Source organism: Lissotriton helveticus, chromosome 3_1 (genome assembly GCF_964261635.1).
Source record: "Lissotriton helveticus chromosome 3_1, aLisHel1.1, whole genome shotgun sequence".
In the NCBI taxonomy this organism is placed as follows: Eukaryota; Metazoa; Chordata; class Amphibia; order Caudata; family Salamandridae; genus Lissotriton; species Lissotriton helveticus.
The window spans coordinates 984,642,847-984,931,204 of NC_136061.1; the positions used below are offsets into that span (position 1 = coordinate 984,642,847).

At 45.8% G+C, this 288,358-nt stretch overlaps 1 protein-coding gene across 1 annotated transcript; it reads left to right on the plus strand.

Moving 5' to 3' along the window:
• Positions 1 to 37,861: 37,861 nt before the first annotated feature.
• SPATC1L (spermatogenesis and centriole associated 1 like) lies at positions 37,862 to 188,062 on the plus strand. Its single transcript, XM_078683351.1, has 5 exons — positions 37,862 to 38,048; positions 56,608 to 56,892; positions 135,203 to 135,568; positions 161,345 to 161,493; positions 187,739 to 188,062. Exons 1-5 carry the CDS (start codon positions 37,862 to 37,864, stop codon positions 188,060 to 188,062), a joined length of 1,311 nt encoding a protein of 436 aa, XP_078539477.1.
• The last annotated feature ends 100,296 nt before the right edge of the window (positions 188,063 to 288,358 follow it).

Consider the following 288,358-nt stretch of genomic DNA (forward strand, 5'->3'; position numbering starts at 1 on the left):
GATAGCTAGGATTAAGCCTGGAAGGAAGGAAATCTGACTTAAATTAAGTGGACTGACATTGAAGAAGAACGTCTCTCATGCAGGAGTATGCACACCTACAACCTTTTGTGAACATCACACTAAAGATGACGCAACAGAGGACAAAACTAAAATGACAATAATTCCAAGCAAAAATGTTTTTTTATGTTCATTTTGACATAAAAAAGTATTGCCCAATGATGATTTGTGTGGGAAATAATTGGTGTTACCTGCATTGAGATGCAGTATGCTGAGATGGTAACAGGATGATTGGCGCATGGGAAATGTGCTATGCGGCTCAGAGTGAGGGGCGGAGAGGTTGAGAGTTGGGGTAGATTGAAGCTCAACTCTCAGGCACCAGGATCCCTGTGCGGCAGCTGTTTTCCTTTCTTCTGTCTTCTTTCTCTGTCTTTGTTTTCTTTATGTATATTCTGCTGTGAAATGGATAATAGTGCTGCTGAAGAAAGCGTCTGGTTTCTTCTCTGCAAATGGTATCAACGGAGGGTTTGTGGTGCTACAATCGCCGTTTTCCCAGCTTTCAGGAAGAGGCAGACTTTTGTCAGAAAACCAACATTTTCTAAACAGTTTTGGCATTTTACTGGGACGTAGCCTATTTTTCCTATTTTTGGTGCTTTCAACCTTTTTCTAGTTAGTGGTAGAAATGGGTGTGAAACCAATAATGGATCTCAAAAACCTATACATTTGTAGACAAAACTCTGAATTCAGCAATGGGTCATTTGTGTAGATCCTTCAAGGTTTACATAAGGAAAGTAACAGTTGAAATAAAATAATATTGAATTAGTTGAAAAACACAGCCATTGTGCCTACATTTTCACCTGTAACATCTTCTAACTATGGTAGATTTTTGAAAGCTTTATACTGTTACGCCCGCAGGACCCTGGAGAAGTGTGGCTCAGGGGTTAGAGGCGGCAGACCCGGAAGCTGAGATCGGCTCTGGACCAGGGTTCAATTCCCCGCCTCGACGGGGGTTGGGCTCAATTAGTCCACGGACTCGATAATTCTCGCTCCGGTGCCTACTCGACTCACGGGTTCACACTCTGCGACTCTGGGCAATAGCTTGCTTAATCTCCACAACGGCCCCTCGCGGCGGGATGCCTGGCTTTCACCTTGTGGATACCCTGCCGGGGCTATCTCACAGGGGAATACCAGGACGGGTTCCCTAAGCAAGCGCATAGATGCCTGCGATGTGGGCGATTTGCGCTATATAAATACATGTACATTTACATTTACATTTACATTTACCCTTCTGGTTGCGAGGTTATATGAGGCTTGTAGGGTTATCTTGGAGGTTGCGTATTGCTTCTCTCTCTTTAGTTGTGAGGTTGTTAAAGGCTTTGAGTATGTTGAGTTCCTCAATTTGATTGAATACCGCTTGCTCGAAGGTTCTGATCTCAACTGGGATACTTGAGGGCGTCGTCGTTACATTGACAACATCCTGATTTTATGGATGGGATCCAATGAGCTCCTGACCACCTTCCTGACCTGGTTGAATGAACGGGACCCCTACATACACTTCACGAGCTCCGCAAGTGCCTCCAAAATTGCATTTCTGGACCTCAACATAGACGCAGTCGAAGGGAAGTTACAGACAACCACGTACAATAAACCTACATCTAGAAACTCCCTTTTGCAATTAGGAAGCTTTCACGACAGACATCTATGGGAAAACCTCACATACGGAAATTCTTACAAATACGCCGCAATTGCAGCCTCATACAGGACTACAAGAGAAAGTCCTCTGAACTAGCTATCAAACTGAAAGAGCGAGGATATCCCGAAAAGATAATTCAAACCACCAAAAAACGGGCACACAACCAACCGAGAGAAGCCCTCCTGGAAGATACAAGACGGGAAAACACTGTTACCCTATTGATATGCGTCACTACATATAATGTGGTCAAAATACTCAAACATAACTGGCGCATACTGAACATAGGTACCTTCAACTGGGAACAGAGGGGTTGGCCTAACGGCTAAGGCGCTCGACCTCGGACCTGGGGAGCTGGGTTCGAGTCTCGGTAACGATGCCAAAAACCCCCTGTGATTCTGGGCAAATCACTTAATCTCCCCGTGCCTAAAATGAAAGTGTGTCCTCATGTAACGTAACTGGTGCTATGTAAAGCGCTCTGATAACTGATTCGGTTCGGTTCTAGTTCGCGCTATATAAAACTCTGCAAAAAAAAAAAACACTTTTTGCCTACAAAAAAAAAAATACGGGCAGCCTACGAGACCGCCTGGTCTCCACCAGGCCCAAGAAACCCAAGACACCAGTCACCAACTCAGTACTCAACGCATGGGGCGTACCAGAAGTAGTGGGTCACTACCTCTGCAGGGACTGCATCGTCTGCCACCTCACTCAAGCCACCAAGTCTTTAGACCTGGAAACAGGCAAAATATGGCGACAGGTGAATCACACTAACTGCAACTCGACTAATGTGATTTACCTAATTGTATGTATGTGTGGACTATGCTATGTAGGCATGACCAGCCGTAAAATAAGAACACATATTGTAGAACACAGCAGCACAATACGTTGTAAAAAGAACCTGAGTAAACTAACTGAACACCTTATACAGGCTGGCCACACACCCAATGATCTGAGATGGACATAAATAGAACAAATTGACTGTCACAACACGACCAATGACAGGCTACTATTACAGAAAGAGCAGCAATGAATATACTGCCTCTCCACTCATAAGACAGGACTGAATGATAATATTCCATGGAATAGCCTGCACCACTGAGTACTCGCATCAGAATCTCCCAGTTCACCAATGTGATAAGTCCCTACAGACCTCTATACACACCTTACTACATAAGCCATACCATGCGATGACCCTACATGCCTATCAACAAAAACCTCCCATGTGAGACATACATAAACGATGTTGAACAACAGCATTCACATGACATTTAAACCTTTATGTCTCAACTCTCTATGGGTACTAAGGACAATCCCTGTTCCCTCCATCCCCCGTGGGGACACCAGGGATCTCCTTTCTCTGCGTGACATTTACAAATCAGCCCACCTCAGCCACCAGGTGTACTTGCTACACTTTATAAACATATTTATACCTTTGAACAGTGTTGAAATGGAGAACCTTTGCTCCCACTGTTACGAAGGGAAGCTAGCAGCCCCACTTTCCTTAGCAAGCTTAGTGTAACAGCGCTAGCTCCTTTTTACACATTCGATAAATAACATAGATTCCATGCCAATTGACTCATTGTGGAAATGGAGAACTTTTTTCTCCGTCCACCAAGGAAAAGTTAATAGTCTCTTTTCCTTCTCCCTCGTGTCTTTTGTCATGAGCCCAGTCATCAGTTTTGCTGACACGTTCCATAAACACTTTATAAATACATTACATCTCTGCAACATTTCTTTAACTTCAACAAAACTTTACGAAACAGCCAGTGTTGGATATCATACTGTGTGTGCTTTCCTCTGTTTATTCTCCAGACGCTACTCACAGAACAAGATCGCCTGCACCTGAACCGCTCTCACAAGTATTTAAGCCTCCCCGCATGACAGACAAACAACGACGGAGTTCCGATGAGGCCGAAGTAGGTAAGGAGGCGGGTCCCTGACTTTGATGCAGTAAGTGGGTTATGGGGGGGTCTGCTTACCCACACGCTGATTACAGAATCCTTCTGCCACAAAACCACTGAACCAACAAAAATCAAAATAAGGGAGTGAAGAGGTGGTGCTGATCAGCACCAAGGTGGACGCACCCTCCTCCAGTAAATGGTTCAGATAATCATAAAGGTCCAACCTCAAGTAGTTAACTGTGAGTCCAGATATTGTTGGCATACACAGTGTTTGTTAAAATACCCCTCACACACCAAAAGGGCCCTTGGTGTCATGCTTCATCATCGGGGTCTTCCCGTTCTGCTGCGGGACGGGGCGTGCTACGACTAGTGACTACGCTGGAGCACCTTAAATAATTGTGAGTGCTATGTGAGTTGGAGTGAGTGTAGGTAGGGTCAGGGGTGTTTGGAAAAGTGAATCTAAAATGATACCTGGCTTTGTGAAAGCAAAAAACGATTTATTAGTCACAAGCTGGTATCGTTAAAAAAGGTGTAGCGGACACTGATAAGCTTGACAATGAACTTAATCTCCTAGTGGCGTCAACATGTTTCGAGGCAGAACGCCTCTTCGTCAGGACGGGGTCTGATCCCTCTGTCACTCACTAATGTTGATTCACAGTATGTACAATATGTATATACAAGTGAAGATAATCTATACCTATGTGGTATGTATTAATTCCTATAGTGTACAGTCCTATCAGTATTGCTGAATAGTGGGCTGTCACAAGCAGGGGTTAATGCCCCATGAGCAGATAGGGATGAGGGGTAAATGGAACTTCCATTAGGCCACAAATAGTTCTCGCATCCTCCCTCGTCCTCGGCTTCCTTGTTGACAAACACTGTGTATGCCAACAATATCTGGACTCACAGTTAACTACAAAACCACTGAGCCCTGATTGATTCCCGTCATTGTTTCTTTTTTTCCATCTTTTCCAATCACACCGAGTGTGCCTACAGGTTGGGCCCACCACACCGATCTCATGGGGCCTTTCTCAGAAATTCTCTGAGTAAGATATACTTTAAAAAAAAATGATATACCTTGAACATTGTGCATAACACAGACCGGCTATTTGTTATCACTTGGTAGCGCATAAATGAGGCGTATGTTTGAATAATAAATCAGTATACGCCACACGCTCCGTTCTCGCAACTTTTTTTACCTGCATAGAGCATGGACACCACGCTCCTAAGTCACTGGACATTATGTGCTATTTATGCATTCTAAATGTTTTTCTGTTTGTATGTTTTTCTGTCGACTTTCCTGCCACAGGAATGCGCAGTTAGAGGGAACCATCCTCTACCACATAACGCACCTTAGCGAGTGCACCACATAAATGGTCTCTAATATACTAATTCTCAGACCACCACTTTAAATCCCACACATACTAGGTCCTGATGAAAGCCAGCCCAATAATAGAACCTGGCTGAAACATGTTGACCAATAAGGATATCGGAGTTACTAAAGACCTCCACTGATATCCGTATCTTGTTTTTTAATCACTGCCAAGGGCCCAAACATTAAAATAATTGTTCTAACTACTTGGGACCCATTGGACAGTTTTTTAACCTTCACTCTTTCACTCCTCACTGCACACTCACTGCACAAAACCTGCTCCACTGTATTCAGGCGTCGAAGCACACCCAAGGTACACTACACCCGGTACCTTGGGTGCGACCCAATAATGAAGCATGTCACCATCTGGGTTGGTGAGTGAGGGTCTTCTAAAAAACACAAATGTGTTTCCCATGTACAAACATACCTTAGGAGCACTTCCTATATAGCCAGTTCTCCTTGATTTATACAAGCTTTGGGAGAGAACAGGTAGACTGTATTGAAAGTAGGGAACTCTGGGAGAAAGGCAGACTAGGCAAAAGCAAAGAGATTGAGAAGAAAGTGGAAAGGTACAGGAGAGAACAGGCAGACTGGGAAAGGAGGCGAACTAAGGAAAAACGAGCAAACTGGGGGAAAGTGGACAGACTGAGGGGCAAGCAAGCAGGGTTGAGAGAGTTCCCTGAATAGAAGAGAGGAATATTTTATGAAAAGACAAATGACCCACTGTTAACCTATCCACACGACTGGAGTTTCCCCTCACAATACTGTAAACCTATATTATATTATCTTCATAAAGAATATTTATATATTCAAAAAAGTCAAAATACTACAGGAGCCACTTCAGTAACCCTGCTTATAAAGTGATGTCATCATAAATCCACAACATACTTTACTGGAAAAATCATCACAAAACCAGTCACCTACATGGGACATCTTGAGAGATCTGACCTTCAGTGTCTAGCAGGTGTATAAGAAAGAGATTCTAAATATTTCCTTGACCTCCAGCCATTTCAAGAGACCTGCTCCAGCATCTGAAACTAAAGAAAAGAACGCCTTAACTCTGAAAAGTATTTTGCCCATTAAGAATGGTCAGCTAGAATACACTACATCAGTCCTTCCCAAACTTCCTAGAGCCTTAACCCACTTTTTAGCATGACAACATATCAAGACACATCAAGCTTTAATGGACATGAAGCGGGCACATTTTTTTACGCTAACAAAAGCATTGTGTGCACAGAACATTTTCCATTGAAATGGCCACTACATTTGCACAGACATTCAGTTTTAATGATAAAACTATATTGAACATAAATGATCATGTGAGGACACCGGGTTTCAGCGAATATTTATCATTTGTGCATCTTCCAAGAGAAGATGTCTTGATTTGTTTTGATCCTATTAAAATCTTTACTTCTATCATATTTCAGATTACAAAAAGTTTGCTTCGTTTTTGTTTGCTGAAGTGCTGAATGTGTAAAGTTAATTCACAGATATTTCCATTGTTGTCTGTTACAAATAATGATAACCTGGAGACTTTCCTGTCACAGTCTCTGTACCCCAGCAAGATTGTCACTTAATTCACCTTACTTTTCTTTCTCTGACTACAAAGTGAGAGGAGTTTGTATACACCAATCCGCAAGTAAAAATAAAAAAAGGAACGAGCAGCAATTGGACAGAAGACATATCCTGGCTTAAACCTCTGACTTTGAAGCGCAGCAAACGTGAAATGAAATGAAATGAAAAATTATATTTATATAGCGCCATTCACCCGGGGGCCTCGCAGCGCTTGTATTGATAGCTAGGCGGGCCAGCAGGAAAGTTAACAGATTTAAGTGTATAAGTGTGTTTTCAGCGCTTTCCTGAAGGCCATCCTGTTTGGTTTCTCTCTCAGGGCGAGGGGGAGGGAATTCCAAAGCCTGGCAGCCGTGTAGGAAAAAGAGCGACCACCCCACCTCACTTTATTAATTTTTGATGTGGTCGCTAAATGCAGTGATCCAGAACGGAGGGCTCTGGGGGGGGCATAGGGCACTACTAAGGGAAACAGGATGGCAGGGCCGGTTTGATGGAAGGATTTGTGCACAATGCACATCACCTTAAACTGAGTTCTAGCAGCAACTGGAAGCCAATGCAGATCTTTTAAGGCATGCTTAGCCGACTGCCACCGTGGAATGTTATACAGTAGGCGAGCGGCACAGTTTTGTGTGACCTGAAGCCTCCGGATCACTGCTACCGGGGTGCCCAAATACAGCGCATTTCCGTAATCCAGGCGAGAGAGAATCAGGGCCTGAACCATGACTCTCCTCGCCTGGAGAGGAAGCAGAGGGAGCACCTTGCGGAGCATCCTCATAAGCCCTGCGCAAGTGGCAGCTGTTTTAGTTGCCTGAACCGAAAAGTCAAGCGCTTTATCGAGAAAAATACCCAGGCTCTTTATCTGGGGCTTAGGAGTGGGGGGGACGCCAAGACAAGTGGGCCAGATGGAAGCCAGAGGAGTCAGCGGAGGGTTACCCAACAACATAATCTCCGTCTTCTCTCCGTTGAGTCTGAGGCAGGAGAGTTGCATCCACTTAGCCACAGCCTCCAGACAGGGACCTAAGGTGTTGGACGCGCCTTCCCTGTGGTCAAGAGTGACCACCAGTTGGGTGTCGTCCGCGTAGGTGACAATACGCACACCGAAGGGTTGGACTATCCCTGCCAGGGGCTGCATATAAACGTTAAAGAGCGTGGGGCTCAGGGAGGAGCCCTGAGGCACCCCGCATCTTAGAGGATGTTTAGGGGAGACAACCTCATCCTCAAACACCTGGAAGAAGCGCTCGGACAGGAAGGAGGTCAGCCATTCCAACGCCGCGCCCGACACACCCAGACCACGTAAACGATGTAATAGGGTGGTATGGTTAACTGTGTCGAACGCGGCGCTGAGATCGAGTAAAATAATGGCTGCCTTTCCTCCCCGATCCAACACAGCACGGGTCTCCTCCGTCACTGCAATAAGGGCAGTTTCAGTCCCGTGTTGAGGGCGAAACCCTGTCTGAGAGGCATCCAGCAGATTCGCTGATTCCAGGTAATCTACTAGAATGGTGTTAATGTGCCTCTCAAGCAGTTTGCTCAACCAGGGGAGTAAGGAGATTGGGCGGAAGTTGGCGAGGTTGTTCTGATCCAGCGAGGGCTTTTTTAATAAAGCCCTGACCATCGCGCACTTCCAGGGAACAGGGACAGAGTTGGTGGTGATAGAGGCATTGAGAGCCTCCAGGATAACCGGACAGATGGTATCAAGGGCTTTAGTAAGAATCCGGGGTGGTGCTGGGTCGCTAGGGGAACCTGAGGTAACTTTGGATATGATTTTATCAAGTGTTGTGCAGTCTAGCAAAGGAAATTTGTCCAGCGTGCAGAGGCCGGTAGGGATGATAGGTGCCCCAACATCGATGCAGTTGGTAAATGAAGAATAGATAGTCTGGACTTTCTGAGCGAAGTAATTAGCCAGACTGTCGCAGCGAGATTGGGCGCCTGCCGATGACAAACGCTCAGGGGCGGGAGAAATTAGAGACTTTGCTATTTTAAAAATTTCTCTGGGGGAATTTGAGGCTGAACTGATTTTGGAGTAATAAAACAGGGCTTGGGTGAAAAAATGAATACAGAATTTAAAGGCATCTTTATTACTTGGACTTTCACACCCCTTTACAATCAACCCAATCACTCAGATGTGAGCACTAGTGTGAATAAAGAGGGTACACATACGTGCATATCGTCCTCCAAAACATGCCATGGAGGGGCAATTTAATCAGACTTTGCTCCTCACGATGAGAAACCATTGGCAGGCCTGTTCAAATGCACAAGAAATACTTGTTAGAGATGCTCGTGTACCAGTGGATCTGTGCTCTAAATTAGCTCCAGAAAAGAATGACCTATCAATTTGAAATATTTTCTTTTTGAAAATGTTTTTATAATTTTTTATCCAGCAAGCATACAATGAACAACATTAAAAATCAGAGCTGCAAGTAAGAGACATACTGAAGCAGACATAACTGCATATATCCATTCGAAGAGCATCAATTTTACAATGACCATTGAAATAAAAACGTGTATCTTCACACCCGCAGGTAAGAGGCACAAGGTACAAAGGATACACGGTAATCGCAGATGAAATGTCCTATGGTTGTGCGGGTGGTGGCGCCGATTTGTTATGAAAAAAGTCAGTTACCTCGACTGATCAAAATACACAACAATGGTTTCTCTACATAAATATCACTGCACATCAGCAAGTAAATCTACCATGGGAAGAGTAGTGCTCAAGAGTCACCAGTACGCTTAAGAGTGAGGAGCCACATCCTGTGTATTGTATTGTATTGTAATTGCATTTGTATAGCGCTTAGTACCCCTGACGAGGCGTCAAAGCACTTTTTTCGGCGAGAAGCACGCTACTCCGGGACCCATAGCGGATTAGTGTTGAATTACTATAGTGAAACATGAAAGTACATTTTAAGTGGTGGGTAGTAAAGTCAGTTATTTGGATTTAGAAGGATAGCAGGAGGATAGAAGAGGAAAAAAGGTTTGTATTTATATAGCGCTTGTAACCCCTGATGGGGTGTTGAAGCACACTACTTCGGAAACCCATGAAGGATTAGTGGTGAATTAGTATGCAAAATATGAAAGTAATTTAAGTGGTGGATATTAGTCAATTATTTGGAGTGAGAAGGATAGCGGAGGGATAGAAGGGGAAGAAAGGTGTGCATTCATATAGCACCTGTTACCCCTGATGGGTGTTGAAGCGCTTTTCTTGAGGTACTGGGTTTTTCAGAACCGGTACCGAACCGGTAACCCAGCGGTGTCTGGGCACACCTAAAGACCTCAAGTACTTTCCTGATTCAGACCACAGAAACTCAGTCTTCTAGGTGAAGTCAAGGATCGATTTTATTGGCTGCAACCAAGGTAACAGGCGTCCTGGAAGTACAACAGCACGGGATGTATATTCTCAGGAGACTGCTCAATCTTACAAAGTCAGGCTTCTCTTTTTATACGAAATATTGTGCTTCAGGCAAGCATTCTTGGATTTACAGTATACTATTCAAATATTTTCACTACAAAGGAAAAGCAGAGTCATGATGACAGCCCACATTTCTGTTTGTCCAGCCCACAACAAATTACCCGGCAAGGCCCAGCATTTCCATCAGATACCGGTGGACCCCCAATAAAAACGCAAGATTCGTCAGGGTGTGTGTGCGATGAAAAGGGTTTATGGCCTGTTGTGCCTTGATGCTATCTTGTTCGGCCACTAGGAGAAGAACTGACCAAACAGGTTCGGCCTGGGGCAATGGTTCCAACTTGCCCAGGTCACAGGAAAGTCAATTAAGGTGTACGTGTCCTTTGATATCGAATTTAGCTGTATTATAAGCCTATGTCAGGGCAACCCACAAAATGGCTGCCATACACAAAATGGAAGCCAAGGGTTCAAGATGAAAACGACGATTTCGAGGTAAAATCGTCACTCGAATATGACGAAAATGATTGTACATAGTGTACTAGCCATTCTCGGTATTTTGATATAAAAATCGTCATGCTATGATGAAGTTTAATTCTCGAGTCCAGAATTTTCAGAACTACAAACCCTCCTTTTGCCCTTACATAGGCAATTTAACCTAATCTCATGCTAATCTGAGTCCAGGTCTATATTCCTAAAGTCATTGAGATGTTGCTGTAACATCATTCTAGTACTTAGCTCGTCTCTTGATACAGGTTTCCTTACACATGATGTAACACAGAGGCCACATATTGCAGGAGCACACTGCACGCACAGACAGAACAGGAAAAGAATGGCTAAGACCATCCCAATGACCATCAGAATTTTCCATCCCCAGCCGGATATCAGTTCCCAGAACCATTCCATCAAAGACCAATCTCCTTTATCCACATGAATAGATTCTGAAATCTTATGCAGTTTAGAGATGGCCTGGTACACTGTTGGAGCGTTATCTGGAATGAAAACACAGCAACTCGATTGGATCAATCTACATACCCCACCTCGGTCTGCAAGTATGACATCTAATGCGACCCTGTTCTGAAGGGTCATAAGTCGATCCGACTGGAGCTCAGCAGTCAAGTTACTAAGGGCACCAGCAGTTTCAATTACGGTGGACTCAACCACCCTTGTCAATTGCCTTATGTTCCTGCTGTTAGCCATCGGTCCCCAGAACGGCAGAAAACCCTTTACGAAGTCCCCAAATGCTTGTCCTGCAGTGTCTTCTTTACTCAAGACACCTCTAACTATCCTTGTCTTGTGGTAATCTGCCGCTGCTGTGTAGGTGGGAGGCAACAGGAATGAAACAAAACATGTGCCCGAAAAGTCAGGGGGCAACCATGTATAGGCTCCATCATGGCAGATCAAATAGGTACCCTTAGCTGCTAAAAACGCAGGGGAAGTCTGAGACCCAAAAACATACGTTTCAGTACAGACACTCTTCCCTAACTGAGCTCTGGGATTCTTGCCAGTACCTTGCAGACATAGGTGACCTTGATGGGGTACAATCCAAATCGGGGAGGATCTCTTAGCTTGCTGTTTCTCACTCAGAGTAGTTCCATATCCGGTCACGTTCCATCCTATATATGCAAGTGTCTCATCTTCAGGGGTAGTTTCATAAGAAATATCTTCCTTAATCATGTCGACTATACCCTTAATTAGAGCACTATTTTTAGGATTGTCTTTTACAGAACGTAGGGGGTGGACTTCACGAGCATATATGAACATTGTTCTGTATGCCCACACAGAACCATTGTGACTAAATGGCAGGACCAGATAAGGGATACCTTTATCCGTTGCGTGAGGCATAAGACCACACACCCAGCAGTTAGTCGTGTTCATTACTAGTTGGTGTTGATGCAAGAGCTGAACAAAGGAGTTATTAATAAACTCTAATCTCCTAGCTGATTCGTGTTCAGGAAGGGGTTGAAAAGAGTGTGGGGAAACAGTAGAAGGAGGAGGTATGGGCGATGTAGTGGGTGCAAATGTTACTCGAAAAGAGAATAAAACATAACTTATCAAAAATATCATCACACTGAATAACATGAAAATGCACAATATCAAAAAGCTTTTCTTTGTCATTATTTTACATATCTTGGTTTTAAAGTTCATGGTTTTGGCAGATCTCTCCATCTCGAAAAACTCCATCCTCTCTAAAATGCTGCCCGCGATGGGAGGTTGTTTCTGCTAAGGAATGCTTCTGTCAGTCCAGGGCAACTCCCTTAGACCAACCAGAACTGTCGACCTAACGTCACCAGCTGCACCCCAAAGACTTTGGGCAATCGCGGCCCTAGCAGCGGAACCCGGATGGCGGTTCGAAAAACAAAAATAAGCACGTTTCTCAGATGGGAGAGCTGCACTTTCAAAAATAGTACTTGGAGGGGAAAAAAAGATTTTTATTTGTCCATAGGTCTTGGCCTCAAATTATAGCGCTTTTTCCCAAGTACTGTCTGATCCTGAAACAGGAGTTCAGGCTCTGTAGTGTTCAATCACTTTGATGGTGATACTGCTGGTTGTAAAATTTCATCACTCTCTTGTTCAGTCAGTGTTCCTTTTACACGTGCATCACTGAAAGGCAGGAAACGAGGCACGGTTTCAGTCTCTGAGTCAGCGACACCCTTCTGGACCCACTGGTCGTACGGCAGAGGTAAAGTGATCTGCTTGCAGTGGATCCCGTGGATCCAGTTTTTCTTCCCTTCCACTCGAACAGCTGATCTTGTGGAAAGAAGGACGAGGTGTGGGTCGGTCCACCTGGGCTGGTCGTTCTTTGTTCGCTGAAAGTTCTTGACCAGCACCCAGGATCCAGGGTCGATCTGATGTCCTGGAGCTTCAGAGACTTGAGGCAGTGTATCATGCACCTGTTGGTGTAAAACACGCAATTTAGCCGTCAATTCGTACAAATAATCAAGCAAAACAGGGTGTTCTAATTCGCTGAACTTTGTGGGCCTTGGCACTCCCCATATGTTGGCCGGGCGGCCAAAGACTATTTCATAGGGACTTAGTTTCACTCGCGAATGTATAGTCATTCTGGTGGATAGGAATGCTAAAGGGAGAGCGTCAGGCCATTTAAGACCTGTGCTCGCTTGAATTTTGGCCAGTTTAAGTTTTAAAGTGCCGTTGTAGCATTCTACTAATCCAGCTGATTGGGGGTGATTTGCAGCGTGGAACTTTTGCTGAATGCCTAGCCCTTCACATACTCTCTTCATCGCACGACCCACAAATTCACTCCCATTGTCACTCCAGACCATTCTAGGCATTCCGAATCTGGGGAAGCACTCTTTCACAAGGGCTTTAGCTGTGGATAAGGCAGTGTTGTCTTTTAGGGGGTAGGCTTCCACCCATCTTGAAAAGGCACAAACAACAACGAGTACGTATTTTAAATTGTTGCACCTCTCCATGCGGATGAAATCTAGCTGCAAAACCTCGAACGGATACGTAGGAGGTGCAAAATGACCAGCTGGAGTTGGGGTTCCCCTACCAGGATTGTGTTTCAGACACACCATGCAATTCTTGACCACATTCTCTGCAGACTTAGGAATTCCTGCATTTTGCCATACTGGAGCCAACAACTTACAAATCCCTTTCACACTGATGTGAGCCATTCCATGGGCCATTGTAACCACTGCAAGCACATATGCATCGGGTAACAACCATTTCTGAGGCTCTGACAATTCAACCCAACAACCATTTGCATCCATTCTACCCGTACTTTCTCTCCACATGTTCAACTCTTTCTCTGTAGCCTCAGCTTGAATAGACTTCACACTCTCTATCGTGTCTTCACACATTCCAACATCACCAACCCATCTTGCAGGGCCTGCAACATACATTCCAACATCACATTCCTTGCAGTCTCTTTCGCGATTTCATCAGCAAATGCATTTCCACGACCAACATCATCAGTCACCTTCTTGTGAGCACTACATTTCACAATCGCCACTTGCAGAGGCAAGGTCAGTGATTCAAGACGCTCATTCACCAACTGACCATGCTGAATCTTAGCTCCATGCGAAGTCAGGAACCCACGTTCTTTCCACAGTAGTCCAAAACTATGAGCCACACCAAATGCATACTGACTGTCGGTGTAGACAGTCACTTTCATTCCTTTTGACAACACACATGCTCTCGTAAGTGCAATCAATTCTGCTGCTTGAGCTGAATTATGTGGAATACGTGCAGCTTAAACAATTGTATGCAAAGTCGTGACAGCATATGCTGCAGTCGTATCACCATTCGGGAGCTTGAAGCATGAACCATCCACCCACAATGTACCATCACATTCAGCAAGAGGAGTGTCCTGGAGATCTATTTTCCCTTTCGTTTCTTCTTCTGTTCTAAGAAAACAATCATGCTGTTCTGAAGAATCTAATTCCTCTACAATTGGCAACAACGTAGCTGGGTTTAACGTGCTACATCTTTTTATGTGCACATGACTTGCTAACAAGGGTAATTCGTAACCTGACAATCGAGCACTAGTTAAGTGCTGTGTCTTGGTTCTGTTTAACAACGTGTCCACTGCATGTGGAACCATCACGACTAACATATTATTCATCACTAGACCCGCAGACTGTCGAATAGAAACAGCTGCTGCCGCTGTTGCTCTTAAACAACTCGGCAATGCTTTAGCTACCGGATCCAAAGTCGACGAAAAATATGCACATGGACGCTGCTTGTCTCCAAACAACTGAGTCAATACTGATAATGCACAACCCTCTTTCTCATGGACATACGATGTAAAGGGATTACTGTAGTTGGGGGTACCTAACACAGGAGCCGAACATAATGCATTGCGCAATTCAAAAAAACTTTTCTGACACTCTTCAGACCAAGGAACAGGATCGGGTGTATCTTTACACGTTAATGCCACCAAAGGTTTGGCTAATAACAAAAAAATTGGTATCCATTGCCTGCAATATGATGTAATGCCCAAGAAAGCACGCACTTCTCTCTGTGTTTTTGGCACACTCAATTTCGCTATTGCCTGAATTCTTTCTGGGGTCAGTTTCCTTTCCTCCTTCTAAGAGATGACCTAGGTAGGTCACTTCTTGTCGACAATATTGCAATTTTGAGAAAGACACTTTGTGGTGCAAATCACACAAATGACGCAACAATGACAACGTGGCTCTTTTACAGATTTCCTCAGTATCTGCAGCAACAAGCAAATCATCAACGTACTGTACGAGAGTAGCACCTTCTGGTAAAACAATTGTATCAAGCTGTGTTTTTAAAGCTTGACTATATATTGATGGACTTTCACAGTAGCCCTGGGGAGCGCGTTTAAAACGGAAGCTGCGTCCTCCTAAACTGAAGCCAAAAATATCCCTGCTCTCCTCAGCAATCGGGATGCTGAAGAAAGCATTCTTCAAGTCAATCACCGAAAAACCATGTTGCTGAAGCTGGAATCATAGTCAATAGGGCAGTAATGTCAGGAACAACTGGAAATTGTGGTACGACTATTTTATTGACCTCTCTAAGATCAATCACAAATCTGTAAACAGGTGGCTGGGAAGGATCAGTTCGTTTTAAAACAGGCAGAACAGGGCTATTGCAAACGTTGCCTCTTGTCTCTTCAATTACATCTTTTTCAATTAGATCGTAAACGATTGCTAGCAAAGCTTTTTCACCTTCACTAGAGATTTTATATTGGGGAATTCGTGGCATTTTAACATTGGCTTTCAATGTTACAACATATGGTGCTATTTCTAAAAGACCCACATCATTAGGACTAGTAGCCCAAAGAATATCAGGAAGAAACAACAATTCTGTTGGAAGTTTATCCCTTGACAAGTACATTGGAGAAACCACTTTCTTACCTAAAGTAACTTGTACTCCCGAAGGAGAACAGAACAAAGTCGCATACAATCTTTTTAACAGATCCAATCCCAACAAGTTTTCACCACAACCTGTTGTCAGAATAAGGGGTGCTTCTAATTCACAAGGACCAACAGAGAGAGACAAAGGGTCAGAAATCGGATTTCTAACCGGGGCGCCAGAAAAACCCACTGATACATTCATTTCGCCAGACAAAGGTGCGCCAGGGAGTTTCGAGTGCATAATAGAACTCTTTGTAGCACCAGTATCCAACAGAAAAGGCTCTGATCACCTCAACGTATGGTCCACTCTGATCTACTGGAACTGAAACAACTCCCTCTCTTTGTCTATGGCTGTCCTAGCAATCATTACCTTCCCAATGCTCATCTTCTGTATAGTAATCATCAGCATAGTACTGAGCTGTCCTACCAGATGCGTTATTCTGCTGATCGAACCTATTCATAGAATTTTGAGGTGGAAGGGGACGTGCGTTCTGGGGACGTTTCCACGTCCTCTACCTCTAGGCGCTTGCTGAACACCTCTACCTCTTGTGTTTGAAACACCATTCGCGCGCTGTAACAGAATAGGGCAGCTATACTTAAAATGACCCTCTTCCTTGCAATACGAACACTGGTTGGGGCCTACAGGAACACGTGGCTGAGTATACTCGACTCTTTGCGAGTTCCTCTGTTACTGTTGAGGCTGCTGATAATTATTCTGATAGTTATTCTGAGCTCCACTATTCTGACCACCACCACCACGTGGCGGGTATGCTTGCTGTAACAAAACCTTCGTTTTCAGCTCCTTAGTTTTCTTTTCTGCTCTATCTTTCTCGTCTTTGTCTCGATTTTCGTAATATTGTGCAGTAGCCAATATCTGTGCTGATGAGGAAACTGCCCATGAACTCTCTGAATCTTTTAACTTCTTACACAACTCTGGAAGCAGATTGTGCACAAATTTATCGACGAACAAACGCTGACCACCTTCTGTGCTCATATCTTGACCACTGTGGTCGACAAACGTTTCTTCAAACCTGGTGAAGAAATCAGACACAGTTTCATCTTTCTTCTGCTTACATGCAGACAACTTATCCCAGTTTACACGCATCACAGGCATTATCGTTTTCATGTAATCAATTATTTTACCAGGAAGTTCAGCTACTAAAGGCTCAGGCTTAGCACCACCAACTTGTCGGCCATCTGCAGCAGTAATATTAGCCCATGAGTCACCTAACTCCTGATCATGATCTGCATGACGAATCTTTCCCCATAGAGGCTGTGGAACAACGTTCCCAAACAACATGTCTATGTCTGCTAAATTCATGATACATGACCCAGCAGTCTGTGACAACTCTTTGTAATACCCTGCGGGATTTTTATGGGGATCAGGCAATGTCTGTTTAAGGGCCAAAACTTCAGCTCGCTTCCAAGGAACATGTACCCACACACGCTGAAAATGTGCTGGCACAAGTGGTGGAACATTACCAGGACCAGCTGCTACTTCTTCCTTCCATACTGGAGGGACTTCTCTCGTGGGGTACTGTCGCGCCTTTTTCCTACCGGATGCGTCATGCTCAAATAGTGATCGAGAAGTGCCCCCCTTACTCCGATATGACAACAATGTCTCAACCGCTCTCTCGACATCGGGACCTACGATCATGCCCTCTGTGAACTCGAACCGCGCACGACACAACTCGGGCGGGTTGTATTCCAGATCATTGTCTTCCAAATCTTCACAGAGAAAAACACACATTTGTTCAAAAACATATCTCTGCTTCGGTGCTTCCCATTGACGGAAGACTTCCATGACAGACTCTACATCATACCTTACAGCGTCAATAACCCATTTATGCGCTAAACGATTCAGTAAATCTCTCTCTCGATAGTCAGGCAGTTGACTCCGCAACTGTCTTCGTTCCGTGTTAGGGGTCGTATTAGGCGACCCGAAGAAAGGTGAGAAAAGATTAGTAACAGTGTTTGCCATTCTCTGTTGAACGGAAGGAGAAACTGACGGAAGAACGGGCGGAAAAACAGGGTGAGATAAGGCAGGGGCAGAGGCAATAGCAGAGGGATCATTAGGAGAAATAGAAGGTGCACTAGGCAAAGTCGTAGAAAGCACAGGTGAAGCAGATGTGATCGGTGGGCCTTGAGGAGGCTGCACCAGAGGGGCAGAAACCAGCTGAAGAGTAGCTGGTGGGTGCTGTGGAGGAGCAGGAGGCAATGCAATCACAGGTTGCGCAACTAAAGGTTGCGGAGGTGCAGTAGCATTTTGCACATAGGGGGGTGGCGAACTTAACAAATGCGACATTAACGGATCTTTTTCAAGATCTTTTGCTGCATCTTGCTGAAGAGGCGGCAAAACTGGATAGCATTTATCTATCACCATTTTACGTTGCCTGTGCAACTGCTCACTCATCTGTTCTTCTTCATTGTCTTTACACTGCATAGCAGCTTGCATTATCGAAATTCCCCTTTCTCTCTTATTTTTCTTCGCTAATTTAATTTCCTTCTGTTTGGCTTCCTTACGCCATAGGCGGAAAGAGTCAAACATCGCCGGCCGGGCTTTCTTCTTGAAAAGTTTAACTTTGAGATTGTCTAAGATTTCCGTGTCAAAGCTACCATATTGGGGCCATTTTAAAACACCATCTTTTCTGGTGTATCTGATCCATACTTCATTATATGTGATGGGACCTACGCCATGTTTTACATATAATTCATAAGTTGGAGTTCCAATTGGAGGAACCGGACACGAGTCCTCCAATCGGAATCCCTATTACTACAACCAAGACAAAACAAATTTCCAAGTCTGCTAAGACCAGGCATCTTCGCTCTCTAGTCTAGCTCCAAACTTCAAAGGATTATCGATTACGATATTCTCGTGAATACACGAGTCCTTCGGCTTTGGCACCTGCAAGTTCCAAAAATGATCCCAAAGGATACCTAAAACTAAGACCAACTAAGGACTGGGAGACGCTCCACTTATATTTAACTGAGATATCGATGACGTCACCAGAAGACTCGTCTTACCGTTTCGCTCTACCAAACTTCAAGGGTCCAAATCAGGGCGATAGCCAGGGCAGCAGTCCTTTGTAGCCGTTGGGAAGCGGGGAACCTCGCAGCAAAGACTTTCGGACCACGTCGACATGCAGGGGTCGATGAAGTGGATGGCCTTCCTCCAGAATTTTCACACGAAGCTCCTCACGAACCTCTGGCTGGACCAGTACCGCTGGTATCGCCCCACATTGGGCGCCAACTGAGGTACTGGATTTTTCAGAACCGGTACCGAACCGGTAACCCAGCGGTGTCAGGGTACACCCAAAGACCTCGAGTACTTTCCTGATACAGACCACAGAAACTCAGAGTCTTCTAGGTGAAGTCAAGGATCGATTTTATTGGCTGCAACCAAGGTAACAGGCGTCCTGGAAGTACAACAGCACGGGATGTATATTCTCAGGAGACTGCTCAATCTTACAAAGTCAGGCTTCTCTTTTTATACGAAATATTGTGCTTCAGGCAAACATTCTTGGATTTACAGTATACTATTCAAATATTTTCACTACAAAGGAAAAGCAGAGTCATGATGACAGCCCACATTTCTGTTTGTCCAGCCCACAACAAATTACCCGGCAAGGCCCAGCATTTCCATCAGATACCGGTGGACCCCCAATAAAAACGGGCACCTCCCCATCATAAAGCAAGTGAGAGAGAAAAGAGCAGGGACAGGTGTAAGCAAGATTCGGCAGGGTATGTGTGCGATGAAAAGGGTTTATGGCCTGTTGTGCCTTGATGCTATCTTTTTCGGCCACTGGGAGAAGTACTGACCAAACAGGTTCGGCCTGGGGCAATGGTTCCAACTTGCCCAGGTCACAGGAAAGTCAATTAAGGTGTACGTGTCCTTTGATATCGAATTTAGCTGTATTATAAGCCTATGTCAGGGCAACCCACAAAATGGCTGCCGTACACAAAATGGAAGCCAAGGGTTCAAGACGAAAACGACGATTTCGAGGTAAAATCGTCACTCGAATATGACGAAAATACTTGTACATAGTGTACTAGCCATTCTCGGTATTTTGATATAAAAATCGCCATGCTATGATGAAGTTTAATTCTCGAGTCCAGAATTTTCAGAACTACATTCTGGCAAGTAGCACGCTACTCCGGAACCCATAAAGGATTAGTGTTGAAAATCAGTATAGTGAAGTATGAAGTAATTTGAGTGGTGGATATGTAATTCAGTTATTTGGATAGAGAAGGGTAGGTGGCGGGATAGACGAGGGAAAGAGGTGTGTATTTATTTAGCGCTTGCCACCCCTGATGGGGTTTTGACATTTTTTTTGGCGAGTAGCACGCTACTCTGTAACTCATAAGGATTAGTGTTAAATTAGTATGGTGAAACATAAACTTAATTTGAGTGGCCAATATGTTAGATTTTTGGATTGAGAAGGGTTGGGGAGGGGTAGAAAAGGGAAAAAGGTTTGCATTTATATAGCACTTGTAACCCTGATGGCGTGTTGAAATGCTTTATTGGCGACTACCACGCTACTCTCGAACCCATAAAGGATTAGTGGTGAGTTAGTATAGTGGAATATGGAATTTGAGAAGTGAACATGTTAGTCTGTTATTTTGATTGACAATGATGGTGGAGGGATAGAAGAGTGAAGGATTTTATATTTATTTCTTTTTTTGGGTCATAGCAGTAGGAGGAGGCTTTTGGGTGAGTAAAAAGGTTTTTTTTGAGGAGAAGAGTCAGAAGGAAGAGTTTAGAGGAGTTTGTTTTGGGGATTGGTATAGTAAAAGAGATGTCAGATGATGCTAGGAGGGGTAGAGTGTGAGAGAGTCTAGAAAGGGTTATTTTGGGGATCATAGTAGTGCTATGGGGTTTGGGATAAATGAGAGAGTGGATGTAGAGGATATGTTGATAGATGTATAAGGCGGGAGACTAAGGGCCATATGTATCAAGCCGTTTTTGCATGTTTTGGTATGTATGTAATATTTGCAAAATAAGGAATAGCAAATATTTGCGATTCCTTATTTTGCCATAGCATTTAAGGAATCGCAATTTTGCGATTCCTTAAATGCTATGTATGTACCATTATTGGGTTGCAAATTATGGTTAAGAATTTGCAAATTACCACCAACTTGTAGTTGATGGTAACTTGCGAATTCTTCAAAAAATGCACAATGTGGCATTTTTGAATGTGGCATGTGATGCACACACATGCCCATAGAGCATGTATGTGCGCCATATGCACACACATGTACATTTCAAGGGTGCAGCAGGGTGTCTTTGAGACACCCCTGCACCCTTGAAATAATTCTCAAATTGCGATTAGCCGATTGCGAATTCGCAATTTGAGAAGTATTTCGCAATCATTCCTATGGGCCTCCTGGTCCATAGGAATGCATTGGAAATTGTTCCTTAATTGCGAATTCGCAAAATGCAAATTCGCAAATAAGGAAGATTAAGGAATCGCTAAAATATAGCGATTTTCTTCATACATACCATTTTGCAATTCCTAAATAGCGATTCCTTAAAAATCGCTATTTAGGAATCGCAAAATAGTTTGTTGATACATATGGCCCTAAGTCTACTGAAATTGCACAATTATGGAGAATAAACCCTTTCATGACCCTTTTCCACTTTCTACTACTCTTTCCAATGCACTACCCTATGTATTGGAAAGAGTAGTAGAAAGTTGTTTGAGATGAGTCAGAAAGTTGGGCTAGAAGATATATTGAGAGAAGTATAGGCTGAGAAATAGGGTAGTGCAGTGGAAATGCCAAATAAGAAGAAAGTGATAAATATATAGATCCATAAGTACATTGAAAGTATAAAGATGCATACAGGAGGTAAGTATATGTAGATTAAAGATATTGATAGAGGTACAGGATGAGAATTAGGGTAGTGCATTGGATATCCATTTTTCAGGAGAAAACAGATCCAAGTAGATGGAGGTACACAGATGCACAAAGGAAGCAGGAGACACACAGATGCAAGTATATGGAGGTACACAGATGCACAAAGGAAGCAAATACATGTAGACCAAAGATGTTTTTTTTAACAACATAATTATTTTACTTGTTTATACAAAGCAATACACAAAGATAGGTACATATCTATAGTGTTTCAAACAAAAGGAGAGAGAGGGAAAAGTAATCTGGACACTCTCAGTCCCCCAGAAAATCTGTATCAAACAAAAGAGTGTCACATGTAGGGAAGATGTTAGCACAGATTCAGAGAATAAGTGAACATTAGGAAATCTCATCGGATTTTGTAAGGAAGCCCTCACTCACCACCCTGGGTGGTGACATGCTTCATCATTGGGCCCACCAGGAGAAGCCGAATGCCTCCCTGGTGTGCTACAACGCCAGGATACTGCGGAGCTGGATTTTTTGTGACTGTGATGTGAAAAGGTGTGGGTTTTAAAAATGTCAAGGCAGAGTACCACACAAAAACTTATTCAGTTGTCAGCCTGACAAGGTTAAAAGTATGTGTGGGAAATTTACCAAATAATGTTTTGGGTATTTCCACTCAAAGTGGGGTCGACATGTTTCTGCCCGTTATGTGTGATTTACTGGGCTTTCTTCAGGACCATGGGGAGTGTACCTCAGCGGTATGGGCACGCTAAGGCCCACCCTACCAGAGGACGTGAAAGTTAAAATAAGGTGTAAAAATAAGTGCAAAAAAACAAACCAACAAGTAGTGGGATTTACCTCAAAATTGAGAGGAACCTGTGCAGTCTGAAAGACATACATACAAATACAGAGACAAACACATAGTTAATAGCATCTGTCTAGTAGGTTTTCTGCAAGAACGATCTCTGAGTGGTGCTTGGGGCTAATCAAAATGCGTGACCACAGTGTCATAGAAGGTACTTTAGTGTAGGAAAACAACTGGTCTGGATACCAGACAGACATATGGACATGCACTATGACCAAAAGGAATCGCCGCTTGGTTTCATGAAGGTTTTATACATATCACACGTGGTTAGCGATCAATGTGGCAAATGCAGGGCCAGTGGTAGCGTATATACATTAAAAATAGGCCCGCGGATAATATAACAAGTGGTGGAAAAATCTCACTTGTTAGGTAAAAGATCCACACCCCATAGGTCTCGGGAGGGGGGTGGAGGCGACAATGGCACACCCTGTGGAGGGGACAGTAAATCACAGGTGCGATATAAGTAGTCTGGAGAAATGCACATGGCATCGAGATATACTTAACTGAGTTATGGTAGGAGGAAAAGGTCTTACGCCCGCAACGCCTGGCACCCGCTTAGCACCTAGGAAAACCCTCGACCGGACCTCGTGGATGGTGATCGTTCAATGGAGATCGGTAGAAAAGGGAGCCCAGCGGGGGGAGGTTCCGTGCTGTAATGCGTGAGCCAATGGGAAAGCGGTGATGGGAATGAGGCTTGGAGTGCAAGCTTATCGGTTGCCGAACGGTTGACCAATCACCCGGTGGGGTGAAACAGAGGCTTGGAACTCAAGCTTAGTGAGGCTCGAGTATGATCTTAGTAAAGCTTTATCAGTATAGGAAGGGATACAGAATCAGAAGGACTCGTTGGTGAAAATAATACTCGTTGGTGAAAATAATTAGCAGGACTACAGGAGAATGTGAAGGGACTTAGAAGACAAGGTATTTACCGGGGACGGCAAATAGGGTTAAGGCAGAGATCAATGAGGATGGGTATTTTGGGGCATTGTACCGTCTCAGTATAGTTTTAGCGTTTTAGTACTGAAGACCAGGGAATTAGATCATTTAAACCATTTAGATGGGTACCCAATCTATACACCCATCGTTGTTCTTTCTCGAAGAGGACACTGGTGGTGTTCCTCTCAGTGGCGATATGTTCGATGATAGTCCAGTGGAGATCGTTGGGAGTATGGTTTTGTTGTAGGAAATGCTCGCTCATTTTGGTTGTCACTTTGCGGCACCTGATGTTGCTGCGTTGTTCGCAAATGCGCTGTTTGATTTTGCGAGTGGTCATTCCCACATATCTTTTTTGGCAGGGGCACGTGATAAGGTAGACCACGTTGATGGAATTACAGTTTGTATGTGTTCTCTGTATCCATGATCTACTTGGTTCCAGGGCAAGTTGTTTGGTGTGTGCAGTCAGATGGCACACACTACAATTAGAGCACGGATAGTGTCCAGTTATGGGGGTAAACCCCAAGCACTAGTAAACGATCTCTCATTTTGAGAACTGGACGGTTCTGTTTTAGGTCGTGTGTGTACTAACTAGTCTTTCAAACTCCTTCCCTTTTTGAAGGAAAAGAGTGGTTTCTCCCAGGTTTTTTTGTTACTGGTGATGATCTTCCAATGTTTATTAACTGATTTTTTCATTGCATCTGATAAACAGCTATATGTGGTAACACATGTGAGTGGTATGTCTTTTGGTTCTCTGATGTTGTCCTCTAACAGCACTTCTCGTGGTTGGTTCCTGGCACGTTTGTTTCCTTTGTGTAGAATTTTCGCAGGATATCCTCTTGATCTTAGTCTTCGGTTGAGGTCAGTTGCCTGGGTCTTGTAGTCCCTTATGTCGTTGCAGTTTCTCCGTATCCTAAGATACTGACCATAAGGAAGGTTCTCCCTGAGTGGTCTGCGGTGGAAACTTGAGAATTCTAATAAATTATTTTTCGCTGTTGGTTTGTAATGGGTTCTGGTCGATAGCATCGTACCATTTATTGTGATAACCTAATCCAAGAATACCACTGATTGCTTGCTGATGCAGTGAGTAAAATTCAAGTAGGGATCCAAAGTGTTTAGCCAGGTCAGGAAATGTTTTAGAGTTGTCTCGTCACCCTTCCAGATGAGGAAAATGTCATCAATATACCTCCTCCATAATCCTATGGAGGAGGAAAAACGGTTGCTTGTTGGCAGGATGTACTTGGATTCAAAATCATGGACGTACAATCCAGCTACGTTTGGAGCGAAAGTACTGCCCCTAGAGGTCCCAGTGCTCTGGAGGTAAAGCTTTCCTTTGTATTCGAAGTAGTTCTCTTTTAGGGCCACGGTTGCACATTGTAATATGAAGTCTTTAGGTGTCGTGTACTCCCAGATGATAGAGTGCAAAGCTGTTCCTAGGACCCTGAGATTGTCATCTTGAGGAATACTTGTATATAGACTCTCAATGTCTAGTGTAACAAGGGTAATGGTGCCTTCTTCAAAATTAAATGTTTCCAGTAGTTGTAGCATATTTTTTGTATCTGTGAGATATGATGAAGTGTTCTGTATTAGAGGTTTGAGGTAATGGTCACAAAATACAGAGAGGGGTTCGAGAAGAGAACCTATCCCTGAAACGATAGGTCTGCCCGGTGGTGGGGTTACATTCTTATGGGTTTTTGGCAGGGTATAGAAATACGGTATTGTGTTCACCCCTGCCAAAAGAAATACCGCCTCATGCCTAGAGATGTGTTCATTCTCCTCTGCTGTCTTGAACAAGTCAAGGATACGCGACCTCAATTCTGGGGTTGGGTCAATTGTCAGCGGGGTATAATTGGTCCTATTGTTCAGAAGGTTCATACACATTTTGTCATAATCAGAAGTGTTCTGAATCACTATACCACCCCACTTGTCTGCTGGCTTTATGGTTATTTCTTTGTTGTTCTTTAAGTCCTCAAGGGCTTTGTATTCCAGAGCAGAAAAGTTCTTAAAAGTTGTTGGTATTTGTAGGGATTCCATGTTGTTGAACACGGCCTGTTCGAATGCTGTTATTTCAGCTGAAATGGAGTATGGGGGGTACAAAGGTGGATTTAACTCGTAAGTTGGTGTAGCGGTTTCTTGGTCGAGGGGGCGTGTGTTCCACCCACCTACGTTGTCTCATTGCATGTGCATTCAAAGTAGCGAGAGTGTTCCTGGCCGAAAGCACTACAACTACTAGCATGCTAAGGGGCTGAGATACGGTGGCTCAAGGCGGTTCTTACAAAAGCACCTCCCTCCCAAGAGGAAGGTGCTTGTCAATCATCCCGGATTGTTTGGAGAGGGCGGATGGTGATCCCCGCCGGATTTCAGCTGGAAGATCGGAGCCTGCCGAATCTGGAAACCTGTGAAGGACATTCTTCCTGGAACCTTTGGAAGATCGCGTAATTGCGATAAGTACTGAGCTGATTGGAGTGCGGGCCCGCCTCCGTTTGTTTGGCATCACGAGTGCTCGAGGGGTTTTGTGAGAGAGAACGCGTCTGCTGTTAAAGACGCGCTCTCCGACATTTCCCTTCGCTTTTAGCAGGAGACTTGTTTGGAGAGTTGCTTTCCTCCTAAAGCCCTCTTGGGAGGGAGGTGCTTTTGTAAGAACCGCCTTGAGCCACCGTATCTCAGCCCCTTAGCATGCTGGTAGTTGTAGTGCTTTCGGCCAGGAACACTCTCGCTACTTTGAATGCACATGCAATGAGACAACGTAGGTGGGTGGAACACACGCCCCCTCGACCAAGAAACCGCTACAGTTGGTGACAAAAATCGGAGGAGCCATTGTCAGGTTTTCTTTTGACTCAAAAAAAGATTTTCATTTCAATTTTCTGAAGAAATCCGAAAGCTCACAGTGGAGTTTGAATTTATCTGGTCTGGCTGTAGGGCCAAAACCGAGTCCTTTTTCTAGGACTTTGACTTCTACTGGGTTCAATGTTTTACTTGATAAGTTAGTTACTAGACTCCCTGGGCACTCGTGCCCGGTGTCGATGTTTTGCTGCGGGTGTGATTCCCCACTGGGTCGTCCGTTTCCCAGGTGACTTGGTTGTTGCCTCTTCTCCTTCCTCTTCCCCTCCCGCCTCTCTCTAAAAAAGGCATCTGATGTTGATTCTGGGGAAAAGGGGGCTGCATGTATGGGCTCCAACCCATTAACGGAAAAGGTGGTTGTGGTTGGAAGAAATGGGGGTGTGAGCCATTACCTGGTGTTCCAAAGGGTGGCCACCTAGGCTGTTGATTGTGGTAGTTGGCTCTGCCTCTACCCCCTCGTCTTCGTTTCTGTTTCCGGTTGTAACTGCTGGACGTGCTGCTGTTAGATGAATTACTGTCAGAGTCATCCGATTTGTTGGAGTCTCTGCGTAGAGGTGTATACTCAGGATCTGAGTAAGGATATACCTTATTGAATTCAAATTTCTTTAGATCTTTTTGAAATTTGGTGACCTTAGATTAAGGGTGGGCGTAGTTCGTGAAGTAGCGCTACGCGAAGCTACGCGAAGTGCACTTCGCACTACGCGAACTTCACGTAGCACTACGCGAGCTGCGTAGTAGCATGTTCGCACTGTGCAAGATGCATTTTCAATGATTGCACAGTGCGAACAAGCATCCGGCACTGTGCAATCATTAAAAACGGCATCTTGCACAGTGCGAGCTGTAGTTTTCTGCCGCTCGAGTAGATTTTTACTCGAGCGGCAGCTTTCTCAACGCGAACTGGTAGTTTCTCATCATGAGCGGTCGCGAGCATGCACGACCACTCGCAATGAGAAACCTGACCTCCCCGAGTTGAGAGTCTTGCCGGGATGTCATTTTGCTTGCTCGCGGTCGTGAACATGACGTTGAGGACCGCAAGCAAGCAAAAAATGACCGCTGCACTACGCTACGCCTCGCTACGCGTGTTCGCACTGTGCTACATGCAGCTCGCGTAGTGCGAAGTTGCGCAAACTTCACGAACTACGCGAGCGTAGCGTAGTGCTTCGCCCAGGATTACCTTAGATTGAATTAGGGAATGCTTATATTCTGCCAATTCTTTGTTAATTTCGTCTAGCTTTTTTTTGTAGCCAGTTATGGTTGTTTTGAAATGTGTCTCGGTGAGTTGGATTTCCACCATTAATGCCTCAGATGAGCTGGAGCTGTGGAAGTCAGAGTCAGATCCACAATCCACGTTTTGCAAGACGCCAGACGCCGTGTGAGCCGAGGAGAGGAGGTTACGGGTGCGGTCGGGCGTGAGCGCTGATTGAAGCGCTGTAAGAACAACGCAGCCGACCCCCCCCCCACAGGCGGGAGTGTGCCCGTGCCGGATAGGAACCAGCGCCGATAGTGCAGATCGCCAACCAATGGTCAGTACCAACTGGCAGTGTTTGCTTTGCCTTCATAAGGAAGCTGAGTCCTGGAAAGGGGTAGCACAGCACTGAAAGCTGGCAGCGCTGCAGCGCTGCCGGAAACGGTAATCACTCCCCGACTACAGAGCTGCAGCGAGGACCGCTGAGCCAGTATTGTTGGAATCCAACCCACGTTTTGCGTCAAGCCAGACGCCGTGCGAGCAGAGCAGAGGAGAGGACGTTACGGGTGCGGTTGAGCGTGAGCGCTGAGTAAAGCGCTGTGAGAACAACTCCGCCCCCCACTCCGCCGCCGCCGCCGCCCCGCCAGACAAGCCGGAGCACAGAGAGCAGCTGCCAGGACAGCAGGCAAACAGGGTACCGCCCCGACTTCGGTGAGTCGTTTGGGGTGACTACTGTGAGTGTTATTAAATGGTGTAAATTAAATGGTGTAACTTAACTCACATAACAAGACCCCGAGGACCTGGGAAGAGTTGTGTCAATTCCCCTCAGTAGCCGGTGCAGCAGCAATAATCACTTATTCCTCTGGTAACTGGAGCCGAAGACACTTCCCCCTAGCCCCTCTAGACTCGGCCCCAGACGGGGGTCAGTGCGCGGTTTTCGAATTCGCCACCGAATCGCCCAGGAACCGGGTCAGGCGAAGCTAGGTGGTGTATTCCTGCGAAGAGAGAATGCAGGTCGTGATAGCTGCCGTAAGTGGCACTGAAGCCCAAGATCCCCCTTGTACGTGCCAGCTCTCCTCTCCCAGTGTGAGTTTCGCTGGTCTCAGCGGGAGCTGTGAGGAGCACCGAACTGTTCTACAAAATTGTATAAATATACAAGAAACGGACTTAGGGAACCGGAATCGGGCGCCAGCGCCGGTGTTGCATGAGCGGCGCACCGGGCATGGCCCCCGAAACCAAAACCTCCCGTTTACACCAACTGGAAACAGTCCGGAGCTGTTCCTCTTTCGCGAGTCAAAAGAAGGGAACAGAAGGGGATAACCTATAAAGCTTTCGCCCTGTTAAGATCCCTAAGTAACAACTTGCCAACTCCAAAAGACCTACTACAACGTAATGGCTTACAAGAAACTCAGATCTAGAACCATCTTCATGAAAAGAATGGGAACAGACGAGGCAATTAGGAAAAGCACCAACAAGGTCGTAAGAATTGGAAAGACAACAGTAACCCCTGGAATTAGAAAGTATTTTTCTAAACTAATTTCAGGCGAACAGGAGCAAAAAGTAAAAGATCAGACAAATATAGAAATAGTAGATATTACTGAGGATGGAAAAGGCGCAATATACCTAACTCACGGTCAAACCCATACTAGTTCTGAAGCAGAGCAAAAAAGTATTCTAATTAATCAAGAGGATTCACTTTTGGATCTAATGACAACTGGACTACAAACATCAGATCTATTCAAGATACAACAGTCCCCCGAGTGCTATTCCATTTGCCTAGATACTAACAATAAGGACGGAGTACGTCAAATGGGATTACAAACGGAGACCGATAACATACAGAAGAGCACTCCACAAAAATTTCCGGATATAGGGTCTCCTTGAAAATTCACCAGATCTCTCTATCTTAAGTACTACTGGTTTGATCACCACCCAAACTCCAGTATCCAAGTCATTGTTTACCCTGCAAAATATTCTGGAATCAGTTCTTAACCATTTAGGCAACATATTGGAGAACTCTGACCAAACACTTGACGTACAAATAGGAATTTTAAAATTTCTAGTTGAGGAAAAAAAGAAGAAAGAGCAATTCAGGTCATCAAAAATAACAGGAATCTGTGGCAAATGTAAAGGGGAAATTGGTGATATTGGTGATAACTTAACAATCAAAACCAACAACGAGCCATTTCCCCTGAAGAAAGAAACTGTAACACAAACCGGAAGGAAATCATCCGGGGAAACTGTAGGTAAGCAGGGAGATACCATCACATATTCCCTTAGAAACTTATTCAAAGAGGGAAATTATCCCGAACCACTGTGGCTTATTACCCAATTTTTACAAAAAACAAAACTAAATCTAATACGATCAGTCCTGCAATTGACCCTGAAATAAACGTCAATACCGATCTAAACAACGAGGATGCACAGAACCTGGAAAACACAAAAAAGAAACAACGGCAAAGAAAGATAAAAAAGAGAAAGGCGATAAGAAGATTTAAAAGGATGAAGGCTAATAAAGTCCAGAACACGACTCCTTTACCTGCCGTATCAGAACATGAAGGAACGCCAGAATTGTCACCTACACCGAGGATAAAACACCAGAAGTCACCGGAGAAAACCGGAAACAAAAACCTCTATCAACAGTCTACATTAAATCCAAACTAAATTTTCATATGGTCCAGTAAGTTCAACATTAAGAGGGACCTCTAAAGGACTTTCAGAATCGCAGAGAAAAGGATTACAACTAGAGGAGATAAGATCCAACTATCTACAAATCACTGAGCTATTCCCTACTGATAAAGCTCCACTCAATCGTGGGCGAATCATTAATCTTTTACAACAGATTCAGCCGCTACAATCCTTAACGCGTAATGAAATTAACCTTGTTATGTTCCCAGATAAAGCCAAAACAAAAACTGCAATTGTAGAATTCTGGTCTCCAGTCTTACCAGGTATCATATTAAAGGAGAGTGAGACTCTCCACAAACGTGGTTACGATTTGATCCCAGTACAAAAAAATGAAGCCTACAAAATGATGCATCCGCTTGAAGGGTCTCAAAAAATGTACCCACCTATAAACAAAAAGACCCATTCCTTAGGCCACTCTGCAGAAAATATATTTATCTCCATAAAGAATGGTGAAAGGGAAATCTGGAGTAAAAACACCCTTAACAAGGAAGTAACTACAAGGGACCAATCATGGAATTGGATCGCAGAGACCGTGAATAATAATAAACAAACTAAGGACACCAAATCCCCTGTTTAGCACAGGTCTAGTGATATCCTCCTGGAATATAGCGGGAAAAACTAAAGAAAAAATGGAAGAATTAGTAAAAAATTCACCCGCTATTGTGGCCCTACAAGAAACATGGACTACACAAAACTTTTATCAAGAAAGATATATTACATATGATATCCCTGCTCTGCGGGTTGAACGAGGTCATGCGAAGGGCGGGATTGCGATCCTACTAAGCGAAGAGTATAACTGGGCCCAAGAAATAGTCCCAACGAAATCACGTCATTATCAATGTATCAAGATCAAGTGCGGGATAAACCCTTTAGATCTCTTAAAAAACCTATTAATATTTAATTTATATATTCCTCCTGGAACAAAAATGGATGGTCTGCTAATAGAAACTTTGGAAGACATCGAACAAATCATCGAAAGTCAAGATTATCCATCATTTCTTATTATGGGTGACCTTAATGGAAAACTATCCAATGAGGAAATAATAAAATGGGCCAATTGGTACAAAGAAGAGGCGTTGGAAATTTCCGTACCGGTATTTCCTATAGGGTCCAAGGTGGATAAAAGAGGAAAAATTTTACTAGCAACACTTCCAACGTTAAATGGAATCTTGCTAAATGGGAATGTGGAAGGTGACATTCCCGCCTCAAACACGAGAAAGGGAAATAACAGCTCCTCACTTCTGGATTATATGATATGTAGCCTTGACTTGTTTGGGCTTGCCTCACAACTTCAAATTAATTTCGTCCATGGAAGCGATCTAGCCATTCTGTTGTTAAGCACAGAATGGAAAATATATCTATGTCCAACTAGCCACATCATGTACAAGTACAGTACAGTTATGGTAAACCATAAGCAAAGGCGGATTCATTGGAACTCAACGACACTTAATAAGATAACTACCTTGATAGACACTAACCAGCTTCTTCAAACAACCCACTCTACCAATCCAATAACCAATTTTGAAATGATCATTAATAAATTAACGCAAAAATTACAGGAAAAGTTGAAGCAATCGAGACCTTCAAAGATCCAAAACAAAAATTCAAAGCTAACCGCCAGTACAAAGCTTTTAAATAAACTGATAAGAGCACAGTTCCTAGAAGGATCATCGTCTAGACAGGTAGAAATTAATAAACTAAAGAACCAACTCAGGAGGGAAAAACAAAAACATAAGAGAATAGCCCAAGACAAAAACTGGGTGGATCTGCAGATAGTAGCAAAGCACTACAATCAACGTGTCTATTGGTCTATAATCTCCAAAGAAACAGGCACAAAAAAAGCACTACAAGCTATCCCGGGTCCCCCAAAAGAATGGAAAACTGATCTCGCCAATCTATATAAATTAAATACCATCTCAGAAATGGCTCATACGTTCTCAAGCGACCCAAATACTAAATCTCTAAATAGTAGAACATCTACCCCCTTTGCTATCGAGACGCACATTAGAAAAGCGAGATCAACAGGAGCGACAGGCCCTGACCAAATTCCAATCAAGGTCCTCCAGTCCGACCCCAAAGGATGGAGCAAGATGCTTTCCCCCCTTTTTAACTACATCTTTAGCACTGGGGAAATCCCGAAGTCCTGGAAGGGGAGCATCATCATTCCTATTCACAAAAAGGGATCAAGACTCCAACCTGGTAACTATAGACAAATAGCTCTTCTGGATGCCACAGTAAAAATCTTCACGGCAGAGGTCTTGGACCAACTTAAAAACTGGGCCTTTTCATCTAGACTGATTCCTCCATACCAGGCAGGCTTTAGGCCAAAGCATTCAGTCACGGACAATATCGCGGTGCTGCAAACCATCCTAGACAAATATGTGACAATCAAATCTCAGATCGTCTATGCAGCTTTTATCGATTTTTCGACCACGTTTGACAGAGTGGACAGAGGAACACTTTGGAAAAAACTTAGTAAAATGGGTATCCCAGATCAAGTATTACGAATATTAATCTCTCGGCACACAGACACCTGGTGCCAGGTCCAAATGGGGAGGGAAAAGGGCCTAACTAGTCCTATCCCAACCCCTAATGGCCTCAAGCAAGGATGTCTCCTCGCCCCCTATTATTTTCACTCTATCTTAGTGATATGCCTCAATACTTCCAGCAAGTACATAATTTTCCCCAAAGATAGCCTCCCACAATATACATACACTGTTATATGCGGATGATATTATCATACTAGACCTAACCCCATTCGGTCTACAAAACAATCTTCAGGAACTGCATAAATATACAGAGGAAAACTAGTTAATTCCTAACATCACTAAAACAAAAATAGTCTCGTTTTCGGGGAGGAAAAAGAGCCCGAAATATTGCTGGACCCTTGGGGGAGAAAAGGTGAAAGAGGTGAAGGAATATACCTATTTAGGCAGAATTCTCTCCAAAACTCTACAAAATCGGCCACAGATTGTGAACCTGACCAGGAAATCTGATGTACATGCGGGAGCTCTTTTAAGATTATACGCAGCCTCGGGACACAGGCACTTCTCTTCCCTGCTTAAGGTGTACAGTGTTAAGATACCACCAGTTCTATCATATGCCCTGGAATATATTCCTATAAATCAATGGAGCTTCCTAGACCTAAAAGAAGGGAAAATACTATGGAGATTAATGAAGGTCTCTCAGGCTGTCCCAGTACAAGCTCTTCTCCTCGAGTTTTCACTAGCCAGCTCTTATTCTCGAGGAATCGCTAATATTATCAGGTGGGCGTACAATCTCCTACATGCGGAGGAAGGAACTCTTAGATCCCGGCTCAAAACTGAGATCTTTGTCCAAGACTCGTCTAAACATGTATTTTCTAAGAACATGTCAATAGCTTTTAAGCCAGCAGAGATTAACATCGATTTGCTGCTAGCTTGGACACCAGCCCAGTTGAAGCTCTTTTTAAAATATTACACTTCAAGATTTAGCTTTGAACTAGACTCCTTGCATTGCTCTAAACTAAATGTATATAAGAATGTTATTGAATTAATAACATTCCAGAAACTTCAGCAATATATCGCTTTTAATCTTAATCATGGCGTTAGAAGAGCGATCGTTCTGCTCCGGTTTGGCATATTACCAGTCAAAACCGTAACATCTAAATGGCACTTAAAGGAAAGCTCGATATGTAACTTGTGTAATGGCGGAGAGCAGGATCTAGAGCATTTAATGTTTGTATGCCCAAATCCAAAAGTGGTAATGGCAAGGAAAAAGTTTTTGCAATCTGTATACGTCAAATGTAAAATTAACTTAGCAAAGGAACTGATCGTTTTATGCAAATTTCCCCCAAATGAATTTGTCTGTCATAAATTTTACAAATGTTTAAAATCATTTTTAACTTTGTACTAACATGAGAAATTTTAAATGGTGTAAAAATCGAATTTTATGCTTAAAATATTTGTGGTCCTCAGTTGAGTACCAAAGCAAATAAAAATAAATAAACTGTGACCTTACAAGCCTCAGATAGGCGTAGTGCTGTTTTGATGATTAAAACCAACCAATCGTGAGTACAATGCCAGGCTATCATTGCCCATTATTTTCGGAATGAGGCGTCGTTCAGGAATATGCGTGGAGCGTTGGTTACAAGGAGTCTCCTTGGGGCAGTATTAGTTGTTAAGTATTGTTTCAATATAGTCCCGTGTAGTATTGTCCTGATCCGGTCGCGTTTCTGTTCAGTTAGTTTTTCCCATTCAGAGGTGTGTGAAATAGCTTGTGATATTGCTGGAACATCAAAGAGGTTTGGGTCTGCTAGTAAAGCATCCACCTCCACTTCAGAGTAAGTGAGTCCAAAGTTTGCCATTGTTAAAAGAAAGGAATTGGTGTTGGTTTAGGGATTGTACCAACTGGTTTTCAAACTCTCACAGCTGCACGCAGCTAAATATGTTTCAAACAAAAGGAGAGAGAGGGAAAAGTAATCGGGACACTCTCAGTCCCCCAGAAAATCTCTATCAAACAACAAAAGAGTGGCACATGTAGGGAAGATGTGAGCACAGATTCAGAGAATAAGTGAATCTTAGGAAATCTCATCGGATTTTGTAGGGTAGCCCTCACTCACCACCCTGGGTGGTGACACCCTTCATCATTGGGCCCACCAGGAGAAGTGAACATAAATGCTTATATACAGAGGGATATGCTGTAAATTTCTGTTTCTGTATGGTGCTTATGTGGAGATGAGCCAATTCTTGAGTAGTTTTCTGAAGATAAGGTGGTTGTCGTGGACCTTAAGTTGGGGGGAAAGAGTTCCATAGTTTGGCTGCTACACCAGAGAAGGATGTGCCACCCATGTTTTTTTTCTAGGTGATATATAAGTGGTAACATTTCCAAGGGATTGGGGCAGGGTGTGGAGAAGCAGGTGAAGTGAACCACATTTGGGTTGAGGGTGTTATAGCCTCAGTGGTCTGGAGTCTTAAGACATGTCATTTTTGGTCAGCAGGTAATTGCACATGGGCTGTCATAAGTCTTTCAGCCTAGAAGTGAGGGGCTGTAGGGAGGCTCACAGTTCACTGGTGGTGTCGCAGTACACCAAGCTGTTGAGCCAGGCCTTTTCCATGGGGGAATGTCCATTACCCCAGTGAAGGGCGATTTCAAGCTTGGCCAGGATTAGGGCCATGGCTGTGAAGCGACAGGCAACTTGAAATACTTTCAACAAATAAAACAGGGATTGGATCACGTACATCAAATTGTCTCAGCGGCTGTGGACTAAAATTATGCTTGGAGCAAAACTTGATAGAACCGTTGTGTTACATTTTAAGCTTGAGTTCCTGGAACCATAGCATTGATTTGCAGTCTTGGTCACAATTTGGAAAATGGAGTCTCTGGCATATGTGGTGGCGAGCCAAACACACAACTTTCTAGTCTTCTGAATTAGACGGGCATATGGAATTAGAAAGAAAAAACATTTCCAGGCTGAAACTGTGTGAGAGAAATTGTTGAAATTGCTGTTACTGAGGAGTCCTCAGGAACCATCAGAAGGAGAAACACCGCTTTGGGAAACCTTAACACTTGGCCAGATCCAGCTCCAAGATTGCAGGACTCTTTTGTGGAAGAGGTGTGGCGCCGCGGCCAGGGCGACTGACGCTGGAATCTGGGGACCACGGTTCGATCCCCGGCTCCGGCGGCAGGTCAGCCCAGCACCATGTGACTCTGGGCAATAGCTCGCTTAATCTTCCCGACGGCCCTCCAGCGCCTAGAGACCCTTACGGGTGATTGTGCGCTTTACAAATGTGGACTTTACTTTACTTTACTTTTTTGAAATTAAATAAAATCTGAGTCGGAAGGAACTCAATCACAAACACAAATATGCTTTTTTGCTCAGTTCCGTAAACTCAATGGCATGAGACATTAACATTTAACCAGATACTGAAAATCAACTTGACCATAGACCAGCTTAAACTTGGATGAAGCACAGATGAGCTTTCCTAAATAACTCTCCTTAAAAAAACAGGCAAAGCAGTAGTATACCCATTACATGCCTCAGTTATGAATCTCCTGGTGTTTTGTTTAAAGTTCAGTTGCAAATATTTCCATTACCAATGGATTTAGGAACGGGTACTATGAAGTCTAAGTCGACTGAAATTTCCTGTGTAATCCATGCATAAGGGACGGGCTTCTGTAATACCTCACCTAAACCTAATGTTTTTACTATAGAAATTGATTACATTACTAATGCAAAAAATTTACCTTATTGTAATTTTGCATATGTTGAGGTGTCAAGTAATATAACGATATGTATGTATTAAATATGCTGCAAAGAGCATACTTTTCAGGGTTGGCAGAGCTATGATAATTACTTTAGAGTACTCTGATACTTTTTAGTGTTACTTAATATTTTAGCCTACTCTAAATTAATAGCCAGTGTTGAATCTGTTCACTATTTAGAACATTGGAATGTTGGGAGCTTATGGAGTGCTCCATGCTTCTATGGGCTGGTGAAGGCCCGCAGAGCAACATTCCAATGTTTTACAAAGGCCTCTTGGACCTTGAGGGGATTTAAATCCCCTCGAGCTTCGATAGGCCTTTTTTTATTTGTTAGAACATTCTGCCCTCTAGTGGCAGAATGTTCTAATAGCCTTATAGCCCTGCCGACTATTAAAGTCCCGGGGCTAGATGTAGGTAATTCTATTTTACCACTTCTTAAATACCGAATTTTACCGATTCGGTATTTAAGAAGTGGTAAAATAGAGGGGGGGGGGTGTAGGTATTTCAGAATCGGTAAATACCGAATCGTTAAGATTCGGTATTTACCGATTCTGTAAATACTGATTCGGTAATGCCCATTGATTCCTATGGGCATTGAAGCCCATAGGAATCAATTCGGTAAATACCGATCCCAGCAAGGGTGCAGGGGGTGTCACTTTGACACCCTATAGCACCCCAAATACAGGCATGTGCGCCATGTGGCACACAGACATGCCCTAAGGGCATGCCTGTCTGTCACATGGCATAGGTGTGCATGCACAGATGTGCATGCACACCTGAATTCGGTATTTTACCACACAATAGGATTGTGTGGTAAAATACCGAATTCTGAAGGCCTGTAGCACTGTAAACAGTGCTACCTAAATCTTGGATTTACCGAATCGGTAAAATTACCGATTCGGTATTTTACAGATTCGGTAAATTTACCGATTCGGTAAATTTACCGAATCTGTAAAATGATGCCCCTACATCCCAAAAACCCATTTACCGGTCGGTAAATGGCCACCTACATCTGGCCCCCGGTCTCTTGTTAAAGTCCCTCACCTTCGGCTCAGGCCTTTAACGCGGGAGTGGGCATTTAATGGCCGGTAAAGCCCGCTACGGCAGGCTATAAAGCTATAGTAATGTATAGTGGTCGTAGTTCTTTAAGGATTAGAAAAAAATTGTTTTCTTCTGTCATTTCAGTTTATATGTCAAAGACAATTCTTTTGTATGCTCCTATATAACATGGAGAAGTTAAGATATTGCGCCATAGGTGCCAATCTAAATGCTTTATTTTTGTATTGAACACCTGCCTTTTTTCCAATTGTCTGCATTGTGTGCTTCCTCTCTGTGCTGGTTAGTGAGTCTGGAGGCTCTTCCTGAAGTCAGTGATGTCACAATGCACTGGGAGCTGCAGAGCTGTGTCATGGAACCCTGAGGAAGGCCAGGCCAGTGCCATCTCCTGCCTTATGTAACCAGGCCTTGTCCAGGAATGGATGGTCCCACTGAATGGCTCACCCACCTGTTATCCGAGAACGTCGAGCTAAAACGGCAGGTCCGGCTGATGAGGGAGAACCTGGAGCTCCGAAGGTTTTTAGAAGAAGGTTCCAACGAGATCCATGCAAGAGATTGTCCCCACATTAAAGGTCATGTCTATCCTGAGCCCTGCTCTCCAGTAGGTGAGAAAAGAAAACACAATCTCTGGTAGGATCTGAGTTTGACACTAAAATTCTAAATGGCCAGTTATAAACAATTTCTACTATACCCAGCAACTGGCATATCGTTTTTTTGACATTTACAGCACTGCCATGGAAATAGGTTGCATTGTGGAAGTGATTATTGGTTTTGACTGATTTCAATTAATGTATGTTTTTTTTTAACTACTCTAGAGTTGTCTAACATAAGTCGTAGTTAGCTCGATAGACTAGTTCCTAGTTTTTCTTAGTGGATATATGTAGCCTAGTGTCTTCTTCGAGTGATTCCACTGTAAACTACTTGATTATGGTCAATTGACATCAGGGGCGCAACTAGGTCTTAATTTTGGGGGGGGCTAAGGCAAATGAAGGGGCGTGGCTAATGTTAATCAATGGGGCGGGGCTAAAATGTCAGATAATCAGGATCGATTAATGCTCAGGTCAAGCGGAGAAAACATGCAACCCTAAAATTACCCCCTCACACCCCAAAACCCATTACCACCCTGAACCCTGAAATCATCCCCCTAGAACCCCAAACCCGCACTGATCCCTAAAATTACACCCTTACCCCCCAAAACACATACCCACCCTGAACCCTAAAATTACCTCTGGCACCCCAAAACCCATACCCGCACTGATCCCTAAAATTACACCCTTGCCCCCTCAAATCCATTACCACCCTAAACTCCAAAATTACCCCCCTGGCACCCCAAAACCCATACCCACCCTGAACCCTAAAATTACCCCCTGGCACCCCAAAACCCATTACCACTCTGGACCCTAAAATCACCCCCCTGGGGCCCCAAAACTCATACCCGTGCTGATCCCTAAAATTACATCCTTGCCCCCCAAAACCCATACCCACACTGAACTTTAAAATTACCCCTTGCACCCCAAAACCCATACCCACCCTGAACCCTAAAACTGCCCCCCTGCTCCCCTGACACTCAAGAACCCACACCCACCCTGAAACCTAAAATGTCCCCCTCACACCCTAAAACCCATACCCGCACTGAACCCTAAAATGAACCCCATGGCACCCCAAAACTCATACCCACCCTGAATCCTAAAATTGCCCCCCTGACACCCAAAAACACACACCCTGAACCCTAAAAATTCCCCCCTCACATTCCTAAAACCCATACCCACCCTGAACCCTAAAATTAACTCCATAGCACACCAAAACCCTTAACCACCCTAAACCCTAAAATTACCCCCTGGTACCCCAAAACCCATACCCACCGTGAACCCTAAAATTGCCCCCCGACACCCGAAAACCACACCCACCCTAAACTCTAAAATTTCCACCCCCTCACACCCTAAAACCCATACCTGTCCTGAACCCCAACAACCCCATGGCCCCCTAAAACCCATTACCACCCTAAACCATAAAATTACCCCCTGGCACCCCAATTCCCATACCCACCCTGAACCCTAAAATTACCCCTGGAAACTCAAAACCCATGCCCTCCCTGAACCCTAAAATTACACCTGGCACCCCAAAACCCATTACCACTCTGACCCCCAAAATTAACCCCGGAACCCTAAAATTACACCCTTGCCCCACAAAACACATACCCAGCCTGAACCCTAAAATTACCCCTGGCACCCCAAAACCCATACCCACCCTGAACCCTAAAATTAACTCCATAGCACCCCAAAACCCTTAACCACCCTAAACCCTAAAATTACGCCCTGGCACCCCAAAACCCATACCCACCGTGAACCCTAAAATTGCCCCCTGACACCCGAAAACCACACCCACCCTAAACTCTAAAATTTCCACCCCCTCACACCCTTACCTGCCCTGAACCCTAACAACCCCTTGGCCCCCTAAAACCCATTACCACCCTAAACCGTAAAATTACCCCCTGGCACCCCAAAACCCACACCCACCCTGAACCCCTAAATTACCCTCCTAGCCCCCATACCCGTCCTGAACCCTAAAATTGCCCCCTGGCACACCAAAACCCATTACTACCCCGAACCCTAAAATTATCCCTGGCACCCTAAAACCCATACCCACTCATAACCCTACAATTACCCCCTGGCACCCCAATCCGTAACCCACCCTGAACCCTAAAATTACCCACTAGCACCCCGAAAAATGAACACTACAAACTTATACTACATTTGCATATTCGGAGGGGACTCTCCTCTTTAGAGAAAGATCCATGGCCCTGTTCACCATTTATCTGGTGAGCTGCGCTGTGGATGTGAATTCCCTACAAGTGCACGGACAGCAGGGGGAAAGGGATGTCCAGTGCAGGTGAAGCTTTTCCTTTGTAAATTAATTCCTGCTGGCTTCATAGCCCAGGGTTTGATGTCTGTGCACTTGTATGGAATACACATCCATGCAAGTGCACAGACAGCAAACCCTGGGCTATGACACCAGCAGAAATTCCTTTACAAAGGAAAAGTATCACCTGCACTGGCCGTCCCTTTCCCCCTGCTGTGTGCATCTTCCCACTCCCACCCCATGCTGAACACATCAAGTGCTTAGGTGAAATCCCTGCCTGCCTTCAGGCAAGGATATCACCTCGGCGCCAGTAAAGGAAAACTAGAGGTGGGGGCTGGGGGTTTACTTTATACTGTTCAGAGGCTGGCTGGCTCGGGCTGCTGGGCCTCTCAGAATGCATCAATAACAAGCATTTGCAATGCAATAGGTCTCGCAGTTGTGAGAGTTTGAGCTATTGGCATTTTAAATGCCAGTGCCTTTTATTTATGTATTGGTTTTTAAAACATAAATAAAAGGCATTGTCATTTACAATGCCAATATCTTAAACTCTCGCAAATGCGAGACCTATTGCATTGCAAATGCTTGTTATTTTAATATTGCATTTATATAATTTTGTTAATTATCAACAAACCAGACTCTCTAGGGTTTTATGAATCTGTCATGCTATTGCAAATGGATTAAAAAAAATATGTCATATGTTGGAAAGTGAAATATGTACATCGGAGATACCATAGTAAAAACTATCCATAAGAAATGTGATCTTCATAAATATTTAATATTTTAAGATGATCATAACCTTGGAACGGAAAGGGATGTCTCATCCATTAGAGCAGAGGTGCCTCACCCCTCCAATAAAATGCCACCAGAAAAGAAAATGGAAAATAAAGTAAATTTATTACCATTTTATTTTTCATCAACCCGTCCCGAACAAGTGCCAGAACAGGGTCTGCGGTGTGGCAGGGTCATGGAGTGGTGGTGGGCTGCCTGTGCACTTAAGTTTAAAATGTGCATGTCCCTTTGGCCGGCTGTCTTGTGACGGCCAGACATGCACACTTTTAACCTCTCTAACCCTGCTGTCTTAAGACAGTTGGGTTGAGAGCAAGCATAGGCATCCAGTGCCCTTGGGAGTGCTGAGCGAGGCCGCTCCCTCTAATCTTGGTGCTTCTCTCATGCTGGTTAACAGCATGAGAGCAGCGCCAGGATAGGTTAAGGGAGTTTGCTGGGGCCTGTGCTGAACACCGGACTGGAGCAAAGAGGACGTGTCGTGCAGCACGTAAGGTACGTGAATTTTTATATTAATTAATTTTATTTGCACCTTACATGTAGCGTGTGATGTTGCATGCATCCAACCACCACCCATTTGCCTACCCCACTACTCGCCGTAGATGCCAGCTGCTACCCAGAAGAAATTCCAAGACTTTGAGGTGTGGCAGCCTTATTAGATATTTTTCGGACATAGTTTATTTTGGTCCCGGGAGAAAACGAGTTTGAGACATTACCATTGTAAATGACAATGCCTTTTATTTATGTTTTGTGTTCTAAAACAAACAAAAGGCATTGTTATTTACAATACCTAAACTTTTGCAAATGCAAGACTTATTGCATTGCAATAAAGGGCCTTCTAGACAGCTTGTTAGATTGTAAATATCAGAGGAAGAGTCCGGCCTGCGACATCTTCAAATTAGTGATAAATTGTGCAGTGAATAAGATGTGTAAGTGTTGTAAATTACACGGACACAAAGTGTGAAGTGAGAGTTACATATAATCTAGAGGTGGTGGTACTTGTGGTAATGGTAGTACTGGTGGTGGTGGTGTTATTGGTGGTGGTGATACTGGTAGTACTGGTGGTGGTGGTACTGGTGGTGGTGGTGGTACTGGTGGTGGTGGTACTGGTGGTGGTTATACTGGTGGTGGTTGTACTGGTGGTGGTGGTACTGGTGATAGTACTGGTGGTGGTTGTACTGGTGGTGGTACTGGTGGTGGTGGTAGTACTGGTAGTGGTAGTATATGTGGTGGTGGTACTGATAGTGGTGGTACTGGTAGTGGTTGTACTGGTGGTGGTGGTACTGGTAGTGGTAGAATTGGTGGTGTTGGTACTGGTAGTGGTGGTAGTGGTAGTATTGGGGTGGTGGTACTGGTAGTGGTGGTACTGGTGGTGGTGTTACTGGTAGTGGTAGTATTGGTGGTGGTACTTGTAGCAGTAGTATTGGTGGTGGTGGTGGTAGTACTGGTGTTGGTGGTGGTACTTGTAGTTTTACTGGTGGTTTTAGTGGTGGTACTGGTGGTGGTAGTACTGGTGGTACTGGTGGTGGTAGTACTGGTGGTGGTGGTATTGGTACTGTGGTGGACCTGGTACTGGTGGTACTGTCAGTACTTGTGCTACTGGTATTGGTAGTATTGGTGGTGGTGGTAGTACTGGTAGTGGTAGTATACGTGGTGGTGGTACTGGTAGTGGTAGAATTGGTGGTGGTGGTACTGGCAGTGGTAGTATATGTGGTGGTGGTACTGGTAGTGGTTGTACTTGTGATGGTGGTACTGGTAGTGGTAGTATTGGTGGTGGTGGTACTGGAAGCAGTAGTATTGGTGGTGGTGATAGTACTGGTGTTGGTACTTGTAGTTGTACTGGTGGTTTTAGTGGTGGTACTGGTGGTGGTATTAGTACTGGTGGTGGTGGTACTGGTGGTGGACCTGGTACTGGTGGTACTGTTGGTACTTGTGCTACTGGTAGTGTTAGTATTGGTGGTGGTGGTACTGGTGGTGGTGGTAGTGGTAGTACTGGTGGCTGTAGTATTGGTAGTACTGGTGGTGGTGGTGGTACTGGTAGTGGTAGTACTGGTGGTGGTCCTGGTAGTACTGGTAGTGGTAGTACTGGTAGTGGTAGTACTGGTGGTGGTGGTACTGGTAGTACTGGTGGTGGTGGTAGTACTGGTGGCTGTAGTAGTGGTAGTACTGGTGGCTGTAGTAGTGGTAGTACTGGTGGTGGTAGTACTGGTAGTACTGGTGGTGGTAGTACTGGTAGTACTGGTGGTGGTAGTACTGGTAGTACTGGTGGTGGTGGTGGTGGTGGTAGTACTGGTAGTGGTAGTACTGGTGGTGGTGGTACTGGTAGTGGTAGTACTGGTGGTGGTGGTACTGGTAGTACTGGTGGTGGTGGTACTGGTAGTGGTAGTAGTGGTAGTACTGGAGGTGGTGGTACTGGTGGTGGTAGTACTGGTGGTGGTAGTACTGGTGGTGGTAGTACTGGTAGTGGTGGTACTGGTGGTTGTGGTACTGGTAGTGGTAGTACTGGTGGTGGTAAAGGTAGTGGTAGTACTGGTGGTGGTGGTGGTACTGGTAGTACTGGTGGTGGTGGTGGTGGTACTGGTAGTACTGGTAGTGGTATTACTGGTAGTACTGGTGGTGGTGGTAGTACTGGTGGTGGTGGTAGTGGTAGTACTGGTGGTGGTGGTAGTGGTAGTACTGGTGGTGGTGGTACTGGTAGTGGTAGTACTGGTGGTGGTGGTACTGGTAGTACTGGTGGTGGTGGTACTGGTAGTGGTAGTAGTGGTAGTACTGGAGGTGGTGGTACTGGTGGTGGTAGTACTGGTGGTGGTAGTACTGGTGGTGGTAGTACTGGGAGTGGTGGTACTGGTGGTTGTGGTACTGGTAGTGGTAGTACTGGTGGTACTGGTAGTGGTAGTACTGGTGGTGGTACCGATAGTGGTAGTACTGGTGGTGGTGGTACTGGTAGTGGTAGTACTGGTGGTACTGGTAGTACTGGTGGTGGTGGTGGTGGTGGTACTGGTAGTACTGGTAGGGGTAGTACTGGTAGTGGTAGTACTGGTGGTGGTGGTAATGGTAGTACTGGTGGTGGTGGTAGTACTGGTGGTGGTGGTAGTGGTAGTACTGGTGGCTGTAGTAGTGGTAGTACTGGTGGCTGTAGTAGTGGTAGTACTGGTGATGGTAGTACTGGTAGTACTGGTGGTGGTAGTACTGGTAGTACTGGTGGTGGTGGTACTGGTAGTGGTAGTACTGGTGGTGGTGGTGGTAGTACTGGTGTTGGTGGTAGTGGTAGTGCTGGTGGCTGTAGTAGTGGTAGTACTGGTGGCTGTAGTAGTGGTAGTACTGGTGGTGGTAGTACTGGTAGTACTGGTGGTGGTAGTACTGGTAGTACTGGTGGTGGTGGTACTGGTAGTGGTAGTACTGGTGGTGGTGGTACTGGTAGTGGTAGTACTGGTGGTGGTGGTACTGGTAGTACTGGTGGTGGTGGTACTGGTAGTGGTAGTAGTGGTAGTACTGGAGGTGGTGGTACTGGTGGTGGTAGTACTGGTGGTGGTAGTACTGGTGGTGGTAGTACTGGTGGTGGTCGTGGTACTGGTGGTCGTGGTACTGGTAGTGGTAGTACTGGTGGTGGTGGTACTGGTAGTGGTAGTGGTGGTGGTATTGGTAGTACTGGTGGCTGTAGTAGTGGTAGTACTGGTGGCTGTAGTAGTGGTAGTACTGGTGGTGGTAGTACTGGTAGTACTGGTGGTGGTAGTACTGGTAGTACTGGTGGTGGTGGTACTGGTAGTGGTAGTACTGGTGGTGGTGGTACTGGTAGTGGTAGTACTGGTGGTGGTGTTACTGGTAGTACTGGTAGTGGTAGTACTGGAGGTGGTGGTACTGGTGGTGGTAGTACTGGTGGTGGTAGTACTGGTGGTGGTAGTACTGGTAGTAGTGGTACTGGTGGTTGTGGTACTGGTAGTGGTAGTACTGGTGGTACTGGTAGTGGTAGTACTGGTGGTGGTACCGGTAGTGGTAGTACTAGTGGTGGTGGTACTGGTAGTACTGGTGGTGGTGGTGGTGGTACTGGTAGTGGTAGTATTGGTGGTGGTGGTACTGGTAGTATTGGTGGTGGTGGTAGTGGTAGTACTGGTGGTGGTGGTACTGGTGGTACTGGTAGTGGTAGTATTGGTGGTGGTGGTACTGGTAGTGGTAGTACTGGTGTTGGTGGTACTGGTAGTGGTAGTATGGGTGGTGGTGGTAGTATTGGTGGTGGTGGTAGTATTGGTGGTGGTGGTACTGGTGGTGGTAGTACTGGTGGTGGTGGTGGTATTGGTAGTATTGGTGGTGGTATTGGTAGTGTTGTTGGTGGTGGTGGTACTGGTAGTACTGGTGGTGGTGGTACTGGTAGTATTGGTGGTGGTGGTACTGGTAATATTGGTGGTGGTGGTACTGGTAGTGGTAGTATTGGTGGTGGTGGTGGTGCTACTGGTAGTGGTAGTACTGGTGGTGGTGGTACTGATAGTGGTAGTATTGGTGGTGGTGGTGGTACTGGTAGTGGTAGTATTAGTGGTAGTGGTGGTACTGGTGGTGGTGGTACTGGTGGTGGTAGTATTGGTGGTGGTGGTACTGGTAGTGGTAGTAATGGTGGTGGTGGTGGTACTGGTAGTGGTAGTACTGGTGGTACTGATAGTGGTAGTATTGGTGGTGGTACTGGTAGTGGTAGTATTAGTGGTAGTGGTGGTACTGGTGGTGGTGGTACTGGTGGTGGTGGTACTGGTAGTGGTAGTATTGGTGGTGGTGGTAGTATTGGTGGTGGTGGTGGTACTGGTGGTGGTAGTACTGGTGGTGGTGGTGGTATTGGTAGTATTGGTGGTGGTATTGGTAGTGTTTGTGGTGGTGGTGGTACTGGTAGTACTGGTGGTGGTGGTACTGGTAGTATTGGTGGTGGTGGTACTGGTAGTGGTAGTATTGGTGGTGGTGGTACTGGTAGTGGTAGTATTGGTGGTGGTGGTGGTACTGGTAGTGGTAGTACTGGTGGTGGTGGTACTGATAGTGGTAGTATTGGTGGTGGTGGTGTTACTGGTAGTGGTAGTATTAGTGGTAGTGGTGGTACAGGTGGTGGTGGTACTGGTGGTGGTGGTACTGGTGGTGGTGCTACTGGTGGTGGTGGTGGTAATACTGGTAGTGGTAGTATTGGTAGTGGTAGTACTGGTGGTGGTAGTACTGGTGGTGGTAGTACTGGTGGTGGTGGTACTGGTGTTACTGGTAGTGGTAGTACTGGTGGTGGTGGTGGTACTGTGGTGGTAGTACTGGTGGTGGTGGTGGTGGCACTGGTTGTAGTAGTAGTGGTGGTGTGGTGGTAGTACTGGTAGTGGTGGTGGTGGTACTGGTGGTGGTAGTACTGATAGTCGTGGTACTAGTGGTAGTAGTACTGGTAGTGGTGGTATTGATGGTGGTAGTAGTGGTGGTATTGGTGGAGGTGGTACTGGTGGTGGTAGTACTGGTGGTGGTGGTAGTACTGGTAGTGGTGGTGGTGGTACTGGTGGTGGTAGTACTGATAGTGTTGGTACTGGTGGTAGTAGTACTGGTAGTGGTGGTATTGATGGGGGTAGTAGTGGTGGTATTGGTGGTGGTGGTACTGGTGGTGGTAGTACTGGTGGTGGTGGTGTTAGTGGAAGTACTGGTGGTGTTGGTGTGTGTGTTACTGGTGGTGGTAGTACTGGTACTGGTGGTATTGGTGGGGGTGGTACTGGTGATGGTGGTACTGATAGTGGTAGTACTGGTGGTGGTAGTACTGGTGGTGGTGGTGGTACTGGTTGTAGTAGTACTGGTGGTGGTGGTGTTAGTGGTGGTGGTGGTACAAGGTAGGAGCTCGAGGCATATATACAGGGTGAGGAGCTTCAGGAAGCTACAGCTGGTTTATACAATAAGGATCAGTTTGAGGAATATATATACACAGGGTGAGCTGGAACTCGAGGCATGTACACAGGGTGATGAAGCGCTTGAGGTATATGCCGAGAGGTGAGGAGCTTGAGCTATGCCAGGTTATACAAAGAGAGGATGAGGAGGGATGCGGAATATATACATAGGGTTAGGAGCCTCAGTCATATAGACCGGTGAGTTAGAAGCTTGAGGTGTGTACAGAAAGGGTGAGGCGCTTGAGGCACAGACGGATAGGGTGAGGCGCCTCAGGTATACTGAAAAAGAGAAGCGAGCACAAGGCATGTTTAGATGTGTGAGGAGTTATAAGCATATACACCGGGTGAAGTACGTGACCCACTTTTAGAGACACTGGACTGTTAAAACGTGGATGATGACTTTTGGCACAAAGACAGGCAGTGCGGGGACCCCGCAGCGTAGACAGTTTATATCACCTTCAAGTGCTATAAATAAATTGTTCACATGGACTAAACAAGGCAGCGCTGGGAGAAATGTGAGTCACGGCCGTGCAGTGCTCATGAAACTGAAAGCACCGGCCGTGAAAGCCTTTGATGCCGCAGGGGGTGGAGCGGCAAACTGAAAGCACGGCCGGCCGGCCGTGAAAGCCTTTGATGCCGCAGGGGGTGGAGCGGCACCAAGCTGGGCAACAGATGGCTGACGATTTGATGCTGTGCACGCGCATTTTAGGTCAATGCGCTTGCGCATTGACCTAAAAGCGCACGGGCACAGCATCAAATCGCCAGTTAGTTAAAGACTGTTTAAGCCCCTTTAGTCTTGCTCCGCTCAATGCGCATGCGCATTGACAGGTCGCGAGACCTAAAAATGACATTCTCAGCTCCGATGCGCAGTCATTTCAGTGCGTGTCAAATTAGCCCGGGCTGAAGAAGACGACAGGGGGGGTAAGGGGGGGGGCTCTTGAAGCCCGGTGAGCCCAATGGGTGTTGCGCGCCTGATTTACATTACCAACAGAATCTATCAAGTTGCACAATGTTTCTTTTCTTTGCTATACAAAAGGAGAGACAGAGGATCACACTTATGTACATTTATTAAAGAGGCACGTTTCTGTCTCAAGTCAAATTTTACACCTCACTCAATAGGAACTCACATTTTTGCCCCAGTAACATCTTTGGTCCCTAGTGACCAGTTTGAACCAAACCAGGTGAAACAGCCTTAAAAATTCAGCCGTCTATCATTCCAAATTTGGCGTCATTTTCAAAGTAGTTAAATGTTCCAAGGGAAAATTCCAAATCCATTGACTTTTTTCGCATAACAGAGAAATTAACATAGGTAACTTTCTATAAGGAAACTCAAAAAATGCTTCCTGGAAATGTGCTGCTCAACCATCAAAGGAACCGTAAATATTGACTGAATAGAGCCTTAAACAAGCATTTGCAATGCAATAGGTCTGGCATTTGCTAGCGTTAGAGCTATTGGTATTGCAAATGACTATGGGCCAGATGTAGGAAACCAAATAGCGATCGCAAACATCGAAATTTGCACAATTTCTGCCTTTGCGATCGCAATTTGTTTTTAGCAATGTAGGTAAGATTAAGCCTACTTGCAAAATAAGGAATCACAAAAATTGCGATTCCCTATTTTGCAATTGCATTTAAGGAATCGCAAATTGCGATTCCTTAAATGCAATGTGATTAGCACAATAGAAAGTGCACCTTAGCCTTAAGGACTCGCAGATAACCACCAACTACAAGTTGGTGGTAATTAGCGATTTCCTTTAAAAAAACACTTTTTTGCTTTTTTAAAAGTGCCATGTGGCACACATTCATGCCTTTAGGGCATGTATGTGCGCCACATGTACACACATGCACATTCCAGGGGTGCAACAGGGTGTCCTTTTGGAACCATTGCACCCTTGAAATTGCGCCCGCAATTTGCGGGCGCAAATCCTATTCATTCCTATGGGCCTCTTGGCCCATAGGAACGAATGGGATGGTTTTCCTTGATTGCGAATCTCAATTTGCTTTCGCAGTCAAAGAATATTAAGGAATCGCAAATATTTTTGCGTTTCCTACCTACATTCAATTTTGCGAGTCCTAATAGCGATTCGGTAAAAATCGCTATTAAGGACTTGCAAAATTGAATTTACCTACATCTGCCAAATGTCTTTTGTCTATGTGTTTTGGTTTAGAGTGGATGTATGTTGTTTGGAGTGGAATTATGTTCTTTGAATTGGAATTGTTAGTTGTAAAATTGTGTGGTGTGTAATGTATTTTTGTAGTGGAATTATGTGACGTGAAAAAAAACGGTTAAGAGCTGCACAGAATAGATAGAAAGGAAGACAGTGAGGGATAAATGAATAAACTCTAGATAGAGGAGCAGAAAGAGTGTGTGAGAAAGAGAGAAAGACGGGGAGAGTAGGCCATAGATGAATAGAGTGTACGCAGAAGAGACATCACTTCTGCAAATACGCTATGAAAGTCAAAGTGCATTTATTTGCAAAAACGAACTAACAAATCAATAGAACGTGATTACCTCTAGTTCTGGCAGAGTTCTAGTTTTAACCTTCAGAATGGTGAAAGGTTACGCTAGAAAACATCTTCGTCATTAGGCTATGTATATAGAAAGCCTTCAGAACTGTTCAATCTGCGCTTGGGTTTTCATAACTTACAGCAGGTCGGTTGCTAATTGTTCACAGTGATTGTAATAGCACACTTGTAATGCAGCTTCAATCACTTAACCTTCCTTCACAACTCTAAAATCATGGGGCCTCATTTATGAGGCTGTGCGTCACTTTTACACTGCCGGTGCATCACTTTTTGTGACGCACCAGTGGCATAAAAAAATGTGCCTTGTTGCGCCATATTTACAAAGTGACGCATCTAGGTAGATGCGTCACTTTGTAAACCCCTGCGCCACATTATACCTGCGCCAGGTATAATGTATGCCAGGGGGCGTATTGACGCAAGAAAGGGTCTTGGAAGTGACGCAGTGAAATCTCACTGCGCCACTTCTAGGACTCAAATGTGTCAAAATCTTACGCCTGCCTCACAGCAGGCGTAAAACTGACACAGGCCCTTTCACATGGGGCTTTCCCCATGTGAAAGGACACATTGCTGGAGTTGCGTCACTTTTGTGACACACTCCAGCAATGCGTCACTTTTGCGCCTACAGATACGTCAGAAATACTGACGTATCTGTAACTCCTTGCGACATGATGCGTCATACTGTAAATATGACGCATCATTGGTGTCGCAAGGAGGGCGCAATGAAAAGTGACGCATCGCTGTTTTCACGCAGCGATGCGTCACTTTTCATAAATGAGGCCCATGATACTCTTTTCACGTGAAGCTGTTGAATCGCAAATAACTATTGATCAATAAAGCTCCATGTTCTGTGGGTTTTCCTAGTAGGTACACAGAAATGGAAGATGTAGGCTGCGCTAAATAGGTATACAAATAAGTAAACACTCATTAAAACAGAGACAATAAATGTTTGTTTACTGAGAATTTGTATTTCAGCTTTTACTGCCCAGATCTGAGAGGGTGCGGAGCGATAAGCTAATACAAAATTCAAAGTCACCGGTATTTAACCACCAAGATTTCTGAGTGAGCTAAGCACTCTTTGCTGATATCTGGGGTAATCTGCAAGTCAAAAGAGAAACTGCTGACAAAGCCAACTCAGCTTTTCACACGTTTCCAATGTCAATAAACTGAGAACCATTAAATTGTGAAAAAGAAAATCTCGTTTTCAATGCTGTAAACTGGCCATATTTCCCTTTAAAAGTAGGGTGCTGATCTTGGTCCATCCCGTACTTTAACCTCCATCCCGTTCCCTACCTTCTCCCTCTCGCCCCCTCGCCTAGGAGCAGGATAGATGATCCAGGTGAAGGGGGAGCAGGGGATGTTACCTGTGAATAAATAAAAAATCCTCACACCCCTTTAATAAAAGCGCTATCTTACCAAAGGCCATGAATGAATGAATGAATGAATAAAAGGGCATTTGCAGAGCGCGTAGCTACCCGGAGGCCTCCCAGCGCTAAGGCTGAACCAACTAGTCTGGAGCAGGGCAAAGGAGGACAGAGTTAGGGAAATAGGAAAGTTTTGAACTGTTTCCTAAATGCGAGGTGATTGGGTTCTGTCCGGAGGTAGAGCATTCCAGAGTTTGCCCGCATTGAGGGAGAAGAGTCTGCCGCCACTACGAGCACGTTTTATTCTGGGGGTTGCCATGAGGTGAAGATCATCTGAACGCAGCTGTCTCCTAGATTTGTAGGGTTGAACCATTGCGGAAATCAGAGGAGGGCCAAGACCTTGTAGGGATCTGTGAACAATACAGAGGGATTTGAAGCTGATTCGCTCTCTTACTGGGAGCCAGTGAAGGAGGCGGAGGGCCGGTTTTGGGGAGGACAGTTTGGGCGTCCCCGTCAAAAGTCTTGCTGCATAGTTCTGGATGACCTGTAATTTGTTTATGACAGTGGTGGGGGAACCTAGGTAGAGCGCATTACCATAGTCCAGTCTGGAGAGCAGCATGGACTGGACCATGGTTTTCTTGGCTTGGGGGGGAGCAAAGGGAGCACTTTCCTGGCCATTCTGACTAGGCCAAATCTGGTTGCCACAGTCTTGTTGGCTTGTGCGTGGAACGTCAGATTGCGATCCAGCCAGAAGCCCAGGCTCTTCATTTCGGGTTTGGGGGAGGGGGCTGGACCCATGCAGGCAGGCCTGATGGTTCTAAGGGCAGAATTATCAAAATTACCCAGGGTCATGATTTCCGTTTTCCCACCGTTCAACTTCAGGTGGGAGGATCCCATCCAGTTCACCACTTCCGTAAGACAGTCGCTCAGGGTCGAGGAGTAGGGAAAGGCTTGATTTAGGGCTACTACTAATTGGGTGTCGTCGGCGTAGGTGACCATATGAATCCCAAAGGGGGCTACAATGGAGGCAAGGGGGACCATATATACGTTAAAAAGTGTCAGGGTCAGCGATGAGCCCTGGGGGACGCTGCATTGGTGGGGTCTGGGTTTGGAGCTTATATTGTCTTCGAAGACCTGAAACGTGCGGCCTGTCAAGAAGGAGGGCAGCCAACTCAGGGCGGTACCAGCTACTCCCACCTTGTCGAGGCGGTGGATCAGGACCTGGTGATTCACCGCGTCGAAAGCTGCACTCAGATCCAGTAGGATAATGGCTGCTGCACCTCCTGCATCTAGCAACATCCTGCTTTCCTTGACGACTGCCATAATCAGGGCTACTAAAATTATGCAATACTGGGGCTGCATCCTTTTCAGCATAGTTATGTTTTTGCCACATTTGCCACACAATTCATCATCTGCTGCGTAATCTGCACATATCAACAGAAAAATAGTTTCTAGCTCAAACAGATCAAAAGTTACTCTGCGCTCTGTGACATATATTTCCGAGCAGTGAAAAACACTTTGCAAGGGTTGACTGTGGGCCATATCTGTATTTGGGTGGGGAAGTGGTACCAATGAGGTGACACCTAAGCCTAGGTAGGGTTAACACGTGCAAAAATTCCAAAATAACAAGATAATACTAACACTAATTGTGCCGCATTATGCTGCATGAGTTGTCTTCTCTTGCCGCATAATTTAGTAAACCATGCCATATAATTTGGGAGTCTCCTGCCACATAATTCCAGTGTCCCTGGCTATAATGTAGTTATCCTGCACTCAGAGCCAGAGGAAGCTTTGAGGGTGGGAGGCACAGAAACAATGGGCCATATTATCAAGAACGGCGATAACATTATCGCCGAGGGTGACCAACCATCCGTAAATGTCACGGGCAGTCCGTAAATTGGACCTCACGTCCATTGTACGCGAGGATCCTTTTTTACGGACGCCTTTTGTCCGTAATTTTGGGCCTTTCAGGGAACAGAGCTGTTCCCTGCAAAAGGCCTCAGCTCCCTGATGGGGCCGCCTCGCATTCCTGGGCTGGTAACACATGTGGTGGCCTCCTCCAGCCTCAGTCCAGGGCAGGGCATTGGGTCACATGGATGTGAAAAAACTCCCATGCTGCTGCTAGGCGAGAATCCAGTTAAGCAAAGGAAGGCGGTGAAAGAAGTTCAAAGGAAAGGAATATAGTTATAGTATAGCAGCCATGGTTGCTGCTTTTTTATTTTATGCAACTAACAATCATTGACAAAGCTTATAGTCCTGGCTTGTTGTAGGTGTAACGTTACTTGTTCTATGTGTAACGTTACTTGTTGTATTATATATCTGGATGCAATGACAGAAGCAACAAAAATACCAGTCTGAGGGCACATTATATTAAGCACATATTTTTAGCCTATGTGTTTTAAGCCGCACTTTTTATGACATTAAACACCCTTTTGGAGAGACCCCCTAGTTTTTACATCCCACTTAAAGCCCTGGAAACAACACCATGTCACAGTCGCCCCACGTCCAGTGTGGTACTGAAATTCTGGACCTGTGTCATAAACATCGTCGTATCATGACGATTTTGGTATCAGCAGACCGAGAATGACGAGTATACTATATACAAGCATTTTCATCATATTCGAGTGGCGAGACCTTCCTGAAATCAGGGATTCCATCCTGAACCCTCGGGTTCCATTTTGTGCCTGGCAGCCATCTTGTGGTTGCCCTCACATAGGCCGAGGACTAAGGCTGAATGAATCTTTTGGGACACGTACACCTTTTGCTGACTTCTGTGTGACCTGGGCAAGCTGACTCCACTGCCCGAAGCCAAACCTGTTCGGCCTGTTTTAGTCCCAGTGGCCGATCGAGATAGGGATCAAGGCACATCATACCATAAACCCTTCATTCGCACACAACTATGTCTAATCTTACTCACACCTGTCTCTGTTCCTTTCTTTATGGCCTGCTTTACGATGAGGAGGTGCCCGATTTTATTAGGGGTCCGTCCGATATCTGATGAAAAGTGTTGGGCCTTGCCGGGTAATTGAATATGGGCTGGACAAACTGAAAATGGGCTTGTCATCATGAATCTGCTTTTCTTTGTCGTAGAAATATGTGAATGGTCAACTGTAAAATAAGGAATGTTTGCCTAAAGCATAATATTTTGTATAAAAAGGGATGTCTGGCTTTGTATGTAGAGCAGTCTCCTGGGAATATACACTGTGTTGTACTTCTAGGATACCTGTTACTGGCTGCAGCCAATAAATTTGATCTTTGAAGTCACCAAGAAGTCTCTGCGTTTCTGTAGTCTAGGACAGGAGAACTCGAAGTCTTTGGGTGTGTTCCCTGGCACCGCTGGGTTCTTAAAAACACAGTACTTCAGTTGGCGCCCAACGTGGGGCGATTTCAGCGGTACCGGTCCAAGTCAGAGGTTCGTGAGGAGCTTTGTGTGAAATTCTGGAGGAAGGCCAACCACTTCATCGACCCCTGTATGTTGTCGTGGTCCGAAAGTCTTTGCTGCGAGGTTCCCCGCTTCCCAACGGCTACGAAGGACTGCTGCCCTGACTATTGCCCTGTCTTGGACCCTTTTGATGATTTGTAGAGCAAGACAATAGACGAGGCTTCTGGTGACATCATCGATACCTCAGTTAAGTATGAGTGGAGCGTCTCCCAGTCCTTAGTTTTGTTTTTGGATATCCCCTTGGGATCTTTGATTTGGAACTTGCAAGTACCAAAGCCGAGGGACTCGTGTATTCACGAGACTATCGTATTCGATAATCCTTTGAAGTTTGAAGATAGACTAGAGAGCGAAGATGCCTGGTCTTAGCAGACTTGGAAATTTGTTTTGTCTTGGTTGTAATAGGGATTCCCGATTGGAGGACTCGTGTCCGGTTCCGCCGATTGGAACTCCAACCTATGAACTTTATGTGAAGCATGGCGTAGGCCCCATCACATATAATGAAGTATGGATCCGATACACCAGGAAGGATGGTGTTCTAAAGTGGCCCCAATATGGTAGTTTTGACACAGAAATCTTAGACAATCTAGAAGTTAGACTTTTTAAGAAGAAAGCCCCGCCGGCAATGCTTGACTCTTTCCGCCTATGGCGAAAGGAAGCCAAACAGAAAGAAATTAAATTAGCAAAAAGGAATAAAAGAGAAAAAGGTATCTCGATAATGCAAGCTGTTATGCAGTATAAAGATGATGAAGAAGAGCAAGCAAGTGAGCAGTTGCACAGGCAACGTAAAATGGCGATTGATAAATGCTATCCAGTTTTGTCACCTCTCCAGCAAGATGTAACAAAAGAACTTGAGAAAGACCCTTTAATGTCACATTTATTGAGTTCACCACCCCCCTATGTGCAGAGTGCTACTGCACCTCCGCAACCTTTAGTTGTGCAACCTCCGGTTGTTGTGCCTCAGGTTCTTCCACAGCCGCCAGCTGCTCTTCAGTTGGCTCCTACTGCTACGGCACAGCTCCCTCAAGGGCCGCCGACTTTGCTACCTGCTCCGCCTTTACTCCCTACAACTTTGCCTACTGCATCAACTACCTTTTCTGATGTTCCTCCTGATACTGCCTCTGCGTCTGCATCTGTGTCTGCCCTGCCTCACTCTGTTTTTCCTCCTGTTCTTTCATCGACTTCTCCTTCTGTTCGTCAGAGAATGACTGATACTGTTGCTAGTCTCCTATCTCCCCTCTTTGGGGCAGCAAGTATGACCCCTGTTTCAACGCGCAAACAGTTGCGTAGTCAACTTCCCGACTCTAGAGAGCGGGAAACATTGGATTATTTGGCACATAAATGGGTTACTGACCCCACAAGGTATGAGCTAGAGTCTGTTATGGATGTCTTCCATCAGTGGGAAGCACCAAAGCAGAGATATGTTTTCGAGAAAATGTGTGTCTTTCTTTGTGAGGATTTGGAGGATGATGGTTCGGAACCCAATCCACCTGAGTTATGTTGTGTACGGTTTGAATTCGCGAAAGGCACGATTGTGGGTTCCGATGTTGAGAGAGCAGTTGCGACATTGTTGTCATTTAGGAAGGAGGCTATCTCTCGGTCGTTGTTTGAACGGCTCTTCTCATTGAGTCACTACAGCTGGATATTTTGTTTCTGACTGAAACCTGGACTAGAGCGGAGAGTAGTGTGGAGCTCGGTTGGGCCTGCCCATCGGGCTACGCTATTAGACACATCCCGCGAGCTACGGGGAGAGGTGGTGGAGTGGGCTTTATTTTTAAGGACTCACTCACGCTCTCATGTCTTGAAGTTAAATCGGTCCTGGGCTTTGAGCTCATGGGTTTCTCTCTGAAGGATCAGAGTGGAACACTGGCTGCGGGGTTACTTTGTTCTCTTCCTCCTGCCAGTGTAACTTCATCTCTCCAAGAGCTGATTGATTTGATTTACGACTTGTCTAACTCCCATGCTAGGCTCTTAATCTTGGGCGATTTTAATCTATGGCCCGGGGGTGCTCACGAACCTGCATACCGGGAACTTTGTCAAGGGTGTAGCAATCTTCATCTTATGCAGCTTGTATCTGCTCCTACTCATGCACAGGGTCATACTCTGGACATGATCTTTGCGACTGAGTCGCTAGTCTCGATTAAGGAGGTAGCGGCTCAATGCTGGACAGACCATGCACTGATCCGCTTTTCAATCTTGCTGCCAGCCGGTTCGCTGAATAATAGCGTCCCAGGCGCGCCTAAGTTCAGTAGGCAATGGACTCGGCTGCTGAAGAGCTCTAACCTACCCACACTTCTGCCTGGGGTTTTCTCCTTAGGTCAGAATGTGGAGGAAAGCTATTCCACCCTTTGCCAGCATATCCTTGAGTCACTTGACAAGATGATTCCACTGCGTAGGGTGAAAGACAACCCGTTAAAAGCCAACCCCTGGTTTTCCAGTGACCTGTTCCAACAACGTCTTCGCTGTAAACAGGCAGAGCGGGTCTGGCGAAGGCACTATTTGGAAGCAGATAAACTGCTATATAAAAAATCCCTTCAGGACTATAAAGCACAGATCAGGGTGGCCAAAGTTAAATTCCTGGAAGACACCTTGGCTACAGCAGGTAATAAGTCTCAAACCCTATTTAAATTAGTTAAGAATCTTTCTAGTCCCGCAAGTGCCTCATCTACTATCCCGGCTTCCCAGGAGCTATGTGACTCCTTAGCCTTGGCGTTTGAGGATAAAATAAAGACTATCCTGAATGGCCTCTCAGCCTCTAATCTGACCAGTCCCTCCGCCCTTGGCCCTGTGGAACCAGTTAGTACAGTGGTCCAGGAGGCCTTTGAGGAGGAGACAGTACAGCCCCGGCTGACCTGCTTTCCTACTCCCTCCTTGGAGGACTTCTGTATACTGGCTAACAGCGTTTCATCTGGCTCCCCTCTTGACCCATTGCCACACAAGTTCTGGAAGTTGTTTCAAGGGGAGCTTTTTCCACCGCTCCACTCCATCTGCTGTCAGTCCCTTGACACGGCCACGGTCCCCGATGGCTGGAAACTAGCAGTGGTCACTCCTCTGCTCAAGAAGGCCACCTTGGATCCGCTATGTCCGGCTAATTACAGGCCTATTTCACTCTTACCTTTCTCGATAAAAATCTTAGAGAAATTGGTTACTAGGGTCCTGTCCAGCTTTCTTGAAACCAACAATCTTCTGGACGTGGCCCAGTTTGGATTCAGGCCGGCCCACGGTACGGAGTCTGCCTTGGTGACCGTTTTGGACAACCTGCGATCGTGCGTCGACATGGGAAGAGCAGCATTTTTGGTGCTGCTCGACATGTCGGCCGCGTTCGATACGGTTGACCATGCGGTGTTACTGGGCAGGCTCCGGGAATCCGGGGTGACCGGCCTGGCGTTGGACTGGCTGGCCTCATACCTCCATAACAGGCAGCAATCTGTGGCCCTTCCGCCGTTTCGTTCAGCCATAAAAGATGTAAATCAGGGTGTGCCGCAGGGCTCTGCCATCAGCCCAATTCTCTTTAATTTATATCTTCGCCCTCTTATAAGTTTGATTAAGTCATTTGACATTTCTGTTATCAATTATGCCGATGACACCCAACTTATTTTTTCTTTTGAGGGCAGGGAAGGGGTTTCTATGGAATCCTTTCATCGCTGCATGACTGCTACGGCGGACTGGCTGCAGCAGAACTCACTCCAATTTAATGGAGCGAAGACCGAAGTTCTCCACTGTTCATTGGACCGACTGCCCCGTCCTCTACCGGATGGGTTCTGGCCTTCTACTATTCTAGGCTCGGTAGTGGCGGCAGACTCTGCCCGTAACTTAGGCGTCCTGTTTGGGCCTAGCCTTCAGCTTGACGCCTATGCCAATAAAACCACGGCGACTTGCATGTTTTTACTTCGCATGTTACGGAAAATTCTCCCGCTATTTCCCCCGGTGGTTAGGACGGAAGCAGTGCGTAGTATCATCCTCAGTAGACTAGACTACTGTAACGCACTGCTTCTGGGGGCCCCCAAGACCCTGGTCTCGAAGCTGCAATGGGTGCAGAACATGGCAGCCAAGCTGGCCCTCTCACGACCACGGTCTGCCTCTTCCTCCCTTGCGCTTTCCGACCTTCATTGGCTCCCTGTTCAAGAACGGGTTTGCTATAAATCCTCCTGTCTGGTTTTTAGAGCCCTGCATGGGTTGGGGCCAGTGAGGCTGCAGGATATGTTTTCCTGGTATTCCACCGCCAGGCCTTTGAGATCTTCTTCGGCGTTCCTGGTGACAATTCCCAGGATAAAGAGGGTGAGGATGGGCGGCCGCTCTTTTAGCTTTGCGGCCGCCAAACTATGGAATTCCTTACCGTTGTCCCTAAGGTGCAATCAGGACCTCTTGTCTTTTAAAAAGGAGCTTAAAAGTCACCTCTTCCCGAGAGCAGTGTAGCGCTAGTCATCTGTAGGTCATTGTTTCGGTCAAAGTGCCAGGATGCCCTTTGGGTGACAGCCGGCTCTAAAAGTGTGTCTACATACATACATACAACCTGATCCCTCTGTTAGGAGAAAAGCGCGACAATATCCGATGAGAGAAGTTCCCCCAGTTTGGAAAGAAGGGGATCTAGCAGCTAATCCACCTGTTAAGCCTCACTTTCAGCGTGTTTGGGTACATGTTCCTTGGAAGCGAGCTGAAGTCTTGGCTCTTAAGCAGACTTTGCCTGACCCCCGTAAAAATCCTGCAGGGTATTATAAGGAGCTATCACAGACTGCAGACTCATGTGTCATGAATCTAGCTGATATAGACATGTTGTTTGGAAATGTTGTTCCACAGCCTTTATGGGGTTTAATTCGTCATACAGATCATGCGCAAGAGTTAGGTGACACCTGGGTTAATATCGCCGCTGCAGATGGCCGTCAAGTTGGTGGTGCTAAACCTGAGCCTTTAGTAGCAGAACTCCCTGGTAAGATCGTTACTTACATTTTTTTTTTGAAAATATATTTTTATTGCAGAATCAGAAATAAAACCATTCAATAGGCCAACCTGCACACTTAAGGCTCCCAACATTCAGTATGATATAAATGCAATACACAGCCATTTGGCCCACATCCCGGAGGCTGGGCGGCGCTTCAATGTACCATTCTTCGGGAGATACCTCAGTGCATGCCCTGTCCGGGCCGCAGGTCCGTCATGTCGTATAGTATCCGCTTTTACCCCACAACAACCAACCCCCCCCCACACCGCCAAGCCCCAGACTGCACCCACTGTCGCTCCCTACAATCTACTCTATGTCCTCACTGGGCCATCCGGGTCCGGTAAACTGCCTCGCGGTGTCAGACCACCCACTCCACTACACTAATTCCCCCCCCCCCCCCCCCTCCCCACAACTGCTGCTAATGCGGGCTCCAAGAAACTTTCCCTGCTCTGAGGCATGTCATCCACCAGGATATTCAGACAAACATGTAATCCACATGGAATCCCTTCCTATCACTGATCTTCCTCCGCGCCGTCTGTCATATAGTCCCGTAATGCCTGTACTACCAGCTCCCAGGACCGCGCCAGTTCCATACATTTCTCGTTGCCAGTTCTAGTTGCCTGACGCATCCTAAGCACACTCTCACATCCCGACCACTTCAACAGCTCATTCCTCCATCTCCTCACTGACGGGCCTTCCTTAGATTTCCAATGCCAAGTAATTTCACGCTGTGCCAGTATGATTCCCAAGTCAATGAATTTGCTCGTTATTTTAGTCTTCCTGGTATGCGGGAACCAGAGGAGCAAACATGCAGCCATATCAAAGTCTATCTCCCTGTCCGTGATAGCGTTCAGGAGTTCACCCACTTCCGGCCAGTATTCCCCTAACTTCGGGCATCCCCACAGCATGTGGTCTAGATCTACCTCTGGCTCCAAACATCTCGGGCACATGGCGTCAAGCACCTGGAAGTGCCGTCGTAATCTCTCCGGGGTTAAGTATGCCCTATGGACAATGAAAAAATGCACCTGCTGAAACCGCGCATTCCTCGTACCCTTCCAGGTCCTATGCAGCACTTGGCCCCAGGTGGTGTCTGGTATCTGCTTACCTATGCTGACCTCCCATCGCGACTTCAGCGCCACCAAGGGCGCCAGTCCCTCATTTAGCATTCTGGTGTGGAGGCAGGTCACAGCCTTGACGGTGCCCGCGGCCATTACCACATACTGGCATGCCATGGTCACCTCCGGCTCCACCAGCCCTCCTCCCCAATGCCGCTGCATCGCCGTTACCACCTCCGCATGTAGCAAGAAGGTTCCATCTGGCAAGCCAAATTGTTCCTGTAGAATCCGGTACGGAACTAGCGTCCCGTCCATATAGAGGTCTCCCACCATCTGCAAGCCTAGTTCTTCCCACGTTAACAATCGGGACCAATCGCCCCCGTGCGGTAGTGCGGTTAGCATTCCCAGCGGTATCTCTGGTGCATACGGCCGGTGTTTCTTTGCTCTTTTCAAGCTCCTATTCCAACACAATCTAAGCGTCTTTTCCTCTATCGTAAGATCTCTCACATCCAGTTTCTGTTGCATTACGATAGATGACAAGACATGTCTCTGGATGCCGATCCCTCGGTCGCTATCTGGCCCCCTGAATTCTCTAGCTACGTTCTGCGTCAAAACCTGGAGTTGCGCTGCTAAAGAATATAACTCGAAGTCGGGGACGGCCATCCCCCCCTCGCTCTTGGGCCGGGTCAAGGTAGTCAGTGCCACCCTTCGCCGTCCATGGCCCCAGAGGAAGCCAGTCACCAACGTCTTCAACTCCCTAAAGATCCTCTGCGGGATCCACACCGGCAGCGTCCGGAAATAATAGAGTAGCCGCGGGAGTGCCACCATCTTCAACAGTGCTACCCGACCCAATACGGACAGTGGGAGAGAGGCCCAGAAATCCATGCAGCCCTTCAGCGCACGAACACAGCGCTCCACGTTCCCCTCTAGGAGGTCCGCCGCGTCGTGGTAGATGCACACCCCCAGATAAACAAAACAGGAGGGTTCCCACACCACACGTCTTGTGAGCTGTGGGCAGAGTGTAGTCTTCTGCAAAGGAAATACACAGGTCTTGGTCCAATTCACCCTGAGGCCTGATAGCCTCCCGAACCTGCCCAGCATGTCCACCGCGCCTTCTAGAGCCCTCCCAGGATCAGCCAGGTACAGTAACAGATCATCAGCGTATAGCGATATATAGTGCGATTCCGGTCCCTGCGCTATCCCGTCATATACGGTGCCTGATCTTGCCTGCGCTGCCAACGGCTCCATTGCCAAGGCAAATAGCAGAGGAGACAGCGAACAGCCCTGCCGTGTGCCCCTACAAACCGGGTAAGCCGGAGAGACCATGGGTCCCAGCCGCACCCGCGCCTTAGCCGAGGAATAAAGCACTCTCGTCCAACTCCGAAACCCTTCCCCAACTCCAAACTTCAGCAGCACTCCATCTAGATAATCCCACTCTAAACTATCGAACGCCTTTTCGATATCAACTGCCAATACCACAGGGTCCTGCACCGTCGTGGCGGCATCATCAATGACCCTGACCAATCGACGGATGTTCATCGAGGTGCTCCTGGTCGGGATGAATCCCGCTTGATCCCTATGTACCAAGGTGGTCATCTGCGGTAGGAGCCTGGTAGCCAGGATACGACTTAAGATCTTATAATCTACCGTCAACATCGACAACGGGCGGTAAGAGGATACGTCCAACGCGTCCCTGCCCGGCTTCAACAGCGGCACCACCAGCGCCTCCCGCATAGAGTCAGGTAACCACCCCACCTGTTTCGCCTCCGCATACACTATCAGCAGTCTGGGCGCCAAGATATCCATGAATTTAGCGTAGAACTCAATCGGCAACCCATCTACCCCTGGCGTTTTGTTTCGTGCCATATGTTTAATTGCCCCTCTTATTTCTGCTAGGGTGATGGGACCCCCCAGGTCCTTCGCCTCCTCGTTATTCATTGACGGTAAGGGGATCCGATCTAGGTAGTCACCTATCTCCGAAGCCTCTGCCTCGAGGTGGCTTGCGTACAGTCCCATATAGTAGGACATGAAGCGCCCCAGGACCGCCGATTGAGAGTAGATCACTTCCCCATCCTCGCTTCTAATACTCATGATCGGGCACCCTCTAGGGTCTGGATCAGCCAGCTTGGCAAGGAGCGTGCCCACTTTATCACGTTCCTCATGCACCTTAATAGCATACAACTTATAGTCATAACACCGCAGTCTTTCCGTCTCAGTCACCACCACCTCTTTCGCTTGCAGCAGTCGTTCCTGCAACTCTGGCCTCTCGGGTCTTCGTTGTTCCAGCCCTCTCAACGCTTCCTCTGCTTTCGTAAGGTCATTCAACACCGTCCCTCTCACAGTCAGAAACCTTCCCATGCACACCCCTCTCACCACCACTTTCATTGCATCCCATTCGATCGATCTAGTCGCTGCTGAGCCCGCATTGTCTGTAAAATAGCTGTCTATGCCCTGGCGGACCGTGTCGCTGAACGCCGGATCTTCCAGCGTATCCGGACGCAGTCGCCATGATGGAACTGCCGATCTCGTCAGCTGCCACTGCATGGAAAGCAACAGGGGATTATGGTCCGAAATGGTCCTGGACAGATACTCAGAATGAGTCACTACGGTCGCCAATGAGCTGCTACACAGCACTGAATCTAGTCTAACGTGTAGGTCGTGCAGCGCGAAGAAATAAGAGTAATCCCTGACCTCAGGATGTTGTGCCCTCCACACATCCACCAAACCCCACCTGTCCTGCCATTCCCGCCTGTGAGTCGCTAGGCGGCGCACCGGGGAGTCTACTAGAGGTGGGTGTGATCTATCCAACAGCACATCAGAGATGGAGTTAAAATCCCCCGCCAGTAAGATAGGACCCGCTAAATAATACGCCAGTGAGCGCGATAAAACCTCAAAGAAATGAGCTTGATCAGAGTTGGGGGTATAAATGTTACACAGCACCACCTCCCTACCATACAGCCGTCCCTCAACCGCTACATATCGACCCTCTGGATCTATTCTCTGACTCGTGACTTGAAATGGTGTGCCCGCCCGTACCCATATCAACACCCCTCTGGCGAATGCAGAGTATGTCGTGCCAAATACCTGACCTCGCCACCTCTTCTGTAAAGCCCCGCACTCCTTCTGTGTCAGGTGAGTCTCCTGAAGCATTGCAATCTGAACGCCCCGTCTCACCAAGTAGGCATGTACCTTGTGGCATTTCGCCATCGTTCGAATACCCCGGACATTCCATGTGACACATTTCAATTTAGGTAACGTCCCCATAAAGCATCGTTCCACTCAGTGGTGCAAGCCAGTAAATGACTCCCGCATTGCAGCAATTGTACAGCCCCTGCAAAACATTTCCCAAAACTCCCTCTAACCCCCTCCCCAGGACAGGACCTAATAACCCAGCTTCAGCCCCGTTCCAAACCTTAAACACCCCACACATCACACTAACCTGTGGTCGTCACCACAGAAGACCTTAAGGGTCTGAAGAGGGCAGTGGAGCCCCGAACCAGGTCGGCAGAGCTACCACCCCGCGCCCGTAGTCCCACACTGCTTACGCAACCCCATACCTGGCAGTCCAGGATAAGTTTGGAAAGTCCATACCGCCAGGCATCCCGGAATTGTTCAGTAGCCTCGAACCTCACTCGTTAAACATGCCATCCGATGTCTGTGGGGTGACCTCCGGCCCCTGGGCGCCCCCCACATCCGAGTCGTCTTCTCCAGTCTTCTCCCCTTCCTCTTCCGATGCCGAGCCCCTAGATGTGGTCTCCTGCTGCGATCCCGTGATGGATGCCGTAGCCGCCAACGCACTCTTCCTGTCGGCCAGCATTTGTGCCTCTCGCTCAGCCCGTTGGCGCTTATTCCGGGAGCGGATGCGCTGGGATTTCCTGATCTTGACTGGTTGTTGCCGATCCCCGTTGGCTCTGTGTGTACGATCCGTCCCCGCACGATACAGTTCCAGCCAGGACCATGCCTCGTCGGGCGTTTGGAAAAAGTGGGTCCTATCATCAATGATCACCCGCAGCTTGGCGGGAAAAAGCAAAGAGTATTGGATCCCCTCCTCTCTCAGTTCCTTCTTCACTGACAAGAAGGAGGCTCTGCTCCGCTGCACTTCCTGCGTGTAGTCTGGGAAAATCGTGACCCTACTATTGTCCACCTGGAAGGGACCTTGGGATCTTGCCCTTTGTATCAGCAGATCCCGGTCTTTAAAGTGCAACAATTTGACCACCATCGGTCGAGGCGGTCGGCCCTCTAGGGGCGGCTTAGCAGGCACCCTGTGTGCTCGTTCCAGAGAGAAGAAGGGGGACAGGCCCTCCGGCGCCACCACCGTTCGGAACCAGTCCTCCATATAGGACACCGCATCACCTTTCTCAATTTTCTCTGGAAGCCCCACCACCCTCACGTTGTTCCTCCGATTACGTCCTTCCGCATCCTCCGCTCGACGCTCCAGGAGCGCCAGTCGGCCAATAATGTCAGTCAGTTTATGTTCCACGGTGACCACCGCCGGTTTCAGCTCCTGAAGCAGTTGGTCGTTCGATTTCACTCTATCAGAGAGCTTAGCGTGGTCCGCTCTCAGCAGGCCCAGTCCCGTCGCCACCTGCGCAATGTCCTGGTGCAACTCTTCTTTCGTAGCAGTAATCGCGTCCAAAATAGCGTCGAGGCGTAGGTTCAGCCGCTGTTCCTGTGGCGAGGCCTCCACTGGGGCCGGGGCACCGCCATCTTTGGCCATGGCATTCCCGTCCCCCTGCACAGGAGGTGCGGCGAGGCCAGCTCCCAGCGCGGCCATCTTGATTGTGGGAAACACGCCACTCGAGCAGCCTCCACCGAATACAGCTTGCCGTGGCAATTCCTCCAGCCGTTTCTGTCCCCGGCCCCACCCGATACCGCCCAATGGCAGATTACGATATTGGCAGCTCTCCTTGCCCCAGATCCAGCTTATCCACGCAGTACCATTAGGCCCCCTTCCACGTGTAGCTGCCTACCGCCTTTTCACAGGTGCGCCCTGCGCAGCTCCTCCACCACGTCCACGGCGCCTCCAGATTCTGCAACGGTCGGGGGAGCAAGCCCAGTGCGCCTCCCTTACAAAGACCGGCAGATGTAGTTCTGTGAGTCTGTATGTCCGGGCAAACTGAGCTCCCCGCTCACAGTAGTATCACATCACTTGGGCCCCAGCACTCGCCAGCCTCCATTTACTGTTCCATCAGTCCAGTGCACCACTGTCCCCCACCGGGCCAGACCGCCTCCGGTGTTAGATCTGCCGTCCACTGCCCGGTCCGTCCGCACCTCGGGGCACTCAAGAACCATGGGCGGCTGAACCCCCAACACGCTGCCAGCCCGCTACACACCTCCACTCAGCAGCGGTCCTCAGCCAGGCACTCGGGCCTCCAAACAGTGCCAACCCTGGCAGCCCAGCTCCAGCAGCAGCAGTCCCAACGATGGGCTGGCTTCACAGGCCAACAGCGCCGTCACTCGCCTAGTTCAAGGCCCGGCCCTCCAGCCAGGGACCGGGGAGCAGGGGGGGAGGGGCACCGCTCCTACCGATTCTCCGCCGCCGATCACCCCCGCCGCTCCGGATCAGCTCCAACGATCCTCGCCCCGGTGCACTGCCCTGCTAGCGCCTCCCAGGAGCCTCCAGCGCGTTCGTGGCTCCTCGGTGTTCGGCCTCTAGCGCTCCCGTTCCGACGGCGCCGCCATCTTGATTCTGCTCGCCAGTCGGGCCGGCCAGGCCACCAGGTCCGGCCGTGCGCATCACCCAGGGTCCCGACGGGATTCAGACTCTCCCCTCTGGGTCAGCGACCCCTCCGGAGCTCGATTTATGCTGCCAGGGGTTTCGGGGCCAAGTCTAGCAGGATAAGAAACGGGACTCGGCGCGGAGCAACTCGCTCACGCAGCCATCCCGGTCGGCGCCGAAACCACGCCCCATTAGGATCGTTACTTACATGAAGACGTTAATGCCTGCGATGCGTGTAAATTGGGATAAATTGTCTGCATGTAAGCAGAAGAAGGAGGAAACCGTGTCTGATTTCTTCACTAGGTTTGAGGAAACGTTTATCGACCACAGTGGTCAAGACATGAGTACAGAAAGTGGTCAACGGTTGTTCGTTGACAGGTTTGTGCACAATTTGCTTCCTGAGTTGTGTAAGAAATTGAAAGATTCAGAGAGTTCTTGGGCCGTTTCCTCTTCAGCACAGATATTGGCTACTGCACAGTATTATGAAAATAGAGACAAGGACGAGAAGGATAGAGCAGACAAGAAAACTAAAGAATTGAAGACGAAGGTCCTTTTACAACAAGCGTATCCGCCTCGTAATGGTCAGCGTGATTTTCAACAAACTCAGCAGTTTCAGAGAAACTCGCAAAGGTTCGAGTTTTCTCAACCACGTTTTCCTGTAGGCCCTAATCAGTGTGCATATTGTAAAGAAGAGGGTCATTTTAAAAGTAGCTGTCCTGTTTTGTTACAGCGTATGAATGGTGTTCCTAGCGCAAGTGGTCGAGGTGTTCCACAAGCATCTAGAGGTAGAGGACGTGGAGGTTTCCCCCAGAATGCACATCCCTTTCCTCCTCAAAATTCAATGAATAGTTTTGATCAACAGAATAACGCATCTGGTAGGACGACTCAGTACTATGCTGACGACTACTATACAGAAGGTGAGAATATGGAAGGTGATGATTGCTAGGACAGCCATAGACAAAGAGAGGGAGTTGTTTCAGTTCCAGTAGATCAGAGTGGACCTTATGTTGAGGTGATTACATCAGGTGTGTCAGAACTTTTTCTGTTGGATACTGGTGCTACAAAGAGTTCTATTATGCACTCTAAACTCCCTGGCGCACCTTTGTCTGGCGAAATGAATGTTTCAGTAGGTTTTTCTGGCGCCCCGGTTAGGAACCCGATTTTTAGTCCTATGTCTCTGTCTGTTGGACCTTGTGAATTTGATGCACCCCTTATTCTGACGACAGGTTGTGGTGAGAATTTGCTAGGATTGGATCTGTTAAAAAGATTGTACGCGACATTGTATTGTTCACCTTCAGGAGTACAACTCACATTGGGTAAGAAAGTGGTCTCCCCGATGTATTTATCGAAAGATAAACTTCCGGCAGAATTGTTCTCTCTTCCTGATACTATTTGGGCTACTGGTCCTAATGATGTGGGTCTTTTGGAGATACCGCCATATGTTGTGACATTGAAAGCGAATGTTAAAATGCCACGTATTCCCCAATACAAGATCTCTGGTGAAGGTGAAAAGGCGTTGCTAGCGATCATTCATGACTTGATTGAAAAAGATGTAATTGAAGAAACAAGAGGTAACGTTTGCAATAGCCCTGTTCTGCCTGTTCTGAAACGAACTGACTCTTCCCAGCCACCTGTTTACAGGTTTGTGATTGATCTTAGGGAGGTGAATAAAATAGTTGTGCCACAGTTTCCAGTTGTTCCTGATATCACTGCCTTATTAACAATGATTCCAGCTTCCGCCACTTGGTTCTTGGTGATTGACCTGAAAAATGCCTTTTTCAGCATCCCGATTGCCGAAAAGAGTAGAGATATTTTCGGCTTCTGTTTAGGAGGACGAAGCTTCCGGTTCAAGCGCGCTCCCCAAGGCTATTGTTAGAGTCCATCAATATATAGTCAGGCGTTGAAGACACAGCTTGATACGATTGTTTTACCTGGTGGTGCTGCTCTTATCCAGGACGTCGACGATTTATTAGTCGCTGCAGATACTGAGGAAATTAGTAAAGAAGCAACGTTGTCGTTGTTGCGCCGTTTGTCTGATTTGCATCATAAAGTGTCTCTTTCTAAATTACAGTATTGTCGACAAGAAGTGACCTACTTAGGTCATCTATTATCGAAGGAGGGAAGACGATTGACCCCAGAAAGAATTCAGGCAATTTCAAAAATGAGTGTGCCAATTACACAGAGAGAAGTGCGTGCTTTCCTGGGTATCAGGTCATATTGCAGACAATGGATACCGAATTTTTCCTTGCTGGCCAAACCTTTAGTGGCATTAACCTGTAAAGATAAGCCTAATCCCCTTCCGTGGTCTGAAGATTGTCAGAAAAGTTTTTCCGAATTACGTAATGCGTTGTGTTCAGCTCCTGTGTTGGGTACCCCCGACTACAGTAAGCCCTTTACACTGTATGTCCATGAGAAAGAAGGTTGCGCGTTGTCAGTGTTGACACAGTCTCATATTTTTCGTCGACTTTGGATCCGGTAGCTAGAGCGCTGCTAAGTTGCTTGAGAGCCACAGCGGCAGCAGCTGTTTCTATTCGACAATCCGCTGGTTTAGTGATGAATAATATGTTGATTGTAATGGTTCCACATGCAGTGGACACTCTGTTAAACAGGACCAAGACACAGCACTTAACTAGTGCTCGATTGTCAGGTTACGAGTTGACACTTCTAGCGAGTCATGTGCACATAAAGAGATGCAACACGTTGAATCCAGCTACGTTGTTGCCGATTTTAGCAGAAACAGATGTCTCTGAACAGCATGATTGCCTTTTTAGGACAGATGAAGAAACGAAAGGGAGAGTAGACCATAGGGACACTCCTCTTGTGGAGTGCGATGGTACCTTATGGGTGGATGGTTCATGCTTCAAGCTTCCGAATGGTGATACAACTGCGGCATATGCTGTCACGACTTTACATACGATTGTTGAAGCTACAGGCATCCCACATAATTCAGCTCAAGCAGCAGAGTTGATTGCACTTACAAGGGCGTGTGTGTTATCAAAAGGAATGAAAGTGACCATATATACTGACAGCCAGTATGCATTTGGTGTGGCTCATAGTTTTGGACGATTGTGGAAAGAACGTGGGTTTTTGACTTCGCATGGAGCCAAGATACAGCATGGTCAGTTGGTGAATGAGCTTCTTGAGTCACTTACTTTGCCGTTGCAAGTTGCGATTGTGAAATGCAGTGCACATAAGAAGGTTACTGATGATGTTGGTCGTGGCAATGCATTTGCTGATGAGGTCGCGAAAGAAACAGCAAGGGATGTGATGAGTCGAATGTATGTTGCAGGCCCTGCGAGATGGGTTGGTGACATTGGAATGTGTGAAGATACGATAGAGAGTGTGAAGTCTATTCAAGCTGAAGCTACAGAGAAAGAGTTGAGTGTGTGGAGAGAGAGTTCGGGTAAATTGGATGCGAATGGTTGTTGGGTTGAATTGTCAGAACATCAGCGATGGTTGTTACCCGATGCATATGTGCTGGCAGTGGTTACAATGGCCCATGGGATGGCTCATATCAGTGTGAAAGGCATTTGTAGGTTGTTGGCCCCAGTGTGGCAAAATGCTAGAATTCCCAAGTGTGCAGAGAATGTGGTCAAGAATTGCATGGTGTGCTTGAAATACAATCCTGGTAGGGGAACTCCAACTCCAGCTGGTCATTTTGCGCCTCCAACGTACCCGTTCGAGGTTTTGCAGCTAGATTTTATCCACATGAAGAGGTGCAACAATTTAAAATACGTACTCGTTGTTGTTTGTGCCTTCTCGAGATGGGTAGAAGCATACCCCCTGAAAGACAATACTGCCCTATCCACAGCTAAAGCCCTTGTCAAAGAGTTTTTCCCTAGGTTCGGCTTACCGAGAATGGTCTGGAGTGATAATGGGAGTGAATTTGTGGGTCGAGTGATGAAGAGAGTATGTGAAGGGCTAGGTATACGCCAAAAGTTTCACGCTGCAAACCACCCCCAATCAGCTGGACTAGTAGAGTGCTATAATGGCACGTTAAAACTGAAATTGGCCAAGATACAAGCGAGCTCTGGTCTTAAATGGCCTGATGCTTTACCCCACTTCTATTGACAAGAATGACTGTGCATTCACGAGTGGGACTTAGTCCATACGAAATTGTGTTCGGTCGCCCGGCCAACATATGGGGAGTACCGAGACCAACGAAGTTCAGCGAGATTGAACACCCTGTACTGCTTGATTACTTGTATGATTTGATGGCTAAATTGCGGGTTTTACACCAACAGGTTCACGATACTCTGCCTCAGGACTCTGAAGATCCAGGACACGCTATTGATCCTGGTTCGTGGGTGCTGGTCAAAAACTTCCAGCGGACAAAGAATGATCAGCCCCGTTGGACCGGCCCCCACCTAGTCCTTTTGTCAACGAGATCAGCCGTGCGAGAGGAAGGGAAGAAGAACTGGATCCACGGCGTACACTGTAAGAGGGTCCCTTTGCCTCTGCCGTACGACCGGTGGGTCCAGGAGGGTATTGCTGACTCTGAGACTGAGACTGTGCCTCATTTTCTGCCTTTTAGCGATGCACGTGTAAAAGGAACAAATTCTGAACGTGAAAGCGACAATCTTTTGCAGGAAGCCGTGCCATCTTCAGTTCGATTGGACACTACTGAGCCTGACCTATTGTTTCGTGATGAGACATTACCAGGAAAAAGCTGTTATAATTTGAGGCAGAGAACTATGGACAAATAAAAAAAAATTCCTTTTCTTTGCTATTTTTGAAAGTGCAGCTCTCTCATCTGGGAAACTTTTTTTGATTTTTGTTTTTCGAACCACCATCCGGGTTCAGCTGTAGGGTCGCGGGCGACAAGTCTTTGGAGTGCAAGCCGAAGACACAAGGTCGACGGTTCTGGTTGGTTCTTTGGCGTTTCCCTTGGACTGACAGGCGCATTCCTTAGCACGGAACACCCTACCTCCGCGAGCAGCAAGGTTAGAGGATGGAGTTTTTCAAGATGGAGAGACCTGCCAAAGAGATGAACTTTAAAGCCAAAATATGTATAATGATGACCAGAAAACGCTTCTTGATATTATGCATTTTCATGTTGTTTAGTGTAATGATGTTTTTAGTAGGATATGTTTCATTCTCTTTTCGAGTGACATTTGCACCCACTGCACAGCCCATGCCTCTTTCTACTGTTTCCTCACATTCTTTTCACCCTTTTCCTGAACATGAATCCGTTAGGAGATTAGAGTTTATCAATAACTCCTTCGTTCAGCTTTTGCACCAACACCAATTAGTAGTGAACACGACTAACTGTTGGGTGTGTGGTCTTATGCCTCATACTACTGATAAAGGTATCCCTTATCTGGTCCTGCCTTTCAGCCATAATGGTTCTGTATGGGCATACAGAACGATGTTCATCTACGCTCATGAAGTCCACCCCCTAAGTTCTGTAAAAGATAATCCAAAGAATAGTGCTCTGGTTAAGGGTATAGTAGATATGATTAGAGAAGCTACTTCCTATGAGACTATCCCAAGAGATGAGACACTAGCGTATATTGGATGGAACATGACCGGATATGGAGTTACCCTGAGTGAAAGCCAGCGAGCAAAAAGATCCTCCCCGATTTGGGTTGTACCCCATCAGGGTCACCTATGTCTGCAAGGTAATGGCAAGAATCCCAGAGCTCAGTTAGGGAAGAGTATCTGCAAAGAGACATATGTCTTGCGTCCCAGACTTCCCCTTTGTTCCTAGCAGCTAGGGGTACTTATTTCATCTGTCATGATAGAGCCTATACATGGTTGCCCCCTGACTTCTCGGGCACATGTTTTGTTTCGTTCCTGTTCCCTCCCACCTACACAGCCGCGGCAGATTACCACAAGACAAGGGTGGTTAGAGGTGTCTTCAGTGAGGAAGATACTGCAGGACAAGAATTTGGAGATTTCGCGAAGGGTTTTCTGCCGTTTTGGGGACCCATGGTTAACAGCAGGAACATAAGGCAATTAACGAGGGTGGTTGAATCCACTGTAGTTGAAACTGTCGGTGCCCTTAGTAACTTGACTGCTGAGCTCCAATCGGATCGTCTTATGACTCTTCAGAACAGAGTTGCATTAGATGTCGTACTTGCAGACCGAGGTGGGGTATGTAAAGTGATCCAATCAAGTTGCTGCGTTTTCATTCCAGATAATGCTCCAACAGTGTACCAGGCCATTTCCAAACTACATAAGATCTCTGAATCTATCCATGTGGATAACGGAGATTGGTCGTTGATGGGGTGGTTCTGGGAACTGTTATCCGCCTGGGGATGGAAGATTCTGATGGTCATTGGGATAATCTTAACCATTCTTTTCCTGTTCTGTCTATGCGTACAGTGTGCCCCTGCTATATGTGGCCTCTGTGCTGCATTATGTGTAAGGAGACCTGTATCGAGAGATGAGCTAAGTAATAGGATGATGCTACAGCAACGTCTCAATGATTTTATGAATATAGACCTGGACTCAGATTAGCGTGAGTGTAGGTTAATTGCCTATGTAAGGGCAAAAGGAGGGTCTGTGGTACTGAAATTCTGGACCCGTGTCATAAACATCGTCGTATCATGACGATTTTGGTATCAGCAGACCGAGAATGACGAGTATACTATATACAAGCATTTTCGTCATATTCGAGTGGCGAGATCACCCTGAAATCAGGGATTACGTCCTGAACCCTTGGGTTCCATTTTGTGCATGGCAGCAATCTTGTGGTTGCCCTCAGATAGGCCGATGACTAAGGCGAATGAATCTTTTGGGACACGTACACCTTTTGCTGACTTCTGTGTGACCTGGGCAAGCTGACTCCACTGCCCGAAGCCAAACCTGTTCGGCCTGTTTTAGTCCCAGTGGCCGATCGAGATAGGGATCAAGGCACATCATACCATAAACCCTTCATTCGCACACAACTATATCTAATCTTATTCACACCTGTCTCTGTTCCTTTCTTTATGGCCTGCTTTACGATGAGGAGGTGCCCGATTTTATTAGGGGTCCGTCCGATATCTGATGAAAAGTGTTGGGCCTTGCCGGGTAATTGATTATGGGCTGGACAAACTGAAAATGGGCTTGTCATCATGAATCTGCTTTTCTTTGTCGTAGAAATATGTGAATGGTCAACTGTAAAATAAGGAATGTTTGCCTAAAGCATAATATTTTGTATAAAAAGGGATGGCTGGCTTTGTATGTAGAGCAGTCTCCTGAGAATATACACCGTGTTGTACTTCTAGGATACCTGTTACTGGCTGCAGCCAATAAATTTGATCTTTGAAGTCACCAAGAAGTCTCTGCGTTTCTGTAGTCTAGGACAGGAGAACTCGAAGTCTTTGGGTGTGTTCCCTGGCACCGCTGGGTTCTTAAAAACCCAGTACTTCACCAGGCACTGTGCATCATGCATGACTCATGCCTTCCAATTTTTCAGATTGCCTATGTGCAGGGGCATAGTGAACCCTGCCCCACCCCACCCCTTCCTTTAGGAACTACAGCGAGGGTGGAGTTCTTGATGGGTCTCATAATTAATGTGAAAAGGTGAGTGAGTAAGTAAGTGAAGGGATGGGTGGATGGATGGCTGGATAGATGAGTGAAATGATGGATGGATGGATGAGTGAAAGGTTGGATGACGGCCGAGTGAATGGGTGGATGGATGAGTGAAAAGATGAATGGATTGATGAATTGATAAGTAAAAGGGTGGATTGATGAGTTGATAAGCGAAAGGGTGAATGGATGGACGGATGAGTGAAAGGGTGGATGTAAGGCTGGATGAGTCAGTGGATGAGTGAGTGAAAGGGCGGGTAGATGGACAAAAGGATGGATAGATGAGTGAAGGAGTGAAAGGGTGGATGAATGAGAGAAAGGATGGATGGACTAGTGAAAGGATGGATGAATGATAAGTTCAATGGATGGATTCATGAGTAGATGGATGGATGGGTGGAAGGAAGGATGGATGGCTAAGTGAAAGGGGAATTGAAAGAGAAAGGTGGGTGGGTAAATGAATGACTGAACGGGTGAATGGGTGGAAGGATGAGTGACTGGATGGATGAATGAGTAGGTGAAAAGATGACTGGATAGGTAAATGGCTGGATTGATTGGTGGAAGAGTGGATGGATGAGTGTACAGATGGATAGGGTGAAATGGTGGATGGATGGATGATGGATGAGTAAAAGGGTGGACTGAGGGATGGATGAGTGAAATGACGGATGGAAGGATATGTGATGGATAGGTTTGTAAATGGATGAATATGGACATGGATGGGCACACAGATGGAAGGACAGAATGAATGGTGAAAGATTGAATGATGGATGAAAGTATGATTACACATTGTAAGCCCCATTATCTTAAGCAACATTTCCTATACATTGACTTTCACATTTATATGAGTGATTGTCTCTATATAATATGTGTGTGTTGTAACGCACTCCAACACTCTGCCACACATACTTGGGATGAGTAGCACTATAGAAGAAATTAAATACACATCAGAGAGGGTCTATGTGAAGATGAGGGGCACCATTGGAGGGTGATATCAAGGCCAGACTGGCGGGACCGGGCATCAGGCGTTTTCTCTGGGAGCTGGAAAGGTGGGGGCAGTTTTGTTACAACAAAAAGACCTGCACATTTGCTCAAAGCTGTGCACATACTGACAAATCATGAAGTGCTCAATTGTCTTAACCTAATATAAACGTATTTTCACTTGTACTTTAGTAGTTGTCTATTTACTTACTTATATACTATTGCGCAACCTTCTCTGATGTGTCTGTTAAACTTACCTTTTGTCCTGAATTTTGACCTCCTGTCCTGAATTTTTGTCCTGAATTTTGACCCTTTGTCCTGAATTTTTACATTCACTGTCCTGAATTTGCACCCATGCCAGTTGGTCACCCTATTATCGCCGATTTAGCGGCAGGAAACTGCCGCTAAAGCAGCGATAAGGGGCTTGATAATATGCCCTTGTGAATTCCCATAGAAACCTAGGTTTGATATCCCGCACACCAGAACCTGGGCTTCTATGGGAACTCACACGGGCATATTATCAAGCTCCTTATCGCCGCTTTAGCGGCAGTTTCCTGTCGCTAAAGCAGCGATAATGTTATCGCCGTTCTTGATAATATGGCCCAATGTGTTTGAAATTAGTTAAGTCAGAAGCTAAAGCTCTAACACAAGCAGTATATGTTGAAGACGTTTTTAGCTTTCTCGGGTTTCTGCGTCCGTTTCAGACACCTCCATGGTTCTGTAACAACATGGCCCAAAATCCTGTTGCGACAATTTGGTGGGCAGATGTGCCTTATGATTGTATACAATCTACAATCTGTTATCAACTGAAGGTATTTTTCCCTCAATTATTTTTGGCAATATCACCAGGTGCGTCTGCTCGGGGCCTGATGGGCAGGACATTCAGTGCAGAAGATTTTATCAGGAGAATAAATGGCAGAGTTCATGTTTGCCATCTAGGCCCATAAGGTAACTGAGCTTTGTCCTGCAGAAGGGAAATGTGTGTAACCTACTGGTTGAAGGATTGACTCGATTCTTCATTGTTTGTGACTAGTTTAATCGAGTAGTGTTCAGATATCAATGCTGCTTATTCAGGAAGAAATTCAGTTTGCCGTGGGACTTGCCGTTTTTGCTGACGAGGTGCCCGGGTGAGGAGCTGCTACCTGCTCGACCTTCTTGCCCCTTGACCTGCTGGGCTCACTGTCTGTCTGCCTCCCGCTGCCCGCCCCCACTGTCAATCTGGGAAGCGCCGGCCGCCGTGTGGAGGGCAGGCCAGGAGACTACAACTCCCAGCAGCCCAGGGATCCTCATGACATCTTTGGAGCGCCAGGAGGCACATAAAAGTAGCGTCAGCCCTCCCTCGCGGGACGCCGGGCGAAGCCCAGGCCAAGGGCGGGCCCGTCTGAGCCCGTCCGAGACTGCACGATGCTGGGCTGGGTCATGGACACTGGTTCGTTTACTCCTGCTATACCCTGGACACGTAAGCGTTAAATATTGTGTTTACTCTACCAGTTGGCAAATTAGTTATATTGAAATGGCCAAACTACGATCTGCAAAAACCCCTCTACTGTCTGGGCCCATAGATAACTACATGGTAAAGGTTGTTAGCAAAATCAACTCTGAACGCCGCCAGTCACTCAACCAGATTAGCCCCCCTGTTTCACCTACAAGTAGGCCTGCCGGACCACAGATCCTTGACTTAGCCTTAGAGGGAGGGCAAGGTGCTCAAATAGTAGATGAGATAGAAACAACCGCGATTCCTGCAACTTCTTCACCTAATGTGGTAATACTGGATAACTCCTTGCCCTCTACATCACAACCCTCTTTGACATCTACCCCGGTACCCTCCCCTACACGAATAACACTGAGGGCGTGTAAAAAGTCGTTGAGTAAACGTGGAGGAAACAGGAGAACCAAGAAAGTAGGCACTTCACCAAAAAATACAGGGAACATCGACGATACTCCAAATGGGTCTGACAGGAACATATTGAACACCGAACAAACTGAGTCTCTAGTCAATATGCTTGTCACAAATATGGAGCTTATGATTAAACCCCTTGCGGACAAAGTTGACCAGGTTATAAAAGAGGTATCTAGACTGGGTAACCTCCTATCTTCCCACTTAATAACAGAAACAGTAAGAAATCCTATAAACTCTAACATGAGCACAAATGTAACAAAGGGTGCTGCTGTTGCCAGTAAAGGGGATGGGGATAAATTGGATCAGGTTTCCAAGGAGGTATCTAGATTGGGGGGTCTTTTAACTTCCCACTTGTCTTTGTCCTCGCCTAAAACACCTAGGAGTGTTAACACGGGTGTTACCGTAAATGAGGGGGCTACAAGCTCCCGCAGTGGGGGGCAGAAAGCGACACATACGGCGCCACCAGTAATACCTGCCCAGCCGCTAACCAAACATGCTATTCCCTCATCTACAATGAGGGCCAACATACAAACTAGTACGGTAGGTGACAGTAATTTGGGGTGGCGTGAAGGAAAGAAAAGACCCATAGTTAATCTACCCCCAGAATGTGCCCCGTATATAGTAGTCCTTACAAATGTCCCAGGGGTGGACCCGCAGTCAAATGAGGCACGGGGGGAAATGTCAGTTTCCCTGAACAACAAAGTAGTCGCCTGGCTGAATAAACACTGCGGGTTTCCTATCGCCTTCTGCAATGACATAATATCAGCCCGTAGAGTTGATTGGATCGGTAACTCCAGAAAAACATGCAGGGGTGATTGCATCATTGTAAACTTTAAGCACCCACAGCATGTTGCTACCGTCCTGTTAAGGGCGGCCTCCTTACCATCCACAGATGATATCATATGTGCGCGCCCTCTTGGCTTTTTTCATAATCATCTCAGTAATATCCCTAATCCACAAGTTGGCCAATTAATTTCATTAACTCCTCTATCTAGGCAGGGTTTCGTGCCCCGTGTTCAAACTGTTTACCAACACCCCACGAATATGGACCCTTACTGTTATAGTCTGTGCAGGCCAAATATGCAAGCCGAACAAGTTATGCCTATGTTTAATCGGTTTACCCCATTAGCCTCATTGGAGGAAAATGATTGACTGCTAAAAACCTCCCGGCCTAATGTACAATCCTGCAGAATCATGACCTGGAATATCGCCGGAATCAGGGCTAAAGTTGGAAATGAAACATGGATAGACTCACTGAAAACCTACGATATTTTGGCATTTCAAGAGACTTGGGACCTATCAAACAGCTTTTCCCTATATGGGTATAGGCATTTCTGTATTCCTGCCACAAGCAGTGGGGCAGGCAGACCGAAGGGAGGTTTATTAACCTTGTTTAAAACTGACCTAAAAGGTGTGTTAACCCAGCATAATTCATGATGTCAAAACTGTTTAATTGTTGAATTGAATTCCCCTGTCTCATCTAAGATTCTGTTTTTTAACTTTTATAATTCTAATCCAAATGAATGCACCAGTTATAATCTGGACCAAGTTGATACATTTTTGTCAGTCTACAGAACCAAAGTAAACACCTTTGAAACAATACTTTTGGGTGACTTTAATATTCATCCCTGTAATCAGTCATGCGCCAATATAGTAGACGATGGGCCACCATATTCTTTAGTTACGCATTTTGAGCATTCAAAAAGAGGGGAGGCCCTCAAAAACTTTTTGGCAGCATGGAATTTGCGGGGAGGGTGAAAATAAGACCCCTACCTTTAAGGGAATTGCCGATGGTACAGTTATTGATAAAAATGTTATGTCTTCTTATATATTAGGTTAAGTGTTAAGGTATAGTACTGTGGTTTCGGTATTCAGTGATCATAACCCAGTTCTAGTAGAGGTATCGTCCAAAGTCTTTTTAACTACGATGGAAATAACTCAAAAGGGAGGTCAAGACGTGACTGTTAAAGATCAGGGACGTAGACTTAAATGGTCAAATGTAATACCCGAAGATGTCCTACAGGATGTTTTGGATAGGGCTGAGGATGATGTAGCCATTTGTTTAGAAACAGGGGTTTCAAATATACAAGTAGTCATTGCCTTTGACAATATATGCAAACAGATTAACAAGAGCCTAACCGTTAACAAGAAACCTTTTATGCTTCCTGAAAAGAGATGGTTCGATCACATATGTTCAAGGGCGCATGTTGACTTAAGGCGCTGAAGGCTAGTCCAAAAGATCGTGCCCAAATATCCAAGCTAAGATTTATCTACAAGAAAGCCATTCAAACTAGGAAAAATGAGTTGAAAGATAAAGCATGGTTACAGCTACTTGAACCTGAGATATTAAAAAATAGCGGTCAGTTCTGGAAGGTAGTAAACCAGCCACTTTTCTCTAGTGAGGAAAATCTTCCCCTTGAATCTAATATCCCAGATGACGCCTGGATCAATCATTTTGAAAAGATATATAAACAGTACCTCTTATAGCTCGGAGGATTCTTGTGTTTTTTTGAGGCTCTAGAAGTCGAAAGGGCGATAGACTAGACCCTGAAAAATAAGGCTCCTGGCCCTGACGGGGTCCCTGCTGACTTTTTTAAATGCGCCCCAAAATTATGGTCGAAGATCTTGTGCAAGGTCTTTAATGCATTGAACCATAATAACATCCCTGCATCTTGGAAAGAATCCATCATAATCCCAGTTTTCAAGAAGGGCGATAGGGTTGATCCAGCTTGTTATCGACCGATCTCCCTAATAGTCTCTTCGGTCAAAATCCTGGGACAGGTCATCCTGCACAAATTACAAGTCTGGCTCGATGACAGAGGGGTTCTGTCTAATGTCCAATATGGATTCAGATTTAAAAGGAGCACCTTGGATCAGTGCCTTAATTTACAACTGCTGGTGGATAAATACACTAAGGCCAAGGATGGATCGATGTACCTGGGGTTCATGGATCTTTCCTCGGCTTTTGACCTTGTGAATCGCACTAAACTTTGGCAGATTTTACTTGATCTGGGTCTTGACTGCGCCCTGGTTAATCTTTTGGCGGACCTTCATTCTGGTCTTTTGGCCTCAATCAGGGTGAATACAGAGGGGCGTTGCTCCAGTCATTTTAAATCTGAAAGAGGGGTTAGGCAGGGGTGCACCCTGGCCCCCCTTTTATTTACAGTTTACATAAATGCCCTTGATCCTGTACTTAGGGAAGCCACGCCTGACATGCCACGTATAGGGGAACTTGGAATACCGGTTCTCCTAATACGCGGATGACGCTGTCCTTCTATCACGGACGGGGGTCGGGCTACAACGACTTTTAGATGCCTTCGGACTTTTCATGAAATCCTTGGACCTTAAAATAAATGTTAAGAAATCCCAAATAATGATAATGGGAAGGGGCTCACGAAAGAAGAAGGTGAAAACTTTTCTTTGCTGCGAAGAGGAACTCAGTAGGGTGTCCACATTCCCATATTTGGGGATCACCTTCGAAGAGAAGGGGAATTGGGGACCACAGATTAAAAATAGAAATAGTGCCTTCGCTAGAACCTCCTCAGCTATCATGGGCTTTAGTAGAAAATTGGGGGCCAAGCCCATTACGGCACTAATGAACATTTACAAAGCTAAATGCCTGGCTGTAGCCACATATGGCTGCTCGCTATGGGGTTATGGTGCCATAGACTGTTTACAAGTCACTGAAAATAAATTTTTAAGATCAGTTTTATCAGTGCCTCAGTCTACTCCCTCATATTCGATCCATTCTGAGCTGGGGGTTGGTTTTGTCAAGGACATGATAAGAGTGGCTCCTTTAATTACCTGGCTGAAGACCTGGTTGAATGCTGAACTCTCTTTGAACCATTTAATTCTTAAAGATTGCCTTTCACTAGACAATGCAAATAAGATCCAGTGGCTGTCGTATGTCAGACAGGGTTTTAATAAATTAGGATGACCAGAGCTCTTTTCCTCACCAGAAATAATAACTCGAAAGGACATTGCTCAAATCAAGGAGGCCATGACTCTGATGTTATCCTTAGAGAGAGAGGAAATAGAGCTCAGGAAACCCACTGTAAGGGCTAATCTTATCGTTGCTAATTCCCCTGGACCTGAACTTTATCTTATTTTAGTTAATCGCTCTTATCACAGGTTTCTTTTAACACGCTTCCGCCTAAATATGATCTATCTGAACTTAGGCCACTTCCCAGTATAGAGCACTCCAGAACAGGCACCGCCTTGTACCTGTGACAATTTCTCTGTGCAGGATACAATGCATTTTTTGATGTTTTGTGGACACTATACAGAAGTGAGGAGAAAGTTTCTTGTTCCTATCCTTAAGGAGGCAGGGTTTTTGCAAGTTAAGCCCGCCCTCCTATACCTGCAGTTGTTTTTCATGTTGCCAGCTACTTGGTGGGTGCCGTCTGGCAAAGGAACAGGAAAATTATAAATTGTGATTTAACTGTAACTAACTGAAGCTGGAAGTCTGCAACATAAACATTATTTTATATTGGGCGAAGTGATAACGGTGGCTATTTATTTATATTGTGGTTTTTATTACTATGAAATCTGTGAGGATTTTTTTTACTTCTTTTTAAAATATTTAGTGTGATAACTTTGTATAATGTATGTATAATGTTTATTTTATGTACCAGCGCCTTTTTATGATATTGAGTTATCGAAATAAAGTATTTTGACTGACTGACTGAAATTCAGTTTGTGGAATGTGTTTCACACAGGACTAAAACGGGTTTCATTTATTTTCAGTTAACATTCTTCTATAGTGCACTGGCTTCATGTAGGTGCTTTACGCCTAACATAACATAAATGGATATAACCGGATGGGACAGATTTACAATCAGATTACTGTATCAGACACATAATTTAGCAAGGGAACAGGAGTAGGCATGGGTTGCATGAGAAGAGGAAGAGAGTGGGCCTCGATTGGAGGGTTTGATGCTTCAGGAAGCTAGTAACTGTGCAAGAGGCTTCCGGCTCACTGGGTGACCCTAAATCAGAGCTCAGCTCAAGTGGGCTTCATGGCAGAGCTCTACTATGGGTACATTTATTCCAGGGCGAGACTTTCGTTTCGTTTTCAAAGCTGCCAAGTTTTCAGTTTGCACATGTGCGACATTCCACTGATGTAAGTGTGGCACTTTGAGTGACAATGAATCTTGAGCAGAACAAAGCACTTATGTCCGTGTAACGAGATTCTCCTTAGAAATAATTTCCTTCCTCTGTAATGGAATGTCATGGAGAGTACATTACTGCAGCTGCAGCACTCCTGCACAGGATCAAATTACCAATGTTCAGAAGCAGCATAGCATCACTCCAGTCAACACAGTATAGTTACGAGTATTTGTACAGCACACTATCACCCTATATGGAGGGTGAGTCGGTGGATATCTGAAGTAGAGCGCTTAGTGACCTGACTACAGGTCGGGCCACAGGCATGGGATGCATCCACAGACACAGGGAGCACATTGTCAGGGCTGCAGCTGGTGCGGAGTTCATCCTTGCCTGTCACAGCTTAACTTTCCATTGTACTTATAAGGCACTTGCTATCAACAGAGTGGCCCCAGAGTGCTCTTAACTGTCTGGCAAAGTCTGTAGGTACCTGTGTATGTAGATGGGTGGGTATTGGTTGGTATTATAAACCAAGCATTGGCATAGCCAATAGGTCTCGCCTTTGGGGCCTTATAGGTGTTTAGGCAGAGCTATTGACTTTGCCAATGTGTTTAAGCTGTGCTGTAGAGAAGTGTGGCTGTTGTGCAGCATGCTAAAAAGTTGTAATAAAAAAGCGCCAGAAGCATATTTGTTAGCCTATATATGACCAAGAAGGCGTTATGTCCAACAGAATGACCATATTAAAAAATGTATGTACAATAAAAACTTTCCTCATTTTTCTTTTGTTCTTGCAATGCTGGCAACTTGTTTTTCCCTATTCCAATGGTTGTTTGTTAAAGTTTTTTTTTAGGGGGCATAAACAATTGGAGGTTGAAGGTTGTGAACTAGTACCTGTATTATAACACTAGCAGCGGCCAGACGCTAGGGGAGAATCAACAGATGGCAGATACCAAAAGCAGGCTGAGGTGGTGTTGAGTGATGTTGAGATGGTAGTTATGGTGGTGACTGGTGCTGAGACAATGCTGAGGTGATGCTGAATGATACTTAGGTCTTGCTGAGTGATGATGATGTGGTGGTGTACTATTGCAAAGGCGATGCTGAGTGATACTGATGTGGTGTTGAGTGATGTTGTGGTGGTGCTGAGTGATGTTGTGGTGGTACTGAGTGATATTGTTGTGGCCCTGAGTGATGCTGTGGTGGTGTGGAGTGATGCTGTGGTGGTGCTGAGTGATGCTGTGTTGGTGTTGAGTGATGTTGTGTTGGCCTTGAGTGATGCTTTGGTGTTGCTGAGTGATGCTGTTGTGTTGCTGAGTGATGCTGTGGTGGCGCTGAGTGATGCTGTGGCGACATTGAGTGATGCTGTGCTGGCCCTGAGTGATGCTGTGATGGTGCTGAGTGATGCTGTGGTGGTGCTGAGTGATGCTCTGGTGGTGCTGAGTGATGCTGTGGTGGCCTTGAGGGATGCTGTGGTCGTGCTCAGTGATGCTGTAGTGGCCCTGAGTGATGCTGTGGTGGTGCTTAGTAATGCTGTGGTGGCATTGAGTGAAGCTGTGCTGACTCTGAGTCATGCTGTGCTGGCCCTGAGTGATGCTATGCTGGCCCTGGGTGATGCTGTGCTGGCCCTGAGTCATGCTGTGGTGGTTCTGAGTGATGCTGTGGTGGTGCTGAGTGATGCTGTTATGGCCCTGAGGGATGCTGTGGTGGTGCTGTGTGATGCTGACTGATGCTGTGGTAGTGCTGAGTGATGCTGTGATGGGCTTGAGTGATGCTGTGGTGGTGCTGACTGATGCTGTGATGGCGCTGTGTGATATTGTTGTTCCCCTGAATGATGCTGTGGTGGTGCTGAGTGATGCTGTGGTGGCCCTGAGTGATGCTGTGATGGTGCTGAGTGATGCTGTGGTGGTGCTGAGTGATGCTCTGGTGGTGCTGAGTGATGCTGTGGTGGTGCTGAGTGATGCTGTGGTGGCCTTGAGGGATGCTGTGGTGGTGCTCAGTGATGCTGTAGTGGCCCTGAGTGATGCTGTGGTGGCGCTTAGTAATGCTGTGGTGGCATTGAGTGAAGCTGTGCTGACCCTGAGTCATGCTGTGCTGGCCCTGAGTGATGCTGTGCTGGCCCTGGGTGATGCTGTGCTGGCCCTGAGTCATGCTGTGGTGGTTCTGAGTGATGCTGTGGTGGTGCTGAGTGATGCTGTTATGGCCCTGAGGGATGCTGTGGTGGTGCTGTGTGATGGTGACTGATGCTGTGGTAGTGCTGAGTGATGCTGTGATGGGCTTGAGTGATGCTGTGGTGGTGCTGACTGATGCTGTGATGGCGCTGTGTGATATTGTTGTTCCCCTGAATGATGCTGTGGTGGTGCTGAGTGATGCTGTGGTGGTGCTGAGTGATGCTGTGGTGTCGCTGAGTGATGCTGTGGTGGCCATGAATGATGCTGTGGTGTCGCTGAGTGATGCTTTGGTGGCGCTGAGTGTTGCTGTGGTGGTGCAGAGTGTTGCCGTGGTGGTGCAGAGTGTTGCTGTGGTGGCGCTGAGTGATGCTGCTGTTGCGCTGAGTGATGCTTTGGTGGTGCAGAGTGATGCTGTGTTGGTGCTGACTGATGCTGCTGTGACACAATGTCTTTGTTAGTTACAGTGGGTAGAAGAGGGGTAGAAGAGAAATAGAGGGGTAGAAGAGAGGTAAAGGGGTAGAAAAGAGGTAGAGTAGAGGTAGAGGGGTAGAAGAGGGGTAGAGGGGTAGTAGACGCCGTCTTCACATCCAGCACAGACATCGACTTCAGCCACGCCACAGAGCTTCAATGGACGGACCACAGCTGCGTCCACTTCACCTTCAAGAGAACGACGACCCACCACCACCAGCAACAGGCCGCCCGCAGAAGCTGGAACAAGATCACAGCAGACCAGCTCGTCACCTCCCTGAGCCAACACCCTCCTGCCAGCTCAGCAAACCCCAGCCAGGCCGCCGATAACATCACTAAGTGGATCAGCAACTGCGCGGACGAACTCGCCCCGCTGAGGACCCCGCCCAGCAGACCCGGCAGCAAGAAGGCCCCATGGTTCACCGACGAACTCAAGAGCTCCAAGAAGGACTGCCGAGCCCTCGAGAAAGCCTGGAAAAGGGACCCGACACCGGACAACAGGACCTCCTACAAACTGGCCACCCGGAAACACCACCAGCTGATCCGAGCCGCCAAGAAAACAGCATTCAAGGACCGGTTGGACAACAACGCACACAACAGCAAGGAACTCTTCAACATCGTGAAAGAGCTCTCCAACCCCAGCGCAGGAAACAACGACATCACCCCATCGCAAGACCTCTGCAACTCCCTCGCCTCATACTTCCACAACAAGATCACGGACATACACAGCAGTTTCAACAACCAACCAACGCACACCACGACCGACCAGCCACCCCCCCCCCACCACCACCCTCCACGCCTGGACCCCGATCAGCACAGAAGACACCATCCGCACGATGAACTCCATCCACTCCGGATCACCAACCGACCCCTGCCCTCACCACGTCTTCAACAAGGCCGACGCTGTCATCGCACCCCACCTGCGAGACATCATCAACACATCCTTCGACACCGCCATCTTCCCCGAAAGCTGGAAACACGCCGAACTCAGCGCTCTACTCAAGAAACCAACAGCAGACCCCGCCGACCTCAAGAACTACCGCCCCATCTCGCTTCTCCCGTTTCCAGCCAAAGTCATCGAGAAGACCGTCAACAAGCAGATGGCCGCCTTCCTCGAGACGAACGGATCCCTCGACCCCTCACAGTCCGGCTTCAGAGCCAAACACAGCACCGAGACCGCCCTCATCGCCGCCACCGATGACATCCGAGCCCTGATGGACAATGGAGAAACAGCGGCCCTCATCCTCCTAGACCTCTCCGCGGCATTCGACACGGTCTGCCACCGCACCCTAATACGGCGCCTCAGCAACATCGGAATTCAGGACAAGGCGCTGGAATGGATCATCTCCTTCCTCGACGGAAGAACACAGCGAGTCCGCCTACCACCGTACAAATCAGAGGCCTCCGAAGTCATCTGCGGCGTCCCCCAAGGATCATCACTGAGCCCCACCCTCTTCAACGTCTACATGAGCCCCCTCGCGGCCATCGTACGCAAACACCACCTCAGCATCATCTCCTACGCCGACGACACCCAGCTGATCCTCTCCCTGACCAACAACCCCGCCGCCGCCAGAGCCAACCTGCACGAAGGGATGAAAGAGGTAGCCGAGTGGATGACGACCAGCCGCCTGAAACTGAACTCGGACAAGACGGAGGTCCTCATCCTGGGCTCTTCACCCTCCGCCTGGGACGACTCCTGGTGGCCTCCCGCCCTGGGCACCGCACCCAAACCGACAGACCATGCACGAAACCTGGGCTTCGTCCTGGACTCCTCCCTCTCCATGACCAGGCAAGTCAACAGCGTCTCCTCGGCGTGCTTCAACATCCTACGCATGCTACGGAAGATCTTCTGGTGGATCCCCACAGAGACCAGGAAGACCGTCACCCAGGCCCTCGTCACCAGCCGACTGGACTACGGCAACGCCCTCTACGCCGGGACCACCGCCACGCTCCAGAAGAGACTCCAGCGGATCCAAAACGCCTCGGCCAGACTCGTCCTCGACATCCCACGATCCAGCCACATCTCCGGTCATCTGAGAGACCTTCACTGGCTCCCCATCAACAAGAGAATCACCTTCCGCCTCCTCACCCACGCACACAAAGCCCTACACGACCAAGGCCCGAGCTACCTCAACAGCCGAGTCAACTTCTACGCTCCCAAACGCCACCTCCGATCAGCCAACCACGCCCTCGCCGCCGTCCCCCGCATCCGAAGAGCGACTACAGGAGGAAGGTCCTTCTCCTACCTGGCCGCCAAGACCTGGAACTCCCTCCCGTTCGACCTGCGCCTGACCCAAGACCACCTCTCCTTCAGGAAGAAGCTGAAGACCTGGCTGTTCGAGCAGTAGCGGCACCCCCCCTCCCCAGCGCCTTGAGACCCTACGGGTATGTAGCGCGCTTTATAAGTGTCACTGATTGATTGATTGATTGAGGGGTAGAGGGGTAGAAGAGGGGTAGTAGATGGGTAGAGGGGTAGAAGAGGGGTAGAGGGGTAGAAAAGGATAGAAGAGGGGTAGAGGGTAGAAGAGTAGAGAGAGGGGTAGTAGAGCGGTAGAAGAGGGATAGAGGGTAGAAGGGTAGAAGAGGGGTAGTAGAAGGGTGAAAAACTGGGATTTCAAGTACCCAGCGGCACCAAGGACACGCCCAAAGTCCTCTGGGTTCCCTTGCCTTGGTATACAGAGACACTGAATACTTCTAGGTGGCGTCAGAGATCAAATTTATTAGCTGCAGCCAGTAGCAGAAATCCCAGTAATACAACACGGTGTACAACTCAAGAAACTGCTCAATTTTACTAAGGCGAGACATCCCTATTTATACACAAAAAGGTACATTTAAAATGCACGCCCCTGCACCAAAATTCAACCAATAGAAAATACATGACATCACACAGCATCATATAGTAAAGCTCATTTTACAGTGTCCCAACCCACAAGTTAATATTTAGGCATATCTAAATAATAATCTGGAAGGCCCGAACAAACCCTTAATTGAAAGCGTAACCCATGAAATGAAGAAACAGTAATGAAAAGTAGTTTCAGATAATGTGCAAGATAACAGAAACGTAAAGAAACTTAAAAGTTAACAAATGTCTTGAATGGTGATTGGGAAAATGGATAACGATCTTGCAGGGAAATTGGCTTGGCAGGGTCAATTCCAGGTGAAAGGCCAGCTTCTGAAATTAACTCCAGCCACGAAGGAAACCTTAGTTAATGTACACATGACCCACAAAAGGTCAGACTGCTTTGCTCGCAGACTAACTTCTGAGGCCTACGTAAAAGGCAACACCAGATGGCAGTCACGACGCATGGCAAAAACCCATGTTTAGAAAAGAAAGTTGTGCACTTTAAAAGCACGCAAAATCACAGAACCTCGGACCTCCTTTTGCCATTACGTAGGCAATAGCCTAAACTCATGTCAATCTGAATCTAGGTCTATATCTATTCTCATCAAGTCATCAAGGTGTTGCTGTAACATCATCTTATTATCCATCACTTCTCTCTGGACTGGTCTTCTCACACAGATGGTAGCACAAAGACTACAAATGGCGGGACCACACTGGATGCATAAACAACACGAGAAAAGGATAGCTAACGCCATACCAAGGAACATCAGAATCTTCCATCCCCATTTGGACAACAACTCCCATAACCATCCCATCAACGACCAGTCTCCTTCGTCCACATGATTAGACTCAGAGATCTTATGTAGTCTAGAGATGGCTTGGTACACTGTCGGGGCATTATCTGGTATGAAAACGCAGCAACTAGATCTAATCAGTTTTCATACCCCACCTCTATCTGCAAGTATAATATCTAAAACAAAACGGTTCTGTAATGTCATAAGGCGATCCGCTTGAAGCTCAGCTGTAATATTGCTAAGGGCACCTGCAGTCTCATTTATAGTGGCCTCAACCACACTCGTAAGCTGACGAATATTCCTACTATTAGCCATAGGACCCCAAAAGGGTAGGAAACCCTTAAAGAAGTCTCCAGCTTCTTGTGCGACAGTATCTTTCGCATCGATTACACCTCTACCATATCTTGTCTTATGGTAATCGGAAACAGCAGTGTATGTAGGGGGAAGCAAAAATGCCATGTAACATGTGCCGGAAAAATCAGATGGCAACCATGTGTATGCTCTATCATAACAGACAAAATACGTGCCTTTAGCTTGCACGAACGGAGGAGATTTCTGGGACGTATAAACGTATGTGTGAGCACACACACTCTTACCAAGCTGAGCTCTCGGATTCTGACCATTACCTTGCAAACAAAGATGACCTCGGTGGGGTACAATCCAAATAGGAGGAGACCTTCGCTGCCTTTCTTTCTCCGTCAAGCTAACACTATATGTCGTCTTATTCCAACCGACATATGCTCGTACCTCATCTTTAGGGATAGCGTTATACGCGTCAATATCTCTAATCATATCGACTATTCCCCGTATCAAAGCATTCTTGCTCACGTTATCGTTAACAGAACGCACTGGAGAGGCTTCGTTCGCATAGACAAACATCGATTGGAGTGCCCAAACTGACCCATTAAGTGAAAAAGGCAAAACCAAATATGGCATTCCCTTGTCTGTAGTATGTGGCATAAGACCACACACCCAACAATTCATGGTATTTATGACTAGCTGATGCTGATGCAACATCTGTATAAACAAATTATTCACAAATTCTGATCTTCGTGTCTGTTCATGTTCAGGTATCGTATGAAACTCATGTGGAGAAACAGTAGAAAAAGAAAGAGTAGGTTGGGAGGTAGATGTTAGTGGCAATTGTGTGACATAGAAAATCCAACCCACACAAGCTAACGTAATATTCACAAGCATAAGGAAACACATTATTAAAAAACATTTGCTATGAACCAATATACATATTCGGTTTTTAGAATCCACTTTCCTAACACATTTTTCAGACTCAAGAAACTCCATCCTCTAACGTGCTGCTCACGGAAATTTTCCTTCTTCACTTAAGTGTGCGCCAAGATCGCACTAACAACCCTGAACCACAGACCTTGTGTCAATACGTGGCTCACCCCTTAAGAACTTCCTACCGTGACCCTGCAGCTGAGTCCAGATGGTGACTCGAAAAAGGAAAAAGAAAAAAAAGTTTCTTGATCTGCCAATGTGTAAATTCACTATCTAAATTTTTTTTTTTTCCAGTTTCACGTTTATTTGTCCATATGTACAGTCTTTCGCGGTCTTAGATTGTAGCGTTCTTTATTAGGTACAGTTGGGTCCTTAAATAAAAGTTCCAGATTGGTGGTGTCAATCTTTAGATGAGGAGGCACAGCAGCTTGCAGAATATCATCATCCTCGCGTTCTGACCGAGTCCATGTCAAATGAGCATCACTAAATGGAACAAATCTAAGAGTTTTTTCACATTCAGAATCGGCTATACCTCCCCTCACCCACTTGTCATATGGTAAGGGCAATGGAACTTTTTTACAATGGGTGGCATGCACCCAGTTCTTTTTGCCAGCTACTCTAACAGCGGTTCTAGTAACCAAAAGGACTAAGTAAGGACCAGTCCATCTAGGTTCCAAGTTCTTGGTACGCTGAAAGTTCTTGATGAGGACGTATTGACCAGGTTGGATTGAATGTCCTGGATCTGTAGTAGCTGTCGGCAAACTGTCATAGACCTGTTGGTGGAGAACACGTAATTTAGCAGTCAAGTCATGTAAGTAATCCACCAACATAGGGTACTCAATACTGCTGTATTCTTTAGGACGAGGCACACCCCAAACATTCGCAGGACGACCAAACACGATTTCATACGGACTAAGTCCCACTCGAGAATGCACAGTCGTCCTTGTTGACAAAAGGGCCAACGGCAAGACATCCGGCCATGTAAGACCAGTGCTCGCTTGTACCTTAGCTAATTTCAGCTTCAAGGTACCATTGTAACATTCAACAAGTCCAGCAGACTGGGGGTGATTCGCTGCATGGAACTTTTGATTTATTCCCAATCCAGCACACACTTTCTTCATGATTTGACCCACAAATTCACTCCCATTGTCCGACCATACAATTCTCGGCAAACCATACCTAGGGAAATACTCTCTCAGCAAAACCTTGGCTGTAGACAAGGCAGTATTATCTTTTAGGGGGTAGGCCTCTATCCACCTGGAAAAGGCACAAACAACCACAAGGACATACTTCAAATTATTGCATCTCTCCATGTGAATGTAGTCTAACTGTATCACTTCAAACGGATACGTTGGAGGAGCAAAATGACCAGCTGGAGTTGGAGTTCCCTTACCAGGATTATACTTCAGACAAATCATACAATGTTTCACCACATTCTCTGCACATTTCGGAATTCCAGCATTCTGCCAAACTGGAGCCAACAACTTGCATATTCCCTTCGAACTTATGTGAGCCATTCCATGAGCCATTGTAACCACTGGGAGCACATACGCATCAGGCAACAACCATCGCTGGTGTTCTGACAACTCAACCCAACAACCTGTCGAATCCAACATACCCGTAGTTTCTCTCCAAACACTCACTTCTTTCTCAGTCGCTTCAGCCTGAATCGTTTTCACACTTTCTATTGTGTCTTCACACATTCCACCAGCCATAACCCAATTAGCTGGGCCTGCAACATACATACGGTTCATCATGTCTTTCGCCGTTTCCTTCGCAACTTCATCTGCAAACGCATTCCCTCGACCAACATCATCCACAACTTTCTTATGCGCACTACACTTCACAATTGCAATCTGCTTTGGGAGAGTGAGAGATTCCAAAAGTTCATTCACCAACTGCCCATGCTGTATTTTTGTCCCATGCGAAGTAAGGAACCCACCCTCTCTCCACAAACGCCCAAAACTATGGGCAACACCAAACGCATACTGGCTATCGGTGTAAACATTCACTCGCTTTCCTTCTGACAACATGCACGCTCTAGTCAGTGCAATCAACTCTGCTGCTTGGGCAGAATTCTGTGGTATGCGTGTTGTCTCAACAACTGTATGTAAAGTTGTAATAGCATACGCTGCAGCCGTTTCACCATTCGGAAGCTTAAAACACGAACCATCTACCCATAGGGTACCATCAACATCCGTAAGGGGAGTATCCCTTAAATCGACTCTAGCTTTTGTTTCTTCCTCTGTACGAAGAAAACAATCATGCTGTTCCTGAGGATCCGTCTCTGTAGAGATCGGTAACAAAATAGCTGGATTTAGCACATTACATCGTTTAATGTGAACATGACTAGCCAACAATGTCAACTCGTAACCTGACAGACATGCACTAGTAAGGTGCTGTGTCTTAGTCCTGTTTAATAAGGTATCCACTGCATGTGGGACCATCACAATCAATGTATTGTCCAATACCAAACCAGCAGACTGTCGAATACAAACAGCCGCTGCAGCTGTAGCTCTCAGACAACTCGGCAACGCCTTAGCAACTGGGTCTAACGTTGCTGAAAAATACGCGCATGGACGTTGTTTGTCGCCGAACTGTTGAACCAACACTGACAACGCACAACCTTCTCTCTCGTGTACATACAACGTGAAAGGCTTACTATAGTCTGGAGTACCCAACACAGGAGCCGAACACAATGCATCGCGTAGTTCAGGAAAACTTTTCTGACATTCATCAGACCAAGGAAGAGGATGCCGAGTATCTTTCAGAGTCAATGCCAACAGAGGTTTCGCTAGCAAGGAAAAATTTGGGATCCACTGTCTACAATATGATGTAATACCTAAAAAGGCACGCACTTCTCTCTGTGTGGATGGTACATTCATTTGCGCAATCGCTTGAATTCGTTCTGGGGTCAATCTCCTTCCCTCCTTCGACAAGAGATGACCTAAGTAGGTCACTTCTTGGCGACAATATTGCAACTTTGAAGGTGACACTTTATGATGAAGGTCAGACAAATACCGCAACAAAGAAAGAGTAGCCTCTTTACAAATCTTTTCATCATCAGCAGTAACCAACAAATCATCGACGTACTGAATAAGAGTAGCACCAACAGGTAACACAAAAACGTCAAGCTGAGTTTTCAACGCTTGACTATAGATGGAGGGACTTTCACAATAACCTTGGGGAGCTCTCTTAAACCGGAAGCTTCGGCCTCCTAATGAGAAGCCAAAAATATCCCTACTCTCCTCAGCAATAGGAATACTGAAGAAAGCATTCTTCAAATCGATGACAGAAAACCAAGCTGCCGAAGCAGGAATCAAAGTCAACAAAGCAGTGATATCAGGTACCACAGGAAACTGTGGCACTACTATCTTATTGACCTCTCGAAGGTCGATCACAAACCTGTACACAGGTGGCTGAGAAGCATCAGTACGTTTAAGAACAGGCAAAACAGGACTGTTACACACATTACCTCTCGTTTCCTCAACTACACCCTTCTCAACCAGATCATAGACAATCGCTAAAAGAGCTCTCTCACCATCGCTCGAAATCTTGTATTGGGTAATACGAGGTAACCTAGCATTTGACTTAAGGGTGACAACATAAGGTGGAATCTGCAAAAGACCAACATCATTTGGACCTGTAGCCCAAAGCGTATCAGGAAGCGAACGCAATTCCAGTGGCAAACAATCCTTAAACAAATACATTGGAGAAATCACTTTCTTACCAAGGGTAAGTTGTACTCCCGAAGGAGAACAATGCAATGTCGCATACAATCTTTTCAGCAAGTCCAAACCCAACAGATTCTCACCACAACCAGTCGTTAAAATAAGTGGAGCTTCCAATTCACAAGGGCCAATGGTAAGGGACAAAGGACTAGAAACCGGATTACGAACTGGGGCGCCTGAAAATCCTACTGAAACATTGGTCAAGCCAGACAAAGGTGCGCCAGGAAGTTTAGAGTGCATAATAGAACTCTTCATCGCACCAGTATCCAAAAGAAAAGGTTCTACCACACCAGATGTAATCACTTCAACATAAGGTCCACTCTGGTCTACTGGAACTGACACTACTCCCTCTCTTTGTCCTTGGCTGTCCTAGTTATCATTATAACCAGAACTCTCACCTTCGACATAGTAATCCTCAACATAATACTGGGCAGACTGACCACTCGGAACATTCTGTCTGTCAAAATAATTTGCAGAATTCTGTAGGGAAGAGGAACGCTCATTCTGAGGGATCACACCATGTCCCCTACCCCTAGGAGCTTGCTGAAAACTACCACGACCTCTCTGACCAGATACACCATTCGCACGCTGTAACAAAGCCGGGCAACTATTCGTGTAATGACCTTCCTCTCTGCATTAAGCACACTGATTAGGGCCAGGAAAGAATCGCTGAACATAAGGCTCAGGCTTCTGTAACAATCTCTGAAATTGTGGAGGTTGCTGAAACTGAGGCTGATTCTGACGAAGCGGATAAGCTTGCTGCAAAAGAACTTTCGTCTTTAACTCTTTAGTTTTCTTCTCCACTTTATCCTTCTCATCTTTATCCCTATTCCCGTAATATTGTGCAGTAGCCAATATCTGGGCCGACGAAGAGACAGCCCATGAACTCTCAGAGTCCTTTAACTTATTAGAAAGTTCGGGAAGCAAATTAAAGACAAATTTATCCACAAACAACCTTTGACCACCCTCCGTACTCATATCCTGACCACTATGATCAATAAACGTCTCTTCAAACCTAGTGAAGAAATCAGATACACTCTCGTCTCTCTTCTGCTTACATGCTGCTAACTTATCCCAATTTACTCGTAAAGCAGGCATCATCGTTTTCATCATATTAATAATTCTACCTGGTAATTCTGAAACTAGAGGTTCAGGTTTAGCACCTCCCTCCTGTCTACCATCTGCGGCAACAATATTCGCCCAGGTATCACCTAATTCAGCAGCATGATCTCATGACGAATCTTCGCCCACAAAGGTTGGGGGACTACATTACCCATCAACATATCGATGTCAGCTAAATTTATAATACACGCTTCAACTGTCTGGGACAACTCCTTGTAATAACCAGCAGGATTCTTACGAGGGTCAGGTAAGGTCTGCTTAAGAGCCAAGACCTCTGCTCTCTTCCAAGGGACATGTACCCATATTCGCTGAAAATGCGGCAGAATAACTGGATTAGCGTTTGGGTCCCCTTCCTTCCAAATTGGGGGAACTTCTCTTATTGGATACTGTCTCGCTTTTCTTCTAACAGAAGAATCAGGTTCGTACAATGTCGGAGGCGGAAGGCTAGATCTAAAAGCCAGTATCGTCTCTACGGCATCTGTAATATCAGATTCTACTATCATCCCTTTAGCAAAATCCGACTAAACATCAAGTAATTCCTGCGGGATCAAACCCAAATCATTATCTTCCTATTCCTGACGCAAAAACATAGACATCACATTAAAAACATACCTTTGCTTAGGCGGTTCCCACTGAAAGAAAACATCCATAACCGCTGGCAAACTATACCTTGAGGCATTTATAATCCATTTACGGGCCAACAAATCCAACACAGCCCGTTCCTCAGAAGCAGGAAGCTGACTACGACTCTGCTTACGCTCCGAAACAGGGGTCATATTCAGTGACCCAAACAATGGTGACAACAAATTAGAAACGGTATCTGTCATTCGTTTTCGAACAGAAGGAGAAGAAGCAGACATAAGAACAGGAGAATAAGTATTTTGAGGCAAAGAAGGTGTAGGGACAAGAACAGTAGAAATCGAAGATGCAGAAGCAGAAGGCAGAGGAGTTTGAGGCAAAGCTGGTAGCAAGGCTGGCGACCCTAGAATGGGTTGCACAGGAGGAGGCAAAACCATCTGTGGAGCACCGGGTGGCTGAACAACAGCAGGAGGTTGAACAACAAAGGGTGGAACAACCGGGGGTAATAGAGGTGCAGTAGCACCCTGCACATAGGGAGGTGGCAATCTCAGTAAATGAGAGATCAAAGGATCTTTTTCAAGGTCTTCAATCACTTTTGGAGGAGAAGACGGCAAGGCCGGATAACATTTATCTATGGCCATACAACGCTGTCTATCTAAAACTTCACTTGCACGCTCTTCTCCATCTTCCTTAAACTGTCTAGCAGCTTGTAATACTGACATATTCTTATCTTTCCTATCTCTCTTTGCTTGTTTAATTTCTCTCTGTTTGGCTTCCTTACGCCAAAGGCGGAAAGAGTCAAACATTGCCGGCCGGGCTTTCTTCTTAAATAGCTTAACTTCTAGATTGTCTAAAATCTCTGTTTCAAAACTACCATGTGGGGGCCATTGCAAAACACCATCCTTTTTAGTGTAGTGGACCCATACTTCATTATAAGTAATGGGACCCACTCCGTGTTTAGAATAGAGCTCATAAGTCGGAGTTCCAACCGGAGGTATCGGACATGAATCCTCCAATCGGGAATCCCTGTTACTACCACAAACAAACCAATTACCAAATTTACCAAGACCAGGCATCTTGCTCACTAGTCTGGTTTCAAACTTCAAAGGGAATCAAAAAATGATACACTCGTAAATATACAAGCCCTTCGGCTTTGGGTACTGCAGCAACCAAATCAAAACCAAGGAACCAAACAAAGTTGTGGGAGCGACCCACTTATACTTAACCAAATATCTGTCACGCCACCAGAAGACCGTCTATTGTCTCGCTTTACGAACATCAATCGGAGGGTCCAAGGCAAGGCGACAGTCAGGGCAGCAGTCCTTCGTAGCCGTTGGAAAGCGGGAAGCCTCGCAGAAAAGACCTTCGGTCCACGTCGACATGCAGGGGTCGATGAAGTGGGGGCCCTCCTCCAGAGTTTCCTCACGTGGCTCCTTGCAATCTTCGGGCTTGGACCGGTACCACTGAAGTCGTCCCACGTTGGCCGCGCCAACTGAAGAACTGGGATTTCAAGTACCCAGCGGTGCCAGGGACACGCCCAAAGTCCTCTGGGTTCCCTTGCCTTGGTATACAGAGACACTGAATACTTCTAGGTGGCGTCAGAGATCAAATTTATTAGCTGCAGCCAGTAGCAGAAATCCCAGTAATACAACACGGTGTACAACTCAAGAAACTGCTCAATTTTACTAAGGCGAGACATCCCTATTTATACACAAAAAGGTACATTTAAAATGCACGCCCCTGCACCAAAATTCAACCAATAGAAAATACATGACATCACACAGCATCATATAGTAAAGCTCATTTTACAGTGTCCCAACCCACAAGTTAATATTTAGGCATATCTAAATAATAATCTGGAAGGCCCGGACAAACCCTTAATTGAAAGCGTAACCCATGAAATGAAGAAACAGTAAAGAAAAGTAGTTTCAGATAATGTGCAAGATAACAGAAACGTAAAGAAACTTGAAAAGTTAACAAATGTCTTGAATGGTGATTGGGAAAATGGATAACGATCTTGCAGGGAAATTGGTTTGGCAGGGTCAATTCCAGGTGAAAGGCCAGCTTCTGAAATTAACTCCAGCGCACGAAGGAAACCTTAGTTAATGTACACATGACCCACAAAAGGTCAGACTGCTTTGCTCCCAGACTAACTTCTGAGGCCTATGTAAAAGGCAACACCAGATGGCAGTCATGACGCATGGCAAACAACCCATGTTTAGAAAAGAAAGTTGTGCACTTTAAAAGCACGCAAAATCACAGAACCTCAAGGGTAGAGGGATAGTAGAGAGGTAGAGGGGTGATAGAGGGATAGTAGAGGGGTAGTAGAGGGGTAGAAAAGGGGTAGAAGGGTAGAAGAGTGGTAAAGGGGTAGAAAAGGTGTAGAGGGGTAGAGGGGGCAAGAGAGGGGTAGAGGGGTAATAGAGATGTAGTGGGGTAGTGGAGGGGTAGTAGGGTAGAGGGGTAGTAGAGGGGAAGAAGAGGGTAGAGGGGTAGTAGAGGGGTAGATGGGTAGAGGAGAGGGGTAGTAGAGGGGCTGAGGGGTAGAAGAGGAGGGGTAGAAGAGGGGTAGAGTGGTAGAAGAGGGGTAGCGGGGTAGAAGAGGGGTAGAGGTGTAGATGGGTAGAGGGGAAGTAGTGGGGTAGAGGAGTATAAGAGGGGTAGAGGGGTAGAGGAGGGTTAGAGGGGTAGAAGAGAGGTAGTAGAGGGGTAGAAGAGGGGTAGAGGGGTAGAGGGGTAGAAGAGGGGTAGAGGGGTAGAAGAGAGGTAGAGGGGTAGAAGAGAGGTAGAGTAGAGGTAGGGGGTAGAAGAAGGTAGAGGGGTAGAAGAGAGGTAGAGGGATAGAAGAGTGGTATAGAGGTAGAGTAGAGGTAGAGGGGTAGATGAGAGGTAGACGGGTACCAGAGAGGTACAGGGGTAGAAGAGAGGTAGAGGAGTAGAAGAGAGGTAGAGGGGTAGAAGAGGGGTAGAGGGGTAGAAGAGGGGTAGATGGGTAGTAGATGGGTAGAGAGGTAGAAGGGGTGGAAGAGGGGTAGAGGGGTAGAAGGGTAGTAGAGGGGTAGAGGGATAGAAGGGTAGAAAAGGGGTAGAAGAGTAGAGGGGTAGAAGAGGGGTAAAGGGGTAGAAGGTTAGAAGAGGGATAGAAGAGATGTAGAAGGGGTAGAGGGTGGTAGAAGGTTAGAGGGCTAGAAGAAGGGTAGAGGGGTTGAAGGGGGAAGAAGAGGGATAGATGGGTAGAAAAGGGCTAGAGGGGTAGTAGAAAGGTATAGGGGATGTCAAGGGGTAATAGAGGGGTAATAGAGGGGTAGAAGAGGGGTAGAGGTGTAGAGGGTAGAAGAGGGGAAGAGGGGTAGTAGTGTGGTAGAGGGGTAGAAGAGGGGTAAAGGGGTAGTAGAGGGGTAGAAGGGGTAGAGGGGTATAGGAGGGGTAGAGGGGTATAAAAGGGGTAGAGGGGTAGTGGAGGGGTAGAGGGGTAGAAGAGTAGAAGAGGGGTAGAGGGGTAGAAGAGGGGTAGAGGGGTAGTACAGAGGTAGATGGGATGTAGAGGAGTAATAGAGGGGTAGTAGGGCGGAGGGGTAGTAGAGGGGTAGAAGGGTAGAAGAGGGGTAAAGGGGTAGTAGAGGGGTAGAAGAGGGGTAGAGGGATAGAAGAGGGGTAGAGAGGGGTAGATGTGTAGAAGAGGGCTAGAGGGGTAGAGGGGCAGAAAATGGGTAGAAGGGGGTAGAGGGGTAGAAGAGTAGAAGAGAGGTAGCAGGGTAGAAGAGAGGTAGAGGGATAGAAGAGAGGTACAGGGATAGAAGAGAGGTACAGGGGTAGAAGAGAGGTAGAGTAGAGGTAGAGGGGTAGAAGAGAGGTAAAGGGGTAGAAGAGAGATAGAGGGGAGGTAGAGGGGTAATAGAGGGGTAGTAGAGGGGTAGAGGGGTAGTGGTATAAAGGTGTAGAGCGGTAGAGGGGTAGAAGAGAGGTAGGGGGTAGAAGAGGGGTAGAGGGGCAGTAGAGAGGTCTTAGAGGGGTAGAGGTGTATAAGAGGGGTAGAGGCAGAAGAGGGGTCTTAGAGGGGTAGAGGAGTAGAAGAGTAGAAGATAGGTAGAGGGGTAGAAGAGTAGAAGAGAGATAGAGGGTAGAAGAGTAGAAGAGAGGTAGAGGGGTAAAAGAGATGTAGAGGGATAGAAGAGAGGTAGAGTAGCGGTATAGGGGTAAAAGAGAGTTAGAGCGGTAGAAGAGAGGTAGGGATATATAGGCAAATAAAAAGGAAGTTATCGACTTCAGGAATGTGAAAGAAAGCTCTTCTATCTTGAAAGCTGATTACAAGCATCTCCTGAGAAACGCGGCGAAACTAGAAAGCTCTCGTATCTTGAAAGCTGATGACCCATGACGAGAGAGGAAAGCCATATGGCGCCTCTACTTGTAAGCGCGCGCCCAAGCGCATAACCGCAAGCTCTAGGCCACAGTGGTAGCATTTTCTGAAGCCCTTACTCGCCAGCGTAGCACATGCGCTGGCTCGGGCGAGACATAACAAGGACGAGCACAGAGGCAGCTCTTTGCTTGACTGGCTGGCACTTGGCATCACTGACAGATCACATCTTCAGTGCATCAGTATCTGGGATATTCTTTGGCGTGCCCGAGAAGGTATGCGTAGCACAGAAGTAGCTATAATATATATATACATTCATGCTGCCCTCTGACCTGCATGTCCTAGCTTAGCTGGTGGGTATCATAGGGCGCCAAAGCTACCCACGTTTATGTGCCTACCTCATCTGAACAGTTTTTTCTTTAAATTTTGTCTCATGTCGGCAAAGTTAAACCATAGGTGTGAGGTGATCAGGAATATTATTGGAAAAAATAAGTTGCTAATGATAGCGTAGGGGACAGGGAAACAGAGATACAGAATTAGTAAAAGTAGAAGGAAAAGAAGCAGAATCATAATGAGATCCACCGGGAAATGACCAGAAGACAACAGACAAAGGCATGGACAGATGGAGAAGCTGAGGAGACTAAGACAGAGTCATGGGTAGACAGAACCGGTGGGTGAAGAGTAGGAGTTAGGGGCAAATGGCTCACATAATGATAGAACAGAATGGGAATGTACTGTTGCTGGCAGCTGCTGGGATCCCCTCCCTTCCTCTACCCCACAAATGCCCCTCCTCCTAGTCACGGTATGGTTCCAGGCAATACCATGTCACCAAGGGCGAAATACTCTAGTGTTTGGATTGCCTTTTGTAAACCATTGCAACAAACTCAGTCCAATCTGTTTTGTTGATGGTTATTAAGACTGCAATTACCAGATTGCCTCTCGTTCTTAAATTAAATCCAGGTTGGATAATTGCCTTGTTAGTTACATGGAATAGTCTCTTCAGATTACGTCAGTGTGCAAACCCATAAATAAATAAAAAGGTCACTATGCAGGTGCAAACCCAACATGGACCTTACTTGAATAACTGTACAGCTTGAGGTCCCTGGGAAAGGGCAGCAGCAGGATTCTCTTTGGGTACAGCAGACATTGCCTTGCCTTTTGTCATTGAAAAACACTTTAAGACTGGGAACAAGAATAGTTTATGAGTAACACCTGGGCCTCTGGCTTTAGGCACTAGAGCTGCCGATATGTGCAGGAGCAGAGATCAGTAATTATTAAAGGAGATATACCGATAGAGATGCTGTTTGAGTTCATGAGTCAGCCTGAAGACTGGATAAACATGCCCAAACAGGCACGCTGCAGGTTAGTGGCATGGAGGTTAGGTGCTGACAGACAAGCCCCTAGAACTCACTGCTGCTCACTGCCAGTGTGCCTTTCAACACCAGTGACACAGCAGCGTGTGACGCAGCACGTTGCCAACAAGTCACTGCTGATAGGACTGCAGCCTAGCTTCCAGGTTTCCGGCTGGAATCCAGAAGGAGGGACTAAGTGATAAACCGGGGACTATGGGGAATATCTCAGATTACAAGAGCACACTATGAACTGAATTCAGATGAAATGCGTGACTAATTTAAGGGCCTGCGTTGATGCGGGGTATTCAGTCAGAAAGCGTCACTCTAACATCCGATGCGTGGTAGTTAAGCAGTGCTGCGTTTTCATGGTGATTTCATAGCCCAACTTTTTATGAGCTGCGGGACTGGCATGCTTGCAGTGTTCTTGAAATAACCATTATTCTGGCCTCCTGATATACCTCTGTACAAAAATTGTCCAGAGATTTTCATTTTTGATTTGTGTTTTTGTATCATTAGATATGTAATTTAGTGTGGTATCCTGCTGCTCAGCCAGAATGACTGCGTGAGAGAAATGTTGGTAATTGGAATGTTGGAGTGCTTAAGTCAATTGGTGGATGGGTTGGGCAGCAGGGAGGCTGCTCCTGGTGGGGCTCTCTCCTATGTAATTTGCTACTCAATAAACCTACATGGAAAACTACTTGGATTCGACTTCCTTCATTTTACTACATTTTGATACCAGAAGAGTCTAACTACGGTCTGGAAAAGAACTACTGATATTTCAAACATCAAGCCATTTGTTGTAACCTCGTCAGGGAGGAATCGGACACTTTCATGAGGTAAGGGAAGTAGATTTATTCAAGGTCACAGCCTAGCAGACACAACACCAGCTGACTGAACCACCAACTGACTCCACAAGAACATTACCGTAGATTATAGAATACACGCAGGTATTCTGAAAGGGTGGGGAAGTGGGAAGACAAAGAAAGGCATAACAAGAACAGGTAGCCATGTTGTGAGAAGTAACAATGTACAGCACACCCTCCTTTATAGAGAAAAGTAAATAACTACTATATGCAACAATAATCATTCAAATAGGCAGGTGGTCTGCGACATCTTGAATTTCTGATGCCCACGGACAAAGGAGTGTTTTGGAGGTCAAGGGTGTTAGGAGGAACATTGCCTGAATCACAAGCATCACCACCACCTACACTCCTTCTACCAACAGGCACAGAAAACGAAGTAGTGTCTTCCATAGCAGACACCATGTACCCACTGTTACACAGAGAGACATAAATGTCTAGACCAACAAAATTAGAAAAAGTTGGTGAAGAATTTTTTTATACTGAGCTACTCGGCACAGGTTCCATTTCTCGCCATTGGTCAAGACAACATAATGAGGAAAAACATCTTTGACAGTATTTATTTATTTATTTGCTGGTTTGTATAGCGCTATGAATAGACTCCCAAAGGAGTATCTCCGCGCTTATGACAGCCAATCTGGAGAGCTGTAGCATTAGCAAAGAAATTTAAAATATGATTATACAGGACCAAATGGAGAGAAAGGGAAATTGGCTAAATTCGGCTAAACAGAAACGTTTTCAAATTCTTTCTAAAGCAAAGATGGTTAGAACATTGTCTCAATGGCAGAGGGAGCATGTTCCAGTAGGTGGGACCCACTACTGACAAGGCCCTCCCGCCAAGCCTGGTCTTACAAATTTTAGGTACATTTAATAGCAGCTGTTCACTGGATCTAAGGGTACGAATAGGAATGTACGGAACAAATTCTTTTGACAAGTATTCAGGTCCTAAATCATGAAGACTTTTATGAATGGTGCAACAAGTCTTGAATTCTACTCGTAAGCGTATAGGCAGCCAGTGAAGCTTACGTAGTAGAGGTTTAGATGGAGATCTAGGGGGAGCGTTAAGCACCAGCCTGGCCGCAGTGTTCTGTATTACCTGCAGACGATCTAAAACCTCTTCATTAGCTCCTGCTAAGAGACCATTGCAATAATCTAGACGGCTGATCAACAAAGCCTGAACTAGAGTTCTTCTATAAGAGTAAGAAAGACAAGGAAATATCCTGCGGAGGAGACCAATCATGTGGAAGCAAGATCCCACTGTGACCTTAACATGCAGTAAAAGGGCCTTTGAATTTGGATAGACTCCTAGATATCATACCTGGGTTTACCTTGACTAAATCACCTTTGGAAATGTGAGAAGATGTGCATTTGGAACTAACAATAGGTGTAGGTTTAAAATGTCCACCTTTAGCAACCCATTATTTAATCCAGGAAGGAGTGAGTTTGGTACCAGGAAGTCTGCCATGCATGAGCTCAAAAGGTGACTTATCACTATGACTGTGTGTAGTAGTACAATAAGCCCAGACCATTTCTCGAACAATATCGTGGGCAAAACTACTACTGGAGCAAGCGATCTGAATTATACCTTTGACAAACCGGTTGGTCCGCTCACACAAACCATTCCCTTGCGGGTTATACAAAGATGTGCAATGGTGTGCCACCCCGCATCCGGACAAGCAAGAACACATGTTGTGAGAGACAAGCTGGGTGCGGTTGTCTGTGATGAGAAGAGAGGGATAGCCTTCCTCTTGAATGAGATTTTTTAAGAAGGCAATAGTGGTGTCAGTGGTGATATCTTTAACAAATCTTACTGTAAGCCACTTAGAGAAAACATAAATGACTGCAATGGCAAAACATTGGCCAATTGGTAGTGCATCCATGAGTCCTATAAAATCAAGACATATACTGTGCCACTGCCCATTAGGAACTGTTAAATGACCCACAGTTGAACCAGCTGCAACTTTAAGCCTTTTCTTACCCTTTCTGCAAGCAGAACACCTCTCAATCCAGGATGACACTTGTAGATCCATGCCCGGCCACCAAAAATTAGCTTTGAGCCTACGCTGAGTCAAAGTTTGTCCCAAATGTCCTTCATGGGCTAGATTGAGCAGTTTGGGCCTTAAGCTAGAAGGAGGGATGAACTTATCGCCTCGCAGTAGAATACTATCACCAAAAACGTATAATTCGTCCAGTACTTTGAGGAAAGGACGGGAAGAGACATGCACACATCTCTCTCGTCTGGAACCCAATTTAACTAAATCCATACCTTCTTTAACCCGTGCGGTGCGGGCGTTCCCTTGCGTGGGCGAGGCCGCGTCGGCCTTTGAACGTACGCAGCACTACGAAGGCCGACGGCAGCAGGGAAGGGGTTAAGAATATGGTCACTTGCCATGGATTTACGCCATTCATCATGAGTAAAAGTGCCCTCACCAACAGCAAGCACATCTTGAATGGAGGCAACAGCTCCTTCTTCATTTGCAAAATTAAGAGACATGTCAATGAGATCTTCCCACCTGATGGAGAGTCTAGACAGACAATCTGCCTGGAAATTACTCCAACCCTGAATATGAGAGATGTCATATTGGTATTCTTGAAGCTTGGTAGCTAGTCTAGCCAACCTGGGAGAACCTGTGCCGCACCATCAGGAGACAAAATGCGAACTAAGGGTTTGTGGTTTGTATTGAGTAGGAATTTAGTGCCCCAAAGGTCAGTGTGAAAGTACTGAACACCCCATGCAGGGGTGAGTGCCTCTTTTTCGATTACAGAATAGTTCAGTTCTGAAGGGGTGAGAGTACGAGAGGCAAAGGTGATGGCTCTCTCACCTTCAGGATGTTTCTATAGTAGAACAACGTCTAAGCCAGTGGCATTCGCATCAACCATGACAAGAGAAGTATGCTTTATGTCAAATGGTGCTAAAACATTGGCCTCACATATTTCCTTTTTGATAAGATTGAAACAAGTATTTTGGTCATTGCCCCATACAAATTTTACACCTTTCTTGAGTAAGAGTCTTAATGACAAGGTCTTGTCGGAAAAGTTCTTCACAAATTTAGAATAATATTCTATTAGCCCCATGAAGGATTGCAGCTGGTCCTTGTCAGAGGGACATGGAGCTAATCAAATTGCCTCCAAGAGGTTCCTTTTTGGCTTTACTCCCAGAGCTGAAATTTCATACCCAAGATACCCTATTTGTTGCACAAGAAAGGAAAATGTTTCCTTGCAAAGGGTAAGTCCAGCTTTGGCAATTCTGTGCAAGACGTCTTTGAGTACAAGGTTGTGATCAGTAATGGAGTCCCCAAATACAAGGATGTCGTCTTGGAAGAACACAGCTTTCTGAATCCCCTTGAAAATCTCAGTGACCATGCACTGAAAAAAGCTGCCCGCTGAAATTAGCCCGAAGGGAAGTCGTATAAACTGAAATGTCCCCTCTTTTGTTATGGACTCTGTAAGATGTTTGGAGTTATAATGTAGCCTTATCTGATGGTATGCGCTCTTGAGATCCAATTACGAGAAGAACTTTGCTCCCTTCAAAGTAGACACCAATTCTCCAATGTTAGGTAGGGGAAAGGTGTCTGCAACTACACATTCATTCACTGACCTCAAGTGCACACAGAATCTCAATTTTCCATCTGCTTTTTTAGTAATTACAACGGGAGACACCCATGTGGACGCCTCCACAGGTTCAATTACACCACTTTGCAACATTTCATTTATTAAGGTTTTAACTTCATCCCTGACTATTAAGGGAACTCTTCTTGGTTTGTGCTGGACAGGTGAGGCATGTTTCTTCAATTGAATCAAGTGAGAATAACCTTTCAATTTGCCCAGTTCATTCCTGATTACAGCACTAGATCCCTGAAGTATGTCATCCAAAGCATAAACATCCACTAAATTGACCTGAGAGGGTGCCCTGGGATTGATAATGATATGAAGGTCGTATTGATGAACCCAACCTAGGATTGGAGGTCCGTCAACAGCGACATAGATTTTGCCCTTAGTAGACCTGTTGGCAAAAGAAATATCAGATTCAAAATAGCCTAAAATGTCTATAGTGTCACCTTGGTAACCTGCAGGAGAAATGTCACTGTGTTGCAAAGATACACTCTCTAGCATTGATTTAGGAATGATAGTATATCTAGATCCTGTGTCTACCATTAGAGACACTTCAAGGCCATCAATAAGAAATAGGGCTTTGGGTCTATTCTCTCTCTTATCATTATCAATGGTCACATTAGTATCTTCAACTACTAACAACCTCTCTCTCTCCCTTCTTGTTTCTGTGGGGAAATCTTGGATGACTGCTACTTTTGGACGACTTTTAGTTTTGCACATTTTTTTAAAAATGGCCAAGCCAACCACATTTCAAACATACTTTGTTTGACGCAAAACAAAATCTAGATTCGGATGTGTACCCATTGCTGCCACATCTCGAACAAAACTTGGTGGATGTCTTTACAAACATATTCTTTTTGTTAACAGTTCTGTGTCTGTTTCTAACTAAAGCCACCGGTTCATCATCACCAAAATCACTTTCTTCTCCATCATTCTTTTCTGACACTTCAGACACTTCTTGATGAGTGTTGTTTTTTTTGTAATTCCTTCATACATATATTTCGACTGTTGAATTACTTTAGCCAGATCGATAGCGACTTTTAAGGTGGGATTTTTTGCTGCCCACAATCTTTCTTGAATTTTACGATCGTTGCATCGTACAATCAACTGGTCTCGTATAAGTTCATCAGTCATAGCTCCAAACTTGCATTTTAAGGACAGTTCTCGCAGTCGGGCAACAAACTCATCAATAGATTCTTCCCTCCGTTGTCGAACATAAAACTTATAACAGTTCATTACCAGATTCTCCTCTTTTGCAAATCTTACCTCTAACCTTCATACAGCGTCTTTATATTGTAAATGTAAATGTACAGGAATTTATATAGCGCAAATCACCAAGCGGTTTCTAAGCGCTTGCTTAGGGAACCCGTCCTGGTATTCCCCTGTGAGATAACCCCGGCAGGGTATCTGCAAGGTGAAAGCCAGGCATCCCGCCGCGAGGGGCCGTTGTGGAGATTAAGCAAGCTATTGCCCAGAGTCGCAGAGTGTGAACCCGTGAATCGAGTAGGCCCCGGAGCGAGAATTGTCGAGTCCATGGACATTTTAGGACTCAAGACCCCGCCGAACCGGGAATTGAACCCTGGTTCCGGGCTGACCTCTGTTTCCAGGTCTGCCTCCTTTAACCAGTGAGCCACACTTCTCCACTCAGGCATGTGTAGTCCATTTGCCTGTAACGCTTTGGGAATGAAGCTAAAATTGTGTTGACTTTCTTTGCCCAATGCGCTGAGTAGCAATGCCTTTTTGCGCTTTTCTGAAAATTCCTGACCATCTAAAGCATCAAGATAATTGTCAAATATTACAATCCAGTCCTCCCATGGTATGGAGGGATACCAGGTTCATTTAAGAATTGAGGTGATAAGGTGACTGCAATCTGTTGTGCCATTACTAATGACACTGGTGATCAATACAAAGAGTATAAAAAATGTAATTATATACTTTGAGTATGTCAATAAACAATATAATTAATATAATTCAAACTGAGAGCATGCGCATCACCGTGTGACAAGCACTGGAAAACTGTGAACAGTACCTGGGAAATGAATACTGCTATAATGGTTTGCTCAGAAGCAGGCAAAGCACGTTCACACTTTTGGTGTGCGTGTCACCGAATATCATATCACAGGTGTGAGCATCACCATAGGCGTGGTAGTTGAGATCCGCAAATTTGCGATGAATAAATTAGCGGTAGAGGCTAAATTGAAATGATCTCGATCATTGATGAGAAACAGAGTAATGTGGCGATGTGCATAAAAAAAAACAACACCCAAGATGGCCGCTTTATGTTGGACGGCGTGCGTCATAACGCTGTGCTTTGTGTGGAGATGCGCGAAGAAAGATTGAAAAAAAAACCCAAGATGGTCGGTGTACGTTGGACGGCATTACTCGTGACGCTGTGTGTTGCGTGGAGACATGCGATGAAGGAGTGAAGTGCAGGGACAGGAGCTTTTTGGTAACACCGCTTAGTAGCACTGCTTCTTAGCAACCAGGAGAGTGTGCAAGAATGGAGCGTACAGGAAGGGACACACGCACCCAATAGCTGACTCGACTCACGGTTGATGAGGATGACGTCAGGGGTGCTTTTTGGTGATTTCTTCCTGTTTATTCGTTTCTGCCCTAATCAGTAACAAGACCGCAGGGAGGCAGTAGCTGAGCAGAGCCTCATCCTCGGCTCCAACCTGTCAGCCTGGGACGACTCCTGGTGGCCAACGGCACTGGGGGCAGCCCCAACCCCCACCGACCACGCACGCTACCTGGGAATCATCCTCGACTCAACGCTCTCAATGATCAAGCAAGTCAACACCATCTCCTCTTCCTGCTTCAACACCCTCCACATGCTCTGCCCCGACCTAGCTCCTTAATACACTACAACGCATCCAAAACGCCTCGGCACGACTGATCCTCGATGTACCACGACACGGCCACATCACCCCCCCCACCTGAGAAACCTACACTGGCTCCCCGTCAACAAGAGGATATCCTTCAAGCTCCTCATCCACGCACACAAGGCATTCCACAAGACCGACCCAGCCTACCTCAACAGATGGCTCTCCATCTACATCCCCAACCGCCAGCTACGCTCCGCCGACCTCTCACTCGCCACCATCCTGCGCATCCGAAGAACAACCACCGGCGGGAGATCCTTCCCCCACCTCGCCGCCAAGACATGGAACACCCTCCCACTGAGCCTACGTCAGACCCAAGACCTGCTGACCTTCAGGAGGATACTAAAGACCTGGCTGTTCGATCAGTAGCGGCTCCCACCTCCCCCCTCCCCCCAGCGCCTTGAGACCCTCACAGGTATGTAGTGCGCTTAACAAATGACTGATTGATTGATTGGTTATCTCGGCGAAGTGTCGCTTGAGGCTGTGTGGAGGACGAGCTGTGATGCAGACAACTCGCGGTTTCCTTTGTGGCTCGGTCAGCACTGCTTCTCCAAATCGTCACCAAATTGTTGTAACCTCGTCAGGGAGGAGCTGGACATATTCATGAGGTAAGTGAAGTAGATTTATTCAAGAGCACTGCCTAGCAGACCCAAGGCCAGCTGACTGAACCACCAACTGACTCCACAAGAACATTACAGTAGAAAATAGAATACACGCAGGTATTCTGGAAGGGTGGGGAAGTGGGCACACAAAGAAAGGCATAACAAGAACAGGTAGCAATGTTGTGAGAGGTAACAATGTACAACTCCATTCCTAAACTTAAAGAGGCTGACGAAACTGGCAACCCACGATCAAGCTAAAGGACTTTCTTTGAAACTAATGCTGAGCACTTCAAGTTAACTGGCACATCCGAGCCCCACCAGTGACCTTCCATCGGTCACCCACAACCCAAATGTGCCAGTTACAACTTAAGTCTGCCAGCTCCTCCTACCTGCTGTTTTGCTGCCTGCCTGGCTGTTTGCCTCACCTGTAATCTTTCTGTTCTTGTCCTGCTGCCTTCAGACTAACATCCCTTTCTTGCTGCCTGTGCTACTACCTCTTGTAAGAGGTCTTCATCGTGTACTGCACTTGGAAGGAGATGTGCAGAGGAGGGCCACGATCTCTAAAGAATGAAGTAAACTGAGCTGAGGTGATACCGCCTACATACTGGTGACTGAGTTTACCAAGGAACCATTGTGAAGGAGAATACCCGCTGTTCCTGTTTGTGCACTGAGGGGTTCAATTGTCATGTTTTGAAGAGGAGTGATCAGTGGGAGGTATTTACTGCTTGTTTTTGTTTTCACGTTTTTCTCTTTGACTAGACCCTTTATCGCTGCACCATTCATTTAGAATAAACCATCACCTATTCACACGTTCATTGGTGCTAGCGTGAGCTGTGCCCTCACCTCGCGGAGCGCCCTGCTCCTTTCACAATGTACTGCTTTGGTGTGCCTGCAGCCACCTGGCATTACGTTCTCCTACATGCCGCCAGTTTGTGTTTGGAGGCACCATCGATGGGGAAACGCCCGCTACAACGCGGCAGTTTCCACGAAAACCTTAACCACGCATGCATTACAACGCATGTGTGGTTACAACGAAAGCCTTTACCACGCATATGTTTACTACGAGGTACGTAGTAAAGGCATGTGTGGTAAAGGGTACAATTTAAAAAATGGGGGTGGGGCCTCCCCCCCCCAAAAAAAAACCTAACCTGAAGTCGAGATGTGCAGGCAATGGCGTCGTATAAGAGGAAAGGGAAAGAAACGTCCGCTTCCTCTTTATGACGTATGACGTCACCACAGAAGAATTTGTGGAGAAGGATAAGCGTGGAAATATTATTCCGTTGTAACGCATGCGTGGTAAAGGCATGCGTTACAATGGAGTGCGTTGTAAGAACATACAACCCCATTGATGCAGTATGCAATGCTCTGTTCTGCGTTAATTGCTTGTTAGCACGTCTTCTGCCAACCACGTTTATCTTAATAAAGCTTTTCGAAGAGTTCTGAGGTCCGGTTGCTTTCCAGCTATCAACTTGAGGAAAATTGTGAGGCGTTTTCTGATGAGCGTTTACTTATCATCAGTTTTCTATGCCGTCATTCATCTGCAGTGTTTTACTTCAGCTATGAGTTGTCTGTGATTACGCATGATTTGCTTCAAAAAACATCTTATCGCCGTTGTGGATCATCATTGCTTCTCTGCAGGTACTGCTGTTTTTTGTAAACCTGCTGCCCCTCCTACATTGGTCTTTGGGTCTTGCACTAATGGAACTTAACATAACTCCTGCAATTTGTTCAACTGTATTACATTTGGCGCAGTCAAAGTACTAGAATTTTATTTCTCCACTGTGCCACCTAGTACATTAACTTTGCCTGCTGCATTACTTGGAGTTAACTCAGCGTCATCCTGCAATCTACATAAACTTTTGTGGGCAACCTATTTACTTTGTTTTCAAGAATTAATTCCTGGTTTGACTTGCTTTCCTATTCTCCTTGATGTGTTTTAGACCATTACGTTACCCCTGCAAGGGCTGTTATTCTGGAAATTTATATTCACATGTCTACATGCTGTTGCTCTTATTTGCTCTCATTTGTTTGCTAAGGAACCTTTCTTTACCTGTTTTGTGGAAGTACAAAACACGTATGCTCTGTTCTGGTACTTTCTGCCGGGTGGCTAGTTGCCACACCTTCCACCCCAACTTTTGTTTGGGGCATTAATAATGTGTGGTATTTTACGCCACACCTACTTCTGAAGTTCCTGCGTTTTGCACTGTACTGTGTGGCATTTCCTACCACACCTATTTTGGTATTCCTACATATTACACTGTACTGTGTGGTATTTTACGCCACACCTTGCGTTGTACTGTGTGGTATTTTCCGCCACACCTCGTTTTACATTTCTTGTATTGCATTGTACTGTGTGGTATTTTCCACCACACCTATTTCTGCTTTTCACACATATTGCAATGTACTGTGTGATATTCTCCGCTATAACTTGTTCTTTATTGCATTGTGACATGTGGTACTTTCCGCGGCACCTAGTTCTGTATTCCTGTATATTGTAATGTATTTTGTGGCACTTTTTGCCACACCTAGAATTTGCTGTCTTTCTGGGGACTTTTCCCCATGCTCTTGCTTGAGTTAAAGGCAACTATCCTCTTGCTTGTTCTATCTGCGGCTGTCTTCCACCCTTTCACTGTTCTCTTGCTTCTGTGTTTTGTTCTCTCCTTCACCTTGTTGCTTATGCCCTTGTATTTTCTCGTTTGCCTGGCCAGCTTGCATGATCTTTGTGCCTGGCTTTTGTTGTTTGTGTGAGGGAGTGTCTGGGCTGTCTTTGTTTGAGAAAGGTAGTTAGTGCTTGAGTTGTTTGTATTTTCTTTTCCTACGTTTCCACCTTTTATTTCCATGCCTTGTTTCAGTGTATTTTCTTCTAATTTTTCTTGCTTCCTTTCTGATGCCTTTTGATAGTTCCTTCCTTTCCATTGTAAAGGAGGGAGATGTGTGGTATCCTGCTGCTCAGCCAGAATGAATGCGTGAGAGAATATTGGTATGTGGAATGTTGGAGTGCTTAAGTCAGTTGGTGCATGGGCTGAGCAGCAGGTAGGCTGCTCCTGTTGGGGCTCTCTCCTATGTAACTTGCCACTCAATAAACCTACATGGAAAACTACTTGGATTCGACTACCTTCATTTTACAACATTTGGCTTGGGTAGACATTGCTGATCCTGGGAAAATTTTTCTGGACAACATTTTTTTTAAATGACGGATGTGTTGCAATGATGATATTATATTTTAGGACCCATGAGACCTATATACTTCATTTTGGTGTCAAAACATAGTTTCAGGGGGTCAAGTGGTCCTAGAGAGATAGAAAATAACTCCTCAGAGTAACCTTTCTACCATTCTCAAAAATGGTGGCTATAATAGAGGAAGAACAGCCATATATAGAAATAAAACAAATAATAATGGTTTTGAATCCTTTGTTTAGGATCTGAATATGAAAAAAAAAAATGTTTATAACTCCTGTTAAACACATTTCCATTGTTCACTTTATTTATATGTTTCAACAATCGCTCGTGGTACATTTGCAGAATGTTGAACATTTTAGAAGAGCATATCGACAGGGACATCTTTATTTAGCACTGGTTTCGCAAGTACATGTATGTGTAAATTCTGTGGGTAGAGGCTTAAGAAATGTTGTAGGCTTTAGCACCCCATCAACATCTTCCCAACCAAATTCACATGGCATACATATGGATGATCCAAAACATTTACACATAATCTGATCAAACAGTACACTTTTAATGTGTCAATGCACAGAGTATGACCGGTGGAAGGTCAGTTAGCTGGACTGATCTTTTGAACTCGCTGTACCGAAGATCATCAAATGTATGACAGTCAGAACTTGTTTTCCACACATGCACAAGGTATTTTTCTACATCTTTAAAGTCACATACTTCTTCTGTCTCAGTGAATCACTTTAGGAACTTTACAGGTACAGCAGTTAAAGCTCCAAGTTTTGTTCCAATTTTGCTCATAGTGTCATCACCTGTAAGAATAAGTGCCTTGACTAGACCACTGGGCATCTCCGGGTCAAGTTTCTTGTACAGAATATGAAGCGGGATTAAGTGTCTTTTTTGCCTCTTCCATAACATATCCATAACACTGACAATCCTTGACTTATGAACATTTCAACAAATCTAAGTAGCACAATAATACACATCTGTGTCAGTTGACAGAACAATGACTCAATTGGAACCATTTCAAACAACCCCCTCAACATGTGGCACAACACAAAGGTCAGCTCCCTTCACTTTTCTGTTAAGTTCTTAAACAATATGGCCCGTACCTTTTGAATATATCTCTGCATGCACCAACTGTTCATTTACAATCATTCCACTTGCAATAACGGACATTCAGTGTTCACTGAAGCATCAACAATGTTTTGGCGAGTTAATATCTCCAGATGAATCTTGTTAAATGTTGACTAGAATTTATCAAGTTGCACAGGTATAGTTGTCGATGTTTGATGCAGGCAAGGTCAATTGTTCCACTTGTAGACATTCATCTGAATCTCTTACATTCTTTGACAGATAGTTCAAGATAACTGTCAAAGACAATGTGCAGTTCTTGCAAGGTGCACACTGACTTTGATATCTTAGTTTTGAGTGGAGACATCTTGACCATTTGCAATTGTGACATATAGTCCACAACAACAGCAGTTTTCCTTGAGGATACCTTTTCAAATTGAATATCTTCATGTTAAAGTTTTTTTTTAGCTTTTGTGCGAGTTTGTGCTTCACTGGTTTGGTTGCAGCATCTCCATCAAATAATGCGCCTGTTGGAAGAAGATCCTGCGACTGAATCTCCTTGATAAATACACCACTTTTTTTGCTACATCCATCTCTTTATGTGCTTGCGGAGGTTGGTTTTTTGTAACCTGTTTTGTAGTGGCTGGTCGGATGAAACTCTTATTTTGGCAATTAGAGCATGGACGTTTAGCTTTAGTGATATGTCAAACAGCTGTTTCTCTTTCTATACAAATCTCTTCTGCTTCAGTTCTGCATATAGTTTCGATCCATGTTCCAGGGCATCTAGTAGACGTGTATTTATATCGTCAACATATTGTTTGGTTACGAAGTTACACAGGCTCAGTTCTTTCAAAGGGGTTTCCTTGCTGCTGCATGAAATGAAAAAGGCGGCTGTCAACATGTTTATTAAAAGGTTGCCCTCTCTTTTCCTCAAATTCGGAGTGAGGATCTGTTTCCGATGGTCTGTTAATTTCGAATTTGTCATCTCACTGAAAACATTGCCAATAGAAAGGACTTCATGTTAAACTAGCTTCCATTGAGCAACATATTCACTTTTACGTGTCTGACCAATTATTCCCTTGGAGCTTCTCTGTGATCACTGGATTGTCTGTTCCAGTTTCATATCTGGAGCCACAGCATTGAACCTTCCCTCTTTGTCTTTCACCATGAAATGTCTTTGGATGAATTTTCTGTAGAGGTATGATTTTTTTCCCCTCTAGCTTCTTCACTCTTTCCAAATAACAGGATCCATATTGTAAGTAGTTTAAGCAATCAAATTCGTGAAACACAGTAATCAGTGAATCCACAGTCTTCATGTGCCTCTCCCAATCACTTTCCCGATCAGCATTTACCAAGTTTTTCACTAGAGTTATCATTTGTAAAACATTTCCCCAGTACTTGCAAAGTTCAGATTTTTCTTCACATTCTTTAACAAACTCTATGAACTTGGTTTTCAGATTTTCTGATTTTGAACATTGCCTGGCAGTGCATTATGTCTTTTGAATGAAGTGAACCCTGTACCTTATTCAATTCTGAGATAAGATATGCAAAACTTAATTTGTCACTCTTGTTCCAGAAAGCATTCAAAGGCGATTTTTCTATAGCCTCAGGTATAATGAGCATACCTTCTAACGAACAAACATAATGAGTTTTGCTTAATACTGACTGGAAACCTTTGCTTCTAAAGATTTCTGCCTCAATAAGTGCATCGTCTATGCCACATCCATAGAAATAAAGTCCTGCACACCGCACCGCAACTTTTGTCATGAGGAAAACATCCATCATTGGATAAAGATCATCAAATTCTACTGGATTGCTTATAAAAATGTCAGCTACAATACTTTCGAACACTTTCATCCCAGAAAATTGGAAGGATATGATGGTCTTCAAGCTGAGCATGCACATTTTGGATATTTTTCAGAACTGTGTATACTGTTGCGTAGTTTGTGACTGAAAATGGCATTACTGGTAAAAAACCTAACCATCTTCAGTGGGACGGTATTTTGGGCGATCAGAGCATGAAGACAATTTAACATTACGAAGTGCAGCGTGTCATTTGTTCCTTTCAGAGTGGTGATTTTGTTGTTGAGTCGGTGAGTCTTTTTTTCGGCTTTAAATAAATGTATTTAGTCTGCCCCCTCTGTTCATATAATGTTTATGTTCACAGGCCTTCTGCTGGCGTCCCGTTATTCTTTACAGTGGGCATTTGGAACATTACCACACATCTCTTTGAAGTGGCTTATGTCCACTACAATAAACAATGAATTTAACACAGATCTCTTGATCGGGGGTGAATGTTTGATTTGCTCTTCATTCCGTCCATCATCTTTGTGCCTTTTGCTGTCTCAGGGTAAATTATTAGCCAATAGCTCACTTCTGCAGGGCCACTCTTATTGTTTCTTAACCCGCCGAGTGCACTTAGCACAACATGGGCTTGCTTCCTTTTGTGCTGATTGTTTCTTTCATCAGTAATCTGTTTTATGGTTGGGTTACTTCCTCCTTACCACTGTATAAGAGCTTTATTTAGCTCAATTTGTTTCTATCTCCACACGGCCCTCCTACTATCACTAGGACGGCCACTAGTGTTCGCTCCCTTTCATCCTCGGTGATCCCATTTTTTTTTTTTTACTCTTTGAGGCACTTAAGGTATTAGGGCACATGGCACAACTTGGATGTTTGCATGTCTCTCTTTGTTCTAACTATGCCGGCCTTGGATTCTTGTCTGTTTTTTTGGTGCTCCATTGAAGCCGCTGATCAATTAGGGGCTACACAGTGCCGTGATGCAAGTCTACTCTACAGAGTATGCGCGAACGCAGCAGAACTGAGAGAGAGCAGCAAGCAGAGGTGTGTGCCCGATAAGGGAGAAAGGAGATAGTGCGAGAGTGTGGGTACTTTTCCAAATATTAGGCGAGGATATAACACGACCGCCTAAAGAACACCATTAAATTTGAAATACCAAACTGGATTTGAGCAGTAGGAGCTCAGATTTAGATGCAGAATAGTTTGTGCACGCTTGCCTCCCAATACCGCAAAGACAAGGAAAGAAGAGTTTACCATATTGGCAGATGAGTCCAATGTGGGAAATTAAGATGCCCTGATGAGAGCCCACAGATACACCAGTGAGGCTTGAAACGCGTCAGCAATTAGCTATTAATCTAGCTGGATGTGTTCAAGGATCAAGCTAAAGAAATACAATTGATGCTTTATAAATACATAGAAGAAAGTTGTATTGAAGGGTCAAAAATGGTTTCATCATATGTGAACAAAAAATTGAGTATTTGTTCCACATTAGTTTGTTTTTGATGTGGTCTTACTGTGAAAAGTATCGTAAAAGTCTTACAATACGCGCCTGTCCTTCTACTCCCCCACCCGCCCTCTTCGTTCGTCTAATCAAGCCCTTGCCGCAATTCCATGCATCCAAAGATCCACCATGGGAGGAAGATCCTTCTCCTACTTAGCGGCCAAGACTTGGAACTCCCTCCCCACCCACCTCCGCCTCACACAGAACCACCTCTCCTTCAGAAAACAACTAAAAACTTGGTTATTTGAAGTAAACTCCCTTCCTCCCTCAAGCGCCTTGAGACCCTCTGGGTGAGTAGTGCGCTATACAAATTTAAAGTTGACTTGACTTGACATATTGGTCAAAATTTGTTTTTGTTGTACATATAAGTGTAAATTGTGTATATGTAAATGTATGTAGTATATGTTAAAAACTTGTTGTATTTCTACGTGAAGGCCAAAGTCCTTTTGAAAAAAATGAGAATTTGAAAAAACAGGGTGAATAAATAACCCAATCACGGAAAGAATATAGCGTGGTCTGTTTCAAAATAATGAGTGTAAATGACAAGGATACCAAGTAATTCATTGTTTAAAGTGATGCAAGTCTTAGCGTCGCTCTGCCAGTCGCCGATCAGGAGTTGAGGTGTACTGATATCAAGGTTCTGTGTTGGATTCGGTGTAGCCGCCAAGGAGTAGCCACGCGGTGCAGTGATGCATGGCTCTGCGTCAATCTGCTGGGGAACTGGTGAAACCCTCAGGTCAGCCGGGAGAGTGCACTCTGACTCCAAGCAAGGATCCAGGACCTCAAGTACAGCCCCTGGGGTTAGGACTCACTCCCACAGAGGCAGCAGGATGACCAGCAAGCTAGTGCTATTGTGCTTGGATTAAACTATGCTCCAAAATGTTACCACACAGGAGAATATAGCAAACAAACACTCTCAGACACTTTAAACATGCCTATTTTAAATTGAAATACTCTGCAAAAACAGTTTTCATTGATTTAAGGTTGAAAAGGAACGATTATGAGTAAAATAAAGTGCCGCAAAAATCCAGCAGAATTTCCATTATTGTGCTGCAAAATTTTAATTTTTGTGCCGCAAAATTTGCTAATCTATCCCGCAATATCCTGGGGGTCTGTATAAACAGCCGCCCACACTCTTACGTAACAGCTTTCTTCAAAAGCTTTCACAAAATGAAGTTGCTCCATCTATCATGCTTTGGGCTGTTTTCATAGATTGTCTGCCTGCCTAAATGACTCCCAGGACCCTCCAGAACTGAATGAAGACTCTGCCATTAACAGTAAGAAAGTCTGACTCACATCCTAAAGATAAGCTCTGTGTTACCAAATGAGTGCAAGTTGTTGCCGCAGAATATTTTCAACCAACGTGGCATTAGATGGATCCTGCTGTCATGCATTACTCTTCTGTCTGAAGGGCTATGCCCCCAAGTGATTGCATCCTTTTTAAAATTCATGTTAAAAGCAAACAGGCTGCTGACAGCTGATGGTCACCCAATATCCAGCATAACCCTGAAATGAGCCGCCAGCATGGGCAACCCACAACTCCTAATCTATACTCCTTAGAGGGTGATCGGCATACATTTCTACATTCTAGCCTGGAAAAGGGAGTGAGACGGTATGCCCCGCCAGCACCAGAGTATTATAACTGTATCCTTGCACTTTACAGCACGGAAGCGATAACATAAGATGTTGGAGGTGTGCGTCCAACAGGACTCCCAAGCAGCAAGAATATAAGGGAATTGCAGGGCCAGTAGCGCTAGACCTCCATGACCATTTACCCCTGCACTTTTGAGCACAGTCTGCACCAACACCTCTGCACTTTTGCATAAACAACGGGGAGTGAGAACATCAGGCATTGGAAGTGCATGTCCAAAAGGATCCTCCATACCTGCCTCTATGCAAAATTGTTGTCCATAAAAGCCCTTAGACTACGTAGCCCTTATTTCAACTGTTTTTGATCTGTAAATGTTTATGGTTTCAATTAACTGAAATAAACATACTTTGATGCTACTTTCCATTGTGATTTCAGGTTTCCTTTTATACACTATAGCAACAATCTAAAAACAATCTTCCTTTTACAACCTGTTACCTCAGATCCTGCATAGTCACTCATAACACATACGCGCCTTCAAATGGACACTCACACTCCACATCCTTTATCTTGCCAACATTCAGGCTATTTTTTTTTCTTCAACTACCGCCCATCTGTATTTTACAACTGAGCTGTCTACACACCCTCTCACCTCTTCTTTCAGCCGAAGCCTTCCTTTGAAGTGCTGCTTCCACTTCAGCCCCAAACTAGGGGTAACTTCAGCCACCATTCAACTCTAGTTACAATTGTTGTTGGCGCCACAAGGTCTTTAGTGAAAACGGTTGATTCTTCCAATCAGTATTAACAACATTCACAAAAATGAGCCCTCGCATTCAAACACTTTCATACAGTACAACAAAATTTAGCAACACATGTATTTTTTAGACTCAAATTACATGATTGTGTTGAAAGCCAATGCTTCTTTCTCCTTTTTATTTATTCGTTCACAAAAAATCATGCTTCACGGTCTGACATGGCTGCACTCTCAGAGTCATATTTACGAGGAAATGGCACAGCGCAGCGCTGCGGCAAATTTTGCAGCACCGCGTCATTTAAAAAAACACAGGAATGCACCATATTTACAAGAATACGGCGCACCCTATGTTTTCCCTTGTGATAGCGGTAAAAACAGCTGCCTAGCATCAACGAAGGCATCCTTGCGTCATAGTGCACGGGTGCCTGCATTACAGGCACAGGGATGATGGTGATTTGCTACTTGAATGTGTGCTGCATTCTGCAGCACACATACAAGTAGCAAATCGCCATTATCTAATGATATGTTTTGTGCAGAAAAGGCACACATTCCTTCTCAGAAACAATCATTAATGGCGTTTTGCGAATGCATCACACATAGAAAAAGAAAAGCAAAGAGAAATAAAAGCATTTCTCCTTGTTGCTTCACTGCCTGCTTTTTATTGGCATTCGTTTTTGGCAGAACCTCAGATTTACAGATCCTTGTAAATCTGGGGCAGCGTCTAAAAGCAATTGGTGGAACACCCACAGCAACACCCACTGCATGCCCCTTTCACACAGAAAATGGTGTGAAAGGGTACCATTTTTACTAAGTGGTGTATCCTGTATGTTTTATCATACTTTAAAACTCGTGTCTTCAATCCATATTCTTGAAATGCAGCAGTACTGAAGGAAGTGACCCAGATAAGGTCACCCGTCATGAACCTTTTGAGCACGCCTACAAGGGGAAGTTACAAGTTTGGGATGCGTCTTCTAGGGAGGCAGGGAGGCGGGGGGGCGTACATCACCAGCTCGAGACGGGCACACACTATCTCCTTCTCAAGCTCGTCCAGCTGCTTCCCCACTTCTCCCCCTGTAGGAGAGGTGCCGTGAACAGTACGTTGCTTACAGACACAGAATGAGCCTATTCATTAGCGAAACAGCACCTCTTGCTCAGAACAGAAACGAAACTGGGTGTATTCTTATTAGGTGAACAACAAGTGTCATGGCACAACTATTTGGGCCTACCTCGTTCGCAGTTTAGAGCTCACTGCATGCTTATTCTTTACCAAAATCTAAAATGGCAGGCAGTATACAAAATGGATGCCACCCGTTCAAGACTAATCTATACTGTAAAACATCATCCTTGTTATTATAGCTCAGTGGGTTGTAAATATCATTGCTTACCACTGTTATAATTACCTACATAAGGTTAATCTAATAGCGTAAGATATGAGGGCATATCCCCACAATTATTTTGAAACCTACAGACCCTCCTTTTAGCGTTATAAGCGAAATATAAATGTACGGAGGCTACCAAACGTACTCAATATTCTTCAGCATGAGGGAAAACCAAACAGGGGTATGCTATTATGCAGAACTAGGGCAAGCTTTAGCAGAGTCCTGATCTTCAGTCCTCAAAAATACCTTCGTCGATATCCATCAGTTCTTGAAGTTCTTTCAACATTATAATCAAATCCCTGGTTTTAGGCTCACTTATTGGAACAGAGGGGTTGATTCTAGCCATGCAACAAGTGCAACAGGATGGAAGACAATTCACCCACAGGCAACGCATGAAAATGATTCCTGCTACAACTACCAAACCCATAAGAATCTTCCATCCCCATGCCGACATCAGGTCCCAAAACCACTGTGTCAGAGACCCAGTACCATTATCTTCATGTATATCAGAGGCTAACTTATGGAGTTTCTGAATAGCTGAATATACCGTAGGGGCGTGGTCTGGAATGTAAACGCAGCAGCTGCTGCCGATCACATGACAAGCTCCACCCCTATCTACAAGGATGATGTTAAGCACCATCTGATTCTGAAGAGCAACGAGCCTGGCCGCTTGAAGCTCAGCTGTAATATTTGTGAGTATACAGGCAGTAGTGTTAATAACAGCTTCCACTACTCTAGTCAGATGACAAATTCGCCCACTATTGAACATAGGTCCCCATAGAGGAATCAAGCCCTCCAAAGCATCAATGAATTGCTGTGATGTAGTATCTGTCTGATCAACATCTTCAAAATCAATAATTCTCTTTACTCTAGCCAATGAGGTACCCTTTTTATGTAATTGATGATCTTTATGATTGATAATTGGATGGGGCTAACTAAACAGGGGGCAGGAGGAAAGAGATATAGCAGAGTCCTGCCCATCCTCTTGGGAGCCATACATAAGCATGTGTCCCAAAGACAAAATATACGCTTGGGGGTGTAAGAAAAGGAGGACTACTCTTCATGGTCAATGTGAATGTATAATTACAATGACTCCCAAACTTCCTACACAAAATTGGGCTGGTGTATCACTTATCGGTATGGGTATAGCCTGGCTATCTGGAATATTTTTTTCATGAAAGGATCTAAAATACTCTGTAACATTGAGCCCTTGGAACTCTGTCATTTCATTCTTTTCCCAAGAACTGTTTGCACTTCGCTCATAAACATTCATACAGGCATCTGGATGCAAAGTACCTTCCTCCTCTCCTTTTCCGGGAATGTATCCCTGATGCAACACTATATATTCCAACACTGCTTCATAATCGTCTTGAGTTAATTTAGCAGTCTATTCATACGAATGGGTATACACCACAGTAAGGAGCTTTAACCATGCTTAACTTCCTGGATATGACAGAGGCAAGGATATAAGGAGATCATTCTTATGCGTCATAGACCGGAGTAACCCACAAATCCAACACTTTGTTGCATTAGTCGTTTGGTGTACTTCATGGAGCATTTGAAGAAAAGCATTTCCAAAATATGTCTGCCTATGCCTTTCTTTATGCAGAGCTAGAGAAACAAATGAATGCTCAGGCGGGACAGGAGTGGTCCCTATCAGAACACACATTAGGTGCTTATCTTCTAAATAAAATATTAGACCAAACAGTATAATGAGCACAACAAAAATACAAAATAATATCACAATTTTCATTTTTGTGGTCCAACTAGGCTATCCTGGATCATTTTGACCTATGGGCAGGGCCGCCACAGGCTGCTCCTCTTGAGCGACTAATCGCCCGAACGGATACATATCTAACACCTACTTTATACTGAAATATTGGAGTCACTTGCGACCTTTCTTCATTCAAAGAGTAACTACGCCAAAGTCCGTTCTAAGCCTCTTTCGTAGGCTTCTATTGTCCATTAAACTGCATCCGACGTCTTCGTCTGTGTAGGGTCTCCCAGTCTAGGCCTTTCCCATGAAATGAGTCCTTCTCAATTTCTGTTGTAGTGCCCTCCTGGCAAACACTCTCAGCTCACTCGAAAGTCTAAGTGTTCATAGCAGTGCACCAGTGTCTCTCTTTTGCGGCAGGCACTATAGATATTGTGCTCTCACCATAAACTCAAATTCACAACTCTCTATTTCCCTCTGGTGCTCTTCGTTGGTCGTGGGCGCAGATCATATTGTGCAGCCCCAGGAACTGTTTGATCAGAAAAGAACAATGAAGTTTCAGGTTCAGCCACACTCTCAGGCTCCAACACTTGTTGTTCAGTGTCAGAGGACACTCGGGCTGCTCTTATTTCAGGAGGGACAGCTTTGTCATCCTTAGCCTTTTCTGTCTCCGGCCAAGTCAAACGGGCATCCGACAAAGGGGTGAACTGTGGCACGTGCTCACACTCCTCGTCTCTATAACCCTCCCTGAACCAGCAGTCGTGAGGGAGTGGCAAGGGAACGCGCTTCATATGGTGGCTGTGAATCCAATGTTTTCTCCCATCCACCTTCACCGCGGTTCTCATCGCCAGCAACACCTGCTTTGGCTCAAACCAGCGAGGCTCCAAAGCCTTGGTCCTCGCGAAATTGCAAACGAGAACCCAATCACCAGGCTGCAGCGTATGCCCAGGACCCTCAGAAAGAGGTCGCAATGACTCCTCAATCTGTTGATGAACAGAACGAAGATTTTAAGTTAACTCATACAGATACTCTATCATCATTGGATACTCAATCTCCCTAAATCTCTTGGGTCTAGAGACACCCCAGATATTGGTGGGGTGCCCAAAAACAACCTCGTAAGGAGATAGACCTGTCCTCGTGTGTGCAGTCATTGTTGTAGATAAAAGAGCTAATGGTAACGCATCCGTCCACTTCAGACCTGTACTCTCCTGGATTTTAGCTAGCTTCAATTTAATCGTACCATTATATTTTTCCACAAGACCCGCAGATTGGGGGTGATTTGAGGCATAAAATGTCTGATTTATGTGCAGCCCTTCACACACCAACTGCATAAGTCCTGCATTAAAATGACTGCCGTTGTCACTCCAGATCACCTGAGGCAATCCGTAGTGAGGGAAGTACTCTTTAATGAGTGATTTTGCTATGGCACTTGCAGTAATCTCCTTCACAGGGTAAGCCTCCACCCACTTACTGAAAGCACACACTACCACATTAATTATACTTCAAATTGTTCACTCGCTCTAGCTCAATGAAGTCCACTTGGAGAACCTCAAAGGGGAACGAGGGTGATGCAAAATTTGTGAGAGGCCCAGGAGTACCTTTTCCAGGATTATACTTCAAACAACTGTGCGGCCACCTTGGGAATGAGATCATTTCGCCACACTGGATCTAACAATTTACAAATTCCTTTTGTGCTAATGTGAGCGGGACCATGTGCCATAGTTACAACTGGAAGAACAAATGCATTGGGCAACAGCCATTTTCGGCTGTCAGATAAATCAGTCCAGCACCCGTCCTCATATATTGTGCCTGTCCGTTCCTGCCATATTGCCACTTCCTCTGCTGTTGCCTCACTCTGTATATCCTTAACAGTATCTACAGTGTTCTCTTACATTATATTGTCGGGTACCCGCTTAGCAGGACCTGCTACTAAAATCTTAGTTGTCTTCGATCTAGCAGTGTCTCTAGCTGTTTGGTCCACAAATACATTTCCCCTACCTACGTCATCTGTGACTACCTTATGGACGCTGCATTTTATTATTACTAGCTTTTTAGGTAACATCATAGCTGCCAGTAATCTATGGACCAATGGGCCATGCTGTAGCTTCAACCCATGGGATGTTAGGAACCCCTCTCCACCCAGAGGCACCCAAAATTATGAGCGAACACGTACTGACTGTCAGTATAAATGTTTACAGTCATTCCTAACTTAACTCACAAGCTCTCAACAAGGCTACCAGCCCAGCAGCCTGGGCAGATTGATATGGGATGCGGGAAGTCTCTATGACTGTGCGCAATGTGGTGATCGCATATGTAGCAGAGGTAGTGCCATCTGGTAGCTTAAGGCAGGAGCCATCGACATATAGTTCCCCTTGGGGTTCAGATAAGGGAACATCAATCAGGTCTACCCATCCCTTCGTTTCTTCCTCTGTTCTGTACATACAGTCATGTGCATCTACATCATGACTTGTCGAAGGGAGGGGCAGTAATGTGGCTGGATTCAGAGTGACACATCGTTTAATGGTGACATGTGGAGCGAACAAAGTTAACTCATATCCAGTCAGACGTGCACTAGTAAGGTGCTGTGTCTGCATTCTGTTCAATGGAATGTCTACAGAATGGGGTACCATGACTGTTAGGTCAGTATCAAGGACAAGCCCTGCTGATTGTCTGATTGAGATTGCCACCGCAGCAGCGGCTCTCAGACAGCTCGGGAGCACTCTGGCCACGTTGTCAAGGACTGCAAAAAAATAAGCACAGGGCCGGTACATACCACCGAAAGTCTGTGTCAACACACTCAATGCGCAGCCATCCACTTCATGAACTTACAATACAAAATGCTTCATATAGTCAGGAGTACCAAGGACAGGAGCAGAACACAACGCATGCTTCAGCTGTTTGAAGGCATGCTGACACTCAAGCATCCACGGAAAGGGCTCACTCACTTCCTTCGTAGTTAAGAAAAGAAGATGTTTCACAATCAAAAAATAGTTCAGAATCCAATGCCTACAATATGAATTAATTCCAATAAAAGCTCACACTTTTCTCTGGGTCTTGGGCACACCGATTTTATTGATTGCAGAAATACGTTCAGGTGTCAATCTTCTACCCTCCTTCGATAGGAGTTGACCTAAACAGGTAACCTCCTGTCGACAATAATGAAACTTAGAAAACAACGCTTTATGTTTATTCTGTGCCAAATGCATCAACAATTTAACTGTGGCTTCCTTACATCCTTCTTCAGTATCAGAGGCCACAAGGATATCATCAACATATTGCAACAGTACATTACCAGCCGGGAGTACTAACAAATCCAATTGCGCTTTCAAAGCTTGACTATAGATACTAGGACTTTCAGTATACCCCTGAGGAACTCAATAGAAAACAAAGCTTCTCCCAGATAAATTAAAACCGAAAAGATACCATGAATCTGGATGAATCGGAATGCTAAAGAAAGCATTCTTCAAATCTATCACAGGGAAATACCGAGCTGTAGGAGGGATCATGGTCAAGATCGAAGTAATATCAGGAACAACAGGAAATTGTGGTACAACTATTTTATTAATTTCCCGAAGGTCAATAATAAAATGGTACACATCCAGATGGGCATCAGGGGAATCAGTTGTGACCTTCTTAAGAATCAGAAGAATAGGGCTGTTGCATACATTAGAAACTGTTTCCTCGACTACTCCAGAGGCAATCAAACATTTATTATTTTTTAACAAAGCTGTCTCACCTGCTTGCGATATTTTATACTGGGGAATATGGGGCAGAGAAACATTGTCCTTAACCTGAATGGAAACTGGCGGTATCTGTAACAGTCTTACGCCCATAGCATCTGTCGCCCACAACACACTTGGCACGTCCTTGAATTCATCAAGGAGAGGGGCGCCTTTGGCCAAATGCTATTTCGCCCACATCACTTCGGGTCCAATCGTCATGTAAACACCATCTGGGGAACAATAAATAGTTGCATGCAATTTTTTTACCAAATCAAGTCCTAATAAATTTTCCCCACAATTTGAAGTCAAAAGAAACAAAGATTTCACTAAAAACTGACCAATTGTCAAAGCAAGGGTTTTAGAGATGGGACTAACAACTGGTTTGCCTGAAAATCCCACCAAAACATTATTCTTATCAATGGGATATCTCACCTGCGCTCCAATGTGTATATGAATAAGAGTTAACTGATAATCAACTGCAATCATTACAAAGAATACAGAACAGATAATATATCAAAGTAATAAATGCAATAGTGTAACCATAAATCACTGGTCACAAGTACACAAAATCCATTTCTCAAGTCCGACAATATTGATAACCAAGTCAAAAATAAGTGTCCACAAGTTGGTAGATCCAGTAGAATTCCTCTTTATTCTCTTGAAAGTTGTATCACAGTTCACAACTTCGGTACATATTCAGAAAACAGCCAACACGTGTTTCGTCTGGCTATTCACATATGCCAATGACTTCATCAGGGCTGTATTATAAACATCAAAATAAAATAAAATTATGTCAGGACTGAATAATTCAGAATAGATTGTTAGTGAAAAAGAAGAATCTAGAAGATAAGAAAAGGTAGATTGTAAGATCCAATGATTAATAGTTACGAGAGAAATGGAAAAGAAAGAAGAATTAAAGATAAAATCAAAAACGTCACCGAGGTCCTAGGGTCTCCACTGTGCACACCTTATAATCCAAAGTCTATTAAAACTAAGGCAATATTCACCGTCTCTAATTTATTTCATATCTTCCTTTTAATAAAAAAAATATCAATCCTTCATGTAATCTAAATGACAAAAGTTCATATATTAGTAAGCATTCTAACTATGCCTCATACTCCATCTCATAGTCTTCATTATGTAATATCCATGCCATGTGACACATGGTCAATAGACTGTGGTACTAAGAACATCGATTATCTCCAGTAAGCATTATACTGCACTGTTCCACCATCAATAAGTTCTTGTAAAACTCTTACTAAACTCACCATTTAAATATATCATCTTCGTCTCCAGTAATAGGTATAGATAGCAAACATCCAGGTCACACGCGAGAAGATCAAATAATATTTGTATCTGTGGTAAATGGGTTATAACATCAGATACATAGCGGTGTCATTACGGTCATTTAAAATATCAAAACTAGTATATCTTACCCAATAAATACAACAGTTCCTCGTTTCAGTGTATCACTCTTATAACTACTGGGGTATTGTATCTAGAATATCCCCATATTCACCAATGTCTGTAAAAATAAACATGGAAATAGGATATCCACTGAAAAGGGATTAACCCCAATGAACTAATCACAATTAATTTATCATGACGCTTACCTCATTTAATATCCTCAATTCATCAGAACCTATGAAAGTTTTAAAAAATACAAACAATCATTAATCTCACACGGCGTTAAGTCCAAAATGTCGTAACCTGCAATACCAGAATACAGCTTACCTCGCTATTTATCTTCATCCACGCATCCTATTGAGTGGAGAAGCGTGGCTCAGTGGTTAGAGGCGGCAGACCCGGAAGCTGAGATCGGCCGTGGACCAGGGTTCGATTCCCCGCCTCGGCGGGTCTCGGGCTCAAAAAGTCCACGGACTCGATAATTCTCGTTCCGGTGCCTACTCGACTCACGGGGTCACACTCTGCGGCTCTGGGCAATAGCTTGCTTAATCTCCACTACGGCCCCTCGCGGCGGGATGCCTGGCTTTCACCTTGTGGACACCCTGCCGGGGTATCTCACAGGGGAATACCAGGACGGGTTCCCTAAGCAAGCGCTTAGATACCGTGTCGGTGATTTGTGCTATATAAATACATGTACATCCTGTCAAAAAGACAATGAGGGGGAATAGAGAAAAAGGGCGAATGTCAATATGCGCTAAATATCGCTTAATCCTAATTTCTAACTACATAACATCCCCCTCTCACTGTTATAAAAAGAAGTTACTCGTTAAGCAATATCTTCCTCTCACCGTGTTAGTGGGTCTTCATAGTCATCAGTCTCGGCGTGCAAGTTCATCGCCATATTGGTAAGCCCTTTTATATTATTCAGTGAGCTAGCGCCATCTTGTAGTGTGCAAAATCCTTATAGATTCCCAAATTCACTCATTATACCTGATAAAATGCAGTATTTCTACTTTAAATCCCATTCATTTCTAAGGTAAGATCCTACATTGGCTATAAAATACATTTCTTCCGTTCTGACCTCAGCTTAGAGTAACGTATTTCCCTATTCGTAATCAAAATGCCGTCATGGACGCAATATAAGTGCAAAGGGAAAAAGGCGACGAAGAACACCTGAAAGGGTCCGAATATCACCCCCTAAATCATCAGGGGTCTTTACCTATTACTGGAGACGAAGATGATATATTTAAATGGTGAGTTTAGTAAGAGTTTTACAAGAACTTATTGATGGTGGAACAGTGCAGTATAATGCTTACTAGAGATAATCGATGTTCTTAGTACCACAGTCTATTGACCATGTGTCACAAGGCATGGATATTACATAATGAAGACTATGAGATGGAGTATGAGGCATAGTTAGAATGCTTACTAATATATGAACTTTTGTCATTTAGATTACATGAAGGATTGATATTTTTTTCTTAAAAGGAAGATATGAAACAAATTAGAGATGGTGAATATCGCCTTACTATTAATAGAATTTGGGTTATAAGGTGTGCACTGTGGAGACCCTAGGACCTCGGTGACGTTTTTGATTTTATCTTTAATTCTTCTTTCTTTTCCATTTCTCTCATAACTATTAATCATTGGATCTTACAATCTACCTTTTCTTATCTTCTAGATTCTTCTTTTTCACTAACAATCTATTCTGAATTATTCAGTCCTGACATCATTTTATTTTATTTTGATGTTTATACTACAGCCCTGATGAAGTCATTGGCATATGTGATTAGCCAGACGAAACACGTGTTGGCTGTTTTCTGAATATGTACCGAAGTTGTGAACTGTGATACAACTTTCAAGAGAATAAAGAAGAATTCTACTGGATCTAACAACTTGTGGACACTTATTTTTGACTCGGTTATCAATATTGTCGGACTTGAGAAATGCATTTTGTGTACTTGTGACCAGTGATTTATGGTTACACTATTGCATTTATTACTTTGATATATTATCTGTTCTGTATTCTTTGTAATGATTGCAGTTGATTATCAGTTAACTCTTATTCATATACACATTGGAGCGCAGGTGAGATATCCCATTGATTAGTATTTACGGCCACACCCAGGTATGGCTTTTTAGGGTAGTCTGGTAACCACCCTATTCTCACCTAGCTGCACCACTTGCTACAATTATTCTCTTGTTACATCCCTGAAGATTGTTGAGCGCCCTTACCTGCGTGGTTACCAGCCATTAACCTTTCATTTTCGAAACATTATTCTTGCCAGACAGAGCTGCTCCAGGAACCAGCGAACGGGAAACAGAGCTGTTCATAGCACCCGTGTCAACTAAAAACTTTTGGAAGTTACCAAGCAAACCTGCAGCAACATAAGGTCCGCTTTGATCTACATTTACCGAAACTTGTCCCACGCCCTGTCCATCGCTGTCCTAGCTGTTAATGGACCTCCCTGTTTTGCATCTACATTGCAATCCTCACAACAATGCTGTCGTCCTCTCGGATCTACAAAGTAGTTCTGATCCTTTTCAACATTTTCATATCGTACTGGTCTCCTTTCACCCTGTCTTCCCGATCCTCTACCTTGTCCTCGAAGATTTCCTGTTCCTTGCAGTACGCACATTGATTAGGTCCCACAGTTACATATGGAGCTCTCGTTCCACCACCTCGTGGTACGGACCATCGAAGTTGTGTTTGCGGTTGACCCCTTCCTGTTCCTCTACTCCCCTGCGCCTGCTGCAACATCACCTTAGTTATTAATTCCTTCCCTTTCTTCCTCTGCACACTGTTTCTGCTCATTCTCTCGATGTTCATAATATTGCGCCATGCTCAATATTCCCGAGGGAGTCGATGTGGACCAGGTACTTTCCACCGCTTCCATCCTGGCTGCAATCTCAGGAAGCACATTATTAACAAATCTATCGACAAACAGCTGAACTCCACTATTCACTGACAAATCCTGTCCACTGAAATCCCAAAACACTCCCTCATATCTTATAAAAAAAATCTGACACACTCTCATCTTTCTTTTGACAGCATGCCATAATCTTATCCCAATCCACTTTCTTTGGAGCAATAAATGAATGCATGTATGAAATGATGCGGCCAGGCAAAGCTAATATTTCTGCTCTTGGCTTCTCACCCGGCTTACGTTCTTGATCCCATAACTTTATTTGATCCCATGTCGTCCCTAACTCTAACACATGATCTACCAAGTGTACCTGTCTCCATATGTCAGTCGGCACATGAAGTCCAAGGAACAACATAATGTCAGCTAACTTCATAACTGTTGAGTCGGCAGGCTCAGTCAATTCCTTAAAATAAGCAGTTCTGGCACTTGATTTTTAAGAGCAAGTACTTCACTTCTTTTCCAAGGGGTATACACCCACTGCTCTTGAAAGCGTGCCCCCACCTGGGGCCACATAACATCACCTGTAGCATTCCATACTGCTGGTATCTCGGGGTGATATATGGGGTGAACGTCTCTCATAGGGAACTGTGCTAATGCTGCAGAATTTTCTTTAAGCATCCTACTTTGATATTTCAACAAAACAGAAACCTTATTCAACACAGCAGCAGGAGCCATGTCATAACCATACACACCATCTCGTATCTCACTAATCTCCCTTGGGACTTCAGCATTAAAATGTTGCTCCCACAAACTCTTCAACCCACACACATACGCTGACGCGAGCTGCTGCATAAGTGGTTCATACTGCCTCATCACGTCCCACACTGTCTCAACCGTATAGATCAGATGTCGAATCCACTGTGCAGACTGATTCGCCACCACTTCTTTCTCCCAGTCACTTACTGCAGAATGCACCAACACTCTACTCACCGGGTCATACGCATTCACTCGACTTCCTGGGGACAATCCACTCACATGCGTTCAGTCAAATTGCATCATGGGAGATGAAACATCTCCCGTTGAAAGAGCAGATGAAGAGACAGGTATAATTGAAGAGCGATCTTGACTAGAGGGGGTAAAAAGAGTCAAATCAGAAGGCGCAGAAGCAAGAGCCACAGATGAAGGAATATCCTCAAATCTGGGCATCGGTAAAGGACTATAATGTCCAGAAGGCGTCAACTGTAAACTCGGAATGTTAGCAGGGGAAGAATCACTGGGGCTAAGAACTGAAGCAGGAGCCCCTGAGGCCGGGGCCGGGGAAGCTGAAACAGTTGGATATTTCGGCGCAGGAACATAAGGCGGTGGGGACAGAGTGTCTAACAGATCTTCAACAAAAGCATCACTCTCATGTTTAACTACATAACTTTTCTCAGCTTTCAGCCAAAACGCTCTATCTGCACACTCATTCCCTTTTTCTTTTGTCGCTCCATCATAAGCGGCAGCTTTCTGCGCCATCTACATCGCCTGTCTTTTCTTTACATTTTTCTTCTCTCTAATGCGCTGCTGATTTGCCTCCTTCTGCCAAGCCATTAACATATCAGACATTGACTGCCTACTCTTCTTAGCAGTACAAAAGGGGTGGTGATGGACGGAGCATCTGAACCAATCAAACACTCACACCCAGTCAAAAGATCTGGGTTTGATCCATCACCGTTCTTTGTCAGAAACCGGTCCTCGGAAGCTTGTTTCCGGTCCTGGGAAGGCATGGCTTGGCAGTTCGGGCTGGACTGTTCCATTGAGGCACAGGGTCAGACTGATTTGCATATAGCCATGTCTGAACTGGGGTGGCGGAGTGGGCTAAAGAACGGTGATGGATCAAACCCAGATCTTTTGACTGGGTGTGAGTGTTTGATTGGTTCAGATGCTCCGTCCATCACCACCCCCTTTTGTACCGCTTTGGCTGCCATAAGTGTGGCAGGGTATGCTCAGACGTGAGTCCCTTGCTCACTTTGCCACTGGATTCAAGCAAGCCGGGCTGAAGACGGCTGCAATGCCAGAAACCGGTCCTCGGAAGCTTGTTTCCGGTCCAGGGAAGGCATGGCTTGGCAGTTCGGGCTGGACTGTTCCATTGAGGCACAGGGTCAGACTGATTTGCATATAGCCATGTCTGAACTGGGGTGGCGGAGTGGGCTAAAGAACGGTGATGGATCAAACCCAGATCTTTTTACTGGGTGTGAGTGTTTTATTGGTTCAGATGCTCCGTCCATCACCACCCCCTTTTGTACCGCTTTGGCCGCCATAAGTGTGGCAGGGTATGCTCAGACGTGAGTCCCTTGCTCACTTTGCCACTGGATTCAAGCAAGCCGGGCTGAAGACGGCTGTAATGCCAGAAACCGGTCCTCGGAAGCTTGTTTCCGGTCCAGGGAAGGCATGGCTTGGCAGTTCGGGCTGGACTGTTCCATTGAGGCACAGGGTCAGACTGATTTGCATATAGCCATGTCTGAACTGGGGTGGCGGAGTGGGCTAAAGAACGGTGATGGATCAAACCCAGATCTTTTGACTGGGTGTGAGTGTTTGATTGGTTCAGATGCTCCATCCATCACCACCCCGTTTTGTACCGCTTTGGCCGCCATAAGTGTGGCAGGGTATGCTCAGACGTGAGTCCCTTGCTCACTTTGCCACTGGATTCAAGTAAGCCGGGCTGAAGACGGCTGTAATGCCAGAAACCGGTCCTCAGAAGGTTGTTTCCGGTCCAGGGAAGGTATGGCTTGGCAGTTCGGGCTGGACTGTTCCATTGAGGCACAGGGTCAGACTGATTTGCATATAGCCATGTCTGAACTGGGGTGGCGGAGTGGGCTAAAGAACGGTGATGTATCAAACCCAGATCTTTTGACTGGGTGTGAGTGTTTGTTTGGTTCAGATGCTCCGTCCATCACCACCCCCTTTTGTACTACTCTTCTTAGCAAACCGCTTTCTTTCTAAAAATTTCAGTTTCTGTTCATCAAACAAACCCTCAAGTGGCCACTGCAAATCAGCATTGTCCTTTGTATACTTATGCCATAGAGTGCTAAATACAATAAGGCCAACGCCATGCTTTATGCACATGTCATAATTCGGGGTACACTCTGAGGGGGCAGGTTGTCTTCCCTCCAATCGATCATGTGAACAACAACAGCGACTTACAAAACATCCAAGTTTACTAAAACACGGCATCTTAATATAAAATACAAAGCAGTTTCCACTGCGCAAGCACAAAGCAAATCCACGTGTTCTTGTCCAAAAATCATTACACAAAATACAAACAAAAATCAGTACGAACAAACCTCTTAAGTATGCAGTACAACATGGCCCAAACAACCTTTCACCATACACCACCTAAGAACCTCTGTTACGTGTATGGATAGCCCAGCTCAATCCTATTGCATCTCGACACAATCTAAAACCTATCTCTTATCTTGTAGCTCGTAGAGTCAGTAACGACTCTCAAACCACTACGAGATTCAGTCCTAGGAATCTGCCATACCATTCAGATCAAACTCGCTATCAGAGCACAGCCCAGGAGCTTGTCTCACACTAGAATACAACTCTGGGTCTGCCTCACAAGGCGTGGTTCGGCGCTGCCCATGAGGTACGCCACTAAGGCTCGTCTCATTCGTGGTTCAAGACCACTAAGATACAGTTCGATGGGCAACGTCACTCTCACAGCCCGGCACCTCTATCGGTTCTGTCTCCCTCAAGATGGTGGTGTGGCTCCGTCCACAAAACACGCCCGAAGGCCCTGCCCCTCCCGGTGATACCCAAGAACCCTCATGTGACGGGTCTCAAGAGCCCGAATCACCTGGAGCAGTTCAAGTTCACACCGAAAGGTGAACGTCAACGGTCTACCTCGCACGGGGCAGTCCAACACCACCTCAAGACTGGCGCCAGTAAATTTCCAGGTACTAAAACGTATACAAGTTCACTCACCTTCTTACTCCTCAAGGTTTCGCATGAAATTCTCTACCGTATTCTCTCCAGACCAACCTGGTCAGCTCCAAGGTCTCGCCACCTCTCGGACTCCGGTGTATCACCAATAGGCAGGGCACCTTTGATCAGGCGGGCGGAGCAAGCTTCACGGAGACAAAGCTCTATCTGTGGGGTACCCGTCGATCCCCCCACCTGACCAGCTGGCACCCCGACCTCATGACCCGTTTGCGGGTGCGACGGGTGATAACACAGAGACCGTGTTCGGGCGCCAACTGAAGGAAGTGACCCAAATAGGGTCAATCGGGTTACTAAACCAACTCTCGGCCTTACTTACATTATAGAAGAGTCGGTCAGTCAGTAGAGAAATACAAACAAGCAGTTTATTATCAATACACTGCAGAGGAGCCCAAATACAACAAGCTGCATGCAATGCTTGCTACCGGGCTGAATCAATAATGGTATGCAGCATAATATAATACATCAAACACGTCATGAACGTTTTGAGCACGCCTACAAGGGAAAGTTACAGGTTTGGGATGCGTCTTCTAGGGAGGCAGGGGGGCGTACATCACCAGCCCAAGCCGGGCACACACTATCTCCTGCTCAAAGTCGTCCAGCTACTCCCCCACTCCTCCCCGCGTAGGAGTGGTGCTGTGAACAGTACATTACTTACAGACACAGAATGGGCCTATTCATTAGGGAGACAGCACCTCTTGCACAGAACAGAAATGAAACTGGGCATATTCTTATTAGGTGAACAACAAGTGTCATGGCGCAACTATTTGGGCCTACCTCGTTCGCAGTTTAGAGCTCACTGCGTGCTTATTCTTAACCAAAATCTAAAATGGTGGCCAGTATACAAAATGGATGCCATCCATTCAAGACTAGTCTATACTGTAAAACATCATCCTTATTAATATAGGTCAGTGGGTTGTAAATATCAATCCTTACCACTGTTATATTTAGCTACGTAAGGCTAATCTAATAGCGTAAAATATGACAGCATATGCATACAATTATTTTGAAACTTACTGCACCAGCCATGCACCTCGATACGATCAATAGAGTTGTCTTTCAGTGGCTTAGCCAGTGTCACGGGCTCTACTATAATGAATAAAATGGATCCCATGAGTGCTATTTTAATTGCAAAATACACCAACACCAGGGTTCAGTGGACGTGTTAGACCAGGGGGGCCCGGTGCACCTACTCCTGCTGCACTAATGATTCACTCACCTATTCACACAAAATGTCATTACAATAACTACAATACATCCATTTCAAACACTCAAACATTTAAACGCAACAATAAGGTAAACTTCAAATAAACATAAGAACATTTCAAGACCTATTTTAACTCTCTTGACAACTTGAAGCGGACTACCCTCTGGGCCATCTGGGGGTTGCTATGGACTGCACTTTATCCTTTATTGGAAAGATCATTAAACCTGTTTTGTCACCTCGAATTGGTGCTCTCTTCAGAGCCATCCTCTACGTGGGCACGCAGTAGCGTCTCCTAGATTAGGGATTAGATGTTGCATCAACTGTGCATTTCCTGTTATAGTTTGGGTGGACCAACTGGCCTTGTGCTGTGCAGCGTGAAAGTATACCAATGTAAGTAACAGAGTATATTTGTTATGTAGCATGCTCTGAGCAGAATGCCTTCTAGTTGGTTTGGAATTGGTACCAGAGACAATTTATAATCCTGATTATGCTCTCTGGGAGTTATATTTTAATGTGGGTTATAAGGAAGAAAAATCACAAAATGATCCGTGAAATACTTGTATTAATCTCAGCCACTGGTGTTTACTCTGGGCCACGTTTGAGGCCATCTATATTTTGGTCACTGTGCCACTCCAAACATGGGCCAACCATCCACGAAGCAGCCTTGGGCTGCCCCAAGGTGGACAGTCAAAACAGAACTACAGGGCCGCTTCACCAATAAACCACAACCACAGACATAATGTGGCCTTGTTGGTCCTCATCAGTAACTGGAAGTAATAGAGGTTCCATCCTGAATTGCTTCAGTTTTTCGCTGCTACCTCTGCTCTGACAGCTGGCCTTGAATTCCAGTCTTTGGTTCCTTGGCAGTAGTGTCTATGTGCTTTTTCTGCTATTGGAGTCCTGTTAGTGACTTTTTTGTGTTGTTTTTCTGTTTCACAGCCTTACGATGCCTTAATTACAGCCCAATACAGCGCCGAAGGTTGAGCAAGTTCCTGGAGGGTCAAGAATCTTCAACCAGCCCTTCACTGCAAATTTTACTTTCTTCAAATCATGGTGCTAACTGCAGGGAAAATGGTCTTCAGAACTTGAGGTGTGTCCCTCAGACTGTTGTCGGCTCTGGACTCTTCTCGCTTCATTCTCCTGATCAGATACTCAGCCAAGGTTCAGGAGAGTCAGGCGACGGCTCAACAGAAAAGCCACTGTCAGATACAGAGGAAAAATGCAAGGCAAAGAGAGTCTGGTTCTCAGATCCCTGTTTACCCCTGGTGGGCCAGAACATGAGTACTCCTATCTATTTTCTGAGCGGTGAGTTCTGAGTGCATGGGATCCTATTCCCCAGAATGGCTGTGCTAGTATTTAAGAAGTAACAAAACATAAAAAGGGAGTGAAGGAATGAGCTGAATGCGTCCTCCAAAACAGATTTATAACACAAAAGAAGCACCCGGCAATTCTGAAGAGTCTAACCCTTTCCCTTTGGTGGCATGCTTCATCATTGGATCCATCCCGTTCCACTGCGAAATGGGGCGTGCTGCGACCTACGGATTACGCGGGAGCACTTTGAGTGACTATCCAATCACAAAAGAAGATGAATCTGGAGGGAGGAGTGGGAGGAATGGGGGGTGGATGGTGAAGTCTTTTTAAAACTACCTGGCTAGTAGGTTTGGTTCTTTATTCTGACCTCTTGTTGGTATAGTTAAAAGCAGGGGGGATTTATTAGGAAAGAAGAGGTAATGTACCTAAATCCTAAAAGGTCGACATATTTCTAGCCATACCCCTATTGGCTATTCTTCAGGACCATGGGGAATCACTACTATTGTAATTGCCTGGTTCCACTCCTAATGTCATATACTAGCTAAATAATTTATAGCATGCTAATAAAAAGTGTACGTACTTATACCACCTGCCTTGCGATCATTTATCGGGTTATTAATGATTTTCAGCTATTGCTTCATGGTTCCTCCGCTGGAGAGTAAAGTCTGTAGTCACACTCTTGTCAAGACTTCTACTCTGCCCGGTTACCTATTTGGGAGCCAAGGGAGACCGCATATTCTTTTTTCATTGCATTGTCACTCAAAGTGCTCCCGCGTAATCCGTAGGTCACAGCACGCCCCGTTCCGCAGCGGAGCGGGATGGACCCAGTGATGAAGCATGCCACCAAGGGGTAACAAGGTGGGTGAGGGTTTTCGAAAAGTATTTAAGGAAGGTCATGATGAATCCACTTTAGGATGTCATGGAGCCGAGCAACTTATTATAAGAAGTCTTTCTTGCAGAAGCAGGTTCTGTTTTTATCGGGTATCTTCTTCACCTGTCGTCCATCAGAATCAATAGTTAGAATGTGCACAAATAGTAATCTGTCCACCACAGTACTTCAGTTTCTAAGATTTTATATTAATTTAGGGTTTGGTAGATTACTGCAAAGCATTGTGGATGTCCTGTCCACTGTATTTAGAGTGCCATTGACATAAGTGCATTTATTACTATGGCACCACCACCTTTTTGAGGATATTCACATTCAGCCAACTATAAATGAGGCCCTTAGTACTTGTCTAGAAGAGTACATTGAAATTCTCCTGTCCATCCCCTTTGTTATGTCTGTGTTTTTAAAGGTTTGTAATGATATAGAGACTGCAAGGTATTACAGCGCTCAAGATTATTGTTTAACATTGCATTCCACGTTATACAGGCATATTTACATGTGATATAGTTAAAAGCCATCACACATTGTCTTAAAACTGTATGTGCAAAGTACATAGTGATAGTGTTACCATTACTATATGACCATACTGCCCATTTAGTCGCAGTGGCACTTAACCTAAATTTATTTGGGGGGTGGGGGCAACCATCCTCATTTTCCATTTCCAGGACCATGCATGAAAGTCCTGGGTGGGGAACACAATATGGTCCCATGTAAAGGGACAAAAATTCCTGCGCGTAAGGGGCATTATTTTTTGTTTTCAGAAAACACAAACTTTGTCAAATGGATGCATCAAACGTAGCAAAGGTTCTGTGACTTCAATGGAGCCACAGCCCCAGTTGCTTCCATCAAAACGCAGAGCTCCACACCCAACTGGCTGGGATCTCTAAATCCGATGGGTGGTCCTCTACCAAAGGAGAGGAGACTAATGCTTCCACCGATCTGGCTGGTCGGTGGGCCGCCCTCCAGACTCTAAAGGAGGCCTTTGTTTGTATGTGCATTTTCAGCATGTGATGTTGCAGATTCATGCTGGGTATAGGTAAGATACAGGGTTCTCACTGTGGGTACATTCATCCATCCTTTAATCAAGCCCTAATCTCTAATTAATGCAACTGAGAGGAACAATTCAGTATCACTTATCTTTGCAATTGGAGGCACGAATGGCATTTTTCATATGCTGAATGGAAGAGGCCAGGGATCAGTGCAAAGATATGCTAGAATGAAAGAGGGGTCAGAGTGGGAGGGGGTCTGTAGATTTCAGTGGAATTTGGAGGAAGATTGTGTTCTGTGGCCACGAAAATTTGGAATACTATCAATCATGTTTCTGGAAGTCCTTCAGTGCTTCAGGAGGACATCAGTATTCACTTAAAAATTCCAATGGTAATGGAAGATTTGGGATAGGATTCATAAATGTTGTTCTCTGTGTTGATGCACGCTCCACGGAATGAAGGGTTGCTGTTGAGAGCTGAAACAACATTTGAGGAGCCTGCTCCAGAATACTAGGATGCAACCAATCAAAAAGCATGTTTCACTGCGAGTCCCGGCCTCACATTGCCTTGGCAAGAGCGGACGAGAGTAACGAAGAAAAGAATGCTTCATTCAAATAACAACTTGGAGTTTCACACCAGGAAGAACAACTTATTTCAAACTCAAGGAACACATAGACAGGAAAAGAGAAAACCTTTATATGACATGTCACAGACCTTCATCATCCCATATGTTAGCAAAGCACAGATTCTGAAAAGGTGGGCACTAAAGTTGGTGGAGAAAGTGTTCCAGCAGTATGAGATGGAAGCAGACATGCTGTAGCCCCTTAGGTAGAGCGTTACCCAAGAAGAGTGAACATACATATTGCAGGAGCCATGTGCATCTGAAGCCTTTCTGGACCTAGGGAAATGGAGACAGAATAACATGAATAATTGTGTATTCTAGAAAGAATGAAGAAATACCATGAGATGAAGTGGTCACTGAAGAGAAGACAACAGGCGCTCAATGTTTTCGTGAACATTAGGATAGAGTCAACGCGAAGGGGTTTGCTCACACTTGGTGCTAAGGATTGAATCTGGTGGGATTTGAGCCAATAGACGCATGGGTAGCATGAGTAGATTCTGGTAAAGAGAGTAGTATCAGAAGAAGGAGTATTATCTCTTGGTTAGGGCAGCGAATGAAGCAAGACTATACAGCATCCATGACTACATCACCAGCACATCCTTCCCTTCTCACTCCTCTTCCCTCAGTCTTCCCTCCTCATGTCTCACTCCTCACTTCTGATCCCTCATATTTTACACCTCATTTCTCATTCCTCATATATGATTGTTAATTCCTCATCCTCAATACACAGTCATCATCCATCACACCTCACTCGCCATTATTCCCTGCTTATTTTCCATTCCTTATCCCTCATTCCTCTGTTTTCTCTCCTCACTCCTCTTTGCTCATTCCAATCCCTCACCACTCACCATTGTTGACTTCTAATGGGTCATCTCACACTCGCCATCCTTGTGACTCATCCTGCAGGCCTCCTTGCTCACTTTTCATTTCTGATCTCCTTTACTCTTTAGCCTCATTCCTCATATCTCACCCTTACCTGGTCATTCCTCACTTCTACCCCTCACTCATCGCTCATTACTCGTCATCATGCTTCGCCCCTCACTCTTCATCCTTCAGTTATAATTTATTTTTCCCATCTTTACTCATCATTTTTGATGCTTCAGATATCAAGACTTGGGAAAAAGGCTTCTGGTGTAGGAAATCACCTGTTAGAGGCCTTCTTACCATCATTTATTACGTTTTAGTGATTGCAAGAAAGAATTAAAAAAGATACAAATTCTAGCACTGACGAATCAAGAGTTGAAAAACACATAACATTCCGACAAAACATCTTCAATCGAGTTAAAACCTCCTTGTTGAAATGCTCTGCTCTAGAATCTCTCTTCACTTTGGGGCAGATGTATCAAAATACCTATTTGCGATTCTCAAATAGCGATTTTTTGAGAATCGCTATTTGAGAATTGCAAAATGGTATGTATAAAAAAAAAATCGCAATTTTTTCGCAATTTCTTAAAATTCCTTAATTGCGATGAACAAATTGCTAATCACAAATACGGAATAATTTCCCATTAATTTCTATGGGCCATGTTTGGGCACTGGTAAAGTGGTAAACATTGTTCTAAACAAGGACCCGAGGGTAATTTCTAGGTAGTTAATATTTTGTAGGCTGCCTCAGACTTTGGTTGGCAGACTTTTCATCTGCCATGCAGGTGGACATACAATTCCTGCAGTCTGTGGTTGAAAATCCATCATATTATGGGTAGGTGTTAGGGAGAGGTTTTCCTATTAAAGTGGCCGCTTGCTTCATTGGAGAAGACACTGAACAAAATATTTTAGTGAAAGAACCATCAATGTCTCTCCAGTCCAGCAGAAATTCATCCTAGTTAATGCTCCAATAGTGGTCTCTCTTCAATAACAGTCTCTCTCATAGGTGAGAGGTGCATCCCAGCCTGTTTGGACACTAGTCTTACCACTGTCTGTAACTCCTCTACCATTTCCATAGCATTTGCTAGGCTAGACAAGGTGGCAACCTAATAACCCTAGGATGGACAATTGATCCACCACCATATCGGATGGAATTACCAAAATGTAGTTTGGTGGAGCCAGTGATGGAATTGCAAGACACTCCACCAAAGGCATGTCTGAACCTTAGGTACACTGAATAGGGTGGAGATGCTGTTTTTTGACAGCTTACCCATAACTACCCTCCTCTAAATAAGGTATGTGATTGTTTTTCGACTCATTTAGAGGTGTGTGATGGAACAGCCACCAAAAATTGTCAGCTGTTCCATTCACCCAACTCTCACATCCCTGCCTCGTTTAGAGTGCAAGAATGTCGGTTTTAAATGAAACATAGCCCCCCGCTGGCTTCACCATCAATTAAATGTATTCTCTACACACGTTTCATCCATATGATGGACTTTCTCAAGGCTTCAGAAATATTTGCTGTGATGTGCATCATGTGTAAGCTGGATTTCGGATAAGGAGTTCCTGTCAAAACACTGTAGCATTTAATGGTGTCCCCATCAGTATTAGATGTTGTGGCAATCTATGGCTAGAAGATTGAGAGGCTTGGAGTGTAGGACTTCATCAGGGGAGCTCCTTAAGTAAACCCCAACTTGTTGCAGTGTCAATGTTTTTTACGTTATTTCTTTTCATCTTCAGTTCCTTAAACATTGTTTAGGATTCTATCAGCCTACGGGCCTAATAGTGAATCACCGCATCAAAGAGAAAAAGTGTCAAACACACACAAAGTTCAGTTACTGAATGCCTACTAAAGAGAAGGCCTGTCCTTTCATATAGCCTATGAGGCTAAGTGGGTAGCACACTGTTGTGGTGCACATATGTTTGTGTGCCTTCTCAAAAGTCTTAGACTACAGATTGCATCTAGATATTACACTTAATGAATGCAAATATAATGGTATGTTTGTGAAGTGCAACGTATGTCCTCTTGACAATATGTGGGACATGTCAAATTATATTTTAACTTTTGGGTGGGAACTTGAAGCTTTTTATGGGAAGGTGGATGGTTCGATAGTCATCAGTATCACTTAGTTGTACCAACAATTAATTTCAAAACCTGGGTGCCTGGATTGAGAAGGCTGTAAACAAATTCTGTTCCTTCCTAGGACGTTCTGATGCCCCAACTCTAAGCCTCCTTGTGCCATTGGAGGCTATGTTTACTGCTTATGCTTTCAAGTGCATAACCCCTACTTTGGAAATGACATAGCAAATTAATTGCACATTCTGTATTGTTTATTTGCAGAAGGAACAAAGTAAGCACTGATTGCAAACTCAATCTTGGAAAACACCAAGGCAATTTAAGCTTTCACTGTGTTAGAGATCCCTCTGTCAAGGCTGATATTCCGTAGACTTGGGTGCAGAGCTTCTACTAGTAATGCTAAAATGGCTTACAGCTGGCTATAGGTGAGCAAATGCCCCTTTGTGAATGAACTTCTGGTTTACATTTACACCTTGGTGTTGTAAATGGGAAAATATCCTGTAATGCAGGTGGAAGAGTTTACTCCTATTTGAAGGAGACAGAAACCCTTGTATGAACCCTCAAGTGACTCACACTTGGGGTGTATTTATTGAAATGTAATTATTTGCAATATCAGACACAAACATGTTCAATAGGAATTCTACATTATTGTACATGACGGTAGAGAGGACAGATGGTACAGATTAGATGGGTGCATTTAATTTCAAATCTATTTAACTGTCAAGCATGTAAGAGTTTAAGACTATAAATAATTGTCGACCACATAGAAAATATCCAGCATCTCAACAAAGCAACTTGGAAACTTTTAATGTGTCCTATAAGTAGTAAAATCAACAGAAAGAAAACATAGTGTTCAAACTAGACCCATGTTGGATGCCATTGTGGACAAAAACAGTAGGAAGTTCTGGGGACTGGAGAATTCTGCAATCCTCTTGTCGCCATCCTTCTGTGAGGCACATTTCAGTTAGGAAGACTGGTATACTTTTATTCACTCACTTTATAGGTGTGGCGAATCTGAGAACTAGGTAGTGACTGAGTCCCAACCCCAAGTGGATGTGGAGGCGATTGCAAATACACAGTCGCCAGTAATTCTGTTGGAAATAATTAGCAATATGGAGACCTCTAGCGCTGGTGGCCCAGATGGCCTGCCATCTGTGATCTTTAAGAAAGATCCTAGAAAGTGGAGTCTAATTCTGAGTGTGTTCGTCAAGTGGGTAACGTATTCAGGCTGTCTCACGGACACCTGGAAATGAGTCATAGGGAAGCCAATTCACAAAAAAGGCAAATTGTCTCAGCCGGCTAATTATTGCGTGATTAGCCTATTAGATATTACTTCCAAATTGTTTGCTCCAACTATGATAAAGCATTTAGCTGCTTGGGCTTTTGATTCCAGGTTGAACCCTGTTGATCAAGGGGGTTTTAAACCAAATTATTCTACAATGGACCACTTGTTCAACCTGTGGGGGGTTGCAAGGACAACAATGTAGCTGGCATGTGGACTGTGCAGCTGCTTCTTCGACTTCCGAGCAGCCTTTGACAGAGTGGACAGAAGTGGGAAAGCCTAGCAGGGTGTATGTTGAAACTGCTCCTTAACCTTCCCAAAAGTGAGATGATTCATGCTATAAGGAGGGAGATAGGTACTGTTGCCTGGAGTGCCCTAGCTAATGCAAGAGCCCTGCTCTTTTATTTTTTTTTCTTACAAATGAGCTTTGGCTGAAAAGCTATCGGTTCTAATATTCTCTGAGGTATTCTCAACCTTCTCTTGCAAGAGTAATCCTGTGTCAGTAATGCTAGGGCCCCTCAGTTTCCATGATTTATGCCGCGAGGAAGGTATGTTTTACATATCAGTCTAATAAAATGCTCCCTCAGGAAATGTGTCATGGAAATTAGTTAAAGGGAGGATTTGCACTATCTTAAGAACATTAGTTCTGTTATTCCCTTCCCTACTTTTGAGGAGAGTATGGCACATTTCCCATATTTATATAGAATTCCTGATAGGTCCCTCAGATACGAAACTTTGCGTTAAAGGATTGGCATTGACCCTGCATGGCAGATACCAAATGGAAATGTTTGGGTAAGGAAACAAGGCAAACATCATAAAAAGAATGATCATACAGAAATTACAAGGTCTCCAAGAGCTATCTCTTGTTACAGTTATAGAACGTCCTGACTTAGAGGCATACCACTGTAGTGTAGCTCCTATTTTCCCAATAGGCTCTGCGCATTGGAATAGTACCTACAGCAGTAAAGGCCTAGGCCAGACGTTAACTAGGTCTACTACTGTCGATACTAGACTTAATTTTTGGGTTTGCCAGCTAAGCTCAGAGTTCGCTAGAAACTTTCTCGAATGTTCAAGGAAGGATTAACTTCCCTGATTAGACAAGAAGGGATTTAGTTTCTGACAACCATAGAACATGACAACTTTGCTCTCCCCTAATCAAGAGTCAATCTCAAGAGTCGTGTGAGCACAAGGCAATTATTTTACTCAGTCAGTACGTGCATTCTTAGTCTCATCAGAATGTAGAGAAAAGGAAGAGACGGGCGTGTTCAATAAAAAGGTGTTATTTATTGATCAGTCTCTTTTCTCGTACAAGAGAAATGGATCGATATTATTGCAATACTTATAGTTAAGTAAAGTGCATACATTAAAAGCAATAGTATAAAATAATACTGTAAAAACATTGATATGGTTTCTGAGCCATATGATGTTTAAAATGATTAAAATATATTTACATACACATATACATTTGACTAAACGTACTCAACTGGTGTTTCTAAATACGCCTACCCCGTGTACCTGACCTAAGTCTAATGCGTGGGCGGGAATAGAAAGTTACAGTTTAAGTTAAGTTTGTTTTTGCCAAGTGAATAACTAAAGAATTCTCTGTGAGGGGTTATTCAGTTCTGTACCTGGAAGTTAGGATGAATGAGGAATGGTATCTCTTTCTCTGCTCTCGATATTCCAGGCTGCCTGCGAGGGTTGCCCGAAAGCGCCGGTGCTGGGTCTCTCGGCTTGAGATAGCAGCGCGTCTCTCAGCGCGTCAGGAAGGCGGGGCTGCTGCCAGCGGGGTCTGCTTCTGCTCTCGGCTTCGGCAAGTATGGCTGCTCCGTCTTGTCACCACGCGTGTGTTTGCATAGGGCAAGGTCGGCAATATTTATACCTTAAAGGTGCCGAGATTGACGTAAGGATGGACATAGGTACGTCAATAAAGATGTCATACGACTTGCTCGTTAGCACATTCTTTTGCAAAAGTTCTCTGTGAAATCAAAACAATGGCCGCACGGATTTTCCAGGTTGTCATAGGTTTGATTTGTTATGAGAACGTCGTATGCCTTATCAGGGGCTGGAGGAATGTTGCTCGTCTAATTAGATCTCAAGCGTTATGACCTAATCAGATAACACGTTCCTGTGCCGTAGTGTGACTGCGTCAGATAACGGTATCTGCATCATGGGGGTTTTCTTGCCTCATGGGCTGACTGTTAGTTAACTTGATAGTTAGTTTAACCAGAATAGGGTCAGGAATAGGGGGACTGATTCAGAACCTATAGAAATACACGACACCCACTCCACGCTAACTATGGTCATATCTACTAATCTATGCATAGTATAACATAGTACAACATACTATAGAGTATAGTGTATACCTTACCACCCCAAAATACATAAATGCATTTTGAAATTTTCAAATATACTGAAAAATTGCAGTCATATATATTGTATGCACTTAAGCTATGAGTTAAATGCAAAAGTAAACACGCATTGTTATGCATTATTGCTTTTTGGTATATGAGAAATACACATGAAATGGCTCTTAATATGGCTATACAGAAAGGAAGTTCGAGACCATTTCATCACATAATAAAATACTTGTGAACATACCAGCGGGCAGCTAAAGTCTATATAAAGTATCTAAAAATAGAAATCTTAGTTCTCTAGGAATAGTTTCTTACTTTAAGCAGAAGATCAGTGTCCCGGGAAAAAATATGTAGAAAAATATTTTAGGGGCTTACTGAAAAAATCGCTGTCCGTGAACTGGATTGTAATTGTTCATGTGACTTTATTTTTAAAGTTGAAGGCCGAATTCAGGGAACGCCGTGTGCGAGTTTACTCAAAAGTCTCTATTTCTGTTCTGGAGAGAACATCATATCATTCAGGCTTTCGAAAAAACTGTCAACAGCTTCATGGGAAAGTTCCACTAAGTCGGAAATAGGGGTAACCATGCATTCATGCGCATGATTGTCTCCATTGACATTCTGATTCGCATTGCTGACAGAAGGTCGTACCTGTTCGATGTTGCTTTCATCTTGAACTTCACTACTCTTCAATCGCAGTGGTGAAGATTCCAGGAATGCCGTCATCAGGATTGGCAGCCTTTGAGGGCAGCACAAAGCGTGAACCTTGGTAGGAACCAACAGTGTATCTGCATCCACCGGCGCATCCGATTGTAGCGTCAGACAGGTGTCTAACACGCATTCTTCTCCGCATAGCAGACACCTTAGTACAGGTAAAACACACCTTTGCCACATTGGTCGAAATGATAGAAACCAAGTCATGTTTAGGTCTCTAAGCCGGGAGAGTCCCAGGATTTTTGATATCCGGTCCCGGTATCCAATGGCTAGGATCGTATCTTCCATTGTCGCGAGAGTTTGATCTGTGACATGGGTTGCCATAACGAAAAATAAGGACTAGGAATAGGATTCCTGCAATTAGTCCCAGGATCAGGGGAAGTCCGCCAAAAATCGAATGGACGAAATCTGGAAAAATACCCAGTATGGCTTTGAATGGTGTTAATGCCATCGAAAATACTGTCTTAAATACCTTTGAGACCCCAGTGGTATCAGAAATATTTAAGATTTCGCTTAGGATTTCTGCGAAATGTACGGGGGAATTAGTTGATAATAATGTATGTATCTCTGCAGTCGTCCTTGCGACTTGTAGATCATACGTTTCTTTAGATGACGTGAGCCTTGTAGGCGTCTGAAGAAGCACTGTTTTCATTCTGCTTAAAGTATCTATTCGAATAGAAGTAATTTTCAAACTGGGCCATGCCCTTGCCTCCCTGTCTGGAAAGGAGCTGGGGAATAAAGAACGTCCACAGCACTTGACCTTCGCCGTTGTAGTTACTAGATAAGGAGTCCCGGGCATAAGACTGCAACATCTGCGGTCTACAATAAGAATGTAACTCCCATTATAGAGTCTTTGAAAGAATGGTTCTATTTCAGTTGCAGGTGCGCCTTGCTGGTGACATGAAAGGTTGTATGAATTCCCTTCACAGGCTCCGTGCAAACTAATTCCGTTACACAGAAGCGTGCCGCTTAGTGACATAGCACAATTGTTGCCACTAAGAAACACTTTCTGTCCTTTATTACTGACACATGCATGTGAATAGGGCAGGTTCCAAGTTGTTTTAAGGTACCCCTTTCCCAATTTCTCGTACATGCCAGCCTGTATATATTTTTGGCAGTATTGAAACCTGAAGGTTGAGATTGGAATATTTATGATTCCGTGGATTATCCATTCACTGACAGGTCGTTCTGACATTGTCATTGGTAATCTTTCTAGTTTTTCAATGCTCAAGATTGTATAATCAGCACCCTTTTGCGCCATACCGATTTGTCTATCAGTAAGGTTAAAGATTTGGAATAGTGACGTTGTGTTGATTAAACGCCAAGGCACATAGCCTGAACGCAGATTTTGTAACGTCCAGCCAAGCTGTACAATAGAACGCAATTGTGACTGACCATGTTGTAATAACAGTAAGTCTTGCGATAATATATCGATTGCTGAAGACACAATGCTGTCCAATGAAAATATTCTGGAGGACAGAGTCATTAACCCATTGTCCACTACAGAAAGTGATTTTTCCAAATTAATACGGTCAATTTCCCGTATTCTTTCTGCTGTCTCAATTTGAGTAACCTTCCAGGCCTCATTGTATGCTGCATATACAGAGGCTGCTATGAAACGCTTTTGACGCTGTTTGCGTGGTCCCATTATGAAATCACGCAAGTCAGCACCATCAGTAAGTAAAGTTAGGTGTTGCTTAATTTCAGGCAGTGTGGAAGTCTGTAGCCATTGAAGGCATAATTTGCCCACACTGTAGGTTGTTATTATCCCTGGGTGATGTCTTTGGGGATATCTAGGGTCTGGCCTGGTCATTTTGAAACCCTGTGTTTTATTCAGGAATCTATCTTGACAGTTATTTGTATCTGTGGGCCAGATCAACCATTGTTTCCAATCAGGATGTGTTCTGTTTTGGTTAAGTATATGGTTTATGTCTATTTCTTCATCTGTATCAGAGTTATTGCTAAACATTGTTGGCTTTGGAATAGACAGGTTATTTAAATCTTTGATTTTGGCTAAGCCAAGACAGGTGGTTTGTTGAACAGTGTCATTTAAAAATATCATTTGTTCTGGGATCATGCAGGCTCTAAACAAAGCTTCTAAACCCTGTACTTGCCATTCTTTTGTACCCCAAACACTTTTCAAATCAACATTTTTGTCCCAATAATCAAATCCAAAAGTATTCATTTTTTCAAAGAATGAATCTGAATATATCAATTTTGTGTTGGTTATCATGGTTTTCATCCCTGTCTTGTTTGACAATTTGTAATAAAATGTTTCAGCATTAGTTATGTTAAAACCTGAAAAATATGAATATTTGTCATAAACGGTTCTAGAGCTCCCTTTTGGAGGTGTAGCACAATGTTCCCATTGATTATAATTTAAAACATTTCTAGGTTGTGCAGATTTATGCAAGAAATGGTTACCATAATGGTTATAGCAATACATACTATCATAATTTGTAGAACCTTGCAAATAATCATGTTTTGTAAATTTAGCAGACATTACTAAGTCAGACATCATATTGTTAATACTTTCAAAGTCCCAATCATCAGCAAATGAGTTTGGTTTCGCAAAGTCACTCAAGGAGATCTTGATTTGGTGTGGATATTTCAGGATCTCGACCGGACCATAAATTTCATAGTCAGTGTTGTCCCAGGCTACCCCACCAGGTATCGGATTGGCTGTGAAGTTGGCTGAAGAAAGTTCTGGAGAAAGTTCTCTTTTCTCGACGTGTGAAGATGTGTGTGGTTTGAGGACCAAGTTGATGTTCTGACTTGCTGTGTCCATTTTAGCATATTTTCCCTCAATGAAGCGTCCCAAAGTAAATACCATGATGAGCCAAAGTATGAGGATAAATGCACCAAAACCCACCCAAAATTCAATCCATGGAGAAACCAGATATGTTTCTTTCAGTTGTTTCAAAAGTTCCTTAGCTTTGTCTTTAAAGGATTTTGATGATGGCTGTGTCTTTGGTTCACTGAAGCCGTCAGAGGAATCATCGAAGTTGATGAAGTAACCAGATGCAGTTCTGTCAATTGTTCCAATTGGTTCAGGATTTTTGTTTTTTGCATTTTCACTTGGTACTTCAGTATAGATTGGTGTGTCTCTGCTAAATGTCTTTATTTGTGTTTTCAGAGGTCTTAGTTCTATTGCATTGTTGCATAGTCCTTGTTGTTCTTCTGTAGGCGTTTCGAATGTGATGAGCCTCTTTGATAGGACCTCTGTACTGGTAGCAAACCTTGGTGTTCTGCTACTTATTGGGAGTCCACTTGGCCTACTGTTTGTTATCGGCCACATGTTGTGGTTTTACCAGGTCGATGGATACAACTCGGTTCTCCTTTTTTCCAGCAAGTGGCGGTAGTACAACTGATCTTGTCCCGTTGACAGACAAGACAGGAACTGCTTTTCTGTAAGAAGGCCCAAATTCCTTCTTTACCGCGATCTTCTCCCTGACTAGATCCCCGACTTTTGGAATCCAGACAGGTCTTGCTGGGACAGGTGGTGATTCTTCAGTGGTTGTTGGCTGTTGTTTCAACTGTATGTTGCTCAGGTCTTTTCTTGTTTTGTTTAAGTCCTGCAAAATAGCCAAACGGTCTTTGACATCAAAGGTTTTTTCTATTACCACTGAAGTCTGACTATCAAGGTCAGAGATCAACATCCTAGTTCCGAATAATAATTCGTACGGACTGAATCCCTTCAGAGAATTTCTTGGCAAGTTATTTAGACTACGTTGGACACTTATTAGATGTTTGACCTACCCAGCTCCCGAACCTAATATCCTTTCTATTATAGATTGCTTTCTGCCTTGGTTTTTTCTTTACACCATCCCGTACCCTCAGGAAGGAAGTGAGAAGATTCCCGCTGGGCTGTGCTCATTTGGCCATGTTTCCCCCCCAGGCTGGATTGCCTGAGTGAAAACAATGGTCGAACGTAGCATGCTCTTAGCATATATGCCATTTAGACTCGCAGATCTTGTATAATAGTCCGGACGTCAGCCGAGTGCTGGTGATCTACATTATAAGTGGAAACTAGCCTGTATATGTTAATCGCAAGCCATTCTTTTTGCTGGTAATATTATCTGCCTTGATACGACGAGGTATTAAACTGCTTCTCTCCCCACTGCGATCTCTGTTGCAGTTTGGGCAGTTTTTTACAAACATGGTGTAGTGCAGGCTCATGCCTGGCCACCAGTACCGTGATTGTAATTCTTCCAGAGAATCTTTTAATTTAAGGTGTCTGAGACCCTCGCCCATGTGTGCGTCTGCGATTAACAAGTTTCTCCTGTCCATGTTTGGAATCACTCTATCCCCCACTCCAGGGATTCGAGCAAAAGGGACGGAGTTTGCATCGATTATGTATGTATAATTGAGTGGATAGTTGATCGGTAACGCTGAGCAGTCGCCTTTTGATGACGTTTTCACCGCCAGCAATGTTTCACCGTCAATGTATTTTAATGTACGCTTTTTTCGATCTACGGGAGCCGATTTAGTGGCTGCCGCTGCGGCTGCTTCAGCCAATGAATTCCCCACAACGTGAACGCCATCACGCTGATGACTCAGTGAGTGTGTCACGTGAGTCTTTGGTAGTTCTTTTTTCAAAAGAGCTACTTGTTCCCAGAGCAGTCTCTGCTTTATTGGTGCATCTGTGTCATCTTTGTAACCGTTCTGAATCCATGTCTGCAAATCCTTGTTATATGCTTTGACGCAGTAATATGAATCTGACACTATAAGTGTCGGGAATTCGCGATCCGCATTATCTAGCGCCATTTTCAAAGCTATTATTTCAGTTTGTAGTTCTGAATTAGTTTCTACTGAGTGTGATTTTGTTAATAGAGGTCTTAGTTTACCTCCGCGCCACACTTCTTTTGTAATCTCACATGTGGGATTGTATGCATGTTCTCCCCAAACGGAGGGTTGAGCATGTCCGTCTGTATAGATTACACAGGCGTAATGTCGTAGAGGAAGAATGTCGATTGGCAGAGGATACGTCTTTTCATGTTTTAGATTTCTTAATTCTTCTAGTTCTCAAAAAATTGTCAACCAGGCTATACTTGATAATTCATATCCTTCGTATAGAACTTTTGGATGGGCAATTCTGGATTTTTTGAAGTTGAATTTGTAACCCTCTGCAGCGAACCCAAGTATTATGGTGTTCACCCTTTTCAAGTGAGTCTCCAAGTCATCATCTGTTAAGTAAATGTCATCAACATAAGATAATGCTTCATCATCATATAGTTGTAGTAATTCTGTTACTCTCGCTGAGAATACCCCTGGGCTGTTCTTGTACCCCTGGGCTAACCGACAGAATTGTTTTTGAGTGCCATTTACTGAGAATGCAGTTAAATATCTGCTTTCTGGTGCTATATTTTGACAAAAGAATCCATTGGAGATGTCCAAGGTTGTTTTGTATTTTTTGCGCACTATGTTATTCATTAGTGCAGCACTGTGTGAATTTTGCACTGCAAAGGTTTTGCAACATGTGTTAAGGTGTCGGTAATCCAAAACTAGACGATATGAATTGTCTGGTTTGGAGACCGGAAACAAAGGATTGTTCATTTGTGAGGTGCAAGTTTCAATCACCCCCTGGTATTCTAGCTGATCTAGTATTTCATTTACCTGTTTTTTAGCTTCTTGCTTGATTGGGTACTGCCTTTGTGCAGTAGGTTGCGATTTTAACTGGATTTTGTGAGGAGGAGAATCCTCATCCCATCCTACATGATTTTTATATAAAGCAGGTGCTAAGGCCACTGCCCACTTTCTAGCAAGTGTGTATTTTTTATGAATCGGGATTTGATTCGAGAAGGCAGGCATAATTACTTCTTCGCCATGAGGGCACTCCCTGACAAACTCTGGTGGCCAGTCTTTTTCAGCTAGAAGGATGTCATAGCCTTTGGATAGGTTATCCCAAAATAGTCCCCTAATTTTCCTAGTCTTATCTCCCTCTATACGTAATGTTATCTCGTATATCTTGTGGGGCTTGCTAATTCTGGTGTCTGCAGTTTCCACTTGAAGATATTCATTCGTGTCCACTGTCTCCAGATGATTCATAAGGACTTTGCGAGCTATGCTCACCTCTGCTGCGCTGTCTAGCATTGTCTGAGCCCACTCTCCGTTTTTCAGTTGTGTCCTCAGTAATCTCGGCATTGTTAACTACCTTGATACTGGCTACCTTCTTTTTTGGAAATTGTAATTTCTTTTTCAGTTGAGCAGGTTCCTTGTCTTTGGACTTGGCGTGCTCTTCTGATCGTCCTCTTCTTTCCGATTTCTGCGAGGAATTCTGAAAAGATTGAGAGGGACGTGTATCAATGTCTTGATATCTATCAGGTTTTTTAATATTATCCCTATTTCTAAGGTTATATCTATTCCCAGAGGGGTCACTCTGCGGTGACCTTTGTCTTTGGTTTGGAGATTTCTCTCTTCGCCTAGGAGACCTTCCTCGGGACTGGAATTTCTTTTCTTTAGGATTGGATTGTTTGTTTCCATCCCAGTTCTTTTTTGGTGAATTATTATTATTAAAAAATATTTTTTCTGGACTTGTAGTCAGTTGCGGTTTTACTGGTATTCCACCTAGACTATCTCTGCCTAGTTCTTCATAGGATTTTTCTATGATTCTGGCAATTTCAGCTGGTTGGTCTGCTATATCTGTCTCTTTTAACCTCTGGCGGATCGCCACGTTTGCTGCTTCACCTTTTATGTTGGCTAGTAATATAGCCGAAACCTGTTTGAAGTCTTTTAGTAATTTCATACCAAGAGTTAAAGCAGGTTCTGGACCGTATTCATCTTGAATTTGTTTTAGCACATCTGGTATCACCGAAATGGATGGAACACCGTGCGTTTTTGTGTAGATGGAAGCAAAGACTGTACCCCAAGTGTCACAGTCCTCAATGTGTGGTGCGATTCCCATTGGGAGACATATAGTCAGAATCCTGTGTTTTTCTAATGGGGTGGTGTCAGGAAACACCGCCTCTATTTGGGTAATTTTCTGTGCCAACCAGAATGGTATCTGTTCCCGTTTAGCTGGAACTTTACCTAGGCAGGATTGGATGTTCTGTGGTGTAATTTTATTTGTGTTCCCCTGGTGAGGGGTCAGCTGTGGAAGTTTAATCGCTGGCTGAATTGTTGAAGTCCGCATTACATACTGAACTAATTGTCTATGAATTTTTAGTAGTTGTTTTAGCTGTATTAGTAGCTCTGCTGCAGGCATTCTATCGATGTCTGGATGTGGTGTGTATCCGGCTAAGACCGGCCACGTTGCTCCTGGTCTTCCTAAAGGACCGAGCCTTGTAATGTGATTGTTATGTTTTAGGGCGCCATCAAATAAGAGCAAATGCTCTTGGAATTTGAGTGGTACTTCCACCTCCTCGAAAGGAGTGTACGTTTCAGGAGGTTCCTCTACTTTGTAATAGTGGAAGTACTTTGTTACAGCATTTGCTGCTGGAAAATGTATCCATGAATAGTATACCTCTGTCTGCCGATATTCGTGTGCCTCGATTACGAATATGACTGTGCCACCTCTAGGTGTCAGTCCATTTTCTATAAGTTTCAGAGTTATAGATCTTCTTTTGGCGACCTGGATGAGTATTATATCCGGGTCTGCCTCGAGTGCTGTAGTATCAGCTGCTGCCATTTCAGCTGCTAATCTAGTAGCCTCTCTTTCTTCATCGCTGTCCATTTTACTGACAGAATGGTATTATATTTATTTGCAGATCAGGTTTCTTTATGGAAACAGAGATTAGATGCACAATATTTTGGAACTGTTTATCCTTCAACGTTGACTAGACCAAGGACCATACATAGGAGTTCCCTCCTGCGAGGTTTTGGAGGATATAACCTTTCACCCACTCCAGACGTCTTTGGAGTATTCGGGAAAAGGGGTCTGAGTGAGAAAGCACGACTGAGTTACTCTAAATGTCTTACGTTAGTTTTATCGCCCTTTCCAAACACGTTGGGTGCCATGTAGTGTAGCTCCTATTTTCCCAATAGGCTCTGCGCATTGGAATAGTACCTACAGCAGTAAAGGCCTAGGCCAGACGTTAACTAGGTCTACTACTGTCGATACTAGACTTAATTTTTGGGTTTGCCAGCTAAGCTCAGAGTTCGCTAGAAACTTTCTCGAATGTTCAAGGAAGGATTAACTTCCCTGATTAGACAAGAAGGGATTTAGTTTCTGACAACCATAGAACATGACAACTTTGCTCTCCCCTAATCAAGAGTCAATCTCAAGAGTCGTGTGAGCACAAGGCAATTATTTTACTCAGTCAGTACGTGCATTCTTAGTCTCATCAGAATGTAGAGAAAAGGAAGAGACGGGCGTGTTCAATAAAAAGGTGTTATTTATTGATCAGTCTCTTTTCTCGTACAAGAGAAATGGATCGATATTATTGCAATACTTATAGTTAAGTAAAGTGCATACATTAAAAGCAATAGTATAAAATAATACTGTAAAAACATTGATATGGTTTCTGAGCCATATGATGTTTAAAATGATTAAAATATATTTACATACACATATACATTTGACTAAACGTACTCAACTGGTGTTTCTAAATACGCCTACCCCGTGTACCTGACCTAAGTCTAATGCGTGGGCGGGAATAGAAAGTTACAGTTTAAGTTAAGTTTGTTTTTGCCAAGTGAATAACTAAAGAATTCTCTGTGAGGGGTTATTCAGTTCTGTACCTGGAAGTTAGGATGAATGAGGAATGGTATCTCTTTCTCTGCTCTCGATATTCCAGGCTGCCTGCGAGGGCTGCCCGAAAGCGCCGGTGCTGGGTCTCTCGGCTTGAGATAGCAGCGCGTCTCTCAGCGCGTCAGGAAGGCGGGGCTGCTGCCAGCGGGGTCTGCTTCTGCTCTCGGCTTCGGCAAGTATGGCTGCTCCGTCTTGTCACCACGCGTGTGTTTGCATAGGGCAAGGTCGGCAATATTTATACCTTAAAGGTGCCGAGATTGACGTAAGGATGGACATAGGTACGTCAATAAAGATGTCATACGACTTGCTCGTTAGCACATTCTTTTGCAAAAGTTCTCTGTGAAATCAAAACAATGGCCGCACGGATTTTCCAGGTTGTCATAGGTTTGATTTGTTATGAGAACGTCGTATGCCTTATCAGGGGCTGGAGGAATGTCGCTTGTCTAATTAGATCTCAAGCGTTATGACCTAATCAGATAACACGTTCCTGTGCCGTAGTGTGACTGCGTCAGATAACGGTATCTGCATCATGGGGGTTTTCTTGCCTCATGGGCTGACTGTTAGTTAACTTGATAGTTAGTTTAACCAGAATAGGGTCAGGAATAGGGGGACTGATTCAGAACCTATAGAAATACACGACACCACTACCACCCACACCTCAGGACCAGAGAGTCCCCTATATATCCCACATTAACAGAGACAACCATAACACCAGCAGTTAGTGATTATTCACTTTTATTCAAGTTATTCATAAAGGTATTTCCTCCTCCACTTGTATAAAAACATATTTCATGCCCTGGTGCTCCAATTTAAGTTTAGCGGTAAGGCTAAACACAGCTTTGACATTAGGCATATCCAAATATTTTTTAACAGCCAGAAAGGCCCACTCCCTGATCAGCGTCTCAGGGCTCAAACCTGGCCCTACATCGATCCTTCCACAGCAAAAACCATGGAGTAGATGACAGCCATCTTTAGCTGATGTGGTTTTATAGGGCATTAATGAAACAGAACAATCATCTCTTTGCACTCCGCATCCCTGTAGTCCTCATTTATACCTCCTTCTCCTGGTGTTTGGCGAGTCTTGATAAATTCTCCTTTCCAATCCATCTTGTCCTCTAAATCTTTCAGAGTCAACATGACCACTTCTTTGGTCATAAACTCCCAGGATGAGCTCCGATGTATTCGGCAAGATGAACTAGTGGCTCTACTGACCCGGTCTGTGTAGGCGTCCCAGTTGGTCACTCATAGTGACTGGGTACTTCAGCCTTGTCATCCATGGGCACTGAATTGCATGTGATGTGAAAGCTCCCCTGGTGACGGTTCTTTCTACCAGCTTCCTTGTCCACTACTCTGTGGGTCACAGGTGATGGAAACTCCTTCTTGCAGTGCAAGTTACACCACAATCTACTTCTGGTATATACTTCCAGCATAGCACAGTCCTCCAGTAGTCCTCGGTTGCTTCACACAGCTCAATAAAGAGGTAGAGGCTTTGCACGGTTTTGCACTATTGCCATTCCAGGTACCTCACCACATGGTTGCCAAGGTGTGGTCTGGGAGGATCAGCAATCAAGTCTGAGGTGTCACTACAGTGAACAGATCTTGACTGGTAACATTTCCTATCTCTAGTTCCCCAACAAGTCAGGGTGTAGAGCCCACAACATGAGCCCAAGAAGAGCGCAGCCATCTTGGAAGCTTGCATGCTCCTCCCCTGGGATGTATTTAAGAGTAATGAGAATAATGAGTAGCTAGTGAGGTTGAGGTTTTTCACACATCAAATCCCCCTGGCAGACTTGGAAGTGTTAGTCAGTTCCCAAATACTATAGCCACCGGACCTCACCTCTGCCAATGACATCACCGCCCACTACAGCACATAAATGGCAGAACTCCTTGACACAGTCGCCCCTCTGAAACTCAAGAAATCAAGGAGTTTCACTTCCAAATCCTTGTTTAGGGCCTTAACAAAGAGAGGCAACAATCCGATTGACTGAAAGAAACTGGAGACAACAACCCTCATCAACCCATCTCTCAATCCTCTGAGCTGAACGCCTAAAATACAAAAAAAGACATCTTCAGAGAAAAATTCTCCTTCTTCTGAGCCCAACTTGACCAGTCTAGGAACAAACCTAAAGACCTTTTTAACATCATCAAACAGCAAACCTCCTTGTTCCCTCAGCACTCTACAAAGCACTGTGAAGAGTTCGCAACATTTTTCCGTGAACAAATATCTAACATCAAACTCTCTCTTGCCCCTCCCACCTCCCTATCCTACACTAAGAATGTCCCCCCTTGCAAAGAGGGGCCACCCAAGGCCCTACCTCCATCTAAAGGATGTCTCCCCAAACACTGCCTCTCAGGAATCCAGAATACCAACCTCAAACCCTTGCAGTTGAAAAACTGTGCAACTTGGACTGAATTTGGCTGTATCCCTGAAGAAGAAGTCCTCAAACTGCTCGCTTGCACGAAGTCGAATTTTCACATCTCCAACCACCTCCCTGCTGTTCGTCTCAAAAATCTCAGCCACATCATCTCTCCTACATGGACCAAAATAATTGACTCCTCTTATCTAGCAGTTCCATGCCGGCTTCCCTCAAATTTGGCCAAGTAACCCGCTCATCAAAAAACGAGGTACCAACTAGAATGACCAGAGCAACTACAGACCTATAACTAACCACCATCTCCTTGCCAAAACCATCTAAAAATGTGTGCTTGCACAATTCAACATCACATTGAAAAATACAGCCTGCACTACACCTTCCAATCTGGATTCAGGAAAGGCTGCACTGCAGAGACTGCAATATTGAACATCACATGCGACCTACACAGATCTCTGGATGATAGCCAGGTATCACAATGCACAGGCATCAATGGAACTATCCTTCACTGGTTTGCTTCTTTCCTTAACCAACGATCACAGCTAATTAAACTGAACAACTTCTCCTCAAAATCAACACCAGTCTTACAAGGAGAATTGCCTATTATCTCTATGCAAATGACACCCAAATCTACATTAAAATATCATCAGATAAAGACATCCAGCACCTAAACAACACTGTCAGCACGGGTAAATCCTGGCTGACAAGCAACCATCTTAAGCTCAGCCCCAGCAAAATCGAACACCTGTTCATCCAACCCAAAGGAAAGTCCTTTCTTGTAGATATTTGACTCAACAACCTAACTGCACTAAACTGCAAACTATCCATCTCCAACTCTGTCAGATCTATACGGATTACACTTGACAAAAACCTGAACATGAAATAACCTATTATTTCCTCAACTAAAAGTACATTATACACATTGAAACACCTTTAAAAAAAAATCAAACCCTTCATCCCCATTGAAGGTGTAAAGACCGTGGTGCAAAGGACTGTGGTGCAATCCTTAGTCCTCTTCAAGCTGGACTACAGTAACACAATGACCCCGGGTGCCACAAAAACATACTTGGCCCATTTGAAAGCTACACTTCACACAGCGACCAGACTACTATCGAGGGAGAGTTGCTTTCACCTCTTCGCTCGTACTTTCAAGAAACTCAACTGACTATCAATTGAAGCAAGATGTATGCTCAAAAGAAACCTCTTCGAACCCTTTAACAGTCTGCTCCTAATTCTGCCAAAATTTAAAAAAGAAAAATCTCACACCCGCCCCTTTACCAGGAATGCTCCTAGAAACTGGAACTCGCTGCCTCAGGATTTATGTGACAGTCACTCATTCCCTCATTTGATGAAGAAGCTGTGTAAGCTTCTGCTTCTCAATAAATACCCAAGCTCCCCCCCCTAAACCTTCCGATTGGCCTGATGTTCCCAACCCACACCCTCCATTTAAATTGGAGCAACACTACCATGGGGAAAAACTGTGTCTCTACTCTCCCCACCCTCGTAACCCACTACCATAACTACCTCAGAACTATATTGTTTACATATCCCCTGTCTATTATATACTTCTTCTATATACTGTTACCATGTATTTTTATTTACTCTTCATGTAACTCGTGCAATTGCTCCTATATTGTTTACATATCCTACTGTCTATTGTATAAGTCTTTTTAATACCGTTACTCTTTATTTTTATTTACTATTTATGTAACTCATGTAATTGCCACTGTGCTAACTCTGTAAAGCACTATGATACCTCCAGGTCAAGTTTGCTCTATAAAGAACTCAATAAAATAAAGAAATAAATGTATCACATATGAACATAAGGGTGGACGTGTTGGGTATGCTGGAATTCAGGTGACTGCTTGTCTACGGAGGGTTGCCAGCCACGTTATTCTTGAATAATGAGGAGATGGGTGTTAAGGGAGGTCTAGACTGCAGGAAGGAAAAAAGCTGCCCTGGGGTTACTTGGTTGTGAGTTCCAGTGAAGGATCTGAGTGAATAGAAGGATCCGAACTGGAACAAAGTGTAAGATGGATTAAGGAGGTCAGTATTTAGGGACAGGTTTTCAGAGAGGTAGGTGAGAAGGTACTGTGAATGTTTTTTATACACCAAAGTAGTTATACTCTGGTTTATAGAGGTATATATCTTTGCTTGAAGTCTTCCCGCTTAGTATCAAAGAGAAGAGGAGAGATTGTTTTTGGCGAGGTGTGGCAAACTTATTATCATATCCTTCTGGGAGAATGAGTAAAGTGGGAGGTTCAGTGGGAGACCATTACAGTAATCCACTTTACTTATTACCAGGACGTTAAGGAGTATCTGGCCATCAGGAAAGGGAGGTAATGGGTGTGAATCTTTCTCTTGTTGAGATCCTGATGTCAGGTTTTGGTGGCAAAAATGGAGATGATGGTTTGAGCAGACAAATTAGGACATTAGATAATCTTAACAATACAAATTTAGCACGAGTAGAGGACTTAAAATGATTATAGCTATTTAGATACCCACGTGTTAATGCTTAGATGCTAGTCCCCAGGATATAGGTAGCAAAAGACCTTTTTTTGAATTTCAGATTTGCTTTCAATTGAGTAAGCAGAGGACCCTGTGGAAATTATCCTTTCATTGACGCCTTTAGGACAGAGCCGGACTAAATATTCTGGGGATGCATGAGACTCAGTCTTATATTGGTGAAGCTAATCTTTGATACTTTAATATATGTAGCCGTGGTCAAGGTACAGGCACATGGCTTTTCACAATCACAATGTATTTGAACGCTGTCTCTTCTAGTCTTCCGCCCATCACGTCTCCTGTCCTCCTCTCACCTCTATTTACAAGGTTACCCCTCACCTCTATCTTTCATCTATATATTTTTGCCTTAATCTCTACCTTCATCATCCTCTCACTTGTACCCCAGTGTTACTCACTTCCACTCAATTTTACTTCAAGCTTTTTCTCAACTCCATCTATCTCACTTTCACCATCACCTCCACCTCTAGTTGCTTCCTTCTTTCATCTATATCTCTCCTAGAATCCCCCTTGCCTCAGCCTCCTTATTGTGATCTACCTCTTTTTTCAGAATTCTCTTACCCTCATATATACCATCCTCTTCTCTCACACCCATGTTTACCAGTGACTCAATAACACCTACTTCTCATTCATTCACCGATAGCTTTTCACATGCATCCTCATTTCCATTTCATCACTTGTATGCTTCTTTCCTTCTCACCTTCATTTAACACAGCTCTCCCACCTCCATGTTTCCTAGTTCTCCTTCTCACCTTCATCTCTATCTCACATAATCTCACTTGCATTCATTTCTTCCTCTTACTCCAAGTCACATTTTCTCACATCAATTTCTTCCAGTTTCCATCTCACTTTCATCTTTTCCACATCCCCCTTCACCTTGACCTTCTGAATTTCATGGCATTGATTTTTCTTTCAGTTCTTTTCTCATGCCTTATGTCCTCTCGCTTCACTCTCATGTGCCATTATCATCCCCTACCTTTCTAGTTGTCTCACCTCTATCACATCCGGTTCTGCCTCTAGCACTTATCTATTGCTCTCCCATTGCTGTCAGCAGCATTTAACATCATTGAACAGCCAACACTTGTCGGCCATAGGGCAGGAATCAGGGGCATCATACTGACATTGCTCCTGTGCTTGTTGAATTAACCTAATCTGTCTGTCTTCCTACATTACATCCCACGGCTACTTCTGTTCTGGTGAAGTTCCACCGAAATGTGTTTATGTGACTGTCTTCAACCTCTTTTTTTGTGTCTTTACCTTGGGTATCCAGTCATTCAGCTTCTGCTCCTGTTCATAGGAAGATGACACCCAACTCTTGTTCTGCTTAATCTGAGATCTGTGGTGGGATCTATCATTGTACAGTTGCCTTTTTTGATAGGTGAGCAGCCTTTTGTTGAAATTAACACTGACATAAATGAGATGCTGGATATTGGTAGCAGGAAATAAGCCTGGAACTCTATGATGTAGTTGAACCGAATGCACCTATGCTCATTCTCCATTTCTAGTATGCAGGACCTGGGCTTTATATTGAGTCAAACTTCACCTTTTGACCTCAGGTGAAGGCAGTGGGCAGCTCTTGCCCTTCCAACTGAAGCTGCTGCAGATAATCCTTTCCCTTTTGGATAATTGCAACTGGACATTTGTGGTCTTGCTGGTGGTGGTCACAAGGCCAGATTACACCCACATTTAGGGGATGCTAAACACTTGAAAAGAAGCCTCCAATCGATCTTAAATGCTGCTGTAGGTCATAAGTGAACCCACTTGCATTTTGTGGAATCCTTTGGCTCATCTGCGTTCTCGTTCTTCTCTTTGGGAAGGCTTTCTGGAAAGAGTAGGTCTTAGTTCCATCTCAGCTTCAGCAGAAATGACGTGGCCCTGACATCTTTAATCATCTATCTCACAGTGGTGTCTGAGAAGTGCGTCTGTCTGATCCTCCTCATGGTATGTAGACATGATTGTGGGTGATGAGTGTTCCATCGCTGGGGCTGCTGTGAAGGTTCAGTTCTCAGACCTGGTCCAGACTTGTCCTCAGTGATCCATCAGCCAACATTGAGGATCAGCTTATTTGTCATCTGTGTATGCACCCTGATAAGACACACAGGTTCTGCTGATAGATTGTGCCTGGGATTAAATATGTTAATTGGTGTTGTGCGTAGATGATCCCAGGGAATTGTTCTCCTCTAGTACCTTATCCAATTCAATGGAATCATACATTAACATTTTATTTCAGTTTCCTAAGTTTCTAAGGGAAGAAGTCATTTTAAAAATTATATGTTTTGTATACCTGAGGGTAATAACATCAGGTGGTACCAATGTTTTATTTTAAGAATATCAATATCTAGTTGGATTTGGGTTACCTTTGGGGGAACATGCCCAGTCACACTCATGATCTCTGCTCCTACAGATCTCAGAGGATCCCATGGGGGCAAGGAGGGGCGTGTGATTGGAGAAATCGCTTTCCAGCTGGACCGGAGGATCCTGTTCCATGTATTTCCGGGGTCCACCAGACTCTACGGATTCACAGTGTCCAACATCATTGACAAAATAATGCAGGTGAGACAGAAGTCTGCAAGAGAGACATTCTCTTGCAACTAAAACTCACTGAATGTCACCCTGGGTCACTGCTTCAGTGCACAGGAACTTCAATGCACACTGTATACCTACACAGAATGAGTGTGACACTCTCTGTCACTGCATGTTTGCTCTCTCTATCAATGCACAAATATTCCAGGTTTCACCTACTCTCGTAACCATACACCTACACACTAAAGGCTATTCTGTACTATTCACCACTACACACCAAAGCATCTACCTCTAGGGATCTAGGCCTGTGCCTCTCATTGCGAGTGTCCCAGTTAATTGCAGTAATTGCGAGTGTCCCAGTTAATTGCAGTATTTGCGGTAACTTGTGTTACTACACATATCACAATTATCAGTTTTGTGATAAATGTGGTATGGTCAAACCTACTGCTAATTATCGTGGGGAAAAATGACTGGCATTTACCAGAACATGTGGATTTTGGTACACTAAACATATTTGCATAGGTATTTAAAATTCCTGTGGGCTCATAGGAGTCACATTTGCCTGAGTCCTTGCTGGGAATGTGAGTTAAAGCAATTTCAGCCTTCCACATCATGGGGATTAGGCCAGGGGCATGAGTGAAGGTGTTGAAGAGGGTAGCCATTGATTTACTCAGATAAGGAAAAAACATTTTTGCAAGTGAAGACTAGGATGCCATGTGAGCCTGTTTCAAAGTTTTCAGGGCCTCCTGAATTAAAGAGACCAGCATAGGATTCTCAAAGGATTCTTTCAACTCACCAGAGAGGAGTAACCACCTGGGCGGCTCCAAATACCCCTTTATGTCCTCTGTCTCCAACCCCTTCATCTGGAGGCTTTGAAAGAAATCCCTGAACACTTCCTGCTTGTCACTTTCTGCAGTCACACATGACCCATCCAGTTTTTTTTAACCTTGGCAATGTACATTTTCGCTCTTCGGAAGCATAATTTCCTTGATAGCAGAATTCCCATCTTTTCTACTGGTTCCTAAAATAATCTTTCGTTCTTTTGCAATGCTCCTCAGTTCAAGTAACCCTCTGGACCCTGAGCTGGCCTCTGATCAGCGATCAGTGTTGTTGGGTGTTTTGATTGAGTTTTGCTTGTCCACGTTTTATAATATGTAAAGTTCAGAGCTGAACGTTTTTCACTACTAGCTTTGCCCCTTTGCTCTCCATGGATTTATACTGATGGCTGTGCCTCCTACTGTTGCTTTGAGGGCATCCCTGCCAATACGAAGGAGAATGTCTGAGATGTCATGTGTTCAAAAATAGTCACTTATCCCTGCAGCCTTGTGCACTAGATTTCAGGGGATTCATCACTGTAGAATCCTCTGTCTCCCTTGTGGCAGTATTCCTCTGCCTCTCGGGATATCTTCAGATGGACATTGTCCAAAATAGAGATGTCACACATGGAGATCTTTGTTAGGGAGTAAATCAGGGAATAAGAGTTAAGTAGGTAGTCTATGTGTAAGTATGTGGTGTGGGCTTGCTAATAGTAAAAACAGTCTTTCTCCCCTGGATGGAGGAATCTCCAGGCATCCACTAGAAGCATATGTGACAATTCCTTTTTCAATTTCCCTGACATGGCCCCCTTAGCCTTGTGTGACCGTCGGTCTCTGTCTAAGTCAGGTTCCCAGACGACGTGAAGCAACTTCCCACTATCAAATCACTCCTTAATTCCCCCAAGTGTTAGTATAATAACTAACGGGTTGTAAAAGTTACGAGGTACATGAGAATATATTGTATATTATGGATTTTAGAGCCTGAGGTAATACCAATCTCCACCTCTCCTAACTTTGATGTTTCCCTCTCTGACTTGTGTTTTTTGACAAGACTGGCAATACCCAGAATCTTGTGGTTGCAGAAGCTCAAATTGTTTTTTTTTATTTTGCATTCAGAATTGGTTGTATAGGAGCAAATCGGTTTCCTGTCGGAAAACTATACTGGGGTTGTGTCTAATTATGTAACTCCACACCTGTTGACATTTGTTTTGACAGTTCAGGTCCTTAAATTAATTAACAGTAACTTGAAAGCACATTCAGAAGCTAATATCATTCATCTACCCCACGACTTCATGTAGAATGAGATATCCTCTCTAGAATCCCTCTACCTGTGTAATTGAGGTGTTTCCATCCACTGCCTCTCTCCTGTTAAAAAAACAGAAAATAACCACCCAACTAGGTCTATTGAATTATTCCCAAGATATATGCTCACTAACCACACAATCCTTTCGTGACCTTTCAATTTGGGTGTTTGGGTAGGGGCGAAGGATTGGTTTGGAGCATGGGCTTAGAGCACTTATGTCAATTTGCTGTGTGGGACTATAAGTAATTCTTTCTTGAGTTAGTAAGCTTTCCAGAGCATGCTAGCCCTCGTTTCATCCCGCCTGACCTCTGCATCCCATCAGGCACCCCCTTCAGTCCTTCATGCTCATGTGTCACCATGATCCCTGGGTAGTTATGTGTTGCCAGTGGCATATCTGGCACTTCATTTGTTTCATTATCTTTTGAAGATCGGTTGTCATCTTTTTCTGACCCGTTGATTAGGAAGGTTGAGGCCGTATGTTTCCTCAAGAAGATGCAAGGTGTAAGAGCTTGAATTTATTACCTCTGAAGATTATTGTGTCTCTCTCCTTTTCTTTTCTCATGATCAATTTTATGTCCTACAAAAACCAGAAATTTCTTTCAGCATGTTTGGTGGGAACTTCTTCTGGTCTTATTTGGTGTATACACATTGTCGGCGGTCAAGTCTGATCAGTTGGATATCCGGTAGGTAGCCAATGACTTGTAAAACATCTTGCATTAAGTGTTGAATGTTGCTATCTGTGACTACTCATGAGAGCCACTTGATCCTAATGTTGTTATGTCATGAAAACATTTATAGGTCCTTCCCTTTACTTTGAAGTTCAGTGTTAGCCATAAGTTGAGCTTGTTCTTCGAACCTGTATTTCTGAGGCCCACCACTCCACTCCATCTGGTCTCTGAGGACTTCAAAACTGCTCTAGCCCAAGGTAGCAAGGTCCACCCCCAGCATTACTAGCAGAGACAAAATGGTGCCTGCCCCACCATACCAGCTTCCATAGAGCGTGTCCTTTCTTCTGTCTCTGTAAAGTCACCCGATCAGCTTCACAGATCTTCGCAGCTTCCAGGCATCCTTCACTCTTCCTGACAGGCTACACATAACCTCTGATACACCGCTGCTCTGGGGGAGCGGACTTCCTCACTGACCGCCGCCCTCAGAGTCCTCTACAAATCTCTCTGGGGTCTAAGGCAGTCGCTTGAGACCCCCATTTTAAGCTTGCCATGTGGTTCATGTTCAGCTGGGCCTATCTTCGCACCACTTTACCACCTTTCTTGGGGTCTCTGGGCTGCAATTCTCCACAGCCCCAAAACAAACTTCCAGCTTATTCTCTCACTAGACGGGAGGCAGCTTTTAGTGGTGCTGCCTTTCACCAGTGGCTGGGGACTGCTCACTCTCTGCTGCACGTGTGTTCCAAAGTCCACTTGACTTGGCCTGGGAGGCTTTTCTTCAGTGGCAAGACAGCCCATCCAGCAGCAGACAGGTCTTGATGCTGGTCTCTGATCCATGCTGCTGCTGGTGGTGACTAACAACATGCCGGTGTCACATATGGCGGTGGACGGCACCTGTGGGTGCTATTGCAATTATTTTGATGCCAGGCAAGTGCAAAGCCTCTCTCAATGGCCTCCTATGCCAACCCAATTAGGATCATACAACCGATTTTCATTTTTTTTATTGGAAGAACTCCAGTTGAACTTCGCAATGTTGTTGAAACACTGTTTTCTATGGCTTTCTGGATGTTATCTCTCATAGATGCTAAAATCTCCCTTTTTGACTCAGCACCTCACTGATATATTTCCAAGACATCAGCTCCGCTATCTACTTACTCTTTTAGTTAGTATTGTGCCTGATGTCAAGCTTAGATTCTGTGCTCTGGGTGGGACCAACTTAACCAGTTCTGTGAATATAGTGTGGTAAGGTTTTCGATTAAGACCTTGGAGCCCATGGCTTTTATTGGGTTTGTTTTGATTTCTCTGTAGGTTGCCAAGAACTCTTCAATGGTGATGCCTTTGTAGTGCTTGACAGAGAAGGGTTGTGAATCCCTCCTGCTGAAAAGGGTAAGGTGGAAGATCATGTTTGACATATGGAGTGATATAAAAGATTTGGGGGCCATATTATCAAGAACGGCGATAACATTATCGCCGCTTTAGTGGCAGGAAACTGCCACTAAAGCTGCGATAAGGGGCTTGATAAGATGCCCTTGTGAATTCCCATAGAAGCCCAGGTTTGATGTCCTGCACACCAGAACCTGGGCTTCTATGGGAATTCACACGGGCATATTATCAAGCCCCTTATCGCCGCTTTTGCGGCAGTTTCCTGCCGCTAAAGCGGCGATAATGTTATCGCCATTCTTGATAATATGGCCCTTGGTCTGATGTTGCCTATCATGTAAGAGTTTTCTGTGTCGTAGTTCAAGCGTGTGTACAGCTGTGTTCATTGGGTCTCTTACTACCTGGCTGAAGTTTGGAGCCTGCATATTTTCAAAGCAGTGCATAACTAATCTTTAATATGGGTTGGAGCCCAACATTGAGATGTTTCATTCCTCCTAATTAGTGCTTGTGGAAAGTAATGGGAATGAGAAAGTTTTTCCCTTGGATCCTGAAACTCTTACACTTTGAAAGCAAATTGATTCTTTTTGTTGAAAGGTGGGAGCTAAATGGAGAGACCATTTAAGGATCATATCTACAAATGCAAATCTGACTCTGGCCTTAACTTTAAAACAGTTAAGGCTCCATCTGGCATTAGAAATAGGATCTCACTGTGTTAAAGCATAACTAAATTAATGCCGGCAATTCGAGCCATGTGATGTTTGGGGAGTTGGCTTTCCGTAGTCCTAAATGGAGTCTGTTTGTGTAGTTCAATGGGAAGATAATTTTAGAACTCAAAACGACTTGTTTGAAGTTGAGTGGGATAAGATGGAGGACCTTACATAACTGTTCCAACAGGTAATTAATGTTTTACACACCTATTTAATCTTTGTGCAGATGCTGAGGTGTCCATGGATCCAGCTGGCTGGTGGGCCACCCACTAAATTATAGCGCAGTCTCTTGGTCTGACATCATTTCCAGATAGTACAGTTTTGGTTTTACCGACATTAAGTTGTAGGCATCAAAAGTGCTTCCATATTTCGATGTACTGAAGGTCAGATACATGTACAGTTTGTTATTTTGAGAACCATCCACACCAATACGCAATTGCAAACTGATCCAGCGAGACACCAACCGGTGGACAATTAGCACTAAAATACACATATTCGGGACTATAAACCATACTCACTTATACTGTCTGATCAATGAACTAACAGAGAAGTCAAAAAAGACAAGATGTTAGATTCAAATAAAACGGTTTCACTGTATACCACTTATCTCTACTCTAATCCCATTTAATAATAATAGTTATTTCTGCATTAGCACTTAGTATAAAGCACAGTTTAGTTTCGAGCAGAGCAGATGCTTAGCATGTGATTTCTGAAGCTGCCATGTTTGGTGTTACTGCGCAGCAGCAAAGCTTTCCCCTCAAGCGCTATGACATCATGCAGTTGGTGCATACGCGGTTCATTTTCCCGCATTAGCAGCCATCTTTAGTTGGACTTGGGTTACTTGCTAGTAAAACGCATAGGCAAGCTTCCCACTTTTCTAGTAAATGTAAAATGTTGTGTCAAATTAGTTCTTCAAACGTTATTAGAGAAGATTATATCCGAGCAAGTTGCTTATGTGCAAATCCTTGCTCCATCAATCCCCTCTCTGTTGTCATTTATGCCATCAACAACTACCCATACCCAAATCAAATGCCAACTTTAGCATATTTCTACTCCCTTTTCTATCTTATCAATTTCTACATCATCTTTCTCTTTTATGTTCTTAATTTTCTTATATATTTCTCCTTTTAATTCTTCAAGCCTGATTTCTTTGTATTTCCTTTTCTTTTCCTGTTTATTTACTTCATAATTTTTCCTCCTTTTAGCCTTTTCCATGCTCATGGGCACGGTGCTCAGGTGCTCATGACGAGCTCAGCTCCGATCCACGGGAGCCGGTGCACCTGTGGCGAGCTCATCTCGTCATGAGCACAGGAGCGCCGTGTCTCATGATGAGCTGAGCTCGTCATGAGCATGCGGGCGCTTTGCGCGCCCCCCTCCCCCCAGCACTGCGGGGGAATTACCCCCGCAGCGAAGGGGTTAACACATTTGTACCAGATCATTATTATTAGACTTATCATAGTTATTCCAAGTATAGGTAGTATTACTTGAGCTACAACTCCTTTACCAAAATTAGCAAACCATTGCCCTATTGATGTTAAGCTATTTGTTAGTCTTTTCCATACACTGTCAACTTCAGTGGTTTTAATTGTTCTTCCAAATTTGTATTATTCTTAATGTATTTCCCAATTTCTATACTTTTATCAGGTATGTAAGTGCGACAATGTTGCGCTTTCAGCACTTAAAAGACTCCACCCTCTTTTGCCAATAAAATATTGAGGGCAAGTCGATTCTGCAAAACCATAGATCTGATCGCCACCATTTCAGTATTGATCATTAGAAACTCTCCAACAGTATCAGTTGATATGCGATCAACTACTGTGGATAATTGAAAAATTCTTCTCATATTCAGAATTACTCTCACTGAAGGTATCAATGCACTAAATATGTTTCCTACTATTTATGCAAAACTAGCTCTTTTACTACATATTAGTTCATTATTGTTTTCATTGCTTGCAGTGATTCTTTTCACATGATAGACTTTAGGAAATACTATTCCAAAATAGCAACTCCCATACCATCTTCCGGGAGCCTAAAATAAGCCTTGTTCCCATATATTGTAGATTCCAGGAAATACTGGATCAGTTCCCCTTTTAGTCCTCATCCTCCAATAACCCAAACATGATGTTCACACTCACTGGAACCAATATATTGTTATAATCAGTTTTTAACCAAAGGAGACAGATCTTCCCTTTCTTTCGAAATCTAGTGCCATCGCAGCCTGAGCCTTGCCAGGTGTAATTCTTTCTTTCTCAGCCCATGGTGGAATTTTGGGTTTCTGTTCATTGGCTTTCTTCTGAAAATCCTGTCTCCTTTCTTCTATTAAATTCAAAAATATCTTTTCTTCTTTTAGTGAACATGTTAAATTATGCTTGTGAGCTTCTGCTATATCTATTGCATGTTGAGCTAGGAAAAATTCACTCATATTCTCTGCTGCTTGGCTACTAAGTACTGGATTCATATTCCTTCTAACAGGAACTTCGGAAAATATCACGTCTAGGTTTAAATAATAATACTGCAATTTTCCTGTTTTGAAGAACAGACTCGCTAATACACTACATGAAATGCCATATGTTAGCGGTAAATGGTGATATGGTGTAACACCTTCTGCTACTTAAGCTGGTAATTTCATACATACGCAACAATCACTAATCTCCATAGTATCTACATATTCAAACAATAATTTGGTGAAAACATTTAGCTCTGTGTTATTATCTGTTACTGTGTGATGTATTTCTAACTCATCTGATGCTTCTATTTCTTCTCTATTTCCTTTTATGTTAGCTAGTCTTCCATCTGTATCTGTAGTATTTTTGTTTTCTATATTAATCAAATATGGTATTGCTATTGTTAATCCTAACCATACTATAATCACTAATAGAATACTACATATACATATTCTACAACATTTCTGTAAACAATTTTGCTTTGGTCTTTCAGTAACTCTGTTTCTAGCCATATTTAAGAAGATCTCTCTTCATTCTTTCAGAAAATTCTAATTTTATTAATTCGTTTTTAAGGAGGTCTCACCTTTCCTTCATTAATTTGATCTGTAATTATTTCTTCATCACTTTCTTCATTCAAATCTATATTTTCAAGATCTTCGAGAATAATGTAAGTCCATTCAGGTCCTTTGAACTTATTATTCAATATTCTTAACCTCTGACTCCTTCGCTTTAGTTTCTTGTTATTCTGTCCTGATTGACTAGTGACTTCATTCACTTGATCAGGTTCTTCATCAATGGTCTTTAGGTGATACCTCGATCTTTTGACATATATGGGCCAATTATCACCTTTTCTGACTCTTTTGGGTTGCACCGTATTCTCACTTTCTGGTATTGTTTTATTTGTATTTTGTTGTGGCACAACTTGATTTTCTTCGTCTTCTGAATCCCTCTCTAGTTGACTGAATTCAGGGCCTTTTGAGGTACTACTCTTCACCTGAACATGTTCCGCATTATTTAACTGACCCTGTGCAGAATCCTCTCTAATATGTTCTTCTCCCTGTTCTTGTTTCCCTATTCTTATTTGCTTTTGTTCAGGGTTTTCGTTTTCAGATTTGTGTAAATATTTGCTCAAGTTAGTCTGTGTGTATTTTTCTATCCCTATCTGTTCCTGCTCAGAATCTTTAACATCAGGTAAGTCTATTGCTGGTACCCAATCCTCCTGACTAGTGCTTCGTTGTTCTTGATCAGCTTCTTCAGAGTTTGTTATTCTACGCTCTTAAGCTGCACAACCTTCTGCACCTTCAACTTCAATTTCTTGTTGTTGAATTCCCTCATACAAAGTCATACTTTCTTTGTATGGCTGGCATCTATCCAGTTAGGCAATCCGGCACATTTCACTACTGTTGTTGGAACCAGAATGACCTGTTTTGGGGTACTCCATCTTGGTGCTAGACACATTTCTTGGGTGAGATTCTTCACTCCCTCCCATGTGCTTGATCCGGCTGCCTGGCCTCTGCGTCTTCTCCAACCAGGTGAGAGATAGCAAATCTTTTACAATAGTCCAATACTAGCTCATCAGTTATGCTTAACAATCTGTGTCCAGGTAGGAAAGCTAATCTCAATGTTCTTCCAATGAGTACTTCATGGGGACTCAACCTGGCATTTCTGTCAGGATTGTTTCTGAGTCCCATCAGAACAAGAGGCAATGCATCTGGCCAACACAGTGAAGTGGATGTGCACACCTTTGCAAATCTTGATTTTATTGTGCCATACAATTATTCCACTATCCCAGAAGCCTCTGGGCGGTAGGCACAGTGCAAATTTTGTTCAATCTTGAATGCTTAACAGATCAATCAAATGATTTCATTATGAAAGTGAGATCCTCTATCTGATTCCACCGTTACTGGAAAACCAAAACGCGGAATAAGCTCCCTCAACAGTAATTTGGCAACTGCTATGCTGTCATTTGTCCTGGTTGGGTATGCTTCCACCCATCGTCAGCACAAACACCATATGACTAGTATGCATTTTAGTCCCCCACATGTTGGTAACTGAATGAAATCAACTTGCAACCTCACAAAGGGTCCTTCTGCCTTTCCAAATCTTCCCCAACTGACTACTGTTTTCCTACCTGGGTTATTTTGTTGATAAATTAAGCATCTCGGCAAAGGCTCTCCGCAACAGTTCTAAACTTCGAATTGTACCAATCCTGTCTGAAAAGTCTGATCATAGCATCCCTACCTATGTGTGTATCACCATGATCATTCTTGCTAGCTGTGAAAGTAAACAATCTGGCATGACTGGTCTGCCATCTGGATAAATCCAGACACCATCCCCTTCTCTTCTTTGGCATCCTAGTTTGATCCATTCTTCCTTTTCACTTATTTATACCTCTTCTTGTACATTTTTCATTCATCCCATGTTTCTAAAGCTGAAAGACTCATAAGTTGGCATCTGATTCCTGTAGTTTCAATTTTTTTATTCGCTGCCATTTTTGTTTTAGTACAGTATTGAGAAACTTGGTCAGCATAACGATTTCCAGCAGTCTCATAGTCATTTCCTGACTGATGTGCAGACCATTTGACCACAGCTACTTCTTTTGGCAATTGTATGGCTTATAAAAGCTCTTTCACATATTGTCCATATTTGATGGGGGTTCCTGAAGAAGTCATTAAAGCCCTTTGCATCCAAAGTTGGCCAAAGTCATGCACAACCCCGTAACCATACTGACTATCAGTATAAATGGTTACTCTCCGATTTTCCCCAATTTTACAGGCTTTAATTAAAGCAATTAATTTGGCTACTTGCGCAGACCTGACTCCAGGTAATTAGGATGCTTCGACTATTCCAGCCAATGTACAAATAGCGTAAGCAGCACTCAACCCTCCTTCCTCATGCCTCATGCACGAGCCATCTACAAATAGTTTGTTTTCACAATTAATCAGGAGTTCTTCCTGTATGTCTGGGCTTGGTTTTGTACAATATTCTGTTACATCTAGGCAGTCATGATCAACATCATCCCTCACTTCTTCTCCATACACATCAGGCAATAAAGTGCCTGGATTTAAAACTGTACACCTGATTACTGTTACATTTTCTGCTCCTAAAATAATTCTCTCATATTTTGTCATTCGACTTGGAGTGAGATACTGTGTTCGAGTTCTGGTCAGAAGAATTTCAACTGCATAGGGACGTATACCTTAATAGGATGTCCCATCACAATTGGTTTACTTTATTCAAGACTAGTGCAAGCAGCAGCTACCGCTTTCAAACAACCTGGTAATGCAGAAGCTACTGGGTCCAAAGTAGAGGAAAAATATGCCACTGGACGTCTCATCAAACCATGTCTTTGGGTCAATACTGACAAGGTACAATTATCTCCTTCACAACAAAATAATGCAAATTCTTTTGTGTAATCTGGCATTCCCAAAGCAGGAGCTTCACATAGACAATTCCTTAATTTTGCAAAGGCACCCATGCTTTCATTGTTCCAGTCTACAGGATCTTTTGCTCGTTTTCTTGTCATTTGTATCAATGGCTTGGCCAGTAAGGAAAACCCAGCAATCCACTGCCTACAATATCCTACAACACCAAGAAACATTCTAATTTCCTTCTGGGTTTGAGGTAACTGCATCTATTTCATTATTTTGATTCTTTCAGGTGTCACCCTCCTTGCCCCTCTTTCTAATTGACGTCGCAAATATTTTACCTTGTTTTGGCAAAACTGTAGTTTTTTCTGGTGACACCTTGTGCCCTCCATCTGCCAGATGGTTTAACAATGCAATAGAATCTAGCACACAATCTTCTCGTGTTTTTGAGGCCACTAATAAATTATCTATATATTGGACCAAAACTGAACTTCTGGGCATTACCAATGTTTCGAGGCACTTTTTCAGGATCTGATAAAAGATTGAAGGACTTTCAGTGTACCCTTGAGGAACACGATTCCACAGATAAATACAATTTTAAAATTTAAATGAAAATAGGTATTGACTATGTGGGTGTAACAGGACAGAGTAGAATGCATGACACAAAATGATTACTGTGAACCATCCTGCATTCCATGGTATCTGATACAGAATTACTGCTGGATTTGGCACTACAGGACAACAAGGTACCACTATTTTATTTATTTTTCTAAGGTCCTGTACTATCCTATATTTCCCATTAGGTTTCTTAATGCCAAATATTGGTGAATTACAAGGGCTGCTCATTATTTCTTTTAGAATGCCTTGTTGAATCATTCGTTCTATTTCTGCTATGACACCTGATTTTATTTCTGGACTCATTCTATATTGTCTTGTATTTGGGCAAGTGGCACCTTCTTTTACAGTCACTTTCTATACTTTCTGCCATCAATCCTACTTCTTTTCCAGTGAAATTCCATACTTTTGTCTTTACTGTCAATTTTAACTCATCTGGTAGGTCATCTTTTGTCATCATGGAATACATCTCATCTACCTCTCTTCCTTGTTTTGCTAGCATCAATTTATAGATGCTATCTTTACCAGGGGTTTGGATTGTCACACCATCCGGTGTACAATATATAGTTCAATTCATCTTGCATAGTAAATCCCTGTCTAATAAATTCACAGGACTGGAATCACAAACTATGAACTTATGCATTTCTTTAAAATTCCATATACACACTTCCATGGGGTTCTGTAATTGGGGTTCTGATCTGTCTGTTAGAAACTCCAACTACTTGGATGGCTTCACCTGAGAGGGGCGGATTTGGGATGTCGGTTGTTCTCACAGTAGAACGGGTAGCACCAGTGTCCAATAAGAAGGTAATATCCTTTCCTTCTACCTTTCCGTCAATATATGGACCTGACTGATCTACCAGTAAGGATGCGCCAAGTACGCATTCCTCTTCCCCTCTCCTCCTGCGCCGTCATAATTCATCCTCCGATGAACTACTATTCTGGAAAAGAATTTAAAGAATTCTGCAAAATAAGTTATAGAATTTGGCTTATCAGTTTCTCCTTGAAATGCGGCGTCCACACTGTACTTTGTTCTGTTCACAAAATTTGGCATAGGAGCAGGTGGTAACTGATTCTGTGGATTTACAACCAGTTTCGGTTTACTCAATATCACCTCATTCTGCGTCTGTGGATTTAAATTTTGATTTGGGCCATTGTAATTTTGAATATTTATACACTTGTTTTTCCAATGCCCCAATTTTCCGCACCCATGACAAGGAAACTTTTTCTTTGCTTCTTCTCTACTCATTTTTCCTCTCAGTTTTCCACCATTAATTTCAGTCTGTCCTGATCCTCTATTTTGTTTGTTATTTATTTTGAGTTCTTGTTGTTCTGGCAATTTTACTTGTGCCCACTTTACTTTTTCCTCTAACTTTTTTCATCTATTGTCTATTTCGTCTCCACAATATTTTGTGTATTTCAAGACTTCAATTATTGGTTTCATTTGCCAGCACAGCATGTGTGTTTTGTTCATCTAACAAATCTCTGGCCTTAATCCAGATACAAATCGATATATACAAAATGTCCCGCACTTTTAGCACCAATATTTTCAAATCCACTATACTGCTTGAACACCTGCAACAGATGCTCATAGTAGGCATGGACAGTTTCATTTATTTCTTGTGTGGTTCCATCTATTTTTATCCAATCAGTTTCTTTTGGAGGTATTTGTCCTTTCAAGAAAGTAATCACCTGATTGTATTTTTTCATTACTTCGTCAGAAGGAGCACCTGTTTCCTCATCTCTTGGATACTCATCACTAGGACAATCTACTGTGATTTTACACTCTGTCCATAAATCAGTGGGTACTACTATGTCGAACAGACCATCCAGATCTTTCAACAAAACCTTCAAAACTTTCACAAACCTTTCAACTTGTCTGTATCATTGAACTGGCTTCTCTCTTAATTTTGGGAAATCATTTGTAAACGATAACATATCTTGCCTAGTCCATGGAACATGTACATATCCCCATGCGGGTACTTCTCTCATCGGACACAATCTTTCTGTCTTTTTAGCTTCTCTTAGTACATATTCTGATGTGGTTTTGTTTGCTTGAGCTTCCTCCTTCTTTTTCGTCCACCTTACCTTCCATCTGTCCAATTCCCCCCACTTCTGCAAAATTGTCATCAATTCTTCAATCTGTAGTTTCCTTCCTGAAATGTTCATATTTTCTAAGTCTTTGTCAGTAAATTCTGCTCTGTAAGGTTTCTGCAGTACCTTGGTTTTCCCTATTTCAATTCCCATCTCTGAAGCAAGCTCTGTTAATTTCTCATGACATATTTTTACATTTCTAGTTATGCTTCTACATATGAATAATTCTTCTTCACAGTACGTATTTAATCTGTTTTTTCCCACATTTCCCGCTATCATTTCTTCTAATTCTATTTTTAATCTGTAAATGTCTAAAATCTTGGGTTGTGCTACTGTTTTATCTACTCCCTGTGCCCATCTTTCTAATTCTTCTGGTGACACTAGGGTTGCACTTCTAGTTCCTGTGGAAGTTTCCATTTGTATTTCTTTTGAACAACTTGGGGTAACTCTTCTTGGAGTCTCATTTATCTGTTCTCTGACTGATTTTGTATATTCAATCCAATTTTCTAACAACACACATGTGTGATATCCCTTTTCCATCATCATAAATGAAGCAGGAGTTTGAGGCGGTGGGATAAGAATTCCTTTCCTAGTTTTAATAGGTTTATCCTTTTTGAAATACTTTTTCAATTTCTGTATAAATGACATTTTCCTTTTCTCTCCGTACATATTATAAGTTCTTCTTCTTATGAATTCTTGTCTAACAAAACCTAAATGTCTCCTACCTGGGCGATACCCTATTAAGGTTGGATTGTTTTTCCAAATACAAATTTTATTTTAATTTAAATGATTCGTACATTTTGTTTATACTTCGTTTCTCCAAACTTATTGACACTTTTATACTTTTACACCAATCAGGTTTAATTTTATAAAACTCCTTTATCCAATACTAGTGCAGCTTTTAGGGTAATGTTAGTATCCACTCCTCACTACTGACCCCTCCTTTACAATCCTTCATAACTCACACGCCTGCTGTCTCGACCAATCCCAGCTGATGAGGTCAGCACGACAACCGACCCCTCCTTTACAACTCCCTGTCTTGTCACCCACACCCGCTAACTCGACCAATCCCAGCGGGGCACTTTGTGACGTCAGTGCAACTCCGACAACTGACCCTCCCTTCACAAGGTAATATGAAAACGTATTTCTTTTAACCTGTCACCAAAATTTTCATTAATAACAACATAAAAACCTTTGCTACTCTGTCGATTTCACAAAATCCAATGATCTGGGCCCAGATGTAGGTAAAATAGATTTACCGATTTTTAATTACCGAATCCTACCGATTCGGTAATTAAAAATCGGTAAATCTAAGGGGTGGATATGTAGGAACATCCAGATGTTCCTTTTACCGAATCGGTAAATATCTGTATTTACCGATTCGGTAAATACCGACCAGTAATGCCCCATTCATTCCTATGGGCTTTGAAGCCCATAGGAATGAATGGGGCATTACCGGTCGGTATTTACCGAATCGGTAAATACCGATTTTGACAAGGGTGCAGGGGGTGTCACTTTGACACCCTCTAGCACCCCCAAAAAAGATTCGGGGGCCATGTGGCAGGCATACCTGCCCTAAGGGCAGGTCTGCCTGTCATATGGCACAGGTGTGCATGCACACATGTGCATGCACACCGGAATCGGTTTTTTACCATGAAGTTGGATTTCATGGTAAAATACCGATTCTGTAAGGCTTGTGGGACTCAGAAGAGTCCCACCTACATATCAAAAATACCGAATAGGTATAAATACCGATTCGGTATTTTACAGATTCGGTAAATTTACCGATCGGTAAATTTACCGAATCTGTAAAATTCTGGGCCCTACATACCATTTACTAAATACCGGTCGGTAACGGCCGAAAATACCGATTTTCGGCCGTTACCGACCGACCTACATCGGGCCCCTGATTCTTTTACTACGAGTAAAAGCCTTCCGCTTACCCTTCATGCACTGTGAGTAAAAAAAAACTTTCAGTTTACTCTTCACATAAGCTTAAAAGAACCTGCTACTCTAAATTTCACCAGCGAACTCTTCACTGTCAATCACTCACACTATTTCACAACTAATTTCCAAAACTGACGAGTTAACCTCACTGCAGTGTGATTTCCATTTATCATCCACTATACATTTCCCGAGAATTTCCAGACAACATAAAAAATATACAAATGGTTTTGTGAATAATTAAATCCATAACCAATAATCACCAAACTAATCAATAAAAACCATACCTCTGCTACCAGCAAACTGATCCAGCGAGACACCAACCTGTGGACAATTGTCACTAAAATACACACATTCGGGCCCATAAACCATACTCACTTACACTGTCCGGTCGATGAAACCTCGCTGGAGATCAATTTTAGGGCTTTTCTATATGTCCGATCTGCCTAATAATTTGAGCCTATTTAATTACTAAGCCCTTTCATATACATGGATCTATTTTAGTTGATTAGTAGAGGTAATTTACCACAGAAGTATTTATCTTATTTATTAATTAAATGACCACAGACTCAGTTTAAATTTTACAGGTTTATCTGAATTTTTAAGTGAAAGAAAATACAAATTGCAGTGTTAACTCCATCATTCTGAAGAGGTATGATTTGTTTACTTAAATTGGACTATACATTTTAATGACGAGTACCTCAAGAAAAAGAGGATAGAGAGAAAAGGCACATTGACAAAATACACAGATTATATTTACCTAGGATGGTGCAAGGTCAGACCCCTCGGGCCAAGAGTTTGGGCCCCTCAGAAAAGTATCAGGTGACAGGTTCAGGACAGGATAGGAAAGGGCAGATCACCTCTTCTGGATTTAACACCAGCATCAAACCTCTCTCTGATGCTAGTTTCCTCCTCGATTCTTCCGCAAAGCTCCTTCCTAGGTCTATTGCTTCCTCGATTCTTCCACAAAGCTCCTTCCTAATTTTATCTATTTAAAATTTTAAGTCTGCTTTCTGGTATTTCGATCTGCATTCGGACAGCATCTCTATCTCACAGCTTTCTGGCAATGATCAAGCTCCCTCATCTAACTAACTTCCCCAATTATACCTTTTGATGGCATGTTCCACTCCCAAATGTTTCCAACTTGTGTAAATTACGAATTCTGATTGGACAAGCCAAGGGGATGATCATCACACCATGCTAAGAGCATTGTTTTATGTTCCCGCCCATTAATTTGTGTCACCCAAGCTTTATTTCCCACTCGTTTTCATAATGACTTTATAACATTGTATAACATTTATCCATTTGTCCATTGAGTCTTCAGGATGTTACGTCGTTACTCAGGACATGGGAAAGGAGTGTCCTTGATCGGGTTCCAAGACTTGAGATCATGACTCCAGAGTTGTTTCTAATGCGCTTGTGCACATGGACCACGTGATTATTAGCCTCATCTCTCTCTTAGGCCCAATTACGAACTAATAGAGAAGTAAAAAAAGACAAGATGTTAGATTCAAATGAAATGGTTTCACTGTATACCACTTAGCATAGCAGCCCGCAGGGAGAACATGGCCACCCCTTTAGCTCCTGGCTGGGCGGCATCCCAACCAATCACAACACTGCTTACAGTGTTGTGATTGGCTTAGGGGATGGTGCCTGGCTGCGTACTTCCGGTTCCTGTCAGAGGCAGGAGAGCAGGAGCAGGAGCCGAGAAGAAGCCTGACCTGGCGGAAAGGTAAGTTTAATGTAACTACATTTTTTAAAATTTCCCCTCGATCCCCCCACAAATCCCACCCGCGACCCCTCGTGCTCACCCCCCACCTGCGAGTAATGCCGGGTGCTACTGAACTACAAGCCTATCTAGATAAATAAGGCAACGTAGACTCGCCAAAATCAGCCTTCGTCCCTCTTCAACATAATTGATAACATCCTTAACATTATTAGCCAAGGTAACCTGGTCATGTTGGTCCTGGTGAACCTCTTTGCCACCTGTGAGACAGGCCCTAATTACACAGCTATATGAGTGTCTACATCCAGTAGCAAGTGGCAGAGGCCCGACTTTACTATGATTTAATTGCATTTCTTCAGATTGAACCAACACAGACTGGCTAGGCAGTAGCATCCGGCTTTGCTCGCGGGTGGGGGCGAGGGGTCACGGGGAAATAAAAAATAAAAAAATCTTTCAATTAAACTTACCTTTTTGCCGCAGCCTGCATGGAGAAGGGCAGAGTGCGCATGACTCATTTGGGCGGTCTGAGAGGGCCGTCCAAACAGTCTTTGCGCACTCAGGAGTGGGCAAACTACTCCTCCCCTGCCCTGCTCAAAGATCAGCGGTACAAAAGGGGGTGGTGATGGACGGAGCATCTGAATCAATCAAACACTCACACCCAGTCAAAAGATCTGGGTTTACTCCATCACTCAAATATCAGAGCAGCCCTGAGCAATGCGCAAAGGAAACATAAAATGGCAATAACTTTTAGTTATTACCTTTTTTGTTTTGACTTTCTCCCACTGTGAGAAAGCAGTGGGGCAAGGCTCCTCTGCCTAGTAGAGGAGCCGCCCCTGTTGTAGTTGATGTGTGACACTTCATTCTTGCTCAAAACTAGAAGTCCTAGCGTAAGTTGAAAGCTGATTTGTCTTCCTCTGATGATGTGAGGGTCTACCTATGCTTAATACAGGCTTAGACCACCCTCTCCTTTGTACTCATTCCCATCATTTTGAAGCTCACCTGTCCAAGAGACATATAAGAAATGTATGGACACCATGCCTCTACCTTTTTGTTAACCTTTTAAGAGGCTTCCCTCCCTCACTTCATACCATGTATGAAATACAATCTGAGCTGCTAGGGTTTTTACCTGAAGGACTCAAGGCCTATCAACATTTTGGTAGTCTTAGTCAAACCTGAATCCATCCAGGAGAGTTAAAAAAACATATTTCATTATTTTATAAAAAGAAAACAGCATCCAAGAGGCATAGTAGCAATCATTTCATATTATCAATAGTCGGACACAAATGTATTGCATAATTTGACATATATTGTATCATATAAGTAAAAATCCCAGGATACATCTGTCAGGTTATCAACAACCTTAAATACAAGGAAATGCTGCCCCAAACAAATCAACCTAACAACATATTTTACTAGTGATCAGGTTGGATTCCATAACCAAGTAGAAGAAATATAAAGGAGTCAGGCTGCATGTCTCAGTAATGTTGTGTGTCTAAGAAGGTGGGGCGAGTGCATGGTGGGGTGTAGAGGAAGCATTGCACATCTCAGACAGCAGTGGAATTAAGGTGCACTTTATCCCCATCAGCATTTAGTTGCAATTGCAGTTGGCCTTGGCCTCTCTGTATAGGAGGTGTCGGAACTGCGTGTGCAGGTGGGAACTTACTATCTGCCCACTTTAGTGATTCCCTAGGCCAAAACCGAATGATAGGGCTAACTGTAGTCATCCAGCACCGAGCAGTGTGTTGTTTAGCAAGGAACCGCCCCAGATCGATTAACCTACTCGTGGCTTTAGTGGTCTTCTATCTAAGTGATGGCTCCATAAACACTTTTTCAGGGTCTCTGAAGTTGTGTGTTATTTTATGTAACCCAATTTTTAAAGCGCAATTTATACCCGAAGGTGTCTTGGTGCTGACTCTGTGAGCCACGATGAGCAGAGCAAGAGAACCTACTGATTGAAAAGCCATGTTTTCAAAAGTTTCCTAAACTTAAGCAAGGAAGGGGCTGACCTTATACTGAATGGCAGGAGGTTCCAGGATTTAGATGCTCTGACCGCAAAGCTGCTGCCACCCCATTTAGATTTTTTAGATCTAATGAAATGTAGTCTGCATATGCCTGATAATCTTAGGTTTCTAGTTGGGGTGTACCAGCGAAAGACTTTCTTCAGGAAGGTGGGTCCACAGTCATGGAGCGCTATAGGTCAGACAGAGGGCCTTGAACTTGATTCTATTTTTGACCTTCAGCCAGTGAAGGTCTTTGGGTGCGGCGGAGACAGAATGGTGCCTGGGCACTTCTAATAAAAGTCTGGCTGCAGAATTCTGGAGAACCTACAATTTGTTCAGATATTGGGCCTGCAGGCCAAAGTAAAGGCCATTGCAATAGTCTATATTTGATAGTACTCAAGTGGAAATCACTGACTTCCTCACAGACATAGGCAGAAAGATTAGTATTTTTTTAAGAATTCTCAAAATGTTGTGGGAAGGGAATACCACTGTGTTGATTTGATTTCCTAAAAGTAAGTGATTATCAATGATGACCTCCAGACTTTTAGCTTTCTTGGTGTGGACAGGAAAGGGTTTCATATTTGCAGGCCAGCAAGGGGCAGACCGGAAATTGGGGTTATTGCCGAGTGTGATCACCTCGGTCTTCCCAGCATTAAGCTTAAGACAGTGCTTGTGCATCCAGCCGTAGATATGTTTCAAGTGGTTATGAATGCGGAGGCTGGTGTTGTACACATTATTTGAGGCTGATAGCATGTCCTGCATCTCGTCTGCACACGATGTGAGAGAAAACCCAAAGGATTTAACCATAGGAGCCAGATCTGCAACATAAACATTGAAAAGGGTGGGACTAAGTCAAGAGCCCTGCCGAACACCACAGGGCAGGTGGAAAGAGTTCGAAGAGAAGGCAGAAATGTTCATCACATTTTCCCTCTCTGACAGGAAGGAGGAAACTAGTTTGAAGGCGAGGTTTTAATACCTTTTGCTTCCAAACAGTGAATCAGAGTGGAATGATCCACTGTGTCAAATGCCGCAGACAGGTCCAGCTAGATGAGAGCAGCTGATACCCCCTCATCCAGGATGAACTTTAGTTCATCAGTAGGTTTGATCAGGGCAGTCTGTGTATATATCTGGTTTTGTTACTAGACATCCCCATACCATATGTATGAAGTCAGACCCTACTTCCCTAAATTTAAGGCACTTCTGGTTAAATCATGTTAATCCTTTTGAAGGTAACCTCCGTCACATTTATTTAATACAAATTTATTAGTTTAAATCTGCAGTTTCTGGAAAATTTGGGAGCATTTCTTAATATTCTCATCCATTCTTCCTCACTAATCTGTTTAACTACATCAGTTAATCAGTTAATAATTTTTCCTTGAGATGTTCGAATGTATACTTTGTGTGATGCCCAAATGCATGGTATAACAGTGTAATAACTTTAGGGGTGCTGTTGACTGTGCAAAGCATTTTGAACCCCTCGTGTATCTGAGGTTGGGCACACCTCACTCTCCAGAGTTTAGGCAGACTCGCTATATTAGATCTATAAAGAAGAAAGTGTTCCCCAAGAATGTCATTAAAATTGTGCATCTCCCTAAAGGGCCCATATTCTCCAATCATAGTTCCTCGATGTTTCAAGTCACTTATCTATTCAGCTATAGATTGCTTCCAATGTCTCTGGGTGAGGAAGGGTTAGCATGCACATCCTTGGGAGTTCCAAAGCATGGGGCAGCTGTGTGCGCTTTTGCTGAATTACTCTTCTATAGTAGTACTTAAAGGGGTCAACCAAGTATTGCCAGTTTCCCCCTTCTCTGTAGGTCTTAACAATATATGTATTAACCCGTTCCGTGCTCGCTTCGGCCAACGGCAGACGCGTGCGCTCCCTCCCTGGTGCTGCGCATGACCGTTAGCCGACGCAGCCCCGCCCACCCTTTAGAACGCACGCACCACGGCGGAATGTTTGCCGCGGTAAACGGGTTAATATCTCCATCAAAGGCATGTCCAAGGCCTGCACGTCTCTCCGTTCAATATTCAAATATATCAATCTGGTGCCTCACTGTATGTAAGCACCAGATAGTATAATTCATAATCTGGGGTTGCCGTCCTCTCTGTGACAGAGAACCTCAATTTGTATAATGCTAGTCTACGCAATATTGACTCAATCTCTTGAAACATTTATTTGGGAGATTTGATTGGTAGGATAGCGAACAGATAGAGCAGCCATGGTAGTGCCACCATCGTCGCTAGTGTGATTCCTCCAACCACAGACAATGGTAACATCCACCAAAATGTTAGACTGTATTGCTGATCTAACATTCCCTTCTAGGAGATCAGATTCAGATCTTTATATAGGGAGTGGGACTCCCAAGTATTTTACCATCACCAGTTCCCATTTGAATCTATTGAGATCCACAAGTGTTATAGCTTCCTTTTCCGCATAGTGCTCAGTATAGCCCCCTGGCTTGCCCCAGTGGGCTGTCAGCCCTTAGTTATCTCTAAACTGTTCTATCACATCCATTTCACCCAATGTATCGCACTGAGCTTACCTCAAGAACAATGCCACTGCATCTGCATATAAGGCAATTTGGTGGGTAATTCCAGACTTTGAAGATATCTGCCCTGTCTAACGGTACTTGCCAAAGGCTCAAGTGATATGGTAGAAAAGGAGACAATGGTCAACCGTGGTGAGTGCCCCACCCACCAAGTATGAACATGAGGTAATCCTTCCTGCTTGGACATGTGCAGTGGGCTTAGTATAAAGAAGTTGTGTCCTGTGTGTGCACCCTATGCTTAGCCCCATGTTATTCCTAACCTGAAACAAATACTTCCTATGTAAGGAATCAAATGCTTTTTCAATATTGATAGTCAATATAATTGCATCTGAACAGTTAGTTGAAGGCAGGGTCAACACCTGGATCTGCCCGTTGTTCATCGCTGTGTTTCGGTTAGGGATGAGCCCACTTTTGTCAGGATGTATTAGCCCTTGAATCCTAGGAAGGAGTCAGGTTGCTAATATTCTGCTCACTATCTTATAATCAGTATTGAGCATTGACAAGAGCCTTTAAGAGTCCTAATCCAAAGCACCTCTTCCCTCTTTTTTGAGGGAAACAATCAGTGCCCCACAAGCCGTGGCGGGTGCTTCTGGCTCACCCTTGCGTAGTTATACATCTTAGCTGGTTTAGGTGCCAGGACGTCTATACACATCGCATAAGATTCCATGTGTAGACCATCGGAGGCCGGTCCTTTGTCGCTTGTCATGTCTCTGACCTTCTGCTCAGTAATGTCAGACCCCGGTCTCTCGGCTTCATCTGGGGGTATCACACCCCTGTTGCTTTCCCGATCTGATGTTTTGGATCGCTTGTGCTATCTCTTTCTCCGTTATGTCGTCTTCTGTTAAAGTCAGGGCCTCTGCATCCAGAGCCAGAAGGGGCATGTCCTCGAGCAATTCTCTCGCCTCTTTTGCTGTTGATTTCTCGGAGGCCGAATACACCTCAGTGTAATAGGTTGCGAATTCGTCCGCAATCTTTTGGGCCTACCTAAGCAGCTCACCATCTCTTGAGGTTATTGTGGCGACTATTCTACTAGCTTGTTCCCACCGGTCCAACCAGGCAAGCAGTTTCCCTGTCTTGTCGTCTAGTTCATATATTTTGTGTCTAATTGCCAAATGCTGGATCCTAGCTGCATCTGTTGCCAGTTCGCAATACTCTTTTGTTTTGATAGCTAAAATATGTCTAGTGGCCTCTGCATTGTTATCTGTTAGAGCACCTTCAATTTCCCAGATTTCGCCCTCATTTTTTTTCATCGCTGCTTTTTTCTCTTTCCTTTGTCCTACAATTGAAGAGATAGCCTGTCCCTTTCTCACGGGGTTGTATGGCTCCCATAGTGTTAGCGTGGATTGAGCCTACCCAATGTTTTCTTTGAAATAGCTTTTCGTCGCTAATAGTAAACTCTTCTTGATTTTGGGGATTTTGAGCCACCACTGGTCTGTCTATCTTTAACCTTTCCCCCTGTCAGGATCCCTTTTCAGAATAAACCGCCCACAGCGGTGAATGGTCCGATATTCCCCTTGCCATGTGTCGTATCTCTTCCCCATTAAATCTGGCTATGTGATTATATAATCTATTCTTGAGAGGCTGTTGTGGGCTCCCGAGTAAAAGGTATATTGTTGTGCTGTGGAGTTATAGATACGCCACACGTCTCCCAAATCCATCGCGTTGAGGAATTCTAGCAAGTTAGTTTGTTGTGTGGATCACTGTGGGTATCTATCTAAATTTACAGAGATCACAGAAATAAAATCTTCTCCAATCAGGAGTTCTCCTATCGGCAACTCCAACAGTCTATCACCTATATCTTGGAATGTTTGTGTGTGCAGTGCTGGGGGAACATAGACCGAGACAACATTTACCACCCTCCCTCTCCAGGACCCCGACACCACCACGTATCGTCCCAAGGTGTCAGCCCAGGTTCGAATCACCTCTAAGGAAAGGCCTTTCTCTGTAATGTCTCTACCCCTCTTGAGCTAGTTGTGAATCCCGCTTAGGTGATCAATTTAAAGCCCCACCTGTCTAGGGCTTTACAGGTATTTCCGACAAGATGTGTCTCTTGGAGTAAAGCTATGTCGGGGGTGGCGTTTTATGTACAGGAGTATATAAAACGCCACCACGACATATCTCTTGATTCTGTCTCTAGTCCATTTACATTCCAAGAGAGAAGTATCGTTCCTGGGCATGTTCCCCTATCATCATTCTTTATTATGGTTTTGCCTTTCGTTATGCCTATAGCCATTCGGATGTGCACGCCTCCTCCTGAAGGGATACTGCAGGTCTTCCCTGTCTCTATGTCTAGCAACGGGTTCACCCAGCACAACATTTTTCATTCTTCCTGTCAAATAACTGAACTCTTTGTCCCTTAACCCATTGTCTCTGGTATCCCTATACCCACCCTTTCCCTCCCTTCCCTTAGCTATCTTAAATTTGAGAAATAAACAACAGATACCCACCTCCCTGCCATCAAGGCCTAGAACTGCCCTATCCCCCAACTATGCAGAGTGCCTGTCGCCCTAACCCATTCTGTATCATCTCGTGGGGACTACGCGGCTTTCCCCTTCCTCCACCCATTAACCCTGCTGTATTCTGGGGAACCAGTCGGTACCCTTCCTGGTCAGGTTAATCTGTTTGTATGCATTCCCACGCAGTGTCACTGGCTTCAGTGGGCATCCCTCTTATTGCTTGTCTAGCCTATGGCCTGGTTGTCACTTACTCTAGAATAAAGTAAAGCTCCCTATACTGCTTCATTTTGAATTTATGAGGACTGCCAAGACTCCTAAAGCATTGCCAGTGTCTAATTTGTAAAATCATAAGTGCATGTGCCCAAAGTTTTTATCAGAAACATGCATCCAGTACTGACGAATTTTGGGCTTGGCGAATATAAAAGCTGCATAGTCTGGATTCCACCTCATGCCCCTTTCTCACTCCACCATACACTTCATGCCTGTTTACTTTAAATGTAATCTTGAAAGTCCTGATGTCTTCCTTTGTCACTATTTTCTGTCTTTGTTTACCACTTCTTTTCCTCTTTTTGTATTTTTCTTTCTCTTGCTGTGGTACAAAGTCTGATGAGGCAAAGTAAATGCTGATCCACAAAAATGAGTGTGTGGCCTAATATGCAACCATCAGCTCAAATTAAGCCCTGGGCATTGCTAAAGCAACATAAGGTGGAAGCAGTGGATTCTCCCCAGTGACTTCATTATGGTATCTCTCACCTACAGAGGGATCCATTAGAGCCATTTAGGACCTTGGTGGGCCTTGGTCTTGCAACATAACAGCCACCTTATTACTCTCCATGTTATCTCCATTTTCCAGAGTTCTGTCACCTCCCTTTCAAATAGCCAGCCACTTATGGAGGTTCTCTAACAGGTAGGGACGCTGTCCAGCCAAGATGGGCATCTCTCTTTGAATTAGAAAGAATGGGCAAGTCCCAATTCTGAAAGAATAAGGTATCTGGACACCCTGTCTCTTGTTGATTCTTCATAGCTACTAATGACTAAGCCTGTGCGGAGTTCGCAGAGTTCCAAAAAACTCCCCCATTCTTCGCGGAGCTCCGCAAGTGTTGGAATTTCTTTAGATAAATGCCATTCAGTGTCAGGCGCTTGTCTGCACTCATCACGAACGGCACCATTCACAGCGCAAGTGGGCGCTGCTTCCTTTCTGCCGCTCAAGTAGATTTTTACTCTAGCAGCAGCTTTCTCAACGCGAACGGACAGTTTCTCAGCGCAAGCGGTCGGGAGCATAATTGACCGCTCGCAATGAGAAATCTGACCGCCCGCGTTGAGAAATCTCACCTGGAGGTTGATTTTCCACGCTCGTGCTCGCCAACTTGATGTTGACGATCGCAAACGAGGAAAAATCTCACCGGGAGATGGATTTTCCTCACTCGAGCTTGCCAACTCGATGATGATGAGCACAAGCAAGGGAGAAAACTACGCCCCACAAGATTTTCAGAACTGTGTGTAACGCGGACTGTGGAAATCTCCACAAACTCCACGAGCAGAGCGGGATTCATCGCCCAGACTTACTAATGACTCTTCTTATTTGCCCTCTTGTTTGCAGTCCCAGCCATTATATTATGTTTAGAGTTTGACAGCATATGGGCGAGCTCCCTGCTGTGTACAAAAAGGAAAAGAAAGTACAAAACGAAATAATATTCTGATTCTTCCCTTTATCCATCTGGACACACGTGCTAATAACCTCTTTGCTATCAAAGTACTATACTACCCTACGCCAGGTTTTCCAAAACTTGTAAGCTGTTGTGTAGCCATTTATTTAACCATGCGCTGTGAAAATGTGAAATGTGATCAGGGTCTTGTCTGGTGTATTACAAGTGTCATAGGCAATCATGCACTTGTAATATGGTGGATGGGATATCCTCCATGTTTGTGAAAGAGTATGCTGTCCACCGAACTTGAAAAATTTCTTTAAGTTTTGTGTTCTTATGTTATCAACATTTGAAGTGTGCAGTGAACTTGTCTTTAATCAGGGCCTTTACACCTGGGTGCAAAGAGAGTCTAAACTTTTTCTTGTATCATATTGTTTCCTCCTTTCCCCCCTCCCTCAACTTGTACATCCCCTACTGCTCCCAGCCTCTATCCATCCCCCATCACTTACTCCTTTACATTGCATTGTCTTTGTTTCCTCTAACTCTCACTCTTTTACCTGCAGTGCTCCAGAAAACCTTTGGACGGTTCCTTGGATGAGGAGAAGCAGAAGGAAATGTCCCAACGATACTTATCACTCATGTGTCAATTGCAGAAGCTAGGGTACCACCGGGATGTGCACCCCATCTTCAGCGAGTTTCTCATAAATGCCTATGGCATCCTCAAGCAAAGGGATCTGCGGGGAAATCCTATTTACAGCAACCAAGTTTCCCTCCGCAAGATGGTCATCAGCATCATGCCCGCCAAATTCCTGCGCGATACCTTGCTTCTCCTGAACTGTCTATGTGAGATGTCCAAAGATGATGGAAAGCCACTCTTTGCCTGGTGACACCCTGTCCTCTCAACACCATCAACGGCCACCACATCTGATCCTGCCATCAAATGGCAGAATCCAAGTAACTGATTGCAGAAACTACATATCACAAAATGTTACATTTTCTATGATAAAGGAGTTACTTTGATAAATGTTCATGTGTGATATGTGACTAGAGGTCTGTCTGAGCATTTTATGACCTAACTTTAGAATTTGTTTTAGAGCCAGCCAGACTGTGTTTAGTGCTACCCCACTTGGAAGTAAACACATTCCTGAGTCCTAGTCCCACCAACACAGGCTCCGCAGTCATCCTTTACAAAGGCAGCTTGCTTTACGATATACACTATTACGTAATTGGTACAGCTCAATCCAGATAAGAGAAATACCAATGATGCAAACAGAAAACTTGCCTTTGCTCAGAGTATGACCATAAATGCTGCAGACTTACATTTCTGCTAGCTGGGAATAGGTTCCCTGTTCCTTCGTCTTGTACTACTCTGCTTGGACCTGGCCAAACTCAGGAGGACCCAATATCTATTTACTAGTCCCACAGATTCTGCACTTACTTCCTGGCCTGCTTTTTTAACTATTCTAGCACAGAGTTATGGAAGATGTGCCTGTAGTCGACTGATCTTTGTCATGAGTTCCAATTATGGTCTTTGGAGTGGGCTCTGACAGTCTTAAGTCCAATGTGATAGACAGAGCTGACTTTAACATTGTTCCAAGCTATGTGATAGATGGACTAGACTTTACCAGTTATCCAAGCCATGTGATAGATAGAGTAGACTCTTTCAGGGTTCTAATGGATGTAAAATACAAAGTGAACTCAGCTAGTGTTTAAAACCAAGCAACAGACGGTGTGCATACTGCCAGGTTCCAAGCCATGTGATTGATGAAGTTGAGCTGTGCCAAGGTTCCTTGTAATGTGGTAGCTGGGCTGCCTTTACCATTATTTCTAGAGTGGTGCTGCGTGCAGTGGACTCGGGCAGTGCCTGAAACCTCCACATATAGATTGAAGGACTCTGCTAGTGTTCCAATCCAAATCATGAGATAGATGGAGTGTATTCTGCCTCTAGCAGTCTTCCAGTGTTCGAAGCTTTGTTATATCTAGATGGGCGGCTCAGCAAGTGGTTAAAGCCATGTGGCATTGTTCCTTGTCACAAGTGTAGGGGTATTAACTGAATTGATGTACGTAATAGTGCTGTGAGAGCCACATGTCAAATAGTCCAGCTATTTGTGTCCACTGGGCAAAGCGGCCAGGGTTACTCGTGTGCAGTGCAGGGTTGAGTACAGAAATAAAGTCTCCACCAGTTCTATTTGCACCAATTAGTGCATCTGTCGGGATATGTGTGAGTGAGTGCATGCAAGGTAGTAGCCAGTGTGGTAGGGAGGACATAGATAAGCGTGCAACACACCTGAGATCAGTATATACCTGCGCAACTGATCTGTGCATACTCAGAGGGGACCATTTTTGGAATGGTTGACACAGGTATAGCCATGCTTCCCCAAGAAACTACAGTGTGTGCTGAGGAGATGTGCGTCCTGCAACATTAATTTGTCCAGAGTATGATGTTTGATGAAGAGCATAAATGCCCCCTCTTATTTTTGCTAGTAAGGCCATTCACATTCCATGACATAATTTGGTAACCCTCCTGACTAACAATAAGCACATTCTCAACTCAACCTTAACAATAAAGTTGTAATTGGGCAACCTGAGAGAAGATCTGTGTGCCAAAAACAGAACATTGAATATCTGACTGCAGAATTGAATCAGCACTCCCAACTACCCCTACTCCATGCCCCCACCCATGAAGTATTTGTCACCCATACCCTTATAAACTATTAAACTAACAACTCTACAGTGTTAAGAGAAAAATGGGAATGAAGAGAGTGATGGGGGAAGCAAATGGACAGAGGGAGGTGGTGAGGGAAAGGAAGAAGAAAAAAAGAGAGACCCTTTTTAGTGAGGTACCAGGTAAGCTCAAGGCGCTGTCTGGCTTATGTCCCTATCCGTATCAGAACTAGAAGATTACAGGAGTGAAGGATGCACTATAGAAACATGACAAGGGTGAGTGATAGTTCTCCATCTAGGGTGACCTGAACGGTAGCCGGGAGGAGGTCAGTGAGCAAACCACCCAGTCTGCTCTGGGTCCAGATAGGCACAAGGACGAGTCAGTCGCAGTACATTCATTGATCACAAAGGTCTGTGTTTGCCGCATGTTTCAGGAGTAGAATGTTCTCTTTTAGTTCCCTGAGAGTTAGGCTTCCATGGAAGCTTTTGCTGAGATTTATGCTATTTCTGTCTTGTCTGATTAATCTGATAGAGACTACCAGCCGCAGATTCCTTAACATAGAATTATCCCCAGGCGTGAGACTGGATCTGGAAAACTTTTTGCCACAGCATCCCTGCGCGCTGGGGGGACGACATCACGTGACTCCGCCCTTACATCGTCCGCCTTCGTGACGTCAGCAAGGATACATAAGTCCCACCCCGGCGCGCCTACTACAGTTTTTTCTCTTTTCCACGTGCAAGGCGGATCCGGATTGTGTCCTGGCCTGTTTTGGGCCTTTCATCCTTTTACACGATTTGCCGTTAAGTGGAACAGTGTGCGAATGCCTTCGGGCTACAAGACGTGTACCTTCCGTGCACGTCCCATGTCGGTGACGGGCCCTCATCCAATTTGCATGTGGTGCCTGGGTGAGCACCATGACTCGGAGAGTTGCGACGCCTGCCAGCACCTTAAGCCTAAGTCATCGCGGGAGCGCAGGGTGAAGTTGCTGTCGGTGCGCTTGTCCAGGTCGGTGTCATCCCAGCGTCCGTCCCCTGCCTCGGAAGCAAGGAGCCGCCAGTTTCATCTGCGACATCGTCTTTTGCCGCGGCCTCAAGGGTGTGGCTCACCGGCTGGTAGGTCCTTCAGTTTATCTCCGAGGCCCTGTCCTCCTTCCGTGGTGGGCGCTGGCTCCCCCTGGGACATGTGCCCCCGCCTTTCGCCTTCCTACCCGCCGTTTCCCGGCGCAGAGGTGACTAGAGCCCAATGGACAGCCTACGATGCAGTGCTGCAGGCTTCTTTGGCCCTTCCTTCTCCTCCTGAAATGTCCGCGGATTCCTTGCTTCGTGCTGGGCCTTCCGCAGAGTCGCCGGCGGCTCCGGCTACGGCCCCGGCGCCGGAGGTTTATGCTTCAGGTCGTAGGAGGGTGGTGTTATCGAGGTGCGGTCCTTTGGGGCTCCCCTCTTCAGCGCCTGGCGTCCCTGCCTCACCGCAAATCCCTACAGGGCTCCCTGTGGCGTCGCAGTAGTTTGCTGGGACTCCGGGCTTGCCCCCGAGTCCCCCTCGGTCCTCTGAGCAGGCAGCTGCCTTACCAGAGGTCGAGCTGGTGCTGTTTTGGAGCCGGGAGCCTTCCTCCCCGTCTACGGTGGAGTCGCGGGTGGAGGCAGGGACCTGGGACGCTTTCCAGAGTCCCTCTCGGTCTTCGACACGTGCGCCTGGCCCGCCTGAGGCAGAGCCGGCACCTTTTGGGTGCCGCTCCTTTGCTGTTCTGGCCCCGAGCCCGCTCCATCCTCCTGGAGAGCACGTGGTGGCAGAAGTCGACCCGGCACCACGAGTGCCCACTCCAGCACCGATTGATGTCGATCAGGTGCCGGTGGCGGACTCCATGGAGCCGTGGCGGCGTCGGGTTCTTGATTCGTCCCCTAAGGTCTCTTCTTCTCCAGAGTTCTGCCAGCTGTCGGTGTGTTCCTCCCCGGAGACAGGGCACCGTATTGTTGTCTGTCCACCGGCATCTTCCAGGGAGGACTCCTCGCCGTCCCCACGGCCTAATTCCTCAAACCCTTCTTTTTGTTGCTCGCGGATGGCTTTTCCACTGGCCTCTCTGAATTCCACTGGGGCGCCTCAGGTTCCCGTTCCACTGTGGAACCCCCACTATTCCGGGGCTGGCCGCTTCCCCCTGTACATGGGGACGGGCGGCTCAGTTTGCAGCCGTCGCCCACGGAGGAATTATTTTCTCGTCCGCGGCGCCCTACGGAGGCTAGTGTTGCCTTTGCTCGGGCTATTTCCACAGCCACTGGTATTCTGCGGATGGGTGAGCCTGTCACTCCGTTTCCTACTGACAACCTTTTGGAAGTTCGCCACCAGGGCTCTGGTGGACGAGAGTTGTTCCTTCCCTTTGAAGCGTCACTCCACAATTCTCTTATGGGGGCTTGGGGGCGCCCTGCCATGGGTGATCCGGTGCCTCAGGTGCTTCTGCATCGTCACCGCCCTGCTCCGCATGACCCTGTCTATCTTTTTTCCACCCTTCTACTCAAGGCTCTCTTCTGCGGAATGGTGTTAGATTCCTCTGTCTCGGGAGGCCCGGTGGTTGGATTCATGGGGGCGTAATGTCTTCGCTTCATTTAGTGCTGCCTTGTGGGCGCTTAACACTTTGGGGTTGATTCTGATCCGGTAAAAAGCGCTCCGAATTGCCATTAGGAGCGTTTTTCCACGTACGATTCGTACCCGTAAGCGTCCCCGTACGAATCAGCAAGTACGATCCCAACCAAAAGCGTCACTCCGTACGCCTCATAAAAAACGCCGTACAAATCGAAAGTCCATACGATTTGCAGTCGGCTGACGCTCCACGCTACGTCCGCATGTAAATAGACCACGTCTTCCGAACCAGGAAGTACGATCCGTGTTGAACACACTCCGTACGGCTCTTTTGCTACGAGAGCTCAAAACTACCGTAGAACCAGAGTCCGGCACGAACCGCACCCCGGTACGCGACAAACAAGACATGAACGCCATCGTCCGTGTCATTCCAATCCTGTACGGCCACCACCTCGTACAAAGACACTGACGACGGCGCAGACGGTGAGTACAACGAAGTCCAACATACCTGTACGTGGTGCCACACGCGCACATCTCCATTGCACGACTGTAATGTCTGGGAACGTTGCGCCACACACTACCGCATATCACCAGTGTAATACAGAGACGTGCCGCACCTACGTCATCGACCTCGGGGTACGGTACGCTACCTCACAGCACCAACCATTGTAATACAGAGACGTGCCGCACCTACGTCATCGACCTCGGGGTACGGTATGCTACCGCACATCACCAGTGTAATACAGAGACGTGCCGCACCTACGTCATCGACCTCGGGGTACGGTACGCTACCGCACAGCACCATTGTAATACAGCGACGTTCCGCACCTATGTCATCGACCTCGGGGTACGGTACGCTACCGCACATCACCAGTGTAACACAGAGACGTGCCGCACCTACGTCATCGACCTCGGGTACGGTACACTACCGCACAGCACCATAGTAATACAGAGACGTTCCGCAGCTACGTCATCGACCTCGGGGTACGGTACGCTACCGCACATCACCAGTGTAATACAGAGACATGCCGCACCTACGTCATCAACCTTGGGGTACGGTACGCTACCGCGCATCAACAGTGTAATACAGAGACGTGCCGCACCTACCTCATTGACCTCGGGGTACGGTACGCTACCGCATATCACCTGTGTAACAGTGAGACGTGTGGGACATACGTCTGCTATGTCAGTGTAAGTGTAAGAGGTGTGTAGAAAACACACCCAGCAGTGCCCAGCAATAGAGGATATGTGTGGCTAAGACCCCAGCAGTGCCCAGAATAAGAGTGTGTGTGTGGCTAAGACCCCCACCAGTGCCCAGCAGTATAGGGTGTGTGTGGCTAAGACCCCCAGCAGTGCCCAGCATTAGAGTGTGTGTGTGTGGCTAAGACCCCCAGCAGTGCCCAGCATAAGAGTGTGTGTGTGGCTAAGACCCCCACCAGTGCCCAGCAGTGCCCAGCAGCATAGGGTGTGTGTGGCTAAGACCCCCAGCAGTGCCCAGCATTAGAGTGTGTGTGTGGCTAAGACCCCCAGCAGTGCCCAGCAGTATAGGGTGTGTGTGGCTAAGACCCCCAGCAGTGCCCAGCATTAGAGTGTGTGTGTGTGGCTAAGACCCCCAGCAGTGCCCAGCATAAGAGTGTGTGTGTGGCTAAGACCCCCACCAGTGCCCAGCAGTGCCCAGCAGCATAGGGTGTGTGTGGCTAAGACCCCCAGCAGTGCCCAGCATTAGAGTGTGTGTGTGGCTAAGACCCCCAGCAGTGCCCAGCAGTGCCCAGCATTAGAGTGTGTGTGTGGCTAACACCCCCAGCAGTGCCCAGCATTAGAGTGTGTGTGTGGCTAAGACCCCCACCAGTGCCCAGCAGTGCCCAGCAGCATAGGGTGCGTGTGGCTAAGACCCCCAGCAGTGCCCAGCAGAATAGGGTGTGTGTGGCTAAGATCCCCAGCAGTGCCCAGCATTAGAGTGTGTGTGTGTGGCTAAGACCCCCACCAGTGCCCAGCAGTGCCCAGCATTATAGTGTGTGTGTGTGGCTAAGACCCCCAGCAGTGCCCAGCATTAGAGTGTGTGTGTGGCTAAGAACCCCAGCAGTGCCCAGCATTAGAGTGTGTGTGTGGCTAAGACCCCCAGCAGTGCCCAGCAGTGCCCAGCATTAGAGTGTGTGTGTGGCCAAGACCCCAGCAGTGCCCAGCAGTTAAAGCAAAAACATACCATTGTTAACCTCATTACCATCAGGAAATAGACACATGTTACTATACCCAAATTTGAACATCACACCATCTCCCAGGCACACAGCAGTCAGAGACATTATCAGACAAACTAAAGTACAGAAACTGAAATAAATAGCTTTATTCAGCTGGTTCAAAATTTAAAACGCAAATAAGAGTCCTTGCTCACAGAAGGCCAATGGCCAGTCCAAACAAGTCAGAAAAACAGTTTGTACCTTCATGGATGTTGTCACACCCAAACTTGCCTGCACATGGAGTTCAATCCGCAGTGGAAACTTTGGGGGCATCATCTGTGGAATCCTCCGGCACCGCATGGACAGGAGAGGGAAGGACAGGTGTAGTGGGTGCAGGTGTTTTGGATTCATCCACACTGGCCGGTGCATCACAGAAAGTTGCAAGATAAACTTGGCTGCACACTTCAGCCAGTTCGGAAAAACTACCACCTGAACCCGGGGACACATTGGGGGTGACACTGACGACGGCGCAGACGGTGAGTACAATGAAGTCCAACATACCTGTACGTGGTGCCACACGCGCACATCTCCATTGCACGACTGTAATGTCTGGGAACGTTGCGCCACACACTACCGCATATCACCAGTGTAATACAGAGACGTGCCGCACCTATGTCATCGACCTCGGGGTACGGTACGCTACCGCACATCACCAGTGTAATACAGAGACGTGCCGCACCTACGTCATCGACCTCGGGGTACGGTACGCTACCTCACAGCACCAACCATTGTAATACAGAGACGTGCCGCACCTACGTCATCGACCTCGGGGTACGGTATGCTACCGCACATCACCAGTGTAATACAGCGACGTTCCGCACCTATGTCATCGACCTCGGGGTACGGTACGCTACCGCACATCACCAGTGTAACACAGAGACGTGCCGCACCTACGTCATCGACCTCGGGTACGGTACACTACCGCACAGCACCATAGTAATACAGAGACGTTCCGCAGCTACGTCATCGACCTCGGGGTACGGTACGCTACCGCACATCACCAGTGTAATACAGAGACATGCCGCACCTACGTCATCAACCTTGGGGTACGGTACGCTACCGCGCATCAACAGTGTAATACAGAGACGTGCCGCACCTACCTCATTGACCTCGGGGTACGGTACGCTACCGCATATCACCTGTGTAACAGTGAGACGTGTGGGACATACGTCTGCTATGTCAGTGTAAGTGTAAGAGGTGTGTAGAAAACACACCCAGCAGTGCCCAGCAATAGAGGATATGTGTGGCTAAGACCCCAGCAGTGCCCAGAATAAGAGTGTGTGTGTGGCTAAGACCCCCACCAGTGCCCAGCAGTGCCCAGCAGTATAGGGTGTGTGTGGCTAAGACCCCCAGCAGTGCCCAGCATTAGAGTGTGTGTGTGTGGCTAAGACCCCCAGCAGTGCCCAGCATAAGAGTGTGTGTGTGGCTAAGACCCCCACCAGTGCCCAGCAGTGCCCAGCAGCATAGGGTGTGTGTGGCTAAGACCCCCAGCAGTGCCCAGCATTAGAGTGTGTGTGTGGCTAAGACCCCCAGCAGTGCCCAGCAGTGCCCAGCATTAGAGTGTGTGTGTGGCTAACACCCCCAGCAGTGCCCAGCATTAGAGTGTGTGTGTGGCTAAGACCCCCACCAGTGCCCAGCAGTGCCCAGCAGCATAGGGTGCGTGTGGCTAAGACCCCCAGCAGTGCCCAGCAGAATAGGGTGTGTGTGGCTAAGATCCCCAGCAGTGCCCAGCATTAGAGTGTGTGTGTGGCTAAGACCCCCACCAGTGCCCAGCAGTGCCCAGCATTAGAGTGTGTGTGTGTGGCTAAGACCCCCAGCAGTGCCCAGCATTAGAGTGTGTGTGTGGCTAAGAACCCCAGCAGTGCCCAGCATTAGAGTGTGTGTGTGGCTAAGACCCCCAGCAGTGCCCAGCAGTGCCCAGCATTAGAGTGTGTGTGTGGCCAAGACCCCAGCAGTGCCCAGCAGTTAAAGCAAAAACATACCATTGTTAACCTCATTACCATCAGGAAATAGACACATGTTACTATACCCAAATTTGAACATCACACCATCTCCCAGGCACACAGCAGTCAGAGACATTATCAGACAAACTAAAGTACAGAAACTGAAATAAATAGCTTTATTCAGCGGGTTCAAAATTTAAAACGCAAATAAGAGTCCTTGCTCACAGAAGGCCAATGGCCAGTCCAAACAAGTCAGAAAAACAGTTTGTACCTTCATGGATGTTGTCACACCCAAACTTGCCTGCACATGGAGTTCAATCCGCAGTGGAAACTTTGGGGGCATCATCTGTGGAATCCTCCGGCACCGCATGGACAGGAGAGGGAAGGACAGGTGTAGTGGGTGCAGGTGTTTTGGATTCATCCACACTGGCCGGTGCATCACAGAAAGTTGCAAGATAAACTTGGCTGCACACTTCAGCCAGTTCGGAAAAACTACCACCTGAACCCGGGGACACATTGGGGGTGGAGGTAGAGGGCTGTGAGTCTGTCGTCCTGGGTCTGTGGATGCGTGTGTAAGGTGTGTCCCCTCTCCCTGTGGGTGTGCCTACATCCCCTTGAGATTGGGTGAGTGGAGATTTGAGCTTTTTCTGCCGTGTGGGTGTGCTGGGTGTGTCTGTTGTTGTGTCTGTCCTGTGGCGTCTGCGTGTATGTTGGGTAGGTATGGGAGAGGCTGAGGTGGATGGGTCTGAAGGATGGGGGGACAGATGCTGCTGGGTGTACAGAGCTGCCGTCAGTGTTCACTCTATGGCAGCCACACTCCGACGTAGATCAGACATGGCAGATGACATGCCCTCCATGAACGACACCAACTGTGTAATGAGTCGTGTATGTCCATGGAGGACAGTCAACATGGATGTCTGGCCTACTACAATCTGCCGGAGTAGGTCCACAGACTCAGCACTGAGGGCAGCAGGGGACACAGGGGCAGGTGCTGCGGTGCCGGGAACAAAGGAGACACGGGGCTAGCACGGACCCTAGAGAGCCTAACAACTGGGAGGGTGGAGATGATACTGGAGGAGGAGAGGCCAGCCAAAGATGAAGAAGAGACCATTGCTGCATATTCCCCCTCCTCCTGAGAGTCTGATTCCGAGCCGTCCGCATGGTAGGATGTGTCGGTCACATGGGGTCCGGCCTGCAGACTCTCCTCACCCTCCGTGCCACTGCCTCCCTCTGACTGCTCAAAGCAGGTGGCACTGTCACTGGGTCCCGCTGCCTGGTCCGGCCCTGTGTCTCCTCCAGATTGTGGTGATTATGCTGTTGGCAAGGAGAATAAGAAAAACATATCAGTCACCTGTACGCATCTGACATATCAGCTACAAATCATTTGGCCACATCTATAAACATGGCATGCATCATGAGTCACAAGCCACTGAACTCTGCACAATGCTAAGCCTAGTCTTGGGCAATTTGAAGAGAAACTACGTTCAATGTATAGTAGGATAGAAGTAACAGGCAAGGCAACAACTAGTATGAGACACATTGATGAGGCACTGGCGACAACCGGATAGCTGATGATGAATCACTGTTCATTTGCCCACCCTGCCACACAAAACCAGACCTGGTCATGTTTGAATTGCTGTGACCCTGTGCCACATGGGAAAACTCCTTCATGAACTGGCATGTGATGCCATCCTGGGACCTGGACCAAGTGTACCATGACCTCACACTGGCATTACAGCTGACTACACCCAAAGTCACATTGTGTGGCTGACCCTCAATAAGAATTTTCTAACATCATGCTACTTATTTTGAGTATATGCACACACACACACTGAACAGTGTGAGTATGCACATGCCAAAATTAAATTACATGTTTAGTGTGCACCTGTACCAAACACATGACAATTAGAAAGTACATCATGGACAAAGGCCATTGAGGCTGACTCGTGCAGAAACACATGTTGACACTCCTGATCAGTGCCAAAATATGAAGAAGGGCAGACACAGTGCACATGTGGTGCTACATGTAAGGTACCAACAGGTGTCACAGACCTCCCTCCAACATGATAATGTGCTACCAGATATGCATACTAACACATTGCACCTTAGGAGTACCTGTCAAAGAAAATGTGTTGTCATGTCATGTATTCCTATAGGTTCTGAATCGATCCCCCTATTCCTGACCCTATTCTGGTTAAACTAACTATCAAGTTAACTAACAGTCAGCCCATGAGGCAAGAAAAGCCCCCATGATGCAGATACCGTTATCTGACGCAGTCACACTACGGCACAGGAACGTGTTATCTGATTAGGTCATAACGCTTGAGATCTAATTAGACAAGCGACATTCCTCCAGCCCCTGATAAGGCATACGACGTTCTCATAACAAATCAAACCTATGACAACCTGGAAAATCCGTGCGGCCATTGTTTTGATTTCACAGAGAACTTCAGTAAAAGAATGTGCTAACGAGCAAGTCGTATGACATCTTTATTGACGCATCTATGTCCATCCTTACGTCAATCTCGGCACCTTTAAGGTATAAATATTGCCGATCTTGCCCTATGCAAACACACGCGTGGTGACGAGACGGAGCAGCCATACTTGCCGAAGCCCAGAAGCAGAGCAGACCCCGCTGGCAGCAGCCCCGCCTTCCTGACGCGCTGAGAGACGCGCTGCTATCTCTTGCCGAGAGACCCAGCACCGGCATATGCAGATTGGGCCCATAAATTTCAATACACCATATTTGTCAGGTTGACACTCCGCAGGATCCGCATGCAGCAACAATGCTCCACCTCCGGACCCTCCGAACACCCTGAATTGTAAACACAGGGTGTTCAGACGATACGGCGAGGGAAAAACCCCAAAAGGGGAAAAAACCCAGAAAGAACAAAGAGAAGAAAGGAAGGGGCAGCAGGGAAAAAGAAACTGAAAGACAAAAGTGCAAAGGTTAATACAATAATTAAACCTACTCTCATAAATTCTCACTAGATCAAGAACCCCCGAATTCACCTGTATTAAATGTGCACTAAACACCCTATTGCTGTGTCTCCCGTCTTCCTTCCATCCTGCACAATACAAAAGAAGGGATTAACAACAAGCAAGGCCCTCTGTAGCTAAAAGCCTGCCTTGTTGATATCAACATACCCCATATTACAAAAAAGGAGCTTGTAGGTAGTTTCCAATAACTTGCGAAAACGCAATGGTACTTAAATGAGCACTCCAGTGCTAAAAAGATGCAATGATAATCCACTCCTTAGGTAAATGCAAAGTACAAATGTTTTCCTTCATTCCAAAGTAAACAAACAAATTACCAAACACGGCAGAGCGTAGTTCCAATCACTACTGCACTCCGCTTTGGTGTTTAAGTCTTCACAAATCCAGATGGAGATAAACCCAGACCAAGCCTTCGTGACGGTAGTGCGGAGGTCCTCAATCCCCCCCTGCACTCCGCCACTTGTATAGCCAAACTATGGTGAAAGCCCAAGGAAAGTCTCCTTAGCGCGTGAGCAAGGAACATAGAAAATCTTTAAATGAAAACTCCCTCGCAGCCGCGAGGCGAAAGGTGAACACACAGCGTTATTTTCCAATAGGCAATTGAAAGCCAACACAGAACAGCGGAATGGACGCGCTAGCCAGCGCGTTACTAGATTACCCGAATACCGGCTCTAGACATCCTGACTAGATTTCCTCAAAGTCGCTTGGAACCATAAGACGAAGAGGAGCAGCCGTCTCCTCCGAAATACCAGGAATCACTAGCGCCGATCATCGGGCTCCGCCTGGTGATATCCTGTGACTCCGCCGAGGAGTCTGGGAAAAGTAGTTATGTGCTAGAGGATGCTGGGAAACGTAGTCTTAGGCAGGCGCATGGCCTAAAACCTGAAAATATTTATTAATCGGGTAACCTTGCACTCTACTACCAGTAACCCTGTTTCCTTCCTATTGTATTTACCAGTGTACCCGACTTACCAATCCACAGCTACGGGTACCTATGACCACAATGGATCAGGGAGCTAGCTGCAAAAGAAAGGCAAAACACCAAAAATACCTTTTCTATATTTGCACTCATATAATACCGACAAACTCAGAAAGTTTTAGAAAACCTTTATCTAAAGTTCATTGTTTTCAGAAAGCATAAGGTTTACAGCAATTAGACTGTCAATAACTAGAATTATAAAGAGCACGTATCCATATAGGAAGTAAATTAGACCAACCATTTAGGACTCTAAAGGAAGGTAAGAACAGGGAACATGCTAGTAAGAATTTTCAGGAGTTTAGACTTAGTCATGGAGTGACTAAAGGACGGGGAAAGATAAGGAACATACTAGAATGTACCTCTTTAATAGTGGGCACAGTACGAGAATTTTAGTCAGTCTATGGAAACTCAAAAAGTAACATGTGACTATAGGGAGGGTAAAAAAAATGGAACACGCTAATATTTCAGAGCAATCACTTCATTTAGCTAAAGGAAGGTAAAGAAAAAGGAACATCTATTTTCATGAACTATATGCAGGAACGTACTTAAAGGATAGGGAAAAATTGGAACATGCTAATATAACAACTATAAGGTATGACTTTTTCATTTGTTGGTGCAAAGAAAGCATGGAAATTCAATATGCAAGATCATGTCTTTATTAAAGCAAGGAAAAGAATGAAAGATGCAGAATAGATTTTCCAGCACTATATTTACCTAGAACGGTGTGAAGACCAACCCTGGCCACGGGTCGGTTAAGGACAAGAGAAACCCCAAGGAAGGACAGTCACCAGTAGGCCAGCAGGTGCAGAATGGACACCCCAGGACAGGACAGGAAAACCAGATTAGGATCAGGACAGGACCATCAAGGAAAGACCAGCACCCGCAGTTCGGTAGCAACGCCTGCGCTACACCCTCTCTGCAGATATCAGTCAGAACCCCGATTGGGTTATCGAATTCTCCAGCAAAGTGCTCCGCCAGCACTTAAGGTTCTTAAAACCCCGCTTGGGTCTGTGGAAATTACGGACAGAGTGCTCCGCAGCTCTCTGTATCAGTCACCTATTGAGTGCGTTGGGACAGTGACAGGTCAGCTATTCGGACAAGTCTGACAAATTCTCTAGCTAAACCTAGGCTAGTTATACTGTTTTTGGGTCAGTGTACCACCCCCCAAATGTTGCAAGTGTAAGAATCCCCAATTTCGATTGGTCCTCAGGTAGGACAGGTCAACACACCAACCAGGATTTACTTCTACAAGTCCAAATTTGCATCTTTTGGGACCGCCTATTGAATTTGGGGTTCCCATGACATATTCTACAAAATACAATGGAGAATACAAAGATTACATACAATTGTGTCAATTGCAGGACAGTTCAGCTTCTTCTACTAGGCGAAGGTGCATCTTCCCAGGCGCATCTTGGCGGGGACCTCTGGGTTGGCGCACGTTCAATGTCACAGAGTTCATCCTCTGGCGGAAGACTGTCATGCGCAGAAAGGCTGTTCAATATGGAGTGTTCCCAAGGATTTACGATATATGAAAAGTAAAGGAAAACAATTTAGAACATAGAAATAAATGAATACACTGTTTACCAGGAATCCCTATATGACTCCCCTTACTTTATTTTAACTATAGCATTAAGATTAGTGCAAGACAAACAGCAATGCAGAAAGCGGCAGAGCAAGCTTCAGCATGTGAGAACACATAGCGGCCATCTTAAAGCTAGTGTGCAAGCGCAAAGGTTTCCCACCAGAACTGCGAGTACGTCACGTCACATGAGTTTGACCGACGCATGCGCAGACGAACTCCCGCCAAGCAGCGGCCATTTTTAGTGGCAAGCCTATTATGGTTAATACACACATATGCAAGCTTCTCTAGGACATCCCGTGTAGTGAAAAAAAATTGCAATATTAGTAATACAAACGGGTAGATTACATTTTATTAACATTATTTGAGGTTCTTGATCCAAGCAAGTCGCCTTACGTGCGAATCCTTGCTCCATCAATCCCCTCTTTGATGATATTTTATATCATCACAAATCAAATGGAACCAGATGCCAACTTTTTCACAGTTTGCCCAATTCAATTTCTTCAGACATTTGATTCAGTTTCTCTTTTGTTTCTTTATTAGGGTGAGAATTTTTCACCCTTTTATAAATCTGATTATTCATTTCGTCTAATTCAAGTTCATCCACATTTCTTTTCACTCCTCTCTGGTTCACAGTGTACTTTTTCTGGTGCTTTCGACATTTACAACAGATGAATATGACGAATACTACTAAACCTATTATTGCAATTGGCATCAGTACTTTAATCAGAAAACTTCTACCTAAGTTAGCAAACTAATGGCCTACAGCGGAGAGACCATCAGTAAGTCTCTTCCAGGCACTGTCAACCTCAAGTGGTTTGAGCTATTTTCCCAAATTTGTAATTATCCTCACATACCTTTTGATTTCTACACTTTTATCAGGTATGTAGGTGCAACAATGTTGCGCTTTCAGCATTCTGCAGACTCCGCCCCCTTTTGCCAATAGGGTATCAAGAGCAAGTCTGTTCTGTAAAACCATTGATCTGACCGCAACCATTTCGGTATTGACCATCAGGAAACCTCCAGCAGTATCGGTAGATAACTGGTCTACTACTGTTGACAATTTGCAAATTCTGTGTGTATTCAGAACCACTCCCACTGTAGGTATCAGTGCACTAAAAATATCCCCTACAATTTCACCAGCACTTTCTCTTTTAGTGCGTACTAATTGGTCAGTTTCTTCAGTGCTTCCAGTGATTTTCCCCACATGGTATATCTTTGGGAAGGCAATACCAAAATAGCAACTCCCATACCAATGGTCGGGCAATTTGAAGTAAGCCTTGTTCCCACAAATAAAATAAATTCCAGGAAACACAGGTTCTGTCCCATCTTTGAACCCCCAACCTCCAATTACCTTGTAATTATGTTCGCACTCACTGGAACCAATGAAAATATTGTTATAATAACTAGTCATTTCTCCTTTAAGACAGAGTTTCCCCTTCTTTTCAAAATCCAGAAGCATCGCAGCATTAGCTCCACCATTAGAGGTGCTCCCTATACTTTCTGCCCATTTAGGAACTTTATGGTTCTTGTCTTTTGCTTTCTTTTGGAAACTCTCTCTTCTCTTCTCTACCATGTCCAGAAATTCCTTTTCCTTTTCATGTAAAGAACAGGTCAGGTTATTTTTGTGTACATCATCTATATTAATTTTTCCTACAGTTAGAAAATAATCACTCATGTACTTAGCTACATCTCTAGTCGTATGTACAGGATTCAGGTTTCTTCGAACGGGAAGTTCAGAAAATGTCACATCAGAGTATGAATAGTAATACTGTAAAGGTCCTCTTTTGTAAAATAAGCTAGTTAGTATATTACAGGAAATTCCATAGGTTAAGGGCAGGTGATGATAAGTCACGCCTTCAGCCACAGAAGTAGGTAGCTTCATGCAGACATAACAGTCGTCTATTTCCATAGTTTCTACATAATGTACTAACAGGTTTGCAAAAACATTTAGGTGAGTCTTGTTCTTTATTTTGTTAAAGTGTAATTCTTCCTCATCTGGTGCTTCTAAAGTTACTTGTCTCTGTATCAGGCTAAGTGGTTTGTCCAATGTATCTACTCTTCGTGGTGTAATTCTAGTGTATGGTTCTACAGTGTCGTCAGGTAAATTATTATTTGGGTACAGACTTGGATTTTTATTCATCATAGAAGGAATAGTTATGGTTAGTCCTATGCACATTATTAGTACTATTGCTACACTGCATAGACATACTTGGCAGCATGTTTTACAACAACCTCGTCTCGGTCTCCCATTCTCAGAAGAATCAGCCATTTCTGCTCAATAAGAAGCTTCAACCTCTCTTTGTAACTCTGCACAATTTGCTTACTCGAGTAACCTTTTCAGGGTGGTTCTGCTTCTTCCTCGGACTGTTCAGCAATCAATTCTTCATCACTTTCAGTACTTTTGTCACTTATTTCCAGATTCTCAAATTCTTCCAGTACATAGTAAGTCCATTCAGGGCTCGAATACTTGTTATTCAGCTTTTTAATGCAAGCACTTCTTCTCCTTTGTTTTGTCACCACTGGGTCAGTTTGACTCGAGACCTCATTTGTTTGTTCAGGCTTCTCGTCTATTGTCTTCAGACGCAATCTCAGCCTTTTCACAAATCTGGGTACAGAGTCACCTTTCTTCAGTCTTTTAACTGGCACTGTGTCTTGGCCTTCTTCAAACACCCTTTTGTTTTCGTTCAATTGTGGCACATTTGGATCAAGTTCGTCTTCAGTATTGTTCCCTAACTGACTAGGTCCAGGTCTCTCATCTGTTTCTTCTGCCTGGTCCCTAAACTGACCTTTTTCAGGTGTCTGCTGAGTCTGGCTTTGATCTGTTTCGATTTCTTATTCCTGAACACGATTGTCTAATCCTACCTGTTCCTGTTCAAGCTCTTCGAACTCTTGATTTTCTTACGCATGAACTTCTGCCCTAATTTCTATTTGTCCCTTTTCTGGTGCAGGTGTTCTAGGAGGAGTGTCAATGACCTGCTCTCTCCCTACCTGGTCCTCCTCAGAATCAGATTTTACATGGATTTCGATGATCTGAGTAGCTTCTTCTTCACCTGTTTTGTCCTCACTATCCCACTGTCTATCTAGTTGAGCTTGACTCCTAGTCGTATAGGGTCAATTGTCAGATCGATAAATGGAATCCAATCTTCTTGACTGGAGCTCGGTTGTTCTTCAGCTACTTCAGGACCGATGTCTTGGGATCCTTCAGCTGCGAAACCTTCAACCTCAGTTTTGTCCGGTTCAGTCACTCTCTTCGTATGGCTGGCATGGATCCAGCACGGTACTCCTGCACACTTTACAGCTGTGGTGGTTACCAGGATCACCTGTCGTGGCTTTCCCCACCTGGGTCCAAGGCAACTTTTCCGAGTGTGCTTCTTTATTGCGACCCAGTCACCTGGATTCAGGTTATGTGCTGGAGTCGTTGGTCTGGCAACGTCTTCTCCCCCAACCTGGCGAGAGATAGAACGCACTTGGTCAGCCAGTTCTTTACAGTATTCCAGTACCAAATCATCAGATATGCTTATTATTTTGTATCCTGGCACCCATGCTTGCCACATTGCTCTTCCCATCAGGATTTCATGGGGACTCAAGCCCGTGTTCCGATCTGGAATACTTCTGAGTCCCATCAACACAAGAGGCAGAGCATCTGGCCATCCCAGTTGAGTGTATTCACACATCTTTCCCAATCTTGATTTGATTGTGCCATTTATCTGTTCTACCACTCCAGAAGCCTCTGGACGATATGCACAGTGCAGATGTTGCGTGATTTTGAATGCTTCACAGATTTGTTTTATTATTTCATTTTGGAAATGACTTCCTCTGTCCGATTCAATTAAGACTGGGAAACCGTAACGAGGTATTAGTTCCCTAAGCAATAATTTGGCTACTGTGATGCTGTCATTTCTACGTGCAGGGAAAGCTTCCACCCATTTTGAAAACAGGCAGACAATGACAAGTAAGTATTTCATGCCTCGACAAGGGGGTAACTGAATGAAATCAAGTTGTAATCTAATAAAAGGGCCTTCTGCCTTTCCAATTTTCCCTGGTAACACTATGGTTTTCTTTCCAGGGTTAAATTGTTGGCAGGTCAAACACCTCTGGCAGAGTGCTTCTGCTATGCTTCTGAATTTTGAATTGAACCATGTTTGGCGGAACATGCGAATCATCACATCTCTGCCTACATGGGTGCTTCCATGGATCAGCCTAGCCATAGGAGCAAGCATACAGTCTGGCAACACAGGCATATCATCAAGGTACACAATGACACCATCTTCATGCCTCCTACGACAACCCAAGTTTCTCCATCTTTGCCTCTCCTGTGGGTCTGCTGCTTCCTGTAAGTCTCTCACTTCCTCCCATGTATTCACTCCTTCTAGCATCAAAAGTTGGCAGCTGCTTCCGTTTCCCCCAACCTTTATATTGATTGCCATTTTGTATTTTGCACAATGTTGGGCTAACTGGTCAGCATATCGATTACCTGCTGTCACATCGTCATTTCCAGATTTGTGAGCAGCACACTTGACCACAGCCAATTCTTTTGGCAACTGGATTGATTCCAGTAAATCCTGCATATATTTTCCATTTCGGATAGGGGTGCCTGAAGAAGTCAGGAATTCCCTCTGTAGCCACAATTGGCCAAAGTCATGCACAACCCCATAACCATACTGGCTATCAGTATATATGGTTATTCTCAAATTTCTCCCAAATTTACAAGCTTTTGTCAATGCAATTAATTCGGCTATTTGTGCAGACTTGACTCCATATAAATAGGATGCTTCTACTGGATGCTCTAGAGTGCATACTGAATAGGCAGCACTCAGGCCCCTGTCCTTATGTCTCATGCATGAGCCGTCTACAAACAGCTCATAATCTTCCCTGTACAGAGGGCTCTCTTTGATATCTGGGCGTGGTTTGGTACTGAACTCAGTTAAATCAATGCAATTATGTGCAAATTCCTCCCTCACTTCCTCTGCAAATGAGCTGGGCAGTAAGGTAGCTGGATTCAAAATGTTACATCGTTCGATGGTTACATTTCCTGCACCTACAAGGATTCTCTCATACTTAGTCAGCCGACTAGGTGTGAGGTACTGGGTTTTTGTCCTTGTCAGTAAAATTACAACAGAATGTGGAACATATACAGTTACTGGATGTCCCATAACAATGGACTCACTTTGTTCAAGACTCATGCAAGTTTCAGCTACAGCTTTCAGACATCCAGGTAATCCAGCTGCTACTGGGTCCAATGTGGAAGAAAAGTATGCCACTGGACGTCGAGTCAAACCATGAATTTGGGTCAGGACTGAAAGTGCACAATTATCTTGTGTGTCACAGAACAGTGCAAAGTCTTTTGAGTAATCGGGCATTCCTAAGGCAGGAGCAGAACAGAGACAGTCTCGTAATTTTGTAAAAGCTGTCATGCTTTCGTCATCCCACTCTACTGGGTCACTTGCTCCTTTCTTTGTCATTTTTATCAATGGTTTTGCTAAGACTGCAAATCTCACAATCCACTGCCTACAGTAACCTACAACTCCAAGGAACATTCTGATCTCCTTCTGAGTGTTTGGCAATACCATGTTTCGAATTATCCTGATTCTTTCTGAGGTGACTTTCCTGATACCTCTCTCTATCTGGTGCCCCAGATATTTCACTGATGTGGTACAGAATTGCAGTTTTTCGGGTGATACTTTATGTCCACCTTCACCTAAGTGGTTCAGCAAGGCAATTGTGTCAGTGACACAGTCTCTTCGACTCTTAGACGCCACCAAGTGGTCGTCTAAGTATTGCACCAAAACTGATTTTCTGGGCAAAATTAGGGTCTCAAGGCACTTTTTCAGAATCTGATTAAAGATTGAGGGGCTTTCTGTATACCCCTGAGGGACGCGATTCCAGACGTACACGTGACTGTCAAATTCAAATGAGAAAAGAAATTTGCTGTCTGGATGCAATGGAATTGAAAAGAATGCATGACATAAGTCAATGACGGTAAACCATCCAGCATTCCATGGAATTTGGTATAGAACTACTGCAGGGTTTGGCACGACAGGACAACAAGGAACCACAATTTTGTTAACCTTGCGCAGGTCCTGCACTACCCTGTACTTCCCACTAGGTTTCTTGATTCCAATTATGGGCGAATTACATGTGCTGCTCATCACTTCTTGTATGATGTTTGCTTCTAACAATCTTTTTATTTCAATGGCAACTCCTGCTTTTACTTCTGCACTCATTTTGTACTGTTTAACATTTGGGTATACTGCATTTTCTTTTATTGCTATTTTAATTGGGTCAACATTTTCCATTAATCCTACATCTTTTCCAGTAAAATCCCATACCTCTGGTTTCACTGTTTCTTGGAGCTCTTCAGGCAAGTCTTGCATTGTCAGTCTTTTAATTTCAGAGACTGGTCTAGCTAACATCAATTTGTAAATTCCATCTTCATCTGGGGTTTGAATTTCGACGCCATTTGGTGTGCAAAAGATAGTACAATTCATTTTTCACAACAAATCTCGTCCTAGCAAGTTTACAGGACTGGAGTCGCAAACAACAAATCTGTGCATCTCTTTAAAATTTCCAATTTTAATTTCAATAGGTTTTGTAACTGGGGTACTAATTAGCTGATTAGAAACACCCACTACTTGGATGGCTTCTCCCGAGAGGGGTAGGTTAGGAACATCTGCTGTTCTCACAGTAGAACGGGTAGCACCAGTGTCCAACAGAAAGGTGACGTCATTTCCTTCAACCTTTCCTTCAATGTATGGCCCTGGCTGGTCCACCGGCAAGGAGGCACCAAGCACGCACTCCTCCTCCTCCCCCCTCAGGCACCGTCAGTAGATGTCATCACTGAGAAACGTGTCATTTAACAAAAATTGTGAAGTTGCTGCATTCTTATTTTCCCTTACTTCCCACACTTCGGTGTCATCGCCCTGTTGTGCTTTGCTCCTAAAATTCTGTCTAGGTGCATGAGGCAACTGATTCTGTTTTACCTGTTGCTGGGTCTTTCGTGGTTTCTCTGTCAGGAATCAGGCTTCGTGGGCCGCTGTCCGCGCAATGCGTGGTAAACGGCAACCACGTTCTTTTGGACCACAACCCCCAGAAGGCCCAGGGGGATGTCGCGCATGACGTCAGACGCGCAGTACAGGAACATAAACCCGGAAACCACAAAGAACGGAGACGATAATTTTGCCGAGGGTGAGTCACGTCTTGGAGCGGACATTGGATATCGGAGCTACCGTGAGTAAATGTATTTCCGTGTGTTTGCCGGCTGGAGGCACACGGACCTGGGACACGCCGAACTAGCGTTGTGTCTTTCTGGATTCACACACGACGGTGTGTGTTGGAAACTCTTGAATCCTTAGAAAACCTGTGTTTGTTTTCCCCGTTTTGAGGTGGAGAAAAGCAGCCGCTTTCTCTTGCGGGGAAAACGGTGTGGTAACTCGCTGTCTGGGAACAATCCTCATTCAAAACAAACAATTGTGCGAGTTAAAACGTTTTGCCTTGGTGGGTGTGAAATCAATACCCAAGTCTCACCAATTTGAGAACACTTTATGATTTTTTGGAGAGTGTGGTGCTAACTCAAGCCTGAGGGGTATAAACTCTTCTATATGTACTACATTACCTTTTGTGGATGCAAATATAAAACTGGACAAGAAGGTGAATTGAACCTATAGCATATTGCTCATCTTTTGTTTTTGAAGACAACCTGTTTGTGCTTTATTTTACGGTGCAGGAGAGAACTCAACGGGGGGTACCTATGTAAAAGGAAGAAGTGGCGTAAAGCAGAGCATTGACACTAAGTGGTAGGTGAGGAGTTGGAGTACTTTATGCACTTGGTGCGAATGCTATAAATTCTTATGTTCATTCTCGTTCCTTCTAGCTGATTGCTGCCACTGATAGGACCTCTCCTCCCTCTCCTGTATATCAAGACTATGTATTTTTCTTTACAGGTATGATAGTGATTTGAACAGAAAGGGATGTTCTAACACTGTTAGTAATTCAAAGTGATAGAGAAGATAGGGAGGGGTGTGAAGCTAAACGCCTTGTCTTTGTCATTTCAGATCTCCCTCCCCGCTGTCCCCTTCCTTTCCCGCGCTCACGTGATCATCCTGTTGGTCTGTGATATAACTATCGGGCCGCGGGGTGTTCGCGGGGGTGTGGAGTAAGGTCTTTCGGCACAGCCCCGAGGAGTATTGCGTGGAACCTGACAGAATTATCGGCCCACGAATACTGTTCTCCTCTTGGCTGTGTTGATAGAGAATGGCTACGCTTGATGACGTTCTGGCTGCCTTGGCTTTGGTTCAAACGGAACTGGCGGCCTCCAATAGAGAGGTCGCTGCTTCCAGAACAGAAAATGCACAATTAAGGGCTCGTATGGACAGGATGCAAGGGAATCCATTTGACGCTGGGGCTAGCACACCCGCTCCATCTTCCCTAGTCGTAGAAATGCCCACACAAATCCCGCTGGCTCCCCCTGAAAGGTTTTATGGGGACAACAAGAAGGTGCAGGTGTTTATGACACAAATACTCTTACACTTCATGTGCAAACCCAAAATGTTTTCAACAAACCAGGCCCGAGTGGCCTTCTTGATTTCCTATTTAAGTGGAGAGGCAGCCCAGTGGGCGGTTCCAGTGGTTAGGAGAGACGATCCCTTACTCTACGATTGGGACGAGTTCAGGGTAGAATTTGAGAAAACCTTCGACCGTAGAGCAGAAACGTTCTCAGCAGACCGTGAGCTGTTGGTGCTTAAACAGGGCACCTCGGACTTAGTGTCTTATTTGAACAACTTCCGTCGCCTGATAGCGGAAACAGATTGGCCTGAGGTCAAACAATCGGCGTTGTTCTATCAAGGACTAAATGACGAGATGAAAGATGTGCTGGCGCACATAGATCCCCAACCGCGTACCTGTTCGGCGCTTATTGAACTCACTCTCCGTCTAGATCATAGAATAAGAGAACGCAAGGGCGAATTAAGAAAGAAAGAGCCTATAGTGGTGGGTCATGAGCGAGGTGGAGGGGGCAACGAGAAGCCAACTACCACGCAAGATGCCATGGAAATCGGAGCGGTCAGAGCCTCTTTGTCTTTTAGCGAGAAAGAGCATCGCAGGAAAAATGGGCTCTGTTTGTACTGCGGAAAGAAGGGACACTACCTACGGGAGTGTCCGGTGAAACCAAAAACAGGAAGGTTCAGACCTGGTCAGGCGGCAGCAGGAACAGTTGAGAAGAAGTCGGAAAACCCCAGTGCTTGAGAGTGGAAGAAGGGGAACCCTCAAGCAGGATCACTATCCCTTCAGTCACAGCCAGTTGTGATCAAGAAAAAAATCATGTATACCTTTCCTTGTTGTTGTTGCTGGAAACCGGAGAACAGGGAGTCAAAGCAATGGTGGATTCCGGGGCCACTGGGTGTTTTATGGACTATACAGAAGCAGAAAGGCTGGGTATACAGCTCATTGCAAAGAAGCAACCTGAACCAGTGTATGCGGTCGACGGTAGTGAACTGATTGCAGGACCCATAAAATACCACACGCCGGATTTTTGGTGCGTATGTAACGGCCTACATCAAGAAACAATTTCGTTTAACATCATCCAAGCACCCCAATATGGCATCATTTTGGGGCTCCCTTGGCTACAAAAACATGAACCATACATTCATTGGACCTCGAAGACCATCAGTTTCGACTCGGATTATTGTAAGGAACACTGTTTAGTGACTACCGAGAGTCCGTCTCATGCCTTGGCAAGGGTATTTAACATCGCCACAGCAGCCGAGAAAGAAGTGGAACTCCTGTCCTGTTATACCGCCTATGCAAAGGTGTTCAGCGAGGAACAAGCTGAGGCTCTTCCGCCTCACAGAGACTTCGATTGTCGTATCGATCTTGTTCCAGACGCGGTAATACCAAACGGCAGACTATATGCCCTTACAGTGCCGGAGAATGAGTACCTGAGAGCATATCTGGATAAGTATCTGGCTCTGGGGTACATTCGCCCGTCTCGGCAACCTGCATCGTCACCGTTGTTCTTTATACCAAAAGCAAACGGTGACAAGAGGTGTTGCAACGACTACCGTGCTTTAAACACCATCACGGTAAAGAACCAATACCCTTTACCCCTGATTCCTGTACTATTGGAACAAGTTAGAGCAGCCACTATATACACCAAGTTGGATCTGCGAGGGGCATACCACCTGGTTCGCATAAGAAGGGGCGACGAATGGAAGACGGCATTCAAGACGCGGTATGGGCTCTTTGAGTATCTAGTGATGCCCTTTGGGCTGTGTAACGCCCCAGCCGCGTTCCAATATTTTTTGAATGAGGTGTTGAGAGAGTACTTAGACCTCTTTGTAGTCGTCTACATTGATGACATTTTGGTGTGCTCCAGCACAACGGGTGAACATCAACAGCACGTGAGCCAGGTGTTAGAAGCCCTGATGAAACACCATCTCTATTGTAAGATCACGAAATGTGAGTTCCACGTGACTACCGTCGAGTTCTTGGGAGTAATGCTTACGCCATCAGGCCAGGTAATGGCTGAGAGGAAAGTCCAAGCCATAAAAGACTGGCCTCGTCCATGCACAGTCAAGGATATCCAATGCTTACTTGGTTTTGTGAACTTTTATAGAAGGTTCATTGGGGGGTTTTCTGCCCTGGTGACCCCCTTGACACGTTTAACAAGAAAGAGCGTCCCGTTCATCTGGAGTGGAGAGGCCCAACAAGCGTTCGATGGGTTGAAAGAAGCCTTTATCAGTGCTCCGATACTAAAACATGCAAACCCCGATTTGCCGTTTATAGTAGAGGCCGATGCATCCAAAGTGGCTCTGGGGGCGGTTCTGTCACAAAGACAGGAACACACAGGCATTCTACACCCTATCGCCTTTATGTCACGAAAACTCAGTTTGGCGGAAATCAATTACACCATAGCCGAAAAAGAGTTGCTGGCTATAAGAGACGCCTTTGTGGAGTGGAGGCATTGGCTCTTGGGAGCGGTACATCAGGTAACGGTCTATACGGATCACCGTAACCTACAGTTCATAAGAGCAGCACGACATCTCACGCCCAGACAACTACGCTGGATGCTTTTCTTCGAGGAGTATCGATTCGTAGTTACCTACCGACCAGGAGTGAAAAACAAGAAAGCAGACGCCCTGACCCGGCAAGAACATCCCGCATTGCACACCCTGACTCCGACCAGATCGATCATAGAACCCGCGAAAGTGGTGTGTGCTACCCAATCCTGTGATTTTGTACAATCCTTGCGTTCAGGGATACAGTCATGCGTTTGGAGAACCTGGCTTCGTCATCATCCGGAATGGAAGTTGAGACAAGGAGTAGCCATGAAAGGGAACCAAGTTCTTGTGCCCACCAAGTCCTTACAACGTACTGTATTTCAATGGTGCCACGAAATGCCTAGTGCTGGCCACATGGGACATGTGAAGACTCTGGAAAAAGCGTTGAGGCAGTTTTGGTGGCCCTCCATCCGCCTGGATTTGAAACGCTGGGGAACCCAGTGTGTGCAATGCGCCAGAATGAAATCGGATAGACAACAACCCCAGGGATACCTACAACCTTTACCCACTCCTGAACTGCCCTGGGAAAGTGTGTCAGTGGACTTCATTGTAGGTTTGCCGAAAGACCAAGGGAAAACCGCCATTTTAGTAGTGGTGGATTTCCTTACGAAAATGGGCCACTTCATCGCTTGTGAGAAAGTACCTACAGCGGGTCAGTTAGCGCATCTACTATTAACACACATAGTGAGGTTACAGGGACTCCCGAAAGTGATAGTGTCGGACAGGGGGGCCCAATTCACTGCAGGCTTTTGGAAGGTTTGGTGTGCTGAGTTATGTATATCATCTTCCCTTTCCACCAGCTATCATCCACAGTCGGATGGTCAAACTGAGAGCCTCAATCAGTCACTAAAACAGTATCTCCGATGCTACGTTCAGGCAGACTCAGATTCCTGGGTGGATTGGTTGTGGGTGGCGGAGCTGGCGTACAACAGCACACAACATTCCTCGACCGGTCATGCCCCTTTCTTTAGCACATATGGCCATCACCCAAGGGTCAATCCACTACTCCTTCCCAGGGACGCTGTCAGGTTGCCGGATGTCAGGAGCAAGATTGTTGCGCATTCGTAAGATACTTCTGGCGACGCGCAGGAATCTTGTTCGTGCCAAAGGGAGATATAAAGCACAGGCTGATAAACACCGAAGACCGTGTCCCGTGTACAAGAAAGGGGACCTGGTGTGGTTGTCCACCAAACATATAACATTCCAGAGGTATAGCGTGTTCAACCCTAGATTCATAGGTCCTTACAGGGTAGTAAAACTGATCAATCCGGTAGCGGTGAAGTTGAAGTTGCCTGCTTATTTCAAGATTCACCCTGTGTTTCACGTGTCCCTTCTAAAACCCTCTCGGGTCCCTGTTCATCGTCCTCCTGTGCCTGTTTGGGTACAACAAGAGAAGGAATACGAGGTGTTGAGAGTGCTGGACTCGAGATGGGTACGGGGGAGACTGCAATACCTGCTTTCTTGGAAGGGCTACGGGCCGGAGGAGAACTCCTGGGAGCCTGCGGGGTCTGTGCATGCTCCCCGTCTTGTGTCCTGTTTTCACCGCCGGCATCCTGATAGGCTGGCCCCTGGACAGCGTCCCTTGTGAGGGGGGATGTACTGTCAGGAATCAGGCTTCGTGGGCCGCTGTCTGCGCAATGCGTGGTAAACGGCAACCACGTTCTTTTGGACCACAACCCCCAGAAGGCCCAGGGGGACGTCGCGCATGACGTCAGACGTGCAGTACAGGAACATAAACCCGGAAACCACAAAGAACGGAGCCGATAATTTTGCCGAGGGTGAGTCACGTCTTGGAGCGGACATTGGATATCGGAGCTACCGTGAGTAAATGTATTTCCGTGTGTTTGCCGGCTGGAGGCACACGGACCTGGGACACGCCAAACTAGCATTGTGTCTTTCTGGATTCACACACGACGGTGTGTGTTGGAAACTCTTGAATCCTTAGAAAACCTGTGTTTGTTTTCCCCGTTTTGAGGTGGAGAAAAGCAGCCGCTTTCTCTTGCGGGGAAAACGGTGTGGTAACTCGCTGTCTGGGAACAATCCTCATTCAAAACAAACAATTGTGCGAGTTAAAACGTTTTGCCTTGGTGGGTTTGAAATCACTACCCAAGTCTCACCAATTTGAGAACACTTTATCATTTTTTGGAGAGTGTGGTGCTAACTCAAGCCTGAGGGGTATAAACTCTTCTATATGTACTACATTACCTTTTGTGGATGCGAATATAAAACTGGACAAGAAGGTGAATTGAACTTATAGCATATTGCTCATCTTTTGTTTTTGAAGACAACCTGTTTGTGCTTTATTTTACGGTGCAGGAGAGAACTCAACGGGGGGTACCTATGTAAAAGGAAGAAGTGGCGTAAAGCAGAGCATTGACACTAAGTGGTAGGTGAGGAGTTGGAGTACTTTATGCACTTGGTGCGAATGCTATAAATTCTTATGTTCATTCTCGTTCCTTCTAGCTGATTGCTGCCACTGATAGGACCTCTCCTCCCTCTCCTGTATATCAAGACTATGTATTTTTCTTTACAGGTATGATAGTGATTTGAACAGAAAGGGATGTTCTAACACTGTTAGTAATTCAAAGTGATAGAGAAGATAGGGAGGGGTGTGAAGCTAAACGCCTTGTCTTTGTCATTTCAGATCTCCCTCCCAGCTGTCCCCTTCCTTTCCCGCGCTCACGTGATCATCCTGTTGGTCTGTGATATAACTATCGGGCCGCGGGGTGTTCGCGGGGGTGTGGAGTAAGGTCTTTCGGCACAGCCCCGAGGAGTATCGCGTGGAACCTGACATTCTCATTCTGCGTCTGTGGATTTAAATCATTTATTTGAGCGTTACCATTCTGTACATGTGGACACTCGTCTCTCCAGTGACCTATCTGTCCGCACCCGTGACAGGGGAATTTCTTTTTGGCCTCTTCTCTGCTCATTTTTACTCTGGGCTTTCCCCCACCCCCGGGGCCTTGATTCTGATTACTGGTTAATTTATTTAACTGCTGTTCCTGTTGTTCTGCCAATTTTACCTGTTCCCACATAACTTTTTCCTTTAATGCCTTTCATTTGTCTGCCATCTCATCCTCACAATATTTGGCCTACTTCAGGACCTCATCAATTGGTTTAGACTGCCAGCAGATTTTATTGTCTTTGATCCACTGTGAAATTTCAGGCCTTAACCCTAGCACAAATCGATAAATGAAATGGGTCATGTCCTTCATTTCTATATTATCCAGACCACTGTACGTTTTGAACACCTGTAACAGTCGTTCATAATAGGAATGCACAGTTTCATCTCTATTCCGGGTGGTTCTATCTATTCGGGTCCAATCAGTTTCCTTTGCAGGCACTTTTCCCTTGAGATGCAACATTACCTGGTTGTACTTTTTCATTACTTCTGCTGAAGGAGCCCCTGTGTTAGGGTCCCTCGGGAATTCCTCACTAGGCCAATCAATAGCAATTTTGCATTCGGTCCACAAATATACGGGAACTACAATGTCAAAGAACCCATCCAAATCTTTCCAGAGGCATTTCTGAACCTTCACAAACCTCTCTACCTGTCTGTACCAATCTACAGGTTTTTCTCGTAATTTTGGGAAGTCATTGGTAAAGGACACAATATCCTGTCGGGACCATGGAACATGCACATACTTTCCACCTGGCACTTCTCGCATAGGATATAATTTTTCTTCCTTGTCTGCTTCTTTTAAGACATATTCAGAGGTCATTTGTTTTGATCTAATCTCCTCCTTTTTCTTTGCCCACCTGGCTTTCCACTGCTCTAATTCTCCCCATTTTTGCAACAGGTTCAATAATTCTCTGATCTGTTCCTTTTTCCCTCACACATTCATGTTTTCTAAATCTTTGTCTGAGAACTCTGCTCTGTAGGGTTTTTGCAACACTTTAGATTTCCCAATATCTATTCCCATACTAGCCGCGGTGTCCATTAATTTCTCATGGAACACCCTGGTATTACGGGTGATACTTTTGCAAATAAACAGCAATTCTTCCTCAGTAAAAGTATTTAGTCTGCCTAACCCCACATTTCCAGCCATCAGTTCTTCCAATTCTATTCTTAATTTGTAAATATCTAATGGTTTCGACTGAGGATTTTGTTTCTCTAATTCTCGACTCCATCTCTCAATTTCTTCAGGAGTCACTACGGTGGCACTTCTAGTACCCAAGGCTGATTCAATCTGCACTTCTCCTGAATTGAAAGGAGTGTTCTTCCTCTGTGTACCCCTTTCTGGTTCCCTTATCGGTAAATCCATCAAGGAAATCACAGATTCACATTCACTTGCCTGGTCATCCACAATTAAGGGCAATTTTCTTGGCTGTACTACAGATGGGGTAATCATTGGAGTCTTTGGACTATTCTGCTTATCCCCGTACAAAGGAACAACTGGTCCAATAGTTACTGGGATTGTCAAGGCTTCAGGACTTGTATTTAGTTGGGAGATTTTCTGAATTAATTCAGTTCTCTGTTTGGCTATGGCCTCTCGTTCTCTCTCCTGCAGAACTATTTCCAGGCGTGTTTCATGTACTATTTGCGGAGTCAGGGTTGGAGTATAATTCGGAGCAGTTGGATGCGTAATACTTGGTCCCTCACCATAGTTAGGTTTCAGGAATGGATTCCCTGTGCCTAAAGGTCTTGGCTCCTCCTGATAAGGAGGTATTAAACAGCTGTCTCTTGCACTTATTGGTCTTGATCCCTCCAGGTAAGGGGTTCTTAGGCAAGCATCCCCAATGCTTGAGGATCTGGTTCCTTCATTATAAGGAGGTGGATTCTTTATTAATAATTCCTCCAAATAATCATCATCTGAATCCCCACTGGTCATTAAATGTTTTGTTTTCTCTGTCCTTTTCTCTCCCATTGGTGCTTCTAGGGCAATTACAGGCTATAGCCCTTCTGTTATCATGTTCTGTCTCCACTGCTTAATTTTTTTCTCTTTGGCTTCTCCATGCATTTTTGGGTACCATTTACTTATTCCCTTATCAATTCTAGGTCTATCTTGCTCAAAAGCCTCTATCTCCCATTCTTCTAAGGCCTCATATTGCGTCATGCTGGGTCTGGGACGTAAATCATTCATTCGGGTTCTCAAATTGAACAGAATCCGGCTATTAAAAGTGCCATCTAATGGAAATGCCAAAATTCCGTCATTTTTAGTATATTCCACCCAATTTTCCAACCATACACAGGTGTGATACCCTTTGTCAAATAACATGAATGATGCGGGAGTATTAGGTGGTGGAATAACTATTCCTTCCCTAGTTTTGATGGGCTTATCCTTCTTGAAATAATTTTTAACTTTGTCTACTAAAGTCATTTTTCTCTTGCTTCCGTACATATTATAAGGTCTGCCTTTTAGCATCTGTTCTTTAGCGAACCCTAAGTATTTCGGATCAGGTAAAAATTCTGGATACCACATATACTTTGCAATCCTAGGTCGTGCGCAAATGCGTTCTTCTGTTTACTATTTTCTTCCAATGCTAACACGTCTTTCAATTTTTCTCAAACCAATCAATTGCGCGATTGCAAAATGATTCAACCGATGGGTGCGCGGCGTTTCTCGCATACGAGTTCTCACGCTTCTGTGCTCACCCCTCCTTTACAATTCCACCTCAGCTACACACCCGCTGTCTTAACCAATACCAGCGCGGCACTGAGTGACGTCAGCGCAGCTCCGCAACTGACTCCCTCCTTCACAAGGTAAGAAACGCTTCGATTTCTACCTTTTAAAGTGCAAGTGCTTAGTTAAATTTACAACGAAAACACATTTGCCACTGTACTCGAGTGTCTAGAAAGAAAAGATTTGTTTCACTGCAAGTAAACTTCTTCTATTTACCTTTCAATTACTGCGAGTAGATCCCTTCTGCCTACTCTTCACACAAGCATCAGTGAACCTGCTACTCCTTCGACTCATCCACTTTGGGATATATACTAAGCCAAAAGTTTCACTAGTGAACTCCTTTGCTACCAATCAAGCTTAGACGAACCTGCTACTCCTTCCGTGTGACCCTTACTAGGTTAAATCACAATGGAAGTTTTGCCAGCGAACTCTTTGCTACCATTTATTCATACATTTATACAGAAAAACCCTAATTAGTGCTTCCAGTTCTGCCTAACCTGCACCAATTTTCCTCGAGCCACTGACCTCACTGCGCAATGGATTCTCCTCACCACCCGCTATTCTTTCCCCGGGGATTCCAAACAAACATATAACAATCACTAACGAGTGGATTAGTACAATATAGCCGCAAGAAAAACAATTTAAAACATTTCATAATTTCTTAAAGCAATAAAACATCAGTTGTACATTCGATCGATCTTAACAGTAAAATATTATTTTCACAATTAGAAGCAAATAACCGAACTCCTTATCCTAACTAGTCCTACCTAACTTTAACTAGTCCCTAACCATACCTCTGCTACCAGAAAATTACTGATAGAGCGCGCAGGTCACCCGACTATAATTTTACCATTTGCACATTGGCCCCATAAATTTCAACACACCATATTTATTAATCGGGTAACCTTGCACTCTACTACCAGTAACCCTGTTTCCTTCCTATTGTATTTTCCAGTGGACCCGACTTACCAATCCACAGCTACGGGTACCTATGACCACAATGGATCAGTGAGCTAGCTGCAAAAGAAAGGCAAAACACCAAAAATACCTTTTCTATATTTGCACTCATATAATAACCACAAACTCAGAAAGTTTTAGAAAACCTTTATCTAAAGTTCATCGTTTTCAGAAAGCATAAGGTTTACAGCAATTAGACTGTCAATAACTAGAATTATAAAGAGCACGTATCCATATAGGAAGTAAATTAGACCAACCATTTAGGACTCTAAAGGAAGGTATGAACAGGGAACATGCTAGTAAGAATTTTCAGGAGTTCAGACTTAGTCATGGAGTGACTAAAGGACGGGGAAAGATGAGGAACATACTAGAATGTACCCCTTTAATAGTGGGCACAGTATGAGAATTTTAGTCAGTCTATGGAAACTCAAAAAGTGACATGTGACTATAGGGAGGGTAAAAAAAATGGAACACGCTAATATTTCAGAGCAATCACTTCATTTAGCTAAAGGAAGGTAAAGAAAAAGGAACATCTATTTTCATGAACTATATGCAGGAACGTACTTAAAGGATAGGGAAAAATTGGAACATGCTAATATAACAACTATAAGGTATGACTTTTTCATTTGTTGGTGCAAAGAAAGCATGGAAATTCAATATGCAAGATCACGTCTTTATTAAAGCAAGGAAAAGAATGAAAGATGCAGAATAGATTTTCCAGCACTATATTTACCTAGAACGGTGTGAAGACCAACCCTGGCCACGGGTCGGTTAAGGACAAGAGAAACCCCAAGGAAGGACAGTCACCAGTAGGCCAGCAGGTGCAGAATGGACACCCCAGGACAGGACAGGAAAACCAGATTAGGATCAGGACAGGACCATCAAGGAAAGACCAGCACCCGCAGTTCGGTAGCAACGCCTGCGCTACACCCTCTCTGCAGATATCAGTCAGAACCCCAATTGGGTTATCGAATTCTCCAGCAAAGTGCTCCGCCAGCACTTAAGGTTCTTAAAACCCCGCTTGGGTCTGTGGAAATTACGGACAGAGTGCTCCGCAGCTCTCTGTATCAGTCACCTATTGAGTGCGTTGGGTCAGTGGCAGGTCAGCTATTCGGACAAGTCGGACAAATTCTCTAGCTAAACCTAGGCTAGTTATACTGTTTTTGGGTCAGTGTACCACCGCCCAAATGTTGCAAGTGTAAGAATCCCCAATTTCGATTGGTCCTCAGGTAGGACAGGTCAACACACCAACCAGGATTTACTTCTACAAGTCCAAATTTGCATCTTTTGGGACCGCCTATTAAATTTGGGGTTCCCATGACATATTCTACAAAATACAATGGAGAATACAAAGATTATATACAATTGTGTCAATTGCAGGACAGTTCAGCTTCTTCTACTAGGCGAAGGTGCATCTTCCCAGGCGCATCTTGGCGGGGACCTCTGGGTTGGCGCACGTTCAATGTCACAGAGTTCATCCTCTGGCGGAAGACTGTCATGCGCAGAAAGGCTGTTCAATATGGAGTGTTCCCACCCCTCATGCCCAAGGATTTACGATACATGAAAAGTAAAGGAAAACAATTTAGAACATAGAAATAAATGAATACACTGTATACCAGGAATCCCTATATGACTCCCCTTACTTTATTTTAACTATAGCATTAAGATTAGTGCAAGACGAACAGCAATGCAGAAAGCGGCAGAGCAAGCTTCAGCATGTGAGAACACTAAGCGGCCATCTTAAAGCTAGTGCGCAGGCGCAAAGGTTTCCCACCAGAACTGCGAGTACGTCAGGTCACGTGAGTGTGACCGACGCATGCGCAGACGAACTCCCGCCAAGCAGCGTCTATTTTTAGTGGCAAGCGTATTATGGTTAATACACACATATGCAAGCTTCTCTAGGACATCCCGTGTAGTGAAAAAAATTTGCAATATTAGTAATACAAACAGGTAGATTACATTTTATTAGCATTATTTTAGGTTCTTGATCCAAGCAAGTCGCTTTACGTGCGAATCCTGGCTCCATCACATGTTCCAAAGACACACATATGTGCACAAAATACTTGAGGACAACAGGGCATCGGATGCTCCACACACTTGCATCATTGTCCAGGAGTATGTGGCCTGTGAGCAAACAGAACTGCACAACATGCCATTTAAAGGCTAGAGATTACATAAGGGGTGCAAACCACTCTTTGAGCATGGCACTAACTGAGCAATATATGCTACATCAAGGTGCACTGCAGCACGTGACATGCTGTCCCACACCCCACTACAACAAATAACCCTCTTCACACAACACTGTACACACTGGCACTTACTCCCAACAACATAGCATCTATCCACTATACATACACAGTGGCTATAGTGTCACACACACAACAGGTGCACACTCCAAGGTAGTGCACACATCACTCACCTGCTCCTCTGGTCTCCATACAGCTTGCTGTAGTTAGGCAGGAGGGCATCCAGCAGGGCCTTGTTCTCACCATCACTGAATGCAGGTGCCCTCTCCATGCTCAGCTAATCAGGGTCCAGAGGATACAGAGACAGCAGCTGTGTCTTCCACTCCAATGTTGTGCACGCAAGTGCCCTCCCACAGCCACATGCTGCCTTATATCTGTGCTGCAGAGGGTCTGTGAGTCCAAGGAGTAGTGTGTGATAGGCCACCATAGTTTGCATCCTATGTTTCATCCAATCCCATCACACATAAGGCCATGACACACATATGCATGGTTTGAAAACTGAGCCAGAGCTGAACAACAACTTTTGCAACATTGTATACTTTTGCCCAACTGAATTTCCCAGAACACCTGTAGGAGGCTCAAAACTCTCTGTATCCATGACAACCTGGCTGCATTCTAATCATTCCACTGTTCCCCAAGATGTCCCCTATGTATTTATTTGAATACCCACACAAGTATGGTGCGATTGCCGTCGCAAATGCAACTCATTCAATGGTGAAACGAGGCGTACACACGCACGTACCATTGGGGTACGCTGTGCTCGCGTATGGCTACAATGCAATAGGGAAACGAGGCGTACACACGCACGTACCATTGGGGTACGCGGTGCTCGCGTATGGCTACAATGCAATAGGGAAATGAGGCGTACACACGCACGTACCATTGGGGTACGCTGTGCTCCGTATGGCTACAATGCAATAGGGAAACGAGGCGTACACACGCACGTACCATTGGGGTATGCTGTGCTCACGTATGGCTACCATGCAATAGGGAAACGAGGCGTACACACGCACGTACCATTGGGGTATGCTGTGCTCGCGTATGGCTACAATGCAAGAGGGAAACGAGACGTACACACGCACGTACCATTGGGGTACGCTGTGCTCGCGTATGGCTACAATACAATAGGGAAACGGGGCGTACCCACGCGCGTACCATTGGGGTACGCTGTGCTTGCGTATGGCTACAATGCAATAGGGAAACGAGGCGTACACACGCACGTACCATTGGGGTACAGTGCGTCAGACATGCTCAAGTGAACGCTTGTGTAGGCTGCGTTCTTGACCTCATTCATGTCACCATTGGGAGAGTGATCCCAGGAAATCACATGGCAGGGATGTAGTCTAGACTCATGTTGACGATGTGGATGCATACATCAGCATGGCATCCTTACATCAGCAGGCCCCAGGTGTGGCAGACATTGAAGAAGCACCGGGACTGTGACCTTGTGGCTCAGTTGATGTGTGAAGAGCTGTTTAGACATGTCATTAATCATTGTGCACATGCCCACTGTCACAGATGTCGAATTGACGCACAGCATGACCCTGTGTGACTACGCCATGTGTGTGCCATGTGCGAGATTGTGCATGCTGTCTGCATATGAAAGAAACAGGTCAGTATTATATTCCTCACCTTAGAATATCTCCAAGCGTCAGACTGGATCTGCCAATTTGGGCTTAGCAGTACCCGTGTGTGTCGGTAGGCGTCGTCTGCGGCTCCGCGTGTGTCGTAGGCGTTGTGTGCGCCGTGATGACGTTGTCTGAGTACTTATACGTCGCCTCCGTGTGCTGACGTCAGGTCCTCTTTCTTCACGCCAGCAGCGCAGTTACCGTATAAGTGTAACCTTACTCATTTTGTTTCAAATCTTACTACGATCACTTCTGATCATTTAACTTGGATTTTCCGACTCAGGACGGTGCCAATAGGGATGGCCGTTTTCAAGGCTGTGAGGATTGCGACCGACTGATGTCAGTGACTGACCCTCACCATCAGTGTCTCCACTGTCTCGAGGTCAAGCACGGCAACAAGAGCTGCTCCGACTGCCGGGCCCAGACTTTTGAAGCTAGGTGGGAGTGGTCCCACAAGCGGCTCGGACTACAGCAGTTGGCCATGCACCGCAATAGCTCATGGTCTGGACGTAGGTCGAGTGACCGGGTGTGGGGTTTGAGCCATCAGAGCCCCGGGATTTGACATCACTCCTCCGGGGCAAAGTCATCAGGTAACCACAAGAAGTCAAAGAGACGTCATCGCACTTCAAACTCCCCACAATGCACGTGCAATGCTGCACGGGATTTGGGTGACACCGCCCACGCGGCTCCGTCAGATTTGCAGGCGTCGTAGCCTGCACCACGATCTCCGGTCCCTGGCCAGCATGCAACGCAGGAGGAGTTAGTGCGCTTCCTCATGGCCATGATGTCCCTCACTCCAACGACGGGCTACGCCGTGGCTTTGGGCCCAGCGGACCCGTCTGGGGGCACTAGCGGGTCTGGTGCTTTGGCCTGACGCCGTCTCTTGCTTTGGCTCAGACGCCGGCGGCGCCTTCGTCCCGGCACCGCTGGGCCACACTGGATCCGATTGGTGATCCTGGTCCTCGCTGGTTCACCTCACGACCTCACCGGCAACAGTCCCCCAGGTGTCACCCTCGGCGCCGTCCTCGGGTGGTGCCGTCCCCGATACCAGACTCTATACGGCTCCGGCGTGGGAACGGCGCGGCTGAACGCCGCTTTTGATGCTGCATGGGGAGTTTAACTTCAACGAGCCGGGCACATCTTTTGACAACCCTGATTATCAGGGAATGGGTGATAAGGAGTATTGGGAGGGTTCTGAAGACCCACTGACACGTGAGTGTCAGTCCCAAGACGACTGGACAGGTGGACTGGGGGATGCGAGTGGTCTGGACACCTCACCAGACACTGGTAATGTCTCAAATCCAACCGTGTCTTTGGAGGAGGGGGCAACGTACAGTGTTGTGTTTACGTGGGTGGCCAAAGCCTTGCCCCTTCATCTCCTCGTTGCGCCCGTGAGGACCAACCTCCTCACTGAGGTCCTTAAACTGCAGTCAAGCTCGGCTGAGCCTCTGCAGCCGTTCCATGAGGCATTGACTGACGCTATTTTGGCCACTATGTCCAGTCCCGCTGCAGGTTTGATGTAGATAGGCATGTTGCCAGACGCCCACACCCGTCCCCGGACGACCCATGTTTCCTGTCCTCCCACCCCACCCCAGAGAGCCTGGGCATCCAGGCCTCCAAATCACAGACCGCATTCCCGTTTGCTCCGCTGGACAGGGTATCCAAGAGGTATGAGCAGTACGGAAAGATGGTATCATCCTCCCTGAGTCTGGGACTGCGGTCTTCCAACATCACATGCCTCTTTGTCCGCTACACACACTCTCTGTGGGACACGGTTGCGGAACTGCTGCCAGAGTGCACATTGTAGGTACGGGAAATACTTGGCCTAGCCCTTGTAGAATGCCGATCTGCGGCACGGTATTCGTTCTGGTGTGGGCTGTATAGCACCGACTCACTGGGCAGAGCGATGGCATCCATGGAGGCGATTTGTTGCAAAGCCTGGTTGAAGTACGCCCAATTTTTTGATGATGAGCAGAATACACTCATGGACATGCCCGTTGATGTCCGTTGCCTTTCTGGCAACAAGGCACACCATGCGTTTGAGCACATCAAGGACTCCAGGGCTACGGCCAGGTCCATGGGCCTGTCGGCCACACAACAGCAAAGTGTTACCTTTAGCTCATTTTGCGGCCAAGGAAGTGGCACACACACACGTGCTGCCAGCCACGCAACGCTGACTCACATCCAACGCCGTGGTGGCGGTGGTAACCGCCGTGGCGGTGGTCGGTGACAACGGCAAGGTCAGTCCACACCTTCCTCCGCAACATCTGCCTACAAACCCTCCTAGTCTATGCCTACAGGGCCATGTGACGCCAGTGGGGGGCAGGGTTCGCCATCACCTCCACCACTGGGGCACTGTCACATCAGACAGGTGGGTGCTGCAAATCGTCCCAAGGGGCTATTCCCTCACCCTTGATGCGACCCCTCAAGCCATGCCACCGCAATACCAACGCGTATCAGGGGTTCATTTGCAACTTCAGCATGCAGAAGTTACAGCCATCTTGGCCAAGGGGGCCATCGTGCCCGTTCCTGGGCCAGCAATAGGGTGTGGTTGCTACTCCCACTACTTGCTGCTACCCAAGAAGGACAATGGGGGCCTACGCCCTATCTTGGACACAAGGAACGTCAATGGCTTCCTCCGGAAGGAGAAGCTCAAAATGCCGACAGTGGCTCAGGTCCAACCTGCCCTGGACCAAGGACACTGGATGGTAGCGTTGGACTTGCAGGATGGTCATTTCAACATCCCCGTCCTGCCGGCCCACCGGCGCTACCTGCGGTTCATGTTAGGCCACAAGCACATTCACTTTACCCTGCTCCACTTTGGACTTACCACGGATGTTCACGTTGGTACTGGTATCCCGAGTTCATCATTATGTCAGTTGATCCCCCGGTTTGTCTGCCTCTTCTGGAGGACCTTATGTCACAGCAGCAGGGGACGGTCCTCCACCCGTACCTGTACAGTGTCCACCTCCATGCTTGGAGAGTGAGCGGCGACAGTAGAGGCCATTTGCCTTTAATCCTGAAGTCTGTAATATCATCCATGCTGCCAGGCGTCCCTCCACAAAGTCATCATACGCCTGCAGGTGGACCCGATTTATGGCATGGTGCACACGGAAGGCTGTGTATCCTCTTTCTGCACCTCTTCATGGATTTCATCTCTTACTTCTTTCTCATGCCCAGCAGGGCTCTGCTCTGGGCACTATCAAGGGCTACGTTCCTGCCCTTTCAGCCTTACTAAGGCTGCCTGATCAACCTTGTATGTTCTAGTCCCCTATTGTGACTCGTTTTCTGAAAGGCATCAGACACACGTTTCCACATGTTCCGTATGTGATGCCCCAGGCTCTTTCTCCATAAACTCCTGACCTTTCAGTCCATCCGGACAAGTTTGCGTTGCGGACAATACCCTATTTCCGGCACAAGTTTGACACGGAGTTACACATCGGGCAATCTCTCAACTTGTCCACATTATTTCCGCCTACGCATCCCTCAAAGGAGATAGAGCAGCTACACCGTCTGTACCCAAAACGTGCGCTCTCATACTAGCTGGATCGCACAGGCCAGTTCCGGGTGGATGAACAACTTTTAGTTGGTTACGCGGGCGCTGAAAAGGGAAGGCCGGTACACAAGCAGACCATCTCTCTGTGGGTGTCTTGTGTATGAATGCTTGGTAACCCTTGCCAAAGAAGGAGCCTCCTGTTGGCCTGAGGGCCCATTTGACTTGGGCCACGGTGGCTACTACTGCCCTGGGTTGGGGAGTCCCCTTGCAGGACATTTGACAGGCAGCTACGTGGGCCTCAATGCACACGTTTGCAAGACACTACTGCCTGGACAGCCAAGTCCAGAGGGATGTCTTCTTTGGCCGTTCGGTCCTCCAGGACTTAATGGTGTGATTGTGGGTTTGAAGTCCCACCACAGGGCTTGGTCTTGCTGGGGTATGTATTCCAAGGTAGGAATATGGTACTAACTACTGTTTCTTACAGATATTTCGTTACTAAAGGTAAGTAACTTGTTCATACTGTTCAGTATATCTGCTGTAGGAGCATCTATGATGGGTCCTGGCCGTGATGACAGGGTTTCACATGTAAGCACACCATGCCACTTGTGCAAATTAACCGCTCATATGTGTGATGGCATCATAGACCATTTGTCACAAATCAAACATTTCTGCTGTCTGATGATGTCCATGTATTAGTTTTGGAAATATCACACCGCAATAGGAATATGTCAGATCTGTGCAAATGCTGGCACATGTGATGTGGGTGGGTGTATTGCTGTCAGCTGTCTGGATGTGCAGACAACCTCCTAATGCAATTCACCTGACGTGTGTTACTGACGTGATACATTGTCATGCTCACTCAGACCTTCCCATCAGATCATTTCTATGCATGTCATATCCATTCCACAGACCACAGGTCTTTTACTTTTCACGGAGGAGTGGCTGGCAGCTGGCACATGTTTCCTCAGTGTGTATCCCACGCCACACTCAAAATTGTCTAGATTTGTTGAAGCAGTGTTGCTTGTGCCATGTACATTGTTATTGTCTTTGTCTGACAGATGTACACATTTTCTACTAAATATGGTTTGCAGGGCACCCCCTCTGGAAAGGCCGTTGCCAGACTTGGGTCCCATGAGTGAACGTAATTGCATACGGCGTTACCGCTTCACCAGACAGTTGATCAAGGACCTGACGGACAGGCTGGAACAACATCTGCAACCACGACACAGGTATCCAACTGCGCTGACACCCAAGGTAAAGGTGATTGCAGCCCTACATTTCTTTGCCACAGGTACGTTCCAATTTACCATAGCTGATGTGGGAGGGATGTCACAAACCATGTTTAGCCGGGTATTAAGCGATGTATTGGCTGCTATGTTGCTGCACATTGATGAATTCGTTAAATTCCCTACTCCAGAACAGTTGACACATGTCAAGGGGGCATTCTATGCCCTGGGACGCATGCCACATGTAATTGGTGCAATTGATGGTACGCATGTTACTCTGGTGCCACCACAGGCTCAGGAGCAAGCGTACCGCAACAGGAAACACTACCACTCTATAAATGCCCTGGTGGTGTGTCTTGCCAACATGCTTATCTCACATGTTTGTACACGTTTTCCAGGATCGTGCCACGATGCATTCATCATGAGGCGTAGCAGGGTACCACAGATGATGCTGCAGCTGCACAACCATCGGGCATGTCTTGTTGGTGGGTAAACTCTGTTAGCCATGTATGTCAGTATGTCATAACTTCATGAACTGCATCATATTACACACTCATTTCCATGATGTCAATTTGCAGGAGACGCAGGATATCCAAACTTGCCGTGGTTAATGACTCCGCTACGCAACCCCAGGACAGATGCAGACCAGCGGTACAACAAAGCTCATGGGAAGACCAGGAGGGTGATCGAGTGAACATTTGGACTCCTGAAGAGCCGGTTCAGGTGCCTGGACAAGACAGGCAGAGCCCTTCAATATAGCCCACGTAAGGTGTGTGACATCTTCACCGTGTGCTGCATGCTACACAACATGGCAGTGGAGAAGGCCGTGCCACTCATCCTTGATCCTGATGAGCTGGAACATCCGCCCGTTGAGGATGAAGGCCTTGCCCAGGATGCCAGTGACGAGGAGGTTGAAGATGATATCCGGAGTCACCTCATCCGCAACTTCTTTTCATAATGGTGAGTCTTCGGTGCATTTTGGTAAAACATGTACTATAGAGTTGCATGGGTAGCATGCTGTGTATGCAACTGACTGTATGCAATGTCACTTGGATGTTTGTTGTGCAGTGTCACACAGGTGCAGATGTAATGCAACACACATACGTGCTATGTGTGTACTTGGAATGTACAGGTGTACTACAACATCAGGCTATTCAACAGGACAATGTCAGAATGACATTATACGGAACTTGACCCCTTGTGTGCCTCTCATCCCCAGCTCGCCCTGCCTGTTGTCCGTTGGTGTCATCGTGGTCAGCCTGCTATTACTCATTATGATTGCAACATCAGCCGAATCAACGGAGCATGCATGGACATGTGGAAAAGTCAATTTGGGTAAGGACTCATATGAGGCTGTTTAGTGTTGGTATGGTTTCAATTGTGTGGTACATGTTCATGCGCATGTTGTTAGACCATGCATACATGCAACAACATCATGTTTCTTATTACATGTAGGCCCACTCCCATGATAGGATAGTCACCCCATGTGACAGTCATCTGTTGTAGTTTTAGACTCTGGTGAATGCATCAATGTGTGTAGACATTGACACTGCAACATTCCATATACCATGGTTTGACATTGTGTTAGCGGTCACAACCACGGACTCTGTGGGGGATTGTAGCCTCACTGTGTGCATTAGAATGTGTCTGGATCATCACCTCAACCTTGTGGGCCAGTCCAGTTTGTTTACCAAAAAAAATGTTGTGTAAGTGTGGCCCAGTGTATGTTCCACATGTTAAGACAACTGTCCTGTGATTCTGTTCGCATGGATGCATTGCCCCTTGTTGCAGTATATCATGTCACTGTCATGTCCTTACCTCAGTGCAGCTTGAGAATACTGCTACGCCAGCCTTCACAGTGAGTAGCAGTTCTGTTTTCATTCACATGATGCCATGTATGTTTTGCAGTAGACATGACAATGGTGGGATGATGCATATGTAAATTATTGTGTTGCACCAGTGAAGTGCGGCCATTCACATGATTCTCTTGCCCCGTGCAGCATTTCTGTGCGACGGTAGGGTTCATTATGTGGCTTTGATCCACATCACTTGCTGTTGAGTTATTTTCAACCTGCTTGTCATGTTTAGCATAGTGATGCAAAGTTGATAGAGCAAAAGACTGGCTACAGAGTGCCTTCATTGCATGTAGGTCATTAGCTTCCTCATCATATGTGATTCTTACAGCTGTTGTGGGTGATGTCAAGTTTGCCTACATGGCCCTTACGGGTACACATAAACAAATACAGGTATTACACTTTGCGTAAGTAGCATTGCCATATATTTAAATTTGTTTGTAGGGTACACATCGTCAGACACTGTGAATTAGTTTTTGTCCACATAGATCTCATTGCATAGTAGCAGACTTGTGAGCGTTACACAAGACTCAAATAGATGACAGACTGTCCTAGGTTTTATGTGTCCGTGTTACAGCATCGGATCTTATGTGATAGCATAATGAGTGATCTCAAATTGGCTACAGTCGTTACACTTCACAGGTGCGACTGGTACAGTGTATCTCATGAGGTATTTGTAGTGTCAGTGACATGAGAAAGTACTCCTAATGGTTATTTGCCTCTGTTTCAGGTCTCCCTCCCTGCAGTTCCCATCCTTTCCTTCCCTCGCCTGATCACCCTTTTGTGTCTGTCATTTGTACTCAGACCAAGGGGCTATTTGGAGGTGGAACCCTTTGAGCATCACACCACTCTGATGAAGAAAGGTACGGCCAGTCCCTGGCAGTCTTGTAGCGAATCGTTCTGCTGCATTACAGGTGACATCATTCATAGACTTTTTTTGTCTTCTGGCCAATGCCAATGACCATGTATGTTTGATAATGCTCCATGGCCTCCCAAGGTAAATCATCATGTTGTGCATGACGTGTGATTTCCACTGAATATTGTGCCTCCTTGATGTCAACGCACATGTCCTTCTAATGTGCATGTATACTATATGGCATGAAGTAAGCTCATTCTTGTTATGTGTTTATGTGTACAGTGACAACATGCATGGTGTTGGTTAAGGCTAAAGTACTATATTGTGTGTGAGGTAGATGGCTGTGTAGCTGCTGTTTAGCTTGGAACACACTACCTGTAGACTACACCTGCTGACGCTGTGTGTCCTGTGCCCCACTTGTCCCGAAGGGACCTGATCCTGTGACCGTGATCTTTGGTGATTACTGTGCCATTTTATTTGCACCCTGAGTGAAGCAGACACTCCTGCATTACATACACATGTCACTTTGTGGCTTGCCAATGCCCTTGTGGTATGTGCTTATTTTGCAAGTTGTCACATTCACTCATTCCTGCTGCTGCATACACAGCCACAATGCAGCGCACACTAGCCAGATCCAGGACCACACACGCCTACAGGATACCCCTCCTTCCATCCATTTGTAGAGCATGCTCCAGCCACCCTACACACAGAGAACACCAGACAATCATCCTCCTGGTATCACAATGCCTCAAACTCACCCCTAACAGCTTCTATGCCTGTGTGTGCAACACATTCTGGCAAGACTATGCTGAGCCACATGACAGTGTGTCTATGTACCACCAGGTCATGTGCCTTGTACAGCACACACACACCTTCCATAGGCACAATAGTATACAGTGTTACCTTGTCAACACCACAGCAGCACAACTCGCCTTCCTTACAGTAACGTGGCAGTACACGACCTTGTCACACCACTTCAACATAGCCGTCACAGTCAGTCAAGTAGCCACAGGGGACACACACCATGACCATGTCTCTTGGGTGTGGTGTGATGTGGCCGTTCTGGTGTAGATATTTGTCAGACGTGGCTAGTTGTTATGGATGCGTTGCACCCATCACAGGAGTTTAGTACTTGTAGCTCCATAGGGGGAGGTCACATAATCAGGTGAGCTTGGGTAGAGTGCTACAGCCCATTGCCCACAGTCTGTCCTGCCACCCTTGGCCTGTGCGCCATTCATCACATCCACAGTACAGCAGCATGCTGATGATAGTTCACATACCTGAGGACACAGATGTAGGTACTCCCTACGTGGACAACTAGCTTTTTAACACTGATCTATACACCTCCAAGTGACTCTCCTGTGCCTGTCTGTAATTGCAGCTTTGTGATCCAAACCCCCCTCCAGCATTTACTAACCATCACAGGTGTGTCTTTTCATCCATGTATCTAGTTATTAGAATATTGTGACCTATATGTGTCCTCACCCGGACTCAGATCCAAGTGTGAGGATGGCTGCAGTTTTTGAATACTCTTGCATTTCATACATTCACACACACATATTCTTTTATACTGTGGGTACAAGATACCTCCACAAATGCGTATGATGTTTGTTATATTTATTGGGTGATCTTGTGCAGGAAACGTGAGTAGGTGCTGTACAGAAAGGGGGGGAATCCAAAGTTCACTGCTGGAGATGAGATGCCTTACAGTTTGAGTCAACAGAGTCCAGGCCACAGTGCTTGGCATCATTGGGCAGACTGTGACCAGCAAGTCCATGTGGGAGAGTCTAATAGGTGATGCTGTTGCACCCAAGGGCAATATGCCAGGTCAGATGTCCTGGGAGTTGTGCATGCCCCACTGCCTCTCAAGGTCTTAGCCGTGGACGACCCTTCTTCCTTGGGGGACCCTCACGTGCAGGCATGGACGATGCATGGGACGCTATGTCAGACAGTTCCTCCTCCTCCTCCTCCCTCCCTGTGGCTGGTGTTGCACTTTGCCTTGATGTTGCTGGCCTGGTGACACAGGGAGGGTGCTGCCTGTTGGCAGCAATCTGACGTAGTGATTGGCTCATTTCCCGATACACCGTCAAGAGCTCAGCCAGTGTTGCCTCCACCCGTCCATAATGTTGTTCTTGCCTGGCATTTTGCTCAGCCTGCTGTTGTTTCACCTGGTTGAGGGCCTCCGCTACCTGGCTTACCTCCCTGATGTCCCGCCGGTATGCCTCCAGGATGTTAGTCAGTTCAGTCATACCGGGCCCTGCAGCTGACTGGCCAGAATCTCGCCTCCGTCTTGCGCCACTCCCACCACCCTGACCCACACGAGCACGGCCTGCGCTTGTGGGCACATCCGATCGACGGGACCCCCGAGTGCTGGCAGGGTAGATGTTGTCTGCCACCTCAGGGGTGCCCGACAAAGGGTGTCCCTCATTTTCAGACAGGCTCTCTGGTGGATCATGGGCAGGGCTCTGACCTGTCTGCTGGGATGTGGTGGTAATGGTTCCGGTGGTTGGCACAGATGTAGCTGGTACAGTTGCTGCAGGGCTTTGGGATCCAGAGGGGCCAGGTTGGTTGGGGTCATCCACAGTGCGTTGAGTGGCGTCGCTGTCGGTGGGGTCAGGGTCCTGCTGAGCCTGGGACTGGGATCCTTCTCCCCCCTGGTTGGGGGTTGTCTCCACACGTTGCCCTGTGTGTGGGAGAGACAGACACTGTTAATGCACTATCAAGTGACATTTTAATTTGTTAACCATTATCAGCATCACAGTTCCACCAGCTTTACATTGTTGTCATTGTTCAGTTGTGTATGTAGTGGTAGCAAATTGACATGTACTCAGGGTTATTTTCCTTCTTCCATTCTCTTGACAATGACTGACACAGCCATTGCTGTGTCTTGTCTTGCCGGCACAACACATATACAGCAGTGCTCTGTTTCACGCAACATCCAGGATACAGTGTAAATCCTTATGCCTGCGTCAAGCATGCACAGAGTTTAGATGCAGCATGTTCATGTAAGAGACAGAGCATTATTTAGTAGGATAAATTCATCTACTTTGGATAGGTGTTGCTGTTCCGTGATGGCCAACCAATGCCAATACCCCTGGACCTGTACACCCACTTCTAGATCATGGCTTTAGAACGTGGCACTTCTCCAAGACGCATCACCTTGTCAATACCCATGTACATGTTGGTACTTAAGTGCATCCACAACGTTCATAAAATGGGGCACGTGCATTGTGTGAGAGGCACAATGGACTGGAGCATCTGCAATGTGCATGTTAAAGTTGTATGCGTATTCATATGAGTGAGTGTTTAGTTGTGGTACATGACAATTGTGACAGTGTTGCACTCCATTGCCTGTCCCCAGGGGATACGTTTCTGTAAGGGGGTGTGTGACAGGCCATGCTAGTAGTTTGAGTGTGATTTGCAAGTGTCCATCCTTCGTGATTTGGCTGTGCCCTCATGTAGCATGCTGGCATAATCGTGGTTGTGGGTTCCTGCACAGGATGTCTGACCTTGTACTGGTGTTTGTGTTTGCAATGATCACAGGTGGGACTTGTGCTGCCTACACCTGGGCCCATTGTGTACCACAGAGCTTTCCAAACTGTGTGTCCTGACACAGTACTGTGTCGCCTGCAAATGGTGGGTGTGTCGCAGGCACTTAGTTCATGACTGCTGGTAATTAGGAGACATCCCTAGACACTCTGCTCTATGGTCTTTATGAGGCCTGTGCAGTGCTCGGGTGCAACTGTGTGTGTGCCCAGGAAGCTGGGGTGAGGTGACAGAGGGAGAAAAACTGAGGGAGGGATACAGAGGGAGGAGGGTGACAGAGGGAGTGAGACAGAGGGAGAGAGAGGGAGGGAGACAGGGACAGACAGGCAGATTGAGGCACAGACTGAGACAGGCAGAGAGACAGAGAGCCATATAGAGTTGGAGAAGGAGAGAGAGTGGGAGACAGAGGGAGGGAGCGGGAGGAGACAGACAGAGACGGAGACAGAGTGAGGGAGACATAGGGAGAGGGAGACAGAGGGAGAGGGTGACAGGGATGGAGGGAGTCTGAGGGAGGGAGAGAGAGGGAGGGAGACATAGGGAGAGGGAGACAGAGGGAGAGGGCGACAGGGATGGAGGGAGTCAGAGAGAGGGAGGAGACAGAGGGAGGCTGACAGAGGGAGGGAGACAGAGGGAGGGAGACAGAGGGTGACAGACAGAGGGAGACAGTCAGAGGGAGGGAGACAGACAGAGGGAGGAGGGCAACAGAGGGATGGAGACAGGTTGTTTGTGCTCGCTCGCTTGCTACACTGCCTTACTGTGTCACAAAATGATGCATCCCCGAAAAGTGTGTCAGCAACATGAAATTGTTTTGAAGCTGTGGTCTACTATCTTGTGTGAAATTTCCCTATCCCTGTGCATTGGGCATGGTGCTTGGGTGTGTACCTGGGACATATGGGATGAGAGCAGCCTCCTACCCTACACCTTCCACCCTTTGTACCTCCCCCTTGCAACTACCCCCATTCTGTTGTGTACTGCTGGGACTCATGGCCACCCACCCCCATGCTGCTGGGCACTGTTGTAAGTCCACCCATGTAACATGTGTTTTTGTACACTCACCAGGCTCAACGGCTCCTTCAATTCCGTGTACTCCCACCGGTGGCAGCAGGGCCATGACTTTCTCCTCCCAGGGCTGGTATACTGGAGTTCTGCGGGGATCACCAACTCCAGTGTAGTGTGCATTGGTGTAGTCCTGGTCCATCTTCTTCTTGACCATCCTCCGCAGATCATACCACCTGGCCTGGCATTCCTGCCTGGTGCGCCTGATGGGTGCAACAGCATTGACCGTGTCAACGATCCTCTCCCACATTCGTGTTTTTTCAGCCATGCTGGTCTATCTGACCAATGCGCCAAACAGCTGGGGCTCGACTCTGATGACTTCATCTGTTAGGATCTCATTCTCCGGGTTAGTGAACTTTGGATTCTTGGGTGTGGTCATGGTGTGGGGTGTATGTGATTCAGGGGGTGATGGTGTGTATGGATGAGGGTGTGTGGGTCTGATTGTGAAGGGGGTGGTGTGGGTGTAGATGAGATGGGGTGTATGTGTGAAGGTTAATGGGTGCAGTTGTTGATGTGCTGGCAGGCTCTTCTTTTAGCAAGTAGGTATTTTGCAAAGGATGTTGGGTTGTATGTGTGGACCCTTTTATTGGTCAATATGTAGGTGTGGCTTATTTTAAATTGGTGGTGTGTGTGTTAAATGGGGTGGGTGTTAGAGTTGACCTCTGTTTGCCTGTTTGGCTGTGACCAGGACATTGTTTCTCAATGGTGTGTACACAGGAGACATGTTCAGTGTTGTTGTGCGACTCATTAGCAAAGTCCTTGTGCTGGTTTAGGTGTTGGGGTTATGTGTGCGTGTCGTACTTGTGCGTGCGGGTGACTTGTACGGGCCGTTGGCGGGTGGGGGGCTTTGCGTAGGCTTGATCGGGGGGGTGTGCGTGTCATACTTGTGCGTGCGGGTGACTTGTACGGGCTGTTGGCGGGTGGGGGGGTTCGCGTAGGCTTGAGGGGGGTGTGCGTGTCGTACTTGTACGTGCGGGTGACTTGTACGGGCCATTGGCGGGTGGGGGGGTTCGCGTAGGCTTGATCGGGGGGGGTGCGTGTCATACTTGTGCGTGCGGGTGACTTGTACGGGCGGTTGGCTGGTAAGGGGGTTGCTTAGGCATGAGGGGAGGGTGTGCGTGTCGTACTTGTGCGTGCGGGTGACTTGTACGGGCCGTTGGCAGGTGGGGGGTTGGGGTTATGTGTGCGTGTCGTACTTGTGCGTGCGGGTGACTTGTACGGGCCGTTGGCGGGTGGGGGGCTTTGCGTAGGCTTGATCGGGGGGGTGTGCGTGTCATACTTGTGCGTGCGGGTGACTTGTACGGGCTGTTGGCGGGTGGGGGGGTTCGCGTAGGCTTGAGGGGGGTGTGCATGTCGTACTTGTGCGTGCGGGTGACTTGTACGGGCCGTTGGCGGGTGGGGGGGTTCGCGTAGGCTTGATCGGGGGGGTGCGTGTCGTACTTGTGCGTGCGGGTGACTTGTACGGGCTGTTGGCTGGTAGGGGGGTTGCTTAGGCATGAGGGGGGGTGTGCGTGTCGTACTTGTGTGTGCGGGTGACTTGTACGGGCCGTTGGCAGGTGGGGGGGTTGGCGTAGGCTTGATCGGGGGTGTGTGCGTGTTGTACTTGTGCGTGCGGGTGACTTGTGCGGGCCGTTGGCGGGTGGGGGGGTTGGCGTAGGCTTGAGGGGGGTGTGTGTGTCGTACTTGTGCATGCGGGTGACTTGTACGGGCCGTTGGCGGGTGGGGGGTTCGCGTAGGCTTGACCGGGGGTGTGTGTGTGTCGTACTTGTGCGTGCGAGTGACTTGTACGGGCCGTTGGCGGGTGGGGGGGTTCGCGTAGGCTTGAGGGGGGTGTGTGTGTCCTACTTGTGCGTGCGGGTGACTTGTACGGGCCGTTGGCGGGTGGGGGGTTCGCGTAGGCTTGATCGGGGATGTGTGCGTGTCGTACTTGTGCGTGCGGGTGACTTGTACAGGCCGTTGGCGGGTGGGGGGGTTGGTGTAGGCTTGATCGGGGGTATGCGTGTCATACTTGTGCGTGCGGGTGACTTGTATGGGCCGTTGGTGGGTGGGTGGGTTGGTGTAGGCTTGATCAGGGGAGGGTGTGCGTGTCATACTTGTGCGTGCGGGTGACTTGTACGGGCCGTTGGCGGGTGGGGGGGTTGGTGTAGGCTTGATCGGGGGTGTGCGTGTCATACTTGTGCGTGCGGGTGACTTGTACGGGCCGTTGGCGGGTGGGAGGGTTTGCGTAGGGTGACTTGTGCGATGGTATTACGCACTTAGCCCTACCAAATGACAAACTTCTATTGTTGGATGACCTTAATATCCATCTGGGGGATCCCCTCAATAGGGGGGCTGTTGATCTGTGCCAGGAACTTCAGACGATGCAGCTAGGTTTGAAATCTGATACCCCTACCCATCAGCAGGGCCACTTATTGGATACTGTATTTACCAACTGGGAGGGAGTAGGAGTGACCACCCCCCTCCCTGTTCCGTGGTCAGACCACTTTTTGGTCCCCTTTATGGTAAAGGTTTCAGAGCCTAGAGTCCATGAACAACCGGTGCTGAACCGCCCTTGTCGTAAATGGGCGGGTTTCTCACGGAATAAGTTCAACGAAGCCTGGCCCTAGCGGGGTCTCTGGGGGGCACTGATATTGAAAATTCTTGCCTCAATTAAGAGAGGCGTATAACAGAAGCATTAGATAGTGTGGCCCCGCTATTACCGAATAAAATTCCGGGCAGGGAACAGAAATCTGCACCTTGGTATAACGCAGACTTGCGTTTGGTTAAAAAAGAGTGCAAACGCCTTGAGAGGTAATGGAGAAAGGGTTTTTCTAGTGAGGCCAAATTGGAATATCATGAAAAACCTAAAAAGTATCATGGGCTTATTAGACGGGTCAAGGCCTCGCACTATGCAGACAGAATTGGTGCAGCAGGAAACTCCACCAAAGAACTATTTAAGATCTACAAGGAAATCTCCTCCATGGCAGCGTCAGTCGCTCCAATGGAAGGCTCGGTGGAATAATGTAACCGTATTGCAGCCTTCTTTTCAGAGAAAGTGGAGAACATATATTCCTCCTTTCCTGGGGCCGGAAAGGCGGGTTCAGAATTTGCGGAGCAGATTGGAGTAGCCGGGGATAGCTGGAGGTTGGATAGTTTCATCATCCCCCTCCCCCCTGAGCTGCTTTTTAAAATCTGTCTATCCATTAAGTCCGGCTCACCCAGAGATCCGGCCTCACCTAAACTGCTTGGCGAGAGTATTGCTATCCTTGAGCCATATATTAGATATCTCCTGGATGTATTTTTCAGGACGAACACGGTGCCTGATAGCTGGAAAAAGGCTGTTGTCCTTCCGTTACAGAAGAAACCAAATATCAGCCCTCACAAACTGGAAAATTTACATCCCATTTCACTGTTGCCTTATCTGGCAAAAGTGGCAGAGAAGGTAGTAAATCAACAGCTTATCGCATATGAGGAGGAAGCTGGCCTCTTGCATCCCTCTCAATTTGGATTCCGGGCTCTACATTCTACGGAGTCAGCTCTACTTATGGCCACGGAGGCCAGAGAGCAGATGATGGGCAAACAATAGTCTAATTCTCCTGGACCTGAGCGCCGCTTTTGATACTGTGGCTCATTACACCTTGCTGTAGTGTCTGAATAAGGGTGGTATCTCAGGTCCGGCTCTAAAATGACTTCAATCCTTCATGGTAGAGCGTAGTTTTCAGGTCAGACAGGGCGCCTATTATTCCAAGGCCATTAAATTGGAACAGGGTGTGCCTCATGGCTCGGCCCTGAGTCCCACCCTCTTTAATCTTTACGTATCCCCTTTGGCAGAAATAGTGGAGGGATTTGGACTCAGGATTGTGTCATACGACGATGACACCCCACTGGTGATCTCGCTATCACAGGCACCGGATTCGGCTGCTTCCAATTTCAGGGCATACATGCAGGAGCTTGCCTCCTGGATGGCAAACAACTGCCTGAAACTTAACGGAAGTAAAACAGAGGTGCTTGTGGTAGGAGGGGGTCCGTCAGTGTGGTCGTCGGCTGGTGGCCGTCAAGCCTTGGTTCTATTCCAATACCATGCACCCAGGCAAAGAACCTGGGGGTATGGCTGGATTCTAACCTCACATTTGAACCTCACACTAGACGTGTAGCGGGGACGTGTTTTGGTGTCCTTAAGGGCCTACGGAAAACTATGGATCTCCTCCCTATAGAGGCCAGGAAGACGCTAGTGCATGCACTTGTCACTTCTCGTTTAGACTGTGGCAACACACTATATCTGGGTGCCACGGCTAAATGTTTAAACAGACTTCAGGTTCTGCAAAATGCAGCTGCACGGCTGGTCCTCATGCAACCCAGGAGAGATGCCTCGAAAAGTGCTTTGAACACCTTACACTGGCTTCCAGTTAGGAAGAGAGTGATGTTCAAGGCTCTTTGCACATGCCACCGCATCATCCAGAGCATTGGCCCTGTGTACATGCGGAGTCTACTTACCTCCTATATGCCTGCACGGCCTCTTAAATCAAGTGGGACTGGCCTGCTGTTAGTCCCTAAGGTTAAGAAGGCCAGGATGGGTGGTAGGTCCTTTCGGCTCCTGGCGGCCCAGAGCTGGAATAAACTCCCTCCGATGCTCCAGTTGGAATCTTCTGAGATGAAGTTTAGGAGGGACCTTAAAACTTACCTGTTCTCACACTAATAGGTATGCTCTGACGCTGCTCCAGGTTTGGTGGTTCTGCCTCTCCCATTCACTCTAGCGCGGGGACATGCCGAAATGGCGTAACCAGGAGCTCTATAAAATTTTCTATTATTATTATTATTATTAATTCTGCGCCCCTGCACCCTGGTCTATGTTGGGGGGTTCGCTCGTGTGCTTCTTCCTTTTATTGCTTGCACTTCTGACTCTTGGCAGTCCTTAAGGTTGAGGCACTTTGGTTGGGTTTCGACCCTTTGCCTTTCAGGAGACTTTCTCCCTGTTGATGTTGTATGAGGTTGGATGGTCATTGCTCTCTGTTCTGACCTTGGTGCCCTTTTCTATTCCGGGCGGTGGCTGCACACTTCTTGGTCTGATGCGTATTTTTCACATGCTTCTGCCCCCAGGGAGGCTGTTGTATTGGTTTGCAGGATTCCTTTCTAGTAGCTGTGCCCTGTTTTTTAGGTCGAGCAGACCTGCATTCAAAGCGAAGCTTTGATTGCTGTCTGCTTCTAGACCTATTGTCAGCCGTATTTGGGAATGTGGACACGAGAGGGTGCACGAGCGCAGATTGCACCTCGTGGGCGCGCACGGCGCCGTGCCCATCTCCTGCCTCGGAAGCTCCAACACGCATGCGCATACCCAGAGACACACACACACACACGAGCACCCATGCATGCACCCATACATACAGAGAACCCACCCCCGCCGTCGCATACACACACACGCACACACACACACACACACACACACTGCATACACACACGCTCCCCCCCCTTACCTCACCAGGCTCTTTTCTTGCCCTGTTTTCTTGTGGGCTCCTTCTGCCTAGCTCCCAATGGATGGGCTGGCGGGCGGGTGCGATGCGGCCAGGGGCTCCAGTGCTGCTACGGCGGGCGGGGGCGACGCGGCAAGGGACGGCCAGGGACTCCAGTGCCGTCCATCGCCTCTTGTACGCCATCAGCAAGCGGAGCCGGAGACGCGGCCAAGAACACTCTGCGCCTGCGCGGAAGTGCGTGCGCCCGCCTGACGTCACTTGTTTTGCTTGGTGTTTTGAACACTGCCTCCACCAATCTGTGTAGAAACTGCTTTCCATTGTTTGCGTTTCCTGTTATCTATGACTGTTGCCCAGAGAGAGGCTCCGCCTGAGTAAAGTATCCTGCGCGTGGAAGGGTAGGGGCAATCTCACGTGACAATTACGTCTGCTTACCCCTCCCCCTACATAAAAGGCGGACGCCATTGTTTAGATGGTGGTGCGAAGTGATCTGGTGTTGGAAGGTGAGCAAGGTTTGTTTATCACCTGGGTGATGCCCCCATTACCGGGACTTACTGACCAAGAGGCCAAGCTTTTTCAAGGGGAGCTTTGGCCCCGTTTCATATTATTTGAAAACTGGGAATAAACGGGGCACTTCAAAGCACATTTTCCAAACCGATTAATGAACCGGCAAGATAGTTCAGTGAGTTAAGCGGCTGCTGCCGAGATCTGTCTGCAGCCTGTAGTAACAGTGTCAGTTTCCAGTCGCAGCTGAGCGGGCTCCTTTAGAAGTCGAGAGGTATTACTGGATTGGATAATGCTGCCATCTCCTGTGAGTGATTACAAATGCAAAGAATCTCGGACAACCCGTAATATAAAAGGCCACTCACCCCCTCCACACACACCTCGTCGTCTCTGCTAACGAGAGGTTTCTGCGCTTCCCACAACTCGCGGGATCAAGCGAGATTTGCAATAAGCCCTCTTGATAATCCACTGGAACCCGGCATCCGGGAGATCGTGTAATTGGCACCCGCCCACCTCTGCCGCTTACCCTACCCCACCACCCACAGAAGCAGGCACACTTCACAGGCACAGCTGTGATGCCCCCATTACCGGGACTTACTGAGCAGGAGGCCAAGCTTTTTCAAGGGGAGCTTTGGCCCCGTTTCATATTATTTGAAAACTGGGAATAAATGGGGCACTTCAAAGCACATTTTCCAAGCAGATTAATGAACCGGCAAGATAGCTCAGTGAGTTAAGCGCCTGTTGCCGAGATCTGTCGGCAGCCTGTAGTAACAGTTTCCTTTTCCAGTCGCAGCTGAGCGGACTCCTTTAGAAGTCGAGAGGTATTACTGGATTGGAAAATGCTGCCATCTCCTGTGAGTGATTACAAATGCAAAGAATCTCGGACAACCTGTGATATAAAAGGAAACGTCGTATTGTTACCAGAAATATGGGCTTATGAACTCATTTATACATTTTAAAACGGAAAAAATTCACTATCCCTGTGCCTCAGCAAAGACATCAAGGTTCTCAAGAGATGCATCCACGCGGACAACTCGAAGAAATTCTTGCATCCGATTAGCTTCCCGCCTCCCGCCTCCCCCTCCTTCCTTCTCTGTTGCTTTTCATGTTAGTCTCCATCCGATTAGCTCCCCCCCCTTTATCATTGCAGCTGTGCTTGGATGAGAGCCTACGTCCCATTGTCACTAGCTTTGTTACTTAAATCTGTGGAGATTGAGTGCTATCGGGACAGGCTTCCAGATCTATTTACAGACTGCAATATTTGTATTGGCATTTTGTGGGGTGAAAGGTGCTTTATAGAAAAACCGCAACAAACCAAGTTCACCCCAAAGTTTTACCTGGTTATGCAGTGAACATTACTGAATGCAACAAGGCTCGAGTGCAACCGATCGTGGTCAAGTCAGGCCACAGTCACGCCCTCACTATGACTCACTAACTCGCCAGTACTCTCTACCGCCTCAATGCAACGCCCTACCACTCGCTAACTCCCTCACTGCAGCACACTCCCACTCAAGTCCTCAGCACAGCCCTCACTGCAACATCCTCCCACTCCAGCATTCACTAGAAACCTCACTGCAACGCCCTACCACTCCACCACTCACTAACTCCCTCACTGCAGCACACTCCCACTCAAGTCCTCACTACAACCCTCACTGCAACATCCTCCCACTCCAGCATTCACTAGAACCCAGGATACACTAGAAGCCTCACTAAAACGCAATTTCACTCATTACAACCCTCACTGCACCAGACTCCCACACCAGTGCTTACTAAAACCATCACTGCAACACCATGCCGCTCCAGCACTCTCTAACCCCTCGCTGCAACACTCTCAGCCTCCTGCACTCACTAAACCACTCACTGCATGACACTCCCACTCCGCAACTCACTACAACCCTTCCTGCAACACGCTCCCACTCCACCACTCATAAAACCCTCACTGTGACACCTACCACTACCAGCTGTCACTACAGTGATCACTGCAACAACGCTCACTCTCCAGCACTCAGTAAGCCTCTCGCTGCAACACACTCACCTCCAGAACTCACTGAATCCTTCACTGCGATCTCTAGACAGATCTCTGCACTGGCACGCCTCAGCTCTAACTGCACCCGCTTTAGTCCTTTCTGTCCCTGTCCAACACTCATTGCACCCTCCTAGCCCTCGCTCTTCCTGCTTCAATCGCCATACTCAAGCTCACTGCATACCCCTTCCTTCTTAACACCTTGGATGCTATGGCTTTTCGCTGGAAGTTTCAATAGTCCATGATTCATGACGAGCTCACCTTGTCATAAGCACAGCTCCAGTGTGCCTCATGACGAGCTGAGCTCGTCATGAGCATGGAAGGGGTTAAGCACCACCACAGCACCACTCAGCGCCACCACGCCATCACTCAGCGCCACCACGTCATCACTCAGCGCCACCACGTCATCACTCAGCGCCACCACATCACTCAGCGCAACCACATCACTCAGCGCCACCACCACATCACTCAGCGCCACCACCACATCACTCAGCGCCACCACCACGTCATCACTCAGCGCCACCATGTCATCACTCAGCGCCACCACGTCATCACTCAGCGCCACCACGTCATCACTCAGCGCCACCACGTCATCACTCAGCGCCACCACGTCATCACTCAGCGCCACCACATCATCACTCAGCGCCACCACAGCATCACTCAGCGCCACCACAGCATCACTCAGCACCACCACAGCACCACTCGGCACCAACACAGCATCACTCAGCACCAACACAGCACCAACACAGCATCACTCAGCACCACCACAGCATCACTCAGCACCACCACAGCATCACTCTGGAACACTACGGCATCATTCTGCGCCACCACAGCATCGCTCAGGGCCTCCACAGCATCGCTCAGGGCCTCCACAGCATCGCTCACGGCCTCCACAGCATCGCTCACGGCCTCCACAGCATCGCTCACGGCCACCACAGCATCGCTCACGGCCTCCACAGCATCACTCACGGCCTCCACAACATCACTCACGGCCTCCACAGCATCACTCAAAGCCTCCACAGCATCACTCATGGCCTCCACAGCATCACTCAGGGCCACCACAGCATCACTCAGGGGCACCACGACATCACTATGCGCTACCACAGCATCACTGAACGCCACAGCATCACTCGTCGCCACCACAACATCACTTCGCGCCATCACAGCATCAATCTGTGCAACTATTCAACAACAACTGGTTCAAATATGTTCTCTCAATGTTTCAAGCTTTATTACAAATGTCACAAAAAGATGTTAATATTTCACTTCTGTTCTTGGATTTTCGTCACAATAAAATACACTGAACATAATCTTCACAAAAGTTATTTACAAAAGTTTAAGCTATTGCCATTATAAATTACAATCACTTTTATTTAAGTATTATTTTTAAAAAAAATTAAAAGCCATTGTTATTTAAAATATCAATACATCTAAGTCACGTAAATACAAAACATGTTTCATTACAAATGCTATAAGTGTCACATTTGCATTGTAAATGACAAAGCTATTAATTTAGCTATTTTCAAAACCAACACATAAATAAAAAAAATTGGGCCCGATGTAGGTCGGTCGGTAACGGCCGAAAATCGGTATTTTCGGCCGTTACCGATCGGTAAATAGGTGATTGGCATGTAGGGGGCTTTATTTTACCGAATCGGTAAAATTACCGATTCGGTAATTTTACCGATTCGGTAAAATAAAAAATCGGTAAATTTACCGAATCTGAGCCACCCATATGTAGGTGGGACTCTTCAGAGTCCCAGGAGCCTTACCAAATCGGTATTTTACCATCAAATAAATTTAATGGTAAAATACCGATTCCGGTGTGCATGCACATGTGTGCATGCACACCTATGCCATGTGACAGGCAGACCTGCCCTTAGGGCATGTATGCCTGCCACATGGCACCCGAGCCTGTTTTGGGGGTGCCAGAGGGTGTCAAAGTGACACCCCCTGCACCCTTGTGGAAATCGGTATTTACCGATTCAGTAAATACCGAATCTGTAATGCCCATTTATTCCTATGGGCTTCATAGCCCATAGGAATGAATGGGCATTACCGATTCGGTATTTACCGAATCGGTAAATACCGAAATCATCCGATTCGGTATTCCAGCACATCTGGAATACCTACATGTCGACCCCATAGATTTACCGATTTTTAATTACCGAATCGGTAAAATTCGGTAATTTAAAATCGGTAAATCTATTTCACCTACATCTGGCCCATTGTCATTTACAAGACCAATAGCTCAAACTTTCCTAATGCGAGACCTATTGCATTGCAAATGCTTGTCATTCCATGTCTTTGGTTCCTTAGTACCTGGCACTATTCTGGATTGTGCTGTTTCTCACCTTTCGTGTCTTTCCCTCCTGTTTAGCTGTTTTTTTCGCACACTGTTCCAGTATTCTCACAGTTTTGTTTTTGATGGCTCCGCATTTTGCGCAGACAAGTTCTCCGAAGAAAACTGACGTAGGCGCGACGGGGTGGGACTTATGCATCCTTGCTGATGTCACGAACACGGACGATGTCAGGGCGGAGTCACGTGTTGCCGTCCCCCCGGCACGCAGGGATGCTGTGGCAAAAAGTTTTCCGGATCCAGTCTCACACCTGGGGATGATTCTACATTAAGGAATCTGCGGCTAGAATTGTCTCTACCAGATACACCATTACTGAAGGTAAGTAACTCGTACTTAATTGTGCAGACCCAGATCATCACAGTATCTTCTTGGGCTCCCATGGCCATTTCTTTTGCGATTGGGAGCTACACCAATTGCATTTCCTTTGCTCTTTTGGGCCCGAAGAGAGGAGATTCTCTCTCTGCAGCAGTACCTCAATATGACAAGTTCACATATCTCGACAGAGCACAGTGATATCACATCCCAATACACTTATTAGCTTTTCGAGGGCTTGTCTGGTGTTGGATTGTGGCTGTAGAATCACATCTGTGGAGTCCCCTTGTGCCAATTCAGTACCTCATGGTGAGGGCGTCATGGGCATTTGAGAGACACCGCCCTCGGCTGCTGAGAGAGTCTTAGGGAACTTGTCCAATTTCCCCTGTTTAGGGATCACAGCCATCTTGTCTTTGTATGCATAGTCCCCCCAGCACACGCAGATGAGTTCAATACAAAATATACACAAGTATATATTGTGGGCTTCTTTGTCTTTTGTTCATTATTGTTCTTGTGTTCAGATAGGTTACTTCATGATCGAAAGCTCAGATTTCTTATCCTTAGGCTTAGCCAACACTTGTTTTGTCACACTGATGGGAGAGTTACCCCGCGACTTCCTCAGGGCTAATTCTTCTTTGAAAGGTACCTCCCTTGCGGTTATAATTCCGTCATGACTGTTCCAAAGTATGGTGCCAAAGGTCTGAGAATATATATTCCGGATCCCCAAGTAGTTCCTTAATTATCCAGTATAGTATGCATTTTCACTTTATATGTGAAAATCGCCACTTGTGTGCTCGGTTTCGGCTCATGAGCTAGTTCCAGTGCTGCTTGCTGCGAGTATGCCTTCTTTAGTCATGATGTAGATGCAGAGTGGCTATAGGATTGCTGTGTTGCATGTTTATGGGGCAGACCCTCACTCCTCCTCTGAGAAAGGCGACAAACAGTGAGATTGAGAGATGACAATGGTTGCTGCCCCCAGTGCAGTGCAGTGCAGTTGGATGGCCTATCAGCCCTGACAAAACAGAGTGCATGAACAGCCCTCCACAGTGCCATAATTGAGGTGCAGTCCAATAATGGTAAGTCATAGGGCGTCCGGTGATCAAAAGGTGATAGCACCATGAATGCCTCCAGAATTCCCTTAAGGGTGTGGCAGAAAGCCAAAAAAGAGGGGGGCACCCCAAAGGCAGGGGGCGTGAATCGATGAGTCCCAAGATGGGAAGGGGCAGTGCGACCCAGCCACTCGGTAAGTTTATACCACAAATGCCTGGATCTGTATTTTGTTTTGGCCCTCTTTACAAGTTCAGTGCTCAATTACAGTCATTAGCAAAACAAGAGTTTGCACAGTGACTGGAATTCCGAGAAATAATGTTATGTTATAATCACTCCTTTGCAGTTATTATTATAACACCTTCGCAGTTTTTCCTAATAGATTAGGGCAGGTTAAAAATGATAAAAGTTATAGGGGAAAAGGCCCACAAAAAGGCAAAACATGCGATTCTGGTGTGTTAAATACCGATTCTGCATGTTTTGCCTTCTTTTCAAAATGTAAACTCGGGTTAGGAGGTATTTACGACATGCACACCTTAAACCCGCTAAGTTTAACCTATCCGATACCATTGGAGGTAAATAGAAGGCCCCAACAGACAATTATTTCAAGGTAAACTATCCTGATGAAGGCTATGATTTGTAAAGAGGGAGAAACTACGGACAGCATGACAATGTTAGCCTTTTGTTCATTCATTAAGTCATTTATTTCTTGGACATACTCACAATGGGTGTTTTTTATGCTGCTCGTAAAGGGAACTGAATTCATGATTTAAATATTGCTTATATTTTTCTGTGTTGTATATAATACATTTTGGGCTAAGGTATAAGGGCCATATGTATCAAGCCTTTTGTGATTCGCAAAGGCCGAAATTTGCAGAATTTCGGCCTTTGCGAATCGCAAACGGCCTTTTTGCATGTTTTGAGATGTATGAAACATTCCCAAAATAAGGAATTGCAAACTTGTGCAATTCCTTATTTTTCCATAGCATTTAGGGAATCGCAGTTTTGCGATTCCTTAAATGCTATGTATGTAGCAATTTTGGCTTGCGAATTTTGGTTAAGGATTCGCAAATTACCACCAACTTGTAGTTGATGGTAACTTGCAAATTCTTCTAAAAATGCACAAATTTGCATTTCTAAAGGTGGCATGTGATGCACACACATGCACATAGGGCATGTATGTGCGCCATATGCACACACATGTTCTTTTCAGGGGTGCAGCAGGGTGTCTTTGAGACACCCCTGCACCCTTGCAATAATTCTCAAATTGCGATTAGCAAATAGCGTATTCGCAATTTGAGAATTATTTTGCATTCATTCCTATGGGCCTCCTGGCCCATAGGAATGCATTTGAAAATATTCCTTAATTGCGAATTCGCAAAATGCGAATTTGCAAATAAGGAAGCTTAAGGAATCGCAAATAAAAAGTGATTTTTTTCATACATACCATTTTGCAATTCCTAAATAGCGATTCCTTAAAATTCGCTATTTAGGAAATGCAAAATAGTCTGATGATACATATGGCACTAAGTGTTTAAAGTTACATGTATTAGCAACTGCATGGAAAACAACTGTCTAAAGTGAGCTGACCAACACAGCAATTACTACATAATACTTAATATTCTCATATATGTAATGAATATGGACATGATAGGCCAATCAAATAACATTGACATGACAGTCTTTCTAGAAAACGAGTCAAAATGGCACAGTGTTTGATATACAGTTATATGAACATATCTAAAATAAAAAAAAACAGGATTTGTAAAGCGCGGCAAATCACCCTTGAGGGTTTCAAGTGCTAAATTGTGGGCACTGGGAGATTAAGTTATTTGCCCAGAATAAAATGATGGTGAGCTAACGCCGAGACTCGAACCTGATTCCCCCAGATATCCGTATTCACCCTTAATAATACAGAGCACCGGAGGGGGCGTGGCTAGCAACATGGCTGAGTAGGACGTGTGCCTGCACAGCTCCGGCGAACTGCACTGATCCGACGTACATTCTCGTGGTCTAGGGTCCCAAAAACCGCATAATTACACTCCTGGGGGTCTAATACAGCCCCCGACAGAAGCAGGTTGCGGGTGCAGGCAGCGCCCAGCCCGCTACATGCAATGGCGAAGACTGGTCCGGACACCCGTGAGCGCGACCTAAGATGGCGCCGCTGGGGAGCTGAGGAGAGAGGCGGCGCAGCTAGAGGCACCGGGGATGATCGGGGGCCACGGGTGCCTTGAAGTGTGTCTCCGCTTGGCCGCCGATGCCCCAGATAAAGCGGGGGCCAAAGCGAGTCTCTGCATCTGCCCCGGGGGTGCGGCGAGACGGCGGGCGGAAGAACTACCACCAGGATCGGGGCTCGCTGCCCTGCAAGACATCAGTGATCAGCAAGGTGAGGGCTGGTCTTGGTGTGTGTGGCAACCGGAGAGCGCTGGAGTCGGGTCGCGGAGATCCGCAGTGAAGAGCGGACGGCCCTCCGCCCGGCCTGGGCGGGAGGAGACCGCGCAGAGTCTGAGCGCGGACTGCAGCGCGGGGAGCCCCGGGACCTTGGTGGAGGCGACGGAGGCCTGGGGGAGTAGCCTGCTACGACGGAGGGAGTCCCCCTTGGCCTAGAGGAGAGACCTTGTGAGGCTGTTCCCCCACCCCATGGGGTACACGAACAGTGGTGCACTAACTAACGAAATACTACTGCCATTTGCAGGTGATGGGCGCATAGCTCTAGACAGAGACGGGGACTGGCATTTTTGTGTACTACTGCACAGCTATGAGAGGCGACCAGTGCTGCGCTAGCTAGCAAGATCAAGCTGTCTGGGCACTCATTACTCTGCCAAGGTAACTCATAAGCTGATCGTCCCAGGCTGCGTAGGCCACGGGGGATTTGGTAGCCCAGATTTGAGTCCGCCTTGCATGAACTATCCCTGGCCCTTGTGGACTTGGCCAGCTGGGGGGCTGACCCTGTCCCCCCGCCCCCCATCCTTCCCCCCCTCCCTGCCCGCGTGAAGACACAGTGGCGAGTGTTCTCTGGACGCAGGGGTGATTATTTTGCTGAGAAGTGCGCGGGCACATGACACCGGAGGGACTGGCTAGAGGAGAACCTGGAGGTGGTGGGGCGAAGCACGGGATTGGACAACGCCATGACAGAACAGTCTCTGCAAGAGTGTGGTCCCTCGCGGCGCAATAAGGGCAGGACGAAGGAAAAGGACCCTAAACCTCCCAGGCAGGGAACACTGGACCGCTATACCAAGTCGGCCCCCCCCGCCAGATGATGACCCTGCGGCCACTCGTTCTGACACAGCCCTGTTGATGCACTCAATCCAGGCTTCCCAGGAGGCCCTTAAGAATAAGATTGGAGCGGTGGGCACGGAAGTAACGCTCGTATGGCAAGTTCTTAGAAATTCGTCAGAAAGAGTAACGGAATCCGAAATGAGGCTGGGGGAGGCTGAGGACACAATACAAGACATGAGAAAAGGTATGGCGGAGCTTCAATCATCTCATAAACAGCTGTTGTGGAAGGTGGATGATGCAGAAAATAGGGCAAGGCGCAACAATCTCCGCTTTGTGGGTTTTAGAGAGGGAATCGAAGGTACAAATATGGCGGAGTTCCTGCACTCTTGGTTACTGCGGACTTTCCCAAAGGATAAATTCTCCAACTGCTTCATCATAGAAAGGGCTCATCGGGCGCTGTTGGCCAAAACACCGGCAGGAGTGAGACCTCGACCAGTAATAGCTTGTTTCTTGAATTTTCTAGACTGAGACATGATTCTCCGGGAAGCTAGAAAACTTGGGGAGATACATCTAGACAATGCCCAAATAATGATTTTCCCTGACTACAGCCAGGAAGTGCAGAGGCAGAGACGCTATTACAACTCGATAAAAGCTTAAGTGAGAACCCTCCAAATCCAGTACATGCTATTGTTCCCGGCGAAACTAAAAGTGATATACAAGGATAAGACCCACTTTTTTCAAAACCCGGAGGAGGCGTGGCAATGGCTGGAGGAACGACCTTTGTTGACGTGACCCACGACTGGTGCCCAAAAGACAGCTGCTATAGAAAGGCTCATGGGAGGCCCCAAGGGGGCACCAAAACCACAAAGGACGTGGCAGAGGCGTGGGGAGCGACTTCCAGGAGCGACTCCATACCCCAAAACTGGGCCTGAAAGAAGGAGGCATCGGAGTGGCAGTTCCCTCGACTCTAATAGGCCGACGGGGTCCCGGTTCCTTTGCCTTACAGAGAAATCGCGTTCAGATGTGGAGGAAGATCCACAACTTTCATCCTCGGAGGGGGAGGAGTCGGACAGACAGTCACAGCATCCTTTGGCGGTTGAGATAAATTAGATGGAACACGAGGCTACACCAGACAACATGGCAACTCAGGGGGAACCCCTGGACTCTAACTTGTGATGCAGGGACCGAAATGGCTGACCAAGTATTTGTAGCGTTCGCTTGGAGCATGCAAGTTGGACACCCCTCCTTGTTTGTTTTGTTTGTCTGGTCTTTATTCTTTTCCGTTCTTGCTTGCTCTTGTTCACATGTTGTCGCTTTAAAGGTTTAGAGTGGGCTTCTCTTCTTCTGAGTGTTTGGGACTGGGTGGGCGACAGACCTCCATCACCCAAACAGCTCATTCTCTACCATTTGGCCGGAGATGGGACAGCGGGGGAGGGAGGTGGGGAGGGGGGAGATTGCTGGGGGAATTCAACTGTTTTCTGGAGGGGACTGGTTACATGTTTGAAGGGGTTTACAGTTATGTTTTTCAGGCATGCCAGATATGAGATCATTCCATACACCTGTATACTAGACACCCGACTCCTGACACCACACATGCATTTTACAACTGATGTCTCTTGCAACGGTGGGTAGCTCCCAGGCTGCTTCGCAAGTAAGTGGCAGTTTCAAGATACTTACATGGAACGTGAACGGCCTGGGCAACAAAATAAAGAGGGGGCTGGTCCTGTCTTACATGAAGAGGGTAGGTCCAGATATTGTCCTGCTACAGGAGACCCACCTTCAGGGCACACGATGTGGGTTTCTGGCGAGAGGACCGTATAAAGTTTTGGCCCATGCTGGATACACGACAGACTCCAGAGGGGTTGCCATCCTGATTAAGAAATCCCCCCCCCCTTTGTAGCTACCCCGACATGGACGGACTCACAGGGGACATACGTGGGGATAATGGGAACTTCGGGATGCCAGAAGATCATGATAGTCTCGGTATATGCACCAACGAAACTTCAAGCTAGAACCCTAACTGGTCTGGCTGATATCCTCCTGGACACACCAGACACACTACACGTGGTGGGCGGGGACTTTAATGACGTTATGTCTTCTCAGATTGATAGGTCAAGGGACCGACTTGATGACTCAATAATGACCCCCCAGCTAGGACCATTTCCACACTTGGACTAACAGATGTCTGGCGATGGTTACACCCGGACGCCAAAACTTAATCATATTTCTCAGGGGCACACAAGGTGTATTCCAGGTTGGATTATGTCTTCCTCCCCTGACATGCCCTTAGCATTGAGGATGTGGCAGAGTATCAAGCACGAGGAATATCAGATCATTCACCCCTTCTGGTGCGATTGTGTGGGAGACATAAGGCAGGGGGGAGGGGATGACGTCTGATGGCATGGGACCTCCAGAATAAGGACCTGCTGCGGGGACTCGGGGCAGATACAAAGATATACTTTGCAGAAAATATAGGATCGGTCCTATCAGGGATAGTTCTTTGGGAAGCCTTTAAGACCGTTATGCGCGGCAGGGCCCAAAATAGGATAGTGTGGGAAACAAGGAAAGTGCAGGAAGAGCTGCCTGTTCTGGAAACTCACATCCTGGAGCTAGAACGTAGGCATGTGATAGAATGAGTCGCACAGACACTTCAACTTCTAGTGGACAAACAGCAACAGTACAAGGCCCTAGTGATGGATGAAGCCAAAACACAGGCACAGGCGACCCTTCATAGATTATATGATGTAGGGGATAAGTCTGGAAAGCTCCTGGCGTGGTTGAGCCGTAGAGAGCAGGATGCCCGCTGGGTAGAACAGGTGATTGATGGGCAGGGACAAACCACGCGGAATGATGCCCAAATAGTCCAGGCATTCGCCGTCTAATATGAAGATTTTTACAAGGCTAGAGATCTGGGAGCACTAGAAGATATACTGCCGTACATGGACAGCATTGAGACCCCCATCATAACCGAAGAGGACAAGCTAAGCCTTGAAGGCGATATAACGACCATTGAGATCAAAGAGGCCCTAGCCAAACTCCGACCGGGGAAATCCCCAAGCCCGAACGGATTCCCCGCTGAATTCTTTAAAAAAAACTGCAGATCTACTAAGTGGCCACCTATTGGCCCTGTTCACAGAGGCAGCCCAAGAGGGCATGCTACCACCTGACCTTCGTATGGCCACAATTATTCCTATTTATAAACAAGGTAAACCTCAGAGGAATGTGCGTCCTATCACCCCATTTCTCTCCTGAATGTGGAGGTCAAACTCCTGGCAAAGATTCTGGCTCTTCGACTGCGCCGGGTAATTTCCAGCCTGGTCCACTTGGATCAGACAGGCTTCCTGCCGGACAGGGCGACCAGGTTAAATCTTAGAAGAACCCATAACTGGCTGATGGAGGTCCGAGATCGCCAGGAACCCTTTTTCTTTCTGTCCTTAGACGCTGAAAAAGCGTTTGACGCAGTACATTGGCCCTTCCTTGAGGGAGTGTTAACCAAGTTCGGTTTTGGTTCCACGTGAAGGAATTGGGTGAGACTCCTCTATACAGACCCTCGAGCCAGGGTAAAAGTAAACGGGCAGGGCTGTCCCCTATCCCCGTTAGTATTCACCCTTACCATAGAGATAGTGGCCTGTGAAATTCGACAGGAAAAAGAGATAAGAGGGTTTAAAATTGAGCAGACGGATATGTTTGAGGAGAAAATATCGCTTTATGCGGATGACGTCCTTTTGTATGTCACTTACCCAGCTAGTACTATCCCAGTATTGTTTACCCTGCTGGGCTTCTATGGCTCCTATTCAGGATATATGATAAATTTGCACACGTCGATCCTTTATAGCCCCAGGCAAGGAGAGGTTTGGCCCCTCCTGCCCGGTGCACTTCGGGTCACGGGCGAAGGGTTTACATATCTAGGGATATATGTAACCACGGATAGACAACTCTCCTACCAGAAAACATCCAGCCAGTGCTCACAAACTTTGTTAATGATGCCACTAGATGGAAGACTCTCCCCCTCACGCTTTTAGGTCACGCTGCAATGTTCAAAATGATAACGTTGCCGTGCTTTCTCTATGCCCTACAAAATGAGTATTTCCCCCTCTCCCGACAGGTTTTTAAACATATAAATGCTGAGCTCCGGCCATTGCTTTGGCTAGGGAGACAATCCAGGATAGCCCTAGATACCTTGCAAAGGAACCAATACAATGGGGGGATCTCCTTGCCAAATATCGAAGCATATTACTGGGCAGAACACTTACCACCGATAAATGAATGGCTTCACGCTCCGGCAGATCACCCCACCTACAGGAGCAAATCCCTTGCAAAATAGTATCTCTGGCATATAAAACTTTGATTAATAATATGCCCGACAGACTAGAGAAGCTTAGATAAACATGGGAACATAACCTGGGGAGATGGACACGGTGGACTGGGAGACAGCCCTGACACATCCTAGGAAAATTGCAATTAAGTCTCGTCTCTGGCTCTTACAATATAAAATTCTCCATAGGGTATATTATGATAGACTACGGCTGCATCGTATGGGGCGGGCTAGCGACACCAACTGTCTGCGATGTGGTCATGCTCAGGGGGACTTTTATCATATTATCTGGGAGTGCCATATAATTCAGGAATACTGGGCAAAGATACTGAGGGAACTGAGTAAGATACTGGAGACGGCTCTCCCGTTGGAGCCCAAACTGGGGCTGCTGGGAATAACCAACGATGTCGATCTGAATCGCCCACTTTTGATTTTTGTAGTACTAGCATTAGTGGTGGCTAAGAGAGACGTGGCCTGGGCGTGGGGCATTCCCATACCTCCTCGGATACGAGAAGGGGCATTGATATGTATATGGCAGGAGAGAGGGTTACATACAAAGCTCGGGATGCCCCAAGAAGTTAACTTGAGTATGGGGGAAGTGGAGATGATATCATGGCCTAGACGGGGGACTGTGAAAAGAGGAGGAGGGGATAATCTATTATCCATGATGCAGGCGGGGAGGCCACCACACGAACTTTGCACTATAGAGACTTGTGGGGAATTATTTTACAGATCTGTCATGTTGCTAGTGGGATTGCTGGTCTGGTGGGAGGAGGGAGGAGGGTGGAGGGTGGAGGGGTGGCGGGGTATGGGGGATGATTACATATGTCATGCCTGTTATGTTTATGCACTTTAAAAAAGCAAATAAAAAAAATATATTTTTTTAAATAATACAGAGCACCGGAAGCCTACAGGCCAGCTACAGGATGAATAGGTTCTACAGGACTGACATGCGGAATCAATCCTCCACAGAACAGTTAACATCATGCATGTGATGCCCCTGAAATTATTAGCATCTATGTTGATTCCTGACTCAAACACAAAAGTGTGCTTCTCTGTCTTAGGTGTCAAATGTGATGCCAAGAGGGAAACAGGGATGGGGACCAGCAAAAACATTTATCTTGGAGGCGGAAAAGAAGTGGAGGAATCTTTGCACCGCCAGAATGTATAACCAAAAGATATAAAATGGACACTGGATATTATATATTATAAACAGTGTTTCCCAACAATCTGGAGCACCCTTACATCACCCTTACATGACACAACAGGTTGAGTTTTAAAATGCTGATGTCACCTAAAGGCTAAAGAGTGAGCACAACCCACTGTCACTGATTATTCAGGGGTCACAAGTGGACCACATGATACCACAAAATGTCTGAACAATATTTACCTGAACCTGCAGTCAGCGGTATGAGAGGGTGAATGAACAAGAGCCTGCAGCCTGGTGATGAAGCGACATGGTGCACCAAGAAAGGAGGAATGTAACTGGGTGTCACTTACAAACAATCAGCTGTGGCAGTTGTAGTTCCTAGGCTTCCCCTAGCACTTACTAAGCTCCTACAACGTGCTACTTTTGCATAAGCACTCAGTAACTATTCCCCATGGGAGTGGAGATAGATATGTATGTATGTATAGGCATTTATATAGCGCACTACTTACCCGTAGGGTCCCAAGGCGCTTCGACCGCTGCGAAACCCTTCCTGGCTTCCCTGAGAGATGGTCCCTTAATGGGTATCTCCAGGGTGAGACCAGGCATCCCCGGCGGTCTGGTGGGGCCGTTAGTGAAGATGAGGCAAGCTAATGCCCAGAGTTGCCGAGTGTGAACGCTGATCAGAGTGGGCACCGAGGCGAGAGAATTATCGAGTCCGCTGACCCTGGTCCAGAAACCTGCCGCGCCGGGAATCGAACCCTGGTCCCGGGCCGTCCTCTGCTCTCGGGTCTGCCGCCTCTAACCAGTGAGCCACACTACTTCAGATAGAGGGGTGTCTGTGCACCCTCATAGTAGTTCCATCGGTACTCCCCTGCCCACAGCCTCCCCAAACCCAAATGACACACAGACAAGTATATTGGGATGAAGAAGTTGCAGGTTTATTTGTAGTACAAATAACAGAATGGGTTAACTGACAGACGACCCCCTACACCCCGCAACCCCTTGTTGCAGGGAGCCTGAAGTTGAGCCAAAGAAACAGACACCAGCGGCCATAGCCCGGTGTGGAACCTGGGAGGAAACCCTCCCACCGGCAGACCTATCGTCCACCCACCCCACCCTCCGGACAAGGGAGAGTTAACTCACACCTTCCCCGTACGGGCGGGGCGCTATCGGCAAGCCCCCGGTTGCTCAGGCTTACAACCGCCCTAAGGACTAACGGGGCGCCGTCGAAACCAAGTCCCCAAGAAGGGCCCCTTGGATTATGTATGGCTCAGCATTGTGTGTTTCGCACTGGGCTTCAGGTCCTGTTCCTGCGCCTGTCCTGTATGGGGATCGCCTTGTAACTCCTCCTGCAACAAGAGAAAACAATAATGCATTATTACTGTCCCCCCTCCCCACTTCCCCCCATTTTAGTGGGTGAGCGGCAGGGAGGGGAGCTGAAAAGCACGGGCCTCGCGTCCTACGGGGAAGGGGAGGGGGCGGGGCAGCCTATGACCCTAAGGCTGGCGAGGAGCAGCCAGGGGAGCGACTAACTCGTGTGTGGGGGCAGCAGCAAAGAGGGCGCGTGGTAGGAGGGGCTACCATTATATCCGGGCCCACCCCTCATCCCGCCCCCCCTCCTCTTATCCGCTGACGCCCCCGCCCCCACCCCCGGAATGGGCGACCGGCTGCCCACGGACATACTACGGGGTCTGCCCTCCTATGGGGTCCCCTGCAGGGACCGCGGGCATCCTGCAAGAACCAGCAAGTAGCTGATTGTCAGGTTTTCCGCCGAACATGAAGTGATGGTGGTAATCTCAATTGTGAGTCACTGTTGCAACAACGACCGGACCCGCGTGCTTCAGTTTATGACTGTTGTGTCCGTGTTTCATCTGGTTCCTGTGAAGTTAATGTCAGTGGTGGAGGCAGGTGTGTGCGCCGTTGGGGCTAGGGCAAAAGATGTTGCGGTTGTGTCATCTAAAGGGCAGAGATGACAGCGGTAGGTGTTAAGGTCAGTGGTGGGGCCAAAACCAGATTCAAATTGCACTCGGCGTAAGAGCGAGCCGTGTCTGCTTTAAGTAAATCGGGAACTCTCCACCGATTTTTCTTTTGAAAAAATGGAGCACAAAGCATTTTTTTTGCATAATTTGTACCTAGTTAATAGAATAAATGTTTCTCAAGAGGAGCCACGGTTTGTCTCAGTTTTTGAATTTTCAAATTAGATGATGACTAGGGCTCGCCATGAACAGTGGCGATAGGAGTGCATCTGAGGTGATCTTAATTGCACACACTGAGAAAGAAAAGTGCGGATACCGCAATGCTCTCTAAGGGTTTGGTCTCTCCTGAAAAACCCTTATTATTTTGGAGATAATGTGTACATAAATAGGCTCAAACTTGGAGGTTCTGACACGTTCTCAAAAAACATTTATTTTAATTGCAGGCCAGGCATGCGTGACCCTCACTCGTAGTTTAGGTGGTTCACACGCCCAAAGAAAAACTGTGCACAATTTCATTACATATTGGCTGAAATTTGTAGGTATTAGAGGCACTTAAAAAAAATCGGATATACAATTTCAAATGGTCAGTATGTTTTTAAAATGTGCACAGCTGCTTTTTTCAGAAACGGCTTCTTCCATTTCTTCAGTCCACTTGCTTCAATTTGTCCATTCCGGTTCTTCCAGCTAGAGTCCGTCATCACATTATGACTGACAATGAAATTACCACCTACATCCACTGCCTTGTTTTCATTACTGCCAAAGGCCCAAGCATTAAAAAAAACCTTTGGGTAATGGAACCACTGGACAGTTTTTAAATCTCACCTTCACACCACTTTCACTGCACACTCAGTAACATACCTGCTCCGCTGTAATACAGGCGTTGGAGCACACCCGGGACATACTCGTCACCGGGTGGGCCTGATGATGAAGCATACCACCAATTAGGTTGGTAGGTGAAGGCTTTATAAAAAGAAATAATCTCTTTCTTTTTATTACAAAGTCATACAGGTTTTGACCACCATATCACGTCCACTTAGAATAGTTCTTTTTGACGATATATATTAACCTAGGGGATAAGGACTAGCTCTCTAATCCTCTCTCTCCTATTGTTAATATATGAAATTACCCTACCATTCATGAAATAAAGGCCATAGTAGGAAGTACCATACCTCACAAAGAAACACCAGCTATACAACCGGAAACTAAAATAAACGCATTTGGCGGCCATCTTAAGTATACATATAGTAAGTAAATTAGACCAGAGGAAAAGTAAACCTCTTTGGCGGCCATCCTAAAGTGTGTATGTAGTAAGTAAATAATATACTCACTAAAACTACAAATTAAAGAAATCCCAAACTATACATTACATGTCTCGACATTACTAATAATTACGTTGCAACTTACCACGGAGCAGTGTTTCACTCTCCCATGACCATGTCTTAAACTTAAGATTGCCGCCAAATACGTTTATTTTAGCTTCCGGTTCAACTTAACTATAAAATGGAATAGTAAGATGGTGCCCATGCAGAACACCAGGAATACCGCACGCGATGGGAGTACTCTACCTATCGGTAAGAGCTGTGTGGCTTACAGATTGTGGCTACTACTGTTATGTTTGTAATGTATTTTGTTAAATATGTGGGCTCTATAAATGAGTGTAACTTGTGGTTTAAAGAATTCTCATGCCCATACTCGGCACGTTACCGTGCATTTTACTCTATCTTGATCCTTTTTTGTGTTGGGTTTAGCCATCTTTGTGCATCCGCATGTCCCCTCGTGACACCGGTTTTATACTGTTTCCTTTTTTTTTCCGTCTTAATTGTATTTGTTCCGTTGGGCTATCAATACAATTTTGCTATGGAGCAGAGCGCATAGTACGTTGGGTTTCCATATAATTGCAGTCGTCTGCCCCGTGTAACACCACAGAGCAGGACGTATAGTGCGCCTTTTCGGAATCCTCCGGCTACGTGTTAAGTACCGAAACGTGCCAAAAAACTATCTTGGTAGGTGAAGGCTTTATAAAAAGAAATAATCTCTTTCTTTTTATTACAAAAGACATGTACATCAAGGAAGGGTTGTCCCATGTCAATAACTCAGAATGCTATAGACAAATAGCGAATGACCCTACCCGGGAGTTACAAGGACAGATCTCGGAGATGATTAAACATGGTCTGGAAGAAAATTGGCTGGGCCCCAAAGAGTTCGACTATTTGTTTAAAAAGTTCCCTAGGATACCAGTGTTACATTTCCTCCCAAAGCTACATAAGAGGCTTGAAGATCCCCCTGGACGACCAATCGTCTCAGGGTGTGATTCAGTTTTAGAACCACTTGCTAAATACGTGGATGTCTTCTTGAAACCTTTTCTCACAGGGGTACGCTCATACCTAAGAGATACCACCGATTTCATACAGAAAATTGAAAATGTGGAATTTAACGATCAGGAACAATGGATGGTGACTTTTGATGTCACCTCATTGTATACTCAAATACCTCAAGACGAGGCCCTTGAGGTTATCGAACTATACTTGGACAGAAGGGAAAGGCCGCATCGAGTACCAACAGAATTTATCCTTAAGTTAGCAACTTTTGCCCTTAGGAAGAATTATTTCAAGTTCAATAATGTGTTTTATTTACAGACCAAAGGGACCGCCATGGGATGTCCTTTTGCCCCAGAAATGGCGGTCCTCTACATGGCAGAATTTGAGGAGAAATTCATCTTTGATAATAATCCTTTTTCACACAACATGGTACAATGGCTACGGTATATTGACGATGTCTGGTGTTTATGGAGTGGTACAAGTGAAGAATTGGACCAATTCTTTGGCTGGCTAAATGGCAAACATGGGGACATCAAGTTCAGTTGCTCCAAAAATCGAGCCAAATTGACATTTTTGGATGTGGATGTGGTTCCGAGGGATGGGCACCTCACAGTGTCGTTACATCGGAAGCCCACTGAAAAAAATACTATTCTGCACTTTGAAAGTTCACATCTTAAAAGCTTAAAAGAGAACCTCTCCTATGGTCAGCTACTCCGCATTCGTAGAAATTGCTCGTCTAGGAAAGATTTTGACCATCATGCGGAAGTGTTTTGTGAGCAGATGTGCATGAGAGGGTATCCCAAGAAATTACTTAAACATGCAAAGAAACGTGCATGGAATACTCCCAAGGAGACCCTGCTTGAAAAGAAGGAAAAGCCAGCATTGGACAGGCTGGTCTGTGTAACCACATTTGGGCCGCAGACCAACAAATTCAAGCAAATAATACTGCGCAATTGGCACTTGCTAGAAAGCATGGAGACCAAATTAACGCGTCCCCTGTTTGCCATGCGCAAGAGTAAGAGTATTGGACAAGAACTAGTAAGGGCAGATATTGGTACACAAGAAAAGAAAAAAGATCTACTTGCACAATGGGGTCTCAAACCGACGGAGGGACATCACAAATGTGGCACCTGTGTAGCATGTGCAAGCACAGTTGAGGGAACTGAATTCAATCATGGGAATGTGAAATGGAAACACTCTACATTCTCAAATTGCAAGACAAAGAATGTCATCTATGCGATAATTTGCCCATGCCAAAAAATTTATATTGGCAAAACCAATCAGCAAATCAACCATAGAATCACGCAACATCGCTCAAGGATTAAAAAGAAAGTGCTTACTGCACCAATGGTCGACCACTTTGTGGCAGAAAAACATTCGGAACACGACTTCAAATGGACAGTGCTCATGGCAGTGAACACATCCAAAATTACTTCAGACATCGACTCTATATTATTGACAAAGGAAGCATATCTAATTATGAAGTTAATAGTATTCTGACGGGCCTTAATGAAATGTCCGAGTTGTCTAGAGTGATTTGAGTCAGACTATCAAGTTCGATTTTGCAATTAATCTGAAGGTGGCATAAATCAGCAGAAAGGCACCTATGTTCTCGATAGAGCAATGGTTAACAATTAGATCGAAATTTTCCCAAAAAAACGCGAAGTGTGGTAATAATAGCAGTGGCATTCATTCATGTGTTCTGCCGCATAACAGGCAAAACCGCTTAAAAATTATAGACTTTTTAGCTTAAGCGGCAGCAACCGATATGCAGCCAAGCAAATAGCTGTTTTGGAACTACATTACCCAGCAATCTAGGCGCTGCCCCTAAAACGGATACAAATCTCTGTTTCCGGGTCAATAACCTAGACGCTGCGGGAGGAGGAGACGCCTTAAGCTTCGGCGCGGCATGAACTGCTTTAGGTAAGAAAAAACGCCGATAAAAGCGTGCGGGATTAGAGTAGTAGGAATGAAACAGTATATAACTCGGTGTTTCGTTGATCCACAGCGAGTAATCCGCTTGAGAAGGAGAACGATTAAGACATCGACTATAGCTCAGATATTAAACACGGAGACCGGCTACTACAGTTGCCCTTCAAAGAGAGAGGTGAGGAGGCTGGCAGGGAGTCACAGGGTAGTAATGCACCCGAAAGGGCTAAGTATGCACACTAATGTGGGGTCTGCAATTTTTGTAAATAGGACCGGCTAGAAAATTAAGAAAAGAGTCGAGTCCAAGCTATCAACTGACTGCTGCACAGGTATGAAAAGCTTGATGTTAACTTTGAGAAACGCACCTGGTTAAGTAGACAGAAAGGAGAAATACAACAAGGCCATGTTTTCTTTTCATTAGAACTGGATCCGGCCCGTGACTCCCAGTCATTGATCCCCAGCGCCCCCTTTCTGGATTAATATGTGGATGGGTGCTCATTAATTAAGTGAGCTGAAGGTAGGCGACGTGATGGTGTCCTTAAGTAAATGCACGAAATAGAGTAGAAAACGTGATTGGAATGAACAAGAACTTTGTTTCTTGCAGAATGATGGCCGCTGACTGTTAACCACACTTCGGAAAATTATTATCATTCTCCACTTAGGAATCTCCAAGAAGGTATGTTAAGTGATTTCCCTGGGCGACAAGAAGTAGGTGAAAGGTTTGACATACTGGTGCTGATTAGACTTTTATTATTCTTTTACTCCGTAGATCATTCAACTTTTGCCTATAGTAAGAAAGCCCTGATGAAAGCCCGTGAAGAATATATGCGCGGCTGGAAACGCGTCGGCATTGATTCATAACTGTGTCATTTATGACTTGATTTAAAAAAAAAAATCTTTTTTTTTTCCATAAATTGATGTAGATATCCCCTTAGCTCACAAGAATTAATTTGACTGTGATTTTTGGTCTTTTGAGAAATAGGCATTGAAACTGACAAACTGATCTATTGTCGTTTATAGTTATGTGATTGTTGGCAATTTAATTTTGGTTACAATATTTGTTTATTTGTATAGTAATGTCTTGTATTGTATGAATTGTATGTGGTTCTGAGAATGGAAGAAAGTCCATTAAAAAAAAAGGAAACTTAAGAAAATAAATGGTTGAACAAAAAACCTAACCACCAAAGGAATATAGTGTGGTTTCTGAAAATTAAGAAGTGGGAATCCAGGTCCTCTGTTGTTGTAATTTGTACCTTAGGCCCTACCTGGTTCCTGTCATTGGGCCTAACCCCTGTATGCACTACTTCCAAAAAACTGACTTGGGCAGGCCTTGTTATGTTATGTTATGTTAATTGGCTCTTCTATAGCGCAACGGCTACTCACAATGGAGTGTCCCGGCGCTTTGGCGAAGAGGACCTTTAATGGAAAGGAAACATAACTGAAAATAAAAGACAACACGATTCCTAAATAAAAAGCCATGTTTTTAATGCCTTTCTAAAAGACAACAGACTAGGGGCCTGTCTAAGAGCAATTGGAAGTTCATTCCAAGCACGTGGGGCCAGGTAATGAAACGAACGCCCCCCTTGTCTGGCTCGTTTGATGGATGGAACGCGCATTGTAGACAAGGAGGCGGAGCGAAGAGCTCTGCTCGGTTGGTACAAAGCAAGGCGCTTTCTAATATACCTAGGGCCCAAGATGGCTTATGATTATATGACAGTACGTGGAATTAGAACATTTTGATCACTATGTTGCCTTGGATGGCCATAGGATTTACCTATAATACTGGGACTGGATATGTGATAACTTTTGACATTTCACAACATTTTCATTGCAGATTGTGGAGGTACTTTAACATGCAAACTTAAACTTGAATTTAGTCTGGATTTAGGCTAACACTGTGGTGAGGGAGACACCGCTTGAATACATACTATAATCATTGTTGGAAGAGTGACAAGGATACTGTATTTACTTTGGTTTCTCTCCTAGAAACAAAGTAACTGCACATGGAGTGTTTCTGTTGGTTGATATTAGGACATTGACTATGACAAATTAAGGTGAGACATAATATTGATTTTGGCTTGATGGCTGGGAGTACGGTGAAATACAGCACAAACTCTGCATGCTTCACTTTACACCCTGGAGATGATTAGAACTATGTTTTTCCTCTTTTTTTTCTTTTCTATCACTGTTTATTTTTTAGATATTTAACTATATTAATAAACTACTCCTTCCTATTCCTTTCTGCGATTTCAAATAACTGAGTTTTAGATCATAGTCTGTCAATCGGGTTTCTTCATTTACTTCAAGGTGACTAACATATCATAATCACCGGAATTTCACTTTCTAATACACATGACACTTGGAGATATGGAGTGTGATCCCATGACTCCTTCAATTCTTATGATACTATTTCATTTGTTTTAGCCCTGATAAAGTCCTGTTTAAATGAACGGACGAAACACGTGTTGGCATGAAGCTGTTTTGTTGACCAAGAATATGTACTGAAGAATTATGGTTAAGGAATGAGTAAACTTATGTCTGAATAAAAGACAATGGACATCAACATACGAAAACAAACTTGTGATTTAATCTTGGAGTGCTTGGAGCTTATTATGAATGTTCTATTTACATACCTGTAAATGGAAGTCCTATTCTTTTTTTTAAAGTTATAACACCGTCTTAACATTGGTGGTACTAAGTATTGTTTAATGTCTTACTGTTTTAGAGTTAGGTCTTGTATTCCTGCTATGGGCCTTCCTAGCCCTGGTATTCCTGGTCTTATTCCTTTCTGGTGCCTTCTGGTCCCAGTAGTTCCTGGTCTTGGTAATTAATGGTCCTTCCAGGCCTGGCATCATTTGCCCTGGTCCTTCTGATCTTTCTGATCCTAGTCCTGGTGATCATCTACCTATTCATGACTTGTTCCTTCGGGGCTTGGGCCTCCTAGTCCTTGTCTCATTAGTTTGGATCACCCTGATCCTCCTAGCCCATATCCTCTTGGTCCTTCTGGTTCTGCAGCCAATGGTCCCGGTTCTCCTTTTTCAGGTCCTCTTGGGCCTGATCATTTTGGTAATTGTTTTCCTGGTTCTAGGCCCCGGGCCTAGTCCTTCTGCCTCTGGTAAACCTAGTCCAGCCCCCATTGTGCAGTTCTTCCTTTCCCTCTGCAACCTGGTCCTCCTGGCCATGCAATGCCTGGCTGTGTTCCACCTTACTTTTGGAGTCCTAGTCTTCCTGGTTTCCTTGGTCCTGATCAACCTAGATCTCCTTGTCTTTGTGCTTTTAGATCCCATCTTTTTGGTTCTGAGACCCTTACCTTCTCGTCCCTGTTGTCCTAGCCCTCCTCACTCTGACTCTGGTCCTTTTGACACTGGATGTTCTTTCCTCCCACTGATTCTGTGCTACTGAGCCTGATCCACTTGTTCCGCTTCTTTTTTTCTTCAGGTTCTACTGTGCCTAGTTCTCCTGGTCCTACTAGGTTTGCCCTTTGTAGACACACTCTCACTGTGCTAGCCATTCAGTCCTGGTTTTCCTTGGTCTGGTCCTTCAATGTCCTTGGTCGTAGTCCTTTTTTTTTTCCTTGTCCGTGCCTTGCTGGTCTGGGTTTCCTGTTATGATTGCCCTGATCCTCCGGCTCCTCATATACCTAATCCATCAGACCTCCATCAGTTCCTCTTTTTTCATGTGTTTCAGTAGCATCTGATCCGGTCCTTCTTTTCTGTTTCTCCTGTGCCTGGCCATATTATTCCTCATCCTCGAAATCCTCCGGCTACGTGTTAAATAATAAAACGCGCCTAAAAACTGACTTGGCCAGGCCTTAGATGGCTTATGATTATATGACAGTACGTGGGATTAGGACATTTTGCTCACTATGTTGACTTGGATGGCCATAGGATTTACCTATAATACTGGGACTGGATATGTGATAACGTTTGACATTTCACAACATTTTCATTGCAGATTGTGGAGGTACCTTAACATGCAAACTTAAACTTGAATTTAGTGTGGATTTAGGCTAACACTGTGGTGAGGGAGACACTGCTTGAATACGTACTATAATCATTGTTGCAAGAGTGACAAGGATACTGTATTTACTTTGGTTTCTCTCCTAGAAACAAAGTAACTTGGTCGTAGTCCTGCTTTTTTTCCTTGTCCATGCCTTGCTGGTCCGGGTCCCCTGTTATGATTGCCCTGATCCTCTGGCTCCTCATATACCTAATCCATCAGACCTCCACCAGTTCCTCTTTTTTCATGTGTTTCAGTAGCATCTGATCCGGTCCTTGTTTTCTGGTTCTCCTGTGCCTGGCCATATTATTCCTCATCCTCCTGGCCATCCTGGTTCTTGCACCCCGACCAGGTTTTTCTCTGTTCAGACCAAGTTCTGGTCTTACCTGTACTGTTTGCCCTGGACTTCCTGGTCCCCTAGGTGCTTGTCCTTGTTGTTCGGACTCTTTGGAGTTTAGTCCCCATAGACTGGTCCTCCTAGCAATCATAGTCCTGGTTTAATAGTTCTGGTCCTGCTAGTCCTGGCCCTCCTTGTTCTGGCACTCCTGTGATATTTATGTTGATCCTGGTACTAATGGGAATCTTAGTCTGTCCTGGTCCACTTAGAACAGGTGCTCCTGGTCTTGTTCCTTCTTAGTCGTTTTTGTGGGCTATCCTTGTTCTGGTCCCTCTGATTCTTCAGTCTGCGCTCGGAGCAGCCTGGCTTTACTCTCTTTTAACATCCGTCAACCATGGCCCTCAGAGCCCAGTCAGCAGGCCCTAGAGTCCAATGACCAGCGTTAGTCCTAACTCTCTTCAGCTGTCCCTCAGATCTTTGGGCCAGCCTGTAGACATCCACTCCCTCTTTGTTCTCTGGTTTTTCAAGAAGTTTTTGGCTTCATAGGCTGATGGGAAGCCTATGCATTCTACAAGCCCCCCCATGCAACTCCTCGATGGTGGATACCTCCCTGTCAGTCTGCCACCATTGCATACAATGTCCAGCCTCATGCAGTCACTGGTCAGTCAGTGCACCTCCTATCTTAACCCCGCCTAGTTTTCTGCTCATTCTTGAGCTTAAGGCCTCTTTAGCATGAATTTATCCCCTAAGCGCCTCGTTATAATTGCCTCCTTTGCTTTCTGCTCCAGGTGCTTCTCTCCATGTCAGTAGCCTAGTTACTTCCTTACCTGTCCCTTTACTCTCACTGCCTTAGCAACCCAAATGCCTCTTTTTCATGCCTCAACTCCAAGTTGCCTTTATGTAGGTGTCACCCCTCCCTCTGGCCCAGATAACCATTGTGTCACTGTGCTGCCTGTTTGCTGCTGCTTATCTGTTGCTTCAGTGTTGTCAAGTCTGAAATTCAAAACAAACACACTTGCCCTTGAAAAAAGCCCAAAATAAGCACACATCCTACCATAGGATGCCCAAAACGAGCCCAATCCTCAAAAATCATAATGCTTTTAAGGGTATCTCTACACACTAGAAAACTAATTTTCCCACAAGAAAGCATTTCTTTAACATGTATCATGGGGGGCGTGGCCAAGATGGCAGTCGGAGCAGTTGCAGCTTGAAGAGCTCCACGGCCTGCCTGTTTTATAATCCTGTAAAATATCCTTCCAGAGTGATCATCACACGATGGCATGACTGCTCCTGTCTTTGCAGCCACAAGGTGTGTGTACTAGCGGGAAATTGCTGAAGAAAGGCTCCGGAGCTGCCGTGTGGGAGAGTTTGAGGGGCTGAGCCCGGAGCGGCTGCCAGCGCCGTGGCCTAGTGTCTGAAGACGGCAGAGGGCTCACTGTGCGCAGAGACCGATGAAGGGTACTGGTTGCGACCAGAGGCGGAAGTGTGCTGAACCGACGACTGGTGCAACCCCCCTGGTATGGTGGAGATGCCGGGAGGGGTGTGTGGGCGGATGGGCTGAAGGGACTGCGAATAATGCGGATCCCACTGCGAGCTGCGGTGGAATCAGGTAGGGAGAATGACCCTGAAGAGGTTGCCTATTTCTGCAGTTGGTACTGTTCCCGGCCACGTGGGCATGGGTTGCGGTCTCTCACACTGGGTGGCCAGAGTTCTACTGCTGGGGGTCATCCGGGAGCCAAATACATCCCGCTGTTATAGTCCGGGCCCTTGACTGGTGGAAAAGACATGATGGTGAGGGAGAGGAGATAACGGGCCCACAAAAGGTAAGACTACAGTGGAATCACTGGTGCTGAGGGTCAGGGCGGCAAAGGTGGTATCAACCCTGCCTGTGGCGACATTGCTGAGAACAAAAGCCCCCTCGCCTGAAGATAATTCAGCGGGAAGCTACTAACGGAGGGCATGAGCCGTTGGGGGCGTGCTGCATAGGGAGCACCTACTCTGCCAGAACCTGGGGCCTGGTACCTCCCTAGCCCCAGGGCGGTAGATTCTAACAATAAGTCTACCTCCTACCGCCACAGTTATTCTATTGTCTACTTGTATATGGACACTAATGGCAGGGCGGCACTGCAGCTAGGGCCTGGTTGGCACACTATAGTTATAACTAGGCTTTCCCGTTTTCAGTTTCTATTTTTGGTAAATTCTGGTGGGGTTTTTCAGTGTTTTCAATACCTTAAAAACAGTGGTTATCAGTGGTACACATTTGCGTGCCATTAAAACAATAGAAACCGTGTTTTTCCAGTGTTTATGGAATGTTTTGTTTTTAATTATTGCTTGCTTTCTGTAGTGATAGTGCATGTGTATAGACAGTGTGTGTACAGGGTATATGAGATCCAAATACATTTTTATGAATCAAACTTATTATAGTAACACCATGTAATATTTCGTTGGTCATGCGCACTCGCTCTTTCCTTCCTATATAAACGTTTATCTGTAAAAAGGCCCACTCAACTTTGGCACTTGAGCCGGGCAATGCCAAAACAGCCAGTACACAATTTGCCAACGCTGGCGAATGACATAGCTTTCCATGCCAATACTGGTGCACCTGAAGATTGTGATTCTCTAGGACATGTTCTGCAACATATGCGTTGAATTGGGTACATATGCCCTCAGTTATTGAAGCAGTCAAAAATGACGCAGTACTTTTCAAAGTCTGGAGAAAATTCAGAAGGGATCCACAACTTGTGCAGAGTACCTCAGTGAGGCTTAATTAACTTCAAATGCCATGGTTGGGGAAGGGATATTTCTATGCATCATCGCAAGCCATTTCCCATAGACTATAAAATATCATTTCCTGAATTGCTCCTCCACATGTCTTTGCTTACCATGTGGCAAGAATTCTAACATGTTGCATGTTGCAGTGCCAAAGTCACTAAAAGTGTCATCTAGTCTACTCTCAAGGAGATGCTTCATATCTACACCAATAACGCTGAACACTTGGTAGACAAGGGTGTTTTCAGACTCTAGTATTTTGAGTATAGACACTACATCAGTATTGAGTGTATTCCTGTAAAAACCTAAACATGCAGTAGACTGTACTTTGTTCACATCACATCAATATGTGACCAAAGATCATCACATTTATTGCCTTTGGCATCACTACCAAGCAAAAATTCTGTAAACTGTCGCCACATGGATAACATAGCATCATTCACAGCCTCTAGGACTGAGAACAATGGGCTAAATGACAGTTAGGATGACTCTTCCTTTGATGCCACACAAAGTTCCTGGGCATACTGAAACAGTGCACCAGATTGGACTACAAAGTCAATGGCATTCTTCATTAACTCTGAAGATTGTAAAGATGCTTTCATCATACAATCTAGCAGGTGGCAAAGATCTCTTAAAGGGAAGCACTTGAGCTCAGGTATTGATTTTGACAGGTCATCATACAACTTTTTCATAAACGTACTTGAATTACTGCAATGCAAACAATATCACTCCAATCTTTATTGAACTTGGTAGGAACTTTTTTTGCAGTAGCATTCCAAGTGACACTTCGTTCCATGTTTACCAAACGCCTGGTGTCATGTTTTCACCACTATATCAGATGCTTGGTGAAATCATCCTTTTTACATATACCTGTCACTATACCTTGCATTGGAATGTTTAAAGCATGGGGTGTTTGGCAATTTATCTACAATCAATAATGACTTACTAGAAAAGGAGGCTGATGTTTAAAAGGATTGCACCCATTCTCTGTCTGTGGCATCCGCGGTCGGTAGTGGGATGACCTGCAGGGTGGTGACGTGGGGGGGGAGGGGCAGGGTGGCGGGTAGTAATGTATGGATTATGGAGTTTTAAAGGTAAGTAAACATATAAATAAATAAAACAAATTTTGTTGCGCGCACTGCATCACATTTGGTGATGCAGTGCACGCAACAAAATTAGTTTTATTTATTTAATAATAATAATAATAATAATAATACTGATATTTAAAGAGCGCGAACAGCTACCTCCGAGGAGGTGTCCCGGCGCTAATTTATATGTTATTTATATGTTTACTTACCTGTAAAACTCTGTAATCCATACATTACTACCCCCCACCCTGCCCCTCCCCACGTCACCGCCCTGCAGGTCATCCCACTACCGACCGTGGCTGGTCTGTGGGTAAATGTGATGGTATATATTGGAAAAGATTCTTATGAAACCAGTCATTTTACATATCAGTGAAATCAAATGCAGCCAAAATATTAAATATCATTTTGATATTTCCTGATTCTCTACAGTTTATAAAATAACTCAATAAGACCTAAAACATGCTTCTAAACCCTGCATCCTTAGGCCAAAGACCACAAAACTGAAAAAAAAGATGGAAGAAGAAACAATATTTTAGTGACATTCCTAAACAACAAAACTCAAGCAGGATAATGTTAGCCCAGTTTTTCTCGCTGCTGCCTTGTATAACAAAGTTACATTGTATTGGCCCCTTCAGGAAGAAATAAAAATGAATCGTTCACCCATCTTTTCCTTTCTTTGAATGGTACTTAATTTGTGGTTGTGAAGGTGTTTATTCAGTGTACACGTGTTTACACTGGTGATGGCTATTTTCCTTTCAGTGGGGTTTATCAGTTATTATAGGTTTAAACCTAAAACCAGATAGCCTATTTATAACATACTTGGGAAGCCCGCCCCTATTGTGCTTGGGTGTTGTGCTTGGGTGTTGTCCGTGCTTCTCTGCCACTGGGGTCCTTAGCTGCAGTGAATATGGGCATAGACAGGCCGCAAAGAGGAGTACAACAAATAAAGATGGACCAGTTCACTGCACAGAGGGGGCCCTCAAAACCTGATCTTCCACACGAGGCCCCCACCTCAGAGCATATAAACACACAGGCGAGCCCCTTGGGGGCTCAAATCCTTGCAGCCATTGAGTCTTCCATCACAGCGGTCCAGGCAAAAATTGATGCCATGTCCCTGGACATAGGCTTACTACAAGTCGACCACGGTTGCAGAGAGATCCCTGGCCACAGAACAAAATTAGGCTAAACTGCAAAATGAAGTCTTCACATTAAAACCGACTCTAGCAGACTTAGTTTCCAAAACAACTACCCTGGAACAAAGAGCAGAAGATGCTGAAGGACGATCACGGAGAGGCAACCTTAGGTTTGTGGGATTTCCAGAAGGTGCCGAAGGTAAAGTTCCAGAACAATTTCTAGAACAGTGGGTCAAAGAGACATTTCCCACAGGACAACTGCCTACCATTTTTATGACTGAAAGAGCGCCCCTCCAAGGACCCTTATTGCCAAAGTGCTCAATTATAGAGACAGTGACTGCATACTAGGAGCAGCGCGACAGGAAGGTGACCCTACTCATGAGAACAATGTAATTTTTATTTCCCCGGACTACACACACTTAGTTCAGCAGCAAAGGGCATTCTTTGGTGAGGTAAAGCAAAAGCTCAGGGCAATGGGCCCACAGTACGCATTCCTGTATCCAGCTAAACTCCAAGTGATACATAATGAGCTGGTGCATTTTTTCACTAAACTTGAGGCTGCCTGGGACTGGATGGAGGTAAGTGGTGAAGCCAGACCAGTCCACAAGGGGAAGGAGAGATCAAATTCACATGATGCTACGGCAGTGAGGGGTTTCAATGGCAGAGTGAGGATGTCCAGAAAGTCATTGCGCTAGACCCAGGAAGTGGTGGTTCGCCAAGACGGATCCCTGGACTTGGAGCACAAAGACACAGGCAGAGAAGGCCAGAGGGAATCCCATGTGGATCCTCACCTACAACAAGCTGAGGCTGCGAGAGCCTTGGTGGAGGTGGTTACAGCGTCCAACTCTGACAGCAGCATGAGAGACATGATAGAGGATACGCCACAACTAGATGAACATTGAACTGGCACAAAGCAAACATAAGTACCCCTACCTCAGTGGGAAGCTATTATGTGTGACTATGAGCCAAGCCCCTAGTCCCAATGAGTAAGGCGAGCATCAGAGGTGATATGAGATATAAGTCGGTGTATGTGAGTGATTGGCTGGAACAAATTGATAAACTATTTTATCTTTTCTTATCTCCTCTTCTCCTCCTATCTAACCAATCACTTTTTCTTTCTCAGCTGCACTATAATTCACTCTTAGTTTATATATCCTTCTTTTTAATCATTGTGCCCTCACTCCTAGGTATTTCACCTTATTGCTTCTATGTGCTTGCTTCTGTTTCGCTCTTATCTCTATTGCTTTGGCACTTCTACCTCTCCCCTTCCCACCGCTGCATCCCTTGTTGTCCTCTCCCCCTTGCTCGACCATTCGCTGCCTCCCAGCGGTTCCTCCCTCCCACCTCCCCTCTTAATGGCGGCCGTTGCACGTTGAAAACAGCGACCCATGACCCTGTCTACAGGCAGGTCGCCCCCCACGCCGCACAGATCCACCTGACTGCGTCCGTGCTTTCTGCTCCCGCTGCTGCCGCAACTTTGCACCAGGCCTCTGCTCTGTTTCTGCACATCTACCAATCTGCCGTTCTTTCCACCTTTCACTTCTAGGTATTTCACCCTATTGCTCTGTTTCTGCACATCTACCAATCTGCAGTTTTTTCCACCTTTCACTCCTAGGTATTTCACCTTATTGCCTCTACTTATTTGCTTTTGCTTTTGTTTCGCTCTCATCTCTATTGCTTTGGCACTTCTACCTCTCCCCTTCCCGCCGCTTTGTCCCCTGTCGCCCATTCGCTTCCGTCCCCGCCTCCCAGCTGCTCCTCCCTCCCACCTCCCCTCTTAATGGCAACCACTGTGTGGCCGTGCGCAGCGGGTGTGCCTAAGGCAAGCCCGTCTGCGCCCATCCGCATCTGGACCGCACCCAGTGCCAGAACCCCTGGCCCCTACTATACCCAACGCCGCTACTACACCAACCTCCTCCATGCACTCAACGCCGGCCGTTCATCTACCTGCTTTCAGGCCACACCGAAAGCGCACCCACGGACCCTTCACCTGCCGAAGTTGCAGCTTCACCAGCCAGCGCACACCAGCACAACCTGACCCTCCCACCAGTGCAAGCCACAACCACCTCATATGCATACAACTCAACACCCACTCTGTCCACAAACACGCAGTCGAACTCTGGGACCTTCTCGATTCATCCTCCCCAGAAGTTGCCTTTCTGACGGAAACCTGGCTGAACCACTCATCGGCAACCGACGTTGCCGTAGCCATCCCGGATGGCTACAAGATCACCCGCAGGGACCGCACCAACAGACCGGGAGGAGGAATCATCATCGTCCTCAAGAACACCCTCAGAATCTCGACCAGCACCGAAGATACCCTCAGCATCGCCGAACACCTGCACTTCCAGATCCACATCGATCCCAACTCCACCCTCAGAGGAACCCTTGTTTTCAGACCCCTTGTACCCTGGCCACAGTTCAGCGACTTCATCACCGACGTCGTCAGCAGGCACGCCCTTGCATCCACAGACTACATCCTCCTCGGGGACCAGAACTTCCATCTTGAGAATGCCAACGACAGCAACTCCACCACCCTACTCAACATCTAACCTCGGACTCATACAGATCGTCACGACACCTACACACTCCGCCGGCCACACGCGCGACCCCATCTTCTTCGCCAGCAACCACGTCATCTTCAACCACACCACCGAACTCCACTGGACCGACCACCGATGCATCCACTTCTCCTTCGAGAAAAACACCGTACACAACCACCGACAACAAATCCCCCATCGCAGCTGGAGCAAGGTCACCAAAGACCAGCTAATCTTCCACCCTCGCCCGAGACCCTCCAACCGACCACACCGACACACCCGCCCTTAACCTCAGGCAATGGATCGACAACTGCGCCAACACTCTTGCCCGATCCAAAAACCCTCAAACAGATGCACCAACAGAATGGCCATCTGGTTCACCACCGACCTCCAGGCATCCAAACAGACCTGCCGAACACTCGAGAAGAAGTGGCGCCACAAACAAACACCGGACAACCACACGGCCCTCAAGAATGCCAATCGCAGGCACCACCAACTCATTCAAACTGCCAAAAGGACCTACTTCAAGGAATGTATCGACAATGCACACAACAGCAAAGAGCTCTTCAACATCGTGAAGGAACTCTCCAACCCCAGATGCAGCACTAACGACATCCCGCAGTCACAAGACCTATGCGACTCTCTTGCCACCTTCTTCCACCTCAATATCAGAGACATCCACGACAGCTTCAACACTCAGACCGCCCCGACAGGCGCCGACACCCCAGACCCACCACCCCCAGTCACACCGGCCTCCTTCTCTCCTGGAACCACGTCAATGACGAAGACACCATCATAACCATGAACACCATCCACTCCGGCTCACCGTCAGAGCCCTGCCTCACCACATCTTCAACAAAGCAAGCTCCATCATCGCACCCCACCTCCAGAAGATCTTCAACAGCTCCTTCGAGACCGCCACCTTCCCGGAGAACTGGAAACATGCCAAGATCAACGCCCAACCCAAAGCTGACCCAAAGGACCTCAAGAACTTCCGACCCATCTACCTGCTCCCGTTTCCGGCGAAAGTCATTGAGAAGATCGTCAACAGACAACTGACCTGCTTCCTTGAGGAGAACAACACCCTGGACTCGTCCCAATCCGGCAACCACAGCACCGAAACCGCCCTCATCGCCGCCACTGACGAAATCATGACACTGCTGGACAACGGAGAAACAGCGGTCCTCCTCCTCCGAGACTTCTCGTCAGCCTTCAACACCGTCAGCCACCACACCCTACGCACACGCCTCCACAGCGCAGGAAACCACGACAAAGCCCTGGACTGGATCACCTCCTTCTTCACCGACAGAACTCAGAGAGTCCGCCTCCCCCTTTCCGGTCCCAAGCCACGAAGATCACCTGCGGCGTACCCCAAGGATCATCCCTCAGCCCAACCCTTTTCAATGTCTACATGGCACCACTCGCCAACATCGTCCGATCGCACAACCTCAACATCATCTCATACGTGGATGACACCCAGCTGATCCTCTCACTCACCAAGGACCCACCACCGCCAAAACCAACTTCCACTAAGGAATGAAGGCCGTCGCCGAACGGATGAAGAACAGCTGCCTGAAACTGAACTCGGACAAGACAGAGGTCCTCATCCTCGGCCCTACCCCCTCCGCCTTGGACGACTCCTGGTGGCCGGCCTCGCTGGAAGCTGCGCCGACACCCACCGACCACGCACGCACGCAACCTGGGTTCATCTGTCAATGACCCGGCAAGTCAACGCCATCTCCTCCTCATGCTTTAACACCTTCTGCATGCTTTGCAAGATCTACAGATGGATCCCCACCGGAACCAGTAGGACGGTCACCCAGGCCCTCGTCACCAGCAGGCTGGACTACGGCAACACGCTCTACGCGGGAACCACAGCCAAACTCCAGAAAAGACTTCAACACATACTTAACGCCTCCACACGCCTTATCCTTTACATCCCCTGCCACAGCCACATCACTGCCCACCTGAGAGACCTGCACTGGCTCCCCGTCAACAAGAGGATCACCTTTAAGCTCATCACCCACGCTCACAAAGCACTTCAAGATGCCCGTCACACAAACCTCAACAAACGACTCCCCTTTTACACTCCCAACCTCTAGCTTTGCTCCGCTGACCTCGCCTTCGCCACCGTTCCTCGCATACACCGAATGTCCACCGGCGGCAGATCCTTCTCCCACCTCACCGCTAGGACATGGAACATCCTACTCATCCACCTGCAACAGACCCAGGACCTGCTGACCTTCAGGACACTTCTCAAGACTAGGCTGTTCGAGCGGTAGCAGCTCCCCCCCACCCCCCCCCTTCCCCCTCAGCACCTTGAGACCCTCACGGGTGAGTAGCACGCTCTACAAATACTTGATTGATTGATTAAGTATCATGTGTTGAGGGTGTGTGTGTGGAATGAGTGGATAGATGGGAAAGAAGTGAGTGAGTTGTTGAATGTATGGAGGCCAAGAGTTGGGGTGAGATAGCTGATTGATTCACTGATGTGGTTTGCGCATTTCATTACACTCTTGCTCAGTATATAGTTTTGGATGACTGTGTGTATAGAGTACAAGTAACGCGGATTGAGTGTGAACCACTGTTATAGTTGTAGATGAGATTTGATCTGTCCATAACAGATTTGGTTAAGAACATGACCTACACGCATACTAATACTGATGTTATGTTAGTTTAATGGATTCGAAAACTGTTTGGGGACTGGGAAATGGGGAGGGGTCGGAAGGGGTTAATAAGATTGGGAATGCTCGAAGTGTTGATATAGTGTTTACTCGGGGTGGGAAAAGTCGAATGTTGTGGAAAACGTACAAGTTATCTGAAAGCAGTGCAGGTGACGGAACAAAGAAATAATAGGGAGGAGTTAGGTGTAAATTCACAGACATATGGGACAATTTAAGATTATAACTTGGGAAGTGAGGGGGCTTAATTCATTTACAAAGCGGTATAGAGTGCAATCCAACCTGCACAGAAAAGGGGCACAATTGGAGAGGTTGCAGGAAACCCACCTGCGAGACTCTGAAATTCAAAAGCTACACCGAAAATAGAGAGGACAGTTATACGCCTCTACATATTCAACATATGCAAGGGGGGTAATAGTATGGGTGGCCCCACAAGCTCCTTTCCAGATGCATAATTATACAGTGGATATAGAGGGTAGATATGTAGTAATACATGGCACACTAGATGGGATTGAGGTTTGTCTGTTAAACACATAAGCCCCAAACTCAGACGATGGAGATTATTTTGTGGAACTGGAAAAACTCCTCATTCCATACGCTGGAATTCCTCTTATATGAGCGGGGAACTTTAATTGTGTCATCAACAGCAATCTTGACAGGCACCCCTCAAAAATGCATACCAAACCTAACATGACCTCAGCCGTACAAGCAGTGATGCGCCGCTTGCTATTTGTAGTAATCTGGTGAGAGACCCACCCGAGCTCGCAGGGATATGTGTGCTACACACCAGCTCCGAACGTTTCTAGTAGACTAGACCAATCCCTTCTCTCAGGAGAGGCCGTAACAACCGCTGTGCAGACCTGCATACTCACACGATTCCTATCAGACCACGCCCTGGTCCTGCTTGAGTGGGGCCCGGCTCATGCCAGGCCGAGGCTTCCCATCTTGCGTGTCAGCCCAGACGTCCTTATAGATAACATGTTCTGCATGGAGCTCAAAGAAACAATTACGGGGTATTTTGACTTGAGCTGATTAACTGCTACTTCTAGGGGAACAGAATGGGACACGCTTAAGGTGGTGATCTGAGGTGAATGCTTGTCCAAGGTTGGAGGGATAGGACGCAAGCTAGAACATGAGTTTAGAGAAGCAGAAGACGAACATTCCGCACTTCAACATGAACCGTAACTCACAGCAACACACAATGATTCCCTACTACGAGTCCATAGACAGGTTGGGGAAATATGGGACAGACTCGACAGCCTTACAAGGCGGGAATACCATCAACCCATAGAGAAGGCAACAAAGCGGGAAGACTCCTAGCATGGTTACTGAAAAGAAAGCAACCACCCCCACTAATCCTAACGCTAACACACGTAGATGGTACTTTGATAAATACACAGGCAGGAGTCAACAAATGTCTCTCAGACCACCTAGCTGCAACATATCACGAAGCCCCAGAGATTGCACAGCCCTCTAACCTAAACTTTCAACATGATATACCAGTTCCTCCCATCACAGCTGAACAAGCACAGGCCTTAGGCGCAGAAATCCAACTAGACGGAATACGCGAGGCTGTGCAGAGCATGGCCAGATGCAAAACCCCTGGTCCAGATGGCCTACCAGTGGAAGTTTATCAAATGTACAGTGACATACTGCTCCCTAGGCTACTAGAGAAACACACGCAATTCAGGTTTGTACAGGCTTCTCTCACTGCTTGGGGGTGATATAAAGATACTTGCCAAGATCCTCGCGAACTGTCTCAGCGGAGTAGTGTCCAAACTGGTCCATAAAGATCACTGTGTGTTTGTACCGGAAGGGGAACGCACATGAATATTCGCCGCCTGTCGCATGTGTTGCACTCGACAACTTCTAGAGATGATAGAGTGGCAGTGGTCACCCTAGATATTGAAAAAGCATTCGATACTGTGCGGTGGAAATACATGTGGAAGTTCTGAAAAATGGGTCTTGGCTGTGATTTTATTGCATCGGTCTAGCTACTCTATCAGAGCCTGAGTGCCCACGTGCGTACAGGTAACCAAATATCAGAGAACTTGACCAGGGCTGGAGCTAGGCATGGGCAGCATGTACGGCGTCCCAGGGCCCCGAGCTCAGCCCATCAACAGGCGGCCTCGCAAAAGTGTTTCCCCACCAGCCTCGCGCCTGTGGTGAGCACTGCGTGGCCCAGGGAAGGGTTGCCTCTCACCTGGGCTTCGCAGGCATGTGTAGGAATAGGGGAAGATGGCCCCCCTCCCATGTGACTCGCAGCACTGGGCAATGGTTGTTAACCCCCAGGGAGGGGGCCCCTTTTCACCTGGGCCGTCCAGCCCACATGTAGCGCGAGGCCCATTTGCATTTGTAGGTTTGACCTGTAATTGGGGATGCCGTCCACTTCCCACTCCAGTGCCAAGTAGCACGTATTTTGGGGCCTGACAGTTGTAACAATTTATAAAGACAAGCAACTCTCACTCTTTCAAATGCTGATGATCTGCGAAAGAGATGCTGGTCAGTGGCAGAAAGGAAGGCATTGTAGCACACAAGGGGGGCATGCACCATGCAGGGTCAGGAGCACCTTCCGTAATTTAGATGCAAATAGCTTTCAATCTCTGAGTTCCAAAGAGCTCTCTCAGGCCAGGGGCTGTGTGTCAGGTCAGTTAAAAATGTTAAGTGTTTTACAAATGTTTGGCAGGCTCCACTGGTGGAGAGTTCATAGTGTTCTACTCCTCATTTCAGTCGTGAATGAATGTTACGCGTCCCCAAAGCTTTGAGGGGAAAAAGTTACCTTTTAATTAGTAGTTACGAAAAACTTGATTGTGAAAAATTGTCTATTTGGGCAGTACCGTTTCTAGTAGTTTAAGCCATAGGCTACGTTTTACAAAATTTTTAAACAAATCTATGGAGAGAAAAACACTTTAAACATAGAATGCAAATATATAAAATAAAAATGTTGCCTACCCCAAGTTATGCCCTTGAGTATATGCTCATTTTTAATTGGCCTATTTGAAATGTATACAAAGGGAAGATTTTACGGAAAGTTTGTAGCCTAAGCTCTGCTATCCCAGTACAAATTCTTAGGCTAGAGCTTGGACTCCATCGCCCATGTTCAAGCACTGGCTAATGTGATTTGTTGGGGGCTACAAGGTCCTTAACTCCCTTTGCTGCTAGGCCTTTCCCCTGTGCTAAGCTTTTTTTTGGCCATTTGTTGAAGTTTGCATTTAGGCCCGTAACTTTGTGCATGCAAGGGGATGGAACCACCCTACCCTGGGCCTTACAGCTCAGGCTCATGGTGGGGGGGGTCCATATCTTGAAGCCATGATGGAGCACTGAAAGGCCTTGCAGAGGGCCCCTCTCCCCTGGGCCTCATAGCCATGGTTCAGTGCTGATAGGCCTATGGGTCTATCCTAATCCTTTCAATGCTACACCATGTCTGAGAGGCACAGGAGAGGGGCGCGCATTGTGTGGGCCCCCACCCCTGGGTCCAATTACATTTTTCTCACAGTGCTGGACCCTGGCCCTGTGTATGTGTCTCTAACAGAGGAATAGCAATCGGTAGTGCAGCAGGTGGCGTGGCACCAGGCTCAGGCATATTAAGAGCTCGATGTTCCCATAGTATGCTTTACTGTACTGTGCAGCCAGTGGATGCTTTCACTTTGCACCATGGCACCACTGGTGTGCTACAGCCCTCTCTTTCATGGGCCTCAGAGCCATTTTAAAGAGCCGTGAGGCCTGCGAGAGGCCCTCCCTCCCATGGGCATCACAGTCATGGTTCGACACTCACAAGAGGAGGCACCCTCCTATGAGATAAGCAGCACTGGAACATGGCTATGAGGCCCATGGGTCCTCTCTCAGGGGGTATAGTTAACAATAGTGCAGCAGGTGCAGTGGCACCAGGGCTCTTTCTTGCATCACGGTCCATGGCAACATTACTATTTCACTGGTTCCTTCTCCCTTGCACTGTACAGCCATGATCCAGTACTGCTGTGCAGCTCACGGAAGGCCCACCCTCCCCTAGGCCTCACTGTCATCGTCCAATGCTGAGAGGCAGCACAGATTCAAGAATTCCATGCTTAGGGCAAGAGGCGACATCTGAAGGGCATAGCTATCAATAGTGTAGAAAGTGCAATGGGATCATGGTCTTGTGGGGTTATGTGCCCAATGTACCCAAATGATGGCTGTATTTTACTGCTCAGTCGGTGACCAGAGGGTAGTGGGGAGTCACAATTTGCCTTGCTTGCACAACAGCTGGCCTGCTCTCCTACACCTTGCAGCCATGATCCTGTTCTGTGATGTCCAAATGTCATTCTCTCCCTTGGGCCTTATGTTTTTTACTGCATGTGTTGTGTTTTACACTTAACATAATTCTGGCGAGTAAAGAGCCTACACACAAAAAAGATTGTCCTACGTCTCTTAGCATGTGCGTGTGGGATACTGGTGAGAGAGAGGATTTATGTTAAAACAAATTACGGAGTATTTTATTTATTTATTTATTTATTTTATTTAGAGTGTTTTATATAGCGCTACTGGGTTGAAGGGTATCAGAGCGCTTTACAAGGTAGGTATACATACAAGAAATCGTGACAATATATGACGACTAAAGCCGCAAAAAACATAGCCTTTAAATGAGTGAGTGGGGAGGAGAGGCCAGGCGATCATAAAGGGGATGGGGAGTGTAGAGAATCCGAGACATAAGGGGTATAGAACAGGAGGAGAGGAGGAAAGAGAGGCGGGAAGGGGGTGTGGTGAGGGGATAGCAGGGGAGCAGGAGTGGACAGTGCTCGAATCAGAGACATTAGAGAAGAAGCGATTTGAGCCTTTTTTTGAAGAGAGGGTAGGAGGGGTTGCAGAGGAGATCCTTGGGGAGGGAGTTCCAAATCGTAGGGGTATTACCAGAGAATGCACGGGATTGGGCTTTTTTGCATTTGAGTCTGGGAGGGATTAGGACAAGGGAGTTGGTGCTCCTAGGGGACCTAGAGCAACCAGCTTTTTGTAATTTGTCAGCAAGATAAGAGGGGGTGTTTAGGAGGAGGGCTTTGTGTGTGATATATGCAATCTTGTAGGTGGATCTTCCTTCGATTGGGAGCCAGTTGAGGTTTTTAAGGACAGGAGAGATGTGGTCGAATTTTTTACAATCGGAGATGAGTCTGGCGGCGAGGTTGAGAATACAATTAATCGGAGCCAGGTGGATTTTAGGGGTGCCAGCGAGTGTTGCGTTACCATAATCAATTTTGGATAGGACGAGTGATTGGACAATGATTCTAAAGTCATCGGCTGGAATAAAAGGTTTCAGTTTTTTGAGGTGGTGAAGGGTGAAACAAGCACTTTTGGCAGCATTTTTTAGGTGTGGGATGAGTGTCAGGTTTAGATCAATGCTGATGCCTAGGGATTTGACAGAGTTGGAGGTGGAGAGGGGGCAGTTAAGAGCAGTGATATCGTTGATCCAGAGCTGGATAGGGATAGAGTTGCTCTTGGGACTAAATATGATGATTTCAGTTTTTTTAGGGTTCAGTTTGGGATGATTAAGGTGGAACCAGGCTTGAATTTTCATCAATGTGTCGTTGAGGTGAAGGATGTCATTGTGGGATTTGATCTTGTAGTAAAGTTGGGTTTCATAGGCATAGAGGTGGTAGCATATTTTGGCTTGTTTGAATGAGGGTGAGTGGTTCCATGAATAGATTGAATAGGGTGGGGGAGAGGATAGAGCCTTGTGGCACACCAAGTGTGACCGGTTGGGGTTTGGAGAGGCAATGACTGAGCTTAATTTGTTGGGATCTGTTTTGAAGGAATGAGGAGAACCATTTGAGTACGGTGCCCTCAAGACCAAAGCGAGCTTTAAGGGTGCTAAGAAGGGTGGGATGGTGGACAGTATCAAATGCCGCCGAAAGGTCAAGGAGGATTAGTAGAGAGGATTCACCTCTGTGTAGAGAGCGGTGAATATCGTCTGTAATATTGAGCATGTCCGTTTCAGTACTGCATCCTTTTCTGAAGCCCGATTGGAACATGTCAAGGAGATTGTAGGAGATGATGTGGTTATCAAGTTGGGAAAGGACACATTTTTCCAGGGCTTTAGAGAGGAAGGGAAGGTTAGAGATGGGGCATAGGTTGTTAAGGTCATTGGGGTCGGTGGAGGGATTTTTGAGGATGGTGCAGATTTAGCCTAACTGAAGGGAGGCAGGAACACAGCCCGTGGAGAGAGAGGAGTTGATGATATTGGTCCAAAGCGGGGCAATGATGTGTTTGAGTTCTTGGACCAGGTGAGAGGGAAGCGGGTCTTTGGTGTGAGAGGAGGGTTTGAGTTTTGAGATGATGTTGACGATAGCTGTTTCAGAGACAGGGGAGAATTCGCTCCAGGAGGTATTGTTTTTAGCTTGGTGGTGTATGAGACTGGAGACTGGGAGGGGGGAACTGAGAATGGTTGGGAGTTGTCTAGAAACGGGGGGGCGGAGAGCGAGTTAGTGCTACGAATGTTAGGGAGGAGGTGATGTTTGAGGGGGAGTTCGGGTGGGAGGGGGTTGGAGGTGAAGGAAAGTTCGATCGCATTGACTTTGTTGGAGAAGAAGCTGGCGATTTCATTACATCTTTCAGTAGTGACTAGAATTTTGGGAGGGACAGAGGAGGTTTGTTTTTTGACAATGTTAAAGAGTTCTCTAGGGCAGTTTCTAGCCTGGTCTAGCTGCGCTCGGAGATAGGAGGCTTTTTCATTGAAGATGTGTTTTTTGTATTGGGTCCTGGCATTTCTTAGAAGCACTAAATTGTCAGTGGTGGGATGATTCCTCCAGGTACGTTCTGAGTGCCTGTCTTTCCTTGTTAAGGTCCGCATTGAACCAGGATTTTGGTGGAATTTTTTTTCTTGTTTGTATTTGATAGGGGCAATTTTATCAAGGGCTTCTAGTATATAATTTTTGTAGTGTTCGGTAAGGTCATTGGTGCTGTGGGAGAGAGGGGTGGAAAGTAGGCAGGATTCAATGGCGGCTTCCAATTCGCCCGGCGGAATAAGGTGAAGTTTACGGGTAGGTTCCAAAGGTAAACTGCCTCTGGGGGCCGGGTATATAATGGAGCTATTTAAGTTGCAGAGGATAATGTGATGGTCGGACCAGTCTACAAGAAGGATCAGTGAGAGGGAGGCGAGATCCTTGCTAGTCAGGATAGCATCACGGGTGGCACCTTTGGTGTGAGTTGGGGATTGACAGAGTTGCGGCGATGTCCATAATATCATTAAACCGGGAGAGAGCAGGGTCGTCATTTTTGTTCCAGTGGATGTTATAGTCCCCTAGAAAGATGTTCTTAGAGTGGGAGAGTGATGCTTGAGTAATAAGATCGGATATCTCTTCAGTAGAGGAGATGGAGTTTCCGGGGGGGGGGGGGTAGGGTGGTAGATAGTGTGGAGCCTAATGACGGGGAAGCCTGGGGTATTGATATCTGTGCAGAGGTACTCAAATGTGGATGGGTCTTGTACTTCGATAAGCGTGTGATTAAGATTATCTCTAAAGATGACGGCAAGGCCCCCTCCTATTTGTTCATTTCTATCTTTTTTGATGATGCGATAACCAGGGGGGATCAGCAAGTCTAGAATAGGAGTGGAATGGGGGTTAAGCCAGGTTTCGGTAAGGAATGCTATGTCTATGTTTTCACCGAGAATAGTTTCTGCAATCTCAGTTGTGTGACAGGAGGCGGATCAGCAGTTAACCAGCATGCATGACAGGTGGGTGGGATTGGGTAATTGTGATGGAGAACAGGGGGGTATTGGTCTTAGTTGTTGAGGGGGTCTAGGTGATGACGGAAGGAGGGGTAATCTACTCATACCCAGGAGTACTGGGATAGTGGACTGAGGGCTAGGGGGAGTAGGAGGATAGGATTCTGGGGGGAAGCAAAAGAGCTAGTAAGGGAGTTGGATTCAGCTAATGGAGTGCATGTGTCATGTGGTATTTGGGGGGAAGTGTTGGCAATGAAGGCATGTGCAATTTTGGTGAGTTCAGTGGGTATGGATGAGGTATTGAGGTTACGAGGGAGGGTAGTGCAAGGTGGAGTGCTGGTGTCTGTGGTTGCTTCAGGAGGCGTGTTGGAGTTGGTAACCGCATCAGTGCTGGCCGGGCGGTTATTGAGGGGATTAAGAATAGAGGAGTTGGTGAGTGGTGATAGGGGGGTAGTGATTTGTGATGGGACCAGCGTGTGAGACTGGTCAGGGGAGTGGGTTTTAGAGAGGAGTGAGACATCAGTTCTGAGTGAGGCGAGCTCAACAACCAGTGACATCAGGAGTAGTTCAACATTAAGGAGTGATTGAGTGAGAAGTGAGGGGTGAAGTGGATCGGTAGTGTTTGGGAAGTTAGAGGAGTTCGCGTAAACGGGGATAGATGAGCGGAAGGGGGGAATAGCCTGGGGGGGAGGGGACTTGGAGTATGGTGAGAAGCGTGATCATCTTTTGGGAGAAGGGGGGCACAGGAGGAGGACGTGGGAGGGGAATCAGTGTTGGTTGGAGGCATCGGAAGATGGGGAGGGGAGACAATAGGGGTGAGTGTACCCAGAGTATTATGGGATATGTGGGATATCTGCAAGATCGAGGGCGTGTGAGAGGGGGTCATCAGAGGGGGAGGTGCGGGTGAAAGTGAGGGGGTGTGGAGGGACATTTGGGGAGGTGGGAGGGGAGAAAGTGCATCAGATAGTGAGGTGAAATGGGAGTTAGAGGGCGAAATGAATTAAAGTCATCCTAAGGTAGCACAATAATGGCACAGAAAGATAAGGGAGCCTTTTGAAATTTGCAATTATATCCATGGTGTGAGAGGTTTTCTCTTGTGTCATTTTATATTTTGAATGATCCCGCCCTTCATTACCTCACAGGATCTCCCCCCTTTATGAGGCAGAACTGGAAATTGTATCATGCACTCATCTGGAAACAATCAGTTAACGATGAGTAAATAATATACATCTTTGTGAGACATGCACCTAGCTTTTCCATCCAATGTGACACATGTAATCCATTTAAAATAGTTTTAAAATATATGGACTTATTTCATTTGTATAATTATCTTTTTGTCCATGTTACTGATATCCATGTTAGGCCTATTCAGGGATGCCAAATAAGATTAATAGCCCTGCGATGTCACTTTCTGTGATGTCACTTCTTGTGATGTTACCAAGGGCGGCTCCTCCACTCGGGCGGAGGAGCGTTGTCCTACTGTTTTCTCGTAGTGCGAGAAGCAGAAACACAAAATGCTAAAACTACGATTTTATGTTTCTGTTACTCGCACTGCGAGAAAGCAGAAGTGTTTGGTTGGGGGCGGGCGGGTCTGCTTTAGGGCAGGGGAGGAGTGCCTTGCCCCCTGCTAAGGGCCCTGACTGTTTGGTCGGCCCTCCGGGACCGACCTAACCAGTCATGCACACTCTGGCCTTTCTCCATGTAGGCACCAATGCACCCTACATGGAGAAAATTGCCTCCCCATAGGCGCCTGGCTGGTCGGCGTCCCAACCAATCACAATGCTGCCATTGCAGCGTTGTGATTGGCTTAGGGGAGGGAGGCTGCCTGCTTCCTGTTCCTGCCAGAGAAAGAGAGCAAGTCAGGAGCAGAGATGACGCGAGACCTGGGAAGTTAAGTTATTTTATTTTTAGATTACCCCGCGCGAATCCCTGTGAGACCTCCCACCCGCGAGTCATGCTAGCCGCGACTGGATTTTACATGTAAATTAGAGGGGCCTCACATCTTCCCTTTCGCCCGTGGCCCCAGAAGTTCTAGAACCGGCCCTGAGCGTTACAATAGAGAGAGGCACACTGCAGGGGTGTCCTCTCTCCCCGTTACTATTTGCTTTGGCTATGGAACCTCTGGCCATTAGAATGCGGCAAGCTATGGAGAGGTGGGGTATCAGTGTTGATGGTCGAACGCTCGTGATCTCACTGTATGCGGATGAAGTGCTTCTGTATATCCGTAACCCAGAAGAGGCGATACCTGCTGTGCTAGAAGTATTACATTCGTTTGGAAACGTATCAGGGCTCCATGTTAACCGCCGTAAGACAGTCATCTTTCCAAGAGCCACCTTAGCACGGGAAGAAATGCAAGACCTCCCTAAGTTATCGTTCAGCTTCGAAATTAACAATTTCCGATACTTTGGCATGCAGGTGACACGTAGTCCCCGAGACCAGTATGCACTAATTATTTGTGCAATTATCACGAATCTGAAAGAGTCTATATGCTTTCAGAAAAGACTTCCCATTTTTAAAATGGGACGAGTAGCAGTTGCCAGAATGGTCATGCTACCCCAGTGCCTATATGCGCTACAAAATACATTCTGCCATATTCCGACCTCTACGTTTAATACATTAAATAAATTACTGGTATCGCTAGTATGGGCTGACAGCCGGAGCAGGGTGAAATTAGATGTGCTTAAACTGGACATGGAGTTGGGGGGCTAATGGGACATTTCTGACATTTGATGAAGCAAAAGAATGGTATCAAATCCCCGAGAGTCAGTTTCTTCAATATACCAAAATATCTCTCAGAGTTCGCGAAATATGGCCTTCTTTCTCAGAGGAACCGATAGAGTCAAACACACTTACATTGATGCTCAACCCAGGATCCACTAAAGGCCTAATCTCCCGTTGCTACATGGCCGTCAAAGAAGACCGCACTGTTGACACATCATTAATAAAAAGACGAAGGTCAGAGGACCTTCCTGTCCCCCTTACGGAAGGAGAATGGAAAAGAGTATTTGCGCAGGTGCGGGAGGTAGCCAGTAATGCCAGATTTAAACTTATTCAATTTCACTATATACATCGTACTTAGTTGACCCCTCAGAGACTTGCCCGTTTTAATCCGGAACGCCCCTCCCACTACCTCCAATGTGGTATCAATCACAAAAGCGCACTACATACCAGTGAGGGTCTCAAGGCACTGGGGGTGTGCTGATACCTAGGGTATAGACCTAGCAACTTTCCTACATATAACCTGGTTGTGTATTAATCTGCAGCGGTATTGACACCCGGTAATCCAAAGAAAAGAACGCGTTTAAGATACAAATTTGCACTGATAGGTCTAGTTTTAGTAAATCGGCGTATTGCGGTACATCGGACTCAAACTCTCCCCCCACGATTGGACAAATGGTTATTGGACATGCGAGGGTGGGGTGTGGCGGAAGAACGCAGTCTAAAAACTGTGCACTAACGAGAATACAGAACGAGACATTGAAGACTGGGGTTACATGCTGGAGGGGTTGTAAAGACCTAACACCCCCAAGGAGCCCGACTCAGACGACTCACAGACGACACAGCCCAATCACCTAGGGGCCCAATCACCTAGGGGTTGTAAAGACCTAACACCCCCAAGGAGCCCGACTCAGACGACTCACAGACGACACAGCCCAATCACCTAGGGGCCCAATCACCTAGGGGTTGTAAAGACCTAACACCCCCAAGGAGCCCGACTCAGACGACTCACAGACGACACAGCCCAATCACCTAGGGGCCCAATCACCTAGGGGTTGTAAAGACCTAACACCCCCAAGGAGCCCGACTCAGACGACTCACAGACGACACAGCCCAATCAC

Coding starts and splice junctions, on each gene's coding strand:
- SPATC1L (XM_078683351.1), top strand. CDS start 37,862: ATGGATGGTCCCACTGAATGGCTCACCCACCTGTTATCCGAGAACGTC. Junction 56,893..135,202: donor AGACACCTTGGCTACAGCAG/GTAATAAGTCTC, acceptor TCTGTTTCACAG/CCTTACGATGCCTTAATTAC. Junction 161,494..187,738: donor TCATTGACAAAATAATGCAG/GTGAGACAGAAG, acceptor TTTTACCTGCAG/TGCTCCAGAAAACCTTTGGA.